This window comes from Canis aureus, chromosome 26 (assembly GCF_053574225.1).
Source record: "Canis aureus isolate CA01 chromosome 26, VMU_Caureus_v.1.0, whole genome shotgun sequence".
Classification (NCBI taxonomy): Eukaryota; Metazoa; Chordata; class Mammalia; order Carnivora; family Canidae; genus Canis; species Canis aureus.
The window spans coordinates 48,516,605-48,750,255 of NC_135636.1; the positions used below are offsets into that span (position 1 = coordinate 48,516,605).

A 233,651-nucleotide genomic window follows, 5' to 3' on the forward strand; every position below is an offset into this window, starting at 1 on the left:
CGCTGGTCGCTGGCACGTGCATCCGTCTCAAGGCCAGTGCCCCACGCTGCAGGGCACCAACCCGTCTCTTTTCAAAGAACGCAGCTTTGCTACCCAAGCCTCTGTGTCGGCGGGGCAGAAATGACAGCCCCTCACGAGAAGAAAATGAGATACTTTATAGCTCTGGCAATACCAGATCTGAAAAAAAAAAAAAAAGAAAGAAAGAAAAAAATAAAAAAATACCAGATCCGATCTGTGTTTTTCCTGATTTAAGTATAATTCTGACACCCTGTGTGAGATGAGCCAGGGATGAAATCTACTGCAGTTTGCTACAAGGTGGAGATAAATCATAAAGTTCTTTGAAGGTGGAATTTGGTAAAAAAATAACTCTGATGTGAGCTCATTTCAAGCGCAGCCCTTCTCTGCAGATTGTGGCTTATACTTTGCTCCGGGGGAGGCTGGGGGTGTGGAATAAAATTCAGGATCCTGAGTTTCAACGCATCTAAATTAGGAGAACCCTGTCCTGCCTTTCCCATTGCAGCCCCTCCTGGGGGATAAAGACATCATTTAAACCGATCATTAGAACTGCGAGGAAGGTCCTGGACTCCTCCTCCCTTTTGGGAGTTAAAAGAAAAATGGAATTTATCCCCAATGCTGGCTGGTTCTTATCCCTGACCCCCTAGACTGTAATTCGTGAGGCCCTGGAGGAAGGATCTTTGAACCTGGAGGACCATATTCCTTTCTGAACTCTTGTATTATTAATTTGATGTGAAAAGTACTATCTACATAAAGTTAGGGTTTTTAAAAAAAAATTTCGATACTAGACTAAAATCCAAACAGCCTAAAAGAAGAGTGGAAAGTCTTTAGGGCACAATGGTCTCAAGAGAGAAGAGAAAATCCAGGAGTGTCAGGGCTCTACAATCTGGGGCGCCGGAGGTCTGGGTCTGGATCTGGACGCGCTGGCGCTGGAGGGCCATCTGTGGTCTCACTGCGACACCTGGCGGCCGCCCGCCCACCCACCTGAGGCAGCGGCGCCCAGCAGCGCCACCTGGCGTGAGCATCCTGCCCGCACTGGGAGGCTGGGGAGGGTTCAGGACACCCCCCACCCAGGGGCCTGTCCTGTGGTCGCTGGGGCTCCTGCAGGAGAGGTGCCCTGCAGTTTGATTGCCTAAGGGGGACCGCCCCCCCCCCCCCCGCCTCCCGCACGGCCGGCTGGTGCCAGCCCCGGGCCCGTCCCGGCTGCGCTCTGGGCGAGCACTTCTGCGACTCTCTCAACATGAGTGCCAGCATTTCCTGGGGGTCTCGGCGAGGGGACTGAGGTCGTAGCCACCAGGCAGCCTGGTTCACCCCTAGAGAAGCAGCATGGCCCGGGGTCAGGCAACTTAACACCGCCAGGCGCGTCTTAACACCAGGGTCTCTAAGGCCAGGCATTCTTCACTTTGCCATGTATGCTTTGTGTGACCCTGGGCAGGTTGCTGACTTCTCTGTTTCCTCAGTGATAAATGGACAGGGCCTAGAACGTGCTCAGTGCCGCTCAGACCCAGCATCTCGGCTGTTTGTCAAAAATCTCGGGCGCCGCCCCAAACCTACTGAATGCAGGACCTCCGGGAGGTGGAGGCCAGCCACCTGTGGTTCTTCGCAAGCCCTCCCTGTGGCTGGTGCTGAAGGTTGAAAACCTCTGACTCTCAGGATGGTTGAAAAGCCCTCATGAGATAATGCATGCCCACTGTCTGGAATGGGGTAAGCGCTCCAGAAATGATTATTAGACTTCTCGAACTTTGGAGAGCTCATGTGGGGGTTTCTCTTTCCTCTGTTTTTTTTTTTTTTTCTGTATTTTTTTTTTAATAACAAATGTAACACGTGCTGTTAAACATGGAATTACCACGTGATGGGATGCCTGGGTGGCTCAGCGGTTGAGCACCTGCCTTAGGCCCAAGGTGCGATCCTGGGGTCCTGGGATCGAGTCCCACGTCAGGCTCCCTGCATGGAGCCTGCTTCTCTCTCTGCCTGTGTCTCTGCCTCTCTCTCTCTCTCTCTGTGTGTCTCTCATGAATAAATAATAAAATCTTTAAGTAAAAAAAAGGAATTACCAAGTGACCCAGCAGTTCCCCTTTCAGATGTATACCCAGGAGAAGTGAAAACAGGATCTCAAGCAAATCCTTACACACTCATGTTTATAGCACCATTACCCACAACAGTCAAAAGCTGGGCGGGGCGCCCGGGTGGCTCCATAGGATAAGCATCTGCCTTCCGCTCAGGTCGTGATCCCCGGGTCCTGGGATCCAGCCCCGCATCGGGCTCCCTGCTCAGCGGGGAGCCTGCTTCTCCCTTCCCCTCTCCCCTCCCCCTTGCTCATGCTCTCTCTCTCAAATAAATAAATAAAATCTTTAAAAAAAAAGAAAAAAGAAAAACATGGAAACAATCCAGATGCCCATCGACCACTCAAGGGATAAAAATAGAATATTATCCAGCCACAGAAAGGAATGAAGAGTGGTTCGAGCTCTGGTGTGGATGAACCCCGGAAAGCATTGTGCTAAGAAGCCAGATACAAAAAAAAAAAAAAAAAAGGAAGCCAGATACACATGACTCTATATGAAATATCGAGAATGGGTGCATAGAGACAGAAAGTAGGTTGGTGATTGTCTAGGGTAGAGGGGATGGGCGTCGGGGCGTGGGGAGAGGGGAAGACAGTTGATGGGTCCAGTGTTCCTCTGTAGGGTGATGGAATGATCTAGAACTCAATACCGGTGATGGTTGCCCAACAGTGCAAATGTTCAAAGCATCATTAACGAGGAATTTCACAGATGCGTGTTTTACCATAGTGAAAAGAGCAACACCGGCCGTGACCATTTGCAGATGTATAAAGCAACTCTGCTGCCCTCAAGTTGGCGATGCTAAGAGCCGGGAGATCTTTGACACCATTATTTTTGCTCAAATAAACTTCTATGCACATTTATTGGATTTGCCTCCTTTTCAGAATTGTAACTCGATGATCTCATACGCATCTCCTGGGCGACTTGCTGTTTTTCACTTCAGGACACGTCCCAGTCCTCATGGCCGGCCCTTGGCCTCTGCACACAAATCAAGTCATTTCTTAATTGCTGCGAAATATGCCACCAGCCGCCTCACTGGTGGGCATTTGGAGCGTCTCCAGGCGCTCGCCGCCAGAACATTCGCAGGCAGGCCAGGCCGGCTCATTATGTTCTGGGGGTTTGGACTTTGCAGGATGGGGGCACAAAAGTGGGGTCGCTGAGCAGAGGCCCCGACACTGTGGTCACTGGCGGTGGGGTCTGAATCCCGTGGGGACACCGGGACCCTCGAGACCTCCCTGCCCACTCGCGGGCACCTGCACATCACGGCACCAGAGCTCAGCAGCATTTCTCATTCTCCCGATTGCAAAGAGACGATGCCCACCGACCAAAGGGTGGAAGGTGACACCGTCTCGATACACTAGTGGGATCTGATGGGGGGGGTGACTTCATTACACGGCCCGGATTTGGGAACCCCCGGGGCAGGGGCTCCACAGGTCCTTTCCAGCTGTGAGGGGAGCTGGGAATGCCCCCCCCCCCGGAGCACGTGCGTGTGCCGACATGCACATGGTGCAGGCGATTTCAGGGGTTCAGGTGGAAAAGCCCATGTGCGAGCCCCCGTCGCCGAGCCCTGCTCTTGAGTCTCCGGCGTGGCGCAGACTGCAGCATCCCTGACATTTCCAGGGAACACAAACAGCGGCGTGTTTCTAAATGTTAATGGGTTTCTCTGCCCTCTGCTGGATGCTCGCGTCGTCAGGGCGGCCCTGCGGAGGCTGAGCCCAGCGCCTGGAAATTTCCTAGAGCCTTTTTTTCTCTTTTTTTTTTTTTTTCTTTTTTTTTTTTTTCCTCCTGCGCAACTGGCCCTGCAGTGTTCAATTCCGAACGACTTTTCTGGAAGTTGCTGAGGAAGCCCTGTACTTAATACCAAAATCAGCAAGTTTCAGGGAGATTATTTATCTCCCACTTTGGGAATTATTAGTTCTGGATGGAGACTCTTATTGTATAAGGTTTGCTGAAAATTGATGAGGCTATCTGGAAACCGGGAGCGTATTGATTCCCGGCGAGTAAACATTTTAAGCAAATTAAGTGGTGCTAGTAATAATAATAATAATGGGCACTATTTTTCAAGTGTCTGCTCTGTGCCAGGCATTTAATCCCTCCAGGGATGACAGGGGCAGGTTTTATTACCCGAATGTTACAGACGAAGACTCTGAGAGATGCAATTGCTTGGCCCCACGCCGCACGGCCGGTGGCCAAGGAAAGTTCTACACCCAACCTGCCACACTTGGAGCCGGTAGGGCCACACGGACGAGGCTTTGGGCCCTGAGCGCTGGGCCACTCGGTCCTCTCATCTCCAAAACAGCAGCAGGTTCATACGGAGACAATGAGGACTCCTGATGGGCAGAGAAACCGAGGCCCCTGGGAGGTGACAGTGTGCTCCAGGGTCACACCTTTGCTAGGAGTGGAGAAAGGAATAGAATCCTGGCCCACAAATATACCGAAAACAGGACAATGGTTTTCAATCCCTCTCGCCTGCAAAAGCCGGCCCTGTGTTAAAGGGGAGATGAGAGAGGGTGGGGAAGGAGCCCAAGGCCCACCAGCACCAGACAGACTTCCTCCTTGCTGGAATCAGGACTCAGAGCCATGTGCACAGGGAGTGTGTCTCACTGTTACTGAAAGCCATCTCTGGGCTACGGAGAAAGTCCCCCAAGTTACCACCAGGGGGAATGCCCTTCCGCTCTTCGGAAAGCACTGGTCGGTAAATGCTCCTTGGGTGAGGGAAGTACCTGGGGCCAAGATGCAGGGAGGACTGAGGGGCAGTCACGGCACCCACCCCCGCCCAGGTCCTGGAGGATCCCGGAGACCAGGCCCAGAGACTGGATGCAGAGTAAAATTCAGCATCTCTGTCCGGCTGCCTCTGAGACGACGGGAGCGGCAGGGGGAACCGGAAGCTGCAGGTCTGGGAGGCTGGGTCAGCTGAGCCGGGCCCGGGGGAGATGTTCGAGCTGCCCTCTGAACCCCACAGTGTATGACCTCTTCCCGACTGGTACCACACTGACTTCTAGAAAAAATCTGAGGCAACGTACAATTAAACATGTGTACAAGGAAGGGCGGCTCATGATAGCTCACGCAGGGGAAGGCAGGGGCAAGGCAGGGCTGGCGCTCCATCCGAGCACCCTGGCAGGCAAGGTGAACGGGGCCGCGGGGCCTGCAGAGCAGGCATTATCTGCTTGTCATGAGCAGCCCCCCAGGTTCCTGCTCTCCAGGCTGACGCAGGGAGATAGGAGATACAGAGAACACAGCAAGGAATTATACCCAGAAAGCTAACCAGAGCCCCCACCCCCCAAGACACAGCCCATCCTGTGCTGGCAGTGAGGCCCACCGAGGCAACCACGGGCCACAGGGATTCACACTGAGGCCCATCCCCAGTGCCTTGGCCTAAAAGGATTTCAGGGTCCCACAAAAATGTTTGAAAGTAAGGGGGGCACTTGGCGGGATGAGCACTGGGTGTTATGCTAAATGTTGGCAAATTGAACTCCAATAAAAAATAATAATAATAATAATACAAAAAAAAGAAAGTGACCCCACAAAATTTTTTTCTGTTGGCTCCTCCAAAAATAAAATGCTTAATCAAATATCCACAAAATGAAAAAAAAAAAATATCCACAAAATGTAACATGATTATGACCAATTGCAAATCAACTCTTTTTTGGCTATGGATATGTTTTATTCAGTATGTGGTGCAAGTTTATTTGAATATAATAGAAAGTTTATTAAAGCTGTCCATAAAGGAGAGCCCCCAGGACCCACAGAGGTGGATGAATGACCCTACCAGAGACTGAGCAAAATGTCAGCCGTAGAGTCTGGAATTTGCCCCTTTTCTGGCCAAGTGTTTAATTGGATTGGGGGCATATGGAGATACAGTGCTTGCCTCCAAAGTTTTGGGGACAAGTGTCAGGCAATTGGCTCTCCTAACAACAAAGACAGCAGAGCAAAGCTGCTGGCAAACACATGACTTTGAGTAATGCCACTTGTTAAGTTAAAAGGGTGCCCGAGTCGCCCCGCCAACACACCTCATTAGCTAAATGAATTGACCCAATGGATGGGGTTATTTAATATCTGTCTACTGACTTTGGAGAATGTCTGCCAAAAACAAGATCTCAGTTTTGACATAGTTGATGCTGAGCTATATTTTTTTTTCTGACTATTATTTGTCAAACAGATTGCTGAGCTGGGTACAGCCACGTCTACCGAGTGTAAAGCCACATCATCAACACGGATCTTCCTTGTTATGACAGCAGGAAATGCAGCCAATTAATTTAAAAGCCGAATCCAGTTATCGGGATGTATGTGGGAAAGAAGGGCGGCCGGGATACGGTGCTGTTTCCCATCACCTTAAAGACAGAACTTCCACAGTCGAGAGACCATTGTCACACAGATCCCAGAGGTCGTGTCAGATTATAGGGCCGTAGAGAAACATCCGAAACCGCGGGGTGGGAGTGTGGACGGTACCTGTCGCCCAGCAAGACCCGTGGCCGTTCCAGCCTGTGGCTTCTGAGCCGCAAATGTCCCAGGAGGTTGGAGTTGTTTCTGCCACTTTTCCTCAGTGACATGGGGTAGAGTTTGGCAATAGGAGGCAGTCCCACAGGTGGGCCTCAAATCGGCTACCCCTTCTGTACCATGCCGCGATTCTTTATAAATCCAAGCCAGCACTTAAAAAATCAGAATATATCCTATCCAAAGGCTCTAGAAAAATCTAGCAGCCTTTGGCTCACGGTTCGGCTGGAGCTGATTCATGGCGCCGCCGTCAGACAGGGGTGTGCATGTCAGCCAGCCCTGCTCCCCACCGTCCCTTCGGGCTCCCACCCCCAGCTCGGACACAGGCCAGGCTGGGCACCCGCAGGTCCGCAGCCCTTGTGAAGCCCAGAGCCTAGAACTAACCATAGGAGGGATGATGGCATTGCCATGGTTCTAGGAGGGAAGGAAAACGCTGGAGGAAGTGGGGTGCCATGGCGGGGGGTGGGGGGTGCTTGGACCACTGGGGTTGGGACCAAAGGAAAGAAGGTGCCAGCTCTGATTCTCTCCTCTATGAGCTCCTCCTCCTTCTCTACACGGCCTCCTCCAAACCCAACGGCAACTGATCACCTTTCACGAAGACTAATAAGGCACCCTGTGGGCGACATGACTGGAGAACCAAGCTCTCTGCTCTTTGCCCCTCGTCCCCACACCCCGGTCCCAGCAGCAGACCCCTCAGACAATGAGCCTCAGAGATGGCTCAGGAAAACTTCTGGAACATCCCGTTCCATCCTGCCATTCCTGAGTTCTACAAACTGAAATTCACAGCCCACCCCGCACGTGACCTCCCGACATCTGCCAGCACGTGTTCTGGGCGACAGCCACAGCGCTGTTCTCATCGTTGCTATTACTTCTATTATGCTGATGCATTAGATGGTCTCCGGACGCCAGAGAAGGTAATTGGCTCCCATCACCCCAAGAGCGTTATTGGATACAACGTACAAATAGCTTAAAATTAACGGCTGGCATCAGAGCCCGCTCGGGCCGTAATGGATTACGGAACGAACACAAACTCACCTACTTCCATCAACACCCTCCCCAAGTCATTTGCAAACAGGACAGATAATTTAGTATCTGATTCAGATTAATTGCCATGTTTTCTGGGCTTCCTGCTCACCAAGGGCCACCGTGCGTGAATTTGAACTCCGAAAAGTTTCCCGAGTCCGCTTCGAGGGGCCGACGTTCCCAGTGGGAGTTAGACTGGGCTCTTCTTGGAGCCAAACCCAGACTTTGCTCTGAGAAAAACCTTGTTCTTGATCAAGTTCTTTGGGTCCTTTGTCCCCAGCCTTGACATCCAGTAGAAGAGGAACATGCGTCGCTCACTGTGCTTGTGGTTCATGCGCCGGGCGATGGACATGGGGGTCTCCCCCCGGGCATCCTTTTCATGTATGGAGGCTCCGTAATCGAGCAGGTGGTTTATACAGTCCAAACGGCCCATGGCTGCAGCCACATGCAGAGCCGTCCTGCCCATGGGGGTTTTGCTGAGACAGTTGGCTCCTGTAAGACAAGATAGCTGGCTGAGGGAGGGTCACGCTCCTGGCCTTGCAAGAGCCTCGCCTCCAGAATCACATTCAGGAACAGAAGCTCGGGACGGGGGAGGCCATAAAAAAGAATGCTTGGGAGGATTAATTACTGCCCCCAACCCGAGCACCGAGTGTAAGGGAGGCATCGCCGCAGGGTCCCAGCACCCAGCACCGCCTTGCCTCCACTCTGCCCACAGCACGCTCCTGCTCAAACCCCATTTCTGACATCCACTACCCTCGGGGTCATTTTCTAGGTTGTTACTGCCCTATCTCACCCTCTCCCCGCCGCCCCCGCCCACCGTGCTCTTCCTCCCCTCCATCCATGCTCCAATTATACCAGGCTTCTACCTTTATCCCTCAAATACACCTGCTCCCTCATACTGCCCCAGGCCTTTTGCACATGCTGCTCCCTCTGCTAACAACACTGTCACCCCTTTCTGCCCCATCCCCACCCCTGGCTAACTCTTTCCTTCTTTATCTTCCATTCACTTCCTCAGGAAAGCCTTCCCGAGCTCCCCTCCCCATGAATCACCCCCGTATATGCTCAGTAGACATTCTGCATCTTCAGAACATGCCATGCACGATTGACCATGGAATTAATTATTTGTAATAATTTGCTGACTTCCCTTCATAAACTCCACGAAGGCAGAAAACACACTTGTTTTGATCACTGCTGTTTTCATCCCCAGCACGTAGCGCGAGGCCTGGAGAAGACAGGCGCTGGGGAAATGACAGACGACGGGCAGCCTGACTCATGGACAGATTTCACTTCGATTGAATTCCTCACTGCCTCCCGCAGATGGATGGGCTAATGACAGGTGTCCAATATGGACTTGTTGAATTGAATCAAATTCTAGGTAACAAATATCATGACACAGAAAACAAGGCAATTCAATTACAAGCAGCTGACATTTCTGTAGCCAGTTTTTATGAGCTATGGCTGGTCGGTGAGGTAACGTTTTAAATAGGTTCTCATAACGCCCAGCCTCAGCCTCCGCACGGCTTTGCGGCGGCTGTGTGCAAAGGACAGAAAACTTTGCAAAGCTGGCTGTAATGTTTTAACTGGTGCTTTCAAATACATCACAGTTCCATCAGAGTGAAAATGACTTTTTATGAGCTTAAAGGACTGCTGGTCTGTGAACAGCCCATATTTCATCCCACAACAGGCGGCGTGCAGAAAGCAGTAGAGGAAGGAGAATAGTCAGGAAAACCTCTACCCATCACGCCAGCGCCAGTCATCCTGCCCCGGCCTCGCGGATGCTTCCATCTTGCTTGTTGGAGGTGGGGGAAGGAGCAAAGACGAAGTGGAGAGGCTGGGGTCAAGGCCGCGGGCAGGAAGGGTTCTGATATGGGAGACCCTCGGATGAGGCCCCTTTCTGGGCCTCAAACCCCTGACCAAACAGTACGTCACATGTTCTTCCTTTTCCCGAGGAAGCCGGTGGCCTGGGCTGTCTGCAACCATTGTCTATTGTTCTGGAATGGCCGACACCTCAATCAGTGGGCCTCTTTTCCCAAAAATATCCTACATCCAGGGGAGATAAAGTGTGCTCCAGCAGAATCTCATGCGAGGCCTTGCATTCAGAGACAATACAGGCCAAGGCTTCTATTTCTATCAACGGGGGGGGGCGGGGGGGGGAGCAGCCTGCCCTTGCGCAGGGAGGTGGGGGGAGATGAAAAGAGGGTTTGGGGTCAGGGTCTTCTGCGGGTAACAGTCTCAAGCCGTGGAGAAAGGAGATTGGCCGGCCTGCCGACCCCCAGGAGCGTGAGGCCGGTGTGGGGCTAGAGCCCTCGGACGGTTGCAGGAACCCCAACTTCAGGGGAGGCAGAAATAACTCGGGGAGTTTGAGCCCATCTCCAGCACTGTGTCTGTTTGAACATAAGAGGCCAGGGAGCTCTTTTGGCTCCTCCTGCGAATTAGTGTCTAGAAAGTTGCATTTCCCACGACAGAAGGAGTCTTCCTGAGGCCTGGCCCAGAGAGGGGAAAGTGCCTTTAATGAGCATGTCCTCAGACATCTTCAGGCAGAGAGCGAGTGGCCCAGTCACGGGCCCGTGATTGGTGGGTGACACAACCTGGGTGGTGGTTGTTGACGCCGTGGCTGAAGGGCCCAGGGAGACGAACCGCGCCGTCCTCCCCCGACCCGCAGAAGACGCCAACTCGTGAACATACTCGGCCGTGTCTCAGAATTACCATGTTCTAGAAGGTACTGCACAGCATCCGGGTGACCTCTGTGAGACGTAACGTACAGGGCCACGAAGGCCCTCTGGGCTATCCAGGCCTTGCACTGCTTGCGCTCGTAACGCTGCGAGTTGGCCGTTCGGTACAGAGAGTCCTCGTCAACACCAAGGCAAGACAGCTGGGCGGGCGAAAGGGGTTGACACGGTGAGTGCGGGCGGTTTCAAGGGTGTCGCTACGCCCGCCTGGCGGGTGGCTGGACACCCCCGAGGGGAGGTTTGCTAAAACGCCGAGGGAAGGCTCGTGATGGGAACAGAGGGCGAAGCTGGAACACACCCAGGGGAGGACATTGTTGAGCACTCTATACGTGGCCAGGAAATACGCATTTACCATCAGGCCGGCTCGGGAGGCAGGAAATTCTTCCTGTCGGTGTTTTGAAGAGAGAAAATAGCCTTTCTGGGTGTCCAGAGGAAGGTGGTTGTGGACATTAAGGAAGACACCAGACAACACGGAGTGGCCTCCCCAGAGGGGAATGCGCTTCTCTGGAGACTTGATGAATTCTGGCCTTCCGATCTATTTTCGGGCCCATTGTCTCCGTTAACTTTTGGAACACTCTGAACTCCACTCACGGATGAAAAATAGCCCCATAATATAATCATCCCATGGTGAAGTACGGCTCTGAGCACGAGAGGCTCCGACAGAGAGGAACTCCGCCCCAGATGCGGGGCATCCGGTGTGGGGGCGACAGTGGGGAGCCTCCCCAGAGACCACCCACCTCTCCCAGGCCTGACCCCCGCAACCCTCCCACAGCCAGCCTTCCCTGACCCCTTTTCTGGCTGGAAGCGAACTCTCCCCACACACTCATGGCCCTTCACCCAAGTGGACTTTCTAGAAGGAACATACGCTTCCCCCCGCCAAGAAGCCCCCCGACGTCTCTGTCGGGTTAACATTCTGGTTTCCTCCTCCCTTCTCCCCGCTGCCCACCCCAGAGCTCAGCTGAGAGCCAAGTGCAAGGCCTGGTAAAGAGTAGGCACCTGCTGTGTATCCAGGAGCACATGGTCTTTCCACCCTAGGGTAGGGACAGGCCCCCATTAGGATTTTTGCACCATCAAGTGCTCTAGGCTGCATCTCCCAGTTATCCAGAGCTCTTCACTCACTGTTAAATGAGGTTTTCAACTTTACAAAACATACAAGTGAACAGAAAATGCACTGCCCTAGTTCCTTTTCGGGGAGTGGGGTGGGTGGGGTGTGAGTGGTTTATAACTGAACACAAGTGAACACCGTGAAATAGCAAACCCAAGAGTGAGTGGAAACTCTCAATATAGTATTTGATCATTATGACACGAGTCCTAGTTCTCTTTTTTCCTACTCTGAAACTTTTACTGGAATATTCACATGAAAGACTGAATCTTTCCCCCACCACCACCACAGACACAGTTTACGGTTGCTTCATGAAGTATAATATCCATTTAGAGAAGCATGAAAGCACCTTACTGGGATCCCCTTCCACAGCCGCCAAAACCAGTTCCGTCCATCCATCATAATGCCAGATACATAATGAAATAATTCCACCAGGAACAACATCATGGAACTTCAGCGTAGCATCATCCATCAAAACTCCTACAGGGAATAATTTTTTCTTAAAAAAAAATAGGGGGTATTAAAGATAAACTATGACACTAGTTATCTTAAGAGATTATCTGACCTTGGGTATCACAAAGATCATTTTAAAACCTTGAGCACTAATCTCATTTGATGACTCCACACGAGTCTGTTTGGGGTCGTTAATGCTTTTTAGAAAATTAATTTGGCTTGGCTCACACAGAAGTCAAACCAAAAAAACAAAAAACCAACAATTTCCAAAATTCAGTAATTGTGACCTGTTCTGTTGTAGGGAGGGGGGGGAGCATGAGTCAGTAAAGACATTTTATGAGGCAAACTCTATAAACAGGGCTACTTGAACTGTACATTACAGACGCAGCACAATGGACCTACTTACGTCATACACTAAACTAAAATACTCACTCTGGTTAGGGTTGTCAACAGTTGGCTAGAGATGTGACAATGGCAAAACTTTGTTGCATCTTTCAAACTTGGCACTATGGACATTTTAGACTGGACCAGCCTCTGGGGTGGGGGCCGTCCTGGGCACCGGAGGGTGTCAGCAGCATTCCTGGCCTCTAGCCAGCGGATGCCGGTCGCATACACACCTGGTTGTGACCATCGAAAATGTCTCTAGATGTTGCCAAATGGGCCCTGGGGACAAAATCGCCCCAGTTGAGCATTTATGGTAACGTAAGAACTGTAACGTTGACATTCGCCATGATTTGGACTTGGGGCGTTAGAACTCCTTTGCGTCATCACCGAGGACACTCACATGAGTCTCATCTGAGACAATGGGGTGAGTGGATCTACCCACACTTCGTATGTTCAGACCCTTTGGGAAAGACGGTCGGGATGACAGGATATAGGACTCTAGAACATCTTTAGCAAAGTTGTCTTTAGTCTACCTTTTTAAATACACGTACGTTTACACGGCCACCTATAATCTTGCTTCAGAATAACATAACTTCTCTTCTCGACAAGCGACGCCACAGGTGTAAAGTCTCGACCCTGTGTTGGGTCATCACTCATTCCGAGGGGAGCTCACCAGTCGTCTGGATTCATTGCTAAGTGCCCGTCCCAAGCACCTACACTCTCTGATCCCCACGACGAGCCGCATCTGTCATCTCCACTTGCTGGTGAGGCCAGGAAGTAGCAAAACCAGGCCTCCCACCAGACCACGCATGTGTCGCGCTAGGCTCCGTCGGGCCCCGTTAGTGATTACGAGAAACTTCGGATGGTGGGTGTAAACAGGGAATAGTGATTAGCAAATTTGCTAATTAGGATCTTCTGTGTGGTTCTAACACAGAAGATAATCAGTAATTAGTCTTCAGTAAGACAACTTGACTTCCTAACAACTTTGGAAAAAAAAAACAAAACTGAGTAAAGCTGTGTTTCCCTGAGAAAGACAAGAGTGCAGTTCACACATGCTGAACAGCTCTTCGAGAAATCAGAGCACATTCTCTCTTTACAGGCGGGCAGCAACTGCCTTCGGCTTAGACAAATACTAATTATCAGCAGCTAAATAAATTATTAGGGTTGACAACAGACATGTAAGGTCGACCCTCGTCCGTGAGTTTGCTCGGCCCTTTCAGATTTGTGTCTCTCCAGGATTTCACGCGCACATCGTCTCGCGTGCTTCCCCCGGGGACCTCTAGGTGAGTGAAGAGGCCCGGGCAGGTTATGTAGAGGCAGGAGCCCAAATTTCTTTTCTCGACATAGTGGTACGTCCTTTCTTTCTTCCTTCCGTGTTTGCTGGCAACAGTAAGGGTCGCCACGGCAGGAGAGGTCAAGCTTCTCCCAGTCGCTAAGTGTTGCTGAGTGACAGGACTGTGACATCAGTGCTAAGTCACTAGGTCTCTTTCACTGCCTCTTAGCTTTCTTGAATTTATGGCTCAGCATAGCTCATCAGTGAAAATAAATTAACCGAAGGGGTGCCAGACATCTGGAGTGCGGGACACATAATTTTCGAGTCACTTTGTTTCGGAACGCGTGCTGTCTTCAGCGGCTCACCTCATCGCTAACGTGCTAAGTCCAGACGGAGTTTGAGATCTACTTCTTTCCAAATAAAGCCTCGAAAATGCTCCCAGAGCATCTTCCGAACACTCCTATAGCAAAATAAGTACATCAGGGAAGGGGCTCAGCTTATATCAAAGGGAGAGCAAAGGCAGGCATCCTGGCCTTCGATGCCCTTTTGAGCTTCCCGGGCCATCGCCGTCTACAGGGGGCCAGGGCACTGCGGATTCCGGAGGCAAAGGCTCTGCGTTCCAGGTTAGGAAACCGAGCCCCGGAAGGGCAGTGTCCGGGGATCGCCGATCCCGGAGCCAGGCTGCTCTCAGCCCGCCCTGTCCCCGTCCCCGTCGCTCCCCGGCTGCAGGGTGTCTGCGGGACCGCTCTCCGCCGCCTGCGCGCAGCAGCCCCGAGAGCTTTCCCAGCTCCGTTCTCTCCGAGTATTTTTGCGTTGATTTCAACCGGGTTGGGGAGATGTGGAGCCCCGGGGCTCTGATCCTGTTCTCATATCCTAAATATCGTAGGGATCGGGACCGGGACAGCCAGGTCCTCAGGCTGAGGGAAGGAGATTGACGGACGGAGGGAGCGGGCTCCGGAGCCCTCGCCCTCCCCTGGGAGCCATCCCCATGGGATCTGTCTGGAGAGGGGGCCTTGGGGTCTTCATCTAGCCACAGTGAGCTCTGGGTGCTGGGTTCTGATTCCGATCAGGCTGGTTTTGAGCTCCTGAGGTGGTCAAGGACACAGCTTGAGAGCCGGGGTTCTGAGATGAACTGGGTTAGTGCCAGTACTCGGGGCTCAAACGTGGATAGGGTTTGCTTTGAGATTTGGGGTCCTGACGAGGGCAGAGTTTGCTCTGGATGTGGGGTTCTGATGAAGGCAAGGTTTGCTTTCTGGGGTCCTGGTATGGGAAGGGTCGATTCTGGGGTGTGGAGTCCTTGTGTGGGTAGGACTTGTTTTGGGATTTGGGGTTCTAACGTAGCCCTGGGGTACTATAGCAACCGAGGGTAAGTAATCGGGACAGGTCAGCCCTCAGATTGGGGGGGTCTTGGTGGCGACAGGTTCTGCTCTGAGACTTGGGGTCCTGAGATGGGCAAGATTTGGTCTAGAACTTGGGGTTCTGGTGTGGACAAGGTTGGATGAGGGATTTGGGGTTCAAATACAAGCAGAGCTTGCTTCAAGTTTTGGGGTCCTCACGTAGGCAAGGCTTGCTTTGAACTTTGGCTTCCTTACAGGGATATGGTTGGCTTAGACATAGTTTCCATGAGATTTGGGGTTCAGATATGGGTGTGTTTGGCATGAGTTTTGGGGTCCTGTTGTGGACAGAGCTTGTCTCATGTTTTGGAGACCTTATGAGGATATTTTGCTTGGGACTGGTGTTCTGGTGTGGTCGTGATGAGCTTGGGAACTGATTTCCAGATGTAGGAGTTCATTTCGAGTTCTGGCATCCTTATATAGAGATGGCCGATGGTTGGGGTTTGGATTCATAAGTGGGGGCTCAGAATTGGGCTTGTGTGCTCTGGGATTTAGGGTCATGATCTGGGTAGAATCTGCCTTGGGATTTAGGTTTCTGTTGCAAGCAGGGGTATTTATTTGGGAAATTTATTTGGGGTTCAAACATGGGCATGGTTTGCATAGAGATTTGGAGTCCTAGGGTTGGCAGTTTATCTCAGGCATTATTGTCCTTCGGTGGACACGGCTGCTAGAAGATTCAGGGTTCTAAGGATCGCATGGTTACCCTCGGGACCTAGGGTTCAGTCTTGGCCAAGTTTGTTCTTGGTTTTAGTGTCCTTTCATGGACATAGTTCCTGGAGGATCTGGGGCTCTGGGGTAGTCATAGTTACCCTCGAGATTTGAGGTTTAGTCTTAGGTAAGTTTGCTCTGGGTTTAGGGGTCCTGAAGTGGGCAGGGTTTCTTCTGAGAAAATGCTTTAGCATCCCCGTGTAGACACAGTTGCCAGAGGATTTGGGGTTTGGAGGTAGTCGTAGTTATCCTGGAGATGTGGGGTTCAGTAGGGCTGAGTTTGCTTCAGGCTTTGGCATCCTTGTGTGGACATGGCTGACTGCAGGACTGGGGGGTTTATGAGTCCAACATGAGGATTTGGAAGTTTGCTTTGAGTCTGGGGTCCTGATATGGGCAGGTTTGCCCTAGTTTGTAGGGTCTCACTGAGGACAGGCTTTGTTTCAGGCTTCTGGTCTTGTGTGGACTCTTGGGACTGGGGGCTCTGATGAAGACATGGGCAGCTTGAGGGTCCCAGGGGTCCTGCTGTGGCAGCAGCGCCTGTGTTGAGATTTGGGGTCCTGCCGTGGGCAGGAGCTACTGGGGGGGGGGGCAGGTCTGGCCAGAGAGCTTGCTGCAGGACCAGAGTCCTGACCCGGGCAGGATCTGTTCGTGGGTCAGGGTCTGGCTTGGGGACAGGGTCAACCTGGTGTGTCCGGGATTGGGGAGTTCTAGGGGGTGGGGCGGGGTTTGTTGTGATACCTGGGGGTGGGGGGTCCCCTCGGGGGCTGCGGGTTCAGGAGGGGACGCGCTCGGGTTGCAGGCAGTACTGGGCGAGGGAAGGGGGCGGGCAGGGGCCACCTTGGTCCAGGTACTGGAGCCGCTGCAGGTCCAGGGGGACGCCGACCAGGAGGTCCAGCTCCTCCTTGAGCTCCCGCACCGTCATGTCGCCGCGGCAGTTCGCCACTTGGAAGGTCTCCCCGGTGTCCTCCAGCAGCACCCGCATGACGAAGGTGTCCGGGGCCAAGTCGAGAGCCGGGCTGGGGGCCTGCGGGGCCACGACGCCGCCCTGGCCGCCCTGGCCGGGAGCGCGGGCCGCCGACTGCGCAGGAAGGGGCCGCGGGCCCGCCCCCCGCCCGCCCCGCCCGGGGTCGGGGCCCAGAGCGCCCCCCGGAGGCGCCCCTGCCCGAGCCCCGCCGCCCACCGCCGACCGCCGCATGGCCTCCCGCGGCCCCCTCGCCCCCACCCCGGGACCCCCGCCCCGGGACCCCGCCCGGCCGCCCGCGTCACCGCGCCCCACCCCGCGGACGGCCCACCAGGGGCGCGGGGGCTCAGGGGCGCGGGGGGCGGGGAGGGAGGGCCCCACGGGGCGGGAGCCAGGCCCCCCTCGCAGCCTCGGGGCTGCTCTCCAGGTCCCCAAACCTAGCCGGGCCCCTCTGGTCCTCGGCCTCCTGGGCCCCTTGCAAGACAGGATTTGTGGAATTGGGGGCCTCCGGCCTGGAGGGAATAAGGCCCCACGTGCTCCTGGCATGCATGGTCTACGCGGTCCAGAGCTGGGCGCAGCCCGCCGGACGATCCTATTTCTGGCACCAGTGAAACACCGGGCAGAGCTGGGCGCGGCGCTCTTCGTGGGGGTCTGCAGGGCCCCAGAAAACCCGCCAGTTCTGAGAATGCCCTCGAATTCTCCGAGGGACAAACGTGCTGATGAAAACACTCAGCACGGGAGAAACGTGCACTTGGTGCAAGGCTGAGCCGGCTCCCCCGTGAAGATGCCTTCTCCATCTGGGAGAAACCCATCTCGTGTTTTTCCATTAATTCACCCAAGAGGCGGCAGAGTGTTCAAGCACACAGGAGGCTTACGTGTGATGATCACATCACAAATAGCACCCCACACCTAGGAACAATGAATCTACCCAGAGCTGGAGTGATGACCGTGCAGAGGGAGAGAAAGGAAGGTGAGGGGAGCAGAACCACCTCCGAAGGACCGCAGTCATTATATAAGAAGAAGAAAATGTGAGCCTTTAACATACTTTTCTGCAGAGAAATTAGTCATAAAAAAAAATACTGCAAAAAAAAAATACTGCATTGGAAAGCCGTTCATATTAAGTTACAGGCCATTTTTAGTATATAAGCTCAACTTTTTAAAGGCTGGATTATTTACCAAAGGGTCTCTACAGATCTCTACAAGCACATTGGATTCAGCATGCAGACTCCACATATCACAACACAAACCGAGGCTTATTTTTTTTCCTTAATGGAAAATGAAGCTCTGCACAGAACACAAGATTCCAGTTGCATAATTCTACTCTCAACAGACTTTACAATATGACAATTTCAATTTCTACACAATAAAAAAAAAATTAAAAGTTGTTACTGAAGCAAAACAGTATCTCCATCTATTTACTTTAGGCAAGTATTGAACACAAAATAGACTGATTTTTTTCTCTCTTAATATGTAGCCTCCAATTTATTAGCTCACGCTCTGCTGGAGTTGCCAAAATGCTACTCTGGGTTACCGTTTGAAATTCTCACACATGTACCTTATTTTCTTTGGCACGGTATAGATTCCTTCCTTTCTTTTTAAAGAATCAGCTCAGTGGAATTTGGGGGAGGGGGACAACATCCTGTATACCAGGAAATTCAATATATAGCTCCAGAAATTTTATTTTAAAAAGAGAGAGAAAGAAAAGACAAGACCCACAAGAAAAAGATCCAAGGAAAGAATGGCAACAGCAGCATGCTCTTTGCAGCCAGCTCTTGAACCCCAAATGGGCCATTCCTTCCTTCCTTTAGGCCTGCCTTCAAGGGGATTAAAAATAGAAACAAGAAAAATAACTGGAGCCTACATGTTATGCAGAATGTAATCAAACGTTCATAGAATCTCAAATTATTAATGAAAATCCTGTTTAAGTTCCAGAGCATCTTAGTCTAAATTTTAAAAGCATGAAATCTAAGTTCTGTATACTTGTCAATTTGAAGAGTGTCATAATTCAACCCCCCAAACCCCGGGCAAGTACATGGACTGATCAGAACTATGGGTTCCTATTCTCTGTTAAGATTCTAAAGTATTAGCTATAAAGCCAATATCCGTGCATCTCAATGAACAATTTCTCTCAATGATCAATACGTTCTTAAATGTATGATAATAAATCCACGTAAGAATGAAAAATCTTTCTACTTTATGCCCCTGTCAAAGGCCAGTACATCTTTATGGATACAGTTACCACAAGAAGGGGAGGGGTGAGTGCCTGAGGAAAAAGTTCCAAGTACAGTTTATACAAAAGTACAATATTAGAAAGACTGCCATAAATCATTCTTTAGTAGATTTCCTTAACTATCACATTTTTCAAAAGTAAACAAATTGGGCTATATTTGCAGCAACTCAAAGTGGAGCATAAATTTAAATGATGTATTTGTTCTGTTCACTGATAGGAGGCTAATATTACATTAATATATTTTCTTCCTGTCAAGAGTTATTTACATATGTACATTATTTCAGTTAAAAATAAAATGTAATACCATAAACTGTATTTTACAGGAAAGCATGAGGGAAGCCAAATATGCAAGTCTATTGAAGACTTAAAAGCTTCTAATAAACTACTTTATTTGGGGAGGAGGGGGGCTTTCAATAATATAGTCTGTCGTAGGGAAGGCAATCCGATGCTATGGAGGCCCCCATCCCCAGCTAGAGCCCCCTGGTTCTACAACCTTGTCACAGACTTCCTGATCAGGCAGGTAGGGGCGCAGAAAGGTGGGGCCTGTCCCAGGTGCAGTTCCTGGGACTGCGGATGGGAAAGGGATCTTTTGAGTGCCCTCCCTCAAAGTTTCAGAAATCTTTCCTCCTTCGGAAGATGTGACACAGTCAGACCCGACAGGCCGGGGTGAGTGGTGAGTGAGTGCCACGTGCGAAGTGACCAGAGTGCTCGGGATCACAGAGTGGTTAATTCTGTTCTTCTAGCACATGTGTGTCTGCCGTACTCCGCCGCTTTGGTTCCAGGGTGGCAAAAAAGGACACATCTGGGTCTCGGTCTAACTGTAGAGCTAGGACGGTCTCTTCAACGACTTGAAGATGAGGGTTACCGGCATTTCTCAAATATGCTAGAGAGAGAAAACTATAGTTTAGATCACTTGTGCCATGAACTGTGCTCCAAAACATATTCTAGTTTGGAGTTTTTTTTAAACCATGTCTCAGGACGATAAAGCATTTTTCACAGAATAATCATATACATAAGGCCTTCACAATGATAAAATGATTGCTTTCATCAGAGTATTTCCTAAATTTCAAAGATGGACTCCCAAGAATGAGTATGAGTATTTTTTCAATTATAGTTTAAGGACTTTCCATGTCATCTTTCCTTTCCTCCAATATGAAAGAACTGACAACATGTGGAGTACAGGAGCGGGAGCAGGTGGCTGGCAGGATAGAGTGGGGGGCTGGGAGGGCAGGGGTAAGACAGGCATTTGGGAGACAGACTTGAAGGTGTTCATTCCCACGTGGTGTAGGTGTGAATGTGCCTCCAAGGGACGCAGTCTCAGGTTACGTTCTGTTCAGGTGGAGCTCTACATTTTTCTGATTACAAAATAATAGCATCCAAACTTCGCCGTAATTAAGGCTTACATTTGCTGCCTTTCATAATCTCTACGTCATAACTCAACATTTACAAAAGTTTCCCTCATTCTTAGAAGACTGTGTGAGGTTCTGAATTTTATTTTTTTAATTAAGTAATTTATTTTTTAAAGAATATTTATTTATTCATTCACGAGCAACAGAGAGAGAGACAGAGACACAGGCCGAGGGAGAAGCAGGCTCCATGCGTGGAGCCTGACATGGGACCCAATCCTGGGTTTCCAGGATCACGTCCTGGGCCGAAGGCGGCACTAAACCGCTGAGCCATCCGGGCTGCCCGAGGTTCTGAATTTTAGCATGAAGCTTATTGAATGTGAAAACTGAACCATTTTATAGATGACTACTCTGCATAAAAGTTAATACATCAATTTATATATGGTAAGTCTGAAGTATGCGATCACATCATGTGCCACAATTTCTTAAAGAGGAAATCTGGTTGCTGCCTGATGAACTTTAAAATGTGCACGTTCAGAAAAATGGTCCACATACCTTTTTCCAACAGCATCTGCCGTAGGGCTTTGGCCAGCAGAACCCTCACGTTTGGCACAGGATCCGTCGCAAGGCTTAAGAGGCTGGGGAGCAAGTGTTCAACAAACTGGTCCACGGGGATACACTCCTCGCTCACCACCGCCTGTGACAAAAAGACAGCCACAGCCAGAGGATTGATACTTCTCCACAATGATCAGCAGGTTTCTTTCTTTCTTTTTATTATTATTATTATTTTTTTAGATCAGCAGATTTCTTCTAAAAACATACACTTCCACAATTCCAAAGAAGTCATTTTGGGGTCTGCTGGTCTCAGGGGCACGTAATTGTGTGTGTACGTGTGTGTGCGCGCGCGCCTAAATTTGGTTAGAAACACAGTGAACAATTTCAAATTCCTTACCAAGCACTGGTTACAGGTGGTTTAAATTTGGTGAAGAAAACAAAGGCTTCTGAGTCGGACAGGCCTAGCTTCAAACCTAACTTGCTCACTTACTAGCTTCACGGCTTCACTTTTCCGGGCCATTTGTAGAATGTGCAAGTGGTGGGGATAGCAGAGCATTTTTGCAAAGAATCTAGCAAAGTGCCCCAAAACGAGGATTCAGAACCCTCATCTCTAGTACTCACTAGAACTCAGGTTCCGAGGGCCAGTGCCAGGCCTGTGTAGCACCAGCCCAACCCCAGACTCCAACGCAGGCCCGGCCCTCTCTGTGAGCACCTGACAAACACTGCCTCTGTGAGAACCAGCCACATCTGCACGCTGCCACTCCGTGACAGAGTCCTACATGCGGGCTCTCGTTTACATCTCACGGCCGACTGTGGAAGCCAGGATGAGCCTAGTTTTATAGGAGAGGAAACTGTGGTCCACTGTGGTGCCACCCACAGGTGTCCTGGTCAAGGAGCATCAGTTGGGTGGGGGGGATGCAGGGAGTCCAAGCCAGGCGTGTGGACTCTAAGTCCTGCACACCTTCCAGCTACAGGGTACCAGGAGCAGCTGAGGGTCCCTAAGTGCTTCCCAGGTGTAGGGTGCATGCGAGGCCAGTCAGAGGAGCAGCTCGTCCCCCTCTGCAGCGTGGGCCCCCTTAGCCGCCAGGTAAGGCTTTCTCCCCAGAGCGGCACTGAAATAACCATCAAGTGACCCCTTCCTCTTGTCTGTCTTACAGTGGGTTTTCAAAATCTTCAATAATTCGTGAAAGCCACATACACGTTGATTTTTCCTGAAAGAAAATTAGTGGGTTTTTTTTCCTTTTTATCTTATCATGGATTTTCTAAATCTCAGAAAAAAAAATAAAACATAAAAGCAAAGATATTTCATTTACGCTTTCTGCACAAAATGCCCTGATTGGCTTCTTCTTTACGCAAGTCTGTATCAGGCCTGTGGCCCGTGAATTTGGCACTTCACTCTGCCACCTACTGCACTTTTCAAAGCAGACTGCCAAAGTACCCTGTGATGCCCCCCCAGCCCAACAGGGGGCCCTGGCGAGTCCCTCAGTGGGGGAACTGGCCAAGAGGGTCAGCCAGACTCCAATTAGAGCTTTAATATTGACAGAGCTGGGTGATGGGCTCATGGAGAGTCCATACTATTCCCTCCACCCTTATCCATGCTTGAAAACATGCATGCGTGTGGAAAGGTTAAAACTGTTTAAGTAACATGTTAGCAGGAAAAAAAAAAAAAATCATGGCTTTATACTTCCTGTGTGATCTTGATCAAGTTACTTGACCTCTCTGGGCTTCCACTGCTTCAACCTTAAAAAAAGTACATGGATGTGACATGCTTAATATACGGCAGATCTTACTACTGAGGACCAGATGCATGTACGATGAGACCATGGCACACAGAGGCCTTTAAGGAATGGCAGCCATGAGCCCCAGGTGAACATAAACCACAGCATCTCCCAGACTTACTAAGTACAGAGGGTGACCAGAGGAGCTGGACAGGCTGACATGAACTTCACTTGAGAGGGGGTAAACAGTCTCTGCCCTAGCCTATTGCTCTGTTCTTCACCCCACCTTCCCTCCAAGGCAGCTAGCTACAGGGAGGTGCACTCATCACCACAGCCCTGGACTGGGCATGGCAGGACCAGGGCTCTGGGCCTGGCCCTCACCTCCCCAGATGGAAGGTGCCAGCAGAGCAGGAGCTTGTTCACTCTGTCTGCAGTTTCTAGAATATGCCTGGCACACAGGAGGCATTCAGTCAACATCCATTGGACGAATGCACAGATGGATTGGGTAACCCTGGGCCAATCATTCTGCCCGACTGGGCCAGTCATGACCTCCTGGGAGATGAAGGGGTTTGGCCTACTGATCCCCAAATTCCCAGCTGGTATTATTCCAAGCCTGGGATTCTGTGTCTGGTGCATGTGGTATCAGTCCACAGCAACATAAGCCCAGGGGAGAGTCCCCCCAGGCCGTGCTAACCTGACAAATGAAAGCGAAAGCTTGCCTTCCAACCCACTTAGCGCAGTGCCGGAACCTTACGATGAGCTCACTGATGAAACTTAACCCCAGTGCATTCTCACTGTGGGAGTAGAACTTCTGCAGAATGGCCACCACCTGTGAAAAATATCAGAAGTGCACACTTAAAATGCTGCCATCTATTTGAACTATGAATCCTACTCAACACGGAAACTAGACATTTTTATGCACCTTTAAAATGAATTTATAAGCAAGGGCAAGAGTAATTTTTGTCACGGGAATCATTAGAACACAGAGGAAAAAAGATATTCAAATATATGGCAATGCTCATACACACCCTCACCCACGTGAAACCCGTCAGAAAAAGGAAATTTAAAAAGGGACTGGCATTAGAAAAATACATTCTTAATCATAAGTTTCCAAATTTTAGAAAATGGCCCCTTGCAAAATAACTAAATCATTACCTTTTAGAACCTGTGTTTTTTTTTTTGTTTTGTTTTTTTATAAAACTGTAATACCATCAGAGTACCTTAGTAAATCAGTATTTTCAAGTGACATCCACCCCACCCCAGTATTCAGTTGGTAGAAGCCCACACAAAACAGGATCGGCTCTTCTACGTTGGAGCTTTTCCTCAGTAACTACTCCTCTATAAAACCCTGCTATAAGCTGTGGTTTGAAAATTTCTTATATAAAGTGATTTATCTATAATTTCTATCACCGAAGCATACAAGCTAAGAAAAAAAGCTATGTTATATATTGATAAAACTGTAATGCAGTTCCTAATTTCAAAATTTAAAAGCTGGTTTCATAGGTATACTGAAAAATCAAGTGCTGGAAATAAAGGAGTTAAAATGGAAGGAACATAAATATTCCTATTTCCAAAAATCACGAGTGAAAAAAGCCATGATTCCTTACTAGTTTGAAGGAGATCCACCGTACTTCAGAAACTTTATCTGCACACAACTTTAGGGCAATATGCATTAAATAATCATAAACATCATTGGGATTATAGAGTTCCAAAATGAGTATCAGCTGTCTGCAATCAAACAAAAGAAAGAAATTATTCGGGGGAGCAAAAAACACCTTACTAATTTCTCCTTACTCTCATTCCATCTGACAGATAAAAAATAGCCAGGCCGGCGGATTGAGGCACATGAAGACCTAGCAAAGGCTTTCCGTCAGGGAAATGCCAAAAGCAGAAAGCTGAGTGAAATACCACGCAAAGAAAAGTGGAAAAAAAAATAAATCTTCATTCTTCATCTCACACACTCAAACAAATCAAACAAGGAGGAAATAAATTGAACTTTGTAAAACAGAGAGGCTGAGAAATTTATGAATAGGGATAATATTTCAATGTGAGGTTATCGGCTCGAAGGCACATAAAACTTTGAAAATCAGATAAGGTAAAAATAGCCAGGCGGCCAAAGTTCCCAGAGAGCGCGGCGCAGGCCGGCAGGCTGGGTCCCGCACGCTCGGCCCCGGGGTGCGGGGGTGCGGGGTGCGGGGTGCGGAGCCCGGGGGTGCGGGGTGCAGGGCCGCGGGGTGCAGGGCCGCGGGGCCGCGGATGCGGGCGCTCAGGGCTCACACCGCGCGGGGGGGCGGGCGGGCGGTCCGTCCGCTTGCAGAGAACCGCTGCCCGCTGCCCGCTGCCCGCTCGTCGCCCCGGGAGAGCAGGGCGTGCGGGGAGGCCGGCGGGAGGCCGGAGGGAGGCCGGAGGGAGGCCGCGGGGAGACCTGCCGCCGCCGCGATCGCCGCTCCCTAACTGGGGACGGGAGAAGGGGGTGAAAATAAATGGCGCTGCTTCCACGCTGGCCACGAAAGGAAATGAAAAAGAGATTGGAAGGAAGTTAGAACCAGAAACCAGGAGTGCAGGTGAATACTTTCTTATCAAAAGGCACTGTTTTCAGAAAAATGATACCAATATCGTGGGCAGGGGGAGCACAGAATTCATATCAGCGGCTCTGGCTTCAATAACCACGGCCCAGATGGAAGATAGCCAGGGCTCCGAGATAACGCCGGCGGCGGCGCGAACCCTGCCGGCCCGGCCCCATCCCCGGCCCCATCCCCGGCCCCATCCCCGGCCCCGTCCCCGTCCCCGTCCGCGTGTCCGGCCCCGGCCCCCAGGAGGCGGATCAGCCCGACCCAGTCCCTTGGCCTCGAGCCCGGCCCCGGAGAGCGGGGCAGCCCGGCCCCGGCCCCATCCCCGGCCCCGGGCCCCCGACCCCGACCCGCGTCCGCGGCCCCCCCGCCCCATCCCCGGCCCCATCCCGGGTCCCGACCCGGGGGAAGCGGGTCAGCCCGGCCCGAGACGGACCCGGCCGAGTCCCGCGCGCGGCCGCTAGAGGGCGCGATGCTTTCATGGAAAACGTGGGCCTGTTTTTCTGAGAATGTAAGCTGGGAACGCGGCATAATGACTAAAGCCCCAATCTCTCAAATTAAGCATAATGATTAAAGATCACAGCAAAGAGAAAATCTTTTAGTTTGCCCCTGGCATCGGCCAAATCATATCCTGAATAGCTGCAAAAGCTTGATGGATTTCTACAGCAGAGACCATGATTTGAGAGATTTCTAGTTGAGGGGGAGAAAAATGAGCTCTCAAGCTGGGGAGATGAACCCCAGCAGGGGCAAGCTAACCCCGGCTGCCCCCAGGCCGCCAAATCCCCCGGCACTGCACGAGGCGCTGCACGAGGCCCATGTGCTTGGCCGCCAAGCACGGCAGCCCGGGGAGGAGGCCTGGTCCGAGCTTTAGCTCCTTCACAAGCCACACACATTGTTAAGTCCCCGGCCAGCACCAGCACGAGACGGGATTAAGTCCCTCACACACAAAATAAGGGGCAGAGAGCAGCCACCTTGGGGGAGGTTTTTATCTAACAGTTGTCCGGTCTGGGTGGGGCCTCTCCTGGCTCTCTCTGTCGTGTCATTTTCTTTAGAAGCTGAAGTGCACGCACCACACTGTGCCCTGCAGAGAGGGCAACACTCAGAATGTTCGGGAACGCTCTGGCAGAAACTCTTCCGATTAACAGGAAAATACTGAAGAGTGGGTGATTCATCTTTTATTTGGTTCGAATAAATTGCCTTCTAGAAGAGCAGAACACACTAATTCCACAGTGACTCGAGCCCTGTCTGCATCTGAAAACCAATGTCTCCCCGGAGACCGTGGTATTTGTAACTTAGAGCTCTGGAATTCACTTTATCCCTTCATAAAAACATAATCTCTTTATCCCAGAGAACACTATTACTGCTAGTTTAGAAATCAATTATAAGGTAGGGAAATTAAGAATTATTCCAGCTACTTCGCCTTCTCATATCCCCCAACAGGTTTTACTTACTCTGCTAGTTCATATCGAAACCTCCAATTCCTGCTGTTATCGGTCACTACAAATTCTTGAAGCTGATAAAGATATTCTCTCCTCTTGTCTTCATGAAGCAACTATTTTTTAAAAATGTATACATAAATCAAAATAGAGAACCCCTCAAAAGGACCCCAAATACACTGTCTGACGATACTCGACACTTGTCCCCGGCCAGAACTGGCCATCCCCCTGGTGCCTTGCACTCCCATCTGTCACCTGGTGTGGCTGTGCCTTCCCGTGGCTGTGAACAGACCTCACGTGCACCCCTCCCTGCTTCCAACCTTGCCCCTGGTTAGTGTATGTGCTTGTGTGTTGCTGCACGCCCCTGGCTCTTGTCTCTTCACTCCCTGCCTGAAAACGACACATGGTGTGTGTGCTCAGAAGACAGTGCCGCTGCTGCCGCCCGGGGAGCCGGCTCTGCTCGCATATGCCGGCTCCACAAGAGAAAAGCCAGCCCAGTGCATCATGCACCCAAGTCCATGAAGGGCAGCTCATGGTCGTGTGGATGCAAGTAATTAGTTTCTCTAGGTCAGTTTTTAAGTCTTATTTTTACACTCATCATTCCTTTAGGGGGAAAAAAATGAAAAAGGCAAGCAGGGAAGCAGCAACGTCTTGCAGAGAAAGCCCTTGATGCAGAACTGAGATTGGGTTTCGGCTGGGCTCTTCCCCTGGGCTCCTTCCGGGCACGTCGCGTGCTACCCCGGGGGCCTGGGCTCCTTCTTCCTCACAGAGCATGCTAGGCTACATGGCTACCGTCCTCCACAGAATTAGGACTCCAAGGGACAGGAAGATTAAGAGGAAAGATAGAAAAATATTTTTCCCCATCACTGAAAGGACACCCACTGTAAAGACTCTGGATGGTATACTTCCAAACCGAGGAAACCCAGACTGGCTGCCTTCTGTTTTTCACTGATACTTTACAGAGCAAGGGCTTTGAAAATTGTTTTGAAGAGGGAAGCTTTGTTTTTTATTTGTAATCCTCCTTCCTACCTTTAGAAAATCATACAGGTGTTTAAGAATTCCTATTCGTACTTCATCCAGGTCCTTTAAGAATCCATTGAAGACAGGCACCAGGTCAGCCGCTGTGAGCTGGTCCCCAAGAATCACAGCCAGCTCATGGATGGAGAAGGCCAGGGTCCGACGTACTTTCCACTGGGGGCGCACACGAGGACATGCAAACCACAAAAGGCAAGCAAAAGCCCACATTACCGAGAGCATAAGTGGCATTTCTAGAGCAAGACTGACACTGCCAAGCATTGGCTGCCACAGGCTACATTTCACCGGAGTCCAATAAATATGCCAACAGCATCCACGGGAAGTACAAGCCACTGAGCCCCGCCACGCTCCCCTTTCCTTCCCAGGCAGAGGGCCCACCCCATCTTGTGGGTGCCTCTGAAAGAACTCCTTTTACCTGCACGTCAGAAGCCAGCGTTTCGTACGTATCTTTCAGGCAGTGCCAATTTTGCCTGCCCAAGGTGAGCGCCACCCCCGGGAGGCTATAAGCACAGTGTTTGGCTATGTCAGTGTCGACAGTCTGGGCTCGAGCTGGGTCGGTCATCGACACATACTGATCTAGTAAGGGCTGAGGTATTATATCCTGGGAAACAACAGAGAAAGGAAACCATCATGCTTGCAGAAATGGAGAATGCTCATGAAAAACAAGGAGTCTAGGATGTGGGGGTGAAAAAAGCAGAGCAGAAATGTCAGAGGACCAAGAACAAGAGGCCTTCCTAAAAGCTCGGGGCTCTGGACTGGCGGACTTCTTGGTCTGCAGGTGAACTTTCAACTTGGACCAAATGACACTAAAGCAATGCCCACACTCATCCTTCTTAATTCGTCTAACATCTGACATCTCCAAAACAGTTTGGACACCACTGTTTGGTTAGTCTGATGCACACAGCTCTCGAGAACAAAAACTACCTTCTCCTGCCGTTGCCCAGCACCTAGAGCCCCGGCCCATACAAGCTGATCATCACTAGCTTTCTCCAGCTGACGAGACCGCACACTCCTAAGACATCACCCACTTACCTCCGCTGCTGTCAGCACAATGGGATACAATAATTTAAAACATTAAAGAGATCTTACACAGCACAAGAAGCCAATCCAGGAGATAGAACAAAGCCAAACATAGGTCAAAGAATTTGTCAAAAACTTTTCAGACCAAAACCAAAACAAGACAAAAACATCACCCTGAATTGACTTGTATAAAGAGACACTAAATGTTAATGTACAGATGTTAATTTTTTTCCTCATATTTGACTTGCTCTATTGAAATACTATTCTTGATTGTTCAAAAGATTTTAGTATTCCTTTAGAATTTGTTTTTTTTGGTAAGTTAAAGAGGAAATATTAGCAACACAAGGAATGAGTGAGGATATGTCATTAATATTGCCAAAAGAAAACTATCTGGTTCCAACGGTCATCCTTAAATTTAAGTCCCAGAAAAGGTGAAGTTTTGAGTTGCTTTACTTTTCAAGGAACAAACCTGTAATTTAGACTTATTCTCCTCAAGTGGGGCAGGGAGATGCCTCTGTTCAGTCTCCAGTTGTTCAGTGGCTCCACCACAGGGTTTGCCGGGGTCCTGCAGAGTTGATTGGACATGTTACCAACTTACCCCAACTAGGGAGCCATCCTGTCATTCCCCCTCCTCAGAGAATTTCCTTTTGGTGCTGGAAATGGCCTTTGCAGACCAAGACCAGCGCTTCCCTGAAAGCCAGTGGTATCTCTCCAGATGTTAAAAAAGACATTTGCATGTTTCCAGATGACATGGTAGGTCAGTGATTTTAAGTGCCAAGGCAAACACGCACTCTCCTCTCTGGACTGTCCGTGACCCTTACGGAAGACAGGCTGATGTCCATGAGAAGCCACCACCTGAGTCTGCACTGACCACTCTTTAGGCCTCAGGGTCTCAGGGGGGTTAACCAACACCCTTTTGAGAGTTATACGATTAAGACACAGACTACTCTGGAAGGCAGGGGGAGCAAAGAGGTCCAGTATTTCTTGGGAACTGGACATGTACAGCAATGTGGACCCGTCATGGAGGACAGAGAGGCCAAAGGGAAGACCTTTTAAATTTGAGTGAAAGACATGGCTGATAAAGGAGTATTTACCTGGAAAACTAGTCTCAATTTTCACATGTACAAACACTTCTAATGTTTGCAGATGAACCTTTACATTAGGTTAACAATTAAAATGAGCAAGAACACTCAACAGTGACATATTGGTGTCTGATCATTGATTACATTAGCAGAGATGAACCTGACCTTCTCCCCCACCCGCCACATGGCTTTCCTACGCATACTTGAAATGTCATACTGTCTACCAGCTTAATGGATCCTGACAAATCAGCTCAATATATGATCCAGGAAAGTCGATTAATACACCGATAGATGCTTCGTTTGCTCTGAGGCGCACTACCACAACCTTCAATTCCCAAGATTTTCTCTGGAATGTATTGCTTATTTTAATAGAAGACTGGATAAAACAGAAATATTTTGGCATGATAACCTAAGACCTCAATTTCTCCAAGTTAATACATTCATATATAGTAATGTGTAATAAATCATTCTTCTTCTTTCAGGAGTTAATCTGATTCCCAAGTCTTCAGTGCAGTTATGTACACCGCTTACTCCAGGAGCCACATTGAGGGTTAGGTCCACTACCAAAAGTCAAAGTGACCTCAGAAGGCACTATGAAGTCATCTCTCCAGAAAACCACTAGGCCCGTCAAGAGACACAAGTGAGAAGCCACAGCCCCTGCCCCGGGGCACAGGGCATCTCTTGACTCAGTGTGCTAAGAAGGCAGAGTAGAAGCTGGGAGCAGGGTCAATGTCAAGGAACCGAGTTAACCAGCCACCTGGCCTCAGCCACTCTTTTGTCGTCTCTGTGAAACAACACTAGACTCATAATTTAAGCTTTGAGAGTTTTTTTGCTCCCTTTTCCCTTCATTTGCAACTGGAAGCAGCCCATCCAATCCCAGTGGAACCTTAGACTCAAGCTACAGCTTCAAGAGCCCTGACATCCCACAACATAAACCAAAGGTCTCCTTGCATAAGCCCTTCCACATCCTTCATGCAACTGAGCCAGCCTGAAGGAATCTGTTCATGTCCCTTTCTCTCACTTCTGCACGTGACAAAAAAGTCCCAGGCCGCTTGAGACTCGGCCACAGTAGTCCTGGCCGTGCCTTTCTACTTAACCTGTGATTTCCACACTCCAGGCAACACGGGTAACCACCACCATTTTCTTGCCTGCTTCTGAAAACAAACTGGCCAAACAGGATATAAGTCACTTCTTACTAATCAAAGACAACCGTGACGTACTCCTAAACATTTTATAGTCAGGCTGTGAAGTGGGTCTTTTGTTTTTTCTGATTGGAGCAGGCCTAGAGGAGCTGGGAGGAGATAAGTCCATGGTAGAACAATCGGCGCTCTGGCCTTAGAGACCATGGGCTTGAAGGGACGATCTGGTACATGGTGCCTGTGACTTCATGATCTCGGACCCCACCCTGACTGTAATTCTCTAGTCTCCCCCCCGCCCCCTTCCCCGCCCTCCTGGGAAGGACCCCAGCTCACTGCGGTCCCAGAGCAAGTCACTATGAAGTAGGAAGGCATCAGAGCCTCCCACCCCTCATGAGCTGGAAAGCCACGGGGACTCGAAGTGCAAGAGAGTCGCAGGTTCCCTCCTCTCCCTGGATGCAGGGTTCCCATCTCCTGGGGACTAGCTCCAGGCCGCAGGATAAACACTGCTGAGCCACTGGCTTTTCCAAGCCCCTCCTCCAATAAATGGCATGCCGGTACCGCCACTCGAGTGACCATGTGCCAAAAGAGCATCTCCAGAGAGAGCCCGGACATGATGGTCTGCCCAGAGGCCTGGGCCAGCTTTCAGTTCTAGGGGCCGCAGAACCCACCTCATACTCTTACTAAAAGCTATAAAATAGCAGTGAAATAGGGCATGGATGTGGTTAATCCCCACAAAGAACTGAAACTCGTCCTCTTTGGAGAAGAGGGAAGACACTTGCTGGCCTCCCCATTCCTGTTTTTGTGGAACAGAGTCAGGGTTATCAATCACCTGATTGATTGGTTGTCTAGTTATCCAAAACATGACCTTAAGAATAAAATTAAATTTGCCATTTATCATCTCTGCCAAGATATATTAATAAAAGAAAATGCGGCTTTGTGATTTCCGTCACATCCTCCGCGGCAGAGGGAGAGGGCAAACACTTACTGTGCTTTGTAATATCCTGGCCACGGAGAGCTCCTTCTGCGATGATGAAGCCGACAGAGCCATCTGATTGTCAGAGGCAGGGCTGGGATCTGAAACGGACACTTCATTTAGACCTTCTGTCGGCTTGTGCTCGGGCTCATTCACAGAGTCAAGCTGTGCGGCTCTCAGTGCGGCTGATAAGACCTGAACCTGAGCTGCAGGAAGAGAAGTTTCAAGAATTTTAATAACTTTATTTGGTTTATAGGGATTCACTTCAGAGGGGTCTTCACAACAAGACAGTCTGGATGTGGCCACACAACACAGCGCACACCTTCCACACATCTGTCCCTGCAGTAAGCATGCTCTGGATCCCAGAACGAGCTCTCGGGGAGATGGTGATATTTACAGCTATTAACTTTAACTATTCCAACTAAATGCCAGCCATGCACAGAGCCTCAAATCTGAACTCGAAACGCCTCAATTAGGACAATCAGAGTTCGCCTCCATCATCTCTCACAGAAAGTGTCTGGGAGGTCTCCCTTCCCAATGAGGGGGTCCTATTCCCCTATCTATAAAGCAGGCTGGCTTTTTCCGCCACACACACACACACACACACACACACACACACAAACACACGCATCGATTCATCTTCGTACACACAGATGAGTACAGATCTCACTCACCAAGCCCCAAGGGCTACTCATTTGTCCACGGTATGACTGCTTGAGACCCTTCTAACAGGAGATGACATATTTCACACACCTTTCTGTAAAAACAATCTGATGCCCATGTCCCCAACTTCCAAACACACACACACACAAATTCCTACATCCTGTTTTCTACGAGTTAAATTCAACAGACCCCAAGATTCATTAAAACATTTAGTGCTCATAGCTGGCTCCCCACTGGGCCCAGGACAGGGTCCCACCTCCTCAGTGCAGCACACCAGGCCCTTCCCAATGGCTCGAGTCACATTTCGAGCCGTAGCCAGTCCACAAATACCCAACGTGTGGTTTCTCTCTGAAACTTTTGGGGTCATGCATCCCTATGAGCTCTGATGAAAACTATGGAAGTGAGGAACACACATCCATGTAAGATTTTACAAATGATTTCAAGGACTAAAAGAGCCCTCTAAGACTCCTTCCTCTCCACTTCTTTGCACAGTGGGTCCCTAGCTGTCTTTTGGGGCCCACATTAAATGCTGCTCACTCTACAAAGTCTTCTCCCAGACATTTCCTCTGGCCCCACATGTCCTGCCCTGTGCTGCCACGGTACACCATGCTGCCTCCTATCCCGGCCCCTAACACACCCTGTGCCCAGTGGCTGTTTATACAGTACCCTCCACTAGACCATGTGTTGGTCACTGCAGTCCGGGTCCCAGCCCTGAGATGAATGCTGCTTTAGAAATGTGGTCTCCAAAAGCAGACCTTTGTCTACAGCTATTAGAAGTGATATGTTACACGTGCTCATTCCTTCGGCAAACATTGACTTAATTTCCTTTATAAATTTAAAAAGAAAGAATAATTACCAGGCTAACTGGATTTTCATATTTCCTTTCCCGAAAGCTTCACAAATCTTTGCCCGGCAACAGCAGCAAGTGTTGTTTTTCCCAATCTCCCCAACCCAAGGAAGAATACAAATATAGCACTGTTTAGAGCAAGAAGAGGCGTGATAATGGATATGGATCGCGAGGCCTGGCTCCCAGATCAGACGCTCAGTGGGAGCACTAGTCATAACATGAAAAACAGCCCAAAGAAGAAGTTGTACTTTCCCTTGCTGTACAAAGACAAAAACCTTAAAGTTTGGCTAAGGGCTGAGTTAATAAGCTCCAAAAGGAGCACCATCCGTAGCTGTTCATAACTAGAAAAAGCACTATAACGTGGGAAATGATGTAACAGCATCCAAGGAGCTAATAAAATTTCCACTGCTGCAGATATGCCCACAAACTATCTGCCTCTATACAAGAGCTGCCTTCAGCCTTGCACAGCTGCAAAACAAGGAGACAGAACCCTGATGGGGACCCACACAGAGCTTCCCAGTGCTCTGGCTGTGCTGGGGCTGAGAGAAACTCTTCTGGCCACATTTGCGCAACGTACATGAAGGTGAGCACATGCACGCATACACACACACACACACACACACACACACACACAGGTCTGGGCCACACACAGCCCAATAATACCCTGCTACTCTATTTTCTCTCTAATCACAATGGACAACATTACCTTGAACATCTGGATCATTCATCAGATGCTCCTGCAAACTATCAAGGACTTTTTGAATCTCACTCCTGGCCACACAGCTGTGGTGTACAGTCTCGGGGATGCCGTAGCCTTTCTCCTGTGGCCCAGCCTCACTCAGGAGCAGCTCTAGGTCCTTGCTTATGTCAGGGAGAGGAGTTCGCCAATAAAAGAAATTATTGAATACATCCTCAGGACTCTCTGGGCAGGCAGAGGAGCCTGGTTCAGAGTTGCTGTTGACAGGGAAGTGGTTGCCATCAGGGAGCTCCAAGAAGGCACTGGTCTCCGGGGAAAGCCTGGTCAACTCGGCTCCAGCCGAGGCAGAGTCTTCTAGTGAGTTTGCCATGAGGCCATCAGAGGAGCTACCAACATGCGGGAAGTCACTGGTTCCCGTTGATGGGTCTTCCGTGGGTGGATCTGGCTCTGTGTTCGACGGCTTTGTGGAACTAGGTTAAGATTGAGGGGAGCACTTTTAGCCATGTCATGGACTGGAGGTATACTGGGACAACGTGAGATCCATATCCTCCCAAGCCCAGTCCTTCTATCTGGCCATCTGACCTCCCCTGTCTCCCAAGGCCAGAAGCTCATAACCTCACAAAAGCATAAAACGTCCAATCAGCCCCCAATGCCCCTGGGCGTATTAGGTGCACTGAAAATGCCACGCTAAAGTTGGGCCAATCCCTCCATTCCATTTGAGTGGTGGGTTAGTCCTGGCTTCTGCTGACACCCCCTCAGTAGACAGATTGCATATGCTCACTGCTCCTGAGTACCTCCACCAGGGGGCAGGCCCTGGGACACACAAGGCACCGGAGCCCGTGAGTGCTATTTGCCAACACCTCTAGAGTCCCAAAGAGGAAGGTGCTGCACACAGGCCTGACACACAGTAGGAGCTCAGTAAATCTTGATGGAGACGGAAGGAAGGAAGGATGCACCAATGGTAAAAAGGATGTGTATTCTCTGAGATGTAAATTACTACTCCCTGGTTCCGGAATGATTTTAGCATTGGAGAGATGCTTGTAAACGACCTCGAGTGGTCTGGTTAGTGTGCACCCATCAACCTCCGAGGAAAGATGAAAAAAAATCCAAGATCAATCACTAGAACTTACTAGAAATAGAATACAGCACCCACTTAAGGTGGGTCAGAATTGTCACCTTTACGTGCATTCACATCCTATGTTTATGGGCATGTAACATCCCATGGCACAACTGTACATTTGGGAGAGCTCACATCTTCCCTATGTAAATTATCCAAAGAACTTCATTAATCAAAAAGTAAGAGAAAATTTTCTTTATAGGTTATTTAATCACTACTCTCAATGAATATTTTATCTAAATTTAGGAGACACAGTAGCTTCATTATTTATAACCCAGTAGTCATGTTTCAAAATCATTATTGCAATTACTTTTTGCTTCTTTACATAATTAAAGCTCTAATATCCCATCTTGCCCAGAAGGTCACTGTTACTAAAACTCCAGACAAGATAATTGCTAAAATTTGAGGTGGACGCTTGAGGTGAAGCACAGGCCCTGGTAATTATCCTGCTTGGAGCTCACCAGGCTGAGGAAGTGTTACCACAGTTGCCTGCACTGGGTGACCCGGAGGCGAAATCAGAGTCCAAATCCTGAGCTGGCGGTCGAATGCTCAGGGTGCCATCTTCTCGAATATAGAGGCCAGCCCTGGAGGGGTTCGCAAAAGTAGAGATGAAGGGGCCCAGGGACTGGAAGGCAGCCTGGCGCACCTGCAAGCAGAGAGCACAGCACGGTGACTATGGCATCCATCAGGTCTGACTCTAGGCCGGGCACCTGGCTGACCCCCAGGCCTGTCACTGTCCACCGAATTATGTGCAAGCAGATTTACTGCTTTCTAAGGCATTCTCCAAATTCCAAATAAACTATTTTTCAACAAAAAATAAGGAAAAATTTAGTACCATCATGGAGATTTTATTCTTCTAGAATTTTAATTTCCCATCAAAGGACTCCAGACTTCATAAAGTGCCTGACCAGACCATATGAATCATGACAGGCATGTTTAAGAGCGTAAAAGAAAAGGTAACTCTCCAGTTAGTGCTTCCTTTTTTACTTCTCATCTCTGTGCTGTTCGGTCACTACCAATGTCAGGGCGTGTACCACCTTCTTAAAATGCACCAAAGCTCCAGATACTTTAAGTGCTTCAATCCTCACTAGGTCTAAATAAGCCAATCAGGAACCTTAAAGACAAAATACACAGTCACAAGTCCAGAGACCCAGCGCTGGTGGCCAGTGGTGCCAAGCTGCCCACACTTACCCATCGGCAGGGGTCACTGATGAGCCTAATGAAGAGGGGTGACAGCTGGGCTCTGCGGACCTCGGGGGACGCGCTGTATGACACCGCCATGAAGCACTCCGCGCAGGCTTTTCGCATCCCCCAAATGTTATCTGAGCAGAGCTCAAAAAACTTTGGGATCTACCAAAGCAAAGAAAATCATGCTACTCAAACTTGGTCACTCCGAGGAAGAGCAGAACACTTTTTTAATGATGGAATTAAGGCAGAGCCATAAATTAATGACAAAGAAGAGGGAAATATATACTAACCTAGAAGGAATCATTTGAGACAAAGAGAAATTATGGTAAGAAGAATGAATAAACATTTCCTTTACCTCTTAATTCTAGTAAATGACTTGGTTAAAAGGCAGAATGATAACTTGCTTTGTGAATTATGTAGAGAAAAATTGTGAAATGACCTTGAAATTGAGTAGATATCCTAACTAGGTCACCCATCCAGGTGTTATGGTCTTTGACCAGGGTCTTTTAGTGATAGAAGGTATATTGTTAAAAACTGATAGTAACGCAAATAATTCCTGTTCACAGAAATGCAAATTGTGTCCAGCGGAATGCACCTGATTATCACCCTAGATGCAGAGCAATTTTGAATCCACTTACAAGGTCACCTCAGTATCCCTCCTTCTGCCTGACCTTACATGTGTGGTATTTTGAGTTCTCCATTAAGCCAGGTATTGTACCTTACAGTTTCCCTCATGAATAAATGACTTAAATAAAATCTTTGGCATGTTCACCTTCTATCTGTATGAAGGTCATGATCACATCCTCTTTTAAAAGTTATCGTTTAATGGGGCGCCTGGGTGGCTCAGTCAGTTAAGCATCCGATTCTAGGTTTCAGCTCAGGTCATGGTCTCAGGGTCACGAGATCGAGTCCCACATCTGGCTCTGTGCTGGGGGTAGAGCCTGCTTAAGATTCTCTCTCTCCCTCTGCCTCTCTACCTCTGCCTCTCCTCCCTGCATCCGCCCCCCATTGGCTTTCACACTCTTTCTCTAAAAAATATAAATTAAAAAAATAATAAAATAAGATAAAATTTATCCTTTAAAAATGAGGCTGTTTTTAATATCCTAACATAAAAACAATCAACCAAAATGCCCCACAAATAGGAATACATGATCATGGAAGTTTCTGCCCAAAGGAAAGTTAGTATGTTTGTCACTGCTGTTCTTCATTCAGCTACATTAAGTAGATGATAACACTTGTACATTCAGAACGACAGTCCACTAAAAATTATTTTGGGGTCAGAACTATGTTGATGTGGCTTGCACCTGAAATAAAATAAAATGAGCTTCTGAACTTAAATTTAAAAATCAATTTAAAGAGTATACTTTTTGAGGTTATCTAACCATACAGGTTAGATATCTTGTCCAATAAAAATCCTGTCCAATAAAAGTCAAATAAAAATACAGGTTAGATATCCTGTCAAATAAAAGTGGCAAGCACTTATTTAGCATAGTTCTGCGTAGGCACCAGGGAAACAGAGATGAACATGATAGGGTGAAGTTCCCACATCAGCAAAACTATAATGAGGTGTGATAAGAGATACGCACGTACTCTGAGCAAAATGTTATGGGGATGCTGAAAAGGGAGAAATTAATTCTCTCTGGCACAGTGGGTAGGTGAGTCTAGACAAGGAGAGGACTTGACAGAAGCATATGCACATTCAAGCTGGGTTTGAAGTGTGAGTTGGGTCCCACCAGGTGGGGAAGACACTAGAAAGAGAGGGGCAGTAATGAGCAGAGGTGTGGAAGGGGGAAGAGCAGGAAGCCTCAAGGGAGCTGAAGAGCCACCTGCTGGCTAGTGAAGTGGTTCTCTGCCCTGCTGTGCATCAGAATCACAAGGGGGTTTATCAGAAATGCAGACCCCTGGGCCTTACCTGCCTCCCCGCCTCCCTGGCCACCCCATCAGTCAGATGCATGGCCAAAGATGAGACCTGCGCAGGCTGGGACAGTGTTCAGAGCTGAGGAAGGTGGCTGGAGATGAGGCAGGAAAAGCACTCACAAGGGGACCCAAAAGGCCAAGAAGGGTAACCTAGAAAAAGCCCACTGGTCTTAAAGCCCAGGAATGAGATGTAGAAAGGTGTTTTAGAAAGAGCAGGGGGAAAAGGGAAAGAGAGAGTGGCCTGGACATTGGGCAGAGACCAGGGAGCGTGACCAGGGAGGAGGTGACAGCAAAAGCCCACAGGAAAATCGGCTGGGTCAGTAACTTCCACACTATTCCACGACCAGCTGCCTAATGCTTATGAAAAACATTCGCTTTGGAAGGCTAGAAATTTGGAATTGATGAATGCAAAATTAAGCTGTCATTCCAAAGTAACAGATTCATAAATACAAAACTTCACAACTGATTTTAAAAGCACCTTAAGAAATGCACTAGCAATTACAATTGGCAAAACTTCACATACCAAAAATTTCTCAGTGGCTTCTTGTCCAACGGCATGACAAATATCACCAAAATTTGTAGCACACACCTTAAAAAGGCAAAAGGCAGACCCGTTATTCTCTGCTTCCTCTTTGTCTTACCAAATTGTGGCAGCTAACAAGCAGAATTCTCGGGGGCCGCAACTCCTCTAGTCAGGCACCTAACAAGCACTTACCGAGCCCGCCGCCCACATGGCACAGCCCGGAGCCCCAGGTGCATTGGAAACAGATTTACAACAGAGTACCAAATCCTGGCACTTTCTGGCTCCTAATTGATCTCAATACATAATGCATTTGGTTAGCAATAAAGCGAAAGAGATCCTTCATATTCTCTGCACGGCAAATAAGACCTATCTTCTTCTTGATGCATCAAGAGGAGAGACCAGAGGGAAGATGGCCAATTTCACAGCAAGGAGGAGGAGGAGGCTGCTCTGTTTGGGGAGGTGTGGCAATGGCCTTCAAAGGGAAGAATCTGGTAACCAAGTGAACAAGCAACTACGGCAGCAGGGGAGGGCAGGGGCTGCAGTTGGGTGGGACAGCAGGGGAAGACGCTTCGGGAGCAAAGTGGGCTAGGTAATGTGAGAGTGTGTGAGTCGGGCATTGGCATCTAACTGTAGGCCAGCATGGTTCCGTGGCTGGTCCTCCTGTGTCTAAGAGCAACAGGCTTACTCTCACAGGATCTCATCTCCAGGTCCCTACGTGTGCCCTAATTTCAGTAAAAATGGGCAACCCACTCACACATTTTCCTCACACAGGTCATAGGGGCCACATTTCTCTTCCAGGCTGCGTCTACTGAAGACGTCAAGAAACTTTAAAGGAATTGATTTTGAATTTTCTAACTTTGAGTTTTTCGAGTTTTGAAACTCTATGTCCCAACCTTCCGAACTTGAAAGAGCTTCCCATCACCACACAACTCGCAGAATCGAGGGAGCAGCAGGCGTTCAACTGTGCTCTTGCTCAGCACTGAAGCCAGTTTGCAGATTATCTATATAAATAAGAGAAAAACTAAAGTCACTTGAAATACGAAAGCACATGTACTGCACATATCACTAACTGAATTCCAAAAGCTGATATTCAAAATATTACCAAAATACCCTGAAGTTAACACGGAGAACCTCCTTTTGAGTTTTGTCAAGGGATGTAATCAATGGCAGGCCAAATATTTATCATAGTTTCCTCAGGTAAGAGTCTGTCTGAAGCTCAAGAGTTATCATTTGCCAGGTACCCAGCATATGTCTCAAACATCAGTGAACAATTTGTGGGTGCTAACTCATTTCACTTTCTCCAAACCCTACGTCCTGGGTATTATTTATCCTCATTTTCGCAGATAAGGGCACTAACACTCATAGAGTTTAAGTGATGAGACCAAAACCCAGCAGTGGTGAGGCAGGACACACAGTGACAGCTGGTCAGAGAGTAAAATGACTGCTAGGGAATCCAGCAATCATTCTGTTGGGTATTAACCCCCAAAATACAAAACACTATTTCAAATGGATACATGTACCCCTATGTTTATTGCATCATTATTTAAAACAGCCAAAGTATGGAAGCAGCCCAAGTGTCCACTGATAGACAGAATACAGAAGATGTGGTATATATACAATAGAATATTATTCAAGCATAAAAAAGAATTAAATCTTGCCATTTGCAACAACATGGATGTAGCTAGAGTGTGTAATGTTAAGCAAAATAAGTCAGTCAGAGAAAGACATACCACATGATTTCACTCATATGAGGAATTTAAGAAACAAAACAAATGAGCAAAGGGAAATAAAAGGGTAAGGGGTACAAATCAAGAAACAGATTCTTAACTACAGAGAACACACTGATCATTATCATAAAGGAGGTGGGTGGCGTGTGGGGGGAATAAGTGATGAGGATGAAGGAGGATACTTGTCGTGATGAGCACTGGGTATTATACGGAAGTGCTGAATTGCTGGGTTGTATACCTGAAACTAACATTATACTGTATGTTAGCTATACTGCAATTAGAATAAAATAAAGAGAAAATGACTGACTGGTAGGCACTGGAGAGTGATCAAATTCTGGTGGAAACTAAAGGAGAAAAGATGATTGAGAGAAAGATCCAGGCTGGGAGAAATGTGTTTTGCTGCTGCCCCTCTGCCCAAGTACACCTCCCACTCTGCATGGCTATGCAGTATAGCTGGGCCTCACATAAAAGTTACAGTTTTAATGGCTTGAAAAGTCAGAGAACAGAGAGTGAGGTTGCCAAAGCAGCTGACAAGTGAGGGTAGAAATCCTGGAAAGAAAGGAAGGAGGGAGTTAAAACAGGGAGAGTCCCCAAATCTATGATTAAATACTACCCTAATCCTTGACTGAACTCGGAACCATGAATGCACAGAGGAGATGGTGAAGTTCAGAGGAAAAAGCAATTCTTGAAGGCAAAAGGAACTGAGTGGTTTCAGTTGCTGAATACTACAGAGGAAAAAGAATCTGAGCTGTTTGCTAGAACAAAGTCAACACTCTTCAAAAGAAAATAGCAGAATCTAGAGTTTCTACAATGTTTCATCAGGAAGCTTCAAGAGACAATAAAAAATTCATAGACTTTACACTTAACATGATGAACACTGAGAAATATATAGAATTGTTGAATCACTACATCATACACCTTACACTAATATAACTGTATGTTAAGTAACTGGAATTAAAATTTAAAACTTAATATTGAAAAAAATTAAAACAAAAACATTCATAAACATGAGAGGAAATAGGAAAATGTGACCATAGTCAAGAAAAATAGAAGTCAGTAGAAACAAACTCACAGAAGATCCAGATGTTGGCATTAGCAGACTTTTTTTTTTTTTTTTAAGATTTTATTTATTTATTCATGAGAGAGAGAGAGAGAGAGAGAGGCAGAGACACAGAGAGGGAGAAGCAGGCTCCATGCAGGGAGCCTGACATGGGACTTGATCCCAGGTCTCCAGGATCACACCCTGGGCTGAAGGTGGCGCTAAACCGCTGAGCCACCCAGGCTGCCTGGCATTAGCAGACTTTAAAAAAGCTTTAAAGGAGCTGTTAAAAATATGCTCAAAGACTAAAAGGAAATAAGAGTCGTAATGAATGAACAGATAGGAAATCTCATCAAAAAAATGGAAACTATAAAAAAAGAACCAAGCCTACACAGTAGCTTGGTCCAACATACCCTCTGGCACACAACAATCCCAGAATCTTGAAAAAAAATAAAAAACAACCATTTGAGAATACTAGAGAGCAACCAAAAGGCAAAAGCTAGAAGGGAGGTTATCCTTCAAAGATGAACTGCAATGGGAAAGATTTGGAAGATAGGTCCAAAATCTGTGTATTCAATTTGCTGAGCTCTCTGGCTGACTCCTAGATTGTACACGCATGTGAAAGATCTCCAATGACCAAGCAAAGGAGCAATGGCCAAAAACAAAATAAACTGAGCAGAGATTTCAGCAGACGCTCACCACCAAGAAGACAGTAGGGAGGTAGAGTAGACAAATGCCTGCTACATCAAAAATCACTTTAGAGCACTTTATAAAATGAAATAGACATCTATTACCCCTCCCCCCCCCAAAAAAAACTGACTTTAGAGAAATAAAGTGTATCCAGAGTCTCCGTAGTGTATCACTTATGTCTGGTGTTCAATTAAAAATAACTATCTGGGCAGCCCAGGTGGCTCAGTGGTTTAGTACCTGCCTTTGGCCCAGGGCGTGATCCTGGAGTCCTGGGATCGAGTCCCACATCAGGTTCCCTGAATGGAGCCTGCTCCTCCCTCTGCCTGTGTCTCTGCCCCTCTCTCTCTCTGTCTCTCAAGAATAAATAAAAATAAAATCTTAAAAATAAATAAATAAAAATAACTACCTATGTGTTGACAGGAAAAGGTGACCCATAATAAAGGAAAAAAGCAACTGACAAATCAACACCAAGATGATCCAAATGTCACAATTGTCAGACAAGGACTTTTAAAAAAGCTACTATAAATATATGAATATGAATATATAAATATATTCAAAGATTAAAAGGAAAATGTAAACATAAAGAACATATAAAAAACCTATATCACAGTGATACAGAAAGTATAAAAAAGGCCAGAGTGGAAATTCTAGAGCTGAAAGATACAGTAACTGAAATTAAAAACCTAATGGGTAGACCTACCAGATCAGAGATAACAGAAGTCACTGAACTTAAAGACAGATCAATAAAAATGATCAAATCTGAACATCAGAGAAAAATATGACTAAAACAACAAGCAGAACCTGAAAGACCTGTGGGGCAATAGGAAGCACCCCAACTTTGTGTAATCCGAGTCCCAGACTGAAAGGAAAAAGAGAAGAGTGCAGAAAAATAAGTACTCAGAAGAACACTAGCCCAAAGCTTCCTGAATCAAGTGAAGAGCATCAACGCACAAATCCAAGGAATTCACTAAACACAAAGCAGAATAAGCATTCACTCTGCAAAGATGAAGAGAAAAACCTCAAGAGCAGTCAGAGAAAAGAAGGATGCTATAAATACAATATGGTATAAATGACAGCTGACTTCTCCAGAAAATGACAGGATGAGATTTTAAAGTGATGTCACAAAAAACAAAAACAAATCGATCAACTCACAAGTCTATTTCCAGTAAATCTATCAGCCAAAAGTGAAGGCAAAATAAAGGCATTTTTGGATAAAAATTGAGAAATTTCATCCTCAGCCAATCAAGCTAAAAAAAGTACCAAAGTACTTTAGGCTGAAGATATGATACCAGGCAGAAACTCAGATCTAGGAAAGAAAGGAAGAGTACCAAAAATGGTAAAAATGGGAGTATAGAGATGCCTGGGTGGCTCAGTGGTTGAGCATCTGCCTTCGGCTCAGGACATGATTCTGGGGTCCCTCATCAGGCTCACCACAGGAAGCCTGCTTCTCCCTCTGCCTATGTCTCTCTGCCTCTCTCTCTGTCTCATGAATAAATAAATAAAATCTTTTTTAAAAATGGGAGTATAAAAGGCTATTTTTTCTTTTCTTAGTTTCTTCAAAAGATATAATTATTTAAATCAAAATTTATAATGTCATACTATCAGGTTCATAATGAACATATATGTCATAATGTATATGAAAACAATAGCACAGAGGAGGGAGAGGGAATGAGTGGAGGGACACTCATTGCAGGGTGCTACCATTTTTGAAAACCCTCACAGAGGAATTAAAATATAGTACTACAAAAATACTCAACTAGTCCAAAAGAAGGCAGGAAAGAATTAATAGAGAAACAAAAACAGATGAGACAAGTGGAAAAAAAAAACCACAATGGTAGAATTAAGTCCAAATATAAACAATAGCTATATTAAACAGACTAAGCAATTAAGAAGCAGAAACTGTTGGACTGGATATAAAAAGCTAGGCCCACCTCCTTGCTAAGGAAAGCATGAACATTTTAAACATAAAGATATTTGCAGATTACTATCAGAGGTAACATCATTCCTTAATAAAAGTGTCAATATAGCACAAAGATATAAAAGTTTTACATGCTTAAAAGGGAAAAGATGGACTTAAAAAGCTTTTCTTCCTTAATAGAAGCAAACTGAACTGAAGTAAATAGAAGGAAGAAAATAATGAACAGTAGAAATCAATGAAAAAGAAAATAAGGAATAATGAAATCAACAATTGCAAAAATAGGTTATTTGAAAATATCAATAAAATTGATAAAGCCCTAGCAAGACTGATGAAGGAAGAAAAAAAAGGGGTGGGGGTAGAAAACATAAATTACCAACATTGTAAATGAAAGGGGAAAATACTACAGATCTTACAGGCATGAAAGGGATAAGGAAATTTTTTTTAAGATTTCATGTATTTGAGAGACAGAGTGTATGAGTGGGGGTGAGGGGAACAGAGGAAGAGGGAGAAGCAGGCTCCCCACTGAGCAAGGATCCCCATGTGGGACTCGATCCCAGGACCTTGGGATCATGACCTGAGCCAAAGGCAAATGCTTACCCAATTGAGCCACCCAGGTGCCCCAAAAGGGATAAGGAAATATTATAAGCAACTTTAATCCAATAAATTTAACAACTTAGATGAAAGTAATAAATTCCCCAAAATGCACAACTTACCCAATAACACAGATGAAATAACAAATCTGAATAGCCCCATATCTGAATTGGATCTGCTATCAAAAACCATCTCATAAAGAAAACCCTAGGACCAGAGGTTTTACTGGTGAATTCTAACAAATACTTAAGGGGAAAAACAACACCAATTTTGAACAAAATGTTTCAGAAAAATAGAAAAGTAAGGAATGCTTCCCAATTCATTTATTGAGGCCCAAATAACCCAGATTTTAAAACCTGACAAAAACATAATAGGAAAAGAAGATTGCCTACAATAGTCCTCTTGAATACAGATGTGAAAATCCTCAACAAAATGTAAGCAAATAATGGAGAAGGAAGCACTCTTCATGGTAAAAGATCAACTCGAACCATCAACGGACGCTATACTAGTAGGTAGAAGTCTGAGGAAAAGCACACTCAAAAGTTTCAAAGTATTTCCCCTACTTACGTCCAGAGAGGAAAGTAGTACATAAAAACTGGGTAGAGGGATGCCTGGGTGGCTCAGCGGTTGAGCATCTGCCTTTGGCCCAGGGCATGATCCTGAAGACCCTGGATCGAGTCCCACATCGGGCTCCCTGCATGGAGCCTGCTTCTCCCTCTGCCTGTGTCTCTGCGCGCCTCTCTCTGTGTCTCTCATGAATAAATAAATAAAATCTTTAAAAAAACAAAAACAAAAAACTGGGTAGACACCACCTCTATCTCCTAAGTCACCAGAGTTAACAATGGCCAAAGTCAGAATGGTCTTGGGCCTCCCACTGTGACACATGAGATGATGTTTCTTCACTTTTCTTGCCAAAGACACAGAGCCTGAATCTAATCATGAGGAAACATCAGACAAAGCCAAACTAGGAGACATTCTACCCAAAAACTGGCCTGTGTTCTTCCAACATGCTAAGGTTATGAAATTCAAAGGCTCAGGATCTGTTCTACATACAAAGAGACCAAAAAGTTGTGACAATTCCATGCATTGTGTGATCCTAGAATGGATTCTCGACAAATGACAACATCTGCACATGAACTGTGGATGAGATATTACCATTGTATCAGAGTTAGATTTTCTGATTTTCATCAATGCACTCTGGTTGTTTAAGGGGGTATTTCCTTGTTTTTAGGGACTAAAAGGGCATAATGTCTCCAATTTCATCTCAAATGGCTCAGAGAAATACATATACATACAAGTATATGTATCTGTGTGTATGTGTGCGCACACACAGGTGTAAGGAGAAATGACAAACTACAAGAGAACCTGGATAGAGGGTATACAAGAGTTCAAGAGCTCACTCCTGAAAATTATCTGTAAGTTTAAAATGAAAACAAAATGAAGTCACCCCCCCAAAATTTTTAAAGAACTCTCCCACTCCTCACCCCATCCTCTGCCAAAAAAGAACAAAAGATGGAAGGAGGAAGGAGGGAAGGACTTCCTGTCTCTGAGGTCTGCTCTTCCCACTGCACACACTGCCTCAGCAGAAAAAGATCCTGGGTTAGCAGCTCACCCACCGCTCTGCTGGGAATCTGCACACAGCAGAGAAGAGGGGAGGAAAAGCACACTGACTGGTGGGAAGGAGGGGACCGGGGAGGGGACATTATCCCCACAACACGAAAAGGTTTGAGTCTTCTGAGCATCTCTCTGACCTGACTTGAGGCAGGAGTTGTACAGAGTGGTGGCCACAATAAATGAGCACGCAGAGCTCCCGTATCCAGGGTAACAGGCAAGTGAAGAGTGCCCAGTCTCTCGGTCTACCCCTCTCCATCAGCCACACCCACATGACCTTATTACTACCCGTATAAAACAAATCCAGAATCATTAAAAGCCAGCCAGCACACCAAGTGACAAGAAATGATATTCCTGTGGCCCTGGGAACTACTTGCATGGAATGACGATCTTCACTTAGTTGCTTGGAGCCAACTATTCTTTATAATACATAACCACAACATTCTTTTTAAATAAATGCACAAATAAAAATGAGCTTAAAAATAGGAATGACGACAAAAAAATGAGGAAGCCTTAATGTGAAAACGTGTTGAGAGAGAAAAATAGGCTTCTGACAATTAGTTATAATCTCAGAATGCTAATGGCCTTCCTGCAAGCAAGAGGAATTATAATTGGTCTCTGGTGGCCTGTTTATGCTGTCTAGATATAATTACAGGAGGCAGCGTTTCCAGTTTTTACCGATTCATTCATTCAACAAACTAACATTTATTTAGTACTGACTCTGGGCCTGGCACTGTGCTGGGTGCCAATGGCGGAAAGACACCTGTGTTTAGAAGCTCACACTTCTGAAGGAGAAATAAACAAGGCAGGTTCACAATTCCATTGCTAAGTGACATAAGACAGATATGAAGCCAGCCTTCTGACTGCATGAAGGAGGGAGTCACGGACATTGTCTGCCATATAAAGATTTCACAAACCAAAATGCTCATGTCTGTGAGAAAGCAGGATGTAAGAAACAGCCTGTAATTTACACTGCATAACTCAATTTAAAAATGCCCAGGCCATGTCTAGTTGGCTACCTCTGATTTCCCTAATCAAGTATGCACTAGGGTTGCCGGCACCAGAATCAACTGATTGTAACCCCTAACGAGAATGAAAAGGAGAGAGCACAAACGCACATTTTGCCCACGGAGGCATGCAGGTTCCTCTGGGCAACAAGCAATTCTTCTGGAACCACACTGCACTGAGGGGTGCATGTCTACAGACGGTCGGCTACAGCAACACTCACACCACGTGGCTGGAAAGAGAGCCCAAAACACGAGGGCGTTGGAGCAGTATAACTGGCTTCTCTCCTCACCCATCACCTCCTTGCAGGCACATGTGGATGCCCACACTGTTTGAAGGGCGGGGGGGGGAGGCGGGAGCACTCACAGACCAGTTGAGAACCTTGCCCCCCTTGGGGAACTCCTCAAATCACACCTGTGGGTTGCTTCTTCTTGAGGAACAAAAGCCCCTCTCTACCCAATGGTCATTTCCTAGCTAACAAGAACAGAGTTCTCTGTGTCCTTGACACTGGGTGCCCAAGGAGTGAGAGATCCTTCTAGAACCCTTCCCCTGGCCTCAGGGCTCCAGGAAAGGAATATAGAACAGCTTCCAAATCTTAACCAAAGCATGCAGGGGCCTCACAAGGCACCCCCAATCCTGCTTCCAACAGGGCTCTGTGGAGAGAGAAATGGAGCTCCTCCAGAAATACCCTGACACGTAGGTGTATCTCAGCCTGAGGAGGGTTCAAGACTAATTGTTCTCTATAGCCACATTTGAAAGCTTACACATTCAAGTAATGATATCAGCCACTCACTTAGAATGAAAAATAGAATTTATGTGAACTAATTTGTTCTGTAAGTGATTTGTGGAGATAGCTTTTTGAAGGCTTGTTATATTTTCCAAATATTTTCACCAGACGAAGAAAAAGAAGAGGGAGGAGGTGGAGGAGGAGGAGAAAAAGAATATTGCTGGCAAGAATGGAGTGGTTGAAAACAAAACAAAATAAAAATCATGCAAAAATGCCTTGAGCATTATTTTTCATGCTACCATCAGTCGTGAGGGATAAGATATTTGGTTATCGGTCGTAACCTTGGAAACTTGCCTAACCAACTTTCCAACAGAGAAGAAGATCTAGCTGGCAAAGTTCACAGCTCAACTGCCAAATATTCCAACTAAATGATATTATCCAGGTTCATTTTGCAAAATAAATTTAATTTCTTATAGAGAAACTTGAAATTTATAAAAGAACCCTGGAGAATTTGAATTTTAATAATCAATTATTCTTCAGCCTGATTCATCTTATAAACATATGGAATATGCAAAAACTTAAATTAGTTTAAAAAGCCAGCCCTGTAACTCATAGTTGAGGAAAACTTTTACATAAATGAAGAATAATTGCCAAATGCTCTGATGCTATAATACAATTTCTTAGCTCCGCGCGCTGTTTCCTCACTTTGAAAAAGAATTCCTTTCTCCAACGTCATCCTTTTCCAACCAAGAAAACAATTATCTCCTATATCTTATTGTACTCATAAGGAAGGACTATGATTTTTTTTAAATCCTTTTGTATGATTTTCCTAAAATGCTGGAATAATCCTGAGTCTTTACTTCTTTAAGAGAGACGGAGGGGGATGTTCTGTGCAGCACCATCTGCAGGGGTCAGTGGAGGGGACCAGCCCCAGAAAACAAGATGGCCAAGGAGGACCTTCCCTTGGGCCACAAAGGAGAAGGCACGAGGATAAGCCGGGGAGTCTTCATCGGGGGTGATACGTGAAAGCTACTGCTAACTTATCAGCCACTACTTTGTGAATGAGGGTTCTAGGAGCAAGTAGAAAGTCCTTGACTCTATAGTCCCTTTACAATGGGTATAGAATCTTATAAGCCCAAGGATACCACAAAATTAAGTATTAAAAGAAGAAATTTAGTATTTGTACTAACTAGTCCTTTCACTGCACACCTCCAACTGGTATGAGCAGATACTTCAGTAGGACATGTCCCAAACTGCTGTGGACATTCTGGCTACACCTGCACTCTTCAGAGTGGACTCTTTCAAATCTGCTCACATACCTACCTACCTGAGTCTTATCCTAACCTAAACACAGACAACCTTGTCTAGTGGATTTTCTTGAACTGCCCAAACACAACCTAAAATCTTCTCCCATACTAGACTGGGTTCCATACTTTGGGAAACAAGGATCATGATCCCAGTGGGTCAAAAGACTGATTTACCTATACAATTCTGTATCTTGCCTCACCTCTGCTGGAACTCCTTTGATTCTGACAGCATTGCCATCTTAAAATAACTGGTGATCTAAAGATAATCACTTCCCAAACAAGCTCAGATCTGAGCTGTGAATTTCCTCTGACCAAGGCCGTATCACCAGCTGCCCTGTTTAAGGGAAAAGTGCTGGCCAACCCTGAACACACGTGATCCTTCAAGTCATGCACACCTCAAGTTATGGGACAATCCATCAAGATTGTGGGGATGTTGTTTCCTAGACAGACTCACGTTCACAGCTTCTGCTTTATATTCATCATCACTGTCCGGGGCAGAGAGCGCCAGCAGGATTGGACACACTTTGTTTTCAATATCGTGCTGGGAAATCAGATCTTGTTCCAGAAGAATCAAGAGCACTTCCTGACTCGATTTTCTAACCTAGAAGAGGAAAAAAGGCAAAAGGTGAAACACCAAATGTGCTAAAGTGCTCTTGGGGTGCAGACCAAACTCCCTAACCAGAGCACCAAGCTGGCCCTGACTCCTGTGACACATGTGAGCCACACAGGGCGTCTGGCCCTCCACCTGTACATCCTCCCTGAGGTCTCAGAATATACTGCTCCCTCTGCTAGGCTGGTTCCTACCATTCCTCTCTTTTCGGGCCAAACATCTCCTTCCTTGGAACCCCCTACTCCCGTCTGCCCTCCAACAGCACCCCTCACTTTTTCCTCACGGCTCGTACCCCAGATATCTGCACAGACACATGCCCACAAGTACACAGAAGGCCATAGGGCAGGGGCCCAGAGATGTGCCCTGACAAGGTGGGACTCGGAAACCTCCTCAGTCCAGAGAAAAGGAAGGCTGACGAGCTGTAAGCTCTTCACAGTCTGTGTGGGGCAAGCTAGCACTAGAACACAGAGGGACCCCAAGAAGCTGGACAGAGGATATATCTGAGGATATGAAAGCAGAGGAAACTCCAATTTACAGAGCAAGGAATGGAAGATGTAGCACCTTGCAGTGATGGTGAAGCAGGAAAGAGCAATGTTCTTGCATGCTCTTGCATGACCCAGAGCATGTAGACAGAATGGCAGGGTAGCAGACAGCAGTTACAAAAGAACCCACAGAGGCGCTCCGATGTGGAAGCTTCCAAACAAGTGACAAGATGAAAACGGTATTTTAGAAAGATCATTCCGGTAGCGGTGTTCCAAGTCAACTGGTGGCGATGAAAGGCTGAGGGTAGAGAGGTCAGCCAGGTAGCCACTGCAACAGCCCTGGCAGGAGGGGCGGGCAGAGGAAAGGTGATGCTCCAGCAATATTACCAGGCCTGGGTGACAGGATGCACAGTGTCCAACCAGAGGCAGAAAACGTCCCCAATAATTCAGGTGTCAGATGCTTATTGAACTTCTGGCACATGCCAGGAGCAGAGAACATGAGAGGAACACAGCCCAGGAGGGCCAAACCCATTGGCCACTCACCACAAGACCCAGTTCCAGATGGCAGCAGGGCTGGAAGGATGCTGCAGGCAGGGGCAGCAGGCGCTCAGTGGACATGGAGCAAATGGCAAAGGCAGTCAGAAGCCTGCTGAGGGCAGCAGGGTAAGGGGTGGACCCCAAACATTATGTGTTCATCCAATCTCTGGAATCTCTGAATAGGACCTTCTGTGGAAAAAGAGTGTCTGCAATGTGATTGGGGGTCACGTGAAAGACCTGGAGGTCATCCAGGATTACTCAGTGACCCAACCCGGGCAATCACAAGTGTCCTTATAAAAGAAAGGCAAGGGGAGAGAGCAGACAGAAGAAGGCCAAAGGAAAACAGGAGCAGAGGCTGGGGCGATGCAGCTGGAGGCCAAGGAAGTCGGCACCTCCAGAAGCTGGGAGAGGCAAAGAACAGATTCTCCCCTGGAGCCTCTAGAGTGAGCATGACCCAGACATTGCCCCGAGCTTGGACTTGCAACCTCCATATCTAAGAGAATAAATGTCTGCTATGTTAAGCACCCCACTTGTGGTGCTTTGTTCCAGCTGCCCCTGCAGACTGTTAGAGCGAGCAAGGAACATGGAGAGGACAGTGGGCTCAAAGATAAGAGATGAACCCTGGGGACGTGGGGCAAGTCAGGTGACAGCGCCTCAGGCAACCTGGGGGAGGCAGGGCCAGGGCCTCTGGACATTATGCCAGGGCCCCAGGGAGCCCCAAGGGTTGGAGGGCAGAGTGACAAGAGCACACACGGCTTCAATGAGGGGGACAACGTGAAAGCCTCAAGCAGCTCTGAAAGCTGCAAGAGCAGGCAGGGGCTCCCGGGAAGGGACGCTCTGGTCCAGGCAAGGATTCGGGGAGTGGGACCCAGAAATGAGAGGGGAGGTAGGAGAGACGCTGCCAAAGAGAGCTCAGCTTGTCACTAAAGATGATCCTGGAAAACCAAACATAACCCTGGGGTCTTTGGCTCAGGCCACCAAATCACCAAAAAGAAAAAATGAAGAGAAGCAAGACTGAAGGTAAAAAGAACTAGGGTGGGTATCTGAGCTTGGGGACCCGATGTGAGCAACGGAGGCCTCAGGAGAACCACCAGTGGTCAGTGCAGACTCTTGAACTCCAGAGGCCTGGGGGAGAGACAGCCACGTGCATGCGGCTCTGGCCAGGCTCCTGGAAGCAGACAAGACCACCAGGGGAATCCTGGCACTATAAGAGAAAGACCTGACAACAGTCTAGAGGGCAGGCCAGAGCCCGGGCCAGTGCTGGAGCCTGGGGAAGGGAAGTGGCAGGGCACTTGGGTCACCCACAGGAAACCCTGCAGTGGTCTCCAGGCAGTGCCCCATCTGCATCCTGTAGTCACTAACTGGGCCTTCTGGGGCCAGGGGCTGAGTGCTCTCTGAGCCGTGGCTTCTTGTCTATAGAAGTGCACAAGGACAGTACCTGCCTCTCAGGGCAGCTGTGGGGTGACACGACCTACACACATGAAGGCTCAGAACAGTGTGTGGGGCCCGGTCTCCCCAAAACGAATACCACTTTCCTGTTACTGAACTCCTGTAACTAGTCGCCAAGAGAGGGATGTAAGTGGTAAGACGATCTCAGTGCACATCAATCTACCGATGAGCTCCAGGAGGAACAGAGAACACGTCCTGGTCACTTTTGCATCCTGTCATTGGGGAGAGCAACATTAAATATCTAAGAGGCAGCCAAAAAACGTTTCTTCAAAAACCCAAAAGTCGTTAATGGTGACAAATGGTGCAAAAAAATCAAGTAAAGGCCAAAAAAGAAGTCACTGGATAGATAAATAAATTGTGGCAAGAATATAAATGCAATGCCATCACACGGTTAAAATGAATGACCACGAGCTCTTAGGATCAATATGGATAGATCTTAACAACAGAGGGATAAAAGCAAGTGGCAGAATGGAAAGCACAGTCTGATGCCATTTATATAAGGTTTTAAAGCACCTAAAAAAGGATGCTCTCTTATTCATGGCCACTTACACAAGTGGTAGGACCATAAAACTCTGGATGGGAAGGAGACCCTGGGCTGAGGGTAGTGGTTTCCTACAAAAGGGGAGGGAGGGAAGAGATGGCAAGGGGAGGGCACAGCAGAGCCTTAACCATATCTATAACCTGTATATTAAAAAAATTAAACAGGTCTAAAGCAAAATTACAAAAGTTAAACATTTGCTGAGTGAGTATAGTAGGTATATGGTATTTATTACACAGTCCTCTCGTGTGATTAAAATATTTCGTGGGTTTTTTTTAAAAAACAAATTTTTGAAGACAGAAAGACACCAGATTTCATAGTGAGATGAGTTAAGTCCGTGGCAAGACACCTCTCAGATGGCTCTTGGGCCATTGGCTGCAGGGCAGTGACCCTGCCTGGCTGGGAGCCCATGCAGGGTAGAGGCTATACAGACTCCTTTCAAGAAGCTTGGCAGTGGGGAAGGGAGTGGTGGTACACTCAGGGTAACGGCCAGAGCACAGAGGGTTGAGGAGATGTAGGTATATGAAAATCCAAAGAGAACAGCCAATGAGAGAAACTGGAAAAATAAGCCAGCTATGAGACAAGAAGATGGGAACAGAGAGATAACCCCCTTCCCCCTGTGACAGAAGGCAAGTAGCTCAGGACAGCTGAAGAAATATGGCCATACCACAAGAGGAGAGTTGACAGCTGATTCAGTGCCACAGTTCTACTACAACTCTACCAGGTACCAGGCCCTGTGCTAGGCCCCAGGGATGAATCAAGTCAGACACAGTTCCTACAGCCAGTGCTCAGAGTCTAAAATGGGAGAGAAAATACTTATCACAACATCCAGAAGAGCCCGGGCAATCCCAACACATAACACCACGTGCACCTCAGGAAACCAGGCCTGGCATCCTGGGCTCCCTCTCCAGCTCAGCCGCATCCTGCACACACACAATCACATTTCTCTGCACCCCAGCTCCCACACCTCTAAAACAGAGGAAGTAATGAGCATGCCCATACGTCACAGGGTGGTTAGGAAGAGGAAACAAGATAATCCTTGCTAATCCTGGAGCATGGTACGTCACACAGAGAGCTCAAGCTGTTAGCAGTACTGGCAACCATAGTAATGATACTGCTATCATGCCCGATTTTGTGATTTCATACCTCCCATGAGTCACTGCAAAGTGCAATGGCCCTGAAGAGTGCCTGGTGAGCAGAGGGAGGCCTGAGCTGCAGATGCTCAGCAGGACCTCACAGACCCACTCCCACAGGCAAAAGAATCTGATTCTTGGTGGAATTCAGAATCCTACCTCCTTGGGGACCCTGTGGTCCCCCCATAGGGGGGATGTCTGCAAGGGCTGGCCTCAGTTAAAGTGAGGCAGAGATGGAGAGGAGGGACATCTGGAAGGAGCAAGGCTGCCAGCATGGGTAAAGCAGAAGAGAGGCACAGGTGCAGTGGCATCATGGCAGGACAGAGACGGGTGGCCCACGAAGGAGTTGGCTGTGCCTCAAGGCATTAGAGTCTGAAGGAAAAACTTTCAGGGAGATCTGACGCTGCCACATTTCTGTGTTTAAAGGTGACAAGAACGGAGAAGAGGGGGTGTACCCAAGAGTTATATGTTTATTATGGAAATGAAGGAGGCATGGTAAGGTCTAGCTGGGCATGAGGGGGAGGAGGGAGGATCTGGATGGCCCCAGGCTGTGGCTCCAGGAAACTGAAGGAAGTATGTGGTGGGTCCACCCGTTGAGAGAGCAGATAAAGACCAAAGGCCTCTATTTTCTGGGTGAAGTAAAAGGCAAGGTCACTCATCTGGTGTACAGCATGGCAAGGTGGAGAGGCTTGATGACAGTGGCAAAGGTCTGAAAGAGCTGCCTTGGATAATGTCAGGCCAGCTGAGGAGGGACGAGTGGAAGGGTCAGCAGGCAGCACTGTGAGACTGGCTGCGATAAGAATCTAGAAATCTACGATGGCACTAATCAAGACGTGGGAGTCTGTGGGTTGCGGATGGGTGGGCAGGCAGAGCCAGAGAGGTGGAGGCACTGTCAAAAAGACAAAAATGGGGGGTGTGTTTGGGGAGGCCAGAAAGAGGAGGATGGGGGAGGGAGATGGGAGCCATAGGCCTCCAGGACCAGAAGGCTCAGGGTGGCGGCAGAGCAGGGAGGGACAGGCAAGGAGCTGGGGTCCAATCACAGTTCCAGCCTCTCCCCTTCTGGAACCAAAGAGATGGCAATGATATATGACAAAGGTCAAAGAAATGTCAAGTTCTTTGGCCCAGTACAATCTCATCTTCAAGAATATATCCAAAAGAAAAGAACAGTGAATGGAAGAATAAAACTGCATCCTTTATAATGCTCACTGCATCCACTGCACCAAAAGGCTGAAAGAAAGCTAAGCATTCAACAAAAGTAAAAATACGAAGATTATGAAGATGTATAATGTCTACTACACACTGGTGAGCTTTCTGGGGCAGGAAATCTGTCCTACTCATGTCTTTATCCCCAGCACAAAGCACCACGCTTGGCTCATAACAGGCACTCAGAAGCTGTCGGAATAAATGAATGAATGGGAGAGACCGCATCACATTATGATTAGACACATGTGGGAAAAAATGGAAGCACCTGAAGAAGAAAATGCAAAGATAATCACAATACTGACATCAGGAGAGTGGAAATAGGAGGACTTTCTTCCTTATTTAAACACCACATTTAATCGTGTCACAGTATAACAGAGTATTTGCTCTTTAAAAATGCTTAGATTAAGGGAAAAATACAAGCTGAAACTAGAACTTCTTGAAAATAACAAAAATGAAAACGTGGCATATCATTAAAAATTATAAATACAAGGGAGCCTGGGGGGCTCAGTTAAGCGTCCAACTCAATTTTGGCTGAGGTAATGATCTCAGAGTCATGAGATCAAGCCCTATGTCCAGCTTTGTGCTGGGCGTGGAGCCCTGCTTGAGATTTTCTCTCTCTCCCTCTCCCTGCTTTGTGACCCCCCAAAATTATAAATACATTTTGCCTTTGTGCAAATCCACTCCCACAATAACTCACAGAAATAGAAAGGCTACAAAACTACTTACTATTTTTTTTTAAGATTTTATTTATTTATTCATGAGACACACAGAGAGAGAGGCAGAGACATAGGCAGAGGGAGAAGCAGGCTCCCTGTGGGGAGCCTGATGCAGGACTCAATCCCAAGACCCAGGATCGCGACCTGAGCCAAAGGCAGACATTTAACCACTAAGCCACTCACACATCCCTTGCTGCAATAATTTTAAAGTGACAAAATAACCCAAATGTCTATCAATAAGCTATGCCCAGTGGAGTATGATGCTGCTGGAAAAAGGGATGAGGAAGCTTGGCCTAGACTGCTATGGATTGATCTGCAGAATACGCTGGACAGTGGGGAAAAAAAGCAAGGGACAGAGCATCATAAACAGTATGCCACTTTATATCTGAGAAAATAATGAGGTACAGAACACAAGGACATGTGCATAAGTGCTTAAAGTTAATAGTATTTTTTAAAGCTAAGAATAAATGAAAACCTAGAAAAAATGGCTATGTACAGGGGAGGGAGGGAACAGATGGGGGAGGTAGGGATGGAAGTCAGATTTTTCTTTTCTTTTTTTTTTTTTTTAAGATTGTATTTATTTATTTTAGAGAGGGAGGAGGGGCAGGGGGAGAGAGAGGGAGAGAGAAAGAACCTCAAGCAGACTCTGCACTGAGCGTGGAGCCCAACATGGAGGCTTGATCTCATGACCTTGAGCTCATGACCTGAGCTGAAACCAAGAGTTGGACACTTAAACCGACTGAGCCATCTGGGCATCCCAGAAGTCAGATTTTTCTGAATGTATTTTGTCTTACAGTTTTGACTTGAATTATGTAAAAACATTTTAAATAATCAGAAGTCTAAATTAAATCAAATGTAAAAGCTAAGGCAATTCCTAAAAAAAAATAAATAAATGATCCTAACTGTGGATTAAGTTGGGAGTTTAGGCACAAAGAGAAAGATTAATACAAATGACTTTGAAACACAGTCTCACTAATATTAACGTTAATATGACTGTGCATCTCCAGTAGGAGACAGCCCCAAAACAAAAAGAACAGCAAAGAAATCTCAAACTATATTCAGTTATCCTACCACACTGTTAGTAATCATACTGTTAGCAATCATACTAGTATTTTTATTTTGGACACACAAACACATTAATGCCACGAAGAAGAAAGATTTATATACTGTGTAGAAAAAAATTATGAATAGGCAGCCCGGTGGCTCAGCAGTTTAGCGCCACCTTTAGCCCAGGGCCTGATCGTGGAGTCCCAGGATCGAGTCCACATTGGGCTCCCTGCATGGAGCCTGCTTCTCTCTCTGCCTGTTTCTCTGTCTCTCTCTCTGTGAGTCTCTCATGAATAAATAAAATCTTTAAAAAAAAAGTTATGAATATAAAATCAAGTAAGTAAAAGCCCTATAATCCTAAATTCAATTTTGGAAATATCAATACAAACTTATGGCAAAGAATTTTGTAAAGAACAGATAAGACTGACAAAACCCAAATCCAGTGGTTACACTGCTTTTCTGCTTCCCGATCTGATGCAGCAGGAAAACACAGCAGCACCTAAAAAGGATTCCCGTTACACTGCACAAAACTCTGAATCTGACCAAGCCTCTAGACTTAACCTGCCGCTTAGAGGAAGTACTGGGAATAGAGGAACATTTTAAACCACACGATGGGGATGTGATCAGCTAGATCCCAAAGGTGGGGAGTCCTACAGGCTACTGACCTAGTTTCCTAGACCAGTGGAGTAAAGGGGAGGATGAACAATTATAAATTAAAAGAGATTTAAAAGGCACATCAACCAAATGCACTGTGTGGACCTTATGTGAATTCTGATTTAAAGAGACCACCCACAAAAAAAAAAAAAAAAAAAAAAAAAAACAGATTTCTGAGAAAACTGGAGAAATTTGAACGATGACTAAAGATTAAAATGATATTAAGAATTTATTGATAATTTTTATACAATGGGATTGCTATTATGTTTCTTTTTTAAAGTGTCTGTATTTCTCAGAGGGTAATAATAATAATAATAATACTAAGGCATTTACGGTTAAAATGATATGGTATCTGGGAAATGCTTTTATCTGGGTTGGATTATCTCAAGATAAATGAAAACAGACTGGTCAAATGTTAATGATGGTCGAAGCTGGCTGAAGAGTACATGGACATTCATTTTAATATTCTCTCTACTGCTGTGTGTTTGAAAATTTCCATAATAAAAAGTTTAAAAAAAGAAATATCTCATGATAATAAGAATGAGTGCTGTCTATCTGCCTTCGTGATTGGAGGAACTGCGCACAAACAGATCTTTTGTTCTTGACTCGCTTAACTCTGAGAAGCTGTTCTCAGAATTATGAATATCAGCTAAAATAAGACTAAGGAGAATTTGCTGCACAGATCTTAAGGTCACAGTTTTTCACACCTGGTTGTTTGGATCCGTAAGGTACCTCACCACAATCGGTGTGAGATATTCAGAAAGCACCACTGGAAAATTTGATCTGTTTTCTTGTAAAAAAACAGCAATAGGAGGAATCTGTTCCATCAGTTCATTCCGCACTGTGGGCTCTGCAGCAATAAAAAATCAGAAAAGAATTATATAAGAATAAGCCAAGCATCTTATAGAGTGTATAGTGAGAGTTTCTAGCTTTTCTTACTAAAATACTTCATCAAGAAAATTAGACAAATGCAGTTTAAAAATCATTTCCCATTTAGAGTATTTATGCTACAGACAGGCTTAAAAAGCTAATAAGCTATCCGGCAATATAAAAACATAAAAGGAAGAGAGAATGACAACTCTATTATAACAAGCCATATATAAATCGAGGAGGGAGCAAGAAGTCTGCATGCTGGGCCAGCGTCCAAAAGCCATTACAACTAATGGCATATATGCCAGACCTATGGGTTGTGCTTATTTAAATTCCAGCCAGAATGTATACATTATAAATAATTCTTTCATAAATGCACTCCCCCACAATCCACGCATCCCAATTATTTCTAAGGCAAAGCATTAAACAAAAGAGCGGCTCTAGCTCCAATATACCACATTAAATTTAACACAAATATATAATTGCTTCAGCACTGTAAATGGTGACTCATTTACAAAGAGAATCCATTTAAGGACTCAAAACATTCACTTGGGCCTTTTTAAAAGCATTGTGTCATATTCATATGAATATTTTAAATGAATACAGGAGCTATGTGGAAGGCTTATTTTTCTATTTTCGGTTAAAATGATCAAAATCTAAAGCAAGCATAAGACTCCTGAAACTTTCTGAAGCTGTTCACCAATCATTACAAATGGGGGGTGGGTGGGGGCGGGGGGTGCCAGGCAGCTGTCAGTACTGGTAGCCCCAACACCTGCTCGTCTCACTCCTCTTTCCTGGGGGTGTGGGGTGCGGGGGAGCACAGGAGGGACACCATGTCTCCTGCACTGTGGTATGCTTCCTCCCAGGACAGCAATCATGGAGAGGTAGAAAGAGAAAGGAAAATCAAGATTAGCCTACAAAGATCACAGGTGAGGCAAACTAATGACTGGGCTTGTTCTAATCCAAAAGACTTCTTTTGATTTGATATTTCTTAGCAACCAACAGTCTGGCAAAACTCATGAACTACAAAGGCCTTAACTGCCGGGGCAGCTAGCATTCATGGCCATTAGTCATTCTAATTTTCTAAAAATAAGGATAATTTGATGCCAAATAAGACACCCATTCTTCACGACAAAACCCATTCATGCTTAGACATTGCTTAAAAATGTATTGATTAATACACAGTTTTTCTTTTTAATGCACTATCATTGGTTATACACAATTTCTTGGAAATACACAAAAAATAAAAGTATACAATCCTTGTACAAACCTGCGTCTTCTGACAACCTGACCACGATCTCCATTACCGTTAAGAGGTCCTCCTCATTGTTACTGAAGTCCCGGAGGATATCGAGCAGCCCTCTGGCAATAATCTGACTGTAGGGACGAGAAATGATCCATACGGTTACATGGGCAACTCTGACTGCCGGTGTGCTAATTATAGGCGTTGTGTTAAGAGCAGGTAATAAACCAAGGAATAAAGGAAAGCCCATGACCTCTATCCAGAGGGAGGACAGACCATCAAGGAACATCCAAAGATGGTCCGTACAATGTGGGTCACCATCCTTTAGGAACCAGAACCATACCCTCCAGTCTGGTGGTCACTGGAGGTTGACACTGTTCACTTGGCACTCGACAAAAACCTTTTTGTCCTTTTTCTGATTGATTCTTCAGGCATAGATAGACTTAGAAGAGAGGCCCCATGGCAGTGGGTGGGAATTAAGTGACCAATAAATGCAGAAGGAAAAGATCCAAAGAGTGGCCTCAATCTCGAGTGGCCTCTACCTACCAGGTGTCAGCAGAATCCCCCCTGGCTCTCCTCTATCCCGTGATGGGACAACTAAAAATGTCTCTAGACATTGCCACAGGTCTACCAGGGACAAAATCAGCTCTGACTGAGAACCATCTCATTAGAAGATTAAAGGTATAAAGGAACCCTCTGTACTAGCTTTGGAATTCTTCCATAAATCTAAAACTGCTTCAGGCACCTGGATGACACAGTTGCTTAGGCGTCTGCCTTCAGCTCTGGTCATGATCTCAGGGATGGAGTTCTGCATTGCTTCTGCCTCTGGACCTCCCCCCACTTGTACTCTCTCTCTCTCGCTCTGTCTCTCTCAAATAAATAAATAAAATCCTTAAAAAAAAATCTAAAACTGCTTCCAATGAAGTTTAAAGACAAAACAAAACACAAAGACTAAATAAATAAATACATACATACATACATACAAAGTCACGAAGAGGTACTACTACATCCACTAGAAGAACTAAAGTTATGGGGTGTCTGGGTGACTCAGTAGGTGGAGCATGCGACTCTTGATCTCAGGGTCATGAGTTTGAGCCCCACGTTGGGCATGGAGCCTCATTAAAATAAAACTGAGAAAAAGAAAAAAATAACTAAAATGATAATAATAATACCTATGCTGGCAAAGATATGGGACAACAGGAACCCACAGACATTATTGGTTGGAATGCAAAATAGCACCGTAATTTAGAAAACAACTGGCAGTTTCTCAGAAAGCTAAATATACATTCAACCCAGCAATTCCCTCTTAGGTATTTACCTAAATGAAATGAAAACTTATGTTCACACACAGACTTGTACACAAATGTTCATATTAGCATGATTCACAATAGCCACAAAATGTAGAAAAAACATCTCTGGATTCTTCAACTGGGGAACATATACACAAGACACCAACTATCCACACATGGAGTACAACTTGGCACTCAAAAGGAACCCCAGAGGTAACAACAGGCTGAATTTCAAATGTATTTTACTAAGAAAAAAGAAGCCAGAGAGAAAGCACAACATACCATATGATTCCATTTACATGAAATTCTAGAAAAAGGAAAACTTTAGCCTTCAGAAACAAATTGATGGTTGTTCCATCCACAGCGAGGAGGGAGCAAGAGACTGATGCAAAGGGATGAGCAAGGTAACAAGGGAATGACAGAAATGTTAAAATGTTGACTAGGCCGAGGTTTGCATGACTATGTACATTTATCCAAACTCAGCTCACTGGATGCTTTAGATGGGTGTATTTTACCACGTGAAAAATATGCCTCAGTAAAGCTGTTTTAAACAAAGACATTAACAAGGAGAAAAATCAGTGCGATCAGCAGTAGCTTACTTGTGGCCTGGAGGCCTTGGGGCACAGAAGAGGGACAGGCACTCCTGAAAGGCTTCTTGGAACAAATGGAAGCCTGCCTGCCTCTGCCTGTTCCTCTGAGCCCCTGACAACCCAAGGACAACACGCATCAGGATTAGCTGAAGTCAAAAACCCACCTTGACTTGCTGGAAAAGACTAGAAATGTGAATTCAAAGAGGTAGTCTTTTGGCCCAGCACACTACAGGAAGAAATCCATCAACTCAAGCCTGTCCACGGAGAGACTTATACCACCCCTGGGATGAAAGGTCAAGATCTGGCAGCTAGGACGTTTGGGAAAGTCGAAAACAGACACTATAAAGTCCCTGATTACATTTCACTGGACCACATTCAGGTTGGCCTCCTCTGGGAAATCAAGCAACTAAGATCCCCAATCTGCTTCTAGGGCCATAGAATGGATAGACAGATCTGCATCCAGCCCCAAGTGGTCACAAGGGACCTGCCCTCTTAAGGAAAGTGAGGAGAGGGGTAAGAGAGGGCCGCTGAAGCAGGGAGGGACGAATCCACCACAGTGAATACAGAATGGGAGAGAGCTAAAGACTCAAACAAATCTATGCTTTGGCACCAACACTCTGGAAAACCTGGCTGCTTTATGGAATGACCTGAAGAGGTCATAGGGAGAAGCAGAGTCCAGAAGCATCAGCCTCAATACTTCTCCGTGTCAACTATGCTAATGAGAAGAAGAGAGAACTGCTGTGCATGACTGAGAAAAGTGTTAGAAAGGTTAAACGAGCTCATGCACAGGAAGCTCACAGCCTAGTCCTTGGCCCATGGTAAGCCCCATAGCATGACAGCCATCAGTACTACAATATAAGCAAAGAACTGCAATTAAATGTCTACTGAAGAGGGAGGTTTAAATAAATGATGTTATACCTATATAACAGCGTTCTATATGGAAGCACTTGTAAAGGTACCTATAGATATGCACTCACTTAGAAAGATGCCCATGAAAATTCACGTAAATGAGAAAACGAGGTGAAGCATTTTATATGCAGTGTGAGCCTATTTCTTAATATGAATTGAATTTATGTACATATGTGCAATACATATACTCATATATACATACACTCATTTAGGGAAAAGTCTGAAAGCATATACTACCCTAGACTGTAGTAGGGGAAGAAGGGAAACTCTCATTATTTTAACTTCTGTAATTACTAAATGTTTCAAGTACGTGTCATTTTTGTGAATTTTTTAAAGTATGAGGAGGATGGTTCAATTTTACACGGCAATGTTTCCTGGAAATCTTACCATGGAAATGACCCCTTATGTCTTTGTCCCTTCCTTCCCTCACCCATCTCATGCAGTCACTATCATGAATTTGGCCCAAAAGATGAGCCAGTTCCAGAGCCTACCCTGAAGGGCACAGTTTAGACCCAGATGCAGGCAAGAAAACTGAAGATGATGGACAGTGACAAGAACCTTAAGAAAGAGAAGAACGTAGAGGAGCTGAGTGTGATGACGAGCAAGAAGCAGGCAGAAGGATATCAGACCCAGATGCGGGAACATTCAGACAAGGGCTTTAAAATAAGTGTGATTAATATGCTGAAGGTCTTTTGGAGGAGTTGGGCATGCTAAGGAATATAGGAACGCTCTGTACTTTCTGCTCAATTTTTCTTGAAATCCAAAATCGCTCTCAAAATTAAAGTTTATTAATTAAATTTAAAAAATGAAAGTGAAATAAAGACTGTTTCAGACAAAAATGGTGAGAATTCACTGATAGTAGTCTTGTGCTATCAAGAATTGTTAAAGGAAGTCCTCAAAGCAAAAGGATGCTGGGTGAAAATGGGCATTTTGCAAAAAGAAATAAAAAGCACAAAAAAGGTATAAATGATGGTAAATATAAAAAATATTTTTGTTGGGGATCCCTGGGTGGCTCAGCGGTTTGGCGCCTGCCTTTGGCCCAGGGCGCGATACTGGAGTCCCGGGATTGAGTCCCGCGTCGGGCTCCCAGCATGGAGCCTGCTTCTCCCTCCTCCTGTGTCTCTGCCTCTTTCTCTCTCTCATTCTATGTCTATCATGAATGAATGAATGAATGAATGAATGAATGAATGAATGAATAAATAAATAAATATCTTTTAAAAATATATATATATTTTTTGTCATTTTAATCACTTTAAAAGATAGTTGCAAATCTTCAGGAAATAAAGTAACAAGGTATCGTGGGATGTATAACATGTGTGGAAGCAAAATGCAGAAAAACAACAGCACAAAAGATGGGGAGGCGGCCACAGAAGCCCTCTGAAGTGTGTTCTGTACTCCTGGCACGTTCTCACATTGTACCTTGCAGTGTATGCAGAGTGGTAGCATTTTATTTCAACATATATTGTAATAAGTTAGAGGAATATATTATAATCCCTAGAATAACCAATAACAATTTTTTAAAAGAGGCATAACTAATAAGCCATAGCGAGGATACAGTGGAATCAAAAAACAAAAAGTCCATAGGACAAAAAAAGTGATTCTCTTATTTCAAATAATGAAATAATGAATAATATGAATAATAATGAAATTAATATAGCAAGAAGAGTTGAGTCAATAGAAAACAAATGGCAAGATGGCATATGTAAACCAAACCATATCAATAATCACTTCAAATGTACATGATCTAAGGGCACCTAGGTGGCTCAGTGGCTGAGCATCTGCCTTTGTCTCTGGTTGTGATCCCAGGGTCCTGGGAACAAATCCTGCATTAGGCTCCCCACAGGAAGCCTGCTTCTCCCTCTTCCTATGTCTCTGCCTCTCTTTGTGTGTCTCATGAATAAATACCATATTTAAATATATATATATATATATATATACACAATATACATGATCTAAATGTTGAAATTAAAAGAAGCGGTTGTTACACTGGGTAAAAAAGCAAGACCCAACTATATGTCTTCTATAATAACCACACTTTAAACACCAGACATGGATAGGTTAAAAATAAAAGTATACAGAAATATAACATACAGATAGCAATCAAAAGAAAGTTAAGTATATATATTAAATTCAGACAGTAAGCTTCAGAGAAAGGAATAATACTAGGGACAAAGGATACTACACAAACACAGACAGATCAACTTATTCGAGAAAACAGAACACTACTAAATGTGTATGTACCCAAGAAGAGAGCTTCAAAATATACAAACTGTTAGATTTGAACAATAGAAAAATCCAAAATTGTAAGTGAGATTCCAAGATTCTTCTCTCAGTAACAGACAGAGCAAGTAGATAGAAAATAAGAAAACAGAAGACCTGAACAATGTTCTCAGCCAATTTGTCCTGACATTTATAAGATACACTATCCAAAAACCCTGGGATGCACATTCCTTTCAAGTGTACACGGAATCTTCACCACCATAAAATAATTCCAAAAAATTTAAAAGACGAGAAATAATACAAAGTATGTTCTCTGACCACAGAAGACTTAAACTCAGAATAAAATAACAGAAAGATACCTGGAAAAAGCCTCGAATATTTGGAATTTAAACAACGTACTTCTAAATAACTCATTGGTCAAAGAAGAAATCACTATAGACATTAAAAATACTTTACACTGAAAGGTAATAAAAATATGAATACCAGAACGTGAGGATGCGCCTAATATAACACTGAAGTACTTACAGCACTTAACAGCAATCTTACAATTTAAAATGCAAATATTATTTTAAAAAGACCAAAAAAATAGTTAAACATATCTTACAAGAAGAAAAAGAACAGCAACTAAATACCTCCCCAAAAAAGAAAATAATACGAATTAGAGCAGAAATTACTGAACTAGAAAATAAACACACAATAGAGAATATCATAGCCAAAACTTGATTCTTCAACAGAACTAATATACTTAATAGTCCTCTGGTAAGAATTATCCAGGGGGAAACAAAAGAAAAGGCACCAATTACCAATAACAGAATGGAAAATGGGGCCATACTACAGATTTCACAGACAATAAAAAGAAAATTGCTATTTCCCAACACATAATGAGATAACAGATCTAAACAATGATTATTTGTGATCACTAAAGTCATGAGAAGAAAGGCTGGTGGGGAATTTTATAATGAAAGAATCTAACACCTGCGCCCACTGCTCAATATGAACATCTCCAAAAGTGGGACACCCAGACATTGTTTCCCAATGTTTTGTAATGAGAAGTATACAAAACAACACATGAAGTATTGTTGCAAAAAAAAAAAAAAAATTGAAGCAGAATCTAATCAAGTCTCCAAATGTAATTTTTGGTTTATAGAAAATACAAAGGACAAAAGATTATGTTAAATTATGCCATGAGAATAATGACCACTGAATCCAGAATGTGGAAAATTCTACAAGACTAATGACCCCTTCAACAAACAGATGATGTAGAGAGAAGATGAGAGGGAGAATCAATTAGAGATTAAAAGAGATTTAAGACCAAAAGGAAAAAAAACTGTAAACAAACAAACAAAAAGACTTAAGAGACCTATCTACCTAATGAAATGTGTGGACCTTATTTGGATCATGATTCGAACAAATCAACCATAAAAAGGCATTTTTGAGGGAAAATTTAACATAGACTGGTCAACTGGAAGGCATTATTGTCAACTGGGTTGAGTGTGATAATGATACTACAGTTAGAATTAAAGTCTCTAGCTGGATAAATGATATGATGCCTTGGATTTCCTTTAAAACACACCAGCAAAAAAAGCACAAAACTTTTACAGAGAAAACGACCAAATGTTATTGGGACATTAAAGAAAACCTACATAAATATAAAGATATACCATGTTTATGGATTGGAAGTCTAAATATTGTAAAGAGGGCAATACTCTCCAAACTGACCTATTCATTCAGTGCAAACCCAAGCAAAATTCTAATAGGTGTTTTATTAGCATCTGATAAACTGATGTTGAAATTTATATGAAAATGCAAAGGACCAAGAATAATAAATCATATCAAAGAAAAACAAAGTGGCAAGTCTTGCTTAAACAAGTATCAAGACCCACTAAAATCTACAGTCATCAAGACAGTATGGTATTGGCCAAGGGGGAGACAAACAGACTACTGAAAGAGACAGTCCAGACAAAGGCTATTAAAGACTGGATTAGAACAGAGGTGGTACCCCAGAGCAACGAGGAAAAAATGTATTTTTGATAAGTGGTTCTGTGACAATAGAGAAAATGAAACTGGATCCCTCCTTCATACAATGAACAAAAATTACTTTCAGATGGATCGAAGACCTAAATGTGAAAGGAAAAAAAAGAGCTTTTAAAGCAATATAAAACAGTATGTTTATGATCTTTTGGTGGAGGAAGACATTTTAAAGAAGCTTCAAAATGCACTAAGGATAAAAGTCAATGTTGATAAATTTACATCAAAATGAACAGCTTCTGGTCACCAAAAGAACACTGTAAAGAGAGCTGAAACAAGCACAGGATGAAGGAAGATGTTTGCCATACATAACTGACCAAGGTTTGAAATCTAGAATATACAAAGAGTTCTTATAAGTCAATAATAAAAAGAGAAACAATCCATCTTCCCTTTACCCACCAAAGAAAGTTTTTTTTTTCAAAGAAAGATTTTAAACAGGCACTTCACAAAAAAGAAATACAGATGTCCAGCAAACATATAAGAAGGTGTTCAAATTCAAAAATAAATAAAATGGAAATTAAAATCACAAAATGATATCATTATACGCTAGCACATGACCAGATTGGCTAATATCTTACAATCTGACGATACCAATCAGCAGATAAAATGTAGGGCAAAAGTGGGAGTGCAACTGATGCAATCACTTGGGAAACTGGCACTACCGCCTAAAGTAGAAGACAAGTATGTCTCATCACACAAGAATTCTTGCCTGGTTATAACCCTGCAGAGATGTGTACTGATATGCACCCATATACATATACTAGATTGTTCATAGTACAATTTTCTTAAGAGTGAGAGAACTTGAACTACTCCAACAGACAAAGCGTCAGTATCTTCAAACAACAGAACACTGCTACAAAATGAACAAACTCAAACCTACATGCAAAGCCACAAAGTATGTCCTATAGGATTTCACATATTTCAAGTTCAACAACAACAAAATTAACTTAATTCTATTTGGAAGTAGATATTTAGGTGCTAAGACCAGAAACAAAATTAAGGATGTAATGAACATAAATATCCGAAGGTGATCACCACGAGGCAGGGAGGCAGTGGTGGACAGTAAGGCGGGGAGGGCATAGGTCCAGAAGACCTCAGTACTGACCATGTGGACATGTGCTTCATAAAAACTCCTTACACTTGACATCCTATTATCTGTATGGGGTATGTTTTATAATAACAGAAGTTTTAAAGAAAGTTGAAAAAAGAAAGTAAAGGAAAAAAGGCATTTATAATCTCAGCAGATATAAAAGAAGCATTATACAAAATTCAGACCTCACTGAGGATTTTTAAAAACTCTGAGTGAATTTATTCTATACAATAAATCAGCTGTACTCTTAAAAACTGTCAAGAGTATCATGAGAGGCAAAGAAAGGCTGAGAAACTGTCAGACATTAAATGAGCCTACAGAAACATGACAACGATCAAATGTAGTCCATGATGCTGGGTTGGATTCTAGATCTAAAAACAAACCAAATAGACAAAAGCCTTGAATTAAAGGATCCTCTTAGGGCCACTGGACAATTTGATTAAAACCTAGATATTAGGGCAGCCTGGGTAGCTCAGCGGTTTAGCACCACCTTCAGCCTAGGACGTGATCCTGGAGACCCAGGATCGAGTCCCATGTCAGGCTCCCTGAATGGAGCCTACTTCTCCCTCTGCCTATGTCTCTGCCTCTCTCCCTCTCTCTCTGTGTGTCTCTCTCATGAATAAATAAAATCCTTAAAAAAACAAAAAAAAACAAAAAACCTAGATATTAGAGGGGCACCTGGGCAGCTCAGTCGGTTAAGCATCTGACTCTTGGGTTTCAGCTCAGTCATGATCTCAGGGTCCTGGGATGAAGCCCTGTGTTGAGCTCTGTGCTCAGTGCAGGGTCTGTTTGGGATTCTCTTCCTCTCCCTCTGTCCCTCCCCCTGCTTATGTGCTTGCTCTCTCAAATGCAATAACTAAATAAAATCTTTTTAAAAATCTAGATATTTGATAACAGTATTATATCAAAATTAAGTTTCCTGACTCCAATCACTGTATGTGATTCTATAAGTAAATGGCAAATGTCCTTGTTAGAAATATGCGACAGCAGTCACCACAGAGAGAGCAACACGATGGCTACAATTAACCTCCAACGGCTCAGAAAACAATGTGAAAATAAAGAGAGTGAATGTTAACTCGAATATGGTAAAATGTTCACAACTGATGAATCTGAGTAAAAAATAGACAGGAATTCCTTCTACTATTCCTGAAACTTTTAAGTGTGAAGTTATTTTTAAAAGTTTAAAAACAGGGATACCTGGCTGGCTCAGCGGTTGACCATCTGTCTTCAGATCTGGGTGTGATCCAGGGGTCCAAGGATTGAGTCCCATATTGGACTCCCTGCAAGGAACCTGCTTCTCCCTCTGTCTATCTCTCTGCCTCTCTCTCTGTGTCTCTCATGAATAAATATATTTTTTTTAAGTTTAAGAACAAACTCTTTTATTTTTTATACTGACTGGCTTAGTTGGTAGAGCATGAGACTCTGGATCTTGGAGTTGTGAGTTTGAGCCCCACAACAGGCACAGAGATTACTTAAAATTTTTTTTTTTTTTTAATTTTCTAAATTAAGGACACCTGGGTAGCTCAGTCGGTTAAGCATGGACCTTCAGCTCAGGTCATGATTTTGAGGTCCGGGGATCAAGCCCTGCATCAGGCTGCTTGTATCCCTATCCCTTCCCTCATCCATGCTCTCTCTCTCAAATGAATAAATGAAATAATTTTAATTTCTTTTTAATTTTAAATTTAAAAAAATTAATTTCAAAAAGTATAAAAATAATCTCAACAAATTATAAATATACATTTTCCTAAACTGATAAGATATAGCTATTAAAAATATAAACCAAGAGAGAAAAGGGAGAAATCAAACTATCATATTTCACACACAACATTGTACAGTATGCAGAAAACCCAAAGAACCCCCAGGGAAGTTATTAAAATTAATAAGTGAACTTAGCATAGTCAATGGAAACAAAATCAAAATATAAAAATCAATTCTATTTTCATATTATCAGCAGCAATTAGCATTTAAATTTTAAGAAATGATACCATTTACATTCACATAGAGACCAAATACCTAGAGCTAAACTGAAAAAGGTACAGAAGATCTCTACAAGAGAAACACACACACACACACACACACACACACACAAATTGAAGTTTTTTTTTAAAATGGGAAGATTAGAAAACTAAATATTGTAAAGGTGTCAATTCTTCACAGATTGATTTATAGATGCAATCCAGTTCCAATGAAAACCCCAGCAGGTTTTTTCTCCTAGAAATTGATGAACTGGTGCTAAAATGCATTTGGAAATGCAGAGTCAAGAACAGCCAAGACAACCGTGAAGAAGAACAAAGTGGGAGGAGTTACTCTACCAAGATTTTGATGATAAAGTTACAGTAACAAAGACAGTGTGGTCCCAGCAGAAGGACAAACAGACCAAGGAAGCAGACTAGGAAGTTCAGATATAGACACTCGATTTAAGAGAAAGGTAGTAAAGCAGGGCATAGATAAAAGGTAGTATTTTCAATAAATGGCACTGGATCAAGTGCATACCACATAGAAGGCAATGAAACTTGACTCCTACTTCACATAATACAAAAAGAAAGCAATTCTAGGGAGACTGTAGATCCAAATATGAAAGGTAAAACAATAAAACTTTAAGAATATAAGGAAATCTCTTTTCTTTTTCTTTTTATAAAGTAGGATCCAAGCCCAGCATGGAGCCCAATGGTGGGCTTGAACTCAGGACCCTGAGATCAAGACCTGAGCCGAGATCACAAGTCGGATGCTTAACCGACTGGAACCCCTAGACCCCCTATAACGAAATATCTTGATGGCCTTAGGGGAGGAGAACGTTCCTTATACATGAAAAGAAAGCACTAAGTATCAAAGAAAAAGTTGAGAAATCGTGAACTACATTTAAATTAAGAACTGCTCATCAAAAGACATCATTCAGAGTACCATCATTTCCCTATCTGTAAAATTGGGATAATAATTGGACTCACTCAGCAGCAATTGCTGCGAGCCTTCTGCAATTTAATAGATATAGATATTAAGTAGATATGTAATAGAGACTCAGCGAGAATCATCCAGTCTTCCCAGAACAGTGCACTTAAGATGTGTAAGAAGGCTGCAGGTGGAGAAGTCCAGAGGACTGTTCAGAATGAGAAACACACTAGGGCATGTGAGGGGGAAGGAAAGGGTGTGTGTCACAGGCAAGAAGGAAGAAGCAGAAGACAGAAGCAGTATCTGATGGAGGAGGGGAGACAAGAAGAGAGATAGCCCTAGTCTGCGACAGCGGGGAAGAATGCCCGCAGACTCAGCTTTGGGCGGACTGTCAGCTAAAAGAAATGTCTTAGTTTCTGTTTTCTTCATGAAATAAGAGCCAAGGTCACGTCTTGGAGGAATGGTCTGAGTCTGGAGAAGAATCCTGCCAGCACAATGAGGAGTGACAATACAACATGGCGGGACAAGCAGCACCAATGTCCCTGAAACATGGGGCAGTCAAAAACCAAAAGGAGCGAGCAATGTTCCAACTGATGCTTTCAATTATGCCATGCATTTTACTTTTCTGAGTACGGCACGTGTGAAAGAAACCCAGTTAGCAACCCTAATTATTTAAACACCATTAAATTTCATCGGCGTTTTATTCTTGGCTTACCAGGTGACCAGTAAAACAGTTAACAAGAGCAATGGAGAAACCTAATCAAAGGGTGCCATTCAGACAGAATGCCAGGAACCTGGAAACAGCCCACGTGCCACCACATCCCCGGGAGTCCTCAAAGCTGGCACAGAGAGGTAGCCACCACTGTCAGCACAGCAAAAACCGACCCAGTGAAGGCCTGTGCGTTTGGGAAGGGCTGGTGAGCTCACCGGTTGAAAATGTTCTCGCTGAAAGCATACTTTTCCAGGCGAACGAGTGGAGGCAGGCTATCCTGGCCTGGAATGTCCAGAAAGGCCGTTACCCTCATGCTGTCACGATCTGGGCCATAGTCTTCAAATCCATCTAAAGGGGAAGAGGGGACAAAATTGCATTCATCGCATCATACTTGAGCCAAGGCAGGCCTTTGCAGCACACTTTCTACCCTCCTGGCCCTTTCCAGGGGGAACCTCTGAGTCTTGCAAACTTGGTAACTCATCTAAAATGAAGTGGGTAGGGGATCCCTGGGTGGCGCAGCGGTTTGGCGCCTGCCTTTGGCCCGGGGCGTGATCCTGGAGACCCGGGATCGAATCCCACGTCGGGCTCCCGGTGCATGGAGCCTGCTTCTCCCTCTGCCTGTGTCTCTGCCTCTCTCTCTCTCTCTGTGACTATCATGAATAAATAAATAAAAAATCTTTAAAAAAAAAAAATAAAATAAAATGAAGTGGGTAGGTTTATAATCCAAGAGAAGGGTGACAAGACCAGAGTCATAAAGGAAAGCTAAATGTCCTTCTTTCAGTGTCATCAATCTGACGTGAGTCACCTCTAACCAACAAAGATGGGAACCTCTCCTTTACCGGGGAAGTTAGAAGCAAGTGAATAAAACAGCTAGCTGACTCCTGGGAGGAACATCCACGGAGTGCTATGCAAACAGATATGAAATAGTCAAAAGAAAAAGAGAGGTGTTTCACCTCATAAGCAAGAATATGGTAGAAAGCCTACTCCTTATTTGGTCTTGTCTAAACATATTTGTCACACAGCTTCATGCGCATGACATCGGTTCCCATCCAACCACATGGCAACACCCCACCAGACCCCTCCACATGGATGTCTAACAGGTTCCTCCAATCCCTCACTCTGGCCAAAACTGAGCCTGTTGTCATGCTGACTCTTCCCTGCAGCCCCAGCTGAGGGCAGGCACACCCACCCCACAAAGTGGGGGAGCAGCATGGCCGCATTCATGGGCTCTGGAGCCAAACATCCCTGGAACAAGATGAAGCTCGCAACACAACTTACTAGCTGTGCGACCACAGTAAGTGATGTAACCTGTCTACATACCCAGGTCTTGTGGGATCTAGCCCCGCATAATCTGGCCAACCTTGACTGTGGCCACCACCCTTTACCCACCCACACTTCAGGGGCATAAATGCATCCCTTGCACTGAAACAGCTGAGCAGGAAGCACTACTCATGCAAAAAAGTACAGGATTCCTACTGGGCAGAGTGGAAAACTTGTTAATTTAGGTAGTAACTGATAAGAGTTTAAAATAAGAAATGACACATTTGTGCCTAGGTGTTTACTCTGAAACATTAACCACATTTTTCCTCCACAAATTCTTTTACGCTAGTAATTAGAGCTTATTAAAATTTTATACTATATAACAGTTACCCAGTAATTTTAATAAAGAAGTATACATTTGTAGAAAATATATGTGTGATGCAATCAAATACATCATTTCTTGCAGGATCCCTGCCAGGGAGGAATAGGTCCCCACTGAGTCACAGCCAAGCCCCACCAACCACAGTCATTTTATATGAGCTATTTTCAACGAATTTCAGGGCCCAAGAGCAACACGCAACCTTCATCCCACAGATATTTAAGAAACAGTGTGGACCTAACCTGCCGTGACTTTAAAATATTAAGTTTAAAGCAGAATTTGTGGGGTGCCTGGGTGGCTCAGTCAGTTAAGCATCTGCTCAGGTCATGATTTCAAGGTCCTGGGATCAAGCCCTGCATCAGGCTCCACCCTCAGCAAGAAGTCTGCTTCTCCCTCTCCCATCCCTCTGCCCCTCCCCCCTACATATGCATTCTCTCTCCCTCTCCTCTGTCAAATAAATAAATAAATAAAATCTTTTAAAAAAAAAAAAATAAAACAGAATTTGCTAGACTTTGGGAGTCATAGGTAGCTTTGGAACCTGCTGATAGCCACATAACCATATGCAATACTTTTCATAAAGAATCACCCAGGGCACCTAAGTGGCTCAGTTGGTTAGGTGCCCAACTCTTAATTTTGGCTAAGGTCATGATCTCAGAGCGGTAAGATCAAGCCCCGCATCTGGCTCTGTGTTGGGCTGTGGAGTCGGCTTAAGGCTCACCCTCTCCCCCTCCCACCCCTCTTAAAAAAAAAGAATCAGGGGTTTCAAAAGATCCTCTGAGGTCCACCTGTGTACTTCGTGGGTTAAGAATTGCTATTTTAAAGTAACAAAAAATATGCAAGCACTCTTCAAAAAAACTATCAGAGAACTAAAGAACTTAGCAATTAGTTCTACAAAGGAATAACTGTTATTAGAAGATATTAATGATTCTACTATACTAATTATATAACATTATACTAACCATATATATGGAAATAAAAGCCATAAACCACGCAATACTGGCTAATAACTAATATTCATTGGCTGCTTCCAGGAACTGTGCTAAAAGCTTTGTGTATAGCAGTGGTTCATTAAATCCTGACAACAACCACATTATCCCCCTGTTTCTGGGTAAAAAAGCTGAAGCTGAAAGAAGCCAAGAAAGGTGCCAAACACAGCTAGAGAGGAGTGGGTCAGGATCTGAACTCCAGTAGTTGGGACTCTATAGACACTGTACTATACCATACTGCCAGAAGAAACCTTCATTTTAATTTTCAAAGAAATCCTTCCTACCACCCTGTCTGAGCTTCAGACACAGTAACCTTCCCTTAATTCTTCACGTGCACCAAAATTCTCCATGTCAGTGATTTTTCTACACATTATTCCCACTGCCTGGGACACTCCCACATCTTCGCCCCCTACCCCACGCCCCAGCTTAGGGACCCCTACACTGATCTCCAGAAGGCCAGTCTCTGGTAACAGCCTCTTACGGAACTGTTGGCTCTTCTGTCCTAACACTCCCCATGGCACTGGGTTTGGTGACTATGTCATGCTTGTCTCCCAGTGGCTCTGTGAACTCCATGAAGAGCACCATAACACCAGCACCCAGGATAGTACCTGACAAGTAGTAGGTGCTCAATAAAATGTAGCGAAACGAGGAATGATGCCACCAAAAGAAACTTGAATGATAGCTATGATACAGAACCATAAAGAAGATGGAACCTTGGAATATGCCTTGATAAATCCCCTCATTTTGTGGACAGCTACAAAGATGCACCCCCAAAGCCAGCAGCAGAACTAGGATTCTTAGCACCCATTTGGTTGCTAAGAATATTCTGCATTCCAGTCTAGTGTTCTTTCAAGAGATGTGCAGAAAGGTCTCATGAGATGAAGGCTGAAGGAATCGAAGACCACCAAAGCCGAAGGGAAGGGTTATGGTCTCAGAGGCATCTGAAGGAAGGTGACAGACTTCCATTTCCAGCTGATATGGTAAAAGACCCTCACACTTTACACATCTAGAAGACTAGAAAACCATCCACAAAACAAGAGTTTTCAGGCACTAGACAGCAGGCAGCACAGGACAAGGGCCCTCAGAGAAAGGACCCAAACAAGGAGCCCTGGGATGGCCACCTCTGACTGCCCAGAGAACTTCCAGAGGTCCAGAGAAGGAAGTATGAGGCGGAGCCAAAGCGGCCAGCATTTGCAAAGAAGGAAGCAGAAGAGGCCAGCAGAGTGGTCCCCGGAAGCATCCACTGAGTACAGATCCATGCACATGTGAGAAAATACTACCAAGACTGAGAAGGAACCGTAAGAAAGGAGCCAGCAGTCCTTTGTGGCACTCACATGCAGGGAGCATCTGTCTGTTCCCACCAGCCAGGGGAGGGAGACCCTGGGACACATGGCACTATTTTAGTAGTGGCTAAATGAGTCTAGATTAAAGCCTGCTCTGGACTCGCCCTGATGGAGTTTACATTAAGCCTGAAATGAATACAGCCCAATCCCAAAAAGTTAACTGTTCATCATAACAAAACCCAACATCCCCAGATTTATACAATTTGTACTGTGAAACCTAACAACTAATTCCCCCAAATTCTTAATGTCTGGCAGCCAATCAAATATTATCATGCATGAAAAGAAGCCAAATAATATGACCATAATCAGGATATGATTAAATGAATAAATTGAGAAAGTCCCCCAAATGTCAGAGATGATGGAATAGAAAATGATCTTTAGGGCAGCCTGGGTGGCTCGGCAGTTTAGCACCACCTTCAGCCCAGGGCATGATCCTGGGGACCCAGGATCGAGTCCCATATTGGGCTCCCTGCATGGAGCCTGCTTCTCCCTCTGCCTGTGTCTCTGCCTCTCTCTCTCTCTCTCTTCTTTCTCTGTGTGTCTTTCATGAATAAATAAATAAAATCTTTAAAAAAAAAAAAAAGAAAATGATCTTTAAATAGCAATTAAGGGGTGCCTGGGAGGCTCAGTTGGTTAAGCATCTGATTCTTGGTTTCAGCTCAGGTCATGATCTAAGGGTAGTGAGATCAAGCCCTTCATTGGGCTCCATGATCAGCACAGAGCCTGCTTGAGATTCTCTCTCTCTCTGCCCCTCCCCACCCACAATCATGGCAAGCATGCGCACACACAGTGCATGCTCTCTCTCAAATAAATAAATAAATCTTTTAAAAAAAAAAAAAAGAAAGAACGTTCCACGTATCCCAGAAAAACATGGAGATCTTGATGAGCAAAATGGAAATATAAAAGAGACCCAAGTGTAAATTCAAGAGATGAAAAACACAGTAACTAAATCAAAACATAAACTGAAAGAAATTAACAGATAAGAGAAATAGAAAAAATCACAGAACTTAAAGATAAGCAATAGAAATTACTCAAAATGAAACAAAAAGAGAAAAAAATAGGAAGAAAAAAAAGAACAGAGCATCAGTTATTTGGAGATATTATTGAGCACCATAACATATGTGTAACTGGGACACCTGGGTGGCTCAGTGGTTGAGCATCTGCCTTTGGCTCAGGTTGTGATCCCAGGGTCCTGGGATTGAGTTCCACATCAGGCTCCCTACAGGGAGCCTGCTTCTCCCTCTGCCTGTGTCTCTGCCTCTCTCTCTCTGTGTGTCTCTCATGAATAAATAAATAAGATCTTAAAAAAAAAAAAGAAAAGAAAATACAGGAGAAAAATCTGTGTTCCTTAGGCAAAGATTTCTTAGAGGGAGGTATAAAAAGCATATGCCACAAAAATAAATACCCATGAATTCAACTTGATCAAAATTGAAAACTTTTGTTCTTCCCAAAGCATTGGTAAGAAATAGAACACCAACTGCAGTGCTCGGCTAGCTCAGTCAGTGGAGCGTGCAGCTCTTGATCTCGGGGTTGTGGGTTCAAGCCCCATGTTGGATATAGAGATTAATTAAAAATAAAATCTTAAAAAAAAAAAAAAAAGGAAATGGAACATCAAGCCAAAGAACTAAGGAGAAAATATCTGTAAAATATATCTGATAAAGGATCTGTATCCAGAATATATAAAGAACTCTTAGAGCTCAATCTTTAAAATAGGGGAAAAAAACTTCAATAGACATGTCATCACAGAAGATACACAAATGACAGCTAAGCATGGGAAAAGATGTTCAACATCATTAGTCATCATTAGTAATTAGGGAAATGTCAATTAAAACCACAGTGAGATAATATTACCCACACACTGGGAAGGCTAGGAAAATTTTCTAAACTGATTATATTAAATGTGTTGGCTAGGAGCAACTGGATCTCTCATACGCTGCTGGTAAAAAATGCAAAACGGTACAGCTACTAAAATGGTTTGGCAGTTACTTGAAAAAATAAATAAACACCTACCATCTGAACCAGCAATTCTACTCCTAGATGTTTACACATGAGAAATGAAAACATATGTATGTTTACGCTAAGACTTGTATTTGTGTGTTCACAGCAGCTTCATCCATAATAGCCAAAAACTAGAAATAACAAAAATATCTATCAACTAAGTGGGTAAACAAATTGTAGCATATCCATACAAAGGAATACTTCTCAATAATAAAAGGGAATGAGGGACACCTGGGTGGCTTAACAGTTGAGCGTCTGCCTTTGGCTCGGGGCGTGATCCCGGGGTTTGGGATCAAGTCCCACGTCGGGCTCCCTGCATGGAGCCTGCTTCTCTCCTTTGCTCGTGTCTCTGCTTCTCTCTGTGTGTCTCTCATGAATAAATAAATAAAATATTTTTTAAAATAAATAAATAAATAAAAAGGGAATGAGCTACTAATATGCAACAACATAGATGCATCGCAAGAGCATTATATTGACTTAAAAAAGCCAGACACATAAGATTTCATTCTGCATAATTCTGTTAACATGAAATTCTAGAAAAGACAAAAACATACTAATATATAGCAGATCAGTGGTTGTCTGGGGTCAGGTGGGGAAAGGTGTGATGGCATATGGTCATGACACACTTCTGGTAGGTGCAAGACATGTTTCATTTCTTGGTTGTGGTTGTGGTCACACAACACTACATACTTGTTAAGACTCATTTTAACAATTGACCTTCTGTATTATTATATATAAATTATACTTCAGTACAGGTAAAAGAAATGAAAAAGAATAAAAGGCAGGCAGGCAGGCAGGCAGGCAGGCAAGAAGGAAGGAAGGAAGGAAGGAAGGAAGGAAGGAAGGAAGGAAGGAAGGAAGGAAGGAAGGAAAGGAGGGAGGGAGGGAGGGAGGGAGGGAGGGAGGGAGGAAGGAAGGAAGGAAGGAAGGAAGGAAGGAAGGAAGGAAGGAAAGAAGGAAGGACATGCAGGCAGAAGGCTGGCCATTCTTCTATTCTTCCCAAGCCCTCCTTACAAAGGTTAGAATGAAACTGCCTGGCAAGTTGCTGGCACCACTGTGATTAAAAGAATTCTTAAAAAAAAAAAAAAAAAAAAAGAATTCTTAAGAGTATCTAACTTCCTTTGCTCTGATTCTGTATTTATGAAGTGAGCTTGAGATCTTAATCTCCTTGAGAACTCCAATTCAGATCCAGAGAATGCACAGTACTTATGAGACCACAGGGAGTTGTGTGTGGTCTTCAGGTAAACCTTCAATTCATTTTAAAGGCATGCAGGAAATGTATCTTAAAATTGCCAGGCTATTCATATTTGTCAGTATGGTGCTATTTGCCCCTGAATGGTGTTAATAAAGCACTGTCAAGTTCTTACTCTAGACTTTGTCCAGTGGGAAAGTACTGATCTATCAACCTGAATACCTTAGCCTTCTAGGCAAATATTCATCTCATTCTGGTAAGTAATAAACTGACATTCCGATTATAATTCTAACATCAGTCCCTTTTCTCCAACCCTATTATTACTATCTTAACCCAGTATAGACTACCACAGGAGTATGGGCTTTAACAACTACATTCAAACCCCAGTTACTGTATTTCCAACAACTTATGGTGGAGCTGAAGAGAAAGGAACCCCTTCCAACCACACACAAAAATCAAAAATTAAAAATATGGAAATTTAGATAAAATATTTTTAAATGCAGGAAGGTAGGAAAGAGGGCAGAAAAGACATCCTTGATGCCAGAGAAGAAAACAGTAATCAAAGTGAGAGCAGTTAGCATAAAGTGACTCCCTATGATCAACATTTAAGACCTACATATAGGTCTTAAGCACTAAGATTTCTGAAGCCCACACGGGGATAAATGATACAGGTGAATTTGAAACCAAGCCCCCAATATAAGACAGTTGAGGAAAGGGAACTGCAGTTAGAGTGGGAGTTGGGGGAGGGATAGTCAATCCTGATAAATCAAACCAGAGGCCTACATGACCTATGAGGGCAGAGTCAACGTATAGCACCTACAGAGTGCAGGAGCCTCACTCTGAGCCTCTGGGAGCTCATTGTCCAGAAGTACTCCAATTACAGGCATCCCAAAGCAAGCAAACAAGAAGCTACTCTAAAGTGCCTTTCACAATCCAATAAGCATGCAATTTCACAAAATAATCCCTGATGAACATAAATTCCAAACCATATATGGTTACAAACCTTCAAGAGAGTTAGCAGACACAACAAATGAAAATGTGTATCCCCAAGATTAGAAATATTAGAAAAATCTAAAATAGACTATCAAATAATTATGCATACAAAATGAGTAGGATTTAAAATATAGATATCAAAATTTTAAAAAAGAGGAATGAGAGTGGGAAGAACAGGCACATTTGAAAAAGAACCATGTAGAAATGAAAAATAGAGACAATTTAAGAATTCAGTAGCTGGCTTAAATAGCAGTTTAGACACAGCTCAAGAGAGAGTTAGTGAGCTGGAAGATTGATCTGACAAATCATTCAGAACACCACACAGAGAAACAGGGAATTGGAAAATACGGGACAGCAGTTAAGGCCCAGGAAGAGCAGAATGCTAAAATCTGACATAAGTCCAGTGAGAATTCCAGAAATAGGGATTAATGAAAATAGGAAGAAGCAATATTCAAAGAGATAATGGCTTACAGTTTTCCAGAATGGGGGGAAATGCATATTCAATTTGAAGAAGTACAAACTCTGAATGAGTGATTAATAACAACCCCATCCTTAGGAGCACCATAGAGCACCCATGGCAAAGAAAAGCATCCAAAAACCCCACAAAAAACAACAAACTAACTGAGAAAGATTACAAATTACATCCTTGATATCTTACTTAAAAGATGTGAGAGGCATATTATTTATAATCAATAGGAGTGTGGAGTCTTTAGTCAAAATACCTGCAATCCCACACTGCTTCTTACCAGGTATGTGACCCCGCAGAGATATTCCCACCTCTCTAATTCCCAGTTCCCTCACCCTACCAGACGCCTGCGTCAGACGACGGCTGCAGTGTGGAATAAACAACATCAGTCAGATACACTTATATTGCATCTGAAACACACTGCGCTTGGAAAAGATCAGCTGCTATTAAACACATTATATTACTGATACTTCTGGGTAACTACAGCCACTACATAGAGTGTGTGTGTGTGTGTGTGTGTGTATGTGTGGAGTGCGTGGGGTCAGGGGGTCCTAGAAAGAAAAACATCAAAGGGTTAAACTTGGCCTGAACTCTAGCTTGACCCCTCAACCATGCATGTTTGTGGCAGACTCTACAGCACAGGTAAGGCTAAGAGAACTGAACTGAGATTCAGATTACTACTCATCACAGGAGAAAGAGAGTTAATAGTGGGACCTCATTTGATTTAAGTGCCTCCTGAAACAAGGGGCGCCTGGGTGGCTCAGTCAGTGAAGTGTCTGCCTTAGGCTCAGGTCATGATCCCAGGACTCTAAGAATCTAGCCCAGTGTTGGGCTCTCTGCTGAGCAAGGCGCCTGCTTCTCCCTCTCCCTCTGCCACTCCCCCCCCAATTATTGTCTCTCTGAAACAAAGAAATCAATACTCTTTGGAGGCATATAACAGAATCCAGAGATCGTATAGTGTGTGATATTCACAATATCCAGGTTGAATCCAAAATTACTCCATAAACAAAGAAACAGAAAAACATGAGCTAGCTAAAAGAGAAAAAATGTCACAGAATGACTCTAAGGGGACCCAAATGTTGGGTATATATAGACGAGGATGTTAAAGAAACTATCATATAGCGCTCAGGGATGTGAAGGTAGTACACTTGCAATGACTGCAAATATAAGGAATCTCAGCAAAGACATGCTAACTATTAAAAGATATGAATAAAACTTCTAAAGTGAATCAATATCTGAGATTTAGAAATTTGCAGAGCAGACTTAACTAAATGATCAAATAATGGCAAATTCCCCAAATTTGGTGAAAGAAGTAAAGATACGGAATCAAGGATCTTAGTGAGGCCCAAGATAAACATCCAGAAAACCACACCTAGACACAGCCTAGTCAAATGGACGATAATCTTGAAAACAGCAGAGAAAAGCAACCACTACACACAAAGACTTAAGGATTCAAATGCCCTCTACTGCTGCGTGGGAAGCAGAGGAAGCAGTAGACCACGAGGCCAGATCTGTGAGGGACTGGAAGGAAACCGTCAATCCAGGATGTGACACCCAGTGAGACCCCCATGGGAATGATGATGAAATAAAGACACTGCCGGATCAGAACAAAGGGGAACAAAGAATTTATTTGTCACATACCCTTTTAAACAGAGCCAGCCGGGATCCCTGGGTGGCGCAGCGGTTTGGCGCCTGCCTTTGGCCCAGGGCGCGATCCTGGGGACCCGGGATCAAATCCCACGTCAGGCTCCCGGTGCATGGAGCCTGCTTCTCCCTCTGCCTGTGTCTCTGCCTCTCTCTCTTTCTCTCTGTATGACTATCATAAATAAATAAAAAATTAAAAAAAAAAATAAAAAATAAAAAAAAATAAAATAAACAGAGCCAGCCAACACAGACTATGAGAAATGGAGAAGTGCTCTGCAGGCTGAAGAGAAAGGATCCCACTTGGAAACTTGAACTTCAAAAGGAATCAACAACATTGGACTGGTAAATATGTCAGTAAATTTTTTTAAAACTGTATTTCCTCTTAATGTCTTCAAAAATATGTATGATAGTCTAGAGCGATACAAAGCAAAAATGATAATTTTGTACTGTGGAATTTATAACATATGCAGATATACCACATAATAAAAACGGTAACATAAAGTAGAAGGGTAATAAATGGAACTCTACAGTGGTCAGGTTTCACCATTTTACATAAAGTGCTGCATTATTAACTCTAAGTAGATGGTTTCTGTCTCCACAGCTAGACGTGGGGACCCTTTAAAACCCTGGGACCGTGTCATATAATGCCTGGCACACAGCAGACACTTAATAAATATTGGCTTCAGTAGAAGTCAGTCTCCCGAGACTTTGATTACCAGGATTCAATTCAGGAGTCCAGCAGCCCCTGAGAATGCGGAGAAAATCTAGTTTCCACAACGACAAACGTGAGGCGCAGCAGTGAGCCGCCCCCACAACCTGAGTTACAAAGCAACCAGGACATTAATTCTCTTCTGCCTGCAAAAGTGAGAGATCTGAGTTTCAAAAAGAAAGGAAACAAGTAAAAAACCACCCTACAATTGCTAAAAAAAGAAATAAAAAAGTAAATGAAGGAATTCGAGCATTCAATGTAAAGTGCATGAGTTAATAAAAAATATCCAACCATCCTAATGAGTATAGTAGAAGGAAATTTGGGGGATTTGTAGCAAATATGTAAGGAAGGGCAAAGGGAGTAAGGATGTGTAGAGCATATCTGAAACAGTAAGAGATCTGAGTTACAGGGATTTTTGTTTTATTTCATTGTAAGAACTAGAGCTACAAATTTCATCTTCTACAGAACAAAGACCCAAGTTATGTGAGTGGCATCCCAGGCTGTGGGGCCTTCTGCATGGATATGCTGCTGGGGGCCCTTCAGAGCCAGAGAACCGGCCTCCCTGGCACTCCAGAGTGCTCCCCATACTCTCGGACTGCAGCTCCGACCCCAGCCAGGTGGCCACCTGGCCTCAGAGTATGGACAGCTTGGGACATCGCATCCCCCAGTATGGCACAGGGAAAATACATTACGTCTCACTAAGTCACGGGGGGATAAGCTCTTCCTACGCAATTCTCTAATGACACCAACAATGCTTCCTTTCCATCTAGTATGTCTTGAATGCTTCCCTAAAACTGGTTAATCTTCCCTTTTAATACAGTGCAGGCCTCACGCTCTGAAGCTTGGGCAGGCAGCTGTGTCCACCTCAATTTTAAGGTTATTTTATTTTTTATCTTACGATATCTCGGTTTTCATATTGAGCAACGGATACAGGTTTTTCCAAATGTGTTCAAAAAGAAGTCATTGATACAGAGAATAATACAGATGGAATATAGGTAAAACAAAAATAGAAAAGGTAGTACAGAAATGAGTAACTTCTGAAAAATACTGGATTAGTGTAATCCAAGGAAAATATTCCCAATAGTAACATCACACTTGTGCAAATAAGAATGTCTTTTATTCCAAGTACTGAAAATCTTTTTGCGTGTGTATGTGTATAGGTAAACATTTTCCCTTGTGTGGATCAACATCCTGGCCCCTTTCAAAATTAGAAAATTCTACTTGAGTCTAAACTAATGAGATTATCAGTGAGATTATTGCTATCTACCTACAAACGATATTTTAGATTTTTTTTAACTATTTCATGAAAGCACCAGTAAAATGCACATGCAAGCAAGGTTTGGATGCCCTTTCCACAAAGTGAATGAAGGTAGCCAGCGTTAGCTTCAATGTCACTTGTGAAGGCACCTGACCAGGTAGTGTGATAAACAACCTCTTCCTGTGATGTTTTAATGTTATTGCTTTTTTATTAAGTCTTCTAAAACAGGGCAGCCTGGGTGACTTAGTGATTTAGCGCCGCCTTCAGCCTACGGCATGATCCTGGAGACCCAAGATCAAGTCCCACATCGGGCTCCCTGCATGGAGTTTGCTTCTCCCTCTGCCTGTGTCTCTGCCTCTCTCTTTCTTTCTGTGCCTCTCATGAATAAATAAATAAAATCTTTAAAAAAGGGGGATCCCTGGGTGGCTCAGCGGTTTAGCGCCTGCCTTCAGCCCAGGGCGTGATCCTGGAGTCCCAGGATCGAGTACCACATCAGGCTCCCTGCATGGAGCCTGCTTCTTCCTCTGCCTATGTCTCTGCCTCTCTCTCCTCTATGTCTTTCATGAATAAATAAATAAAATCTTTAAGAAAAAAAAAAAGTCTTTGGGATCCCTGGGTGGTGCAGCGGTTTGGCGCCTGCCTTTGGCCCAGGGCGCGATCCTGGAGACCCGGGATCGAATCCCACGTCGGGCTCCCGGTGCATGGAGCCTGCTTCTCCCTCTGCCTGTGTCTCTGTCTCTCTCTCTCTGTGTGACTATCATTCATAAATAAATAAAAATTAAAAAAAACATCTGCCTTCTTCCGTACTATTAAAAAAAAAAAAAAAAGTCTTCTAAGACAAACTAAATCAATCAACAGGGCGCAGCCCGGGTGGCTCAACCGTTTAGTGCCACCTTCAGCCAAGGGCGTGATCCTGGAGACCCGTGATCGAGTCCCACATCGGGCTCCCTGCATGGAGCCTACTTCTCCCTCTGCCTGTGTCTCTCATGAATAAATAAATAAAATCTTTTAAAATCAATCCATCAATCAACAGTCTATAAACTATGTAATAATAGAGCAGGATTTCTCAACCTCAGGGCTGTACATCGCAGGATACTCAGCAACATTCCTGGCCTCAAGTCATTAGCTGCCAGGAGCATCTTCTCACCAAGTTGTGACAATCAAAAAAACATCTCCAGACATTGCCAGAAGCCCCCATTTGAGAATAACTATAAAAGAGAAAGGGATCCCTGGGTGGCACAGCGGTTTGGCGCCTGCCTTTGGCCCAGGACGCGATCCTGGAGACCCGGGATCGAATCCCACGTCGGGCTCCCGGTCCATGGAGCCTGCTTCTCCCTCTGCCTGTGTCTCTGCCTCTCTCTCTCTCTCTCTCTCACTATCATAAATAAATAAAAATTAAAAAAAAAAGAGAAAGAGAAAGACTATCAGGTGTTGTTACCTGAACAACCTGTGGTTGGTTCTAGGAAGGGAGGGGCCTGAGGTCAAAAGGAAAGACCCAGCCCACCTTTGCCTCTGAGCTTTCCCATGACAAATTCTCCCCTTCACTGCCCTCTCTTTCAGCCACATGGCTCCTTGCTACTTCCCAGTCCCTTCCCTGGCTAAGGGCCTTGGCACAGCAGGGTGGTTCCCTCTGCCCGGACCTCTCCTCCCCAAGATGTCCTCTCTGATAACCTCCTTCTCCTCTTTAAAAATCTGCTCATCCATGCCTCCATTCAGCGAGTTCCTCCTTGACCACTTTATTTTGAAATTGCAAGCCTCCCACCTATACTCCACTTTACCATGATCTACTTTTCTATTTTTCCAGAGAAATTATCCCTTTATAACATACAAAATGAAAAAAATAATAACATACGAAATGTTTACTTCCTATGTTTACTGTTTATCAGCTGGTCCACTCCCCACCCGTGCCCCCCTAAAAATCTTTGACTCATTGATATGAGTGATATGCGCACAGCAGGTACTCAAAGTTGCTGAACAAATGAATGAAAGAATGAACGGTAAAGATCCGCCAAGCTAGCTTGCTGTACCTGACAGTGGCAGTAGCACATAAAATGATTCCTGCTCTCACAAAGAATTTTCTAGAATTTACATTTCTAGCCACAGCTAAGAGGGCATGTTGTCTGGTGAACTGTTCACAGGAACAAGAGCTGAGGTCTACATGGTGATATCATGAGCAGTCGATTATTCTGAGACCCAACAAGTCCAGGTCACCCACAAACATCAGGAATCTCAAGCTTTCAAGTTAGAAATGAAATACGAAGTAGCAGATAAATAATTCCTTATTCAATTATTTTCGCTGTGTTTTCTTATATTTGAAAAAAAGTTGCCTACTCCATTCATGAAAGCTTAATATAATGCAGAAAACCAAAGCCTTCTTAAGAAAATAGCTTCTAATAATATCCTCAAGCCTTCTTGGCTCAATTTAAAATCTAAAAACCAAGACTGACCCTGACTGCCTTCATCTGCCATCTCTGCCATGATGGACTTCTGAGCAGTGGCCACTGTCCGGGTTTCTGCCACACATCAGGTTCACAGGCAAGTTTACACAGGGTATCACTGACCCTTTACCAAAAGTGAGTGGTAATTTAAAGCTGACAAAGATCAGTAGGGGAAAGGCTTGGAAGGATTGCTAGTTTGATACATCAGGGTGGGTGGCCTCTCCCATCATCTTATGCTCAGTACCCTGTCCCCATGCCGCACACCTGTGTGTTGCTTCCCTGAATTGTATGGCCAACATCCCAGCCCGATGGGTCGACTACAACCCAGTTAATGGCTGCAGCTAACACAGGCCCTCCGGGAATGGCCCAAGTTTAAAAACCCAGCTAATTAGCTAAAAGATAGGCAGCTTACCTCCACATCCAACCCAAACCAGAGTGGTTCTGCAGCAGTAGCCCTGAACCCACATAGCCCAAGATGAGATTGGCTCCTCTTCAATGAGGTCCTGATCAATTAGCAAAGAACAGCATAATCTATAATCCTTTAACCTGATGCTAGGTAACTGAGAGAGAAAAGAAAGAAGAAAAGAAAAGAAAAGAAAAGAAAAGAAAAGAAAAGAAAAGAAAAGAAAAGAAAAGAAAAGAAAAGCCCTCCTCCTTGATTTAAAATTCCACCAGAAAAACGTATTTCTAGAACCTACAACTCTGAGAAAAAAAGGATTTATCCTCTTTTATGCTAACTCAAGGGTCATCTACTAAAAATAATGAACACTGCCAGTATATTCATCATTTAAAACAGTCTGGGGCATGAAATAAATGAGATGAGGATGCTCTAGCGGAAACACAATAGATCCTCGAGCACTTGCCTGTGTGTCGATGCTTTTCACAAGACACCAATCTGTCTTAAAACAGGCTAAGTATGAATTAATGTTTTAAGTATAATTATTAGGTGAATGTGCGTTACAGGTTCAAAGTACATTACGTACAATCTAATAAAAGCAAAGAAAAGACGTTACAGGCCATTTTGCATCAAGAAAAAGATCAAATGATCTAGTACCCAAACAGAAAGCATGTTAACAGCAAACCCATCTTAAACATATTTTCCTTCCATTGTGGTTAACTTCCAGTGACAAGAGTAAGCCATAATTCAATATTCAACAGAGTATCTGCAATTCAGAGACAAGAAAGACACAGTCCCGGACTCCAAAAGCTCCCAAGAGAACAAAGATCGTCACACACATAACAACCCACAATACTCAGGTGGCAAGAGCCCATAGGACACAGGTATAAACAAACCAGGGAAGAAAGCAGTTCTGCCTGGAAGAGAAACAGGGAGATGATGGGAGATGCTTCCCTAGAACACTGATATTTGAGGTAGGCCTTGAAGCGCAAGTAGGAATTCACCATAAGGGAAGAGAGAAAGAAACTGGGAAAGGGGAAAAAAAACCATTCCAGATGAAGGGAAGAGCACAGCACAGAAAAGTACAGAGTATCTGCTGCCTCTGAGCAGTCTGGGGAAGCCAAAGATTTCACATGATGCCACCAACCCCTGACTGAACAGGAACGCTAGAATTGGTTTTAAGTGGAAAGGTGAGAAAAAATAAGCACAATAAAACATACCCAACGAGCTACCTTTATTGGCCTAGACGTGAACAGAGGTAGAGACGAAAGCAGGATGTTATAGCATGTCTATCCTGGCAAACATTTTCATTAAGAATCCGTTCTCCAGGCATTCCCAATATTTACGATTCCCCATTCAACATGTCATCCTGTCACTATAAGTCTATGTGAGATATGCCACCCTGGGCCAGCCCAATTATCCATACAATCCAATATTCTGTCTCTGACACAGCACTGGGGGACATTGGTGGGGAGAACATGATAGATGTGGCCCACTCCGTCTATGTCCATCTCAAAATGTTAGAATATTGGTTGATGGTGACCAAGGAGTTTTAGCCTTATTTGCAAAATTTGTACTTAAAAAAAGAATGTAGTAATATAGAACTTACATAATTGATCATTTTATAGAACTATTCATTAGCCACTCTTCAATGAACAATTTCTAAGTCTTTGTAAGCCCTTAAATGATTTGGGGGGAAACTAGAGAAACCCATCCATTAATGTGTTACTTCAAGTGGTTTCATTCTTCTTGCTAACGGGCTTTAAGTATGAATGCAGATACCTATATTGGGACTATTTCTAATAGCTAAACTAGACAAACCTGGCCACTCTAAAAAATAAAGAACACTCTTGATTCTTCACTGGTTTTTTGGGGGAAACTGACCCCCCCACACACCACAAGTCCTTGTTGACTTAACTAAATTTCAACAGCAAGTTGCACGAGCAAACTTTCTCTACATAAATGCCATTCTCTAACAAGACCCATGCTGATTTATTAGCTCTTGTATGAGCAGATCCATCCAATGCATAATGTTTTATATTGCAAATCTTTGAGGGCTACTGATGGTTATTAGTTATTACTAGCACTACGCAATGGGCTGGCTGAAAAGACCAACTTAATTCATGAGCAGCCGTCCTTTCTACACCATGCATACATGGAAATTCCTCTTTGATTTGTGGCTTTAATCACAGCTTCCAAAACCTGTCATTATTTATGACTCTGACTTTTACACTGACGGTCAATGGGAAACATTTACTCGGGTTACCTGATAGGAAAGAAGTCTGCAGCTCAAAGCAATTCGTGTGCTCCATTTTGATATTACACATCTCAATTTTCCTGCCGACTCACCAGGTTGGGGCCAGAGCTGAAGAAGGTAGAAGAGAGAGTCGCCAGGGTCTATGTGGTATTAATGAACGAAGGATAGTACTTAAATATGCACTGACTTCTTTAGTCAGACTTGAGACAGATTTGGAAAGGCAAAAAGGTTGTAAAAGAAAACCAAGAAGGGCAGCCCAGGTGGCTCAGCAGTTTAGCACTGCCTTCGGCCCGGGATGTGATCCTGAGGACCCGGGATCGAGTCCCGCGACAGGCTCCCTGCGTGGAGCCTGCTTCTCCCTCTGCCTGTGTCTCTGCTTCTCTATCTCTCTGTGTTTCTCATGAATAAATAAAAACAACAACAACCACCTTTGGGGCAAGTCTATGTGCACATCAGTATATGTGCACGTGGGTCTCTATTTTCTACTGTTCAAAATATTTGAAACTGTCAAGGAATGCTGACCAACATAAAGTCACTTCTTTATTGACCACCTTGGCCAAACTAAGAAGGTAGCCCTTCTCCTTTTTTTTTTTTTTTTTTAATGATTTTATGTATTTATTTACCGGAGAAAGGGAAAGGAGAGAGAGAGAGTGCACTCGAGGGAAACAAGGGGGAGCAGAAGGGGGTGGGAGAGAATCTCAAGCCGACTTCATGCTGAGCACAGAGTGTGACGCAGAGCTCCATCTCACAACCCTGAGGCCATGGCCTGAGCCAAAACCAAGAGTCAGATGCTTAACCAACTGGGCTCCCCAGGCACCCCTGCTCTCCTCCTTCTGGAAAGAAGCAAACTCTTCCATGGATGCACCAAGCTCCATCCCAGTCTCATCCAATCCAACCCCCACAGTCAGCTACCCTCTCTTTCTGCTGTCATCTTTTCCTTTAGGGGGCACCTGGCTGGCTCAGTCAGTAAAGCATGCGACTCTTGATCTCGGGGTTCTGAGTTCCGTTCCCAGGTAGGGTGTAGAAATCACCTACAATTAATTAATTAATTGCTTTAAAAAAGTTACTTTGTCAAAAAAAAAAAGTTACTTTGTCATCTTTCCCCTTTCACTAACTCCCATCCCTTGGTCCATGGTTATGCTCTCCTCTGTTCCTTGACCTTAGAAAATCAAAATATAACACTATTCAGAAAAGTGTAGAAATAACAACTGTCCCATCTAACAGTTTTAAATTGAGCACACTTGTGTAACTAGCACTCAACTCAACATAGAGAACTTTACCAGCATCTCCAAAAGCCCCTCATACCCCCTTCTGCTCACTATCCTACCTCAAGGGTCACCACACTCCTACCTTCAAACAGCCTGGATGATATGAGCTTTAGTTGGTTCTTCTACTTCATATAAATAGAACCATCCAGTATATATTTTTTGTATCTGGCTTCTTTCACTCATCATTATGTTTATGAAGTTCATCCACATTATTGGGCCAACTTGTAGATCATTCACTATCACAGCTGCATAATTTTCCATTGTGTGAATGGAACAACAATTCATAATCCATTGTATTCACGATGGACATATGGGTGGGTTCCAGTTTTCAACTCTGAAGAATAGTGCTACTATTTGATGGGTGAAACAGATAAAGGGGATTAAGAGTACAATTATCATGAGGAGCAGTTAGTAATGTATAGGATTGTTGAATCCTAGGGGCACCTGGGTGGCTCAGTCGGTTAAGCATCTGCTTTCAGCTCAGGCCTTGATCCTGGAGTCCCCACATCAGGCTCCCTTCTCAGCAAGGAGTCTGCTTCTCCCTCTAACCCTCCCCCCTCTCGTGCTCTCTCTCTCACTCTCTCTAATAAATAAAATCTTTAACAAAAAAGAATTGTTGAGTTGTTATATTGCACAACTAAAACTAATAACACTGTATGTTAATTATATTTCAACAAAAAAATTAAATATAAGAAGTAAAAACAATAAATATATTTATATAACATGGGGGAACAAAAAAGATTAGCTATAGAATTACTAAGAGAAATTTATCCAGAGCACATACTATAACGTCAGGTAATAGTACATAATCAATATATAATCATTACTTGATATTTTCCCCCTAACTACTCAATATATCTAAAGTTTTAATCTATGAATAAAGTTAACAAGGCTCTGCAGCCACAAAAGGTACTTAAAAGATTTAAAAAAAAAAAAAAAAGAAAAAGAGAAAAAGAACAGTGCTATTATGACCATGCCTTCTTGAGAATAATACATTCACATCTTGTTGGGCATATAACCAGGAGTAGAATTATTGAGCTATTCAAATCTTTTTTTTTTTTTTTTAAGGTTTCCAGGGTAGATATAAATAATGCAAATTTGTTCTGGGCTCTTCTATCCAAGAAAAGCAATTGACCTCAATCCTTCCAGCTGCTTCTCCTTTTAAAGGGTCTGTTTTCCCCTGCTAGGCTGTGAACAGTGACCATTCCCAAAAGTATCCAATCACCAGCCAGTGCCTGGAACAGAGGAGGTACTCAGTAAATAACCACGGAGCTAGTGGACTACAGGTGATACTGCCTTAACGCGTAAAGCCTTCCCAACTAACTCCGGTCTGGCTTCTGCTCCTTGACCACACTGGGAAATCTCTCACAGAGGTCACTGAAGACCTCCCAGCTACCACAGCCCCGTGGCCTGTCTTCAGTACTCATCTGATCCGACTCTTCGTGGCAAGTGGCATGAATGATCCCCCCAAACAAAACCTTGGCTTCAAGGGTCCCCTGGCTTCTTACCTCTGAGAGGTTTGTTCCCCAGGGTGCACTATACTAGAAGCTTCTGCTGCCAGGGACTCCACCCTTGACCTTCTTCCCCGCCAACTCCCGCTGTGCTGCTCTTACCCATTACCCTGGCTCCATCTTCCATCCACCACTAATGACTCTCTTCAGGCCTAAGTCCTCTACAGAACCCTACAAGGGGGCTTTTCAGTGGTCTCCCGGACTGTGCCCCCAGGATCTCCTGAGCACACCTCAAAAGTAACCATCTCAGATGGAAAACATGAACTCCACCCTCACATACAGCCTGGTTTCTTTATTCGATGCACACTTCCGTGTCCCTGTCATGTGCCACTCAGCATGCTAGACCCTGACCCTGGTGATCCAAGATGAGGAAGACCGTGTCTGATGGACAAGGGCAGACATCTAGCCACATCTGGCTTAAATGCCATTGGCTTCAGGGAGGATGAGAGGAACCCAGCCCTGCCTGGGTGGAGGGAAGCAGAAGTGCTGCTTCAGGGTATGACTCTGAGTTGACTTGTCCCTGTCAGAACTATATATTGACCCCACCCACTACTCTGACACCCTCCTCCTCCATCAAGACCCCACTACTCTTGCCTGAGTCCCTAGGACACACCACTTTTTCCATCCCTGGCTTATTTCTCCGCAGTCTGTCCTTTATAATGTAACTCAGCTCTGGGCACTCACCTGACTAGAATTCTCCAGTGGCACCCCATGGGCTCCTTGAGCACAAGGCAAACCCCTTATCCTGTATGGGGCAGAAGGTCACACATGTTAGGGCCCTCTCTACCCGCCCCCGCACCACACTGCTCTAACTCCTATGCTCCAGATGCACGAGGCCTGGACAACAACGGGCCCATCCAGCCTCAGAGCCTGTGCCCTGGCTGTCTGCTATGCCCGAATGTTCTCTGTGGCTCCATGTCGGAACATCTCCATCATGTTACTCAAAGCTTAGCAGGCAGGCAGTCCTGGTGGCGCAGCGGTTTGGCGCCGCCTGAGGCCCGGGGTGTGATCCTGGAGACCCCGGATGGAGTCCCGCGTCAGGCTCCCTACATGGAGCCTGCTTCTCCCTCTGCCTGTGTCTCTGCCTCTCTCTCTCTGTGTCTATGAACAAATAAACAAAATCTTTAAAAAAAAAAAAAAAAAAAAAAGCTTAGCATGCTTCTCAGAGCTCCAGACAAGACCTCTCTGGCCACTCAAGGTAAAGCAGCAACTCCATCCCTCCCACAGCCCTGCCTGGCTCTACTGACCACACTCACTTGTCACGCATCCTACACCACACCTACCACTCCTGAACTTAGCTCACTCACTTGCTTTGGCTTTTTAATGGCTGTCTCTACCACTGGACTGAAAGCCCCATGAGAGTAGAAATGAGATTTGTTTCATTCACCTCTGTGTCCATACAGCCTAGTGTAGTGCCCAGGACTTAATAGGTCCTTAATAATTATTAGTCATGTACGTGAATGAATGAATGAATGAATGGCAAGTCTGCCAAAGCATGGTGGTTAAGTACAAATTCTGTAGCCAAACTCCCTGGTTTGAATTCCACCTCTGCCACTCACTAGCTGTGTGGTTTGGGCAAGTTACTTAGTCTTTCCGTGCCCCTTGGGAGCCTGGCTTGGCAACAAACTAAAGTTAAAATATCAGCCTCACAGGGTTTTTTTTGCAGTTAAATACTAGAAGCACTCACAACAGGGCTTGGCACATTATTAGTCCTAACTGAATGGCAGTTCTCGTACCACTGCCTGGGTTGTCTTCCTAACACATAGGTCCCAGCGACACATCTAGGGACGCCCTATCACCTCTCGGATAAAGTCTAAACCCTATGACTGGGAAGGCAGAGTCTTCACTGGTGGACCCCCAACCCACCTCTGCAGTCTCTCCCACTCCTCAGACCTCTATACCCCTGGTTCCTAGATCCCTGACTGCCTCACCACATATCCACCTCTGCATATAGAGGCCCTCTACCTGGAATGCCCATCGCCTTCCTTGGCCAGATCCAACTCTAAATAGCATCTCCCCTCTATCCCTGGAGGACACACGGCTCTGTCTTGATGCTCAGCTCTCTTCACTCTTCCACCTGAGCCCTCGGCAGGCTGCATTCTGCACTGTACATAGCATGCACCTCCCCACCAGGCAAGAGTGTCCTTGGGTAGAGCCCAGGGCTTCTTCAGCCCCCTATCCCCAACACCTCTTCCCATAGGCTGGCACCTAGAAGGAACTGGAGAAACACCTGTTACCGAGTGAATGACTTTCCAAACATAGAATGCAACCACTTACCCTCATCTTATTTTTCCCCCATCAGGTTTCAAATTAAGTAGTGTTCTGAGGGTCAAAACCATTTTCTTTCATTATTTAGGTTTTGTTGCAAATTTTCTGTTTAGAAGATCTTAATTCGTTGGGGTGCCTGGCTGACTCAGCAGAGCATGCAATTCAATCTCAGGGTCATGAGTTCAAGCCCCACATTGGGCATGGAGCCTAAAATAATTAATTAATTAAAAAATAAAAAAGATCTTAATTTGTGATGTAGAAAGCCACTTAAAATTCTCTTCTTTAAACAAAGGCAATTTCAGGGAATCTCTGATGTTCATCTGTTTGTCTCACAGGAAATGGAAAATGCAGAGCACCAAAAGTAAAATGCACTATAATGATTGGAGGGGAGGCAAAGTCGAATCTGCATCTACCACTCTGACTCTTTTGTTCCTTGCCACCTCATCCTGCTGGGAGGAAAGAGGTACATGTTTTCATCCCCGACACACCAACCGGAAAAATGAGATGTGAACTTTTAGCAATATGTCAAGGGGTTACTTAACCAAACAGGTTGTGTTAGCAAAACCTCAGCTCTTCAAACTGAACCGGGTGGGAAAGACAGCCTGTAAGGTTGGCTCAGCTAATAGACAAACTCAGAGGCTCTGACAGAATGAAATCAAGTTTGATTTAGAATAGAGATTGGCTAACTATGGCCTATGGACCAAATCCAGCCCACTGCCTGTGTTTATAAATAAAGGTTTATTAGAAAACAGCCATAGTCATTCATTTATGTATGTCTGTGGGTGCTTCCAGGCAAAAACAGCAGGCTTGACTGGTTGCATCACACTTTCTAGGCCACAAAGCCTAAAATATTCACTATCTGATCCTTTACGGAAAAAAAATTTGCCCACCTCTGATTTAGAAAATAGTGTAATGTCTAGATTTTGCTCTATTTTCCAAGTATTAGCACATACAAGTTCCTGTTCCTGTTTAAGCTAGTTCACCTAACAGGGAAAGTTGTTTTGTTTTTGTTTTTAATTGACAATCTTTGATTCAAGTTTATATTATAGTTCAGAGCAAAAGTTCAATGGTTTGGTTGTGGACTCAAATTAATATAGCTTCTCCACTTTGGGGGTACACAGCCTGGCTGTGGTCCTTGAACAGAACATTTTTACAAATTTGGAACAAAGCAGGCAGGTGAAATGGAATGCTTTTTGCTCTGGAGGATGTCTTTTATTCCAGTTTAGCCATACACTGCTCCTTCCAGCACTAAGGTCCAGAGAGTCCAGAGAGTCTGTCTGTATTCCTCCACCCTAGCTAATCCTATTTTCTACAAAAGTTCAGACATCATTTCTTGGCACCTAGGCTTTCTCATCAATAGAAGTATGCCCTTTTCCCGACTTCTTTCATAGATACAAACATTTGAAAACAAACACCGTACCCTAAATGCTAATACAGTCTACCAGTCCGTCCTTGGAAGCTAAATGTAGCCTACTGTACTGTTGCAGCGACTTCGGAACTGACATCCAGCTTTCCAACTCTGTGCAGATGCTGGATCACATACGAAACTTCTACCTCATTTTTAAAAAACTCTTTAATTATGGAAGATTACAAACACATGCAAAAACAGAGAGAGCAGTGTAATAAAAAACAAACAAAAAAACAAAAACACGTCCCCAGCAGCCAGCCTCAACAAGTATCAATATTCTGCCCCTTTTCCCCCATTTATCCTTCCTCCCAAGTTTGTGCTTGTCTATTGTTTGTTACAGTATCTGAAAGCAGACCTCACACATCAAATCATTTCACCCATAAAAGCTTGTTTGTTTCTCTTAGATAAGGCCCTTCCCCTTGGAACAAAACTGTGAAACCACTATCACATCTGACAAAGTTAATAATGATTCTTAACATCATCTACTACCTGGTCCAAGTTCAATTTTCTCCACTGTTTCAATAATGTCTTGTTAAAGCTGGTTTGTTCAACTAAGAGCCCAAATCTGACCACATAGTGTTATTCGGTAATCGGTCACTTAGGTGTCTTTTCATCCACGACGGATCACCCTCATTTTTGTTTTCAACTACCACCAGCATACACTTAAATTCTAGTTGGCCAAGCAAACCTTACCAAGAGTAGCACCTCTTCAGGCTGCACATGCTACAAGCAAATTCACAGGCCCCGTAGGCACAAACTCACACAGCTCCACTTTCCAGTGCGATCCGCCACAGGGACCAATATGCCAGGCCACCCCACACACTTTCTGCTCTCAAGAGAAGGAATTTAGCAAGGTAATTCTCTAAAATTAAATCTTTTCTGTGCTGCGATGGCCTGAAGACTCTGAATGATTTTAAAAAAACAAGGCATCCATTCATTAAGGCTTTTTTTTTAAGTTAGCCAGATTTAATCAAGAATCACAAAGTAAATCAGACAAGCCTTGTAATCCATTATTGTTACGCGTAACAACATTAATTAAACACCTAGCTCAAACAGGACATTGGGTTATAAAAAGGATGACCTGTGTCCCTGCCCAAAGCAACTTACAGCCTAAATGAAGCAGTTATCACATCACTTACACAAAACAACCAAGGAAGACAACAGACCTAAAATCACCCAAACTGACATCCATGCCCTGCCATTAGGTTAAGAATACTTGTGCGGCTGATCTGGGTGACAGAAGAAAAAAGAGTCAAAAGAGTCTGACTGCTAATACTATCATTTACGAGCTGTGCCACACTACTTAAGTTATTTAACCTCTCTGATTTCTCAGTTCTATAGTTTGTAAAATAGGTATAATCTCACCTACCTCACAGAGTAGCAGCATAAACACTGAACCAGAAAATCTTACGTGAAAGCCCAGCACTGGTAAGGACAATGAAAATAATAATAATTCATTGACTATAAAACTCGTTATGCCAGGCACTGAGCTAAACTGTTACATGTGTACTATCTCATCTAATCTTATCAATTCTCTGAGGCATCTTCTATTCTTATTTAATTTTCCAGATGAAGAAATTGAACAGAATGAATGAGGGATCGATCTGCTTGTCCAATATGATGACACAGCTAAAGGCAGGAAGTGGGTCACAGGACCTCAGGGTTCTTGCTGTCAGTCACAGCATAATAATACCAAATGCCACCCCAGTAAAGTATAAAGGTGGGACCCAGGGAGTTTTGTGGGGGAACAGGCCCTCCTACTATGGCTTACATTAAATCAATTATATTATAAAGTCATGAAGTCCAGCACCTGGTAGCTTCCACCTCTGCTTAAACAGGAAGCCCCACGAGACTCCCAAAGTTGCAATACCAAGGCATGGGTATATTCAGAGCCATGATGGTGGTTTCCCTCCTTGTTGGGGCAAGTCTTCAGCCATCTGCCACAGAGTATTTAAGGCTTTCTCTAGTATAAGTGTCAAACACCCAACACTTGTTCAAAGAGGGCCAAAGTAAAATCAATTATTTTTCATATATAATCTCTTACTTTCCTTTTGCACATATGTACAATAAAGACTGAAGGAAGCTAGCCACCAGGAAAGAGGTCAAATTGCCTACAGCCACCCACCGTGGTTTGAGACGATCAACCAAGGCAAGTAGAAAATAGAAAAGGTATCTGGACAAGAACTGAGGTCCTGGCCGACAATTCCACCAGATGTCTTGTGAGTGAAGCGATCTCCAACCCTCTCATCTTCCCAGAGTTCAGCTGAAACCACATGAAGCTTCCGTATCACCCAGTCAACCCACAGAATTGTTAGCAATAATAAAACTGTTAGTTTCAGGGCGTCTGGGTGGCTCAGTTGATTAAGCATCTGACTCTTGATTTTGGCTCAGGTGGTGAGATCAAGCCACACATCGGGCTCTGAGCTTTGCGCTAGTCTGCTTGAGATTCTCTCTCCCTCTCTCTCTGCCCCTCCTCCTGCTCATGCTGTTCCTCTCGAAATAAATAAATAAATGAATAAAATCAGGGATGCCTGGGTGTTCAGTGGTTGAGCATCTGCCTTTGGCTCAGGGTTGATCCCGCCTGGGATCGAGTCCCACATCGAGCTCCCTGCATGGAGCCTGCTTCTCCCTCTGCCTGTGTCTCTGCCTCTCTCTGTGTGTCTCTCATGAATAAAGAAATAAAATCTTTAAAAATAAATAAATAAATAAAATCTCTTTTAAAATAGCAAATAATAATAATAAAATGCTGTTGGTTTAAGCCACTAAGTTTCGGAGTGACCTAGATAACCAAAACAGTCAGCAATCAGCTTTCCCAGCCAGGCCAAATATCAAATCTATGAATAAAAGGGGCCTTAACAGAAGTTCACTGATGTTTACCAATAGAAATGTGACACTCCTTCCTCTCAAGTATGTCCACTGGCTGAAACATTTATCTCTGTAAACCCAGGGTCTATACTCTACCTGGCTCAACGGTGTTAAATAAATATGAATAATGATCACATTGATAACAACAATCGTGGCTGCTGATGTTTACTGAGTGTTTACAGACAGGGCTTCCCACTAAACCTTTTATTTAACCTTCACGAAAGCCTTTGAGGGGGAACACTATGATGCCCGTTTTACAGTTGAAGCCACTGAGGGTCCGAGTGGTACCATGACTCTGCCGAGATCACACAGCCAGCAAAGAGCCACACAGGACCTCCTTCACCCTCTGGCCATTTGACTCCAGAACCGGTGCTCCTAACCACTCGCTTTATTATTATTATTATTATTATTATTATTATTATTATTATTAATATTAATTATTATTATTATGACCCCTTCCGGTACCACCTATTTCAGTAATGTTGCTTCCTCCTAACAGAATGTCTATGAACAGAGTTTAAAACTGCCCGTGACCTGCGGTACTTTTTCAATAAACACTAACTTTCATGACGTAAGGAAACCTGCAGCCGGGGAAGGAAAGATGGGACAGTAGGCCCCGATTAACGTTAGCTGCTCCCGTGGTTGTACAGACCTCCTGCTGCAGCAAGCATCCCAGGCTTGGTTATTTTCTGTTTACCATGTCTGTGCTGTGAACCCCCTGGAAAGAAAGCTGTCCTTGTCTCTGGTTCATCTTTGTAGGTCTCGGGCGCTGCACGTGGCCTGGCCCTGAATAAGTAGGTGCTCAAGAAACGTTTGTTGGAGGGAAAGGAAATGCCTCATTCACCACGAATGTGAACCTGCACCTGCCCTTGTGGGGAGGGCACCTCCCCCCGCCAGCAGTCCTGCAGGTGACCCCAAAGGGCAGGAGAGGGCAGGAGGGCCCCCTAGAGGCACGCCGGCCCCACAGGGCGCTTCGGGGTAGGACGCGGGGCTGGGCTGGAGTCCACACAGGGGCCCGCACCTCCCAGACCCCAGAACGCCCTGGGGAAACGCGGAGAGCCCGGGTGGAAGTCTCCCCAACCCCGCGGCGGCCGCGGAGCCACCACCAGGCCCCGGGACGACCCTCCCGCCCCTCCCGACCCCCCGGGGGCCGCGGCCGGAGCAAGACGAGGAAGAGACACAAAGTGACCGGAAGTCAGAAGTTTCCCAACGACCCAGATCCTCCCGGAGAAGGGGAGGAGGGGAGGAGGGGAGGAGGGGAGGAGGGGAGGGCTCCCCATCCCCGGCCCGCCCCGCCCCGCGAGGAGGCACCGCCACAAGTGCATCCTCCGGGCGGTCGGGGTCCCGCTCCTCGGTCCCGACAGGAGGGGCCTGGCCCGCAGCCGCCCCCGCCCGCAGCGTTCCGCGCACCCCGAGCCCCGTGAGAGGTTCCCGGGGAGGGGCGGGGGCCCCCCAACTGCTACTTACAATCGTCTAAGTCATCGTGCAAGTCCACAAAGTACAGGGGGATCTCTGAAAACCGAGAAACACACAGGAGTTACACACAAGGAGGGGGCCGCGGCCTCGACGGGGGGCCCCCGCCCCCTCCGACCCCCCTCCCCGCTCCCCCGCCCCTGCGCCCCGGGAGCCAACCCCACTCACCCGCCATCTTGGGATGGGCCAGGAGGCGGGGTCCGCGCGGGAGGGCGGGGCCCGTGGGGCGAGGGGGCGGGGCCTCGGGCTCCCAGCCCCGCCCCCTCGGGCAGGCCCCTCCCCGCTCTCCCGCCCCTGCGCCCGGGGAGCCAACCCCACTCCCCCGCCATCTTGGGATGGGCCAGGAGGCGGGGTCCGCGCGGGGGGCGGGGCCGGCGGGCGAGGGGCGGGGCCTCCGGCCCTCGCCCCGCCCCCTCGGGCAGGCCCCGCCCCGCGAGCCTCGCGGCGAAGGTGGCTGCCGAGGTGGGCGGGGAGGTCAGGTGACCCGGCCAGCGTCCCAAGATGGCGGCGGCGGCGGCGGCGCCCGGGAGGCCGAGGCAGCGTCCCGGCTGCTGAGGCGGGCCCCTCGCGCGCGCGGCTGGCGACGGACGGGCCGGGCCGAGGGCTGGCGAGCGGGCAGCCGCCGCCTCTGCGCGCCCCGCGGCCGGGGCCGAGCCGTGCGGCGGCGGCGCCGGGGGATGCTCGTGCTGGGCCCGGCCTCTCCCTCCTCAACTTAGGGCGGCGGCGGGCCCGCGCCCCTGGCTCCCGGGCCATGGCGCTGAGGGAGCTCAAAGTGTGCCTGCTGGGGGTGAGTGGCGGCGGGCCGGCCGGGAGGGCCGCGGGAGGCCGGGCAGGCCGGGCAGGCCGGGGCCCCAGGCGCGCCCACGTCCCCTGCGCCCCCTCCCCCGCCGCGGCCCGCGGGGCCGTCCTGCCACCTCGTCCCGGCCCTGCAGGGGGGACCCGACCCGCGGACGGCGAGGCCCCCGACGGCTTCCCGCCGGCGGGCTCGGTGCACGTTGGCCGAGTCGCCCCGAAGCGCGGCCCCGCCGCCGGTCTTCCTCGTGCGGCTTTTGCAAGCAGAGTTCGTCTCCTTTTCTCGTCTGTTCGGAGTTTGTGGGACACGCTCGGGGACGCTTCTCACTGAGTTACTTTCTCGGGGGGGGGCGGGGGGAGGGGCACGTTCAAATCAGGAAGCCCCCCCCCCCCCAAAAAAAAAACGAGTTGGAAGCTTCAGCTTCCTGCCTCGACGGAGCATCTTGGCGCCCTCAGGTCACGCCCTGTGGAGTTGGGGCTCTTTTGCCTGAGTGGCTGCTTTAGAGGCCGAAAGGGATCCCAGTAACTAGTCCAGCAGCACCAGCACCAACACCCCTTCCCAAGTAGGGCGGGGCTGTGACCCTATCAGGGATCGCTCGAGTAATTTCAGGAGTTCATAGTCTACCTCCACGTGTCAGAAAGTGAGTTTGTGGCTTTATCACGCCGAGCACAAACTTTGGGCTTCTCAAAAGGTTCTGGTGTCCCGGTAAAAACTGCAAGACATTCCCCGCCCCCACCCTCCCCGTCCTACAGTTAAGTACATCTCGAAATCCCCTCCCTCCCACTGAATGTTTACAAACACCCTGCGCCCCTTGACGTCCTGAAGACCCGCGCCCGAATTGATGTCTGCGAGATGCCGAGCGAGCCCAAGGCCCCGAAGCGGTGTTCTCCGTCTGCAAGCAGGTGAACTTATTTGTGTTTACCCGCCTCCTTCTTTTCCAGGATACGGGCGTAGGTAAATCGAGCATCGTGTGGCGGTTCGTGGAAGACAGTTTTGATCCAAACATCAACCCGACGATAGGGTAAGAGATTTAAGTTTATTGAGTCTGTCTCTGAAGGTGTCCCGGAAGCCCTTCCAAATTAAAAAAAAAAAAAAAAAAGGTGTGTTCCTGGGAGTGGGGAGGCATCGCCATTCTCAGTGCATTTCCCAGGCCCGCGGTTTCCTTTCCATCGTCCCTGGAAGGACTTGGAAGCGTGCAGTGGGGATTGATGTGTTTTGGGAAAGTCACCTTTTGATTGGTGAAGGGGAAACTTCAAAATAAAAATAGGAATGGAGGGGATCCCCGGGTGGCTCAGCGGTTTGGCGCCTGCCTTTGGCCCAGGGCGCGATCCTGGAGTCCCGAGATCGAGTCCCACCAGGCTCTCGGCATGGAGCCTGCTTCTCCTTCCTCCTGTGTCTCTGCCTCTCTCTCTCTCTCTCTGTCTATCATAAATTAATTAATTAATTAATTTTAAAAAATAGGAATGGAAGCGCTGCTTAGTAGAACGTTGGTCAGTCCATAAATAAAAATACCAGCGGCAGTCACATCTTGAAACAAAGCAGAAGGTGACAGGTCCTGATACTGTTCTTGCAGGCATACCAACTAAAAAGTTATTTAGATGGTTTTAGTTCCTCCTGAGAAACAGGACACATGTCAGACCGGGAGGGCCGGCAGACGGAGATGTGGATGCCCAGGACGGGGCTGAGGCCCTGTCACTGCTGCTACCTATCTGAACCCCTCTCATAACCTGCCTACACTAATAGTAATAGCGAATTAATAAATTAATGTTGAATTGTCAGCGTTTTCCAGGTGTCTGTTACTTTGGATATACGTGAAACTGGCTGTTGTAGGTTTTTCACTCAGAAAACTTCTCAGGGTATTTAGATACAGTAATATTAATGACTTACCTTGTGAGAAGTTGTGTTTTATAGGTTTTAATACTATGTTAGGCTTGCAAAATTAAATCGATGCTATGCTATTTTTTATTGCGCACCCCCCTCCAATCAAATGGTTTCTCCCATTTAAAGAAAAATCCAATTCTGCCCAGTACAGAAATGTTTTACGACATACGCATTCAAAGGCATGGGGATGAAACCCCTACTTACTAAATTTCTGAAATTAAAATGCCTTTTGATATCCTTCAAGAAAGAACTGGGTATGTGCACATGTTTAAAACGTGACCTCATCCGCCTCAGGGCCTGCCTGTTGCTACCTGCCTGGGAAAGAGAAGTGACAGGAAGTGATAGCAGGTAGTGCTGGTGACTCAGTGAGTAACACCTTTCACACTGGGTCTGAGCGGAAAACACAGCTCTGCAAGACGCAAACACCACTTTGGTTAAAAGCGCTCTCTCAGAGACAGCCAGAGGACAGGGAGGGGTCTAGCTCCGGTAGCAGTGAGGCTGACAGGCCCGCAGCCCTGTCTGGGGTGTCCATGCACCCATTTGCCAGCCCTCCCATTCTGACAGATGCTTATAGTTCCTCACCTGGAGTCCCACCCTCTTTGCCGGGTATTCTTGGCTCACATTTCACAGGAAGGAGGAAGATGAGGTGTTCCCCGAGTTTCCTTCCACTTTTCCTTGTTCCTTTTTTCTCAGCCAAAGCGAGTGTGTTCCTCCTCTGTGCCTGACTCCTCACACACCTGAGCTCTGGAGGGCCCTCCTCACCAGTTCTCCCTTTCTTCCCCTGCCTTGCTTTCTTGTCACAGCCTGCAAACATGCTCCACTTTTACCTGCCTTACTAAAACAATACCATTCCCCAAGTGCCATACCGGTGGTGGAACTCTTGGAAGAGAACTCACTCCTTCCTCAGCTGCTGCTCTCTCTTCAACCCTCTTCAGTGTTGCCTCAATTCCACTAAAACCACCCTCCCTATGTACCGGTTTCCATCTCATTGCCAAAACCAAGGGCTTTTTTTTTTTTTTTTTTTTTTTCTTTATCCATTGAGTGCCTTCTATATGCCAGATGCTAGACTGGGTGCTGGTGATTTAGACCAGGGGTCAGCAAATCCTGGACCTTGGTCCCACCTCTTGTTTTTGTAAATAAAATTTTATCAAATCACAGTCACCTTCACTCACATGGTATCTCAAGTGCTCTCCAGCTACAATGGCAGAGTTGAATAGTTGTGATGAAGGCGTATGGCCCAGAAAGCTGAAAATACATGCTATTTGGCCCTTCTCAGAAAAAGTTAGCCAACTCCTAATTTAGATAAACTTGGTTCCTGCCCTTATGGACCTTACCTACAAGGAGGAAAGAAATAGATTCGAAAACTAATGTACGGGAAATGATTTATTTGACCTTTTTCTGTGCTCCAAAGGAGACACATGGAATGCTCCAAGAGCACGTAACGGGCCAGAGGCCTGGCCTAGGCCTAAAGGAATGGCCGATGCCTAAGGGTAAAGAGTAGAGGTGTAAAGCACTTGGAAGCCCTGACATTTAAATATTGAAAGATGAGTGGAGTCTTTAATTTTAGCTGTGTTGGAAGGTGCATGCTAGTACCTCATTTTGGTTTTAATTTCCATTTCCCAAAGATGGAGAGAGGGCAGATATGCAGAGGGAGGCAGGAGGGACAGAATGGTTAAGCTCCTATTCTCCTAAAGAAAGCTCCAATAAAAAATAAATAAAAAAAAAAAAAAAAAAAGAAAGCTCCAATATAAGTCCATGCCAGATGGCTCTTAGGGCCTGTGCTTCCCACCACCCCCCCACCCCACCCAGTGTGACATATTTGGCCATTAGGGAAGACCATGAATATGGGAGGAGTGGGGGGATTTAGAATAGGAGGAGGAATGGACACCAAGTTCTCCAGGGATTGAGGTCCAAATCATGGTTTGGAAATAAGGGCCTGGCCCTAAAGAGAAAGGCTGGAGAAATTGACTTTAGACTACGTTGCACGGGTGAAACTGAGCAGTGGGTTGGGGGGTGATGAGAGTACTGATGGGAAACGTTAGGAGCAGTACACACACAGCTGGGGAAGACCTGCATGTGCAAAGCAAGACTTACCAGGGAGATTGGCAGCAGGAGAGGACAGTAAGGGAGTATGATCACTTAGGAGAACTGGGGAAGAAAAGAGTTTTGTTCCAACACACCCTGTGGTAGCCTCCCCTGATGTCCAGGACCTGGCCTCTGCTGCCTCACCAGCCTCCTGGCTGCCCCTCCTCTCACCATCCTGCTGTCCCCCATGCTACTCACTGCCCTCAACACCACCAGCTAGTTAACTTCCACTCTTCAAAAATTTTCTTCTTAAACTTTTGATTACAGTATCTTTCAAAGAGCATAGATGTTTAATTTTAATCAAGTTCAATTTATCAATTTTCATAATTCATATTTTTGTATCACGTACATCTAAAATCACAAAGATTTTCTCCTGTGCTATTTTTTAGAATTTTTAAAGCTTTATGGTTTAAATTTTAGCTTATGACCTATTTCTACTAGCTTTAGTTTGCTGTGCAAGAGAATTCAAGGATCATTTTTTTCCATGTGTCAATCTAGTCATTATAGCAACATTTGTTAATGTTGAATTCTGCATTTATTAAATTACCTTAGTGCCTTTGTTAAAAATAAACTGATAAGTACGTCTAGGTTTATTTCTGTTCCATTGATCCATTTGTGTGTCCTTCTGTTGGTACAGTAAACAGTCCTGATTGCTGTAGATTTCTAGAAAATCTTAAAATTAAGCAGTATACAATTTCCCGTTGTATTTATATTTATCAAATCTGTGTGGCTTTTCTCAGTCCTTTGCATTTCTGTTTAAATTTTAGAATCACGATGTCCAGTTTCTGGAAAAAAAATGGCTGAAATTTTGGTTGTGAATATAGCAAATCTATTGATTAATTTGGGGAGAATTGACAACAATATTGCATCTTACCATAAACATGGTATTATTGATAATGGCATTATTTTTGTATTAATTTAGTTCTGATTTCTGTCAAAGTTTTTCAGTTGTCACTGTGCAGGCTTTGCACATACTTTGTTAAATTTATCTCAAAGTATTTCATATTTTTTTATGATTAGTAAATGGAATTTTTTAATTTCAATTTTTAATTATTGCTAATACATAGAATAAACTTGTTTTTTACGCACTGGCCTTTTGACTTTCTAAATTCAGTTAGTTCAGGGGCCCCTGGGGCTCAGTTGGTTAAACGTCTGCTTTTAGCTCAGTTCATGGTCTCAGGGTCCTGGGATCAAGCCCCACATTGGGCTCCCTGATCAACGGGGAGTCTGCTTCTCCCTCTCCCTCTGCCCATCTCCTTGCTCATGCATTCACTTGCTCTCTCTCTCAAATAAGTAAAACCTTTGGGGAAGAAAAGAAAAATTCTGTAAGTTCAGGTACGTTTTTCATAGATTCTTTGGGATTTCCTTAGTTACACAGTCAAAGACATTTTATATTGTCAAAGACATTTTATCTCTTTCTTCCAATCTATATGTCTTTTATTTCTTTAACTTGTCCAATTACATTAGTACCTCCAGTACTTTGTTGACAAGTGGTAAGAGCAGACATCCTTACCTTATTCCTTACCTTGGGGTGGGAAGCATTAGAGCCTTTACTATTAAGTTGGATGGCTAGGTTCCAGTTTTTTTTATAGGTACCCACTATCAGGTTGAGAATGTTCTCCTCTATTCCTGAATCAGTGAGATCTTTTATCAAGCATTATTCTGAATTCTGTCAGGTGGTTTTGTTTGGGTTGTTTTTGTCTTTTGAACTGTCCTTAGAATTTTTCTTTTTTAGTCTTAAAATAGTGAATTACGATAATCTATACTCAAATACTAAACAAATGAGTTCCTAGGATAAATTTCACTTGGTTATTATGCATCATTTAATACATTATTGGGTTTGATTTATTAAAATTTTGCTAAGGATTTTTGCCTCCATGAGGTGGATAATTATCTTGTAGTTTTCTGTAATATTTTTCTCTAGTTTTGGTATCAGGTCCTCATTAAATAAATTGGGAAGTGTTTCTTCTTTTTTGGAAGAGTTTATGTAGAATTGGTATTATTTCTTAAAGGTTTGGTATGGCTCACAAATAAAGCCATCTGAGCAAGGAGGTTTTTTTTGTCAGAAATATTTTAACTACAGATTCAATTTCTTTAATAGATACAAGTCTATTCATTTCTTCTTGAGTAAGTTTGTGTCTTTCAATGAATTTATTGTATCTATTTTTTTAATTTATTGGCATAAAATTCATAAATTTTTTTGTTACCCTTTTAATATCTTTAGGATCTGTCTTGCTATAAGTTTATTAATTTTAATGATCTTAAGGAACTAGTTTATTTCATTAATATTTTTCTTTTTTTAAGATTTTACTTATTTATTCATGAGAGGCAGAGACACAGGCAGAGGGAGAAGCAAGCAGGCTCCCTGGGGGAGCCTGATGCAGGACTCGATCCCAGGACCCCAGGATCACAACCTAAGACAAAGGCAGGCACCCCTTCATTAATATTTTTCTATTTTCTATTTCATTGATTTTTTGCTTTTATCTTTGCCCCCCCCCCCCCCCATTTGCAGATTTTGGCTTAATTGGTTCTTTTTTTAAAAGTTTTTTATCTTAGGAGTTCAGAATATTGATTTTTAGGGCATTTTTGTTTTTTTTGTTTTTTTTTTAATGCTCCCTTGTGTGAGGATTTAGAGCTACAAAGTTCCCTGTTAAATACTGGTTTAAGTGAATCCCACAGATTTGATACACTGTTTCATTTTCATTTGTTCAGAGTATTTATCTCCCTTGTGACTTGTTTGACCTGTTGAGAAGTTTCTCTAACCTCCAATTATTCAGGGATTTGCCAGAAATTTTTTGATTATTGATTTCTAGTTTAAATCTGTTGTGGTCAGAAAACATACTCATTATTACTTCAAACCTTTTACATTTGACATTTGTTTTATGGCCTTGAATATGGTCCCTGTGAATGCTCCATGTATATGAGAAGAGAATGTTCTATAAATGTTAAATTAGTCAGCTTGGTTATTAGCACTGTTCGTGCCTTCTGTACCTTTACTGATTTTTCCTCCTCTCATTTGCAGTGACAGGAGTGTTTGAAATCCAACGCTAATTGAGAATTTGTCTATTTCTCTTTTGTAGTTTAATCAATTTTTGTTCATGTATTTTGAATCTCTTGTTATTGAGTGTTTCTACGTATAGCATTGTTATTTTTCTTGATAACTTGACCCCCTCACCATCATGAAACACCTTTTTCCCTAGTAACAGCCCTGATTCTGAATTCTGCTTTGTCTCCCATTAATGCAGGCTCTTGAGCTTTCTGTTGATTAGTGTTTGCCTATCTTTTCCCACCCATTTATGTTTTCACCTATTTATATCTATGTATTTGAAGGAGGTTTCTTATAGAAGGCATTATGGTCCTGCATTTATACTTAATCTGACAGTCCCTGCTCTTAAATTGCAGTGTTTAAACCTTTGTTGTCCAGCACAGTTGCCAAAACCACGTGTGGGTATTTGAATTTAAGTTAAAATTTGAAATTCAGTTCCTCAGTCACACTAGCTATCTTTTAGTCTTCTTCACAGAAAACTATGTTGCATAATACTGATTTAAACCATTTTTATTTGTTATAACTATCAATATGGTTCGGCTAAAATCTACCATCTTGCTCTATTTTCCTTTTTGGCCCATGTTAATGATTCCATTTCATCTCCACTGTTGGCTTGTCAGCTCCATTTCTTTGTTTTATTATTTTAGTGGTTGCACTAGGATTTACAGTATACTTCTTTTTCAGTCTACTTTCAAATAATATACAATTTCATATATAGTATAAGAACCTTATGAGAGCATACTCTCATTTTCCCTCTCGTCTTTTGTGCTATTACTGTCATGTTTTACTCCTGCATCATATAAGATTCATAATACACTTTCTTTTCTGGCCTTAGTCATTGATCCTTTAAAAAGACTATTGGTCTTTTTTTCTGGGTCCTTGTGCCAGTGTTACAATTTCTTAACTTCTGTGTCTTTGTAGTAAGTCTTAAAGTCCAATGATGTATCTTCTGTATTATTCTTTAAAAATGTCTTGGCATACATTTCTATATAAACATTAAAAATCAGCTTGTCCACTCTCACATAGCCCAACACACCAATCTCTACTGATTCTGATTGGCATTCTACTGAATTTATAGATTGGTTTGGAAAAAAAAATGACATCTTTATGATATTGAATTTTCTAATAAATAAACATTAATTATTTTTCCATTTCTTAGACAAGCTTTATTTTCTCTTGGTATTTTTTTCTACTTCTCTTTGTAGTGGACTGGCACATTTTTCATTAGATTTATACTAAGGGGTTTGATGTTTCAAAGCAATTTTATGCTATTAATATACTACATGGTATTGTTTTGAAATGTATTTCTCATCTTAAACTTTTTCTTTTCTTACTGAATTGAGTAGGATCTGTAGTACAGTGTTGAATAGAATTGTGGTCCTGGATATTATCTTACTCTAATCTTAGTGGGAAAGCTTACACTGTCATACCATTAAATATGTTTGCTGTAGGTTTTTTGTACGTACTCCTTATCACACTACAGAGTGTCCTTCTTTTCATCATTTGCTGGGATATTTTTTTTCCATGAATGAATGTGGGATTTATCAAAAGATTTTTCTACACCTATTGGGTTAGTCATGTAATTATTCTCTTTTATACTGTTAATGTGGTAAATTACACTTGAATTTTCATGAAATCCACTTAGATTGTAACGTATAATTCTTTTAGTAATCACTGGCTTTAGTTTTCTGGGTTTTTTTAGGATTTTTGTCTATGTTTATGAGTAAGATAGTCACATAGTAATACCTTTTGTAATATGTATGTCAAGTTTGGTGTCAAGGTTTTGCTTCCCTTATAAAATGACTTGGGAAACTCCTCCAGGGAAGAGTTTGTATAAAATTGCTCTTATTTTTTAAGTCATTAGTAAAATTCATCAGTGATGCCATCTGGGCTTCAAATTGTCCTTGTGGAATGGAATTTAAGAAGTCTATTTGTTTTCATAGTTGTGAGATTATTCGTTTACAGATTTTCTATTTCTTGGGCAGCCCAGGTGGCTCAGCGGTTTAGTGCCGCCTTCAGCCCAGGGTGTGATCCTGGAGACCTGGGATCGAGTCCCATGTCAAGCTCCCTGCATGGAGTCTGCTTCTCCCTCTGCCTGCCTGCCTGTCTGTCTCTCTCTCTCTCTGTCTCTCATGAATAAATAAATAAAATCTTTTTTAAAAAAAGATTTTCTTGTATTGGTTTTGATAGATTGTGGGGTTTTGTGGGACTTTTTTTTTTTTAAGGTTTCTGACTCATATATGCAGCTCTTTCTTACAGTTGGTATAAAGATGTTAAGATCCTATACTGATAGCCCTTTTGCATTTCTGACGTTAGTTTTGCCTTTGATCAGCTCTACTCTCTGTCTGCTTTCCAATTCATCAATTTTTGCTCCTGTCTTGATTGTTTTTGTCCTGTTCAATGTGCTAGTCTTTTCTAACTTCTTAAGATAGATGATTATATCATTGATTTTCAGTCCCTATTCTTTTCAGTTGTATTCCTTGTATCAACCATGGCTCTTGCTGATTCCAACAAGTTTTTATATGTCATAATTTCATTATGATTCATTTCAAAATATTTTCCATTTTCTATTAAGACTATATCCTTTATCCAGGTGTCATTTAGATGTGTATTTCTTAATTTTCAAATATAAGGTTTCCTAGTTAACTTTTTGTTAACGATTACTGACATAATTGTATGAGATGACAGAACATTTTTTGCATGACTTAAATCCTTTAAAATATGGTACAGTTTGCTATGTGGCACAGCATATGTCAGTTTTGGTAAATATTCCGTATGTGTTTGGAAAGTTTTTGTATACGGTGCACCTGTTCTATGAATAGAATTAGGTCAAGTTTATTGATCACGTTGTTCATTCTTTCTGTTAGCCTTGTTCACTTTTTTGGTCTGCCTGAATCCATCAGTTACTGAGAGAAGTGGGTTAGAATCTGTGCCATGGTTATGTATTTGTTTACCGTTTTTGTTCAGTTTTGTTTTATTGATGCTACAACTACATAAAATATCTACAAATTTAGAATTTTGTAACTTACTAATAATGATTTAAGATTGGGTTCTTGTAAGCGGCTTACGATAGGATTCTAATCTTTTTATTTATTTATTTTTTATTTATTTATGATAGTCACAGAGAGAGAGAGAGAGGCAGAGACACAGGCAGAGGGAGAAGCAGGCTCCATGCACCGGGAGCCCGACGTGGGATTCGATCCCGGGTCTCCAGGATCGCGCCCTGGGCCAAAGGCAGGCGCCAAACCGCTGCGCCACCCAGGGATCCCACGATAGGATTCTTTAAAGTGTTCTCCATATAACACATACCCTAATTAAAATCCAGAAATCTCCCTCACCTCAGAAAGTTCCTTCTATGAGTCCTACTCATTTATAAGTAACCACCATGGTGATCTCAATCACTGTAGATTAATTTGCCTGTTTTTGAATTTCACATAAATGAAATTAATAAATGGTATCTGGTTTCTTCCCCATAAAACAATGTTTCGGAGTTTCAACGGTGTTGTTACATGTATATAATCCCCTCCCCCCATTTTTTAATTGGTGAATAATGTTCTCTTGTATAAATAGATAACAATTTATCTCCTCTGGTTATGGCCATCCACATCTTTTCAGGTTTGGACTATTGTGAATATAAATACTGTGAACATTCTTTTACAAATCATCTTATGGACATAAGTCTTCATTTCCTTTGGGTAAATAACTAGGTTTAGAATTTCTAGTTTGTAAAGTTAGTGGATATATAATTTCATAAGAAGTTTCCACACAGCTGTCCAAAATAGTTTCATCCTTTTACCCTCCTACTATGAGGCGTAGGATTCCAGTTGCTCTATATTCTCACCAGTATTTGTCTTTTTATCTTTACTTGTCCTAATGGATACAAAATGGTACCTCATTCTGATTTTAATCTGCATTTCCCAGATGACTGGTAATGTTAATCTTGGCATGTGCTTTTTTTGTCACTCATATCTTTCATGAATTTACTCTTCAAGTCTTTTGCCCATTTTCATTTGGAGTTTGTCTTATCTTTTACAGATTTGTAGAAATTCTTTGTATACCACTATACAACAATTACAGCTCTTTTGTCGGGTATATTTACCACATAACTTTTCTTCCATTCTGTGGTTTTCCTTTTCACTTCCTTAATGATGTCTTCTGACGAAGAGGAGTTTTAATTTTAATAAAGTCCATGCTGTCAGTTTTGTCTTTTTGATTCATGCTTTTTTGGTCCTCTCTGAGAAAGCTCTGCCTGTCCCAAAGTCTCCATGACATTCTTCTGTGTTTTCTTCATAGTTTTGGCCTTACATTTAGTTCTTTGATCTATCTCAAGTTAGTTTTTCCATATTGTGTGAGACAAAGGTAAGTAAGGTACATCATGTTCCCATGTGATTATGCAGTCATACCAACCTCATTTGTTGAAAGACTTTCTTTTCCCCATTGAATAGCCTTGGCATCTTAGTCAAAAATTATGATATGGAGTCTTCTGGGCTGTGCACCAGAATGGTCTATCTCTGTGTTTACTTTGGTCTTTAATATCTCTCTTCATTGTTTTGTGGGTTTAGGTTGGGGAGTCTCAAAAGTATTTCTGTCAAATTTTTTTAATATTATTGTTTTTTAAACTATTGTTAATAGAATTGTATTTTTTCAGTTTACTTACAGCTGTCTTTAGAAATACCATTGATTTTTTTATGTTGACCTTATATATTTGAATCTTACTTAAATTCTTTTATTCTAGTAATTATAGATTCCTTACGATTTTTTACATACATCATTATGTTTGAAAGTAAAGACAGTTTGCATCCTTTCCTTTTAGTTATTTTCCATACCTTGCTGCATGGGCTAGAATTTCCAGTACTCTTGAATAAAGTGATTGACACCCTTTCCTTTTTCCATTCTTATTGGGAAGACATTCAACATTATACTCTTAAGTTTGGTATTAGTTGTAGGTTGTCCATTATTAAGATGAGGAAGTTTCCTTCAATTTCTCATTTGCTGAGAGTTTTTATTAAAAATGGGTCTTGAATTTTATCTCAGCATTTTTCTACATCTTTTTTTTTTAAGAGTTTATTTTAGAGAAAGAGCACAAGGGGGTGGGGGTGGTTTGAGGGCCAGAGGGAGGAGAGAGAATCTCAGGCAGACTCCATGCTGAGCACAGAGCCCAATGCGGGAGCTCGATCTTGCAACCCTGAGAACACGACCTGAGCTGAAACCAAACGTTCTTTATCAGTTGTGCCACCTAGGTGCCCCTTTGCATCTATTTAGATGATAACCTGGCTTTCTCCTTTTTTCTATTAACGTGATTGTATTAGTTATGTATTACTAAGTAAGAAATTATCCCCGTGCTTAGCCTCTAGAAGCAACAAACATTCTCTCATTCTTTCTGTGGACCAGAAATCTGAGTGGCTTAGCTGGTAATGGTTCTCGCTCTGGGTCTCTCACAGTGTTGCAGGCAAGATGTCAGTTGGGGCTGCAGTCAAGTGAAGGCTTGGCTGGGGCTGAAGGATCTGCTTACAGAATGGTCCACTCACATGGGTATTGGCCAGAGGCCTCAGCTCCTCAGATCTTTACCTTGTAAGCCTTTCCATAGGGCTGCTTGAATATCCTCACAAGGATGCTAAATTTCCCCAGGGAAAGTGATGTATTTAGGAGTCACCTACCACAGCTGCTGTTTAGTAGAGGGAGGGACTAAGTTACCCATCCCAGATGCAGAGTATATAGAATGAAGCTCCACTTTGAAGGGAGGATATCGAAAGACAAAAAAGTGAGCATATTTTGTAGCCACCACAAATACATTACATGAACTTCACAAATGTAATCATCCTTGATGGATCCACTCGTGAGTCATCATCAGAGAAACTCAAACTGAGAATAACATTTTACAAAACAACAGGCTTCTAATCTTCAAAAGTCTAAAAAGTCAATAAAAGATTGAGAAACTGATCCAAATAGGAGGAGACTAACGAGTCATGACAACCAAATACAGCATGTGATTTTGAACTGGATGTTTTACCAAAAAGCCTATCACTGGAAAAATTGGCAAAATTCAAATGGTTTCTGAGAAATACATGGTATTAATGCACCAGTGTTAATTTCATGATTTTTATGATCTTGTTCCCCTCATATAAGAGAATATTCTTGCTGTTAGAAATGTCCACTAACCTTCAGAGATAATGAGGCAGCTTATTGTCACATGGTTCAAGATAAATAAATTCTGTGCTTATAACTTTTCTCTAAATTGGAAGCTATTTTAAGTTTGTTTTTTTTTTTTTTAAGGATGGTTATTTTACTGAAAAGAAAGGCATTATAAAACAGCTGGCTTTTTTCCCTAATGTCACTAAAAGACAGATGGCTATTTGGTGAAAACATGATAACACTGTACTTTTGGTCCCTTCTTCCCCTTCTGCAGGCTCTGAGAGCCCAGCCACCTTATGTGCTTCACTTTGGCTAGCCTTTGATACCTCCCTCTGGGCCTCTCTACCTCACTACCTGTATGGCCCACTGAGTAGCAACTTTGAGATTAAATACTTATTCAGTACAGAACCAGGAAGAGCAAAAATAATTTATTTTCATTTTATGCACATATTACTGTTTCCATTGTTCTTCATTCCCTCCTGTAGAAGTGAGTTTTCACTGGATGTCATTTCCTTTGGCCTAAAGATTTTCATAGTATTCCCATCTACTAGTGACAGATTCCCTCAAGTTTTTGTTTATCAGAAAACGTCATGTCTATACTACATTCTCACTTCTGAAAGATATTTTTTGCTAGAGAACAGGTGGTCAGAAGATACAAACTCCCAGGAGATTTTATGTATAGGTTTTTCTTTCAGAATTTTAAATATGTTATTCCGTTATATCCTGGCCTCATGGTTTCTGCTGAGGAGGCTATAATCTTGTAATCATCCTTAGTATTGTTACCCTACATATAATGAATCTTTTTATTATCTGGCTGCTTTTAAGATCTGCTGTCTTGGCGCCTAGGTGGCTCAGTTGGTTAAGCGTCTGACTCTTGGTTTCGAACTCATAGAGCCCAGCACTGGGCTGTGTGCTCAGCAGGGAGTCTGCTTGAGATTCATCCCCCTCACACACTCTCCCTCCACCTGCACATACTCTGTCTTCCTCCCTCCTGCCCTCCTAAAATTTAAAATAAAATCTTTTTTAAAATATCTGCTATCTTTTGTTTTCAGCAATTTTCTGTAATTGCTAGGTGTGTAATATATTCTAGGTTCATTGGATCAGAAATTTGATTATTTGGGAAATTTTCAGCCATTATTTCTTTAAATGTTTTGTCTACTCCATTCTTTCACTCTACCTCTGGGATTCCAATTATATTAAACTGTTAGATAATATCTAACAGATGACTGAATCCTGGGGTTTTTGGAAAAGGGGATTTCCATCTTTTCCCCTCTGTTCTTAGGATCATGTTATTTCTATTGATCTGTCTTTAAGTTCAATTGCCCCTTTATTTTACTGTCTCTTAAGCACATCTAGTATATTTTTTTTTCACTCAGATACTATGCTTAATTCTAGAATTTCATATGATTCTGTTTTTATATTCTACATGCTTCGATTCCCCATCTGTTCACTCAATATGACTCTTTTTCTTTAAGTCCTGATTGTATTTATAATTGCTTCTTTTAAAATGCATGTCTGCTAATGCTAGCATCTGGATCAGTTCAGGATCTATTGCCTATGTACTTTTTCTCTTGACCTTGGGTCACATTTCTTTGCCGACATAGTATTTTTTTATTGTATACTGGACACTGCAGAAGATAGGTTGCAGAGATTTTAGATTCTCTTATCTTCTGTTGAGGAGTGCTGAGTTTTGTTTTAGCAGAAAGTTAAATTAAGAAGCTTGCTTTCCAGTTTGTTAAGATGGTTCTCTTGGAGTGTCTCCATTAGCCTCATGGCACGTCCTTATTCCTGGGATTTTGTCCTTACTTCAAAGATAATTGTCTGGATTTTCACTCAGGGTGTTCCCTGGGCCCCTGTAAGTTGGCAGGATTCAAACTCCCAAATCGTTCTTTCCTGAAGTTGGCAGCAGCTAAAATCTCTGCCCAGCCTTTTTCAGCCTTCCAATCATTGCTCTCCTTGGTGTCTGCCCATGTATGCGGTTTAGGAGTCAGCTGTGGATTCAAGATGAGTTTGTGGAGAGATTGAAGGCTCCCTCCTTTGCAGCTCCTTCCTTCCCAGGACTCCCCTCTCTATTTCCAGCCACGCTGGTAGCCTCAAAGGTCATCCTCCAACCAGGAGCACTGGTTTTCAGCCTGACCAGTTAAGGAGGGCTGTGTAGTGCAGGTGACTACCACCAGTACCGGACTCAGAACGCCCCAACTGGACTTTTAATGAGAGTATTTATTTTACTTGTCATGTAATTACTGATGACTTTATGTTTAAACCTCCAGTTTTACATTGCTTTTTATGTACGCTGTGCTGTATTCTTTTAAATTGAATTTTGTTTGTAATGCTGTGTCTCTCCCAGGTTATCTTGGTAATTATACATTCTTTTATTATTCTTTAAGTGTTTACTCTAGAAATTACCTTATGCATCCTCAACTTAGTTAAGTCTAATATAAATTACTTTCACCACATTCCAGCAATGCAAGGTTCTCAAATCTAATTTCTCTTCTTCCTGCCTTTTATGTTCTTACAGTATATTTTAATTCTAGATCTCACAAGACATTTATTATTGTTATACAGTGAACGTTCCTGTTGATTTCCTCCATATGTTTACTCTCTCCTCTGCTTTACATTCCTGCCTGCATTTCTGACCTTCCATCTGGGATAATTTACTTGTTCTGAAGAACATCATTTTGTGTCTCCCTTAATATACGCTTCTGGTGCAGGGTTGTCTATCTGAAAATGTCTTAATTTTATCTGTTTTTATTATTGAGCTTTTATTTGCATGCAATAAAACATGTAGTTCTGTGAATGTTTACCTTGTGCTTGTTGAATTGCCATCAAGACACAGAACACTTCCATTACCTCAGAGAGCCGCCTCCCTCGTGTATCTACCCTGCCCCACCAGCCTCCGCCACTCGCACTTCTGTTACCAGAGAGTACATGTGTGTTTTTAAAATGCATATACGTGAGTCACATTATATGTACTCATTTATGCTGCCTTATTTTGCTCAAAACACTGTTAATGAGATTTACCCGTGTTTTTGCATTTATCATTAGTTTGTTCCTTTTTATTGTTCACTAACATTCTATTGTGTAAATTTGCCACAGTTTATCCAGTCTCCTATTGGTGGACATTTAAATAGAATCCAGTTTTGAGCTCTTATGAATAAAGCTGCTCTGAATATTCATCTACAGTTCTTTTTGTGGACATATACGTGTGTTACTCTTGAGTATATACCTGAGCGTAGAATTTCTGGTTAACAGGCGTATTTGTTACCTCTTTGTGTAACAGATTACTCTTAGATTTAGCAGCTTAAAAACACAATGAACATGAATTATCTCTCACAGTTTTTTTGCATCAGGAATTCAGGAGCGGTTTAGTGGGGTGATTCTGGCCCTTGCCATATAGACCTCTCCACAGGACTACTTGAGTGTCCTGACAACATAAGAGCCGTCATCCTCAGAATGAGGAGTTTATAAGAGCCCAAGAGAGAAGCCACTGTATCTTTATGATCTCACCTGTCATTTCCATAATGTCCTCTTAGTTACACAGGTCAGCCCTGTTGACTGTAGTAGTGGAGTACACGAGGATATCAGTGCCAGGAGTGGGAACCCTTGAGGCCATCTTGGATGCTGGCTGGCTACCACGATAGGTTAAAAAGCACAGTTAACTATTTAAGAGACCATTGTCTTCCTAAGGAGTTGCACACTCTCCTCCCTCCCCACCAGCTGTAGGAGAGGTCCGTGTGCTGCACCTCCTCACCGACAGTTGTTTTTAATTTTAGCAGATCACAATCATGTCTGAGATTTGGTTTCACTGAATGTAGAGTTCCTGGTTTTCAGTTAATGACTTTCAGATCTTTGAAAATATGCATACCGTGTTCTTATAGCTCCTCTGCTTTCATTGGCCAAGTCAGTCTTGTTCCACTCTTGATGCAAGTATGTCATTTTCTTCCTCTGAGCACCTTCAAAGTTTCCTTTTGTCTTTGGGTTTCGGTAGTCTTCCTTTGATGTTCCAGCTGAGGTTTTCATTGTATTTATCCTGCTTGGGTTCATAATATTTCTGGAACCTGTGGTTTGATGTCTTTCAAGTCGGAAAATTCTTCACCATTATCTCTTCAATATTGCCTTTGTTCCATTTTCCCTGGCAACCCCAGCCTGCTGTGACTGCAGTGCTGAAGATTTCCATTTCTGTTTCTCTCCTACTCCTCTGTATTTCCCATCATTTTTTCCCTCAGGCTTCAGTCTAGGTAATTTTTCTAGCCCCTCATCCAGCTCCTTAATCACTTTCTTCGTCTAATTCTAATCTGATTTTAAACATGTTTAAAGAACCATTAAGGTCTTGATATCTGTTATTTTCCCAAAGTTCTAGTGTATCCATTAAGTTTTGTTTTAGTTTTATTTTCTCTGCTGATATTATTAGTCTGAGTTTTTTTTCTTTTTAATTTAATTTATTTATTTCAAATCATTGCTACGCCCAACCTGGGGTTCAAACTCACAACCCTGAGATCAAGAGTCACATGCTCTACCAATTGAACCAGCCAGGTGCTCCTGGGCTTTTGTGTTTTTAAACATTTTAGGCTTAGTTATTTTCAAGTCCCTTTTTTTCCCTCTCAACCCTTAAGTCCTTTTTAATGACAAAAACACAGTGGAAAATGGATGATTATTGGAGTTGAGTAATGGATTCTACTTTTGTGAGTGAAAATTTTCATGATAAAACTTAAAAATAAAGATGTCTGATAAACATTCAGACTGTTGGCTATTTGGTGAAAACATTCTCTGGATGCCCTGTGTTTCTCCCCATTGTCTGTCTTTTGTCTTGATTGTTGATCACAGTGACTTACCCTCTTGTGTGCATAGCATTTTTTAAATTGTGTTACAGGGGCACCTGGGTGGCTCAGTGGCTTAAGCCTCTGCCTTCTGCTCAGGTCATGATCTCAGGATCCTGAGATAGAGCCCACGGCAAGCTTCCTGCTCAGCGAGGAATCTGCTTCTTTCTCTCCCTCTGCTGCTCCCCCTGCTTGTGTGCGCACACACACTCTCTCCCTCTCTCTTTCTCTCTCTCTCTCTCTGTCATATAGATCTTTGAAAAGATAAATAAAAATAAATTGCATTCCAGCTGTTGTTTAATTAAAGTTTTGTAAATAATTTGAGGCTGTAGGTCAGGGTCAGCAAACTTAACCCAGGAGCCAAATCCAGTCACGCCAGTTCTTTTACATACTGTTTCTGGCTGCTTTCATGCTACAGCAAGAAAAGTGACGAGAGACCATAGCATGCAGAACTGATCATATTTACTGTGTGGTCCATTTACAGAAAAAAAAAGTCTACTAGCTCCTGTCCTGCAGGTTTTCCTCCAGACACCCAAATCCAGTCCCCACTACCACTCTGATTCCTTATCACTCACAGGACAAAATCCAAATTGTTTTTAGTTGTGTTCTGCGTCCACACCAGCAGTCCTACTACCACCTTCTGCAGCCTTCACCCCAAGCCTGGAGCTCTGGACCTGGGTGATGGCTTACGCTCTCACAACCCCTGTAGTTGTACGTTTTCTTCTCTTTCCATGCACAATTCCAGCTGCCTGAACATGCTTACACTACAGAATGTACCTGATTTCCAGCTCATCTTTTAAGATGTCAGTCACATTGGCTCCTCCTTAGGGAAGCTCTACCTGAACCGCATAACTTTGTCCTCTGTTGTGCCAGCCTACCACCTGATATAGTACTCTGTCCTCCATCCTGCCTGATTGGAAAGGTGTTTGCCTGGACCTTGCTCTAGCCTGAGTCCTTTATGGCTTTGTTTCTCAGGCCTCACATGGATTGGCCCTCTGAGTGTGCTTTTGAGGAGAGATGTCTTACTCCACTCATCCGATGGTGTTTTTTCTTCTCTAGAGCTCATTGATTCCTGTTCATGGTGGAACCTGCCTCTCTGAATTGAGCCCTTCTTTTCCTCTCTATCCAAAGTCTTCATCTACTCTGGTTCCTTCTATTCATCCTAGACACATGACTTCCAAATGAAAAGCATTCTGACATTGAATCCAAGTTCATTTGTTAGCCTTTTAGGAAATGGTACCTGTCTTCATCCCTTTCACTATCCATCCCATCAGACCTCAAATCCATGAGACAGCCTTAAATCCTCCCTTGTCTTTACACTTCACCTTTTTTTTTTTTTTTTTTTTTTTTTTTTAAAGATTTTATTTGCAGGGAGCCCGACGTGGGACTCGATCCTGGGTCTCCAGGATCACGCCCTGGGCTGAAGGCGGCACTAAACCGCTGAGCCACCCAGGCTGCCCTCAATGTGGCTTTTCAAAGAGGTATTCCAGATCTGGGGCACGCAGTCTCTGCTCTTTGTTTTTGTTTTTAGCAAAGTCTCTCAGCAGTGCCATGACTTCGTTTTCAAATATTTCTGGGACTGGTTTTGCTTCCGTGCCAGACCCGGGAACGTGGCGGCCTCCGCCATCCTTCCCGACCCGCACCGGAAACCTACAGCTCGGCCACTTCCGGGAACTTCCGAACAGGCGCCTGAACCGCGCACCTCGGCGCCGAGCGCCTTACACTTCACTTTTAATTCATATGCAAGTCTTTTTTTGTTCCTGTTCTTAAAACCAACTCACATCCTTCCATTACTCTCCAGATAGTCTTAATTTTGAGAATATCAATTGGATCATGTTACTTTTCTTTAAAACTTTGTAATGGCTTCCTGTTGCCCTGAGAATAATAACCAGAAACCTCACTGTGATTTTTGTCACTTTTTCTTCTCTTCCTACACTGCAGCCATGGCCCTTTCTAAATGCCTGTTCTTTCCTACCTCACCTTTGCACTTCCTATTCCCTCTTTTTGAAATGTTTCCCTCTTTCCCAATATTCACATGGTTGGATCTTCTCACATGTTAGGGTTTATCCAAGGGGTTTTTCCTACCACCATATCTCAAATGACCTCTTCAGTCACTATCACCACACAATAGTTTAATGTCTTCACAGTCAGTATTAAAATCTATAATCGTATATTTGTTCATTTACCTGTCTATTGTCTGCTCCCACCACTGCACTGTAAGTTCTATGAGAGGAGGAACTTCATGTGAAAGTATCACAATATCCCCAGTGCCTAGCCCATAGTTATTCGCTCAATATAAAGTTGTTCTTTGATTACAAGATAGCTGTAATGGTGCTGACTTACTCTTTCTGTTTACCATCTTGCATGCACTTCAGATCTTCTTATTAGCTTCCACCCCATCATTCCATTGAAACCATTATTGCAGAGTTTAACATCAACTTGTGAATATATATGTATATATATACACACACACATATATATCTTACATCTTTATCCATTCATCTGTTAAAGGACATCATGGCTCCTTCAACAGTTTGGCTATTGTGGACATTGCTACTGTGAACATTGGGGTGCAGGTGTCCTATAGGTTCACTACATCTGTATCTTTGAGGTAAATATCCAGTAGTGCAATTGCTGGGTCATAAGGTAGCTCTATTTTTAACTTCTTGAGGAACCTCTACACTGTTTTCCAGAGTGGTTGTGCCAGCTTGCATTCCCACCAACAGTGCAAAAGGATTCCCCTTTGTCCACCCCATCGCCAGCATTAGTTCTTTCCTGTCTTGTTAATTTTAGCCATTCTCACTGATGTAAATGGTATCTCATTATACATTTGAATTATATTTCCCTGATGGCAAGTGATGAGGAGCATTTTTCCTTGTGCTTGTTGGCTATGTGTGGGTCTTCCTCAGAGAAATGTCTGTTCATGTCTTCTGTCCATTTCTTGACTGGATTGTTTGGTTTTTTGGGTGCCAGGTTTTCTAAGTTCTTTATAGATCTTGTATACTAGCCCTTTATCTGATATGTCATTTGCAAATATCTTCTCCTATTCTGTAGGTTGCCTTTCAGTTTTGTTGATTGTTTTCTTTGCTGTGCAGAAGCTTTTTATCTTGATGAAGTCAAAAGTAAGTAGTTCATTCTTACTTTAGTTTCCCTTACCTTTATAGATGTGTCTTGCAAGAAGTTGCAGCGGCTGAGTTCAAAAAGGTTGTTGCCAAAAAAAAAAAAAAAGGTTGTTGCCTGTGTTCTCCTCTAGGATTTTGATGGATTCTTGTCTCACATTTAGATCTTTCAACCATTTTGAGTTTATCTTTGTGTATGGTGTGAGAAAATGGTCCAGCTTCATTCTTCTGCATGTAGCTGTCCAATTTTCTCAACACCATTTGTTAAAGAGACTGTCTTTTTTCCGTTGGATATTCTTTTCTGCTTTGTCAAAGATTAGTTGACCATAGAGTTAAGAATCCACTTCTGGGTTCTCTATTTTGTTCCACTGTTGTTCAGCATAGTACTAGAAGTCCTAGCCTCAGCAGTCAGACAACAAAAAGAAATAAAAGGCATTCAGATTGGCAAAGAAGTCAAACTTTCACTCTTCACAGATGACATGATACTGTATATAGAGAACCCAAAAGATTCCACCCCAAAATTGCTAGAACTCATACAGCAATTCAGCAATGTGGCAGGATACAAAATCAATGCACAGAAATCAGTTGCATTTCTATACACTAACAATGAGACTGAAGAAAGAGAAATTAAGGAATCCGTCCCATTTACAATTACACCCAAAACCATAAGATACCTAGGAATAAACTAACCAAAGAGGTAAAGGATCTGTACTCTAAAAACTACAGAACACTTCTAAAAGAAATTGAGGAAGACACAAAGGGGGATGGAAAAACATTCCATGCTCATGGATTGGAAAAATAAATATTGTGAAAGTGTCTATGCTCCTAATTCTCTGGAATGAATATATACATATAGAAGGGATAATTTAGGTCCCATACACGTTTATAAAGAATCCTTGTTATTTTCTGAAAAAAAAAAAAAAAAAAAAAACGAGCGGAGCAATTTACACCTTCAAGGCAATCCTTATCAAAATACCATGGACTTTCCTCACAGAGTTGGGACGAATAATCCTAAGATTTGTATGGAATTAGAAAAGACCCTGAATAGCTGGAGGAATGTTGAAAAAGAAAAGCAAAGCTGGGGGCATCACAGTGCTTGACTTCAACCTCTGTTACAAAGCTGTGATCCTCAAGACAGTATGGTACTGGCACAAAAACAGACACATAGATCAATAGAACTAAATGAACTAAACTTGAGAAGGTGACAAACCACTCCTAAGAGAGAAGCGATCCATGGTGGTTCTTGATCCCAACAGAGACAGGGACAGTCTGCCATAGGTGGGATCACTTGAGCTGTCAACTAGGGAGACTTGAGGTGGTACAGGTGAGCTCAAAGAAACCTCTCCAAGGGAGTCTCAGCCTTCACTGGACACAGGGTGACAGCAGCCAAGGTACAGGAATCTAGGTGGGGAACTGAAAAGTCAAGAGAATTCTTCAAAATCTTGACCAGGTTTACTACTCTTTGCTATGTCCAGTCTGAATTCATCTCCTAAAATTTGAATATAAAGTCAGGTCAGTAGAAAGTATCCAAACTGAAATATGAAGGGAAGAAGAATTAACAGCGACAAGAAGACAGTTGATACCTGTAGATCACTGTCAGTCTCACCATGAACTATTTTTACTCATCATACCTCTTCTGCCAAATAGATGTTTTATTGCCACATCAACAAACAGATCTCCCAACTGTCCAGTCAACTACTGGGTGTTCTTCAATTCAGTTCCATTCTGACAGGAACTCCCTGGAGTTACATTATACTCCACGGGTTGCAGGGCTCCATCCCACAGCACTGCTGGCACTTCAGATGCCAGTTTCAAGTATCGGGTACCCGCACTTGTGTCTGACATGGCTGTAAAGTTGAGAGTTCCCACAACTGCCCCCCTCCACCTTCAGATTGTAATTTGCTAGAATAGCCTAAAACACAAGAACACACTTTACTTGCATTTACTGGTTAATTATAAAGGAAACAAATGAACAGCCAGATGAAGAAGTACATAGAGCTGGAAGCGCCTCAAGCATAGAAGCTTCTTGTCCCATGGAGTTGAGGTATGCCACCAACCCAGTGACTGTTCAAACCCCATGGTTAAGGGATTTTTATGGATGTCTGATTACTAAGTGTGATGGATTAAATCACTGGCCATTGGTGATTACCTCCATTGCCAATCCCTCACCACTCCCTGTGCTCAGCAGGATAGGGCTGAAAGTTCCAATCTTCTAATAGATATTTGGTCTTTCTCACAACCAGCACCTCTCTGCCCAGTCTTCTCAGGGCTATCTAGGAGCCCCTCAGGAGTCAGCTCATTATAAGAAAAGACACTCCTGTCACTCCAGAAATTCCAAGAGATTTAGCGTATCTGTTTCAGAACCTGGCAACAAAGACCAAATATATATGTATTTTTCTTATTATATCACATTCACCTCCACCTAATTGACATCCCAGAAAGAAATAAAAAGAATGGAACAAAAGAAATATTTCAAAAGATAAAGAGCAATAACTTTCCAAAGTTGATAATGATCGCTCTATAAATCCAAAAATATCTCTAAATTCTAATCAGGATAAATATAAAACAAACCATAGCCTAGATATGTGATAGACTGCTCAAACCAAAGAGCAGATCTTAAAGGCAATTAGAAGGGGTATTAAAAAAAACACACACACATTATATATGGGAGAACAGTGGTAAGAATTATCACTGACTTCTCATACAGAAACACTGAGGCCAAAAGATAGTGATACGGCATCTTCAATTTGGGGGTGGCAAGGGGGGCTTACCAAGCAAACATTCTATATCCATCAAAAAATTTTCTTCAAAAATAAAGGTGAAATAAAGAACTTGAGAGAATCTGCCAGACTCATATCATAAGAAATTCTGAAGAGACTACTAGCTTGGGATGCTTGAGTGGCTCAACGGTTGAGCATCTGCCTTCAACTCAGGGCGTGGTCCTGGAGACCCAGGATCAAGTCCCGAGTCGGGCTCCCTGCATGGAGCCTGCTTCTCCCTCTGCCTGTGTCTCTGCCTCTCTCTCTGTGTGTCTCTCATGAATAAATAGATAAAAATATTTTTTTAAAAAAAGATTATTCGCTTTTAAAATAAAAATATTGTGTTCATAGCATATGAAGAAGTTGAATATAAGGCAATAAGAGTACAATAGGTGGAAAAGGAACACACAGAATTAGACTGCCCTACATCATTTGTTCATGGAATAGCATGCTATGTGAAAGTCGACCAAAATTTATAGATTCATTTTGTAATCTCTAGAGAAACCATTAATAAATGCTCACATGAAAAGAGCTAGAGTTAAAAATTCAATATGAGAGAAAGATTAAAGAAAAGAAGTAATTTATCCAAAAGAAGGCAGGAGAGAAAGAGCAGAAAAACAAATACCAAAATGGGAAATTTAACACCAGCCATATAAATGATTACATCAAATGTCAGTTTTCTTATTTTCAGCATTTACACGTTTTATAGACTCTACATAGTGTTGTACATTTCTACATATGTTGTCATGTTTGTAAGTATGACTTCTGTGACAGTTTTGCAGTGTTTACCATCTTTGTGCCCCTTTTTTTCCCCTGTGTTGGCTAGAACCTCCAGTATGATATTGAATAGTAGTGGTAAGAAGAGTGAACATCCAGGCCTTGTCCTTAAAGCATGGCCAAAATCAGAGAAAGAACCAAAATTTTGGTGGAAATGTGGTGCAACTAGAATTTGATGCATTTCTGATAGGAGTATAAATGGTATGACTGCTCTGAAGGGCTCTTCTCTGTTTTGAAATAAGTTACGCACACACATCTACCCTGTGACTCAGCAATTGCCCTTGTAGGGATTCGCCCAAGAAAAATTAAAATATATCCCTACAGAAAGACTTGTGCAATATGTCTTATTCATAATAGCCAAAACTGGAAACAGTCCTCAGTGTGAGAATGGGCAGAGTGATATATTCATACCATGGAATACCATACAGCAATAAAAAAAAATTACCAAATGATATAGATTTTTTTAAAGATTTTATTTATTTATTCATGAGAGAGACAGAGAGAGGGGCAGAGTTATAGGCAGAGGGAGAAGCAGGCTCTCTGTGGGGAGCCCATTGCGGGACTCGATCCCAGAATCCCAGGATCATGACCTGAACTAAAGGCAGACTCAACTACTGAGCCACCCAGGTGTCCCTAGATTATTTTCAAAAGAATTGTTAAATGAGAGAAACTAGACACAATAGAGTAATTTATGTTTTCACTTATATGATATCCAAGAACAATCAAAACTAAATCTGTGAAGTAGAAGTCACAAATGGTTTGCCTGGGATGGGTACAAGAGTGAAGTGGAAATGGGCATGAGGGAACTTTCTGGGGTTATGGAAGTGTTCTGTATCTGGTTGAAAGCTGTAGTTCAGTAGTTGCAAGACAACAGGAAATGTCAAAACTCGTTGAACTGAAAATCTGTACTCTGCATTTTATTGTACTTTAATTATACTTCAACAGAATATGTTAATTTTTTAATAGTTTTAAAGTCCTGTGTTATAGGTACTGAAGTTATTCCTAGTGTCCAAATGAGAGAACTGAGGCAGAGAGCAGTCTTTTGACTTACCCAGTGATGCACAGTTCATCACAAAAGCAGGAAAGCTGGGTGATCTGGCTGAGCAGTCCGCACCCTGGCCCAGCAATTAATTCCCTGTCATGGACTTTATTCTTCAGATGAGCTCATAGAAGTTCCAAACAACAAGGTTAATCATTGTACAAGGTTAGTCACTGCAGCACTGCTGATTAGTAGGGGTCTGGCTATATTATTTATAGTGCAGTCACTCAGTAGAATACAATAAAGGGAAGGAGCCAGCTTGAGAAAACCTCCTATATTTCTCCTGGATGATCTCCTAGGTAGAGGGTAGAGTGAAAAAAATCAAAGATCCGGACTGTATGCCACCATCTGTGTCGGAAATAAATGAAGGGTACAGGGGACACTGTCTCTCCCTGTGCTTGTGTAAACCTAGAGCATTTCTGAAAGGAGACCTAAGGAGCTGGTGAGGTTAGTTTCCAGGGAGAGGAATTGAAGATCTGGGCGGAAGGGGGAGGAGGGGACATTCCAGTGTGCACCTGTTCTGTACATCTTGGGTAATGAAGCATGGGAGTCTATATTACCTCTTCAAAAAAATGAATGAATACAATTCCAATTTGGAACTGACTGAAATAGCTCATCGCACACTTAGTGGCCTGAGCTGACAAGCCGGCCTCAGCCTCTTCACACTGTCCCTCTCCCTCATGTCAGTCAAACCCCTGTAGCTTTTGTGTGTCAGCCTCAAAGTTGAGCTGATCCCATCTTTCTCCAGAATCCTTTCCCTGTTTGTGGTATTGGCTTCCTTTTCTTGTTCGCCTCGTCTGCCCATTTCCCCAGTCTTGTCCATGCTCTCACTCCTTGGTGTTCCCAGGTTGTGCCTACATACACACATCCCCTTCCACTTTGCAAGATCTTTGAAAACAGAGAGCCGTCTTCCTCCATGGCTTATTAAAGGCCTGGTGTCTGACCGAGGGACCCCAAAGCTCTATTGTCCACTTCCAGAATTCACCTCAAACAGGTCTGATGATACCCTCCCTTCCCCTTCAGTGGTTCCCCTTGACTTTTAGCTGCCTTTCCCAGAAAACCATCTGTGAATAACTTGAAATGGTCCAGAAATGAACATTTTAAATTTATATCAAGTGTTATTTATATCAAGTGTTGTCTGTTAGGCAAAATAAAACTAGTCTGTGAAACCTATGGATTTTTAATTTTACCGCTTAGACAAGGCAAAGTTAAGTAGGAAAGAGAATTTTTTTTTTTTTTTTTTTTTTTTTTACAGTATTCAGTAGTAAGAAAGATGGATGAACACAGATAGGGCAGAAATGGCGATAGTGGTGGAGCCCTGGCCTTCGGGAAGCTGCTCACTTACAGGAAACAACACCCCACACAGAGTAAACGTTGATCAGTGTTAGACTGCAGTGGCTTGCTGATCTTCACCAGCTGTGTGTGTCCCCAGCCTGCCCAGAGCCTTTCCTGTGGTTACTGAGCTGCTCTCACCACCCCACCCTGCCCAGTTGAACCCACGTAGAGCCACTGGGATTCTTTTTGTACATTCACAGTTTTATGCTTTTGTTCCTGATGTTTATAGACTGTGACCCCCTCCTTCCTTGAATCCTGGCCCCTATCAACTGGGCAAACTCTCTTCTAAACTTCAGGGTTTCTTTTCTAAAGTCATCCCTAGAGTATTAGTTTCTTGTTGCTTCTCTAACAAGTTACAGCAAACTTAGTGGCTTACAAGAACACAGATTTATCATTTGGGAAATCAGAAATCAGATTCGCTAGCTTAAAGTCCATATGTTGGCAGAACTGCTACCTTCCAAAGCCTCTGGGGGAAGAATTTGTTTCCTTGTCTTTTTCCGTTTCTAGTGGCTACCTTGGTTTGCGGTCCTTTCATCCATCTTCAGGACCCATTGTCTGGTCTTTGCGTCGATCTTCACATCACCTTCTTCCCTGGCTCCATTTCTTCCATCTCTTCTAAGGACTCTCTTGATTTCTTTGGGCCCATCTGAATCATCCAGGATCTTCACCCCATCACAAGATTCTTGACCTAGTCATATCTGTAGAGTCCCTTTTTGCCCTAGAAGGTAACATAATCACAGGTTCTAGGCCTGGGGTGTGGACATTCTGTGGGGGCAGAAACATTATTCAGCCTCCCACACCTGGCGTCACCACTTTCCTAGGTACTTAGCTTTGGCTTTCATGTGCTCTCACAACCCTTTCCATCCTTCAGGAGCTCACCAAATAATCTGCCTTTTAATTGTTCACTTGACCAGTCCTCTCACCGTGAGCTGCCTGGGATGGAGTTACACTGATGTTGCTTCAGACCACTGTTCCTGCCATGTTGTTGCAGTGAAAGGCCATGTGGTTGGGGGAGTAGACTGCCTACTGCAAGACGGCACAGCAGTGCTGTGGTTGCAGGGACATTCTGGGACCTGGCCACCTGGCCAAGTATTCTAGCAGCACCACTCACCAGCTCTGTTCCTGCATGCCTCCCCTCCCCGCCCCGCCGTGTCTTGTGTACAAAATAGCCATGGAGAGTCAAACCCAATCCAGAGACACAATTAAAGACTAAATGGATCACATGTGTAAAAAGTATGAGACAATAATGAATACTTTGTCAGGGCAGCTAGCTAGCTACATCATTGTTGAATTTGTTGTTTATGGTATGACAGGTTTTATATTACTCTAAATTATTTTTTTTAAGATTCTATTTATTTATTCATGAGAGACACAGAAAGAGAGAGGCAGAGACACAGGCAGAGGGAGAAGCAGGCTCCATGCAGGGACCCTGATGTGGGACTCAATCCTGGGACTCCAGGATCACACCCTGGGCCAAAGGCAGGTGCTAAACCACTGAGCCACCCAGGGATCCCTACTCTAAATTATTCTTGACAGCCTTAGGGAAGGGGAGGCTAAACTGTTATTAAGTTTAGTAATCTTTAAAAAAAAAGTTTAGTAATCTTTATATTTAAAGTAATATTTTCCTTGATTTTAAATATTTTTCCAAAAGCTGCTAAAATGACAGAAGTGTAGAAAGTCCTAAAAGATTTGCTTAGGGTGACCATGTGCCTGCGGAGCAAACTATCTGTTGTGCAGTAACTGCCGAGAAGGAAGCCCTATGCAGAGTGATCGTTAATCTAGACTTGGTTAGCCTAAAAGATACTCGTGTTTGAAGGGAGAGTTAAAGATAGGGCTGACTACAGAGCCTACATAAGCAACTGAATCTATGGATCCTCAAGACTTCTGGCCCTTTAAAGCTACTCTAACAGAAGCCACATATGCCCTTATCTCCAGTTAATTCTCACTGAGCACCTGTCAAGTTCCTTGTACTATCCTAAACTCTTCTGAGGACCCCTGGGTATGTCTACTGGAGGAATGACTAGATCTCCTGTACTTGTGGTCCTCTTATGTCTCAATCTTGGCACATCCAATGACATTTCCATCCCTCTCTATCTCCTAGAGATGCAAGCATTGTTTGCATGAGATAGAGTTGGGTAGAAGTTATGGCCCTTCATTAACTTTATTTTTTTTTTAAGATTTATTTATTTATTTATGATAGACATAGAGAGAAAGAGAGGCAGAGATACAGGAGGAGGGAGAAGCAGGCTCCATGCCGGGAGCCCGACGCGGGACTCCATCCCGGGACTCTAGGATCGTGCCCTGGGCCAAAGGCAGGTGCCAAACCGCTGAGCTACCCAGGGATCCCCACTTCATTAACTTTAAAACATGTTGAATTATTCATCCTTAAAAAGCACCACGTAGCATCGTAGAGATGATAGCATCCCATGTGTCATTCCAATAAAAGGGTTTGCAGCCAAGTGAGGTGCTAGAATGTGGTGGTAGGGCACACCTGTGTTCTGAGAGAGCTAACCAAGTCTACTACAGTTAAAGAAAAGACACTTTTAAAACACCTTGTGGCAAGTATTTTCATTGGGAACACGTACTCTGACCAAAGATCAGGACTACTTAGTGTGCATGGAAGTCATATTTTTAGAATGTTGTGAAAAATGGAGAAGTATATGAAAGGCATTCTAGCTTTAGGAAATAATGCTAGTGGGGATTTTAGATTAAAGAGGTAATAAGATCTGCCTAGCAGAGTGAAGAGAGATGGTTTAGTAGTGAAAAATAAGGTTATCAGACAAGTAAATGGCAGGCTGGAAAATAAAAATGTATCATTTGGATGGCAGGAAGCCATTGCCTGTTTTTCAAAAAGCAAGATATTGAAGTTATCATACCCTCCGCATCATTTAACTTGAACGCTAAAGAAGTGATCCTGGAGCTCGAGTGACAATGGGAGGGACAAATTGTAGTAGTCCTGCTCAAAGATTAGCGTCCAATTTATGAATTTATTTCAGGGGTTGAGGTTCAAGTGTAGATCAAATATAATATGAAGAACCAGACAGTTCTACAAAACTGAATACAAGTAACAAAGGACAAAGAATAGTTGCAGACGAGCCTCTTCTGTGGAAGGCAGGCATAATGTTCTGATTAAGAATGTGGAGTTTGGGACTGTTGGGGGGAGGGGGTTGTGGAAGAGCCCTGACTTCACCATGTAAGTGTGAGATGGTGATGAAGTACCGGGATTGTATATAGTTCAGCTAAAGTCGATCAGATTTACTAAAGTACTGTCCTCAACAGATAAAAATGTGAATCTTGGGAAGGGATTCATCCAGGTGAGTCATGTAGGGATCACCTGGGGGAGACATGGGCAACACCCCCTCCAGTGTCTGGCCCTAAGTCCAAGAATTAGCACTGCATAGACTGACCCAATCCAAAGTCTGAAGAGGAGGAAATAGTTCTTACGGTGTGATAGGCCAAGATTTCCAACTCTCAAAAATCAACAGAGATGCTTGTTGCAATAAAGAGGTGTTTGTGGTCCTCGGGGGAGGGAAGGGGGGGTGAGGCAGGTTGCAGTCATCTCCCTGTGGCCACCTGAGCTGGGGTACAGACTGAGCACATGAGCCAGCAGCCATGAGAGCCCACGAAGTGCCACAGCTGCTTCTCTAACAGAATTCCAGAGGTCCGAGTGATGGAGGGACAGAGAAACTCTTGGCTGCAGCTGCCCAGTATTGCCTCTTGCCCTTTGGCTAACAGAGAGACTAAGAGCTGGTGGCTGGGCAGGAGTGGGCAGGAAGCATTTCCCATGCTTGTTGAACCACATCCCTCATGTCCAAGAGGCCACTCACCTGGCTGCAGTTGAAGAGCCAGGGTCACCTGCACTTCAGAAGCACTTCTCACTCTGTGCTTCGGGAAGTGCTTGACCAAGATGCCCTGGCACTGTTGAAGTAAGGGAAAGCAAAGTAGTCTATGGGAACATGGTAAAATGTTCTGTCAGAGATCTAGAGGCGCACAGAGAAGGGAGATAAGGAAGATACCCCAGTGACAGAGGAAGAAGTACAACAAGGTGCTTGCCTTCATGGTGCTTACATTTTCCATGGGTTAGACAGGTAAATGAAAAACACAAATAAGCCAACCAGACATTGTGTACAGATAATGATAGTAGGTGTCCTGAAGACAAAACAGGATGGTGTGCAGTTTGCAGAGTGGAGTTGAAGTGGGAAGCCGCCTGGTTTGGGTGCACTGCTCCCTGTGATTACTGGCAATTGAACTAAAACTGAAAGAATGAGGAGCATTTAGCCATGGGTAAGCCAGCGGGAAAGCATTCAAGGAAAAGGAACAGTCAGTGTAAAGGCAGGAGGAGGAACAGTTGGAAGGATTTGAGACTGGGAGCAGAAGACCATGATGATTGTGGTGGCCCAGACAGGGTGTGCTGGATCACAATCATGCAGCATGATGGAAAAGACCTCTCGGACTCCACTGAAGTTGGAGGAGTGGAAATCACAGCCAGTGTGAAGGGCAGTGTGTTTATCCTCAAGTTGGGAGGGTTGACTGGGGAATGTGTTGGGGGCCTGAGGGCTTTTGTCCCTTTTTGTCTCTGAGAAGGTTGAACCAAGCGGCTGCCCCAAAAACAAGGGCAGTAGGAAGTGGTGGGGGGCTGGAAAGAAGTCATAGGAAAAATTAGGAGTGATTGTTGTGTGGAACAAGAGGCCTAAAAGGTGGCCCAGCTTACAAAGGACAGTCTTCACACTGGTCCACACAGCTTCATGGCTTTCCTCCAGCAAGGCAGCCACCCCACCAGTAGAGGAGAAGCAGGTGCAGAGGCTGCATGGAGCCTTTCTGGGTGGTCAAGACAGAAGGACAGACAAGATTCTTATGGAACCGGCAGTGTGGGCAAGTGATCCTGGGGTAAAGGACAAGAAGCCAACAGATGTGGACCCAAGAAGACCCAAGTAAAGAGCTTTGGGCTCATCAGAGCTCAGTGTAGACAAGAAGGAAGCACATTGGGAGTGATGATGGCAAAGAGCCGGAGGGATGGTCTCAGGTCAGACAGGAGGTTGGCTTTAATCTTTAAGATACTTATATTGCATTACACCTGCCATTTTGTATGTCTTTCTCCTGTCAGTGTAATGAATCTGTGTGTTCATTAAAGGAGAAATGGTTGGCAGGTAGCTTGAACTTCAGTGAATTCTGATCCTGGAATGAAACATTTCCTTTTAATTGTTGCATATACCTTTCTCAGCTTTTTGTCTGCTTGAAGCATATTTCTTCTTTTGCTCTTTGAGCAGCCAAAATGGATGTGTTGGATGCATTGGCTCTGTTAATAGGCCTCTATTGGACGCCTGTTGTCACTCTTAAATGTAACACCACAGCCATAATTGATGGAGAGTTGAATTGTAAGCTTTTAGGACTAATTGCAAAGTGTAAACTAAAACATTTCCTGGAGCTGCCTTTAAATACTAATAATAATACCTTGTATAGGTTTAGTGCTTTACAATTTACAAAGCACTTCCGTATACATCATATCATTTAATCCTCACAATAAACAAGGCTTTTTGAATGCTTAGATCTTTCTTAAGTGAGAAATCATGTTGCACATCCTGATTTAATCCTGGTGGGTCGCCAGAAGTTCTTGATACAATAACCATTTATCGAGCACCTTCTATGCATAAAGCACTTTAGTAAGGATACCAAGGGGTAAATTTCCACTAAATAAATATCCAGTAAATAGTACCTATCCAATAAATGTGATCTTGCATCCCAGCCCATTGTCCCTTGCTCATCACAGCCACTATTTTGGAGGCTGCTTGCTAAACCACAAATTGATATAAATATTGTTGGGAATTCATTGTATCAGAGTTTTAAGGATACTGATACTTAATCTAAGCTCAGTGATTTTTTTTCAGCAAGTCGTTCTGTGGATTTTAGCCTGTACTTTCTTGAAGAACTTGCACAAGTAGTTGAATCTCAAAAAATACTTCCGACATCCAGCATATCTGAAAATGCCTAGCCATTGAGTTCATGTCCCGATGAAGATGATTAGGGTATGATTCCAAGAGTACAATTCGGCCCTTGGCGCCATAAGGCTGGTTATCCGGCACAAAAGAAAGCATAGTCATCTCTGGGTTCCTGAGCGGCATAGAGGAGCCTGGGGGACGGAGTCTGGGAGATGCATAGAGGAGCCTGGGGGATGGAGGACTTCCCAGGAGGGAGCTTTGTGCCTAAGTAGGGGCGGAAGATAGCTTTGGATCCCAGTCCCCCAGGACTTGGAACCTGTGTCCAGGAGCCCCTTCATTCCAGGCACATGCTCTGACCCACCATGGCTCCTCACACATTCTCCAGAAAGTAAAAGAACCCCAAATGATAGGAACCTTCAGAGGCCTCTGGGCAGAGCGGTCCCTCAGAGTGATGACCTGCACACCATCCTTCCTCTCCCTGTCGGGGGCACAGTCAGGCAGGGAGGGCTGATGTGGCATGTCAGGTCAGCTGAGAGCTGTTCTGTTCCTGAGACGCTGGTTACTGAGGGCATCGTTGCTCCAGCCATCTTCCTGCTTCTTGTCTGGCATCTTAATTTTATTAACTCTAGTGTTACACTACCTCTTATTCTGCTACTTATATGTCCATGTGTTTTGGGAACGGGGGAGAACAAACCCCAGTGGCCCAGTATGTTTTACTAGTGCCCTCATTTCCTGGACACACAGGTTTTTTAGAAAATTTTCCCATGATACCATCTTTTTAAATAACCGCTTCTGTGTATTTTACAAGGGAAGCTGATGTCTGGATTACCAAATTATTTCTTGGTTCTTTTGAAAAGGAACTTAGGGCATCACACACCAGAGACCTCTTCTGGGCAGATGTTTTATTTTGACCCAGAGTATGCAGCCAGTATCTGAGCATCCCATAAATACTCCAGAGAGAAGACCACAATTAGGAGATAGGGTGGAGCGGGAGTTCGAGCATTAAGTCTAAGTGATATTTCCAACTGGGGCTGGCATCGTGCTTTAAATAACTGTGTTCTGATCATTTAGGTCTCTCTTTATAGGGCATCTTTTATGACCAAGACTGTCCAGTACCAAAATGAGCTACATAAATTCCTAATCTGGGATACAGCTGGACAAGAACGAGTAAGTCGCCCTTTAATTTACTGTGTGTTTTTCCGAGGCCCACATTAAAGCTCCCACCCGACTGTCAATGTCCCTGTCATCTCACGTTACTTACTTCTCTTCCGTGCACCAGAGACACATTTATTTCCATTTGCATAGGCCAGCCTTTTTCTTTTCAATTAGAGCCACAAAGTCCACTGATGGAGAAAGTGATAATGAGCACTGAGGGCACTTTTATACTTTTTAGTGTCTTAAAGTAAATGCTGACTAACAGGCCTGATAAAATCCCGCTCAGAGCATTGTGTGTACTTTGGGGCTCCATCCTCTAGCAAAGATATAAAAGAATTAGTGGTAGAAAGGGAGAGTTAAGCACATCTCATTTATAGCTGCCTTTTAAAAGCTAAAGAGGGAACTTTACAGCATATGAAGTTTGAGATTTAAGTGAAATGGATGAGCTAACACAGAGCCGAGCAATAGGTACTTAATAAATGCCTGATGATAAAATTGTCTGAGATGGTTATCTGCTTAAGGAAGAGCCCGAACCAGAGGTGGGGCCTGGGCCATGGCATCCTAGTGCAGAGTGGGATTTGGTGAGGCCCACCTGCATCAGACAAGGGGTGAGGAGGTAGGGAAGGAAACAGACGCTTCCTGCCGCCTCATTTTCCCTCTCAGCCCGACGTCTGATTTCCCTGTCGAGGTGTGTCTGGCAGCCACCCCATTATTCAACGGCTGTTTAATTTTGTTTTCAAACAGTACTATCAAAACAGAACATCTGATGGATGCACAGTGCTATCGTAAGCTCTTAAAAGTATACCAGAAGTAATCAGGAGAAATAGTCTGTCATCACGGTCTTATCTAAGACAGCATAGATACTGTGTATGGTATAAAATCTGACAAGAGTCATCACAGACAAATGGAGGAAGACAAAACAAGCCATTACTGTTGTCCTAGACGTAGACACCATACATTTGTACAGATTTAACGTCTTAAGTTTGCTCTGTTTGATTTCTTCTGGGTGTGTGTGTGTTTTGTTTTGTTTTGTTTTGTTTTAACACCGGATGTCATGCCCTGCTCCAATTACTCATCTGAGATATGTCTGTTTAATCTCCCATTCCCCATTCCTCCAAACAAACACATTTGTTTGTGTTGTGCATCTAGGATGGAGTATTTAGGACAGCTAGACCTTTTGCTAACCATCACTCTTCCATCCTTCACAAGTGTTGCTTCTCATAGTCTCTGTGAATATATCTATAGATACAGCCTTGGCGTCTGTCCTATTAGCTGAGAACGCCTGTGGCTCTTCATACCAGTAATATATGTACCTTTCACTGAATCCCAACTTTCAATTACCCCCTCCCATATATTTGATGATACAGCAAAACCCTCATCATAAAGAATCATGCTATAATACAGACTCCATTATACTTTGAATCAGAGCCTGTCCTAGTATACACAGTGATGTAGAGCATCTCTTTTTCTCTAGAACATAAAAAAAGAATAATACAAGGCTTCACACCTCTCCCTTACTGCTACTATAATAGCAGAATTCTTTTAAGTTTTGTAATTAGCTGGTCTGCCTGCCTCTTCTTTCCCCACTCCTAATTGATTCTGCACCAGGGATAGTTGCTCTGAGATGCAGATCTCCCTCATCCCTACCTGAAGCACAGTCACTTAGCCAGGGGCTAGCATAGGGAACAGCAGGCAGGCAGGAGTCGGGAGGACCACCTAGTGCAACCCCATGCATTGGAGACCTTCAGGGTGCTGCTGAGCACCCAATCCAGCCAGCTGTCGCAGGGCAGGAGTCTGCATCCAACCTGGCCAAGCACAGCTTTGAGAGAGGCAGCACATCTGATAGCTGACCCCACATTCTTTGAAATGCTGAGCCTCATGCAGGACACATCTGTGAGCTTGTTCTGACTGCCAGTTTGCCCTGGGCAAAGCCTTTATGACCTGACTCTGCCAGACTGTTTTTGCTTTCCACCACTTTATCTTTTTGGACCAAACTGCTTAGAGTTCTCCAGCATGCCATACGGCCTCACCTTGATGCCTGTGTACTGTTGTTCCCTCTAGTCGGAATGCCCTCCCTCCAACTTGAACATAGAAAACTCATGTGTAGCCTTCAAAATTCACCTCTAATGTCACCTTAGGGCGGCCTTTCCTAACCATCCCTACTATGTTCAGAGAAGCCACTGCTTTGCCATTTGCCCCTTTGCTCAAATCTGAGTCTGGAGATGACCTGTAATTCCTCCCTTCTCTTCCCCTCACATTTGTTCTATCAGTGTGCCCCCCAGCTGTATCTTCTAAATTACATCAGATACGTTCACCTCCCTCCACCTCCACTGCCAGCACTCTGCTTTCAGCCACCTGTGACCCACAGAGGGTCCCTGTAGCCTTTTCATTAGTCCCCAGCTTCCCTCTTCCCAGCCTGCCACCCTGCTTCACTTCTCCTCACAGGACCTGGAGGGATCGTCTGAAGACAAAAATCCAATGCCACTGTCTTCCTGCCTAATACCCTTCAATGCCTTCCCACTGCTCCTGTAGTAGCCAAGGTCTGAACTGTGGCCTGCAAAGCCCTGCACGGCCTGCTCTGCCTTCTCGCCTCTGTTTGCCATCCTGGCTCATCCTCCCTCTCACCCACTGAGTTCCAGCCCACTGGCTTCCATTCAGTTCCTCCAATGCCCCAAGGTCCTTGCCTCTCCAAGGTCCTTGACTCTGAGTGTTCATGTACATTGTTTCTTCTCCTGGAACTCCCTCTCTTCCCCCTGCTCAGAGCATGGCCAGCTGGCTCCTTCCCAACCTTTGAGTCTCAGGTTCAGTGATACACCCTCAGCATTTTCCCTAATCCCCCTGCCTGAAGCAGGGCTCCAGTGCATTCTCCATCACTGCCTCCTATTCATTTTCCTCAGGATCCTCATTACAAGTTGTAATTAGATGATCTGTCTCCTGCACTTGATTGACAAGAACTGGAACCAGTGTCTTGTTGACTGCTGTATTCCTGTTGCCCAGCACAGGGCCTGACAAAGCACTGATGCTCAGATGCTGATCAGGCCAGTCAGTGAATGAACTCTTCAGAGCATTTCTTTGTATCCTACACAGTCTTTGATTGCCCCCATCCAAGAGATTGTCTCCTGTTTCCTTACTTGTCTGTCTGCTGTTAGACTGTGAGCTCTTTGCAGGCAGGCAGGGACTGTATCCATGTCTGTGCTCTCAGCCCCTGGCACACAGTATTGATGTCAGTGGACTTTGGTCAATTGATTGCCAGCCCTACTTTTGCACAGATAAGGAAGGACAGATCCTCTACTATTACCATGTGAGTATTGCATGCCTCAAATGATAATTTCTGGTATTTGCACATGTATTGTTAAGTTCCCTACGGTAGTGAGATTCATCATAGAACCAAAAGGCGTCATAAAGTGAGAATCCTTTCTGATGAACTGACCGTTCAAACATCCTCCCCATTTGACCCTCCATCCTCTGCTGTCTATGGTTTTGGCAGGTGGATTGTCTTTCTGATGGTCCAGTTGCAATTGATTTGCAAATTGATTCCATTAAGTCAATGAAAGTGATTTTGGAGAACTTAACAAATGTCATGCAAAGCCACTGATGGTAAGGGATCTTGTTAAATGAAGGGGAAAATACTGATCAGGATGATGATATAAGTGTTTCAGAAGATAACAATTTGTGGACCAAAGAGTTGAGCTGCCTAGGAAAAACCGATGGAGTCCTCAAATAGTTTTGTAAAAATTCCTTTTCTGTGATCCGATAGGAGAGTCAAGCATGAAATGAAAGATAGACATCGTATTGTGCTAGCGTATAGTTTCATCAGAAGAATCACAGTCAGGTCCTCAATCAACTTCGATTCAGTGTTCATTCAGGAAACTAGCTCCTGGTTGCAATAATAAACCTAATTTTTTTTTTCCTAACATCAGAGGAAATGAAACTTTTTTTTTTAAGATTTTATTTATTTACTTACTTATTTGACAGAGAGAGAGATAGCGAGCACAAGTAGGGGGAGAAGCAGGGGGAGAGGAGAAGGAGAGGGAGAAGCCCAGTGAGTGGCTTGGTCCCAGGACTCTGAGATCATGACCTGAACTGAAGGCAGGTGCGTAACTGACTGTACTACCAAGACACCTGAAATGAAACTGGTTCTCATAATTTCAATTTATTTTCTCAAGAAAGTGCCTTTGTCAGATCTTTTTGTCCCTGTCTGCTATCCTAAACAAATCCATTCACCAATCATCCTTCACTAACAGGGACTCCTGCAGTAGCATGGAGATGGACCCAGCACCATGGACAAATGAGCACCGCAGATACCATAAATATACCATAAATGGAACAAGAACATTTCAAATACATGACAAGAAAGCTTCTTAACTAAAATCTAATAGATACTGCATCCAGTCCTTAGGTATAGGTATATGAATCTTCACATAGTTTCTCCTGATGACCGTTTGCAGAGGTCAGGGCACCAGGAAGGCACGAACTCAGTTGTCTTGTAAGAAATTGTTCTCATGTTAAAAATCAGGAAAACCTGGGATAGAGTATCATCTGGAGCTGGGGTTGACGCTCTGGTCTGTCAGCCAAATGCAGCCTGCTGCCTGTTTTTATAAATAAAGTTTTATTGGAACAGAGCCACAGTTATTTACACATTGTCTGGAGCAACTTTCACTCTTCAGTAGTAGAGTTGAATAGTTGAGAGAGAGATGATATAACCCATAAAGCCTAAAATATTTACTGCGTGGCCCTTCCCAGAAAAGTTTTTGCCAACCTTGATCTAGAGACAGATTTGGAACAGAGGTGTCCTGATATCCTTTGAGTCTCTCTTTTAAGCAGCCACTTTCTTTCTTTACACCAAAAGGTCATAGAAAGAGTTTCAGTGTCAATAATAGCAGAGTGGCTTGTAAGGGACTAACCCTCCCAGAGGTAACAATTACATGCAAGTCCTGGACAAAAACATTAAAAAACAACTCTCCGAAGGCACTGCCAAATACAGTCAGGGACTGCAAAGGGAATTACAGTGGGTGAGACTCAACGTTTTTATAGATTTTTCCCCAAAGGCACTCTCTAGTCCAGGCCACACAGTGTAGCTAGCACTCAGGCAGAAAGCCCTGGTTTTTAGCTTGTGGTATTTGAGGACAAAGTTTGATGATGCTACAGTAGCTGAGGGGGAAAGAGAGCAAATCCCAGAAAAGATGGATCCAACAAGGAAGAAAGCTCCAAAATCTACTTATAAATTCCCTTTAGGCCTCTGCCTGACTGCCTGTTGCAAGTACACAGCAGAAGAACAACAGCTAGAGCAGCGACAACATGGAGCAGAGAGTCAGCTGCTGCTCATTCCAGGACAAGCAGAGTTTGGAGCTTCAGTCCAGTCCTGCCTCACTGGAGCAGGTGGCTAAACTGTTTGGACTTCCCATGACACCCCAGAAGGGCCAGGCCTGACAGGCAGAGATCATGGCCCAGAATGACAAGTGGAGCCAAGCAGGCCCACTCCTTACCACGTGTAAAACCCATCTCAGGGTGATTATCCAAGGTTTTCACACTCCTCAGAGAAGATCATAGAAGCCAGATCATTTAAATACACTCGGACTTCAAGGAAAAAGTAGTCTTACCAACTTAACTGTAGGTGGGGAACCTCACACAGAATGGAAACTAATGATTGAACGGTTGGAAACACTAAAGCTGACAACTGCAGTACTGATGAAAAGTCCCTTGGATGGCTGGCAAAACAAATTAGCCAGCCAGAACAGAGAGAGTGGGAAATGGGGACAGATCCCAACAACTTGACATGTGTAACTAGAGGCCTGGAATTGTGAAGAGAGAAGGGAAAGAGAATAAAAGAATGGTTCAAGAAAACTTCCCAAATTTGGTGAAACACATCAACTCACAAATCCAAGAAGTTCTAGCAAACGTGTAAGTACAAAGAAAGCCACACAGATCACTGGAAACCAAAGCAAAAGAGGAAAACCTTGAGAGCAGCAGAGAGATAATGGACATACTGTGCACAGGGAACAGCAGTGCACGTGGTCCCCAGCTCCTCACAGACATGGCGCAGTCTGGAAGCCTAGGACCGCAAGTCTCTTGAAAGTGCTGAAAACAGAAAGATGTTAATCTACCAAAATTAGCTTTCATATATAAAGACCAAGGAATGACCTTTTTAGAAGAACAAAAGCTAAGAGGATGCAGCAGCAGCCCCAAAAAGTTTTTCAGGCCAAAGGGAAGCACACTGGGCAGTCACTGCTATCCATAGGAAGGATAAGAACTGCTAGAGGTGGTAAATAGGAAAATCTAGCTCTTTTTCTTCTTATTTACTGGCAGTTAATGTAAAAATGCTAACATTGGCTTACAGTGTATGTAGATTTTAAATACTTGACACCAGCACAGAAGACAGTGGGGAAAAATTAGACTCTTGCAACGTTGTCATATTTTATGTGAGGTGGTGCACTTTAAACTCTTAAGTGGGGCTATGAGAAAAAAATGTATATTGTAGTTACAAGAGGAACCACTTAAAAATACAAGAAGGGATAGCTTAAAAGCTAGTGAGCAAATTATTATATTAAAATTGAATGCTAAAAAATACTCAGTTGATGCAAAAGACGGAGGAAAGGAAAAACAGGATTTTCTTTTTTCTTTTTTCTTTTTTTTTTTAATGGAACAAATATAAAACAGGGGCGCCTGGGTGACTCAGTGGTCTAGCACCTGCCTTCCACGCAGGGTGTGATCCTGGAGTCCCGGGATCGAGTCCCATATCGGGGTCGCTGCATGGAGCCTGCTTCTCTCTCTCTGCCTGTGTCTCTGCCTCTCTCTCTCTCTCTCTCTCTCTCTGTGTATCTCATGAATAAATAAATAAATAAAATCTTTAAAAATAATAAAATAATAACATAAAACAGCGAAAATGGTGGGCCTTGTAACCAACCAGCACATAGTTGAGCTTGGTGTTTGATCCAGTCTGACAACCTCTGCCTTTTAAGCAGAATGTTCAGTTCCTTTACATTTAATGTACTTCCTAATATAAAAGGATTACCTTCACTATTAAAACATAGCTTGAAAATAAGGGGATAGAAAAGTATATCCTATGGAAATCATAAGCAAATGGAAATTACTGCGGTTACATCAGTGTCAACAAGTATCAACAAGGTAGATTTGAAGACAAGTGATTATCAGCGGCAGCCCAGGTGGCTCAGCAGTTTAGCGCCGCCTTCAGCCCGGGGCGTGATCCTGGAGACCCGGGATCGAATCCTGCGTCAGGCTCCCTGCATGGAGCCTGCTTCTCTCTCTGCCTGTGTCTCTGCCTCTCTCTCTCTCTCTCTATCTCTCATGAATAAATAAATAAAATCTTTTTAAAAAGACAAAAACAAGTGATTATCAAGAATAAAGGGGCATGATAAGAGGGGAATTAAGGTACCTGTACTGATTGGAATATTTTATATATTGGTAGGATGGTGTTTACATGGATGTATACATACACATTAGTCATTTTATCAAAACTTAAGACCTTTTATCTAACTTAAGATCTTTGCATTTCTCTACATGAATTTTACCTTACAAATTTAAATGCTGAAGAAAACCAAAAACCCAACAACCTTGTAAAGTATGTTGCCATTATAATATATCAAAAAAGAAAGCTAAAAACTATATATCCGGTAAGGGGTTAATACCCAAAATATGTAAAGAACTTCTACAACTCAGTACCCAAAAAGCAGCAACAACAAATAATCTGATTTTTAAATGAGCAGAGGAACTGAATAGACATTTTTCCATAGAAGACATACAGATGAGACATATGGAAAGATGCTTGACATCACCGAACACTAGGGAAACACAAATCAAAACCACGAAGAGATATCACCTCACACCTGTCAGAATGCAAGTATCAAAAAGACAAGAGGGGCGCCTGGATGGCTCAGTCAGTTAGGCATCTGACTCTTGACCTCAGGATCATGAGTTCAAGCCCCACATTGGGTGTGGAGCCTACTTAAAAAACAAAACAAAGACAAGAAACCAGTGTTAGCAAGGATGCAGAGAAAAAGGAACCCTCCTGCACTGTGGTCAGAATGTATATTGGTACGGCTACCAAGGAAAATAGTATGGGAGTTCCTCGAAAAATTAAAAATAGAACTACCATATGGTCCCATAATTCACACTGCTAGGTATTTACCCAAAGAAAATGAAAACATTAATTCAAAAACGATAGATGCACCTTTGTTTATTGCAGCATTATTTACAATAGCTAAGAATATGGAAGCAGCCCAGTGTCCATCAAAAGATGAATGGATAAAGGTGTGGCGTGTGTGTGTGTGTGTGTGTGTGTGTGTGTGTGTACATATGTATAATGGAATATTTCTCAGCCTTAAAAAAAAATGAGGTGTTGCCATTGGCAACAACGTGATGGAGCTAGAGGGTACAATGCTAAATGAAAGAAGTCAGAGAAAGATAAATACCGTATGGGGGTTTCACTCATATGTGGAATCAAAAAACAAATGAAAAAGAAATAGACCGATAACTACAGAGAACAAACTGGTGGTTGCCAGAGGGAATGGGGTAGGGAGTTGGGCAAAATGCGTGAAGGGGAAGGTGGGGGTACAGGCTCCCAGGTATAGAATGAATAAGTCACAAGGGTGGAAGGTGCAGCACAAGGAATGTGGTTGGTAGTATTGTAATTGTGATGGATGGGGACAGATTGATAGCCATACTGACAAAGAAACAGCATAACATAGAGACTTGCCCAATCACCGTGTTGTACACCTGAAACTAAGATAACATTGTGTGTCCACTGTATGTAAATACAAATGAATTAATGAATGGAGTGAAGGAAGGGAAGGGAAAGGAAAGCTAATACCATATCCATTATGTTCTCTGCATGCTCCTACCAACCCTCAGCCCATGGAAGTCAGTCCAGAGTCTTCTCCATCTAATAACGTTTCCTATTCTGTAGTGCTTTCTTGCTTTACAGTCTTTAGTTTTGTCATTCTCTCTCTCTCAAACTTAACATTTTGTTGGAAGTTATCTGGCTTTCACCCCAGTGGCAGAGATTTTTCTCACAAAGAGTAGGAAAGCTTCATATGTGTGGATGTCTGGTCTGGCATTTAGTTTAACATCACATCATACTTAAAAAGTCCTTATATTCACCAATTCTTGCTTACCTGCAGTGCCAGGCACCAGGCAGCTCCAGAGATAAAATGGTATACACTAAGCAGACATGCTGTCTTCCCTCATGGAGTTTACAGTCATAATTTCACTGTCTTTTACAAAAGTCACCTTAAAAGTTTAAAGCCAAAGGTTAAGCTCTTTGGATAAGAAGTTGCAGAATCCATAACCCTGTGTGTGAATGGGACTGTACGCCAGATGCTCACCTATGACAACAGGTCCCTACTGCGGGGTCAGCCACCAGAACAGAGAAGCAGGATGAGACTACCATGATACCATGTCAGCCGTAGGGGTCAGGTTTCACATCAGGCTCTGAGACAAAGATCAAGTATAGGTAAACCTCCTGTGTCCACTGAGCAGGCTGCCCAGGATCGGCGTCGACTGGGTCAAGAGCCTCACGTACGTTCTCCACTTTCTATCTCACACTCATTAGGAGAGGTGGCTTGCTGACAGCCCTGCAGTTATCCCTCTGCCTCTCTGCCTCCCCACCCCCCCTCACTGCCTCAGGTAGGGTATGGGCCGGTAGGTGGGCAGGGGCCATGCCCACAAAGTGAAATTAATGTAAATGAAAGGAAATTTGTACCTGCATTTGGGAATTGCCACAGGTGCAGATATCAAACAAGCGAGCTACAGACTCCTCCAAGTAGCGAATGTAAATGTGTGCTCATTTCTGTGGTACAATCAGCATTTAGATTACAGGCTTATCTTTATGGCACCCAAATGCAGCCACTTCTCTGGAGAACTATTTACAGCATTATTTTTATCTCCTTGATAGTTTGGGAAGCCAAAGTTTAAAGGACTATTGAACAAATGAATTCGGGAATTATAACATCGAGTTCAATTAGAAAGCCTTTTTAGCAGAAACAATTGTTTATAGCACCATATTTAATTCCTATAAAACTGTATTGTAAACTATCTTCTGAGAGACCGTCAGCGTTACGTGAAAAGTTTCTTGCCTTTGGTAATGACCGCTTCCTCGGCTGCAGCATCACGTCATCTTCTCGGGCTTAAGAAAAAGATCAACTTTTGTGCAGAGCTATGGGGCCTAAAAGTCTGGTGAGAAACATCTTTAACTCCTTCTCTCAAATTTCTGTTTCCCCTTCTCTGCAGTTTCGTGCCTTAGCGCCGATGTACTATCGAGGGTCTGCTGCAGCCATCATTGTTTACGACATCACAAAAGAAGTAAGCCTTTCCATTTGCCTTCGGCTGTTTTGAAAGCTCTCTCCTGGCTCCTTCGGCCTCCAGTCGCTTTCCTGTTTTGTGTTTCAGGAGACGTTTTCAACACTGAAGAACTGGGTGAAAGAGCTCCGGCAGCACGGCCCGCCCAACATCGTCGTTGCTATTGCCGGGAATAAGTGTGATCTTATCGACGTCAGGTGCGTTAGGAGACCAGGCGATTACAGTGCTGATTATGTGTTCCCTTTCTTCCTGAGCAATATCCAGTATAAGTATCTTGCTTTTATTTTATCTCCGACATTGAAAAATTCCTTTTCGTTTAGTTGGAGTCCTGAAGTTTCAAACAAAAATTAAGAGTTCAGACATTTGGGGCTGATTAGATGAGCGAGAGAGAGACAGAGACAGGTGTGTGATTTATGTAAACATTGGTTACATCATCCTTGACATTATCTGAGATGAGGGCAGCCCCCCAGTTCCCATGACATCGGGTGCTCCAATGGGGAAAACATACATACTTTAAAGGGAAACATATTGACTGGCAGTTTCCACTTCCATGATTCCCAAAGCAAGGACTTGACTTCTGTGGGCAAAGAAACCCTCGCCATCCTGTGATCATTCCATCAGACGGATGCATCGCTAGTAGTGCTGAGTTCTGTTTCATGCTGTGTAACCAGAGAAGTGGTATAATTGAGAGGACCACGTATCGGGGCTTGGTCGCTAGCCATTCTCGACATCCTTTATCATCACGAGTCTGGCTAATTACTGGGTAGGTGGGGATAACATTAAGTTCTTGATGGACAGAATTTCTGATTTGCGATTGTTGCCTTCCAGAGAAGTCATGGAGAGAGATGCCAAGGACTACGCCGACTCCATCCATGCGATTTTTGTGGAGACCAGCGCGAAAAATGCGATAAACATAAATGAACTCTTTATAGAAATTAGTGAGTATCTCTGTGCCCTGTGGGTTTTCTCTTTGCTGAGCACCTTAATTCCAAATTACACAGCGAGGGAGAATTCCCTCTGCACAGAGTAGTCTGGTCTCTGACATTGCTCTCAGCAGGACAAGCTAGAGGAGGAGTGGCGGCCGGGTTTCAGCTCACTTTCTAATTGCTGGAGAGCTGCCGCCTGGTGACCGCCCCCCTCCATCTCCAAGACTCCTGAGTTCACTCCTGAGCGAACGGTGCGCAGGGCCTTGAGGTCCTAGACCCTGCCACCTCTCCCTCGGTCTCTCTTGAAATGTGTTTCAGTTAGTCATCCGAAGTCATCAAAAATGAACAATAAAGGGAAATGAAATGCAAGTGTGACACCACGGTAAGAAAACCCCCCAAAATTAATGGCAGGCAAGTAGAAAGTAAGGCCCCTCTTTCCACCCCTCCCCCTCTCATTTCCGGAAGTGTTAACATGAACATGATGCTGCTAGATGGAAGGAGGCTGCTGCATCCCTTTGGGATCCTCTACAGATTGTATCTGTGTTTATGCATTTCATTCGAATTCATCAAAATATTTATTGAGAATGGTTCCAGGCTCAGGGGAGACCGTGGTGAGCAAGACTGGCGCGGCCCCTGCTCTCCTGCAGCACACATTCGACTTCACAGATAGGCAGTGAGCACAAAGACAAGCAAGATCCCTTCAGGTGACATGCAGCAATAGGAAAAAAAAATAATGTGGGATAAAGTGAAGGAGTTGTCTGGGAAGGCCTCACTGAACAGGTGATGTTGGAGCTGAGATGGGACAGAGCAGGCTGTGTAGAGACCTGGGATCCCTGTTAACCTGACGTGTCAGACTTCCAGGTAGAGAACAGGACAAAGCTGATGGGGCACAGTGAACTCATTCAGATCCATCCACTGGGTGAGGTCAGAGACTACTGAAGCCAGAGGCTCACTTGGCCATTGTGTAGAGGAGGAAGCACTAAGTCCAGCACCTACCAGACCAGGCAGGGATGAGCCCAACAGCAGTGGGAGATGGGAGTTGCAGAAAGCCCTGGTGACCCCAGCAGCTGGCACATGCAAGCCCTGCTTCAGTAGGTGGGGTCACAGTGGAATCTAGGTTCTTGGTTGCCCGATTACTGGGGTTATTTTTATCTTTATTTTTTGATGATTTTAGTTTGTTCAGAATTCTAGATTTTATGTAATATGTCCCATTGTTTAGATTTGGCCATTCAGACATTTTCAAAGCACTATGCAAGCCTACCAAGCCCATCTGCCACCATATGGGGCCACTAGCTTGCTGGCCCACAGCCTCTCGTCCAGTCCCTTTCCTGTAGCATCTGTAGTCAAGATGTCTGTTGTCTTCCTAGATTGTAAAGAACAGTCCCCCAGATGCACGCTTGAAAGGCAACATGAGGCCAGTCGGGAATTTTTCAGTTCAAACTAAAATATCTAAGTGCGTGGTATTGGGAGTATGCCAAAATTATTGCTGTTTTTTAAGTGTTCTTTACTCTAGCGGTGTTAAAAACAGGAAGGTAGTGAGTTATGCCAACAGTGATAACTCCTATATAAAAACTAGCATGGACATACTCATTTTAACTGTGGAAAAATAAAAAAAAATCTATGTTCACAAAGATTAGAAAAATTTAGAGAGATGTAAATTGAGCTTATTGTTTACTGGGTGTTGTAAAATTACATTAGCACAGTGCCTGGCTTGCTGACTTTTTATTGAAGTCTAATATACGTACAGAAGGGTGCTTAGAACTATAAAACTCAAGGAATTTTCACAAACTGGGTCTACTCCTATAATCGGCACTCGGATGGAAACCCAGCAGTACCCCAGGAGCCCCCATCCCAGGGAACCACTGGCTAGCTTTTCAGATTTGTTTTCCCTGTTTCTATATTTTATATTTTTTCTAAAACATACTGTACGTACTCTTTTGTGTCTGACTTCTTTAGCTCTATGTCACATTTGTTAGATTCATCCATATCATTGCCTGGCTCACTCTCATCACCGAGAGGGGGAGGGCAAGTAGAATATCCACAGGGGGGATCCCTGGGTGGCGCAGCGGTTTAGCGCCTGCCTTTGGCCCAGGGCGTGATCCTGGAGACCCGGGATCGAATCCCACGTCGGGCTCCCGGTGTATGGAGCCTGCTTCTCCCTCTGCCTGTGTCTCTGCCTCTCTCTTTCTCTCTCTGTGTGTGACTATCATAAATTAAAAAAAAAAAAGAAAAAAAAAATATCCACAGGGTAGTTCTCCATCCTGTTAATCCGTATGTGAGTGCAGTTGCTCACAGTTCAGAGCTATGGCAAATAGTGCCTTTGTGAGCATTCACTTCGTATCCAGTGTGCACACTCTGTGTACACATGTTTGTTAGGTCTATTTATACCCAGAAAAAGAATCACTGAGTCACTGGGCATGCAGGTGTTCGGTAGGGGGGTTTGCAGCCAGTCTTCAAAGTGATTACACCAGCAGACACTCATACCAGTGGTATATGGAACCCCGGTCACTCCATCTCTGCAGTGTAAGTCTTGATCTGCATTTATGATCTATATAGCTAATGAAATTAAGCCCCTTTCTAGGTATTTATTCTTACAGGACAATATCTGGGTATCTCTTTTGTGAACTTTGCCTATTTTCCTGTTGGGCTACCTGCCTTTTTCTTAATTATGTTTATAGTTTACTTTGGATAGGAGTCCCTCATTGATTATGTATTGAAAAGATCTCTGTGGCTTGACCTCCATTTATGAATCAACTGTTTCACAGAGCTGAGGTTTTTAATCTTGATATAATCCAATTTCTCTTTATTTCCCTTTACGGTTATCACTTTTCAGCTCTTGTTTAAGAGATCATGGTCTATTCTCAGGTCATAAAGATGTTCTCTGCTTTCTTCCAAGGCTGTTTCAGAGATAGCACTGTAATACCAGCTCGCTTTCCATGATCCGTTCACTAGAAATGTGTGACAAGCTTCAGTAAATCTTTTAAGTAAATTGGCAGTTTATTCACAGCAGTATCTTACAGGCATTTGGAAAGTAGTCGTAGGACATTGTGGGGGACATTTTCAAGTGTAGACAGCATGCACCATGCTGTGTACTACCCACCTGGATTTGCAGGCCACTCAACATGTTGGTGGCTCCAGACTTGGAGACCCAAGGACCTGAGAATTGGCAAGTTCCATCTTTTCAGCCTTGTTAATGCCAGAAGATGCAGGTATCCATTCATTCCAAGCTTTCAGAATACCTCAGTGCCCAGTACTGTGCTAAATATAGATGCCAGAAATAAAGATGGAGAGACAGGACCTTTTCTCTCGAAGAGCTTCAGGTCTAATTCAAGGGACAGCTCTCTGTAAGCAAATAAATAACGTGCTTCTGGCTTCTGACTGGTTTTAGTGTGGGAGGTGTTGGAGAGAGCTAGGAAGTGGGAGGGCATCTGGAAGGCCTTTGTGCCTGGATGCAACCCTTGTGTTACAGGGTGGGTAGGTGGATGGTGATTTAAGGTTTCTCCTGAAATTGACATTATGCTTCATGGAGCAGTAAAGTGAAACCTGTTCATTCTCATGCATTGTTGGTAGGAGAACAGAGTGGCACAGCCTCTTCAGAGAGCAATTTGGCAGCATCTGTCAAAATTTAAATTGCACGTCCTTCTTGCATTTGTGCTAGAATAGACCCTGGGAATATGGTGTATGTGTCAGATAAATACCCAGGAGTAGAAGAGCGTGACCCAGTTCTTCCACTCCTGTTAATTTATCTTACACATCCATTCACAGAGATAGATATTTTTTACATTGTTGTTAATACCATCACAATGTTGGAAACAAACTAAATATCCATCAACAGGGGAATGGTTAAATAAATTAGGGTACATCCATGCAATGCAGTACCATAGAGCCATTAGACATAGTACCGCAGTGGAACAGCCCCCAGAATACATTCAGTGGAAGCTGCAAGGTGGACAGCAGCACAACCCTGTGCTCCTCTTGGGGCTGAGGGGGCCAGGTAAGGGGGGGGCGGTGTCCTGTACAAGTCCATGCACATCTGCTCTGGATGGTGGCTTTGCCCCAAGGCAGAGTGACAGGTGTGTTCTGATGGACTTTTGTTTACCAAGGTACATATATACTCCCTACTCAGAATGTTTTGTTGACATGTAATTTCTTTTTATTTAAAAAAATTTTTACTAAATACAATGTGATATCCTTGTTTAGGATATCCCTGAAACAGAAACAACATTAGTAGAAAAACTGACGTCATCGTTACAAAGCCTGGACCTTAGTTAGCAATGCACCAATGTGGAATTCTTTGTTCACAAATATTCCATAGGAATGTGAGATATGAATGTCCTCAGTGAGGGCTGTATAGCAACTATCTCTACATTATCTTTGCAACTTTTCTGTAAAATTGAAAATTATTCCCAGATTGAAAATTTGTTCAACTCTTATCTTAGTGAAACCTGTCAAATTATACCTGGACAATTGTTGCATCTGAGAATGAACAGATTTGGAAAGTTAAAGCTCATTCCCTTCCCTCTTCTCTCCATCTAGGTCGAAGAATTCCGTCCGCTGACGCCAACCCGCCATCTGGCGGTAAGGGCTTCAAGCTCCGGAGACAGCCTTCCGAGCCGCAGCGAAGCTGCTGCTGACCGAGCCTCAGCCTCCCAGACTTGATGATTAAGTAGGTGGTCCAGAAAGTTAACAGGAGGGCTGGGGTCCCTGCCGCCAGGTTTTGCCTCACCGGTTTGGGTCTTCTTCGTGCAAAAAGGATTCAGAGAAATTGGCCAGTTCTGCTTCCTCTTTGGAGGCTGCAGCAGTTACATTTCAGACTGCGGACCTCCATTGTGTAACAAGGCTGGTGTGCAAAGGGACTGCATCATTGGCTTTTGACCTTGCTGAAAAGGAACATGTAATTGTATGGATGGTAGGATTAAATTGTTGAGTAGTTTTGTAATCAAGATTTTATGTAACATTTGTAAAGGGAAAATTAGCACTTTCGTGGTTCTTGAGGGAAAAAAGACCTTGCAGAGATTGTAATTTCCTTGGTTTCCCGTTACCACTGTTATAGGGAATCGTATCATTTAAAATGTGGTAGGTGATCATAAGTGGAGGGATGGCAATTATTATTGGGAGCTAAAATGGGTTATTTATAGGACTGATGGAAATGACTCCGTCCCCGCCATCTCCAAAGCACTTTTCATTGAATACTTTAGCCCATGATATGTACAGTAAATTAATAACAGTAACAACAGATGCATTGCTCACCCAAGGTTTGCATTCCGACCTCGTCCTGTATGTGTTACAAAACACATTATTGGCACCTTTTGAAATAAGCTCTCATGATCAAGATGGTGGCGGTAGAGAAGCTGCCTGGAGTAAATTGAATTGCGTATGTTGGAACTGACTAGCAGTGGTTTAAAAAAGAGGAAGAAGAGAGTAAAGAAAGTGGTGTAAATGCTGTCAATTTTTTATTTAACCCAGATATTTTGGTGGGGAAAACAGTTATCTGTTGCTTAGCATATGTAAAGTTGTAGTCTATATTTATGAGACCATTGCTTAAAGATTATAAATTATGTAAATACATTAATAAATTCTATGTTTCACCCAACACTCCATTTAATCTTGCAGCCAGTGTCTTGTGTGCCCACCCACCTCTCAGCCCATTCAAGGGGGGCTCTGACGCACGTTTATGTTGTGCGAGAGCACCGAGCACTTGGCTTACAGTCTTTAAAGATGTCTCTGCCTTGCCTTCCACCCATCCACCCCTCCCTTCCAGATCCCATCTGGAAATCATAATAAAGACATATGCCACTTTGACAAGCCTGACTAGCCCTTCCTAGCCTGGGGGTGAAAGATTAAGCTCCAAGTTCAAGTCATCTCACCTGGTCTTGGTAATAAGTTTCTTTTAGCATTTACAGCGACCTCAGACAAGTGTTTCCAGTGAGCTTTCCTTGTTAACAATTCAGCTTATCTTTCCGTTTCCTATATTCCCCTGCCTCTGTTAGTGGTTAACACTCTTTCCCTCAGGGAGCCTAATGAGGTTTTTAATATAATCTAAAAATAAAGCACTGAAGTGAAGTTGGTGACAATTTGCGCCTGGTCTAATTTGGCACCCTTCCAACCTGAGTATTGTAAGGGAAGGAAATTTACAAGATTAAATAGGAAATGAAACAGCTTGAATTTCAAACTAAATTGTGTTTTCAGAGCTATCCTTAAACTGAACAGTTGAAACTTTTAAAAATAATTGTTATTTCCCTGTGCCCCCCACTTGATATGGGTAGATTTTAATGGGAAAATTATAACTCAGATTAAGTAAAAAGCGATTCCCTTTTCCCTGGTGTATATCTTAAGCATTTGAAATTATTTATTCTCTTACTGAAATCATATGGAAGGAATGTAGTTAGGGAAAATTCTAACGTTTTGTTTAAAATACATGGGGACTCTATATCCTCCTAGCATCTTGCTTCCTTCCCACTGTGAAATGAGCAAGCTGTAAAAGAAAACACACGATTCTAAGGGTGGGCTCTTGACACCTGAAGGGGGTTGAAATTCCTTTCCTATACATGCAGATGGATCAGGGCATCTGGCTGCCACAGCTCTGGTGTGTCCCTGACATTCCCACTGCTGGGCCTCTATCTCCACGACAACAAACAAAATAAAAAACAAAGGTTGCTTGACTCACTAACGAAGAGACAGAGGCAGTGCATGGGCGGCCCTTTCTGTCTTATTTCACCAAAAGATGACGCACATCTGTGACCTTCACAGTTTTCCCACCAAACCTGTCGCCACTGTCAATGATTCCCTGGTGTCTGGGTGCCCGGGGAAGGCCGCATGCTTCCGTGCCTCCTCGTACTGGTGAGGCATCCGCCTGCCTCTCGGCCTGTCCCCACGGTCACTGAGTTTAGCCCAAAACAGGCCATCGCTTCAGGCCCTCCGTAGCTGTTCTCTATTCACGACTTCTCACGCTCCTCCCTGTTTGTAGCGAGGGCTTCTGTTTGGTTCTGGCCACGTGTTTTAGGCCCAGAATGAATGACAGGTGGCTCGTGCAACGGTGCTGTCTTCCCATGTACTGGGGCCTCTTGGGCCCTCGTTTTCCTCAGACTGTCTCAGGAATCAGCGAGACCCTGCTGCTCATGTAGCGTCTCCTTACCACTAGCAGCAGCACATTGTCATCTCAGATCCATGTGATCCGTACCCCAGGAAAATAGGGGGAAATGTTTCCATTTTTTTTGTTCACTTGTGTGCTGCAAAGGTGGATGTTGAAGGCAGAAACAGTGTTTTACTTTGAACGTGTTTAGGATTAGCAACCTGGCCAGGCAGTGATCTAATCCACATGTCATATATTCTCAGTCATTTCTTAGGGGAAAAAGCTAGATTTCAAAGGAATTGAGACACAGCCCATCTATAAAAAATCCTTTTAGTTCCCTTCTGACAAAGGACCATCTTAAAAAACTTTGGGGATTGAAAAGAGAAAAATCATTAATTAGCTGCAAGTGTATATTGATTCCTCTCAGAGAAATTGAAATGAGCTCTTTGCAGGTGCCCAGTCCTACAAACCATCAGCCTCCAGAACTCTCCTTTCACACAAGTGTTTTTCCGATTCTATGATAACTAATTAACCATCATTTGGTGATTAAAAGAACATAAAGTAAGAGTATGATTAAGTGTCCTTCATTTTAAACTCTCTTAAAGAAGTGATTAGGGAGAAGTACCTATTGCAAGCCCTTTTGGTTCCAAATGAAACCTCCATCACCTGCTTTTCTGCCACAGGCAGGATAAGTGCTATACATAGCAGCTGAGAGAGTGAGTCCCTTTAAAATAACACACTTCCTTGTTGCCTGTTTATAATTTTGTTTGAAGCGGATGCCTCCTGTATCCAAAGGACGGAGCCTTTTGTATTAGAGGCTTGACCTCCTCCATGGAGTGGGCTGTTGCCCTTCTCAAAGCGATCATTTTTCGTTATTTTTTAAGTATATAAAAGGAAGGCAGGCCACACATAATTTTAGAACTTCTCTTTAAGTCTTGTTTTCTCTCTCTCTCTGTCTCTCTCTCTCACACACTCTCCCCCCTTAAGAAGGAAAACAGGTCTAGGAGACCTTCTAAATTAAGCTCTGGGAGATAATAGTAATGAAAATGTCCTTTAGATAACTGCTCCATGGCTTTCCTGGAGATGTCAAACCAGAATCTAGGTACCTTCTCGGCAATGTGTTAAAATGGACAGGTTTGATTCAGATTACACTGCACTAATTGGCATGTCAGCCTCAGGACTTGAAAAGGCATTTGTTCACTGTTAGATGCATCTTTTATAGTCTGTGGGTGAGTTGCAAAAAAGAGGTTATATAAATTCTTACAAGCCTTCTTTTCCACTCATTTTGTTCAGAACACGCTGAGAACATGATTCATGGCCTCATGGTTGTATAAGATATAGGTTCACAGTATGTTATATATGACACATGAGCCCCTACACATTCAGATGTCTTTGCAAGAGCCTGTCTCTCTAAGTAGTGAGAGAATCCTCTCCTTCTGAGGAAAAGTTACCGAGAGTCCCTTAACTCTGGTATCTACGAGGTACCTGCTTTAAAATGTTGTAGGGGGGATGACAGCCCACACGCTCAGGCTGGCTCTCTTCTCTCAACTCTGTAATCTGTAAATGTTCTTCCTGACTCTATGATGAAAGTTAATGACCACGATAAGCTAGATGGTGTAAACTTGTAGAAAACTCTTCCTCATTTAAATTTGTTTTAAAGGGACTAGCAGCATAACTTCTGTTTACTGTTTGACTTCAAGGGAGAGTCTACCTCTTAACGGTTAATGTATTTTTAAAGAAGAAGTGGAATGTACTTTTAAGAATCAAGCTATGACTATATATGCCTGCCTTCAATTAGCTTGATGCATGAGAAGTTCAACGATTCAAGATGATGCTTAGGAGACTTATCTTAACTCCTGCAGCACAATCATAAAAAATTAAAAAATAAAAAAAAAATCCAGTCCAAGGAACAGATCTGTCCAGGAGATACACATTATACTGCATAATTTTAGAAAAGGGAGGTCGGGTGAAAATCTAGTCTAGGTGTGGAAGAAACGACCTCTGCCAATTTCTCTTGACAGCAGAGTTACTTGTCTTGACTTCCAGTAATAGAAATCCGGGCAATTTGATTATCTGATTTGCAAGAAACATTAATGGAATTCTGGGGCATTTGTCCTGTTTTATGTGCAAATGAAAGTCTAAAAAATATTAGAAGGGTATTACATTTTTCAGGAGCCTCCACTTTTTCAATCTAAGAGAATGATAAGGGAGACCTGGCGTGATGAAGTTTCATTAGACATAATGAAGAAAGTGAATAAATAAAACCAAGAATCCCCATATTTCTCGGTTTGTCCTTCAGGAGGCTCTGAGTATATAGGAAAATGATTTACTTTCCAAATCTAGAAGGACTTTCCAGTAGCATAGATCAACTTTAATTTGATGGTCTGCACCATCAGAAATAACTAATATCTGTGTTCTTTCCTTTTAGAGTATAATCAATTATAGATGCTAGGATATTTTTGGCTTCACAACAAAAGGATTCAGAAGTTTAATAAAAAGAAAAATTTTAAACCTTCCATCTTCTCCTTTTATTACGTTGAACATTTTAAATAGTAAGATGAGGATGTGTCATCAGCAGATACTGAATTAAAACCATGGAGTCGTAACAAATTTAAGAAAAAAAGTATTTAGTTTATTACTAGCTCGTTTTCAAATCTGTATGGTGCCCAGAATCTCATCAAAACGCTTCATAAATGAAGCAAACCAAATTCTGGGTAGCTTTCCATGAACAGGAATTCAAGTGCCCAGAATTCAGCTAATTAATGGGAAACCCTAAGATAGTAATGGTCGTTTGAAAAAACCTTCTTTAATTGGTATTTTTAAACTGTAGATCTTAATGTTCTCCTTAATCACTCAACAGAAACAAAACATGCTGGTTTTGATGCCACTTCTTGATTCAGGAACATTTCATCGTTTCTGGAAGCAGATTGTCTAATAAAGGACTGTGAAGAAAATCATCTTTAAAATAGCAGATTGCACAGAGGGCCGATAGTCTTTGCTCAGAACTGAAATTGCCCAGGAAACTCCCATGACCTCTTCAGTCAGGTTGTGGAGAAGCGGAGCACACCCCCTTCCCCAGGGTAAGTCCAGAGCCCAGTCGGGAACATTGTCCGGCCCGTGGCAGCCAGTGACTTCACCTCGGGGCCTCGTTCTCCTGTCATTTGTCCCTTATCCATTTTTCCATCAAATTTGTGCTTAAATAGTCAGTGTTACCCCCTGAAAAATGTTGAAAGCAAGGCTGAAGTTTGTGTACCTCTGCTGACTTTGCATAGGAGGTTATTACATAGTTTATGGAACTTTTTCTTAATATGGGCCATGCACGTGATGTCAGAGTGACGGGTCGATTCGGTGCAGGCGGAGGGAGTTATCGGCAGCTGGCTAGTCAGAGCAACTGATTGGTGGCTCTATTTTTAAACCATTTGTTGTCTCGTGTAGACAGAGCTGTATTGGCCTGGAAAAGATTTTTCTTTTTTTACTCTCATCCTGCTCAGTCTTTGCATCATTTCACCTTATGAGTCATTCACATAATTGTCAATCATGCCTCTGACCTTCTTAAGAATTGATGTTTTGCCTTCTCTGTGATCGAAACAGCCTCCTTGCCTTATTTCTCTTCTTCTCATTTTGCCATGGACTCTCCCTTAAAGACGCACAGCACCAGCCCCCTCAGTGCGTGTGACATCCCTTTCCACCCCGCCTTCCAAGGCGGCAGCGGTGGAGTCACCACCCGTGAGCGTGAGCGCTGTCGGGAGATGCAAAAGCTAATTTTAGGTGAGGAGCTCCCCTCTTCCCAGCGAGGAAACAGGCAGCCCTGGCTGTCGGTGGCAACATGACTGACAGAAGGGGTTTCAGAGTCGGTGATGAGATAGTTTAAGCGTCAAGACGTTGCTCGATGTGCAACAGAGCACCTGTTGAAGTATGTAAAAAACACAAGTTTAAAGTCTTGGAAGAGAAGCAGCTGTGGAGATGAGCCTAGACATTTACAAATAAATAAATAAAAGCTAAGCTGTCGTACCAGCAATCCTTATTTCTCCTAAGAATGTCATGCCTTTTAACAAGACCCGATGCAAGGAGTAAGATATTTGTGCCTTTTTATGATAGCATCTATTCTGGAAAAAAAAAAAAAAATACCATTAAGTTGCTTACAGTTTAGGCCGCTTTGTAGCACTATAAACAGCCCAAATTTATAGCCGTGGCTTCACTGCATGACGCATCGCTTAATCACCTGTGATGGAATATTGTAATGGGGATGGCCAAGCTCGTGTGGATGTCAAAGACTTTATTTTTGCAGTCTTTACCTTGGGCTGGACCTAAGTCTACATGTAAACCATATGATGTCTGTATTGTTTGTAGATGCTGACAAACGAAAACTAGATCTTTTGATTTTTGTTAATAAGACTTTTCTTTTTGTACTTATTGCTGGTAGTAGGTAGTTTGCAGACAGTGGTAGATTTGGCATACTTTTAAAACTATATCGTTTTAGCTCGGATATTCGATGATGAACTTTTATAGAGTATAACATGCAAAATCACTACAAAATTTGTTGTATTGTAAGAAGGGTGTAAACATTTTGTTAATAAAATGCTATGTTTACAAATACATGTATTTGCCTTTCAAATGGTTTGGTTTCTCTTGGTGGTAGGGTTCATCACACTCTTCTCTTAGCCAAATATTCTGGAGTAACTTTAAAACTATTTTTGAACGCTGAAATGCCCAAACGTTGGCAGCCGTCGTGCCTGGTGAGCAGCGAGGTGTCACTGCTCTGGCCTCGCAGCTTCGTGTGTCTCCCTCCCCTCCGGTCCTTCCTTAGTTAAGGTGGGGAACGGGGCTGGAGGCAGGCCTATGAGGCCTGCAATGAGCATCTAAGTGAGGAAGCACATCCCACTATCTCCCATTATCTGTGGGGTCTCATCCAAGGTGCTCCATTTGCATTCCAGTATCCACGGGAACCCTGGAATCCCCCAGGGCCACTGGTCACCTACCACACCACAGCTCCCACACCTTTTTTCTCTTCCATATCCCTCTAACATAGAAGCACCTTTGTCTATATGCTGTGATTGCTTCGAGAGAGATGACATGTTCAAATAAGGGCACCAGAGAAGGACAGACCTGGGTTGGAGTACCAGCTAACCCCTTTCTAGGCCGTGTGGCCCTGGAGAAAGTTCTTAACCTTTCTGAGTTCTATTCCCTTCATCTGCAAAACGAGAAAGTGATACTTGGGGAAGACACTTATACACCTGGCATTCAGCACAGCATTCAAAGAGAGGAAGAACTCATGGCTAATTTTATTTTTTATTTACTTATTTATTTATTTATTTATTTATTTATTTATTTAAGTCCGAGAAAGAGAGTGATGGGGCAGTGGGGGAGAGAGAGTATCCCAGGCAGGCTCCATGCTGGGCGGGGCTGGATCTCACAACCCTGAGATCATGGCCTGAGTCAAAATCAAGAGTCAGATATTTCACCAGCTGAGCCCCCCAGGCACCTTTCCTGTATAATTTGCTCTTAAAAGCCATCTCCCTGGTAATCTTTATCTGATTCAGTTTTAAAAACTACTTGTCATTAGTTTGTTACCTTTTGATTTTTTTTCTGAAGTAATAACACACATAGAAAATGCCATAAATACAGTGTACACCTTGTTAAATTTTTAAAAAGGAGGCAGACCTTTGTAACCACTCCTCACATCACAAAAAGACATCCTTCACCACCCAGAAGGCCCACCTGGCACCTCCTTCTGGTCGCCATCCTGTTTTCTAACATCACAGGTCAGTTTTGCCTGGTTTTGAACTTCCCATACACGCCCTGTGGTTCAAATCTGGCTTCTTGCATTCAGCGTGGTGTGCGGTGTTCGCATCCGCTCTCCCTGTGTGAACAAACGACTGTGTATCTATCCGATCTGCGACCACGGGCACTGAGTTGTCTCCAGATGTTTGCGGTTACGAAGGTACCACCACAAACATTCTTACACACGGCTTTGGTGCCCTATGCAGGTTTCTGTTGGACACACACCTGGGGGTGGAATTACTGGGGCACGGGAGATCCATGTATTTGTAGTTCTGTTTATTTTTCCTTTAGCAGACACAGTTTTCTGAAGTAGCCCATCCGTAGGCCTCCCCCCTGCAGTATGTGAGAATTGCCTTTGCCCAGCATCCTTACGACGACACTTGATACAGTCTCCATGGTCGCCTTCTGGCAGGTGAGTAGTTACGTTTCCCTCTTCTGTATAAGTTGTGTAGGGCTTTTTAATTGTTACTGACAGGGAGTGTATTTCTTAGTACATACCCTCCAGTATTACAGACAACAAGTCCGCCCACAGCGGGAGCTGCATGCGGGGGAGTTGGGAAAAGGAGGAGGAGGATCAGGATCCTGGGTGTGGAGAGCCACAGGCCCAGGGTCAACTCTCAGGTCCTCCATCTGGCTCCGTGATGAGATAGAGCAGGAAAGGCTGTACCCGAAGGTGAAAGGTGAACCAGAAACCGGAGAAAACGTTTGCTAGGTATATAAAAGAATGGATTACTATCTTTAGTTTGCTAACAGTGTCTAAAAAGCAAAAAGAACAACCCTCCAAAAAGGAAATGATCCACATTTAAAGACCTCACCACACACACACACACACACACACAGGTTCTGTACAAGAATTCCTAAGTCGACAAGAATAGCACCATAGCACCGCAGCCTTGTTTATAACTTCTGGAGAAAGAACATAAAAGAAACAAACTGTCACATACAAATTAGTGGAGAGTTGCCTAATATATAGCTGAGTGAAAAACAATAACATGAGTATGTATGCGGAATCTGACTCTGTTTATATAAAACAGCGTACGCAGCGCACATACCTTTACAATATGTGCATGCTTTTAAAATTTGGAAATATGTGCTCCAAGCTGTTGCAGTCATTATCTCTGAGGAGAGAGGCTTGGATGACAAATGCCACCTTTTGTTCTTTATTTAAAATCACTTTGTGTTTTATATATACTTGCATACTTTTTACATTTTTTTTTTTTACTGTGTGTATGTGTGCATTTTTTTCTTATTAAAAACAAACAAGGGCTAGACACCTGGGTGGCTCAGTGGTTGAGTATCTGCCTTCAGCTCAGGGCGTAATCCCGGGGTCCCAGGATCGAGTCCCACATCGGGCTCCCCGCAGGATGCCTACTTCTCCCTCTGCCTGTGTCTCTGCCTCTCTCTCTGTCTCTGTGTCTCTCATGAATAAATAAATAAATGAAATCTTTAAAAAACAAACAAATGGGCACCTGGCTGGCACAGTTGATAGAGCTTGTGGCTCTTAATTTCGGGGTCGTGAATTTAAGCCCAATTCACGTTGGGTGGAGAGCTTATTTAATAAACCATGACAACAAAATTTAAAAATAAAAATTCAGAAATTCCTGCTCCCTAATCCCATCTCAAATCCTTAATGGAGACTGGCTGAATTAGATAAATTGAAGTGACATTCGCCTTATTTTTCCTTTTTAAGAAACCCCTTCCAGGCAGCCCCAGTGGTTTAGCGGTTTTGTGCCACCTTCAGCCCAGGGCATGATCCTGGAGACCCGGGATCGAGTCCCATGTCGGGCTCCATGCATGGAGCCTGCTTCTCCCTCTACTTGTGTCTCTGCCTCTCTCTCTCTCTCTCTCTCTCTCTCTGTCTCTAATAAATAAATAAATAAATCTTTAAAAAAAGAAACCCCTTCCCTTTGAACCCTCCTGCACTGTTAATGGGAATGCAAACTGGTACAGCCACTCTGGAACACAGTACAGAGGTTCCTCAAAAAGTTAAAAGTAGAACTATCCTGCGATCCAGGAATTGCACCTGTCAGTATTTACCCAAAATACAAAAGTACTAATTCGAAGAGATACATGTACCCCAATGTTTATCCCAGAATTATCCATAATAGCCAAATTATGGAAACAGCCCAAGTGTCCAACAATTGATGAATAGATACGGAAGATGTGGTCTATATTCACAATGGAATATTATTCAGCCATAAAAAAAGAATGAAATCTTGCCATTTGCAATGACACAGATGGAGCCAGAGAGTATCATGCTAAGTGAAATAAGTCAGAGAAAAACCTACCATATGGTCTCCCTCCTATGTGGAATTTAAGAAACAAAACAAATGAGCAAAGGGGATAAAAAGAAAGAGGAAAATCAAGGAACAGACTCTTAACAACAGAGGACACACTGCTGGTCACTAGAGGGGAGGTGGGTGGGGGCTGGGAGAAGAGGTGATGGAGATAAAGGAGGGCACCTGTCGTGATGAGCGCTGGGTGATGTGTTCAAGGGCCGAATCACCGCATCATGTACCTGAAACGAATATTACACTCTGTTAATCTTGAATTTAAATAAGAACTACAAAAGAACACACTTAATGTGGTCAGTAAAAAGCTTATAGCCACACTTGGAGCAAGTGTGTAGAACTACACATTTTTTAATTTTGATATTTAATGTAAATCTTTCCAAGCTGCCCTAAATCCTCTTAGAAAGAGAGGATATAAATACATATATGTTAAGAAGAAGAATATTAGTCTATAGCCTGTCAAAATAGTACTGTTGGGGAAGCCAGTCTCATTTATAGATGCCAAGAAAAAGAGAATGACTCCATGCCAAAAAGGAAGAAACAAATTAGCACACACCCGAAACAAACAGGGGTGTTTTAAATGCATACACAAAACAAATTTGCTATATTTTTCCACAAGCAACTGGCTGCCTGCCTCAGAGCTTTTGAGAACCAAATTATGGACCCAGGTTTCTAAGCAACCTTAATGTTTACTGCAGACCTTTTTTTTTTCCATTAAAAGTTAAGAACCAGATTGCCTTTAAGATGGTAAATTACAAAATAAAATGCAAAGCCTTTTAATATTTTTAGTTGTTTGACTTACATTGTTACTAGCCACAAACATGATTCTCTACTGAAAAATAGGAAGCCAGGCATCTGAGCCTTCTAGAATTTACCCCCCAGGAGAATCAAATGATCACTTCCCTTTATACCCTCTCCAAGGGACCACCGCTGGAGCTTACAAGAGAGAGGAAAGAAAAAAGATTTGACAGCTAACACCTCAGGATGAATCACTTGGTTAATTATGATTTTAACCCGAACTCTGGTCACTTCAATTTTTTATCTTCAGCACATCCTTTCAGTGTCTTCCGGGAAAAACAATATAAGCCTGCAGAGATTGTCTTTTTAAAGTTGACATACACAGACACCTCTGTTCAAGGGATGGGAAGCAGGACAAGAGGACCAGAATTCTCTTCATCAGTACCCAGTGTAGGATGTTACCTTCGGGCCTTTGTTAGAATAAAATATATGGAAAACACAATGAGGCTATTATGTCTCCATTCCATTAGAGCAGGGCAATTTTAAGAAGAAAATTGTAGGACTGAATGTAAATGGGAGGTTAATGGACAGTCTTGGGGCACAGGAGCCACGCCAGGGGTATACTATCATCAACGTTCGCATTGCAATTGGTGGCTCCAGCGATGGGGTCGAGTGTCTTTGCATATAAATGAGAACCCGTCATTGTTGAAGCAGATACTACAGCAGCCACACGGGGTTTTTTTTTATCAACAGATTCAGATCTGCAGTCTGATTCGGTCAGTTATTAACTGTCTGGGCCTCCTCATCAGAAAATATCCCACCTAGTATGCTTTGCTTGAATTTATTTCTGTTATCTGCTATTTCCAACGTGATAGCCACATGTTAAAGAAGTAGGATTCCTGTGGGTTTTCTGATCTGTTCTTAAATTACCTCTCCCAAAACAAATCTTCTGAATGTCATAAGAGATGGGAACATGGGTGGCCAAGCGGCAGTTTTAATAAATGGCCTGTTAACAACCTTGTGGGTGCTAAAGTTTTGAAGCTTCTTAGAGTCCATATAAGGAGATGATCATTGAGTATATCAGATTACCCCCTCTGGCCCCCCCCCCCAAAAAAAACCCACAGCCACCTTGAACAAAAGAATTTCACCAGCCTGGAAAGGCTCTTCCGCATGAGCTAGATTAAAATGATGTGCAGATTTACATGATCCAGAAATCTTGATGAGAGCATTTCAAGAAATAGAATAAAATTGCATTTACTTAGAAAATAGGCTCTGAAATGAATGACTCAGGGCTCGTGTTTCAAAGAGGGCTCCAAGGCCAGCCAGAAGACGCTTAGTATTTTGCTGACTCAGGCACCGTGCAAGCTTTGGCTGCCTCCTCTGTGAGTCCGAGAGTGATTTTATTTGCGAAATGATAACGATGCGTCTTCATGGGGTGACTATGAATAGCTAATTGATGGCAAACAGTCAAGCCGCATAATCCAATATTAATCGCACCAATAATAGAAATGTCATTACCAGCCCTAGCACCCAACTGTCTCTTACCAAACCGCGCACCTTCAGTGCCTGCTTTCTCCCTCCGTGAATCCATTAGAGACTTCTTTATTGTTTCTCTAAACAGCCTAAAACATAAAAATTTGTCTTTACTTTTCACAACGCGGTAGTTTAAAAAAATACACCCACACAGCACACACAAACACAAACTGAAGAAAATACGAGTGACTTCGATTGCAAAGTAAAATGGGAAAAAGACAAAAGATCGCTTGTGGCACCAGCTGCAGGGGAGCAGCACAGATCGGAGGGGCCCGAGCAAGAGGAATCGGAGGCTGGGAGCCGCCAGCACAGGGGAAGCGGGAAGGGACCCGGCAGCCAAAGCGGCCCGGCATCGCCTCTGTAAAGTGCCGTGGGCACCACGACACTGGTCACCTCCACCCCTCCTGGGGACCCGCTTTCGGAGGCCGACCCAGCATCGTTTATCATCCAGATTAAGTGTTATAACTCTGGCCAAAGCCCCACCTCTCGGCCTGGAGGAATAAATAAAGGAAAAAGCAGGACTCTCATCCCGCACCACGCACATTGTCACAGCACAAATACAGGACGACCCCAGTGCGGAATTCATCTGCTGAGAGGGTCCTTGAGTGACACCTTGCCCGTAGGGGGGACAGAACAGAAGGTCTTTACTACGTGGTCCCTTTTCTAATCGCTGAAGTTAAGAATCACTTACTTTTATTTAGTGACGTTTAAAGATTGGGGGAGAGGAGAGGGCAGAGCTTCACAGAGTCACAAATCCATGAGGAATGGGGCGCCGGGGGGCTCAGTCGGTTGGGCGTCTGCCTTGGGCTGAGGTCGTGGTCCCAGGGTCCCAGGGTCCTGCTCAGCTGAGGTCGTGGTCCCAGGGTCCCAGAGTCCTGCTCAGCGGGGAGCCTGATTCTCTCCTGCTCGCCCTGCTTGTGCTCACTCTCTCTGTCAAACAAATAAAATATTTTTAAAAAATCAATGTTGGAGAACCAGATTCGGGGCGTTTTTATTTTAAAGAATCTCCACACCCAAATGCTGCTGAAACTCAAAAAGCCCTGAAATCGAGGCTCCTGCTCCGCCGACCGAGCCAGCAGGGGACCCCAAGAGCTGGTTAGGGACGCCTTGTTTCCTGGATGTGTGCAGGGGTGAGAGGGCTTTTCACATGCGATGAGCTCATTTCCTCCCAAAGTACCAAGAGATGTGGGAACCTGCCCTGCGGTGTCCTCAGTCCTGGGAAGCGTCACCCTTCCAAGCTCACACGCCCCACAGGCCCCCAGATGTCACCCGGGAGACCTGGGGAGCTCTTCGAAATGCACCCCATGTTCATAGCTTGGACTTTAGAGGGTTGACCATGTGCCAGCCACATGGCACTGAGAACCTCACTCGTACTCGTTCCCCGAATCCCCCCCAAACCTCGGAGGTGGAAACCGTCCTCACTCCCCACCTTCCCAGGGGGGACAGACAGATGGCCGGGAGGAGAAAGCAGCCCCTGGCACCCACAGCCAGGCTTGGTGCTGTCCCTCCCGCTGCACACAGCCCCCCAGAACATCACACGAGGCCCCCCGTGCCCACTGTGGGTCAAGAGCAGACACAAGAGCCTTCCGTGACGGTTCTGAGCCCAAACAGAAGCAACAACATTGTCCCAACGCCGTCGGTTGGCCCAGCATCCCCTGGCCCGGCTCATCGGGGCGTCGGCGTGGCTGTGGCCTGGCCAGCGAGCTGCAGGGTGGCTCAGTCTGCGGGCCGGGCACCGTCCCATCACCCGTCCCATCACGGGGCTTCCCTAACCCACCCCGGCCCGGCCCTTCCCCCAGGTCCAAGGCCGCCTCCCGCGCCCCTCCTTCAGGGGCAGGTGCGTCCCTGGGGGCTTTGGCTGGAGGAGGTGCCAGCCCCCTGGGAGCGGCCAAGCCCAAGGTCGCGCTTCGGGCCAGCAGGGCCCCGGGCTGGGCAGGCCGCAGACAAGGCTACCGGGCCCTGCGCGCTCGCGCCTGGGGTAGCTTCCCTCCAGGTGGAAATGCAGTGGCCACGGCCACGAGGGGCCCTGGGAGGGCAGCCCAGGAATATGGAACCAGGGGGGCCACCCTCACACCCCTCTCCCTCCCTCCCCGTCCCTCCCCCACCCCATCTCTCTCCACCCCTCCTCCCTCCCTCCCCCTCCATCCTTCTCTCTCCCTCTCCCCCCTCCCTACCCATCCCTCCCCCACCCCTCTCTCCATCCCTCTTTCTCCATCCCTCTCCCCCTCCATTCTTCTTTCCACCTCTCCCCATCCCTGCCCCCTTTTCCCTCTCACCTCCTTCCCTCCCTCCCTCCCTCCCTCTGTCTCCCCTTCTCTCCCTCCCTGCATCCCCCCTTCCTCTGGAGCTCAGCCCCCAGCCCCTGACCTGCTCAGCTCCCCCTCTGTGCTGGGGGCGGGGGGGTAATGTGTTCAGGGGATCCCTGGTTGTGTAACGCTGCGCCAGGCTGCCTCCGGTTCCTGTCTTGGGGGCCCGGGGGCCCGGGGGGGGGGGACAGCAGGTGGGGGGACGGGAGCGGGGGCTTGGCGTGGGCCCAGGGCCGGCGCTGTTCTTATTGGGAGGAAACAGCCAAGCTCTGTAGGGTCGCCTGGCCTCTTGCATGGAGGCAGATGGAGACAGCTCAGGGCCATACCTGGGTCTCCAGACTTTTTTCTGGAGTGCTGTTGTCACTGGGGCGGCGTGGAGAGGCGGCCGCGGGGAAGTGTCACCCCCAGGCCTCCCAGTCTGCGGACAGAGCAGGAGGGGTCCGGCCCCCCCCCCCCGCGGCCGGCCCCTCGGCCTGAGGCCCAGGTGAGCCACCAGGCCTGGGGAAGAAGAGAGCTGGGCAGATTTTACACACACACACACACACAACACACACACACACAGCTGGAGGCCCTGCCTGCTGCCCCAGCCCCCGACACCCTGGAAATAATCTGCGGGGACCCCGCAAGCCCTCCCCACAATAAGACCAGGCTCCCTCCCCGCCTCATCAAACATTGATCCCGCAGCTCCGCTGCCTCACGCTGCCCTGGGGGAACAATGAGGTAAATATGCCTTCCTCACCCCTAAGGAGTCTGGAATCTAATTATCTTCTAGAGATCCTTTGGGGATCTGCTTAATAAATCAATACAAATGATTTGTAATTAGAATATCAATTATTTGTATGCAAATGTGGCCTTCTGGGTGCTTGGGGACAATCCTAAGGATTGAAAAGTCTCTCCCCCAACCCTCCTCAAATTCTTAATTACATTATTTCGTTCATTCATCAAACATTTATTGAGCACCTTTTACGTGCCAGGCACGGAGAGACGGGGGGGGGGGGGGGGGGGGGGGGGGGGGGGTGTCCAAGAACCCACCTCCCGTTGCTCCCAGTCAGGAGCAAAGGGAGTTCGGGCTTGGGGGGGGGGGTGGTGAAAGCAACGGTCACCCTCTGCCCCCAAACCCCGTCAGTCACCCTGTCACCCGCCTCGTTCTCGGAGACGCTCAGCCGCGCAGGCAGCTGCTCCCAAGTGTCAGACGCCCGGGCAGGGGTCAAGGCCCCAGGACTGTGCCCCCCCCCCACCGACTGTCTGCAGACTGTGCACCCCCCCCCCACTGTCTGCAGGTTGGGCCCTGCCCACTGTGACCTCCTCTCCCCGCATCAGCGCCCGGTGACCCCCGGCGGCCAGCCATTCATTCAGCCATTCATTCCTTCACTGCTTCCTCTTCCGAGGTCTGGGCTCTGCACCCCGCAACCCCCCCTCCAGCGCTGGAGGTCGGGTGTCAAGATGCCCAACACGCGGCAGGCATAAACGTGCAATGACGGTGACAACGGAGACGCTGCCACGGACGTCCACTGCAGGAGAGGGCAGCGAGTGCAAAGGGCCTGTGGCACAACCACTGGGGACTCCTGGGCTCGACCCCACTCCGCAGCAGGGCCCCTGGTTCTGAGAAGTGTGCCTCCCACCGGCCCGGCTGCTCCCCTTCCTCTGAGTCCTCTTCTCCAGCCTCTCGCTGCTCCTGGCTAAGGCTCTAAGCCTCCCTACCTTGGCGTCCTCATCTGCAAACCAGAGAAAAGGACGTTATGATTTCGGGGTGAGAACATGTGAGACGCTTGGCGCTCTCTGGTCAACGGTGGCTGCGTGCGCAGCTTTGTCCCAGGCCACCCTCCAGGCGTCGGCAGGATCTCTGTGAAAATACACTTGCTGAATGCAGTGTGGGATCCTGGGGGTGGGGTGGGGAGGGAAGAAAAGCTGCTGACATCCCCAAATAGTCTGGAGTTTAGTTGCTAACAATGCTGCGGCCAAAATCGTGTTGCCACCACCATTGTGTAAAGTGATGTTAAAATGATAACGCCGGAAAATAAATAAATAAATTAATTAATTAATAAAAATAAAAATAAAATAAAATGATAACACTGGGAATACTGGCTGAGGAGCACCCAGAACTCTCCATATGCCCACTGCGACTTCCTGAAGCTGAAATTATTGCCAAAAAAAAAAGTTCATTAAAACATTTTTTAAAAATGAAAATTTAAAGAATAAAAACAAAAAAAGAAACAACTTTTAAATACAATAAAAAAAAATAGGTCAGTTACTCCTCTGTATAAAAACAGTGGGCTAGGCAAGGACGTCCATGGATAAAATCTAGACTCTCCAGGATACCAGGAGCTCCCGCCTCCCCTGGCCCTTGGGTCTCCTCATCCATAACCTCGGCCCTGGGTTGAGTGAGTTCACATACGCGAAGCGCTCAGCGTGCTGTCGGGCGCACGGGGACCTGCTCAGTGCAAAGAAAGTAGAAGAGCGCGAGAGAAGACTGGGGGCCCTGCCCTGCTGCTTTCAAGATGAAGGGAGGCCTCAAGTCGTGGACTGTGGCTTGTGTGTCCAGAAGCTGGAAGGCAAGGAGCCTCCAGATGGAGCACACGTGGACTGTCATCCTCTTCAGGCCCAATCTCAGACCTCTGACGTCCCGAACTGTAAGAATAAATTTGTTTAAAGCCACAATCTGGGGGTAATTGGTTTTAGCCCCATAGGAGACGAATACTTACGCTAATAGCTTGACAGGGAGCAGGAGCTACATGTAGATACACCTGTGGAACCGTCACTACTCCTTGCCTTTCCCCAGGTAGGCCCAGGCAGGCTGTGCACCCCAGGGCCCTTGCATGTGCTACTCCTCCACTAGGGGAACCTTCCTTTCCTTTCCCCCGCTCCCCGCCCAGGTCTGGTAAGATCTTTCTTGCTGTTTTGCCAAGACAATTCTCTATATACTCTCTGAGCATTTACATTTTCCTCCCAGGCCCCAGAGTATAAAGTTCACTGTCTCTTCCTAACTTTCTTCTCCTGTTTTTTAGTATTTATGGCGGATTGGCATTATTCTGGTGCGGTGTTTTTCCCCCCAACTCTCCTCACTAGACGGTGAGGTCCTCTGTAGCCAAGGTTACGCGCATCACTACAGGATGGGCACGTGGGGGACTCCCAGGAAGACCGACAAACTGTTGGCCTTGTGTTCCTGCCAGTGTCACCTAAGCACCGACCCCTCACCTGGCACCGTAGTTCTGCTAGTCCTTGGCTTTTATGCCCCAATCCCAGGAGTTGATATGTTGGGTCTTCTCAGAGGCCCCTAGCCCTGGCCTGTCCACACTCCCTCCCACGAAGGCCCACCTCCGAGCTTCTGGGGCCTGAGGCCTCGGCACTGTCCCTCTGTCCACCTGCCCTCGGCCAAGACCACAGTGCTGGCACGCTCCACGCCTGGGGAGCACCCCCTCCTGGTTCACAGCCTGCTATTCTCCTGTGCCCTGGGGGTTCTCCTGCAAGGGCACCAGTCCTACTCCCAGGGCTTCACCCTCCTGACAGGAGCTCCTCCCATGGGCCCACCTCCCACCACCATCCCTGGGGGATGAGCTTTCCACCCCGGACTCTGGGGCTGGAACACAAACCTTCAGCCTCTAGTCTCCAGCATGTATCCTGCTTGAATTCTCAGGGTTTTCTGAATGCGTTGTTTGGTATCTTTCATCCTTCTGGAAAATTCTCAGCATTAAACATTGTTTTGTATTGTTGTGAAGTGCACAGAACCTATAATTTGCCAGCTGACCTGTGCGCAGCGTGCCATTCGGGGACGTTGAACCCATTGACACTGCGGTGAGGCCATCGCCACCATCCACCTGCAGAACTCGCAACCCTGGCACTCCACCTGCAGTCACAGCAGCTCCCCAGTCCACCTTCCCACGCCCCCCTGCTCCTGAGTACTCCCTTTGTCTTTGTGAATTTGGTGACTCCGGAAACCTCATGGAAGTGGAATCCTCCGCATTTGTCCTCTCGTGGCTGGTGTAGTTCACCGAGCATCACGTCCTCCAGGCCCATCCATATTGCAGCACTTGCCACAACGTCTTATTTATTTATTTATTTATTTATTTATTTATTTATTTATTTATATTTTTTCTTACAACGTCTCTTTTAAATATTGCCTCGGCCCTATTCTCTCACTCTTCTCTTCTGGAAGGCTGACGAGTAGTTTATTCAACCAGTGTTATTCAAACTGTAGGTTGTTTCCCAAGAGTGACTTATAAAATCAATTTAGTAGGTTGTTACCAGCACTGAGAAAGAAAATAAATAGCAAATATCAGAGTGTATTGTATTATTTCGTGAAACTTTTGTTTCAGTTGTATTTATTAACATACTTATACATATATCTATGCAGCGATGCACAAATAAAACGCATTTATTACTGCGGACTGTGGTAAAGAGACGAAGAGAAAGAGAAGCCTGGAAAACACATCATTCTCCATATGTCTTTACTTCTCTGTCATAGTCTAATCTCTGATTTTTATGTTCCACATCATGGGTATTGCTCCAGACCTCCCCCTCAGTTACTAACTTTCCTTTAGGCTGCTGATAAACCTGTTTCATGAATTTTTTATGTCAGGATTTTTCTTTTTTCTTTTTTCTTTTTTTTTTTTTTTTTTTACATAGTTTAGTGGTCCCATTGGCAGGTTTCTAACGTTGGTTTTATTTAGCCTCCACTGCAACGCGGGGATGGTGACATACTGAGGTTTTAGGGTTGGTCTCCACTGCTGTCACCTCAGGCACTCAGCAGTGGCCAGGCCCCCTTGACGGGGGAAGTCTGTGTTCTTGGGCCCATGCAGAGCATCACATCTGCCACCAGGGCCACTTTGTAAATAAACCCAGTGAGCAAGCAATGGCCTCGCTGGGGAAAAAACAAAACAAAACAAAAACAGCACTGTCATCCACAAAAAGTGTCACCTTGTGCACTCGATTATTGGAGAGTCACTGCTTTGGTAGATGTGCTTGGGTGGGCATTCACAGGGGACACCAGAATCTTCTCATGTTTCCATCCTCAGAACTATCCACATCCCTCCCTGTCGCCAGGCCCAGCCCAGCTCCACCAAGTTTGTCCCTGGCCACCGCTGCCAGTCAGCGTACACTTGTGCTCTCGAGTCATTTCTTAGCCAAAGTAGACATCCCAAAGTACTGCTTGAGATTTTGGCAAATCTATGAATTCCACTTAGGTTGTCATTCTGCAACCTGCCTAATTAAATTTGGGGTACGATTTTCAGCAAGGTCAAAAACCTATAGAAGTAGAAATAAAGGATTATTTTAGGGATCTCCCTGGTTTTCCGTGAGTTAAGCTTAGTGTTTAAAGAGCCCGTCACTTTCTTTCTGCAACAGCTCCAGGGAGCTCAGATGCAGCCACCCCACCCCAGGGTCCCCTGTCCTCATGGCCGTGAAAGCGTAGCAGCCACTCAGCCCTCCAAGGCCCTTCTTCTGTGAGCACCGCGTCACAATCAAGTGTGGATGATGACGTAATGAGTAGTGATGCCACCACATCTTGTTTGTGGACTCCTTGTAACCTTTGTCACGTGCTAAACTAGCTCTCTGGAGGAAGAAGATAACTCTGGTTTGTTGTTTCAGATTTCTGTGGTGCAAATGCTCCCACCAGGACTGATTTTAAGCCACTTACGGGATGTCACTGAACATAGTTAAGAGGTGATGCGTGCTGGCTCTTGCCAGCGGGTATGAACCCACCGGCCCAGCCCTGCTGCTATCTCGTCCCACTGGCACCGCAGCCAGGCATGAGGATGGGGCCGAACCAGGCCCAGAACATCTTCTTCGAGGGTCTGTGTCCTGGGACCACTCTCAGTACCAGGTGGTGTCGGTCAGAGTCCTGCCAGGAAAGCAGGAATTATAATTGTTTTGTTTTGTTTTTAAGATTTTATTTATTTAAGGTGCCTGGCTGGCTCAGAGAAGCATGTGCCTTCAACTCAGGTCATGATCTCGGGGTCCTGGGATCGAGCCTTGGGTCAGGCTCCCTGCTCAGCGGAGAGCTTGCTTCTCCCTCTGCTCCCCTCCCCCCACTCATGCTCTCTCTCACATGCTCTCTCTCTCTGTCTCAAGTTTTACTTATTTTTTTTTTGAGAGAGACACAGACAGAGAGATTTATTTATCTGAAAGAGAGACAGATGGGGGTGGAGTTCCAGGGTTGCAAGAGGAAGAGTTCTGCAGGTAGATGGTGGCGATGGCCTCACCGCAGTGTCAATGGATTCAACGTCCCCGAATGGCATGCTGCGCACAGGTCAGCTGGCAAATTATAGGTTCTGTGCACTTCACAACAATACAAAACAATGTTTAATGCTGAGAATTTTCCAGAAGGATGAAAGATACCAAACAACGCATTCAGAAAACCCTGAGAAATCAAGCAGATTACATGCTGGAGACTAGAGGCTGAAGGTTTGTGTTCCAGCCCCAGAGTCCGGGATGGAAAGCTCATCCCCCAGGGATGGTGGTGGGAGGTGGGCCCGTGGGAGGAGCTCCTGTCAGGAGGGTGAAGCCCTGGGAGTAGGACTGGTGCCCTCGCAGGAGAACCCCCAGGGCACAGGAGAATAGCAGGCTGTGAACCAGGAGGGGGTGCTCCCCAGGCGTGGAGCGTGCCAGCACTTTGGTCTTGGACTTCCTGGCCTCCAGAACGTTGAGAAAGAAATGTTGTTATTTAAGCTATCCAGTCCATGCCATTTTGTTACAGCAGCCTGAGTGGGCTAAAATAATAAATAAAACAGGCACATTATGGTAACGCGGCAGAACCCAGAATAGGTGGAAAAACAGATCATCTTTGAAGGGATGATGAGGAGACTGTCATCTGAATTTCCCAGGGAACAGTATCTTTGGGCTGTAGAGAGACCTGTCACCATAGTAAACCAGCCCAAATATCTCTCAAGAACAAGGGTAGAATAAAGTCATTTTCAGATTAGCAAAAACTGAGAGAGTGTGGCCAGACAAACCCTCAATGAAACAGAATTTAAAGAATTACTTCAGGCACAAGGAACGTGTTCTTGGTTGTTAAGTTCTGAGATGCAAGAAGAAAAGGTGGGCAAAGAAATTGGTAACTATGTGGTTGAGCCTAAATTAACACCAACAGTATAAAACAAGGTGTGACAACTCATGGCATGAAAAGGAAAAGATTAAACCTGAAACACACCACAATTAAGGGATATAATTTGGGGGGATGGGTGGTTAGAGTTCAAGTGTCCCAAAGTCCTTGTATTTTAAGGAATCACAGTAAAGACATTTTAAAAATTGGACTTCCATAAGTACCCATGCCACAGTTTTGGGGGTGATCATGAAAACAGAGACAGTGTAGAAGAAGAGGAGAAGAAAATGAGAGAAAAAAAATCAGCCCTAAAGAAAGGAGAGCGAAAAGAAAAAAAAAAAACAAAACAGGCATAGCAAATAGAAAGCACAAAAGAAGATGGTAGAAATAAATCCAGACATATTAGTAAATATAATAAGTATAAATGGACCAAACGCTCTAGTTAAAAGACAAAGATTATCTTTAAAAAAACTTTTTACTATGAAAAAATTTCAAGTATACAGAAAAGTGGGAAGAATAGTATAAAGAGTACCCAGATAAAAAAAAAAAAAAAAAGAGTAACCAGATGCCCACCACAGTAGAGCCAACATTAATTATTCACTGTTTATTTTCTCTCTATATATAGGTATAGAAGACTATTAAGAATACATATATATATATATTTTTAAAGATTTTATTTATTCATGATAGATGTAAAGAGAGAGAGAGAGAGAGAGAGACATAGGCAGAGGGAGAAGCAGGCTCCATGCCGGGAGCCCGATGTGGTACTGAATCCTGGGACTCCAGAATCACGCTCTGGGCCAAAGGCAGGCATTGAACCGCTGAGCCACCCAGGGATCCCCAAGAATACATACATTTTTTAAGAGATTTATTCACTTAGAGAGAGAGAGAGAGACAGCACTCGTGCAGGCACAGGGGAGGGGGAGGGCATTGAGAGGGGCAGAGAGAGCCTTAAGCAGACTCCCCTGAGCCGAGCTAGATCTCAGCACCCTGACTGACATTACGACCTGAGATCACGACCTGAGCTGAAATCAAGAGCTGGATGCTTAACAGACCGAGCCACCCAGGCGCTCCTTGGGAGCCCATACTTTATGTAGGAAACATTACACGATGACATAATATTTAAGTGGCAATAATGACATAGTGTTCACTTTGGAGGCCAAGCACATCTGCCTGCGTTCCCAGCAGTTTATTTTAGTTTATTCCCAGCAGCTTTTTAATAAGTTATTTGTGTGGTTATTTTTCCAGAGGCCGGCTCTCCAGCGGGTTCCAGTTAGAGGGTAGAAGCCAGGTCAAGGGATCCCTGGGTGGTGCAGCGGTTTGGCGCCTGCCTTTGGCCCAGGGCGCGATCCTGGAGACCCGGGATCGAATCCCACGTCGGGCTCCCGGTGCATGGAGCCTGCTTGTGTCTCTGCCTCTTTCTCTCTCTCTCTCTGTGTGACTATCATTAAAAAAGAAAGAAAGAAAGAAAAAGAAACCAGGTCAATTCCTCTGATCATTGGATTTGTCGATGTTGGTTGCAGGTGTTAGTAAAGGCTGCAGCCCCGTGCTGGCCACGGAGTAGCTATGTAATGGAGCGCTGCTTTCAATACGTCCCACGGTGGGGTTATTGAAGGCGTTCAGCGGAGCAGCATGAAAGCAGCGAGCAATAACTGGTAGTTTACTGCGCATCCATTGCTTACCAGAGGTCACGGTGCCTAGCACACGCCACTCACTTACAAACATGCTTATGCTAGGAATATAGGACTTTCCTTATTATTCAGTCTCCACCAGTGCCTGGCACTACAGAAGCAAGGCTACGGTGGAAGTTTCTTCTCTTTGCTATTATTAAAGCACTTTGCACAGCGGCGGGCCCCCGGGGGCCCTGAATAAATCAGCTTCGCGGTGCGGGTCCGCACTCCTGAGCATCCTTGGCTCCGCCTCCAGCCCTGCACGAAGCCCCGCCCCCTGCCGCCCGGTAGCCCCGCCCCGCGGCCCGCGCCGCGCCTGCGCACAGCGCCGGGAGGGGCTCCGCGCGCGCAGCTTCCCGCCGCCCGAGCGCGCGCAGGGCCAGCCGGCCGGCCCGCCTGCGTGCGTGCGTGCGTGCGTGCGTCGCTGCGTGCGTGCGTGCGTGCCGTGCGTTCGCCGGGCACCGCGGCCTCGCCCTCGCCCTCCGCCCCTGCGCCTGCACCGCGTAGGCCGCCCCCCCCCGCGCGCGCCCCGCAGACGACCCCCGCCCGCGTCCCGGCCGGCCCCCCCCTTTCCGAATTTAAAGGGGGCGCAGCATTAACGCCTCCCGCCCCAGGTGACCTCTCAGGGGGTCCCCCCGGCAGAGCTGCCCCGCCGCTGAGGAACATGGCGAAGGTGGAGCAGGTCCTGAGCCTCGAGCCGCAGCACGAGCTCAAATTCCGAGGTAAGCGGGACGCCCGCCATGTTCGGCCGCGGGCCCGGCCCGGCCGCCCCGCGCCCCCGCCCGCGCTCGCAGGCACCGGCGGCGCGGTGGTGACGTGAGTGCCCGCCCGGCCCGCGGTCCCCGCCCCGCCCCGCCCGACGGCGCGCCCGCCCCGCGCCCCGCACCCCGCGCCCCCCCGGCGGCCCCGGCCCCCGCCCCGCCCCGCCCGCCCGCCCGCCTCCCCCCGAGCCGCCCGGCCCCGGAGGCGCGGGGCGCGGTCCCCGTCCCTGCCGAGCGCGCGCCGCCCTCCCGCCCCCGGGGCCGCCGCCTCCGGGCCCCCCGCGGCGGGCACCCGCCGTCGGCCCCGCCTCACCTCCGCTTGGCGCCCGCCGCGCCGCCGCCACCTCGGGGGAGGTTTTACGCACTTGTGTGCTGCGCTCCCGGCTGGACGGGAAGCTCCATGAGGGCAGGACGCGCCGCTCCCTGCCGGGCGCCGGGCACACACCGGCAGGGGGACGAAGCGCCCCGCGAGGTGGTGGGACGCGGCCCGGGGCCTGCAGCTGGCGTCCCGGCGCCCACGGCCCCGTCTGCGCGGGGGGCGGGGGCGGCGGCGGGGTCCCCGCAGGGCGCGGAGCTCCCCGGCCCCCCAGCAGCTGGGCCCTCTGGGAAGTGCCGCTTCGCACTTCTTGGGGTTTATCTGCCCTGCTTTCCCCGACGACGAAGTGCAGGCGTCACGGGCCGTGGGCACCACGTCAGACTTGCCCAGTCTCCTTTTTTTTTTTTTTTTTTTTTTTATTAAGATTTTATTTATTGACTCATGAGAGACACAGGCCGAGGGAGAAGCAGGCTCCATGCGGGGAGCCCGACGCGGGACCCGATCCCGGGTCTGAAGGCAGCGCTAAGCCACTGAGCCACCCGCGCTGCCTAGTCTTTCCTTTTAAAACGTGTTGAGTCACCGTCTGCTAGGTGTCTGGTTGGCATCAGAGAGGCAAGGAATGAACAAGCGACCCTCCCGTTCCCCTCCCCAGCTTCGAGCTTACCTCCTCGTGGTGGGGGCGGGAGGGGAGACAAATCAGCAAAAGAAGAGTACTTCGGATTGTGGTAAGTTCCGTGAAGGACATACAAAATAACAGCAGGTGACCTGATGAGCCTATGCTTCAGGTCGGGTGGCCAGGTCACCAGGGGCCGCCAGCGCTTGGCCGGCAGCAGGTGCTCGGTAGGCATCTGTGGAACGGATGCTGGCCAGAGGCACCCTCATCTATATGCACTGGCAGGAGGTAGGACAGGGGAGCTTACCCAGAGTTACCCGGTTGGCACATGGCACGTTTGAACTCAGACTTCAGAGCTCACGCTCTTAACTGTTCTGCCGTCTGACCCCTGGGAAATACTCTAGAGCTGTGGCTGTCACTTTGCCTCCCAGAATAACAATCTGAAATGACTCCAAATGGTATAATGAACCAAAAGATTTTCCAGTTAAAACGAAAATATAAACCCCACAAACCTAACATTGGTTGTGATTCTGGTGGCAGTACTTTGTCCTGGGTGACGTTCTCATGGCCTTCTTCTAGAGCAGCCAGACTCGGGAACAGGGAGCTCAATAGTTTCCGCTCGAATCGTCTGAAGTTCTCTACTCCAGAAGCAGGATTCTGCTACTCCTGAGTATTGGCACATTCATTCGTTCAGTTCACATTTACTGAGTGGCTGCTGCACATGTCAGGTACCAGGGAAGAAGAATCACTTTCGCCCTCAATCCCCCCACCCCAGGCCTTAAGTCTAGGGAAGGAGGCAGATGACAGACCCATCCAGGACAGGTGCAATGATGGAAGGTAATCAGAGTACTCCAAGAGCAGTAAGGAGGTCAGATCCTGGAAAAGGTGTCATTTGAGCTGAGTTTAAAGGTCAAATGGAAGAGACTGAAAGAATGGGGGCGGGGGGCGGGAGCGCGTCAGGCAGAGGAAATCCCATGTGTAGAGGCAAAAAGCCTGAGATGACTGGACCCCTTTGGCAGCAGCAAAGAACATTTGTTGGGGTAGCAAGGCAAGGTAGGGGATGAGACTAGTTAGACAGGAGTAACATCCAAGGTCTCCTGTGCCTAGACACAACCAGTATCCAAGTTCAAATTGTGTCGCTTCTCCTTAGCTAGTTCTTCCTTGATTGATTCCCATCCCCCTACCTGTCTCCCAGTACATACACTCATCTGTTAGGTTTTTGAAAGAGGTTCTGATTTTTGAGAAAAAGTTTTTGTTTTGGCTTTTTTACGTAAAGATGTTTGATCTTTGGCTGGCAAGTTCACCCCTCAAAGTTAGGTCATTTGTCAGTCCATGGGGATGGAACTCACATCTACTTGCTTCTTTTTTTCTTTTAAAGATTTTATTTATTATTGGGGGAACAGAGAGGCAGAGACACAGGCAGAGGGAGAAGCAGGCTCCATGCAGGGAGCTCGACGTGGGACGTGGGACTCGATCCCAGGACTCCAGGATCACCAGGATCACGGCCCTGGACCGAAGGCGGTGCTAAACCACTGAGCCACCTGGGCTGCCCTACCTTGCTTCTTAGAGAAAGTTCTGTTGTTGCTTAGTGGTGATACTGTGGCTGTTCAGCTTTATAAATGCACAATATTATACAGAGATGGCTGGTTGTATTTAGACAACTGATTTCATCATTTCAACTTCTTTACCTGAAAGGTAAGGCAGAGAACAGTGACCTTTGGCCCTGGGTTGCCCAAAGTAATAATGGTCAAAGTCACTGGATATTTTTGCTAGGGAAGTGGTCCAAGAGAAGTCATGGTATCAAATTGTTGAAGGCTGTTGGCTCGCAACTTCAGAAGACGCATCTGCAGGCGTGTGTAAACCACTTTATGAGATTGGTTTATTTGTTTTAAACTGAGCACTAAAACAAATTAGAGACTCAGTACTCTGGCTTGCTGCGTAGAGTTCATTCATTTCAGGGTGAGAACTGCCACATTTAACTGATCTGTTCCAAGTTATGCAGAGTGGTGACTAACTTTAGGTGGTTCACTTAGATGAACCAAACCTGTAGGCTGACTTAATAAGAAGGAAATAATTAAAATGCCTAAAATAATACAACCTTATCCAAAGGAAAAAAGTTAATTTTCTTTTAAAGGAGAAAAAGAAGCATCTTTTAAATGCAGCCTAAGATGATAAGGGATTATATATGTTGGATTCTTTTTCATTTTGGGCATTTTGTGTGATTCTGTTGAGGTTAAGGATGTTTTTGAGGAAAAGAGAATGCAGACTTATGTGACTTTGTTCAGACTTCTTGAAAGTGCCAGGCAGCACTGTGTTAAGTATCAAAAGAAGAACTGTTGGCCTCCTGAAAGAAGCATGACACTGTGACATTTGTCCTGGTGAAATAGTACAAGCTTTTTGGGGGGTGGAGGTACCTTTCTGAGTTTTTGGAAACTCTTAACAAAGGGTTGTTGCTCTTTCTGTTGATCTCATGTCTTCTGAAGCCTAACTTCCTTTCCTTTGCATCTCCTGACCATGAGGGCCCTCTTGTTGCCCAGCTCAAAGACAGCTTTCTGAGGGAGTCACTTTCGGGGCATTTTGTGTCCGTTTTTTTCTTTCTCCTCTCTATCTTCTTCTGTCAGATTCCATCTTTGGTAAATAGTATGTCTTGTGTGTTTTTGGTCATTGTCCAAGACTCTTATTCCTTCTTCACATCCTAGCACCCTGTCCCGCCCATGATGCAGTCATGTGAGAGTGGTCTATTAACGGCCTTCATGAGCTGATTAGTTAAGGTGTAAGTCCACTGTGGACCTTTGCTTTACTCTGAGATGAACCCAGTGACTTTCAGGACATCTTGCTATTGGTCAGTAGGAATGGCACCAGTAGATTGGTGTGGTTGATGACCACTTTGGGGAGAAAATAGGAACCAGAGTGCTGCAGATGGAGGATACGTTAGCAAAACTGTCTTTTGAGTTAGGAAAGCGTGCTTGGACTCATTAGTTCACCCCCCTTAAGTTAATGTGTAATTTAATATTGTTTAGGAAGCTAAAAAATATAAAACCCTGTAGATACAGTCCGTTCGATGCAGTAATTATCTTTCAGATGCTAAGTACAGCATTAATTCTTTAGCTTTAGTATAGCACTGATTTCTTTAACATTTCATGATCACATAGAACAGACTGTGTTTTACAGCACAACAAAATGTCAGCAGTGTGCTTAAGATTCTTTATGGTAGTGGTTTAAATCCATCCTGAATAGATTATCTTCATTTATTTAATTATTAACCAGCTTGCTCATCAAAAGCAAGTGGCATTAAACTTAGCTTTAATCAAACTTAAATCTTCTTAGGTTGTACTATTTACTTCTGAGTTTGTGTTCTTGGGAGAAAAATGTGGATCAGAAATTAGCTGTCTTTTATTCACTTCTCTTCTTCACAGTTAATTCCTTAGGGGGTTGACGTAGCCATGTGCTTATTATATCTGGAAATTGATGACAGTTCCTTGACATGTGTGGTTGTGATGTATACAGTAATTTTCTTCATGATTGTGTGGTAGCTTACATCTGTGTGTTTTTATTGAAATAATTAGTCTGAGTTAATGCTTATCAAAGAGATGAACTCTTACTAAACATTTTAAACACTGGCCTTTATGTATGAAATTTATATAATATCTTTTTTTCCAGTTCTAAGGACAAAATATTGAGAACTTTGACCCTGCAGTATTACCACTTGGTAGTTGAAAGTTAGGGGAAGAGTAAAGGGAGTAAACTATTCTGGTTATCACTTAAGTACTACTTTTAGGATCGAATTTTAAAACCTGAAACTTGAATTTTTACATAAGGAATTACCTGCAGGATTGCCTCATCCATCCCCCATTTGTATTTGAAAAATTTGCCGTCTGAAGGATGACCATGATTTGGAACAAATGAGCACAGCTTTCAGCAAGATGACAAGAAAGACGAACACAAAGAGTGCTGAGTTCCATTAGTCAAGACAAGGTTGCCATAGAGTGTGTCTTTAATAAAATAAAATAAAAGCCTTCTGCACAGTTATTTTGCAGTGGGGATTGTGTTAAAACAAAGTTACATTATGCTTTCCAGGCTTGCTTCCTCTTTTTCTGTCATTTTAGGCTCCTTTCAGCCTGTCATCAGCATAGCTCATCTAGGATTGCTTTGGCCCTTGCTCAGTGGAGATGTGCCTTCTTTGAAGTTTTTACCTGATGGACCTGGGCTGCTGGTTTTACAAAACCAAGAGTTGTTTAAAGAGCTTTGCTTATGGAAACAAAGTTACTGAACTTGACAGACATTTTAAGATTATTAAAAAAAAAAAAATCAGTGGAGAAAGTATCTCTAGAATATCTCTTTTTCAAGATGTTAAATGTGTTAACAGAAGCTGTTGATGTCTAGATACAATGCCTTAAGTGCTTTAGGGTTTCCTGCCTTGCATGGAAAAAAACCAAGTCATTGAGAAAATGGCATAGTTTCATGGGAAACAATCTTTTTTTTTTTAAGATTTTATTCATTTATTCCTGAGAGAGACGGAGAGAGAAAGAGGCAGAGACACAGGCAGAGGGAGAAGCAGGCTCCATGCAGGGAGCCCGACGTGGGACTCGATCCTGGGTCTTCAGGATCAGGCCCTGGGCTGAAGGTGGCGCTAAACTGCTGAGCCACCTGGGCTGCCCCATGGGAAACAATCTTGAAGTGCTTTTATTTTATTTTATTTTATTTTATTTATTTATTTTATTTTTATTTTTTAGTGCTTTTAATAGCATGTTATCATTAATTGCACAAAACTGTAAAGCTATAGAAACACCTTTTTAGAGTTTTTCCTTTATCCTTTCAGAGGGCTATCATCAGGTTTTGACTAGTAGGTTAGTATTTCTTTTCATTGTGTCAGATAATGTTTTCAGTCAGACTTTTGGTTTGTGTATATGGCTGCACGGGCACCACAGGTGTGGCTAATGGGTATGTGTTATTACCGATAACTCATAATGTGTTTGAATTAGTACACATGGGCCATTCAGTAGGCTCCTACAACCTTAGCTTATCTGGGAAGGGTGGTTAGGGAGAAATATTTTGGGGGAGAGATAGAGACTTGCTTGTGTTTTTTGGATTATTCTTTAAGGCAGTGGGGTGGACCCCTGGACCATTTACCTAGATTTGAATTGCTTGTGATGCGGCTTGGAACCTTTATAGCTGAGTTGCTTCGATTGTTTCTACAGGCTGGAGGGTGCGCAGAGAATGGTGTAGAATAGAAAGCTGAACCTAGAGAGCTAAAAGCAGAGGACCTTTTTGTAAGGGGCCATGTGGTAGACTCGCCCGGCTTCCCCTCTGGGTTGGCTCTGGAGGTAAGAGTAGCAGCTGTGGTGGTGTGCTGATGTTCATTTGGAAAGACAAGTTAGGAGAAGAACAAACATTTCTAGAAGATAAATGTTTAATTTCCAGAAGGTAGTCCACAAAGTGTAGGGACTGTTGTAGATGCTTTCTTTTCTTTATCTTGTTTAACCTACGTCACAATCCTGTGAGGTCAGTTACTCAGTGCTTTAGACAGCTGGGTCTGAATGAGGCTACAGAGGTAAATGGGGGTGCAAGGCTTTAACTCTGGTTTGTCTAGCACCCAAACCCATTTCTTTCCAGTATATCACTGTCATCTCTTTAGACTGAACTCATAAAGGGGTTCATTCTTTGGGGGAGGAATGCAGAGAAATCATAACTTTTGAGGAAGTGTTAGTATCTGTCAGGATAATTGCTTAAGAATGTTAATTAAGAATTATTCTTTGTGGAATTTTTTATAAAGATTTTATTTATTTGAGAGCAAGAGAGAGCGCACAAGCAGGGGTAAGGGCAGGAGGGGGAGGGAGGAGCAGACTCCTCACCGACCAGGGAGCCTGATGTGGGACTCGTTCCCAGGACCCAGGAATCATGACTTGAGGTGAAGGCAGATGCTTAACTGACTGAGCCGCCCAGGTACCTCTTCTTTGTGAAACTTTTTATGAGGGATTTTGTACTATACTTTTAAAAAAGTTTGTATTGATGTTAAATGCTTTGGAAACATTCTTGGTATGCCTTGTGGATATTCTCTTTTGATATCAGATTTTGATGGTGTTAAATGATTCTGTATATTTAGAAAACATTAGCTTTCGAATAATTTGCAGTTCTGTCATTGAGACTTTGGATGGTAGCATGAAATGTGTGTGTGGTAGGGATATCACAGGTTTGCAGGTTTGTGAAGGGGGAATTAGGTTCGAAGGGTGTTTATTAAGTTAGGAATATCTAACATAAATGACCTTTATAGATGCCAACTTAAACTTTGCAGGTGGAGGGATGCCTGGGTGGCTCAGCAGGTTAGTGCCTGCCTTTGGCCCAGGGCATGATCCTGGAGACCTGAGATCATATCCATGCACATCTCTAAACCCTCTCCAGTCAGATTTGTATGCTTGCAGGTCAACACTGGGGAATGAGGACTTCCTAAAGTACACCTCATACAGAATAAAAGGGCACTTTTTGTTAATCACCTTGAGTTAGTCTCTTTCAGTATTTCAGAAATCTCTAGTTACATATTAACTTAACCTGTTTGCACCCTGCTAAAGGGAGGGGCCCATCAGGAACACTCAGGACTAAAGGTTTTGCAGCCCCACCTGCAAAGTTTTGTTGTTGTTTTTTTAAAGATCTTATTTATTTATTCATGAGAGACACACAGAGAGAGAGAGAGATGCAGAGACAGGCAGGCTCCATGCAGGGAGCCCAACATGGGACTCGATCCCAGGACTCCGGGATCACACCCTGGGCCAAAGGCAGGCACTAAACCACTGAGCCACCCGGGCTGCCCCAGTAGGCATTTTTCTAAACCATTTAATTAATTCTAACAACAGGCTTAGGAAGTAGACAGGATCTTCAGGTTCATGAACCTGCATTAGAGGTGGAGCTGGGATTGGAACCAAGGTCTGTGAGTGCAAAGCCTATGTCCTTTATCACCACGATGGCACTATTTCTTCCCTTAGACCATGAGTGGAGGTGTGGCTGACTAGGAAGGCCCTACATTTCCTTCTTTATTATGTTGTTAGGAAGATGAAAAAAGGACTGGAAACAGGACAGTGGGAATTGAGAAGAAGTAAAAAGAGAAACAAGAGAAAAGAAAGGAACGGTGCTTAACTGTAATTGTAATCTAGTAATGGCCTCTGTGGCCTTGCTGCCACAAAGTGCAGTTGTTCTAGAACCTTAGAGTGACTAACTTTCAGGAAATCTTTCTACTACTTCTTTTTACCCTTAAGAACTTTTGTTCTAACTTGATCACTTCTGTGTCATTAATTTATTAGTGTTGAAAATTATGTGCTCATATTGTCACTGTGCCTTCTACCTACTGGAAGTCCTTTTTTTTCTCAGTGCCTGAGGTCCCAGATGTTGCCACTTGACTGGGGACAAGTTTAGCCTTTAGTTGCACCATTCAGCATGTACATACAGTACAGTAAAGAGAAGAGAAGGAAAGGAAGGTACCTATCTCAGAAGTCCTATTATCACCATCTCCAGTTATTTTTTATTTTTTAAAGATTTACTTATTTATTTTAGAGAGGGAAGGGGGAGAAGTGAGAAAGGGAGTGGGGAGGAGCAGAGGGAGAAGAGAGAGAGAATTTCAAGCAGACTCCACGTGGAGCATGGAGCCCAGAAAAGGGCTCGATCCCATGACCCTCAGATCATGACCTGAGCAGAAACCAAGAGGCGGGACACTTAACTGACTCTACCACCTGGGCATCCCACCATCTCCAATTTAGAAGTGAGAGAATGTAGGCCCAGGACTCAGCGAAAGGTATAATTTGCACTGAAGTCCCTCAGCCTGCAAAGTGTGTGTGTCCTGTATTATGAAGGGGGGCTTTATTCCTGCCCTTGCTGTCACTTGGAGGCCCTCAGCTGGGATCACTGGCTTTGATTGACTCTTTTGTGGGATGAGGATGCTTGAACTGAACATCTCTTGGTGTTCCTTCCAGCTCTAGCTTTGATAACATCACATTTAAGTTTATTTTAGCTGAAGAAGAAAGATGGAAAGCTCCTTGATGGCAGAAACTGGAGCTTGTATTTCCCATAGTACCCACCAGTGCTTTGTACTAGCAGGCGTCTGAATATTTAATTAACAAATCCTCTTTTCCTGTTTAAAAGCTCAGTATTCTGTTGACCTTTCTTGAGTATTTCTGGAAATACTCTCATCTAGTTTTCTGCATCTCAAATTGTACAGATTGTATATCATTTGCATATTTTGTTTATGTCTTACTCTTGGGTGCTTCATTTTCTAACTGCTTTTATTTTTTCTTCTAGAATGCAAACTCCTTTAGGTTTTGTTTCCTTAGTTTTGTCCAGTAGTGACTAACAGAATAAATCTTTTTTTCCAGGTACTTTTTATGGGCCCCTTCCCCCTTTTTGCGGAGCAGTTTTAGATTCATAGTAAAATGAACAGGAAGGTACAGAGATTTTGTATATACCCTTTGTTCCTATGTGCACAGCCTCCCCAGTGGTCAACATCCCCCACTGGAATGGCACATTTGTTACAACTGATGAACTTACGTTGACCTGTCATCATCACCCACAGTCCATAACTTAAGTTAGGGCTCGTTCTTGGTGTCGTCCATTCCATGGTTTTGGACACATGTACAGTGACATGTTTCCACCATCGTAATATCATAAAAAATATTTTCACTGTGCTAAAAACTGTTTTCCACCTGTTCACCCCTCTCTCCTTGCCAGCCGTTGGTAACTACTGATCTTTTTACTGTCTCCATAGTTTTGTTTTCTTCAGAATGCCGTAGAGTTAGAATCATGCAGGGTCTAGCCTTTTCAGACTGATTTCTTTCACTTTGTAATGAATATATTCTTTTCTTATCCTTCTGCTAACCCCAAAGAGGGAATACAGCCCTGGACATGGTCATCTTTTTAGTGTTTGGTTTGACCATTTGAAATAGAAGCATACATAAGAACAAATAAAAAAAAGAGATTTGCTGAAAAAAACCCAGAAGTTTGTCCTTGTGGAGGCTTATTTGAATTCTCATTCTGCTGGTTGAATTGATTTGTTGGCATATAAATGTATCCTGATGGACTGCTCTGAAAATCTAAATTCGTGCTTTTTGACCTTTTTAAGTCAGACACTGCTTTACTAATTGGATGAAGGAAAGCCATGAATCACTCCTTAGAGAATTTGCAGGTGTACTCATTCAAAACTTCTCCTGTGATCTGGGGACAGAAGGATCACAGTTACCGTGGGTGTCTAGCTGACCTCTAATCTCACTCAGAACAGCAGAGGTGGAAGAAACATGAGAGGTCATCTAGAGAAGTCCTAAGAAAATTTGGTCCCTTCATTTGGGTATTTTTCTTTTATTTTATCAGTACTTTTTAAATGAATGCCTTTGTTGCCTTTCTCCTTCAAAGCAAGATTGTATCTTTTTCCTGTACTTACCCCTGCTTGCACTGAGGCCCTGAGTGCAGTGCTCAGCCCATCAGCAAGCCTCTGAGTGTGGTCTCTTCCATCCTTAAAAGGGAGTAACTGCTTTCTCAGTCATGTTTGCTCTCTTTCACTAGTCCCTCCATGCTCCCTCTTGTCCTAACAGGCTTCTGGAGATAGCAGTCTTAATACCTATTTTTACTATCCCTCACTCCTGCTGCTTGCGACTGGGACCCTTGTTACCCTGCGCTACCCGCCTCTGGGTCCCGCACAGTGTCCCTGTCTTCCATGCTCCCTGTAGCGCTGTTGCTGTTCCTTCTCTGACATTCTTCCTTCCCATCCCTCCCCATCCCTTGTTCCTGTTGGCTTCTCCCGCCCCTCAGGAGCCTTTCGCCCACTCCTCGTGGAGTCCTGGTAGTAGTGTGGAGGGCTACAGGGTTTCCTTCTCTACCTCTTCTCGGTTTTTCTTTTCCTAAAAGATTTTATTTGTTCGAGAGAGGCACAGAGACACAGACAAAGGCAGAAACAGGCTCCTCACAGGGAGCCTGATATGGGACTCAATCCCTGGCCCGGGATCACGCCCTGAGCTGAAAGCAGACACTCAACCACCGAACCACCCAGGCATTCCTCTTCTCGCTTTTCTTTCTCAGTTGCCCTCCTGTGCTCCCTCCATCTTTCCCTTTCCTTGTTAGGGGGCTCTTCTGCAGCACTCACCAATGACCCCAGACCTGACCCAAACCCATACACAGGGCCGCAGTGACCTCAAATACAGCAGGCTCCAAACTGCTCTCCTCACTCCTTTGGCTTTTTCTCTTCCTATCTCCTCTTCCCGCTGCGATCACTGTGTGAGCGATGCCCACATCCATGCAGTTGACCAGTTCAGTGACTCAGAGCCCATGACTCAAACATGCCCCTTCTTCCTTGACCCCTCTGTGGCTGCCTTATTTCCCCCTGGATGACAGTAATAGCCTCTTGACTGGCCTTCCTGTCTGAGTCCTCTTTTCTCTATACTGATGATACTTTCAAATATGTAAATCTGAGGTCATCGCTTGCTTACTTAAAATCATTAAAGATCTCTCCATTGTCAAAAAGAATGAAGTTTAAAATTTTTTAAAGATTGATTTGAGAGACCGAGAATAAGCCAGGGTGGGAGGGGGACAGAGGATGAGGAAAAGAAGCAGACCTCATGCTGAGCCACAGAGCCTGGAGGCCAATGGAGCCCAGTGGAGCCGGATGTGGGCCTCCATCCCAGGACCCTGAGATCATGACCTGAGCCAAAACGGAGAGTCAGACACTCAACTGATTGAGCCACCCAGGCAGCCTTAAGAAATTTTTTTTTTTTTTTTTTAGATTTTATTTTTAAGTAATCTCCATACCCAGCACGGGGCTCGAACCTACAATCCTGAGATCAAGAGTTGCGTGCTCCACTGACAACCAGCCAGGTGCCCCTGAAGTTTTAATTTTTTAGCAAGACCTGGAATATTGTTTGTGCCTGTCGCCCTTGATTTCTTGCATCGTCTTTCCTTCACCTGCGTTCCAGCCTTTCCTCCTGCCTGGTCCTAGGCTTTGCAGACGTTGTCTCCCTGCCACACAGAATGAGGGTGTTCCTTCTCCTGTCTGCTGCTCCCTCTCCCCTCCCTTCAAGGGTCAGCACAGCTTCAGTACTTGAGGTCATGCTCCTGTCACACTGGCAACTCACATGTGCCTGGGTCCTGTACCCCCACACTTGTGTGTTTCTTGATTCCCTTCCTCATTAATCAAGAAGATCTTCACCTTTTTTGGATTTTGTCTTTTATCCCCAGATACCTTGCACTGTGCCTTGCACGTGGCAGGGTCTTAGGGCATTAATGGTGTCTGGGTATAAGAATGCTGAGAAAGGAGAGAATCGGAAAAAAGAGGAGGGGACTTTCTGTGGTGAGGAATGGTGAGACCCACCAGTACAGCTGGTGTGGACACAGTGCCTTCTGCTCAGAAATACGTAAGGTTTTCTACCCTGTGCGGGCACTTTTTCCTCTCCTACAGACTTCCCTTCTCACCTATCCTCGCCTCCTCTTTCAGAGCCAGAACTGGCTTCTCACCCTGTGTTCTTTACCCGTTCCGTTCCCATCACATATGGTTATCTTGCTCCATTAGCCTATTCTGGTGTCTCAGATTTCTCTTCTGCTTAACTCCTGCCTTGTGCCTACAAACATAGTGAAGTTTCCCCTTCCTGAAAAGAAATTGCATTCCCCTAGACCTTCCCCACCCCCCTCTTAAGTGAATGCCCAGTCTTCCAAACTAAATTTCTGGAAACAATGAATCTCAATTACTGGTTACATCTTCACTTTCTTTCAATTCTCAAGCCTTACCACTCCATTGAAACTATTTGTAGTTCACCAAGTTTCTGTCTGCAACATGTATCTTTGACTTCTCTGGTGAACTGTCCACCTCTTTATCATTCTTTTACTGGGTGTTAACATTTCCCAGGCCCTGTTCTCTGTCTTCTCCACTTAACCATTCTCTTTTTGTTTTCTCAACAGTGCCTTCCATTATCACTTCTACACAGAAAATTTCCAAATCTCTATCTCTGAGCAGGTATTTTGATCCCTGGGCTATGCCTACTGGGTATCCCTGCCTATAGTTGTCGTGAAAGCACCTCAGACTCGACACAGTCCATACTGCATTCAGGATTCATCTACTTTTTCCTGTCGAATGTGTCTTTCATATCTTGGGAATGGCCCTTGCACCCTGCTAGGTTATCTGGAAGACCCGTATTCATCTTTTACTCCGCCTCTTCCACCTCTGCCACCCCTGTGCTGCTTTTTTATCCCTACGCTGACGATAGACCCTGTCACTTGAGGATTATTGCCCCATGTCCCAACTCTTTTTCTGATTCTCCCTCCTTCCCCCATCCTTCAGCCTTCCTACAGTTTTCAGAGCTATTTTTCTAAAATTGAAATCTGATCATATCATTTCTGTATTTTAAAGCATTCATTGGCTTCCTAGATCTTACAGGTTTAGTGTTCAAAATTCCTAGACCAGGATCAAAGCCTTTCAATATTGGGCCACACTTTTAAAATTTTTTAAACAGTGTCAGCTTTCATTTTCCATTTTAAATTACTACAGTATTTATAAGCTGTTTAGAGTAAGAAACCCTCACGTGTTCTCTCTCTCAGACACATGCAAATACGTGTCTTATTTCTGCTTTATACTACATCTGTAAATGCTGTAGAGGCATGGATGCTTCCAGAACCCATGTCAGAAAAGAGAAACCAATTTTTTTCCTCACACCTATCTTCCTAGAATTATTTTTAATATTCTTCTTTCCATTTCTTCATGCAGAGCTCATTGCCGCACTTGCATAGGGTTTAGGTAATTAGATTTTATAGTTTATTTTTACTTATACTATAAGCTTGTCAAAAAGCATTTCTCAGCTTCATTCCCTTCCCTTGTGTCTCTTCTCCTATAACCCTATGGTGTCCCCTGTAAAGGCCCCACTTTGATCACACCACACAGCTTTCACCAAGGCTCTCCTGCAGCTCAAGAGCTCAAGAGGTGTATTCCTTCCTCTTTTTAGACTCCAGGACTTCTCTCAGTGTTCAAATCCCCAGCCTCCCTACTCTCCTGTGTTTACATAAAACATATATTAACTTTAACCCAGTACTCAGTGCAGTGAGAGGTAGTGGACAACCCACCAGTTAAGAGGTGAATTCTGGGACCGGGCTGCTTGGATATGAATCCTGGACCTGCTACCTAGAAGGCACATGACCTTGGATAAAGTATTTAACTTCTCTGTGCCTCATTGTCTTCCCTATGGGGCATGTTAGGATCAAATGAGTTAACACATGTAGAAGTGCTTAGAATAGACCTGGCACAATTTTCAGTTTTTTGTGTGTAGTCTCTACCCACAATGTGGGGCTCAAACTCATGGCCCCATGATAAAGAGTCGCATGCTCTACTGACTGAGCCAGCCAGGTATCCCACACGTGGCACAATTAAATGTTAATTAAGGTCACTATGATTTGATAATTTCTCTTTTTTCCTAACCACAATATATCATCCTAGAGCCTCAGTCCCAGATTCTTATTTCTTAATTCTGCTGGGCCCTGGAATGCTTCTCCAAGCATACTTACTGTCTTCCTAGGGTTCTGGCAGAAGCAGCAAAGCCATCTCTCTAGCTGGAGGGCTTAAGCACACACCAGACAGTTCATTTGCCAGTTACTTATTGAATGCCTACAATGTGCTAAGTATTGTTCTGGGTACTTGAGAGACCAAGGTGAAAAAAACAGACAAAACTTTTGCCTTAGTGAGCTTATCTTTCAGTAGGGAAGATGGGTACTAAGTAAAAAACCAGGAAATATATATAACACGGTGCCAGATAATGGGGAGTGGAAGGGGAGGTTAAAGAGGTTTGGCAGTGGGTTCTGTATTATAAAGAGGCAATTGGAGAAGGCCATGTCCTTAAGATGATATTTGAACTGAGACCTGTATCAAATGAGTATGCAAGCCAGACACACATTTGGGGGAAGAGCATCGTGACAGGGGAGGGGCAAGGCCCCAAGGTGGTACTGAGCTTGGTGTGTTCATGGAGCAAGCAGCAAGATCATTGTGTCTGCAAAGGAATGATGGAGTGACACAGGAGGAGATGGATTCAGAGATGGAGGAGGAGCCTTCCTGGTAGGCCGACCACAGGAGAGACTAGGGATTTTGTTGTGAGTTGAGAATCCATGGAGGATTCCAAGCAGGAGTCTGTTTTTAAAAGACCGCAGTGTAGGGTAGGGTGTAGGCTCTGAGAGTGTGAGATGTGTGGGTGATGGTATGTATGGAAGCTTAAGACTACTACAGGAATCCAGGCCAAGAGTAAAAGAGAGACCCCAGCTAGCACTAGGGTGGTGGCAGTGGAGAGAATGTGGTGAGAAGTACTCACATTCTGCTCTGAAGGTAGCGCTGGCTGCTGGGTTAAATGTGGAGTGGGACAAGGAAGAGAGGAATCTTAGATAACTGCTTTTTGGCCCAAGCATGTTAGTGAGTGGTGGTTCCTTTTCCTGAGATGGGAAATAGTGGGTTTGGGGGAGGGGAGAGGGACTTAAGAGTGTTATTGGGGCCTGATGAACTTCAGATGCTTAATACACCTGCAAGCTGTGATCAAGGGAGAGGACCAGGCATGGATATAAACTTGGCTATCATTACTGTTAGAATATGCTATTGGAAGGAATACTTTTTTTCAGTTGAGAGACTAGATAAGCCTTTCCAAAAGGGAAGGCATTTGAGCAAAACTTTGAAGGCAGAAAGCGGGGAAATAGAAGATATTTTTCAACCAGGTTTCACAGCCCTTTTCCCTGGTCTCTGGTTGAATTTGTTTTAGAAGCTGCTGACCTGGTTGATAATCTCTTTTTGGTGGTGTAGCCACTTAGGTTCTCTAACACCACTTAGGTTCTCTATTGAAAAAGAGATCAGAGCAGATTATATACTGAGTAATAAACTGCATCCTGCTATTCCTCATTGTTCGCAGATTGAAAATGCAAGGTGGACCATAGAGGTACAGAATGCTAGATGGGTTTTGCTTCCCTTCTCTGTGTGTCTGCTGTGAATTGGGATATGTTGGTTTTGGTGTGGAAGCTTTTCAGTGTGTTATCATCTTCACTAAAGATTGAATATTTGGGGGAAATTTTTACTTCTACTGGTATTGACCTTATGCACTTGACTTGAGCTGTTAATTTATAACTTAGTCAAGTTAAAACCACAACTACAACCAGGTGGAATTGGGACCCCTTGCTGTCTTACCACTCATATCCCTCACTTGGGCATAATGTCTATCTTGACTGTTCTTGCTTTGTGTGAAAAAAATGAGTCATGTTTTGCCAGTCTCCTGTTGAGGTGAAATTTTATTTGGAATGGAATATTGCGTATCTTTTTATTTTCATGATCACTGTAATCACAAATTTTGGTCTTCTAAAGAGAGAAAAATTACTAGATGTTTATTACACTGGAATAAAGATGGTGCATTGAAAAAATTTTGTTAAATGGTCTAAGATACTTTTAGAACTGATATATAAATTTGTACTAATCAGGTGAATTCAGCTGTTTACTATAGTCTTAGTGCTGAGAATAGATAGGATTGTGCAGCTTCATATACCCTTATATGATACTTTTAACTATTTTTCTGTTTAGAAAAAAGTGTTGAATTAAAGAAAAGTAGTCATGGTATTTCTCTCTAGAGGGGTAAAGAAAGGCTTCTAGTCTTCACAGTTCTAATAATAGACTTTGTCAAAATTTTAAGTTTGGGTTTTTGTCTTGAATTAGTGAGACCACTGCTACTTTCAACATGTTTTTAAATGATAATCTTGGTTTTCATAAATTATACAGGAATGGCTGTTGTTGGTAGGTATATTGATTTTTAGCAACTCCACAATTTGGGATTCCAGTATTTTTATACATCCAAGGCATTCTGGGTAAGAAGAAAATGATCTCAAACATTGCCTGGATCTGATGTAAACTGTGGGTAGCTTTTTTTTGTGTGGGGAAAAAAAACTTACAGAAAAATACAGATAATATAATAAATACCCAAATACAGAATAACGAAATGTTAATAAGTTGTTATACTTGTTTTAAATCTTTCTTTAAAAGGTAAACTTTAGGAAGAATTTGAAGACATGTCTGCCCACTCATGCTCCTCTCTTCCTTACTCTCCAGAGGAATTTAGTGTGACCTGCTTTCACTGTTGTCTCTATGACTTGATGTGCTTTCGTGGCGTGTCTCCTGTCTAAATACAGGTCTCCTTAATTATTCTCAATTGTTGTATAGTATTCCTTCATAGAATGTAGCATATTTATTGTTAATAACGAGTTCTTTGTGTAGTCTGATTAATAATTGCTTATCTGTTAACGTAAGCTACAAAGAGCTTTCAGTTTCCTAAACTGTTCCTTGTTTCTAGTTGTTATGTCTTTTTCGGGTAGCTTTCCTGAGTTTGACCTTAGGCCTTCCACAGTACTTTTATCTATTGAATTCTTACACTGCAGTAGAGTGCCTTGTGGTCTAGCTTTCCCACCCGTGGAGTTGGTGGCCGACTGACTTTTATTTCTTTCTGCTCCAAAGGAGCTGGGAGACTAGTGAGTTGAATAAACAGCCTGAAAGGTTGGTAGAGTCTGTTTCAATCAAGGTGGCTTCTGGTGTTTCTTTGATGGTATCATCAGTGAGTATTTATGGTGTTGATTTCTCTTGCTCTAATAATGGGTGTGATGTGTCTGTCTCCTGAGGATATTTTATTTACTTTATTAATTTAGAGTTACTTTATTAATTGAGAACACTTTGCATTCTGAGATTTCTTCAGGAAAGGGATGTGTATGCAGGGCTTTTTATGTGTGGTTATTCCACAGTAAGAGCTACACAATTAAGCTTTCTGTTAAAATATTGGAATCCAATGTCTGCCATTAAAAACACATTGGTTGCAAAGCTTTATTTTTGTTTCTAAAGCATTGATTTAATGTGTGAGCTAACAATTCAATCAAGAAAATAGATTTAAAAAAAAAAACTTCTCCCAGTGTCCTTACTCTTGAATTCATAGTTATTTAAGAGCTCACCCTCTTTGGCTATCTGTTACTATGATATCTTCTTTTCATTTTTTTAGAAGGGTGCGACTTTAAACAAAATTATCTTAGAATAATAATGATGAAAGCATTATTGACTCAAGTGAACATTTTTAATACCTTCAACCTATATATGAACAGCACGAATTTATCATGACTTCAGATCCCAGTTATGGAGTTGGCATCTGTTTATATGAAACATGCCAGGATCAGAGCTGAGTTGCCTCTAAAGAAGCCTGCTGTTCATTCACGCTGTACACACATACTGAGCCCCTCTACTGCTTTGGGTTGACTGTTCTTGGCTGAGGGCATCCAGTGATGAACAGGACCGACACAGCTTCCTCTCACATACAGGTTTATTCTAGGTGGGAAGCATTCAGGAAAGGAACATGTGAGCTGTCAGGTGATAAAAGTCCTGTGCTGAGGGTAGAAAGGGTGATAGTGCCGGGGAGGGGGCCAGCAGTAGACTCGAACCTCCATTTACAGGGAGCCTGGTTGGGCATACAAGGGAGGCATGCATGAAGAGTAAAACCATTGCTTAAAATAGCTGGGATCATGGTGTGGCCATTCATTCATTCATTCATTCAGAACATTTACTGCATATTTTACTCTGTCTGAAAGTATTCTAGACGTTGATCAGTATTGAACAAGAGGGATAGAAATGTCTCTGTTTTCCTAGAGTTTCCATTTTGGAAGGGGAAGACTTACATAAACAAGGGAAAAAAATGTGAGGATTGGTGCACTGCAGATGGTTGGGGAAAGCAAGAGGCAGTAGGATACTCTAATGGGAATAGACTGCCAGCAGATAAATTTTAAAGACATCTGTAAGATATCCTACAGACTTTGCTTCATAGTGTCCATTTCTCCCCATTCCTGTATATTTTTCCCATGCACGAAGTCTGTTGTATTGAAAAGCATGATTTTATTGTCTTAACAAAATCCATCATCGGTCCTAGGGTTCTGGAGACAGATTATTACCTTCTCAGAAGGTAATCTTTTCAGAGTTGAAATGAAATATGGTAAGTTGTTTTTTTGGAAGGGTTGAAGGAAGGAGAGATACTGTACCTAAATTGTGTTTGCAAAAATATAAAGTAATACAGCTCTTTTTATGCAGAGTGAAAAAAAATAACTGTTGTGGAGCTAATAACTTTAAGTTTATATCTGGAAAGCTGAAACCTGATAGATTATATATCAATTTGGTATATAAGTTATTTGGTAACACATAATAGTTTGAATTTCAAAGTATTGTAGCTACATTAGGAACATATTATAAAGGAAGGGTATGTATTTCTAGCACCAGGATTTCATGAACTCCAGAAAAAGGAAGAAAAGCAATTTCTTTGCAAAGCAAAGCATCATTCTTCATGTATACGTATATGTGTGTGTGCATATATACTTTATTCATTTTTGTGTACACATAAAATACATGAATATTTCACAACTAAAATTTAATATCAGAGGTGTTGAAGGTGCTACCAAAGCTGCATTAGTACAAAGTCCAAATACTTCTTTTCTCTCTCTCTCTTTTTTTTTTTTTTTTTTGAAAAACAAAGAAACACTTTGTTTTTTAAAGCAGTTTCCAGTTCACAACAAAATTGAGCAGAAAGTACGGAGGGCTCCTGTATACCCCCGACTCCACATATGTACAGCCTTCCTCACTATCAGCTTCCAGCACCAGAGGGCCACATCTGTTAACACTGACTAACCTACATCAATACATCATTATCACCCAGTTTGTAGTCTATGTTAGGGTCCGGCTGGGTGTTGCACATCCTATGGATTTTGACAAATATATATAATGACATGCATCAACCATTGTAGTATCATACAGAATAATTTCACTGCCCTAACAATCCCCTGTATTCCACCTATTTAGTCATTCTCCTCCCAACTTCTGGCAACCACTGATCCTTTTTAGTTTACATAGTTTTGCTTATTCTAGAATGATTCTATAATTGAAATCATACGGGATGTAGTCTTTTCAGATTGGCTTTTTTCACTTACTAATACACATTTAAGATTCCTCCATGTCTGAATTATGGCATGATAGCTCATTTTAGCACAGAATAATATTCCATTGTCTGGATGGACAAGTTTATCCATTCACTTACTGAAGGACAGCTTTGTTGCTTCCAAGTTTTGACAATTACGAAAAAGCTGCTATAAACATCGATGTGCAGATTTCTGGGTGGACGTGAATCTTTGACTCCTTTTAGTGAATACTAGGATGTGCGATTGCTAGATTGTATGGCAGGAGTATGTTTAGTTTTTTGTTTTGTTTTGTTTTGTTTTTAAGAAACAGCCAAACTCTGTTCCAAAATGGCTACGCCATTTTTTATTCCCATCAGGAAGGAATGAGAGCTCCTGCTGCCCCACATCCTGGCCAGTGTTTGATGATGTCAGTGTTTTAGATTTTGGCTCTTCTGATAAGTGTGTGTTGGTATTTCACTGTTTAATTATTGTTTTAATTTGCAGTTTCCTAATGACATATGTTGAACATATTTTTCCATTTGTTTATCTTATTTTCCATCTGTCTATCTTTTTTGGTGAGGTATCTGTTCAGATCTTCTGCCCATTTTTTGTGTTGTCCATTTACTTACTGAGTTCTTTGTATATTAGGATGACAGTCCTTTATCAGATGTGTCTTCTGCAAATATTTCCTCCCAGTCTGTGGCCTATTTGTCTTCTCATTCTCCTGACAGTGCCCGTTGCAAAGCAGACGTTTTTCACTTTAATGAAGTAGTGCTTGTCAATTATTTCTTTCATGGATGATGCCTTTGGTGGTGTCTCTGAAGAATCACTGCCAAACCCAAAGCCATCTAGATTTTCTTCTGTGTTATCTTCTAGGAGTCTTACAGTTTCTTGTGTTTGAGGTGTGTGTGTGTGTGTATTTATATTCATTCTAGTAAATTGAATTGTTGAGTAAAAATGAATGATATATTTATTCCTTAAAAAATTCTGTCCTAAAAAAAAAAAAAAAAAAAAAAAAAAAAAAAAAAAATTCTGTCCTGCTGTTTACTGATAGGGTGTGGGGCGTAAGATGTACTTGAGGTTACACAGGTAAGCAAGGCCGAGATGGAGTTTTGAGTTCACTTGGCAGTTTTCCCTCTTACTTTTACATCATTGGGACCTGAGCTCTTATTCTTTTGTAAAAATGGTATTTGCAGGGGCAGCCCCGGTGGCTCAGTGGTTTAGCGCTGCCTTCAGTCCAGGGCCTGATCCTGGAGACCTGGGATTGAGTCCCATGTCGGCCTCCCTGCATGGAGCCTGCTTCTCCCTCTGCCTGTGTCTCTGCTTGTCTCTCTTTCTCTTTCTCTTTCTCTTTCTCTTTCTCTTTCTCTTTCTCTTTCTCTCTCTCTCTCTCTCTCTCTCTCTCTCTCTCTCTCATGAATAAACAAATGGGATCTTTAAAAAAAAAATGGTATTTGCATTTCCTGAAAGGAAGGCTGTCGTTGGTCTCTTTCTCTCTGGGTCTCTGAATGAACGAATGAACGATTGAATGATTACAGAAGAGAAATACAATACTTGTACTCTGCATAGATTGGTAAAATGTTTAAAGATTTAATGGAATACTTTTTTTTTTCCTGAAAAATGTTCCTGTGTTTCCTGCTTGATAAGTTTATCCAGCCATTTTTGATGAAATTTTCAGTACTTGGAACCTGGCCTCTTACTGTTGAGAAGTTTGCTGGATTGTGATCTTCTTTCCTTGGCTTTTAAACCAGCATTTTATAATTCCAAGACTCCATGTTTGTAAGACTGAAAAATTAACTGTTCCTCCTTTCACCTTTAGTGCAATGAATACTTCTTCTGGTTTTGTAGTCTCTGTATTCTTTGCTTTCTAAGACAGGTGAGTTTCAGATCGTCTTACTGTCTGAAAATACACACTTCAGAATGACAGTAAGTCACGCCTTGGTGGAGAAAACAGTTTATACTGTGCTTAGCTTTATCTAAATTCCATTTAGAGCATGTCAAGGAGTCCATACTCAACTTAGTCCTTGGTATTCATGAGCATCTACAAACTCAAGAATTTTCACAGATGAGTATTTATAATATGGGGCATAAAGAATATTACTCAAATTGTTAAGAAAAATCAAAATGTTAAAGATTATTCCTAATTTGTCCCAAATCATATTGCTTCATTTTTTTGGCCTTCATTTCACATTTTAGATCCTTAGCTCCTAGTTTTGTATAAACATTATATGAAATAAGGAATAAAAAAATTGGAAAGAAAAATGATTAAAGTATGTGCTATGGTTCTAGAGGTACCAAATCATTTTTTCATTTCTTGGAGGAAAAAAGTCTAACTTTTGAAGGAGATTTCATTTGTAAAATTGACTCTGTACTTTATAAGCAATGTTTAAATTCATTGGTGATAAATATGCATGTTGGTATAGTAAAATCCCATTTTTTACATAATGCTTTAATGGAAATGGCAGTTTTATGAAATGAAAGTGACTAGTAAAAATCTGAATGATGCTCATAAGCCTTTACATCATTTTTATTGAGGTTTTTTTGTATATTCTAATTCATTAATACGGGGGAAAAGGAGATCACTAACATGGTTTATTTCCTATAATTACTCAAATCGAATATAATTTATTTTCAATAAAATTCTTAGAGTACATTGCCCAGGGTGGGGAGAAGAGGGCTGGCCTGTTTTTACAAAATGTCTGGTTTTTACTCATGAGACTTTGCTGTTTTAACAATGTTGTTCACTTGCTTGTATTTTCAGTATAGTTCCCTCTAGATTTTTACAAATAACCTATGTAAGTGCAAGAAATCTCAAATGCTTAAAAAGCCCAGGATTTAATGTTAAGGGAGAAACCTGGGTTATTTATTTTATTCTACTTATTATTACAAATATTGTTTTTCTTTTAATAATTCAGACTACCTTTTATGTGATTCATAATGTGAAACATTACTTAAATTACCATGTAATAGATTAACTAGGGGAATTTCCAAAAACCCACTTAGTGTTTACAGTTAAATTTGGTTTATTTTTGTGGAATACCTAGAAGAAAAGGTCAGTGTAAGGGATAACCAAATACTTAAATTTTGGTGCTCCCCTACCTCCAACTTCTTGAGGTAGGGCAAGGAAGAGGAGACACTACAATCTGAGTTGGAAACAGGTAAATATTCTTAATTTCATCACAGTGAAATCTTGCCAACAACTCTATTTTCTGCTCAGTATGCTTAGACCGCCTTATGAAAGTCCGTTTTTGTTTGGATGTGATTGTGGGCCATTATGGATTTTTGGCATTCTGATCTGAAGATGCTTCCACGTTCTTGAGACAGAATTTTGTTGAAACTAATAACTTTTATACCCCTGCCCCCAGGCTTTATATTTGAAAGCTCACTCCTTTTCAGGTGTCTCTTTATGTAGACACAGTTTTGTCTGTTTTCTTCTTTGCCCCAGCATTGTGGAGCTACCTGAACTGGAGCTGCGTTTACATGGAGTTGTTGGGATTGGCAGCTCTCATGTAAAGGCCAGAGAATGTGTACGTGTTTGGTGGTTATGCCCACATAGGTGTATGTGCCATTTGTGCATGCGTGAGTGAGTGTGTGTGTGTGTGTGTGTGTGTGTGTGTGTGTGTTTGTAATTGCTCTCTTTGACCCCAGAAAATCAGAATTGTGTTTAGCTGTTCTTTTTTCCTTTTACCATTGCTGAAGTGATCTCCACTCTTAAGCAAGTAAAGAGACTTACTGGGGGATAAGTCAGATTGTGTGCTTTGTGGAAGGTGGAAAAGGGTGGAGTTATAGAGAGCTGCTGCCTCCATAATCCTTCAAACACTGTCTCAGCACCAAGTATCCTGTTTCTCCCTTGATGCCAAAAACTTGATACGAGGATGGAGCGTTGTCAGCATGTGGCTCTCCTTCATTATAGCTGAAAATCTTCTTAGGCCACAGGGCACCTGCCCTCTTGGGTAAGCTTTGGTTCTCAATAAGGAGTAGACTTGGTTCTCAATAAGAGTGTAGTGAGAAGGTTGTGAGGGGTGTCATTCGGTGAGATGCACTACCAAAGGTGCTTTTACCCATATCTGGCTACAACTGCACCTATAAAATGTCTGACTCCCAGAGGGCCAAACTCAGGGCTTATTGGAAAGGTAATCGGATGGAAACATTCTCTTCAGGTATTTCATTCTTGAAGGTGCCATTGCCCACGAAATGAGGATGAGTCTTGGTGTAAGTAAATCCAAACAGTAATGACCCAGGAGTACGGTTGATTCTGCTATAATGCGACATACACATTCCTAAAAATCATCATACTATGTAAAATAATAGCACGATAAACAGGACTTAGAAGAGAGAGATGACATTAAGTGTAGAGCATTCAAAAACTTTTTTGGTCGTGCACACACACAGATAGGAACCTAATCATGGTTTTACACACATTAAACGGGTTAGAAATACATATATATTCAATAAACATGGCACTTCACCTTGAAGAAGACATGAAGTTTGCTTGTGGAAGTGGCATCGGAAGAGTTGTAGTTTGTAAGTCACTGTACAGTGGAGGAAGGCGGGCAGGTGGTGACATCAGGTGTGGGTGGGTGTGGCTGCTAACCCACAGGTGAGCTGAGGTAGCAAATAGGGGTTGAGGTGTGTGTAGGGGTGTATTTTACGTGTTTCTAGTCAGCTTGGTCTAGCTGGATGCAGTTTTCTGTGTTCATGTAGCATTTCTTGCAGACAAAATCATGCATAAGTAAATGTGAAATTTGTTTTATGCTTAGATTGTCCCCCTAATATGCACATCAATCACATTGGAACAAATTCATGATTTCAAACTAAGCTTTGTGGCAGAACTGTCTGTAGTTTATTTGATTCTGGAACTGAGTCCTTTTGCTTTCTTCCTTTCCATTATTATTGATTTCTTAATTTATATTTAAGTTAAGCCCATATCAAATTGATTTTTTACACCCTGAGCACTTCTGAAGGAGAGAAAGCAGCTTGAGATTTTAATTTTACTACAGCTTATCCACCAGGTAGTTTCCTCCTTAGTGAATATCTTTGCCTGCCTGCCTCTCTCTCTCTCTCTCTCTCTCTCTCTCTCTCTCCCCCTCTGTCATCTGTCGTCTATCTAGATACACACACACTGAGACCTTTACTAGATGCCAGGCACAGTGCCTGGAGATATAGAATGTATTCTGTATTCTAGAGATACAAAAACTGGTAAGATATCTCCCATATTAGTTACCTCAGGGGACAAGGAAAGCTTATTAACTTCCTCTTTATACATCTCTTATTGTTTGGCTTGTTTTAAGAAGCGTGTTTTACTTTTTTAATTAAAAAATCTAATAAAGTAGAAAATGAATAAATAATAATAATAATAAATACCTTCAGGGCACTGAGCTTTGTTTCAGTCTTCCCAGTAGCCTGTGTAGTTATAAAGCTGAACATGACGTTTCAGGTGTGGGCTGCCTAGCAGGACTCTGAATTTGCTGTAATTAATGCCGTGGCAGCAACACTGTATTGTGGGGAATTTCTGTGTTTATAGACCATTTACACCTCAAAGTTTTTCTTACATATGCTGCCCTTGGCACACTCTGCCTTTGATAATTGTGGAACCTAGTTTAGTCCTCCAGATTCTCCCTATTAGAGTTCATCTTATTGTAGAAATCAGTATTTAACATAGGTTAAGAACTGGTCTTGGATTCAGGCTGCCTGGTTCAGATCCTAACTACCTATTACTAACTAGCATGAACACTTAGACAAGAAATGCATATTCCTGAGCCCATTTTCTCATCGGTAAAACCACAATAACCATAAAGTTGTGAGGTTTCAAGGAGAAACTAGATGTTAGAACACTTACCTAGATTGCCTGGTGGTGTGGTAAGAACATGGTGAATTTCAGAAGCTACTGCCAGCCATTAACCTCAGTTCCTTTCTCCCATCCAATGATAGTGCACTAGTTCTGGATCTTGAATCTTCCCCTAACCATATACCCCATATTCCTTTCCCACCCTGGAGCATAGATCAGTCTTCTAAATTTGTCTCACCAGATCTCCAATCAGTCTCTGTCTCATTCCACAGGTCCCTTCACTGATGTCGTCACCACCAACCTAAAGCTTGGCAACCCAACAGACCGAAATGTGTGTTTTAAAGTGAAGACCACGGCACCACGTAGGTACTGCGTGAGGCCCAACAGTGGGATCATCGATGCAGGGGCCTCCATTAATGTATCTGGTAAGTCCCGAGATTGGAGGCCCACAGGGGTGGGCCAGAAGGTCCCCCGAAGCCAGTAGGGTTTCTTAAAGTTTGAGTTTGCAATAGCAAAATAAGACCACACACTTCTCCCTCAACCCTCCACTCTCTGATTAAAACACTTAGTGGGTCCCACTCCACTGTTGGTTTTCCATAATTAATGCCTCTTTGGTTTCTTGCTTACAGCCTTCTGTGCCTCAATAGTTAAAGCAAAATTAAAGTGGTAACTTCAGACTTTACTTCAGAATGAGTTTGGTTTTCACTCCCTTGAAATTAAATCTGCCCTTTGGCAATAAATAAAAAAGGGCTAAACAAACTTAATTTTACTTTGTGGGAGAACGCTAAATGGAGTTATTTTCTTATTTAAGCTAAATGGTTTCTGACATTAGGCTCGTGTCATTCCCAATGATTGGTAACTGCACTTTACTGATGGTGAAAAGCTTGGGGAGGTGAGGACTGAGGAGACTGGAATATATCCAAGGGCGAAAGTTTTGTGCGTGTCTGATGGGTTTTTCCCTTTCTGTCTGAGAATGCATATATTTTCCAAAGTCCAGCTTTTGAAAAGATGCTGGTAAAGTGCCCAGATTGAGAATTGGATTTTAGAATTAAGGAGATGTAAGTGATGGGTTTGCGTTTAAATGTCTTTTAGAAATGGAATAAACTTTCAGCTCATTAGAACTTCTGGATTCAGGATGCCTTTTGTATTTGTGGAGGAACTGTGGGGGAGTGTGTGTTTATCCTGTAAAAATCAAGAGACTTTGTGTCACAGAGGGTTCTGCATCATTAGAAGCTCTACTACTCATTGAAATGGGTACCTGACTGGCTTTTTCCATGACAGATTTTGATTGTGATGCATTTGGCTATTCATTTGACACCTAAAGGAAAATGATTCACCTCTTTGGAAAGATACAAGGTGTTTCATTATCTGATCATTTCTGCAAACTCTTATTCCCCACACCCATTGGTCTCTCTCATTATGGTGCTCCCACACCAACTATCCCCCTGTGTTCTCTCTGAGGCTGCAAGACCTGATCTGGACTCTTGAATTGGGTTGTTATCCAGGAAGTCAGGAGGGCGAGAGCCAGATTTTATTGAGGGTCTCCTTTGTGCTGGGCCAGCACACACATTATCTTCTATAATTTCTGTTACTTGGCCTGTGAGGAATGCATCATTACCTGCCTTGTACTAAGAAAGAGACCCGTGGCTGTAGGCTCACAAAGCTAGCAAGTGACACAGCCAACATTGGTTCACTGTGTCTGGCTCCAAAGCCCAGACTAAAGTGCAGTGTGCTGGGTAAGGAAGGGGTCCAAGGTGTTGGTATTTCTGTACCCCTTGGATTCATATGGTTTCAGTTTTTCTGCTGAAATCAAAGGCAGCTGAAATCTTTATTCTCCTCTTTTATTGACTTTTGTTTTTCCTCTTGATTTCTTTGCCCATATCAAATTTGAGCAAGGTTGTCAGTAGATGAGAATTACCAATTTTCACGGTAAATAAGAAGGCAGCAACATACTTTCTGAATAAAATAGCCTCCACAGGCAGTTGTACAGTGTAGGTGTGCTTTCCAGTATGAAATATAAATGTGTGTCTCTTTTCAAAAAGATTCATCCCTCCCCCATCATAGGAATGTGTTTTTTTTTAAAAGATTTTATTTATTCATTTACTTGAGAGAGAAAAAGCACTCAACCCAGGGGAGGGGGGGGTGAGAAAGAGAGAATCTCAAGCAGACTCCCCGCTGAGCACAGAACCTGATGTGGGGCTCAGTCTCACAACCCCAAGATCATGACCTGAGCTGAAACCAAGAATCAGATGTTTGACTGAGCCACCCATGTACCCCTATTTTAATTTTTTTTTTAATTAAAAAACTTTTTTTTAAAGCATTACTCCAAGGCATTTGTTTTGATTTATAATTCCTTAAAGAAGACCCAAGATTTTGTGGTGGCATTCTTTCTTTGCAGATAAGAATGGAAGGTCTAGAGAATAGGTGTGATTATCTACAGTCACATGGGTGATTAGTACTAGAGCTGGTACTTGAAACTAGCTTTGCTGCTGGTTCAGTGGCTCTTCTGTGATAAGAAACTGCCTTAACAATGTTAGGAAGTGACCCCACTAACAAATGAATGTAAAGTATAAAGTACCATGGTTCTCAAAATGTAATGTACTTGGGGGAAAGCAAATGAATAATAAAATACCCTGTGTCTACAGGCCTTATTCTTAGATGAAACAAAATTCTGTTTGTACATGAGAAAAGGCTCCTTTGTTTTTACTTGGTGTGTATTTAATCTCACTGCTTCAGGTGCATCTGGGTGAAGCCAGATGTCATTGCATTTCTGGGACACCATCTCCAGTTAACAAAGGAGGCTGGCACCCATTTGTTGCAGCTTTGCATGCTGAGGGACCATTGTATAATTTATTAGACATTCATACTTTGAGGTTAAAAGCACTGGGCTTCTCTGAGGTCCTCTTAAAATGCAGCTATATGATGACATCTTCGTGAGTACGTAGAGTTTCTAGGTTCCTGTGGGATAGAGAATATCCTCAGGACAAGAAAGATACCAGCAGACAGGCAGTGCAGATTGCCGAAAGGCCAGGTGTCCACATGGCCAAATTTGGCATCACCCAGTCTCCTCAAAGATCACTAGATTTGAGGTCTGGGAACCTGAATGGGAAACTTGGTTGTGCTGTTTAACTTGTTGGCTGATCTTTGGCTGATCCATCAATGTCTCTAGGTTCTAGTTTTCTCATTTATAAAATGGAAGGAATGGTATCTACCTCACAGAGTACTTCCCAGTGCTGTGTCAACTGAAAGCATAGCACAATAGTGGAATTGTGTTTTTTTTCTCACTAGCTTTGACAAAAACTGGGTAGTTTTTGTTGAACATGGATTGTATTATGTTTGAATTGCTTTTTTAGAAATAAATTAATTCCATACATTTTATTAATGGACTTTTGCTAATTTAAAGAAGAAATATGTATTTTTCTTTCTATAATATGCATTTGTTCTCTAGTGAAAAGCTACTAGTGAATTTTCAAATATAATCTATCAAAAGATGGCCATCAAATCAACTTAAAATACTACCAGCATTGCCCTGTCTACCACACAGAATGTCACAGCATACCTGCAAAGGACATGCCTAGTACATTATTTCTCTCCCATTTCTGAAAACCCTTGGGATGTGCTACCTATTAGGGAAGGTTATAAATCATTCTTTGAGAGCAGGGGCAGGGAGGGAAAGAAGGAAGAGGGAGGAGGAGGAGGAGATCCACCCACATAGCTGGCCAGACGGACTGAGGTTTTGAAGGCACACAAATCAGGTTTATATTGGGGCGGGGGGGGAAGAGGAGAGACTTTGTAGCTATCAGATATCTTTCTGAGGCACCCTGTGAAACTCTTCTGAGCTTTCAGGTAAGCTTGATATTCGAGGGAGCTTACATTGTGTGTCCAAAGTCCAGACTCTGAGCTATCTTGTTATTTTCTCCGGAAGATGGCACATTACTTACTGAGTTCTTAAAAATAACGACTCTGTTTTAAAAACTTAGGTGGAAAAAAACAAAAACAAAAAAACTTAGGTGGTAAACTGGGGTTGGAAACAGGCATAATCTAAACTTTGTGTCTGTAGGTGAAAAATGCATGGCTTTCCCAAAGGGGTGGTTTTGGGTCTGGTCACCTGGGTCTAGGATGGGAGTCCTTTCCTTTGTCCTTTATGTAGGTGCTCATCTCATCTCATCCGCCCAGTAGCCCCTTCTGTGGTCTCTGCCTATTGGATGAGCAGTGTAGTAGATGAAAGAGTGCTGAGCGCTTTCTGTTTGCATCCTTTGGCCCAAAATGCCATGGTTTTGGCCCTTGCTCCTTGATACACACCATCTACTAGAGATGGTTTTGAATTATTCAAATCTGGACCTCAGCAAAATAGCTACACTTAAATGGAGATTGGGGAAGAGGAGATTGGATTTTTTTCCCCCCTGAGATTTTAAATGCAAGGAAAATAGAACTTTTTGAATTAATGAATTGTTTGAATCAGTGGGGGGTCTCCCCATTTGTTCTAGCTTTACAAAATTAAATCTATTTTCTGAACTGTCTGGTGGGAAAATATTTTTAAGGTAGATAATTTCTGAAAATGTCTTTGTGGTAAGCTGTTAGCGGTTGTGGATTTTTTTTTTTAATACTGCAGTTTAATAATGAGGGAGTTTTCCATTAATATTCCAAACCATGTTTGCCAGCGGATACAGCAGGTGAAGTGGTAAAATTATGGGCCCATCAAAAATACTTATGCTTCCTGTAATATGATATTAAGTTTAATATTTTTATAACCTTCACTGAATTCTAATTTCACTAAAGTAGCAAGCATGCTTCCATTTGCAGTTCAATTATGCACATTGGTTGCCTTTGTACCAAGCAAATTAGAAATGCAAAATATCTGTGTGGTGGGGGGCATTGGAAAGAGTCATTAAAGATACCAATATTTAGGTACAGATACACTTTACTAAGTGAATCCTGGGAATTGAAAATGGATTAAAGACAAACAACCACAAATCTAGTAGTGTCTGAATCAGTATTTTGAATTAAAATTCAAAGAATTAAGGCGCATTGTTCACTCCTGAGATGCAACTCTTTCCAGCACTCCTTTCAATCACATGTTAAAGCATAAAGTTCTTCCAGTAAAATCCTGAGGACAGAGAATGCATATCAGCAGCTCTTCTTGGATGGAAACATTGGTCAATTAAAGTAATTGGGTAGTATTGCAATTGATAATTAATCCTTTTAAGATTTTGCTGACTCAGTTTAATGGAGCTGCTTGCCTGTCCTGGACCAGTCAACCTTGGGCTGCAGCTTTTAGGTGATTAGCACCAGCGTATAAATGCACTGCCCTTAGAGAAAGAAGCCAGGCATTCATCTGTCAAGTGCTGATAGCAAGAGCTAAATTTGGGGGGTTTGGGCATCTTAACAGTAACATTCTTCTTTGTTTGATCATTTGCTTTGGAAGTCTCTGATAAGTGAAACCTTTTTATAAATGGTTTTTATGAACCACGTTTATTCTTCTCAGACAAGAACAATTCACATTCATACTTAAAAGATACCTTTAATCTTAAAACCAGATAGATGAGAGATTTTTTTTACAAAGAAATTAACAAAAATTCAGCCTAATTATATTTCTTAAGATTTTTTAAAAGTTTATTGTGATATTTAAGTTTCTTAAGAAGAATCCCGTGTTTTACTTTCTAGGAGTATGAAACTATTCTTTACATCTTCAAAAATCATGATCAAGAGGACTTCTCAGTACTGAGTCTACCTCACTGAGGATGGAAAGTACATACAGCTTTGGAGCAGCCAGGAGTTCTGTTCTTTTCACTCATAGTTTCTTGCATATTTAAACACTTGAGCTCTTCATCTCAACTCTCTTACTTACTCTTTATTATTATTTTAAAGATTTTATTTTATTTTATTTTATTTTATTTTATTTTATTTTATTTTATTTTATTTATTTATTTATTTATGATGGTCACAGAGAGAGGCAGAGACACAGGCAGAGGGAGAAGCAGGCTCCATGCACCGGGAGCCTGACATGGGATTCGATCCCGGGTCTCCAGGATTGCACCCTGGGCCAAAGGCAGGCGCCAAACCACTGCGCCACCCAGGGATCCCTAAAGATTTTATTTTTAAGTAATCTCTACACCCAACATGGGGCTTGATCTCACAACCCTAATAAGTTTAAGAGCTGCACACTCCACCAACCGAGTCAGCCAGGGGCCCCTGTTCTTAGACTGTTAGCCTTGTCCTGCTGTCCAGCCCGTCACAGGCCAGAATGAAGTCATGGACAGGAATATCACAAAAAGCAAGTAGGGAAGAGAGTTCAGAAATAACAGCAGGGATCTGGAATTACTCCGTATTCTACTTGATCAATCCCAAGAGCCATGTCTTGTAGGTCTTTCTAAGACAGTATATAATGGGTATTCATAATCCCAAGAGTCAATCACGAAAAGGCTATATTGTATTCAGGAGACAGGGAAGTATGTTGGAGTTTTTAAAAAGATGTATGTTTTAAAAGATATAAAAAGAGTGAATGAGGCCTGTTTTTTGGTCAGTACTTTGCATCTGGCACATTTCATCTTCCAGTGACACTGAGGGTACATTTGTACTCGTCTCTGCACAAATAAATCATCCAGACAATGAGGAGTTTGTTATCTAAGATGGGCTATACTGAATTGGAAAGTCCTATAGAGAACACAAAGACAATTCAATGTTAACTTATATATAAGTAGATAAAATTATTTACCTGCTAGACTCATGGTTCCATCCATGGGGGCCCGAAAAGGTAGAGTCTCAGAAAGCAGTTATGTTTTCAACATTTTGAGAATCCTAAAGGAAGTAATAAGTTTACTCATGATAAGGATACACAGTCTACAATGCTGAGTTGCTTTGCTTTACGCTAGGATTATTTCACCTCTTTGTAGTAATACTGGTCTTTTAAGCTGATCAAGCTCTAGCTTGTTTCTGATTAGCTTATAAAAGTGGAGAAGTAACTATATTACTACACCATAAATGCAGTTTGATAGAGAATAACCTTTTGGTATACAGGCGGTATAAAAGGAGAATGAGGGGATAGTTGTGATGGGAAGATTGGAAACCACTGTCTGAACCCATGGGTGGGAGGGTGAGTGGTCCCAGGATGTAGAATAGAAGGGAGGCCAGACGGTTGAGAGTTAAAGAGGGCTTCCTCTCTTTGTGCTGCCCCAAGGAGATTTCTGGAGGGAGCATGATTCAGGAGTGCTTTGAATGTTGGAAGGGAAGAAGGTACACACCTGTTAACCAATGAGAAACTAGTACCCAGAATATGAGATCTCAAAATGTGAATTCCTGGTCTTAGTCAAATTGGGTGGAAGGGCAAACATGGGAAGGAGCTTAAGCATGTTAGTGTCAGCAGTGTCCAGTAGCAGAATAAGGTCCCAAAGAAGAACAAGGGTGTGAGATAGCATTCTGGTGGGGGCCGTAGTGTTAGGTGATATATTGAACATGCGTTCTCCAGGTCTCTGGGCTGGCAGCACCGTATTATGTTAGAAATACATTTTCTCAGCCTCACTTCAGATCCGTTGAATCAGAAACTCTGGAGGTGGGGGTCCCACCATCTGTGTTTTAACAAGAACTCCAGGTGAGTCTGATGGCATGCTGAACCTTGAGACTCCGCTCATTACCAAGTCAGATTAGTGGCTTAAATTCTGGAAGAATGGTATATTGAGATGTCAGTAGGGTGTGCCAGGTGGGACCAACATGATAAGAAGACACTTTGCTAATGACAACACCTTGAGTGTGGGGGTGTGGCCCACACAATGTGTGTACCTGTTGTTGGGCCATACTGAGTGTTGAGGAGACTGGAAAGGGTCTACCTAATTGTCTTTTACTTGGGAAATAGAGTTTTTTTTGTAGGAGGGTTTTGGTCTGAGGAATATGGAGATGGTGAATAGGGTGTGTAGGGGAGATTGAATTGACAGGGGTTATAGGAGCTGTGCAGAGGGATTTGATGGGAGAGACGCTGGGAGGAAGAGGGAAAATCTCTTAGTTGGTGAAACGTGTCAATGGGGGCCTGAGCTGTGATTGTGGTAAAGTACAACGAGGAGGGAGACAACTCAAAGGTAAGATTCTGAGATTAAAACAAATAATAAAGCATGTTCTGTGGTGCCTGTGAGACTTTCATTCATTTGCTCTGTTCGCATTATGATGCAGATGAAAGTGATATGTAACTTGCTTGGGTTCTCCTCGGAAGCTGTTGTGCTGCGTTTAATGAGGTCATCATTTCTCTGAGGGGTGTGTGTGTGTGTGTTTAGTAGCATATATTCTGCGTATCTTCTCTTGTGAAGAAAGTCTGATCTTACTGACCCACTGTTTTATGAGCCCCGAAGGCCCTTTCCTAACAGGATCCCACTTTTGCAATCTCTGACACAGTGGACATCGTATCACAAAGCGTTAATGTTGGTGAATGGTGAGGAGCGGTCTCCTGGTAACCGGCTTCTTTTTAATGTAGTATCAGCAGATACATTTTAAAAGTAGGATAGATGGTTCGTTTAAGAGGGTTTTATCATCAGTGTCTCTGATATTCAAGTGAAATAAATTAAGTTAATGGGAAGCTCTTTTATAGCCTGTCATGGAAAAAAGTACATAATTTCTGTCACAATTTGCATGTATGGAGCTGAAGGAACAAACGATTAACAACATTTATTCTGTCATGTTCTCATAAAGCTCCAGCTAATAGGGTATAGCAAACTGAATTGGACATGAGATGATAGTAGCTGAGAAATACAAACTTTTCAACATGAGTTAGGGGCAGTGTTAAGGATGTAGATAGTGAGACACAGAAAGGCTTTATGAAGGTTCTCAGGGTCTGGGTGGCCACTTGACTTCCTCGTCCTTGCTTGCCAGCCGGGCGCCCCCAAGGAGACGAGAGCTGGTGGGCAGCCAGCACTTCTTTCCCACTTGCTGCTGCAGGTGGAAGGAGAGTGGAGGTACTGGGGCCAGGGCTGCCGCCCCCTTACCCCCAGAGCTTCCTGGAGGTTCACCAGCAGGCCACGGTTTTTCACTCCCAGTTCCACGTTTTCACTTCACCAGCCTCATGCTTGTTTGTATTTCACAAGTCGCTGCCCCCAGTGCTCTTGTAAGGTGATTTGATTGCTGCCAATACCCACTTGGTGATTTTACATTCTTGTTGAACTTGAAAGTGATGCCTTCTAGCGGTTTTTCCAGATCTGTGCTGTGGCAGCTTGGTAGGTTGGATGCTCTCTAGGCCTGGAGTGTGCTCATGATGTCTGTGACATCCGGTGGTGGCAGTGGATTCAACACCCACCCTTCTGCAGAGGTGGAGCGATCGATCAGCTGCCCGGTGGTTTGGTTAGAGGAGACAGGGAGCCCCAGCCCCTTCCTGTAGTGGATACATATGGTGCCTGTGTGGACACTTCTGTCTCCACCCAGGGCCTGGATGCCCGCTGGGACTCGCATGGCTTGGTTTATGAAGTTGCTTTCACTTTTATTTATTTATCTATTTATTTTAAATAATTTCTTTTTAAGTAATCTCTATACCCAACATGGACTTCCAACCCGGAGATCAAGAGTCGCATGCTCCCCTGACTGAGCCATTCAGGCACCCTAGTTGCTTTCTCTTTTAAGCTGCACTTTCTCCTAAGAGGCACTGAAAGACCTACCAGTCCTTCACTTGAATTACTTAACCAGGTTATTTTCCCCCTGGAGGGGCATGTGAGGCAGCTTGTTAGAATAACAGGGCTTAGCCTTTTGGTCTCGGGACCCCTTTACACATCTCGAAATTGAAGATCCAAAGTGCCTTTTCATTTGGGGTTTGTATCAATATTTATCATGGTGTAAGTTAAACTGAGAAATTTAAAGTGTATTAATTAACTTCAAGAATGCTAATAAGTCAATTACATGCTAACAGGGACATTTTTAATGAAAAGTCAGAAATTCAGTGAGAAGATTGGCATTATTTGACATGTTTTGCAAATCTCTTTAATATCTGGCTTAACAGAAGACAAGGCTGGATTCTCACACCTGCTTTTACATTTATTTAGTTTGTTACATTGTGTTCTTTTGGTGAATGTATATGAAGGAAAACCATTTTTGTCACACTTACGTAGTTGGGAAAGGAAAGAGTGTTTTCACTAGCCTTTTCAGATCACTGTGGATATCTTTGATACTACACCAAAACTTGACAAGTGGCATTTTTCTTAAAGTTCAGGTCTATGTGGAACCTTGAAACCATGACAATGAACTATTTGAACTTTGTTTCACTAAAATGCATTGGTCTCTCTTGCACTTTGAATGGATTTTGTAATACTCTTAACTGAGTTATGCAGACCTTCTAAATGTTGACATATTTCTTGACACAATATCAAAAAGTCACTGATCTCATCAGAAAAGTCTTCAAATGTTTGAGAAACTGAACTCTTGATGTCAGAAGTTTTTCAAAAGTCTGATTTTGGGAGAAAGCTGGATTTTATCATTTGCAGCAACTACTATAAGTTGTTTTCCTTGAGTGAAGTTCACTCATTTTTGAGCAGATATCTGCCATATATATACTCAGGTCTGAATAACCATTGTTTTTCTATTGATTGTTCTTTCAAGTAACTGGTCTTCCATGAGAAAGCCTCTGGTTCAGCTCACAACCCAAACAGCGGTATAGCCACTTTTCCTGACAGCAGAGTGCTTCACATGTGCTTGCATTTCCTTGTAAGATGTGTTGTCAAGGGTTGAAGTTGAGTAAATTAGTCATTTTTATTGCTTCCTCCAGGATATTATTAAGTGAAAACAGCCTTTTAAAAAATGCTGCAAGTGTGGCAATGCCTGACACAAAGACTCTGCTGTGTGGGTGCTGTTGCCTGGCTTTTTTTTTTTTTTTTTTTTTTTAAAGAGGTGCTGGCGGTTTTACTCTTCCACTTTGCACCAGCCATCCCTGCAGAGCTCAGCACTGGCAGAGGGTCAGAACGTCTTGGTGTTATCATGACCATGCTGTTAGACTGTATGGATCACTTGGTTTGGAGACCCTTGGGGTTCTCTGGATAGTGCTTTGAGAACCTGGGTGTGGAATCTGACTCTGGAAGCAAAGCCGGTGTGGAGCTCTGGCTCTTTCTTTTAATATGTTGGCCATGGGATCCAAGTGAGACCAGTCAGCCTTTCTCAGCCCTTGTCTTCTCATCTGGAAGGTGAAACACAGGCTTCTTTGGTGGATTGTTGTGGGGACTGACTGGGAGAAGCAATTGAAAGCATGCCTTCTGTGGAGCCTGGTAGACAGTGGCACCAGTGAGGTCCTTTTCATATCCTTCCTGGGATGTTGTGAAGGGGACTGGGAAGCTCCGGTGGGGTGGAGAGATGGGAAGGGGCAGTTTTGTCTTAGCACATGCCTAGAATCCACAGGAAGGTCTCTTGGCTTTTTTTTCTAACTTGCACTGCTTCAAGGAAGAGGGTTGGGGGGGATGGAAGGGGAATAGGAGATATTTCTAAGGCTGTTTGCAGGTGAAGGGGACTTAGGTTCTCTGGACCCGTCAGTTGTCTGTGTGTGACCCAATGTAGTTTGAGCTAAAGAGCCAACTTCTCTGCAAATTAGCAGTGTCTTCTGATTGCTATCATCTGAGCATTGAGGGCTTTTTACAGATAATTCTGGTTCAGCCTCAGAGCTCTCCATGGTGGAGGACTATAGGGGGCCTTTCACAGCTGGGGAAATAAAATCTCAAGGATTAGGCAGTTTTTGCTTTTAGAGCTTGCATGCTGCTGGACATCTGTAGTGTAGGACTAAGTTCTCTTCTTTCCCATGCTAAAAAAAATACCGGAGCATGATTTGTCACAGCCAAGTGAAACCTGAAATTCTCAAAACCTAATTCACATTAATTTTTTTAAATGAACATTAATCCAGGGGCACCTAGGTAGCTCAGTCAGTTGGGCATCTGCCTTCTGCTCAGCTCGTGATCCTGGTATTGAGCCCCATGTCAGGCTCCCTGTTTGGTGGGGACTCTATTTCTCCCTCTGCAACCCCCCTTGGCCCCCGCTCAAGCTCGCTCTCTCTCTTTCAAATAAATAAAATCTTTAAGAAGAAGAAGAAAAAAAGAACATTAATCTGAACAGTAGTTTGAAGACTGTGACCCAACTTCAAAGAAGGTTGACAGTCCTTGTCCAAGAGAGATCATAGTACATGTGAAGGTATTGGCCCCCTAGTTTATCTTGTGTATTTTCCTTGTTGCATCCCTGGAGGTAGACAAAGCATGATGGGAGTTTAGCTTTCAGAAGAGTCTGGGGACTGATCTGCTAGTCTGCTTATTTGTCCCTGAGGTTAAGTGTCAAGCCCATGTGTGTAATGATGCCCCAAGTCTGTCCCCAGGAGAGCTCTTACCAACTTGGTGGTGCTAGAGGGAGAGATAGTTGCCTTCCAGGCCCAAAGCCACCAGCAAGGACTGCTCTTTTGGGAGGGAACTGTGCCTCTGCACTTGCAAGAGTAAAATTCCAGGTAGAGTGGCCTTGAGTTTTAAATGACCTTTTGTTCTCTCTGCTGGTGGTCACACTTTGGATTTTGGGTATTCAGAATATCTGTATCGGTATCTAGACTTGATGTCACGTGTGTATAAGACCCGAACTTTTTCTTTTTATATTTACTTTAGAGAGAGAAAGAACATGTGCACACATGGGGGGAGGGGGCATGGGCAGAGGGAGAGAAGCAGACTCAACTGTGAGCATGGAGCTAGACAGGGGGGGTGGGGGGTTGATCTAATGACCCTGAGATTGTGACCTTTAAGAAAGGTTTGTACATTTATTGATTTTTATCTTGAAGAAATCTCCCAGTAATGTCCCCTGGAACTCAGAGCACGTCAGATGGGTGATGTGGGCAGCAGAATTGTCTGGGCAACTGTGTGTACCGAAACATTGAAATCTGTTGTGTTGTTGGATTTCAGTAGACTTTCTCTGTCCTGAAGGTAGAGGGAACTCTGTGTCCCAAAGATGGATGTCAGGGATATTTGCATTTTGATTCCCTATTTGCTTTTTTTATGTGATATGATAGGGGAATGTGAATTCGCAGAATGTGAATCTGTCTTCTATTGGAGTGACTGGTGTGGCAGAAGGAGTGGGTGCTGGGTTGCACTTGGCTCTGAAGTTTTGCTGCTTCATGACAGTGTGAACTAGGGTTTAGGACATGTGCCCTTTATCTGCTGCAGAGGGTAGTGGATAGTAAGCTTTAGAGGAAACCATAAGATGGGGCTCAAAGGCCACAGAACCCGATGAGTGCCCTGCAGGAAAGGCGCTTGTGGAGGACAGCACTCGACCTGGTAGAGGACGAGTCAGTCCTTTGTGGTGGGCCACCTGCATTGAGTGTCCCTCCTTCATGGTGTGATCTCAGTCAGGTTAGTTAACCTTTCTGTGCTCCAGTTTGTTCACTTGAAAACAGGCATTAAAATAACCTCTGCAACAGTACCTACCTCTTAAAAGTTAAATGACATACAGAGCCTAACATACAGACCCAGGTTTCTGGCACATGGGAGACACTGAGTTCGTATTAGGGCTTCTCATGGTCAGGGCTGCAGGAGGCATTTGCTGCGTGTGAAAAGGTGTGTGTCGGAATTTATCCAGATGTGTGGTTTAGCCAGAGCCTTGCAGCGGATCAGCGGATCATGTATTTCAAAGCAGCCACCATTTCAGAAGGGTGGAAAGTTCTAAGGAAGCCAGTAGGAACAGGGAGGCTAAGGAGTCACCTCCTTAGTGCAGTGGGCGTGACTTGCCGGAGGGAGCCTGTATATGAGATTCCTCTAGGTTCTTGGGGTGTAGGCTGGTTATGTTCTCCCGTGCTGTGATTGTGCTGGTTGTGAAAATTTCCTGACTCTGCATTGGCCAAATTGTATTTGAAGCAATACATGAATACCTTGATAGGGGAAATGGGACCAAGAAAAGCTAAAATGAGACTGTCACTTACATGTCTTGGATTATTCTTCTAGTTTACTTTTTGAAAAGATCATTTTGCTGTTTTGTCTTGAGCAAAAAAGCATATGGTATTTGTACCTAGTTTACTTCGTCTGTAGGGCCTATATCAGACCTCTGTGTCAGGTGGGCAGTTGTGAATGATCCAGGGGCTAGGAATCAAAAAACCTGGATCCTAAGCCCAAGTCCGAGCTCTCCCACTACTTGCTCTTTGATTTGGGCGAGTCCCCCAACTTCTGGATCTCAGGTTTGAGACGTGAAAAGTGGAGAAGACACTAGGCATGTTGCCCTGCTGGCCTCACCTGGGGTGTTTATAAGACTCAGATGAGAATCCTGGTAAACTGCTTTATAACCAAGGTACAAGTTTTAACATAACAAATGGCTGCGGGTAACCAAGCTCTGACCCTCCTAATGAAATATTTTCTTTCTCAGTGATGTTACAGCCTTTCGATTATGACCCCAATGAGAAAAGTAAACACAAGTTTATGGTTCAGTCTATGTTTGCTCCGACTGACACTTCTGATATGGAAGCAGTAGTAAGTACTGAATGCTTCTTACTTTTTTTAGTAATTAAAAAAAAAATGATGAGGTACAGAATTTTGGGTGCATGCATTTCAAAATGTGTCAAAGTTGTTTTTAAAGGGGAATGGTGTTTTCAAGGAGGTTTGTACTTTGACTACCTTTATGGTTTTTCCTCAAATTTTTATTTTAACATTTTATGTAACTTTCCAGAATACTATTCTTTTCTGACTCTTTTAAAATCACAGTTTGCTTCAGCACTTCCTTGTTCTGATGAATTGTGTTTTAAATGGTTTGAGGATTTCTTCCCTTTATACCCCCTTTACATCCTCCATAGGAAAGGGTACTTCTTAGTATAGGGAATGCCTCTTACCACCTCTCCCTGCCCACCACCCTGACCCCCACCCTGCAAGAGCCCAGAGGGATGTGAGACAATGAAATACTTAAATGTCCTCCAGTGCCAAAGGGTTTTTTCCTTGCTTGGTTCTGGTAAGCATGATTTTTTCCCCCTCCCTAATTTCCCTCTTTTTTTTTTTCCTGCTTAAATACATGTTTAACCCTTTCTCTAATTTCAGTAAAAATAAGATGACTTTGTTTTTATAAAATGAATAAGTGATATTATTGGTTTTCCTGGGAAAAGGTTATAATGGAAATTCTTCTTAAAGTAAACTTTTCCACATTTGAAGAAATCGGCGGACATTCTGCTGTCTCCAGGAATCACAATGTACAGATAAACCTTACCTTAGACAGCCCCCACTAGACTGGAGAGTCCTCACATTCACACATGGGAAGAGGAAGGCAAGGTTCCCTCAACATCTGCATCATCACTTTCCAGCTCACCACCCCCAGGCTAGGAGACTGGTCACCTGAGGAGTACCTGCAGTTGGGAGGCAGTGGTGGCTCACAGAGCACCTTGGTTTTTCTCTTTCAAGTTTTATGCAAAGGGCTTTCTATGCACCACTTCCCTTTGTGTCCCAGTGTCCCATTCAGCCTTTTCTGTTGGTCTTGGAAAAGCACAAATGACCATCTTTGTGGATGTTTAAGTTTGGGGCAGGAGATGAGGGGTAAGCCAGATACCTTGAGATTTGAGAGATGAGTGATAATAGACTACCTTCCCCTTTCATAAGAATGATTATTGAGGCATTTACTACTTTCTCTTTTATTCCCAGAACATGATGTGTCACTTCATGTTAATTTGTGTGAGCAAGGAAATGTATGGCAAATACAAAATTTGGAATATCCAAGAATGTATTCTGCTTGGCTTTTGCTGCATGGCTTAGTGACAAGAGCATGGGCTTGGGTGTCTTGGGTGTGGGGCTGAGCTCTGCCTTTTACTAATGTTGTGGCCTTGGGCAGTTTTCATTAACTCTCTATAGGGTTGGGTTACCTGTAAAAGGGGGATAAAAACGTAGTTTACACTGGTCGTGGGATTCCGTGTGCTGTGTGTGTCAGACACCTGGCACAGTCTCCAAAGCTGTTGTATCTGAGCACTATTATAGGCCAGGCCCTCTATATACAATGAGGGTGAATTTCACTCCTTTTTATGATAATTTTCATAACAGTTAAAATTTTTTATATGAAATGTATATGGTAGGAAAATTTGGAAATATACAAATAAGCACAAATAAAACTAAAACTGACCTGTATTTATTTATTTATACTAGACCTAATCACTGTTATTCAGAGCCTTGTGCTATTTCTTTATTTTTAACTTTTTTTTTTGTATTTTGATCTATAGAATAGAAGTGGAAAAAATTATACAGTGACTACTCCTATAACGTTTATCTAGATTCACCATTTAATACTTTGCCACATTTGCTTTATTTCTCTTATAAACTTTCTTTTTTTGCCGAACCACTTGACTCTAAGACACAGACTTCAGGACACTTGCTCCTACATGCTTCAGAACAAGGACAGTGTCTTACACAGTCACAGCACTGCCCTCACAGCTGAGAAGGTTGACATTAATCCAATCATATTATTTAACCGAGAAACTCCAATGCCGCGTTCTCCAGTTGCTCCAAAGTGGCCGTTGGTTGTTCTTAGTCAAGTAGAGAACAGTACCCTCAGCCTTTTTTGTTTTTCATGACTTTGAATTTTTTGAGACCAGGCCAGTTCTTGGGGTTGTCCACTTATTTCCTCATGATTAAATTCAGGTTCAATGTTTTTTAGCAAGAATATTCCATAAGTAATACCATATATGCATCATATCAGAAGGCATTCAGTACTGGGTTGTCCCTCTACTGGTGATGCTAAAAGTTGGATTACTTTGTTAATTTGGTGACTGCCAACTTTCCAGTGTCAAGGCAAGGTTGCCCCTTGTGGTTAATATGTGATCTTTGATACTCTTGAGTAATTGGACGCTTGGAGACCACGTGAATAACCTGCTCACCAGCAGTCTCACCTGGTGGTTTAGTGTCTAGTGATTGACCCTTGCTTGATGTTCTTTTGACACACAAAAGAACTTTTGTATACTGTGTGTATACAGAGGAACAGACTTAAAATATTGTTTGTAGCTTCTTCACTTAATGTTCTGTGAATTTTCCCTGTGTAATTAAATACTCTTCAGTATCACTTGTGAATGGCATGCTATTCCACTGAATGGACCTGCCATGGTTTATTTGGCAGTTCCTTATTGCTTGACATACAGATTGTTTCCTATTTCTGGCTCTTGGTACCTGTGTTGCGCTAGCTGCCTCCTGCATGGTCCTGGGCCGAGGGTGGGAAGGTTTGTTCTCTTTTTCTGTGTTAACCTTCCTGCTACACTGGTCTGCAGTTCTCGGCATACCCTGGAATTCCTGCCCTCCATTGCCCAAAGGAGGAGGATTAAGCCAGGAGTACATCATCCCAGAGCATGGCTTTAGTCAGGAAGGTGTCCTCACCAGCAGACCAGAGAGAGTGGGGGGGTCAGCCCAGACAGGGGTTCACTCATTAGTTCACCCTGTTGATAGTTGGCATTGTGGTTCTAAAACCACTCCCACGTAGTATACGCTACCCTAAGAAGGATGTACCTGACAACGTAAGTTTTATTTTCTCAAGGAGAGCCAGAGTGACCTCTGACCACCCAGACATAATTTAGAACATTCCTCTTCCTTCAACAGTGGTTGTCTTTGTCCCATGTGCTTCCCACAGACTAGCAACAGGAGCAGCATTGGTTGACTTGGAGGAATCAGGCAGCAGCAGGACTGGGATTTGGAAAGTGTAATAAATATTCAGGAAAGCTAGTGTATTTAATCTTGTCATGTTAAAAATATTGAAATCGCAGCAGACGTAAGTTCTTTGTTTGATATACATCAGGGCTTTCTCATTAAGAGTATTTTTTTTAAGTTGTCAGTTATAGGAAGAAAATTATTCTTCCAGCAGCTTTATAATATCCTGATTATTAAATTTAAATTGTTTTAGTGGAAGGAGGCAAAACCGGAAGACCTTATGGATTCAAAACTTAGATGTGTGTTTGAATTGCCAGCAGAAAATGATAAACCAGTAAGTATGTTTATAGTTAACAATAATTGAATGTTGCAAGCTGATACTTATTTGCATACCATCTCCTGCAAAACCAAGATTTAAGTTGGCAAATTATTTTCCTTCCTCTGATGTCTGATGAAAAAAATAAGCTGAAGTCAACAAATAAGTGGGCCTTCACGAAATCAGCCTTTGAGAGACTTGCAGAAAGAGAACTAATTGAAACAATTTTTTTTCTTGAAAAGTACAACCTGTTGGCTGTTGAAATGTCATAAATCCTAAAGAGTTTCTTTTACTTGGCAAAGTGATAGGTTGCTGTAAAAGAGTGGGTAAGTCTAAAATGGAATAATTTGCCGTTTATCATGGTGCTTGATGGACAGGTGGTAAGCTCTCAGGTTCTGTTGCTGTATAAACTACTGTCTTAGGGCTCTCTGTCTACTCTTTCCCCTAACACCACCTCACCACCCTTTTTACCTTCCTGCCTCTTTAGTCAAAACCTGCTTTTAGATTAGGGTTTCTCAACCTCAGCACTATTAACGTCGGGGCTGGATCCTTCCCTGCTGGGGGATGCTGTCTTACCAGCATCCCTGGCCTCGCCTCACTATGTACTAGTGAGGTGATTACTCCTCTTGGGTGACAACTAAAATGGTCTCCAGACACTTGCCCATTGTGCGCTGGTGGGGGCAGAAGCACTGTCCATTGAGTCACCCCCTGTGCTGCCTAAGTTATTAGCATTAAGGCATATGTCGTAAGGGAAAGGACTAGCTGCCTCCAAGCTGTCAGCTCGCTTTTCTCCATGAAACCAAGGGGCAGGCCTGTCATGGCCCTTGCTCATGACCAGTTGAAGAGAGAAGACTGTATCTGAAATGCTAATTTGGACCTTCCTTCCACTTAGTCGGAAAAAGCTTAATTTGTATTAAAAACACCCTGTAGAACATTCCACTGCCCTGGCTGTTAATAGCTGGAGTTGGGAAATCAAAATGCTCACATTCTGTTAGCATTGTCCATAGTGATCTCCAGAACGCTGTTGATTTTGCCACGGCTACTGTATTTTCTTCCTGCTCAATGACTGACCACCATCATTAGCCTGTTTCTTTGAACGGGTAATGGGATTTTTGTTGTTGTTGGTTTTGACTATTCCCAATGCATATTTTGTCCCAGGAAGGTTGATTTGGGAAGCTGTGAGACCTGTGCTCTGCTCCTGGCTCTCTGCTGTACCAGCTTTGTAGATGGGAGCCTTGCTGTTGGCAGGGCTCTCCTCTTCTCACCTGGAAGATGGAAGAGTCATACTAGAGAGAGTGCAATAGGGAGAGCCAGTCGTGTTCAGTGTGCTGCATGGAACCTGCAGGGCAGTGATGGCCAGCACATCTGACCACTTCATGCCTTCCCTGGTAGTGTCTCCTCCCCAGGCACTCTCCAGAGGCTGTCGTAATGGTCTCGGTGGGGAAGTAGAGGATGTGTAGCTTCCCTCGCTAGTTTCACCTTCAACCCAGCTTCGAAGTTCTGAGTTCATGAAATAAATCGCCCTCTGTATAACATTCTCCCTGGCCTCCCACCTCCCCCATCCCAGCCTGTCCTGGGGATGTTGAGGTCTTCCTGGTGACAGTAATTTGTTGCTAATAACTCCTGAGCTTGCACGATTACGATATGCTAATTTTTACATGGCAGGAATTTGATCGTGCAATATGCACAGGCTTTTTTCTCTTCCTTTGAAGTATTAGTCTCAGCCGAACTTCATTATTTGTCCTTATCCATAATTTCTGGGGCCCAGTTGCTTTAGATTATTAAGATACTAGATAAAGTGATCCATTTTTAAAATAAATGTGACATTTTACCGTGTGGATGAAACGCTACCACATGTGGTGTTTGCTGAGAACTACTTTACTTTGCATAAAAAAGTCCTTTATTACATAGTTGGTGACACTTGGGCTTTCATTTATTTCTGAACAGCATGATGTAGAAATAAATAAAATTATACCCACAACTGCATCAAAGACAGAAACACCAACGGTGTCTAAAGCTCTGAGTTCTTCTTTGGATGACACTGAAGTTAAGAAGGTGATGGAAGAGTGTAAGAGGCTGCAGGGTGAAGTGCAGAGGCTCCGGGAGGAAAACAAGCAATTCAAGGTAATGGCATTTTCTTTTCTTTTTTAAGATTTTATTTTTTTAAGTAATCTCTCCATCCAACATGGGGCTTGAACTCACAACCCTGAGATCAAGAGTCACATGCTCTATCAACTGAGCACTCCAATAGTGTTTTATTTCTTGATAATCTATAAAAAACAGGGACTTTTTAACACTCTGATCTTGAGTGGGGGAGTTGACAAATCCCTGAATTTGTAGAGTTGTTTTGTATTTACACATTCTTCCCCTAGGGAGAAATTTCTGTAGCTTTCATCAGGTTCTCAAAAGAGCTCTGATTCCCTCCTGCCACCCCACTCCCACCCCTCAAGTTAACCAGTGTCTGAGGAGAAGCTTTTCAACTATTTAAATTCTTGTTCCCTTGTATTTGATATGTTGTAATAATGTATTTCATCCTCTAAACCTTTCTGTGAGTAGGGATTGTTACCATCCCCAGTGTGCAGGTGAGGAGACTGAGGAGCAGAGGTTAAGTGACTTGCCTGAGGTCGTACTTGCAGTGAGACTTGAACCCAGGCTTTGTGCCCTGAGCTCACAGTGGTTCCATTCTCCGGCCTCAGCCTGCAGACTCTTGTCCTCTTGTAAGAGCTCCTCTTGCCTTCACATTAGTGTAAACTGAAGATAAATTCTGAGACTAAACACAAAACTGCAGTGGTTATCCTGAATTCACAGTGTCAAACCCTACTATATCCCCAGTAGGTGAGAATCTTTTCTTTAGGAGGGTAAATAGGTAAATACCTGTACTCTTTTAACATAGGCATAATTCTGGTTTTTGAAGATTCTAGGTGGGTCTGGGCAGTAGGATCTCCTCAGATTGGTTCACATGGTGATGAGATTGGAGATGGGAAGTTGTCACAGTAGACAGGTGGAGATTATAGAAGGAGAAACCCGGGTCTCCAGCTTGTGGCTGTTGAAGAGGTAGTTGGCATGGGTGTTAAGAGGGTCAGGTTGAACTGGGCAGTAAAGGAAAGTAGGGTGCACTTCATTTGGCCTTGTTGGCCTACGGTGTTATGCCAGTGACTGCTCACACTTGACTAGCTCTGGATCTGTGATGGTCACAGCATCTCCTGGGCCTCGACTCACAAAACCTGTCTGAGGCGCCGTCCAGCCTTAAAAGTATGTCTATTTCAGACATGGTCTTGAAGAGAATGGTTCTGAGCATCTGGTCATAGGAACGTCTGTTGCAGCTTAAATATGAGGCTGGTCTATTCACTTCTCGATCATGCCACTCACCCATGCCCTAGGCTTTTGCTCTTTAACCACCATAGCACTAGACACATGTAATAAATACATTCCATTCAGTTGACTTCTCCTTCTTTTATTCTGACAGTGTTATAGATACAGGAGACCTGACAGTGTCTGGAGAATGGCATCATCTTCTTTTTTTTGCAGTAATCTTGATTTGCCTCGTTCAGTAACTTCTTTTAGTATGGTGTAAATTATGAAGCTGACACTTTACTTTTTGACTAAAAATCTAAGATATGCCTAAAGCTTCTCCTTGAGTGTATTTCTCTTCAGAAACAGAGTCCTGTGCCGTTTAAAGTGATAAATAGGTAGAAATAGCTTCTGTATAAACCCAATAAAATAAATGCTGTATTTTGCTGTGCCCATTTTTTTTTTAAGTTAATCGAATAACACCAGTCATTTATCACTGTGCAGCGATATTGGCCATGCCCCATGAGCAGAATATCTTTAAAATATTATCAGACCAATCTTGACATTAGAAGATTCTTTATCCTGCCAAATACTGATTTCTTGTTTTGTGTTGTTTCATTCTTTCATTTGGCCAACACATTTTCTGAGCCCCTCCCATGTACTAGCACTGTGGGCACAAATACAAGCTGTCCCTGCCACTGAGGAGCTCCCTGCTGACCAGGGTAGCTGGGGACAAAAGTACTGATGAGCTGAATGATGAGTGGCCCCACAGAGATGGCCACAAGTGTTGTGGAGAGTCAGCACAATGGCCTGCCTGTTGTCTCCAGGACGGACAGGTTTGGGGATGAGTAGTTGGGGTAATTAGCCAGAGATGCACCTGAGCCTAAGTACAGAGGCCTTGCTGCATGCCCTGTTGAGGGGTGTGGAGTTGGCCTTGGGAGTAAAGGAAGAAAAAGTTTCTATTCCATGCATTAAGTAGAAAAATATCTGAGCTGCATATATGAGATTCAGTCACATTTTAATATTCCAAATATCATGTTTTCTGTCCAGCAGTCTACATGTAACTCATCAATACAGAGTTCTGCATTTGAAAGCTGCTGCCCCTCTCCCCCTTTGTAGTTTCTTGTGATTTTTATATTTGTGCTTTGAGAAATGCCTATCATTTCAAAACTGGATGACTTGGTCAGGGAAGCCTGCTCCGTAGAGGGAGGGAGGACAGAGAGGGTTGGAGTCCGATGTAGAAGGGTGGCCCGGAGGCATGGCCAGAGAAGTAGATGGCTCCTGGGGGCAGAAGAGACTGGCTGAGCCTTTCAGAGGCTTTTTTCTGTAAGTCCTGGGGAACCAAGGTACTTAGATGTATGGTATAAAAAGGTGCCTAGCAGCATTGTGTAGGTGGGTGGAAGGAAAGAGGGGTTTCTGGCAATATTTTCTGAGTGACCTCAACCCAGTGCCTTCTCTGTGGGATTCAGTTTCTCCCTTTGAAAAATGAGGAGGCTGGCCCACACCATGTGATTCAAGTGTGTTTTTTAAAGGCCCATCCTGTTGAACTGACAGTTGACTTTTGCTTCTGGTGCCTTGGGTTGTCTTTGAAATGTGCCTTTGCTCCCGTAGGAGGAAGATGGACTCCGGATGAGGAAGACAGCTCAGAGCAACAGCCCTGTGCCTGTGTTAGCTCCAGCTGGGAAGGAGGAGGGCCTCAGCGCCCGGCTCCTCGCCCTCGTGGTTTTGTTCTTCATCGTCGGTGTGATCATAGGGAAGATCGCCTTGTAGAGGCAGTGGGCACAGGGCGGCACACTGGATTGATGGGCCCGCCATCCCCTGGGCTTTGACTTTATCATAACCATGTGTAAAAAAGAAGTTCATGTATGATGACATCTCACAGGTCTTGCCTTTAAATTACTCCCTCCCTGCGCGTGCGCACGCGTGCACATACACACACACAATTATAACGTAACAATCCTTTAGAGAGTTAAAAATGTATAGTAAATGATTGGGGGAAAAGAATGGTCTTTATTAATGACAAGGGAAACCGTGATTAAATCGTAATGGCATGTCGTGTCATTTTAAACATGTGTAGCCTTGGTACATGTGGCTGGGTTGATTACTTCTCTTAGAACAAGACACTCTTCCTGCCTGTTGGTGCCGGGCCTTGGGGAGCTGGAACCCAGTGCGGTGGGGAGGGCCGTCACCTCCACATAGCAAGCCCCACCCGCTCACTCACTCTCTGATCTGCTGCTCCACGTTCTGTCCCCAGCTGTCGGTTCCTTGGGACTGATGAACAGGGTCAGAAGCCAATGGCATTGTGCTGTGGCAGTGTCAGATCTGCCCATCAGGAGCGAGAGGCAGTGGGAGGCAGCAGGAGGTGGACTGACCCAACACTTTGGAAATGAAAGTCAATGCTTTGTTCTCTTAAAGGGACCAAGCTAAATTACTGTTGGTTCATGTAGTGAGATTGAATTGTTATTCAGAGATGTTTAATGCATATTTAACTTATTTAATGTATCTCATCTCATGTTTCCTTATTGCCACAAGATTATAATTAATGCTGTGGCCTAAAAATCACCTGTGCTACCTAATGCCAGTGGGTGACGCTGGCACTGCTGCTGGAGAGCTGTGGGCTCCTCTCTCTCTCTCTCTCTCTCTCTCTCTCTCTCTCTCTCTCTCTCTCTCTCTCTCGAGGTTCTGGGCTCTATGTAAGCTTGGAGGTGTGGTTTATTGGAATGTTGTAGAACAGCTGCCAGAAGTGTTTCACTGTGTAAATAAATAACAACTGTCAAAGAGAGGGAAGTCCTTAGTAGCAACAGTCAACTCTGTTACCCTTTCTAACTGGAGAAGACTAGCTGATCTTGTTTTTTTCCCTCATTACCCCTCAGCCGCCACTCATTCTTCCAGCACATGTGCCCCAAGTCTGGTCCTGACCTTTCCCATGTGGCCCTTGCTTGGAATGAGGCAGCAGAATGGTAGCAGACAGGGAACCAGCTGGGTGGGGGCGGGAGAGGGGTGAGAGGCTCCAGATAATCGTCAAGTAGTGATTGAGAGTTTGACTGTAAATTAATTTTATGCCATAAAAGACCAATCCAATTCTGTTTGACTATGTAGCATCTTAAAAAGAAAAAAAATTAAAATAAAGCCCCAGAATTAAGAGTTCTTTTGTCATTTTGTCACACTTGCTATAGGGGGGAAATTATTATCCTTATGATCCTCAATATTATTTTGTTATTGGAAGGTTGGTTTTAAAATGAGCCCTATCAATTCAATGAGAAATATATATGTTTAATGATTTGAAGTGTGTGTGTGTGTGTGTGTGTGTGTACTATTGGCTTCAACTGAGAGTGTAAAAATAAAACTGCTGAAAAATCTTGAAGCAGCTGGTCACCCTTACCTTTCCATTGCTTTGCCCCTCAGTAGAAAGAAATGTCTCCTCTGTGTCAAGGAGCCATGCAGAAGATTAGGGACCGGCATGCTGAGCATGGCTCCGGGAAATGGGTGGGTTTGAAAAGACAGTCATCAAAAGGAAGACAGTTCTTAGAAGTCATCCACTTGAGTCACATTTCTCCTGAGCTTGGCCAGGGCAAAAGGGCCTCGCTTCTGGCCCTGAGGATCTGATCAGGGACCTAGAGCCTGAGAGGCTGGGTGTCTGTGGTCTAAGTAAGTAGCTTCTGTCTTCATGAGAAGTTACTATATCCCGAGTGCTCATGGGGAACATGATCAGACCTGGTTCTCAGCCACCTGCCTGGTGGTCGGTCTGCGTGGAGTGTGTGCACATGGAGGGCTGCCCAAGTAGAAGTTAGTCCTGGTACTGTCCATGTGGATCCAGGGACTTTGAGAACGGGGTGAAAAGACTGTGCCTTCTGCCATTAATTTTCTGTAAGTGGAGTACAGTCTGTCCAAGTGTGTGAGCTGTAGCGAACCAGTCTTCTTAGCTTCCAGCAGCTCATGGCCTCAAAAGGACCATGATTAGGAGGGTCTCAGACTGTTCCTGGGAGTGCAGCACAGTCCCATTTCCCTGGAGCAGGGCTCTGTAGACTTTTTCTCAGGGAGTGTGGCTGTGTGTTCCCATGGACTTTATTCACAAAAGCAGCTGGTAGGATTTGGCCTATGAGGCTGGAATTTGCCCGTGCGTGCACGGAGACGACTAAGTTCTTAAAAAGAGTGCCTCAGATATCTATTCTTTTCCAGGTCTTGGGAAGTGACTTAGCGTCTTATGTATTTGTAGGAGACGACATTCAGCTTCTCAGAAGATGTGGGCCTTTTGTTTGTAGCTGAAAATCAGAATTACAGATCCCCAGTTATCTTTCCAACTAATCCTCCTGTAAAATCTCTCTTTCCTTTAGAGATTATGATTTGGTGACGGCATCTTAATTTATGAAGCTTTTTTGGCTGAACAGAAGGGAACTCCCCCGGGAGAGAAAGGAAGGTAATGGTGGGAAGGTTGGATATGATGTGAGTCATCCCATGAGTAGAGTGTGTCAGGAGAGGGAGAGTGTGGCACAACCGCTGCTAAGGGTCGGGGGCCAGAACTTAAACCTGGGGAGGTCCGCACTTTTGAGTGTCTCTCCTGGAATGACAGAAGAGGAAGCATGAGAGAGTGAGGCAGAGGGTAGATGTGTGGTCCTCTCACGTGGCCTGGCGTGTTCCAAGAGGGGAAGAGTCACGTAGAATAAACTGGCGCGGCACGGGCAGGCCAGACTCCTGCCTGGTGCCTTGGGCGCTGCTTTGCAGCACCTCTGGGAGTGGTGCCTTTGTTTTAGAAACCTGCCACCGAGCCCACAAATACAAAAGAGATGTAAGCAATAACAATCCTGTAAATTTTTATTGATTGAGTTTTTAAATTGATAATTTAAGCTCTCTCCATACAATACAAAATACTTCTTAAAGACAGCAGGCCATATTATTTGTAGGTATGAGGACCCAGCTTTAATTTTTTTCCTTCGTCTAGATTTGCATGTTTTCCCTCTCTAGTCTTCTAAATTGCTGGCACCAGCAGTAATAAATACTGATAAAATCAAAATTGATTTTTACCAGTGGACAGTTTATGCCTAGAGAGATGGCTTATACCTACATAACACAGAAGGGGGGAAAATGAGGAACCTCCAGTGATCCGTGAAAACCTAAACGCTTTCAAACAAATCCCAGGAACAGAACTGCTATCCAAAGATATCAGTGCGGACTTGCAGGCTGTGTTGGGTCTGATATAACTGAATGCAGTGATAGCTCAGAGCTAAATAGCCTTTCAAATTAATTTGAAAACAAACTGTGTGTGTGTGTGTGTGTGTGTGTGTGTGTAGCATATGTACCATATGTAAGTAGCTTAACATTTTCCAAATGGTGCCTATATATTTTGCACACACAAATCTTTGTATTTGCAAACTCAAACCCATGCCAAAACACAGCTCCATTTGTCATCGTCAGCCCCTTCTGTAAACTAGACCATTTACAAGTTTCTGGGGATGGTTTGTGAAATTCTTGATTTGAACGAAAGATCCAAGGAGGGAGGTGGGACCCTGGGCGTCCCAGGTCCCCACCCAGCCCTCCTCAGGGGCAGGGGCCGCTGCGCCCCCTGCTGGCGGGCCGCTCCCCGAGGGCGGCCTCCCCCGGCCTGTCCCAGCGCCTCCGGCTAGAGGCATGCTTGCCGTTGAAGGGACCTGCTCTGAGGAAGTCCCTGAGAGCCGGGTGGGAGCTGCTACGGCCCCGACCAGTGCTGGAGCCGGGAGGCACCTCGGGCCTAGCCGCACCGCCCGCACCGCCCGCCCGGGGGCTCCCTCGGGCTCTCCCCGCCCCGCTGGGTGTGTGGAAGGCCGCTCTCTGTAACCTGCCTCGGACGGAGCTGCTTTGACAGGAACCTAGGGAAAGTTGCTGTTCCAGCCAGCGCTCCCTCTGCCCTGTGCAGAACATTTCCAGAACGTTCCCTCACCACAGCTGTGACCCGGGGGTGGGGAGCGGGGGGAGCTGGGGGCTCTGTGTTGCACGTGAGGAAATGAAGCTTCCGAGATGTTACGCTGAGCAGCTTTGCAGAGCCTCTCCCTGGGCACGAAGGCCGCCGTGAGGCTGGGATCGCTAAGGCACGGCCTGGAGCTCCGTGCCTCCCGCTCAGCGGAGCCGCGTGGAGGCTCCGGTGTGTGACTCCCACGGCCTCGGCCACTCGGACCGTTTGTACCCTCATCAGAGATGTTGCCCTTCATCCCTCATGCGGTCACTCTCAAGAAGAAGTAGAACTCAGACTCGTGCCGAGATGCTTTTCTAATTTCTTTTTGAAACTAAACACACTTCAGACTGAGGAAAATGTGCGTTTTCCCTTTTCTGGTTGCCTGAAGATCTCCGCTGATGCTCGCGGGGAGTGAATCTGGGGGCCATAGCAAGGAAACACGCCAGTCTGTCTCAGGGAGGCAGGGAAGGAGGCTTTCCACGGGGCTTTCCAGAACCTGTAAATTAAACGTGAAGCGGAGGGCAGTTCATGAGAATAGGTATCACAGAAGAGGCCTGCCGAGTTCAAGGGCGGCCGGCTGCTCGGCTCAGCCCTCGCCCCGAGTTGGCGCCACGCTTCTCTGGCTAATCCTGGAAGGGCACAAGTCACAGCAGACCCTGGTGGGGAGCAGCAGCCAACGGGCCTCCAGCCAGACTCCTGCACCACAGCCCATGGGCTTGACCCCCCAGGATGTCACCTGGGGTGCCCGAGCTGCCCCCCCTCCCCGCCAGCCCCTGGCAGGGGATCCGGACCTCCGTCTGTGGGGTGTTAGCCACGTCATCTAGGCCACTGAAAAGGTTCTTTTTACTTACGTTCATCACAGGGGTATTTTGGAAAATTCAGAAGACTGGAACACACATGAACGGTTGTGTGTAATAGTTACAAGTGAAACCCGAGGAGGTAGATGAGAGGTTGTCTCGAGTAACATAATTACTTTGGATTTTTTTCCTAATGGAATTAATTCATTAGAAAATAATCTGCATCGACTCCGTAGAGGAAGAAAAAGCTAGCAACAAAAACATAGCTATTACCTAACTTGCCGTAGATATTTGCAATCATGATACCTTGGAATGTTGCCACAATATGGATTGCTTTGATTAAAAGATGTCAGTTGAATAAAACAGTACCATGGGATAATAGTTTGCTGCTGCTAGATAAATGCTAATGTTTATTTTTAAACCAGGAAACATTGATCCTGTGACAATGCCCTATTAGAATTACTTTATTATACCACAGGGTTGATGTATATTTAATCATTCGGCTAATGGACACGGGCGCAGGACGGCCCGTGTGCTCGCTGCAGTCCCTCGAGTGCCACCCGAGGGGCCCGGTCACTCCAGCCCTGCGCCACCGCCGCCGGCCCGAGCGAAATAGGTCACCGTTCACCCTGTTTCCCTTCAGAACATGCCAACCAGGGTAGACAAGCCCAGTAGCTCGACACGGTTTCACTAAGGCGTAGCGCAGACGATGCATACATAGCTTTTTGTGACTTAAAACAATGACAGATTAGCATGCATGTTTCTCACGTCGACTCGATGGTTTTCCACGCGACACGAAAAGGTCTGGTTCTCTCTCTGAACCGGAAGCCGGCATTCCCATCTTCCTTTTGTACTTCAGGGTTCAGCTGTGACCCTCCGCCGCGGCATTCGTTTCAAACGAGGTTTTTCCATGGACTCTTCTACTTGGATTCAGAGGTCAGAATTTATTGTCTGTAATACTGAGACCATGTGTACAAGCCCCGCTTGCCTTCAGCATTCATGCGTTTAGCACACATTTATTGGTTTACCTTCTGTAGGTTAGGTGCTGGAGGAGATGCTGAGGAATTAATCAACGGGAGCGATTTGTTTTTGTGCTTTTCATTCGTAAGCAACCTCAGTAAAGTGATTCGAGCTTCTATGTAGAGAGCAGACTGCAGAGTACATTTGGTTCTCATTTCTGCTGCTAGCATTTCCTTTTTTAAGAATTTATAAACTGCTGCCATTTGGAACTTCCTATAAGAAACTCTGAATGATCTATTTAAATGTTCCCTTTACCTCTTCTCTCCTTTGTGAGTAAAGAAGTCATTTCAGCGGTGCACGCGGTCCCCCCCCTCTGCTTTACAGCTTTCTCCCTGTCTTGGGGGGAAAAAAAATCTCTGCAGTTTGCGGTGTGTGTTTTTATTCTGACTCCAATGTACATTAACATTTTGGGGATCGAGTATTTTAAGAGATGTCTTAGAATGCTTTCATTTTCATAATTTTTCTTTTCTGTATTTTAAGTTGTATTTCCTGTTTTGACAGAGAATTCATTTAAAAAGTTGGTACAGGAAAGGACTCTACCATCATACGTTCTGGTTATCTGATATGTAATAAATTCATGGTTTTATGGCTGACTTTACATTTCCCGGAGGGAAGGAGATGTATTTCTGCAGTGTCCAGATCGAAAGAGCCATTCACAACGTGTTCTCACATGTTCTGTGTCGGCCTGATGAAACCTGCCCTACCGAGGCATAAACTTTTGTACTAGCTGTCTCCGTATTATGTTCAATAAATTCTGTGCTCTGAATATATTTAAAGGATGCTTCAGTGTAAAATTATTTTGAATGGGTGGCTTAAGAGCATTTGGATATGCTTTAGAGAACACACTAGGGCCCATCGCTTTTCCTCCACCACTGACTCTTAGGAACATAAAATCAGTTTAAGATGAAAAATCATAGATATCTTGTGTGACGGAAACAGACTTAAGGGATGACTTAGGTCAACTTCCTCATTTTACTGATGAGCGAACTTTGGCGCAGAGAGCCTCAGCGTGGGAACAGGCCCGCGTTCCTGGACTTCCTGGGGGGTGGGGTGGGGAGGGTTTGTGGTTGATGTAGGGAGTGCTAGCTGGTGTAGACTGCTTCCAAGTCTGCAAGGTGGGGCGCCTCTAAGAAACGGTGGACAGCTCTCCACCTGAACAGTGTTCCCTTTTTAAACGTTAATGGCCGCATTTTTACCTCCTTTGGAAAAGTAATACCTGCGAACCTTAAGACTTGACACCAGTCCAAAAGACAGCACGACGATCCCCCCACCCCACCCCCAGGCCCAAGCCCACTGCCCTTCTCCAGAGACTCCTGGAGTTCCCATTTCCTGTTTGCCTCTTTCCGGAGATCCTCTCTGCGCGATCCTACTCCGAGCACACACAGCCCCATGTTTTCTTACAGATGGGAGCACACACTACCCGCCCCCCTCATGCATGATTTTTGACTTTGTAATATGTCGGAGACCATGTCCACACGCCTTTTCTTAATGGCTCTGTGGTTCTCCCGATGTGCGGTGGTTCACTAGCCAGCCCTCTGTAGGGTGCACTTCCCTCGCCTCTAGTCCTGCTGCCACGGACACAGCTGCAGCAGTGCCCCTGTACACGAGCAGGAACAAGAGGGCACGGTTCCTAGAGGAGACGTGGTTGAGTCAAAGGGTGCCGCATTTGACATTTTGTCCCGAGCCTGCCACACCGTCGTCCACAGAGGACATGCCAGCTCCTGTCCCAGTGCGGCCTGCCACCCTGCTCTGCTAGCGTGTTGCCATGTCTGATTTTATTTCTTTGCTCATCTGGAAAGGGCGCAGATTCTTAGGTTCCATGTCCTTGCATGACTTTGAGCGGCTTCTCCACGTAAAGGTTGTTTGAACCCACTCGAGAAGATCTGGAATGATGGACGTTCAAAGGAAGGGAATTACCGCGTCCAGGGCCGGTGCTAGGACAGCAGAAGTGGACTCTACAGGGGGACATTCATGAGTGTGGAAATAGGAGGGGACGGTATTGTTCTCCTGGGGAAATCGCGTGCTGCAGGGGGTGTGGAGATGGGTGGAGCAGGGCGAGATATTGCCAACCCATCAAGCTCTCGTTCCTGCCTTCTAGCCTGTCCCGATGGCGATAGTGGAGATGAGCATGTCCTCTTGCTTCCCAGGGTCCCTCTCACAGGGGGGCACAAATGAGGCACATTTCAGTGTCCTCGACCATGGGGAGTTCTGGGAGAAGGACTGGAAATGGTGGTCATCCTTGCAGCTCTGAGGTCGAGGTGTTTTTTAATCAATAATCGAAGGAGCTGCGTTGGCATTATCTCTCATGAGTGCCTCAAGAAGACAAATCTACCGCCTGGGAGGTTGCCAGGGTTCTGTGATGGAGGAGAGCCCCCCTCCACCCCAAAACACCCCCTGCCCCATCCGAAGCTGCTTTCCCTTGTCCAAGCAGGACTTCTGTTTCTGTCTTCTTAGCAATGCTCGGCCACTAAAATCACTTCAAAGAAAAAAAAAAAAAAAGTAAAAGTTTGGAGAAACACAGAATTAGTGTTATGGACTTTTTGAAAAATGTACCTTTATGCTACTTCAAAAATGTTAGGAAAATGTGTATGGGAGGCAGGAGGCTTTTTAAAGTCAAGCCAAGACCCATTGTCGTATTTCAACCCCCGCCTCGCAGTCACATTTCCAGTCCTAAATGTGACTCCAAAGCGCAGAATGTATTTTCCGTTCGTAATGATAAAACCATCAAAAGGTATCCCATCCAGCCGCTGCGCGGGGAGGGCCCGGCAGCTCACGGCGGGTGCTCTGGCTATTTTCCCCCGTTCCCCTCAATCTTAGGCCCTGAGGGTGGGTCTTATTTGTACAGACTCAACTGCTACATTGAGCACCCCGGGGTGCCCGCTCAGGGGCACCCTCCCTGCTCCACCACCCCTGGCCCCCGAAGTGTTTGGACCCTTTCTTGCCGTAATCTGTCCTTACTGGACTGAAAGCAATTGGATGGGGAAGTTCTAGGTTTTGTTGTTGGATTTGGTTTTGCAGTGTTTTTTGGTTTAATTCCAGATAGTTAACATGCAGTGTTATTTAAAGATGTTTTATATATATATATTTAAAGATGTTATATATATATATATATATATATATATATATATATATATATATATATATATATAAAGATACTATTCATGTGTTTGAGAGAGAATGAGAGACAGAGATAGAGCATGAGCAGGGAGGAGAGGGAGAAGCAGGCTCCCCACTGAGCAGGGAGCCCGACACAGGGCTCGATCCCAGGATCCCGAGGTCACGACCTGAGCCGAAGGCAGACGCTTAACGCCCCCCGCCCCGAGCCACCCAGACACCCTCAGTGTTCTATTCGTTTCAAGTACATGATGCGGTGACTCAGCCCTTGCACACATCACCCGGCGCTCATCACGACAGGTGCCCTCCTTCATCCTCATCACTTCTTCCCCCAGCCCCCACCCCCCTCCCCTCTGGTGACCAGCAGTGTGTCCTCTGTTGTTAAGAGTCTGTTTCTTGGGTTTCCTCTCCCCACCCTCCACCCCGCCTTTGCTAATTTGTTTCTTAAATTCCACATAGTAGCAAAACCATATGGCATTTGTCTTTCTCTGACTGCCTTATTTTGCTTAGCATGATACTCTGGCTCCATCTGTGTCACTGTAAATGGCAAGATTTCATTCTTTTTTGTGGCCAAGTAATGTTCCCTCGTGTATAGAGACCACATCTTCTTTATCCACTCATCCATGGATGGACACTTGGGCTGTGTTCATGATTTGGCTACTGTACATAATGCTGCTGTAAACCTTGGGGTGCACGTATCCCTCTGAATTAATGTTTTTGTATTCCTTGGGTCAATCCCCAGTAGTGGAATTACCGGATCATACATTAATTCTACTTTCAGTTTTCTGAGGAGCCTCCATGCTGTTCTCCACAGTGGCTGCTCCAGTGCGCAAATCCCACCAGCAGTGCAGGAGAGATCCTTTTTCTCCACTTCCTTGCCAACACCTGTTGTATCTTGTGTTGAATTTAGCCCTTCTGACCAGCATGGGGCAGTTATCACTTTGTGGTTTTGATTTGCATTTTCCTGGTGATGAGTGATGTGGAGCATCCTTTCATGTGTCGTGTGTTTTGCAGTATTTTGTAACTGTACCTCCCACCAGAGCACCTCATTGGCATAAATGCAAAGTATTTCTAATAATGAAAAC

The 233,651-nt window shown here is 44.2% G+C and overlaps 4 protein-coding genes and 1 long non-coding RNA gene across 21 annotated transcripts; 2 read left to right on the forward strand and 3 right to left on the reverse strand.

The window, feature by feature from the left end:
• Positions 1-7,650: 7,650 nt before the first annotated feature.
• Positions 7,651-16,827, reverse strand: ANKRD60 (ankyrin repeat domain 60). Its single transcript, XM_077873723.1, has 4 exons — positions 16,470-16,827; positions 11,770-11,900; positions 10,296-10,461; positions 7,651-8,081 (listed from the first exon to the last, which is right to left on the reverse strand). Exons 1-4 carry the CDS (start codon positions 16,825-16,827, stop codon positions 7,780-7,782), a joined length of 957 nt encoding a protein of 318 aa, XP_077729849.1. The 3' UTR covers positions 7,651-7,779.
• An 883-nt stretch (positions 16,828-17,710) lies between these two features.
• Positions 17,711-99,842, reverse strand: LOC144298597 (serine/threonine-protein phosphatase 4 regulatory subunit 1-like). Of its 7 annotated transcripts, XM_077873716.1 has the most exons (20): positions 99,752-99,842; positions 99,578-99,622; positions 71,686-71,818; positions 59,774-59,880; positions 58,341-58,483; positions 49,719-49,865; positions 39,543-39,650; positions 38,650-38,715; positions 36,213-36,371; positions 35,483-35,667; positions 33,914-34,374; positions 31,710-31,903; positions 28,973-29,068; positions 27,899-28,084; positions 27,478-27,639; positions 26,464-26,564; positions 24,050-24,170; positions 23,137-23,271; positions 20,725-20,866; positions 17,711-19,706 (listed from the first exon to the last, which is right to left on the reverse strand). In XM_077873716.1, exons 1-20 carry the CDS (start codon positions 99,756-99,758, stop codon positions 19,549-19,551), a joined length of 2,856 nt encoding a protein of 951 aa, XP_077729842.1. In that variant the 5' UTR covers positions 99,759-99,842; the 3' UTR covers positions 17,711-19,548. The 7 variants fall into 7 exon arrangements, with proteins under 7 accessions (XP_077729842.1, XP_077729846.1, XP_077729841.1 ...); XM_077873720.1 differs by lacking the exon at positions 71,686-71,818 and having other exon boundaries at positions 99,752-99,811; XM_077873715.1 differs by lacking the exons at positions 99,578-99,622; positions 99,752-99,842 and adding an exon at positions 88,800-88,898.
• A 367-nt stretch (positions 99,843-100,209) lies between these two features.
• RAB22A (RAB22A, member RAS oncogene family) lies at positions 100,210-156,338 on the forward strand. Of its 2 annotated transcripts, XM_077873730.1 has the most exons (8): positions 100,210-100,370; positions 101,318-101,397; positions 134,388-134,469; positions 144,703-144,774; positions 144,862-144,968; positions 145,600-145,709; positions 150,234-150,363; positions 155,630-156,338. In XM_077873730.1, the coding sequence occupies exons 1-7, from the start codon at positions 100,335-100,337 to the stop codon at positions 150,329-150,331; spliced, it is 585 nt and encodes a 194-aa protein (XP_077729856.1). In that variant the 5' UTR covers positions 100,210-100,334; the 3' UTR covers positions 150,332-150,363; positions 155,630-156,338. The 2 variants fall into 2 exon arrangements, with proteins under 2 accessions (XP_077729856.1, XP_077729855.1); XM_077873729.1 differs by having other exon boundaries at positions 150,234-156,338.
• Positions 150,372-175,549, reverse strand: LOC144298601 (uncharacterized). Of its 7 annotated transcripts, XR_013365542.1 has the most exons (7): positions 175,199-175,549; positions 170,333-173,895; positions 165,745-169,665; positions 163,804-164,042; positions 163,137-163,201; positions 161,013-161,068; positions 150,372-159,456 (listed from the first exon to the last, which is right to left on the reverse strand). It is a non-coding gene; the product is annotated as an uncharacterized LOC144298601 (long non-coding RNA). The 7 variants fall into 7 exon arrangements; XR_013365546.1 differs by having other exon boundaries at positions 150,372-159,258; positions 165,745-173,895; XR_013365541.1 differs by having other exon boundaries at positions 165,745-173,895.
• VAPB (VAMP associated protein B and C) lies at positions 174,611-224,853 on the forward strand. Of its 4 annotated transcripts, none has more exons than XM_077873726.1 (6): positions 174,628-174,846; positions 200,811-200,963; positions 214,867-214,970; positions 218,356-218,436; positions 220,366-220,542; positions 223,321-224,853. In XM_077873726.1, exons 1-6 carry the CDS (start codon positions 174,789-174,791, stop codon positions 223,477-223,479), a joined length of 732 nt encoding a protein of 243 aa, XP_077729852.1. In that variant the 5' UTR covers positions 174,628-174,788; the 3' UTR covers positions 223,480-224,853. The 4 variants fall into 4 exon arrangements, with proteins under 4 accessions (XP_077729853.1, XP_077729852.1, XP_077729850.1 ...); XM_077873724.1 differs by lacking the exon at positions 174,628-174,846 and adding an exon at positions 175,741-175,926; XM_077873725.1 differs by lacking the exon at positions 174,628-174,846 and adding an exon at positions 177,419-177,509.
• The last annotated feature ends 8,798 nt before the right edge of the window (positions 224,854-233,651 follow it).

Coding starts and splice junctions, on each gene's coding strand:
- VAPB (XM_077873724.1), top strand. CDS start 175,821: ATGAACAAGCGACCCTCCCGTTCCCCTCCCCAGCTTCGAGCTTACCTC. Junction 175,927..200,810: donor GAAGAGTACTTCGGATTGTG/GTAAGTTCCGTG, acceptor CTCATTCCACAG/GTCCCTTCACTGATGTCGTC. Junction 214,971..218,355: donor CTTCTGATATGGAAGCAGTA/GTAAGTACTGAA, acceptor AAATTGTTTTAG/TGGAAGGAGGCAAAACCGGA.
- ANKRD60 (XM_077873723.1), bottom strand. CDS start 16,827: ATGCGGCGGTCGGCGGTGGGCGGCGGGGCTCGGGCAGGGGCGCCTCCG. Junction 10,462..11,769: donor TGGAAGGGGATCCCAGTAAG/GTGCTTTCATGC, acceptor TCGCCCGCCCAG/CTGTCTTGCCTTGGTGTTGA. Junction 8,082..10,295: donor GCAGTACCTTCTAGAACATG/GTAATTCTGAGA, acceptor CTTGTCTTACAG/GAGCCAACTGTCTCAGCAAA.
- LOC144298597 (XM_077873715.1), bottom strand. CDS start 88,860: ATGTGTAATATCAAAATGGAGCACACGAATTGCTTTGAGCTGCAGACT. Junction 26,565..27,477: donor ACCTGTATGATTTTCTAAAG/GTAGGAAGGAGG, acceptor TTTAAAAAATAG/TTGCTTCATGAAGACAAGAG. Junction 23,272..24,049: donor GGTGGATCTCCTTCAAACTA/GTAAGGAATCAT, acceptor TATTTTTCACAG/GTGGTGGCCATTCTGCAGAA.
- RAB22A (XM_077873729.1), top strand. CDS start 100,335: ATGGCGCTGAGGGAGCTCAAAGTGTGCCTGCTGGGG. Junction 144,969..145,599: donor TGTGATCTTATCGACGTCAG/GTGCGTTAGGAG, acceptor GTTGCCTTCCAG/AGAAGTCATGGAGAGAGATG. Junction 145,710..150,233: donor TGAACTCTTTATAGAAATTA/GTGAGTATCTCT, acceptor CTCTCCATCTAG/GTCGAAGAATTCCGTCCGCT.